This window comes from Molothrus aeneus, chromosome 3, assembly GCF_037042795.1.
Source record: "Molothrus aeneus isolate 106 chromosome 3, BPBGC_Maene_1.0, whole genome shotgun sequence".
NCBI classification, from domain to species: domain Eukaryota; kingdom Metazoa; phylum Chordata; class Aves; order Passeriformes; family Icteridae; genus Molothrus; species Molothrus aeneus.
In genome coordinates, this window is record NC_089648.1 from 88,348,769 (window position 1) to 88,637,126 (window position 288,358).

The 288,358-nt window shown below is 39.2% G+C and overlaps 1 protein-coding gene and 1 long non-coding RNA gene across 2 annotated transcripts; one reads left to right on the forward strand and one right to left on the reverse strand.

Annotated features, from left to right (window-relative positions):
* Nucleotides 1-8,490: 8,490 nt before the first annotated feature.
* On the reverse strand, nucleotides 8,491-13,089 carry LOC136554089 (uncharacterized). Its single transcript, XR_010783277.1, has 3 exons — nucleotides 12,968-13,089; nucleotides 11,391-11,446; nucleotides 8,491-10,183 (listed from the first exon to the last, which is right to left on the reverse strand). It is a non-coding gene; the product is annotated as an uncharacterized lncRNA (long non-coding RNA).
* Nucleotides 13,090-13,269: 180 nt separating this feature from the next.
* On the forward strand, nucleotides 13,270-189,505 carry RNGTT (RNA guanylyltransferase and 5'-phosphatase). Its single transcript, XM_066547332.1, has 16 exons — nucleotides 13,270-13,361; nucleotides 18,946-19,055; nucleotides 24,678-24,781; nucleotides 24,914-25,002; nucleotides 29,742-29,817; nucleotides 32,946-33,195; nucleotides 38,813-38,922; nucleotides 39,683-39,784; nucleotides 55,493-55,628; nucleotides 62,297-62,368; nucleotides 76,800-76,964; nucleotides 93,144-93,212; nucleotides 125,284-125,384; nucleotides 154,792-154,858; nucleotides 183,666-183,789; nucleotides 186,679-189,505. Exons 1-16 carry the CDS (start codon nucleotides 13,298-13,300, stop codon nucleotides 186,840-186,842), a joined length of 1,803 nt encoding a protein of 600 aa, XP_066403429.1. The 5' UTR covers nucleotides 13,270-13,297; the 3' UTR covers nucleotides 186,843-189,505.
* Nucleotides 189,506-288,358: the final 98,853 nt, after the last annotated feature.

A 288,358-nucleotide genomic window follows, 5' to 3' on the forward strand; every position in this document is an offset into this window, starting at 1 on the left:
ATCCTTGTGCCCCTTGTTGCCACAGCAGTAACATTACCCTTATCTTGTAACAGGAAAAACGATCATCAAAATTTGAAACCTTCCTGAAGTTCTGGTTCCCTTCTATTATTTATACACATTAGAAGCTATACAATAAACAAACCAAAAACTCATAACCTCTTTGCCCAAAGACTCTTAATTTATCCTCTTCCCAAGTCTGAGAGAATGTGAAAAGGTTTGCTAGCAGGGTTGGACTGTCATATGCATAGGCCAGGATGCAGCAGCACTCATTAAGTGGGGGAGCAGAAAAGCAAAGGTAAAACTATCCTGATTATTTTCCTCAATTACAGCTACAAAGTGCTGCCACTGTAATTGTTTCCAGAATTTGAGTTAACATTGCTATGATTAATTACTACGAAGTAACTTTGTTGAAAGTAGATTTTTATCGAAGAAGGGTAATAATTTATGTCAGTATTTTTGTTTTTATGAATGCTAGCTAGAGAGGTAAGAATCCTAGAATTTTATCCAACACTATATTTCTTGTCTCATTGTCACTGAGGAAGTTTTCCCCTTGTTTTCTTTATAGACAAGCTAGAAAAATTCTCACCACTGAACTTGCGTGCAAGACAAAGAGCCATGCCCAGGGAGTTGTTCAGAAGGGTTTAGTTAAGGACTTTGTCTAGAAATACATGTAAATTAAGGGGAAAAAAAATCCACAAACTTGTCCAATCCTGGGTATCTGGTTTGTAAGTGGGATCATTTTACTACACTCAGTAGCTGAAAATTCAAGAACTCCCAGGTTGAAATCCTAGATTTTTAATAAGTGAGCTTTCTTTCAATGGCTTAATACCAGCAGTGAAGTTTACCAGCCATTTTCACTCTAATGAGATTTTTCTTGTCTGAACTTGAGCTGATGCCATTCAAGGAAATGCTAACCTGAAAATAAACTCCTTTAAAGCCAAAGTATCTTTTGACTTTGTTCCACTTTCTGTTTTCACTGCCTATGCAATTTGTTTACTCAGTGGATTTTTTTTTTTCTCAGACTGGGACTTTTCCAGTGACGTGTCCTCAGCTGGAAGGGATGGGGATTTTCTCACCGCTGAGCAACATTGTGATTTTCCATTTTCCAAAACTCTTCCTCCATGCCATTTATAGTTGATGATACCGATCTAGTTTGGTTTTGTTTCCCTGTTTAAAGAAAGAGATGTGCAACTAAAAGCCTTTCATCTCTCCTGCTCCGCTGCCGTCAGCTTTCTTTTGTCTGCTGAGAGGAACTGGAAAGTAGAACTGTGTCCCCACCCCCTCCTTCCCCTGCTCCGTTCACCATTTTCGACAGCCACCAGCTGTACCCCATTTTCCCTGGCAAAACTTTGTTCTGGACCTCATCAGTTCTCTGTGCTGTTCTTTGATCCCACTTATCTTCTGTCTGCAATTGCATGACTTACTACATCTGTGTTATTGTACTGGCAAGGCACCAGCCTTATTAGCTCAGTTGTGTCCTTTTCTGGCTGTCCTTGTTGTTTTTCATTCCTGTTTGCCTCAAATTTCAAATGGCTATCTGCATGTCCTGGCCCAATGCTTCTGCTGCCTCCCTGATCTGTTTTCTTTTGAAAATGTCACAGTAAATTACCTTACACTTTCTTCTATAATTCCTTGCTGCTGTCTTCTGCAATTCATCTTGTATCCAGAATAGCCACCACCAATTGTCTTGCTCTAAAATCAAACGCAGGCACTGGCAAGTCAGAAACTACGTATATAGCAGATAATTATACTAAATAGGAGGCACTATGGAAAAACTAAATATCTGTAATTGGAGAGAGCTAGGTCTTATTATTTGGTTCTGATTTATTTTAACAATAGGCCAACAAATGCAACTAAAAATTACATACTACTTGCAAAATAAGACTAGTATAACTGTGAATGCTGTGATGTATCTGGCAGGAGAGTTGCAAATCAATCAGCTGCTGCTTACATAGGCTCCCAGTGCTGGGTTTATAGAACACCAAATAGGACGTGACATGGTGAGGTGATGCAATATGTGCAAGTCCCCAAAGCAAACTTTATTGTTTTTCTTTTTAATCATAGAAAGATTAAGTAAATATTGTAGTAAGGCTACTGCTAAAAGAAATTCTGGTCTCCCTGCCTACATTTTGGCATGCATTCACACAGGGCTTTTGCTGACTTTACAAAGAGCTGGATGTATTTTTGTGGAAGTTATGAAACTCAATGGGATGTGTTATATTTATTGCCTGCAACAGACTTTGGAAAGAAATCATGGTAAAAAAGGATGGGATGGAATGTTTGGAATACAGGGTATGCCAAAGCAGCTCCTTTCTTTGGTTCACCAAGAATCATACATACATACTTTAGTATGCGATATCAATTCCTTTTAACAAGATTATTCATACTGTCTGTGCCACACAGACAATGGAAAAAATACAAATAATGACCAAAACACTAATTCTACAAAATGATAAAACATCTGTTTCAAAGCAAAAATTAATGTTGTACTGTACTGGGTAGAATAGCTGTAAAAAGTCAAGCTTAAAAGTTGTTAAAATTCACTTTTTAATAATGGCCATCTGTGCAGATCTTAATAAGTATGTACAATCTTAGTATGTAAAATACACATCAGCAATCATTGCAAAGACTTCAGCCCAACCTAATGCTAAGGTCTGTTTCTTACACTTTAACTGAACAATGAGGCAACTGACTGGGACAGTCAGCAAAGTAGGAGTCATGGAATGTTTCCCTTATGTGTTAATATAAACCAGAAAGTTCTGTAACTTGTTGATGTCTACTGGAATTTACGTAGCACTGTAGGAATTTTTGGTTGCGGCATTCATTCATCAGCACTTACAGTTGTGAAATCACTTGTGCATGCTCTTTGTCCTTGATTATTTATAAGTTATGCTTCAAGATAAGGGTCAGCTCTTTGTCTCAGAAATAGTTCAACTTGGCTAACAGACAAAACAAGACTGGGACAGAACTATATTTGTTTCTCTACCAATCTGTAATGAGACTTTGAATTAAGTATCCTGCTGATATCCATTTGCACAAAAATACTTGGGAAACAAAAGTTTTCTGGGTTAAACATAACACTGTGTTACACATGCATGACACACATACAGCAGCTTGTATGTGCTTGTCACTGCTGCCTGCTAGATGGATCTTTAAAGTATGTATTACTTATATGAAAAGGCAGCTGGATGATGCAAATCCTGGGGAGTCCTATCAAAAGGTTTGTTACACTGTTTTATGTGTAAGGCTTTTTTTTTTTTTTAATCCCTTTTTAGTTCTTAACAGCTCCCTCAGGGAATGCTACTACTGAGCCCTTTTTTCCATTCCCAGCTTTCATTTCTGGTTAGTGGATTCTTCTTTCTAGGTTACACTGTTGTTCTGAACAACTTCTAAGAAAGTAAATTAACAAATGTATTTTGAGTATACATCGTGTTGGCTCAGCCAGTGTGCTAGTAGGCTGAAATACTTGTATTTTGGCAACCTATTCAATAGCAGGTGTGATTGAAAGTGAGTTCTCATTGCAGAAGAGTTTTTTCCGAGTTGCTGCACAAGTGGCATGCCCTTAAGGCAGAAAGAGATCAGCGATCCCACAGGGAGCTCTACAAGCTTGGCTCCAGGTTTCTTTAGAAGGCAGAATAAAGAATAAATAGGCCAGGTGGTAAATTGCTTGTAGCACCACAGATTGGCTGGGGTGGATCTGTGGGGCTGGCAAGTATTCACTGCAGGCCACCTGATACAGAAATATCTGTACCTCCAAGGTGACTAATGCTGTCAAAACTGGATAGACAGTTACTTATCAGGGTTTTGGATATAATGGGTCATGTAGAAGAAAATAATATTTGACATTAAACAGACGATGAATGTAATTGAACCATCCTTTGCAGCCCTCACCCCGTAAAAAAGGAAAAAGCAATTGCCAATTTTTGTACATGTGGTTTTGCCACCCAAAACCAAAACAAAAAAATTGTTTATGGTGACAGTGGGTGTCAGTAACAGATGGAACAAAACATAGCTAGATCAGGAACAACAAGGGATATAACCCTAGTTTGCTAATTGTGGTTGTGAGAACTGTCCTGGGTTTAACTTTGTCTTTTCTATATTGCAAATCTGAAGAGACACAGGAATAAAATTCCCCCCTCATTTTTCATTTAGTATAACTGATATGTTTGTTTTAAGATCTGGATTAATAATGTCAGTTCTAACTTCAATTAGTTCAGCTTTACACATAAAGCTAACCCAGATTTCCTTGGTAGATCACAAACCTAAGAAAATCTGAGCCTCTGTTTCAATATTTGTCTGCAATGCCAGGCATGTGTTAAAGGAGCCTGAACAGCTCCTCTCCTGCCCAAGCCATGCCCACTTGTTCCTTTTCATCCACTGCATTTCCCTCTGAGTTTATCCAGACTCCTTGTACAGCCACAAAACAAACCAGAGTGAGGAACTCCACCCAGCTGAGCCAAGCAAGGAGGGAGTGGAAAACTTGTTTGTTTTTGGCTGCATTGATTCCCAGCCTTGTCCCACTGCACAGACAGTTGCTCAGCACAAGGGAGGAATCCTTGTGGAGAAGAAAGGGTGTTCCAGCCAGATGCACACAGCTGAGATAAGGGAAATGCTCTGGGAGGATTTGCAGCTGCTATCACTTAAATCATGTTGACCCTCAGCCTACAAAAGTGCATTGCTTGTGCTGGTGGTTGGGTTGGCCCGAGGAAGGAGGCCCATGGTTAGAAGCAGGGTTGAGTTGAAAAGTTATTAATGCCTTAGAATTTAATTTTATTCTGTTAGAAATATAAAAACTCTTTTCAGCTGGCTGAAATTTCAGCTACGAAGTGGATAAAGAAGATCACCTAGCAACAGCTCTACTCATTTCAAAGCTGATACAACTGCAGTACAGAGAAGAATAGAAAATAATGAAGTGGGCTGTTTTTCAGGACAAAATGTCTCGTCTTTTCGTTCTCCCTGTTCAAACTTTGAATCAGAGACAAATAATCAAAACAGGCTTCCTATTTGAAAACAGCATAACCTTGTGTATGATCACCATTGTGTACATGTTGTTTATACTCATATGGCATCTTAATCTCTGTGTCGTTGTTCAATAATTTACATTTAATTAATCATTTTTAGTTCTGTTCATGACTCTTTGGTGTTTGTGTAGCAACACATACTGGCATGTTTTTCTAATTCTCTGTGTTAGAGAGATGCATAGGCCAGGCCTAAATTCACAGAGACTAATAAGTCTTTCACTGAGGTTTGGAAAGCCTAGAATATGTGACATAGTGGATCTCTGACAAAGCATCAAATTATATTAAAAAATACAATATTAAAATCATTTTAGCAGATCTAACTCCCAGAAAGTAGAAGGACGTGTGAAGATTTTTCTTCCAAAGGGGATTTTTGAAAAGCTGTTTCTGCAGGGCTGAGCTAGATACAGGACTTCACAAAGTGACTTCTCTGAAGAAGTGTCAACATTTTCCAGTAACAGCCTGCACTCTTTCAGAGTGTACAGGTTGCAACCCCAAAACTTTAAACTACTCAGAGATCTTGGAAATTCATTTCAGGCCAGTACAGAGTAATTTTCTTACCTCCTTCCCTTTCTGGAGGAACTGAATCTCTCTGAGTAATTCCTTAAAAGTCCATCTGGACAAGGACATTTTCCACACTGAGTGAAGGTTTGAGGATAAGGATGATAAGGGTTTGTTTTTTTCATTAATCTTAACCTAGTTGCAGTAGGTAAAACCAGCAGTGGAAAGATGTGGCATTGACTCCAACTGTAGCTGTATGGAGCACAGGCACTATGTTCTCTGAGGGCAAGTCTATTTCATCATGTCCATCATAAAATATCATTGTTCCATGAAGCCTAAAGTGGTGAGAATGTGAAAGGAGCATAGGAAGTTGCAGACATACTCCAAACAAAAATATTTTTTTCCCCTTTCTCTAAGGAATGCTTGGATGACAAGAATTCACAACCTATTTAACATCATTATTTAAAATGACATTTGCCAGTTTATTCTTAAAGTTCTCTAGATCAGTGGTGCTGCAGATGTAGGATACGCCTCCCTCTCTCTACTTTGGAGTGAAGCTTTTTTGGGAAAGAGTAGCATGTGTTCTTGTACAGCTTGTTCCACAACAGAAAGCGAAAATAACCTCACAAGAACAACGTTTGAGCATCTGATTATATATATAACCATACATATATATTACCATAACTTAATTTGTATTGAATATATATATTCAGATTTGATTTTTAAAAAGCCTGTGGGGCTGTCAGGCTGATCCCTCTGCTTTAGTCTGTATTCCTTTCCTTTGCCTTTGGCCAGTTTCTTGGGGTATTTTCAGGACTTCAAGAACCTCAAAAGAAAGACTGTGGTCTTCATTTACTTTTGTACAGTATGTTACACATATTTTGTATAATAAGGTCTTATAAATAAAATCAGGTCTGTTTTTTTTTTTCCTCAGGTACTTTATTATAGCTCCTACATGTATTATTCTTCACAGGCTATATATTCATATACAAAATCATAGCATATATATCTATAGATACAAAATTATGATGCAGAAAGTCTGAGAGAGTGCCTATGGGTAATAATATTTTCTTTGTGTGACTGATCACGAGAAAGATTTCTGCTAGTATAGTAACCCAGATTTAATCATCACATATGCAGGTTTATAGGCTGAAACAGTGCCGCTCTCTTTGCTATTTCAGGCTGTAGAGAAGTGATAACTCTCTAACAGCTATTTCTGCCCCAGTCGGCCTCCTGCACTAGCCAGGACTGCAGTTACTCCATTAGTTTTAACCACAGCCTCCAGTCAGGGCAAGCTTTTTACAAGGTATCCATAAGGTACCCATATTCAGGCAGTAGAGAAACCAGAAAGTGTAGCATCAGAACAGTGCTCTACTTTGTGGAACCCAGTACCCAGCTCCAAAGACTATGAGTCATACTTTCCACTGAATTAAATTAGATGAGTTTCTCATCTATCATGTCATACTCTGCCCTACTACAAGTCATTTGCCATCGTGACATTTTAATTGTTTGATTACTTCATTGGTACTCAAAGCACCCTACTATCATATGACTCATTTTATGCAGTAGATTCAATGTCACACGTGGGTATTTTTTACAGTATGGATTTCCTTTGAAAATCATCCTTCAGAGCTGATGCAAGTAAGGCATCAGTTGCCTAGGTCAAAGTCTAAGAAAACTAGGGAGACCAGTGTTAGTCTTCCAGGAATGACAGGCATCTTGCTTATGAGCTTGTTGTCCAACTTCTTATCTCTGATACATCAAACACACTATCATTTCAGCTGCAGAGGATCAATAGCAAGGCATCTTGTTTTTCAGGCCTGCAAATCAGTGCATGAAGTCACAGCTGTTGTCCCTCTTCAAGCACATCAACCCTCTGCACAGACACCTTCTTCCTGGATAGATCTGCTGAGTAAATCATCTACCAAGTAAATCATCTGCCACGTCTGCATGTCTTGTCTAATACTGGCCATGGCCCCCTTGCAGTGTGAGATTTGCATGTCATCAGTGCAGCACACGTGTTTGGTGGTGTAGACTGGTGGCTTATGGTGATTACCCCAAGCAAGATACCCAGTCCAGGGACCTGGCTTTAAAGCAGCTCTGTTCCAAGTTCACTCTGTGCTCCCTGCCCATACAGAGATTCACTCCACTGATTGAACCAACACTGTGATACCTTAGAGGCTTTGGCTGAAAGGAAGCTTCAAGATTTAAACAGACTTGAGAGGAGGCTGCATATATAGCATACATTAGTCTGTTAATTTTATTACTCTTAGGAAAAGGAGGGTGTAGTTTATATTCTACTGAATGTCTGGGTTGTTTCTGTTTGAAGTTTTATTAATAACTGTATCATAACCTTGCACTAGGAAATGATTCCAGGAGTTGATTTTGCTATTTTATGCTGTTCCCTGTTTACTTTGGACAGGAAACGTAACTGTACTTTAACTTACATCATTCTCAGTCTGTGAGGTTGTGATGCCCCCTAATGTCACAAAAACTAAAGACTGGTAATTTTGTTGACTTTCTCTCTGTAGGAACAACACTGTAAATCACATTTTCTCAAATATATTGTGGCACTCAAAACTTTGTTTCAACATCCCTTTTTCATATTGTATACACATTAGGAATAAAATAACTTTCTTTTTAAGTCTTACTTTCATTTTCAAACCTGAAAACATAATTTATCTCAGAAGTTAGGTTCTTAAATATTTGTTGAGAGCAAACAAATAGGAATCAATTTTAAATGTTGTATTCCTGGAATTTTCTTTTGATTTTTAAGAGTCAGTGCATACTCATACGTTTTTAAATTTAGAAGCCTATATATGCATTAGAAAATATAACCACAAGCAATCATAATATTAACTTCCACTGAAATCTAAAACTGTGCTTTAATTTTACTATTTTCAGTTAGGTTTGTTTTCTTATGATACCATTAGAATGTAAGTACTATTGGAATAAAATACAACTACAGTAACAAAGTTAAAATATTTATTCACCAGTACTCACCCATCCCCACAAAGATTCATGCATGATGAAATCAGTCATAAAGGAACACTGTACCCCTAAGTCAGTTTGCCATGAACATTAAAACCAATAAGCAAGGAATAAATCAATTGAATCAGTAAATAAAACCCATATTTTTCTATGTCCCATGTACTTATGAGCTTATCACATTGAGTCTCTTTCCAAGTAAACACCTACACCACAAAGTGGAAAAATAATATATGAATCATGTTTGCATACAGTTAGCTTCTTTCACAGTTACTTTCCTTTAATTAAATTCTTTTGCAATCTCAGTTTAGCTATTAATCTGTTTGTTGGGGGGGTTTTGCTTGTTTTTTTTTCAAGAAATGTATTTACCAGATAGAGTCAGAAGTGTTTCATAGAGCACCCCAAGGGATGTTTTTCTTATTGTATTCATTATTAATTATGAGCATATGGAAAATAATGCTACAGTGAAGCAGAGGTGTAATAGGGTCATTGACCTGTATCACTATAGAAGAGGGCAACACCATGTGTTCTTCTGTCAGGAGAAGTACCTAATTTATTCCTTTTCTGTGAACAGGTAACTTACATTAATATTATAAATTGCCACATAATTTATGACATTAAACTGTGAAATTATTCATCAGCAGCAATTTGGGTAAATGTTCAGTATGTAATTAGGAAAAAGAGTTAAAATGTGTCTGTGTGGTTCCTGTGTGGTATTCTTTTAATGGTTTAAAATCAAGGAAGAATAAAAACTCAGCTCCCTACTACCTAAACCAACATGGCTGAGCTGAAACCAAAGCAGTGATACCTATGGCACAGAGGATGAGCTGCATTCTGGGAAAATGACTTCATTATTGTAGTGTCTGCTCTGTCAGGAAAAGGATTAAAACTGGTGAGCAGAAACCAGGTACAAGCATCTAAGTACCTCTAAGATAAAAGAAAATTGACATACAGTAAAGAAGATTGTTATATAATTGACTATTAACACTTGGCAATTGTTTTCTCAAAGCAATCCTTGAAATGACCACTATGGCCACCCTCACAGCTCTTGTTCAGACACAGCCATGTCAGCATTGGAACATCACAGGAAGACATGAGGGACTTGGATTCCTCTGCTGGTACACCAGAAGAATCAGATTAACTATTGGTATAAAGGCAAGCAGGACATGCCTGTTCACAAAGAGTGTTTGATGTCACATGCAAACATCATCAGATGACTGCATAAATAGTTTCAAAGTGTCTAATGTGGCAAAGTCCATACATATGCATATAACTCATAACATCAGCTGTAAACAATTACTTGCCTTGTGCATTGCTAAATGAAATATACCCTCCCATTTCAACTATGTATTATATATCTAAAACATGATATTTCTGATATGCAGCTCTTACACTTGTTCAAAAGCATATCAGCATCATAAATCTAGGTAATGAGATTACTGCTCATTCATGATATCTTTTTGTACTAATCTTCCCCTCTCCAAATGGTTTAGTTCCTAATTTTGCCATACTGCTGTTATTGCTGCAAGTTGCTCTCAATTTACTGAAACAGATACTGAGTATTTTGCTGATGCTCTTTGCTTCTCACTCTTTCTGAGCATGCTTTGCACTTGGTTCACTTTCTTTTCTGGCCAGTCTTCAGCACCACCTAGTGTCTGACTTGTTGCTTGTTTGTTCTGTAAAGGGAATTATTTCAATCAGCATAAAGTAACATTATAATGGAAGTGCATTTAGCAGTTAGGGAAAATAATATGATTAGTCTTTTTCTATAGCAGCACCTTCAATTTTGGCTAGGATGAGAAGATTAGTATCTGATGATGATAAAAGCCTTCGAAGACAAAATTTAGAAACTTCTAACATAGTATAAGAACCTAATGACTCAGTTATGCAAACTACCTAACTGAATACTACCAAACTACTAATGACTCAGTTATGCAAACTACCTCAATTACTCTGAGAGGATATTCTAGGGAAGAAACTATGTCTAATAAAATCCAGTTAAAAGATGCAGGAGGACAATATGTGATGAAATTAGTGATAAATTCTAGATGGATGAAATTATTTTCATTGTTTTAATGTATTCACAGAACCTAAGGGCTTCCTATTATATCTGTACACACAACTCTTTATTTCTGCAAGCTGTGGCACCTACTGACTTGCAAAGGCAGCACACCAAAACAGAAAGTGCAGACAGAACAGTACTGAAATGTAAGTAACTGGAAAATTAGGTACAAAAATAAGCTATTGCTGTTGTTTCCTAATGCTTCACTGAAGCCATCTGTACTGGTTTTGGCTGATGATGTCTATGTAACTTAGATCAGTTACAAGGTGTTTATATAACTTGAGTTATAAGATATCAGTATAAGCTAAATCATGACTTTTTATATATCAATGTAACCTGATATATTGATATAACCTGACACCAGTATAAGCTAAATCATGACTTTTTATATATCTATATAACCTGAAAAATAACTTTTTACACAATGTAATGGCTAGTATATGGTTAGTAAGTTGCTTAATTTTGAATAGACAAAAAGAGAAGAAAAAACTTGCCAGGTGGATAGCTGTAGAGATGGATAAATATAGTATTAATGAAAAATTGGCAAGTGCAAAGCCAATTAGCCACAAGACAAAGAATTTAGGCCGGTTAAGACCAGACAGACCAAGAAACACCATAACTTTGCATTCTCCGAAGACAAAGTTGAAAAGTTCAGATGCAAAGCAGACCTTCATCAAAGACCCCTGACAACCCCCAAGTTGGGGAGATGCAAGCACAGCAGAAAAGAACCATCTAATAACGGTGAGATCATACCATGTAAATTAATTCTGGCACATATGTGATGATGTTGTAGTGACATAGTGATACTAAGCAACACTTACTGTATAAATATACCACAGCACAGACAAGGGTGGGTGAGTTAGGTGGAGATATCCCGCTGCAATAAACAAATACATTCTCTATAAACATCAGTCTATGGGGATTTATTTCCAGCCTATCTTTCAGGCATCTCTGAGATAGTTAATTTTCATAGTAGTAGCTTGTAGGGTGCTGCATTTTGCATTTGTGACCAAAAGAGTATTTGAAACATTGGGATGCTTTAGCTAATGCTGAATAGGTCTTGCACAGCATCAAGACCTTTTCTGCTTCTCATGCTGCCCTGACAGTGAGCAGGCTGGGGGTGCACAGGAATTTGTCAGGGCACAAAGCTGGAACAGCTGGTGCAGCTGACCCCAGCTGACCAAAGGGATATCCCAGACCATATAATGTTCTCAGCAATAAAAAAATGGGAGAAAGAGGGGACATTTGGAGTTATGGTGTTTTTCTTCCCAAGTCACTGTTGCGAATGACGAAGCCCATCTTTCTGGAAATGGCTAAACACATGCCTGCCAATGGGAAATAGTAAACAAATTCTTTATTTTTCATTGTATTTATTTCAACCCCTGATCTTTCTCACTTTCACCCTTCTGATTCTCTCCCCCATCCTGCTAGAGGCAGGAGAAAGTAAGTGGCTGTGTGGGCTTAGTTGCTACAGGAGTTAAACCAGGCCACACCTTAAATATTCCTTTCACATCAACAAACACTTCAGGGCTACAATTCTTCAACTGAGTCCATGTAACAGACCTTTAAAACCTACTGAGAATTTCTACTGGCATTCTGTATGGAAACAAAGTTTTTGTTTTTCTCGTCATGCCGTCTTTCTGGGTGTGTTTATTCACAAAAAACCAGAAGGCCCAGGACAGAGGTATCTCTGCCACACTAGCAAGCCTGTTACATCCTGATTAGAACAAGCTGCACTACTAGAAGGATCCACCTACTTCCACATCCACTTCTGGCTATAAGGGAACATCTGGCAAAAAGTAAAAGCTGAGGAATTATGTCTGTCCAAGCCTCCAGGTGTTTTCAGCTCAGGCCGTTTCCCAAACCTGATGCAGCCTGCCACTTCAGTAGTCATAGATTACATTCTCTTTGAAGCACCTGCTCAGGTCTTCCTGACACTTGTGTAAACTCTGCATTTGCAGCAGCCTTTGCTGACTGCTCCTGTGCCTGGACAAATGATGCCCCCAGCTGAGGTCCTATCACGTTCCTGTAGTGGCTCGAAGATGCTCACTCAGAATCACAGAATCAATTAGGCTGTAAAAGTCCTCTGAGATCGAGTCCAACCTAGGACCAAACACCATGGCACCAAGTCCGGTCTCTCCTTAAACACCACCTCCCTGGGCAGCCCATTCCTATACCTAATCATCCTTGTGAAGAAATTCCTTCTCATGTCCACCCTAAACCTCCCCTGGTGCAGCTTATGACTGTTCTCTTGTTCGACTGCTGGTTGCCTGAGAGAAGAGGCCGAACCCCAGCTGGCTGCAGCCCTTCCTCAGCCAGTTATAGAGAGCGATAAGGTTCCCCCTGCGCCCCATTTTCTCCATGCTAAAAAAACCCAGCTCCGTCAGGCGCTTCTTACAGAACTTGCGCTCCAGTTTTGTGCCCCTCTCTGCTCAAAGAGGAGGAGCCTGCAGCCGTCGGTGACCTCCTCCCCTCCGAGCCGACCCCTTTCCCAGCCTGAGCAGCCCCAGGTTACGCTGCCCTCTTCCCGGCCGGGCACCACCCCCGGTCCCGCAGCCCCGGAAGCGGAAGCGGCTCCCGGCGCTCCGTGTGCGGCGGCGGCCGAGGCGGAGTCGGGTCTGAATGGAGGCGCCGCGGGCGAGGGGCCGCTGAGCGCCCCGGGGCCGCCCGCACCCCGCGCCCCCTCCCCGCCTCCCTCCCTCCCCCCCGGGGCCGCCCGGGCCCCGCCATGTCCTACAACAAGATCCCGCCGCGCTGGCTCCACTGCCCCAGGAGGGGACAGCCCGTGGCAGGTGAGCGCCCGGCCCAGTCCGGCCCTGCCCGGCCGTGGGGCGGCAGCGGGCGCGGCCCCCTCCCCTGCGGCGCTCCGCTGCCCGCCCGTCCCGCTCCTCCTCATCGCCGGGGGCCGCCGCGGCCCCTCGCACTCTGTCCGTCTGTCCTGGCCGGAGCTCTTTGTCCCGGGGCTCCGGCTGTGCAGTGTTCCACCCCGAGCTCCAGGCCGGTGTTTGTCCCGGACTGACTCCCGCTGGGCGGCTGTTCTCCTTAAAGCCCGGCCCGCAGCAGCTCTTTGCTTTCAGCGCTGGGCTGCCCTCCCTTCGGCCTGTGCCCCGTCTGACACGGACTCGCCCCGGGCTCACCCGGAGGTGCGAGCGTGCGGGCCCTCTCCTGCCCCCCGGAACAGCAGTGCTGGGCTCTCGCTTTGTACTGGTTCAGTTTCGGGCTGAAACTTTTCCTGTCTGTCACATCTGATGAGAGATGTGACAGCCAGGCGTGCAGAAGGTGCCGTACTGCAGCTACTAAATCTAAGAGAGGCTTGGAGCATTTTTCTTAGGAGGAAAAGCTAAGAGAACTGAGCTTGTTCAGCCTCGAGAAGAGGTGACTGAGAGGAGATGTCATTAATGTGTATAAATATCTAAAGGGGGGGTGTCAGGAAGATGGAACCAGGCTCTTCTCAGTGGTGCTGAGCAGCAGGACGAGGCAATGGGCAGAAGCTGATTGACAGGAAATTTACCTGTACATTAGGTAGAGCTTCTTTACTGTGCAGGTGACTGAACTGGAACAGATTGCCCTGAGAGATTGTTGAGTCTCCCTTCCTGGAGATACTCAAGAGCCATCTGGATGCAGTCCTGTGCAATGTGCTGTTGGGTGACTCTTCTTGAGCAGGGAGGTTGGACCAGATGACCCTCTGTGATCCCCTCCACCCTGACCAATTTTGTGATACCAGTCCTCTGTGCAGCCTCTTCCATGTTTTATTCTCTTTTTCGTGAATGCTCTGAAGTCTTATCAGTGTCAGTTTGTCATTCTGCCGACTGACAGTGCCCCTCCAGTTACCAATGTGCTCCTGAGTTCTTTACCTGGAAAATGAGTTAAAGTGTAACACTCCAGTGTTACCCTTGTGTTTCACGGTTTGTCAGTAGTTGCTGTCTGCTGGGATATTCTTGCCGATAACGCACTCTCTTGGTTGTTACTCAGTATCTAGTCTACTGGCATATAGTGGCCGTGAATTCAATCTAGACACACAGTTTTGATTGTGTGTTAGCTATCATACTGACTTCAGGTGAATGTTTCCTCTGCTGCCTGGTATGAGACAAAGTAAACAAACATCTGTCTTTTCAGTTTTCTCAAGTTCTTCTTTTCTTTATAATGCAACCAGTTCTAGCCTCCATTTTTTTTCTCTTCAATATTTTCTAGTTTTCACTCCTTTCATATCCCTCTCTGTGATGATGTAAAGGTATGTTTTCAAAACACAACATGTGCTACTCAGTGTGTTATTTAAACTGGCACTGTGCCATGATTTACTTAATAGTTGCAACTCCTGTGTTTTCTGTCCCACATTTCCACATCATCTTACATTTTTGGGTGGCAGCTGGTTGTGGAATGAAAGACACTTGTGACTATATTTAGAACCTGGTGAGACATCTCAGTTGGTTTAATCCTCAGTAATCATCAATATGTGTTATTTGGCATTTGTCAGTATTTAACATTAGTTGTTAATTTTGTGGGTTACTGGTTTCCATCAGTTTCCTTATACTTCTCTGGACTTGGCTCTCTTAATAACAGTATTGTTGGATTGCTCATGTCCATTATCTCTTTCTCCTGATCATGGCCATAAGCATTACTTTGTGTTTAATGAGAGAGATTTGATAGCCTAAGCCCTTGACCATGACAGAAACAGACTAATGATTCTTTATTCTGTGTTTTTCTTCTCAGCAAGTTCTTGATCTCTGTTAGTTGTGGCTTTTGTTTGTCTGTCTTTTGAGCCATAGTTTCTCAGAAATAGCAACCTAGAGTAAGCAGGAATGAGGGTCATCAGTGTGTCATCTGCTGTGCCATCACTGCTTGTGTGTTTGTTTATTCAGGAACTGCAAGGTAATTCTTTTCTGTTCCATACAACCATGCACAGGAAGTTAATGCACAGTAAAAAAACTGCAAGTGCTTGGCTCATTTCTTTGTGTGCTTTATCAGGATGTGTTCTTGTTCACCTGATTTTTAGTTTTTTAGTGTGAACAACTTACCAAAAGTAATGGTATGCCATTGGTCTTCTTCCCTTTTTTTGCTGCTTTACATTCAAAGACATCTAGCAGTTTTATGGGAGATGATTTTTAAGGTTTCATTGATGTTGGTACTTACTCCCAGATATGTTACATTATAGTTTTAGTGTTTAAATCAGATTCCTAAGCACCTGTATGCAACTTTATTTCCATCTGATAGTGTATTAGTAATAGTGTTGCTAAGCAAGTTTTGTATGGCTTCTGTGGACTCATATTCATTGAGTGTTTGATTGAGATGCTCTTGTCTCATGCTTGTGGCATCTAGAATTTCTAGATGTCCTCAAGACAAGTACTAATGAGGCCTGAGACCCTGCTGTTGGTGAGACTGGGTTCATTCAGGTTAACAGGGCTCTTTATCCTGGACAATGTGAATTCATCTATGTCTCCCATAATTTTCCTGTTCACATCTTTAAATATTGGTAGTTTTCTGCCACTTTCTGGTTTTATCCTCAGAATTGCACATTTTCACGTTTGTTGCATTGCAGTAGAACTTCAGTCATTTTGATGAAAAGAGCTTTCTCTGAATGCTTAGATCTGAAGTGATCAGGTTGCTTCAGCCTTACTGCCTTGGCAGCACCATCTCAGCAGGTATCTGCTTTTCATGAGCACTGAAAACCCATTCTCTTGGCAATTTTGCTGTGACAAGTGCTAGCAAGATATGGAAGAAAAGGCATGAGAAGTGTCTCAGCAGTGTTTTCCAGCTTCCTTCAAGTGATGCATATTAGTAAATCCTGTTCTAGACACACACGTAGCATGCAGAACTGTGGGATATTATGGGAAAGCATCCATACTGCATCCATACTGTGGGAAAGCATCCATATTGCAAATGGGAAAGCACCTTAAATAAGAGTAATGCTTCTGGTCAGGAAGTTTCTGAGCTATAGCTTGTTGTAGTTGGGGAGAATAATCTGGATGATGGATTGTCATTGTTTTACTTTCTTTCTTAGTTGTCTGTTATTGCCCTGTGTTGGTGATGACATACTAGGTGAAATGGGTGCTTTGACCCAGCATAGTTCTCTTCAATCAGAACACTGTTACTTTGTAGAGATATTGTTTTTTTTCAAATTGTGGATTTTACCATTTAATTTTATTCCCTTAACCTCAGACTTTACCCAGTCTAGCCTTCCTAATCAATGCTCAATCTAAACATACCATGGTCATACATAATCATGTATGTCATGTTTTGAATTGATAGCTTCATGTCACAGAAAATCATGCTAAATTAAGAGTATTTTTTCACTGGTATCTCTAGAATTTAGATTTGAAGATAAAAAATGTGACAAAGTTAGAGCATGTACATGGAGAAAATATGATGTCTTACATTGTTCACTTTGATTTCCCTGAGATTTATCTGCTTGTTATCTGTGCTCTGATATACTGGGGTCTTATTGTTAGAATTTTTACCTGTTTTTCAGCCTAAAGAAATACCATCTGTTAGACAGGTAACTAATTTGGAAAATGGTTTTTAGTAGCCACTTTGCAGAACTATTTGAAAAATTTGAACATCATTGTGGAAGTAGGTAATAATCTGTTGTCAGGGTTCCAGTAACATTTTGAAGTTAATTTGGAAATTCTATTGAGGAGTTACAATTAGTGTCATAATGTAGTTGAGGTACTTGAATGGCTTGGGATGCTTTCATGTTCATGTTTCAAAGTATCACTTTGTTACTGTTGGATCACCTAATTCAGCAAATGATTTTTTAATCTTTAAAAGCTTATGCGTGGAGGCTTGAGTTGCAATCAGGTGTTACTGCATCACTTCTTTAGCACAAGATGTAAGGCAAAACCGTAGAAAGACAGTAGCTGCTGCCTCCTTTATACTTGTCCATATTACTCAAAAAGTTTAGAAATCTTTTTAGAATTAAAGCTTAGATTTTCAGTAGCTTGATGATGCTTAATGAGAGGCTTGTATACACATGGGGAAGAAGTTTTTTCAAGCATCTGTACAAAAACCAAATTGCAGATTTTCCAGGTAGAAGAGAAGAAACTGGAATTTAAAGAAGCTGAGCACCTAAATACTTCCAAACATCTGTGTTTCAGCTTTGAAAGTCATAGTAAATGGGCTCTATATGAAATATTCATCACTTCCACAGCTGTCTGTAGGTATTCAAATGCTGCAGGGGATGCTGACTAGACTACTTGTCTTTTACCACTCTTTTTTCCCAGCATCTTGTAAAGGATGGTGGTTTTCTTTTGTAGCCATTGACTCTTTTGTCAGTGCAGCTCCTATCTTTGAGTGCATGGGTTAAGAAAGCTTAGTTAGATTCTTTGTGTTCTATAATGAATGAGTAGATACGCCTGTATGGGTGTGACAAGTGGCAAAGGCAAAAAACTGTCAAGCACGATGTTGTTTTGCAAAAATTATGGTGATGATAGATTTTTGTGTTTAGGTCATGTAAATCTAGAATTCTCATGATCAGTCTGTACAGAGGAGTATTGCAAGTTAAAGTGGAAGGGCTAATAGAGGCTGAATGATAGTGTTGAAGGTGACAAGGAATACAAAGAAGCAAGAAAATTAGATAGAAATGAGGAAATGGAGGGGAGGTATCCAACCCAACAGCCTTTACCAGGGTGGATGGAGGGTGTGTAACTTGGGATGAAAAGGCAAAGGGCAATGAAGTGAAATTTTTCTAGCAGTCATGTAAGTTGAAGTGACTACCATTTATTACCGTTTAAGGTGAGTGTTGATTGTATGACAAAATAACTCTCCTTTTAGCTGTAAATTTTGGAACCGTCTCAGGGGAAAAGTGAGGCTGTTTCTTATGTTGCTCACTGACATCTAACCTGAGCTAACCATTGCATAAAGCTTTGTAATTTCCACATCTGTTTGTCTTCTGTGGTTTCTAATGTCTATTTCATGGAAGATAGATGCTTATTTGAGACTATATAGAGTGTTGCTAAATATTTTTGCAGGGATCCTTACTGTATATTTGCAGGTAATCAGAACTGATGTTTACATGATTGGATGACAAACTATTATTTTTAAATGCTGTTTTCATGTTTTCAATTGTACTGAGTTTAAATTTTCTGTATTCTGTTGTGTTGTAGCCCTCCCAACTTAAATCACACAAAAAGTTAGCTAAAAATGTTTAATTACTCTGTTTCAGATGAACTGACCTGTATTTCCTTTAAACATTTAAACTTACTGATGAAATCTGAGAACTCATCACTAAAAAATATTCCAATTTACTGTTGACAGTACTATTTCAGCAATTATTTATTATTGAAGGTCAATGTCTAAAACTGCTCACCATGTTGGTTTGAAATGCTAAGTTTTAACTGTGCATATACATAAAATACTGCAAAATTTTATTATCTTTCATAGGGAAGTTTTTACCTTTGAAGACAATGTTAGGACCAAGATATGATGAACAGGTTGCTGAAGAAAATCGCTTTCACCCGAGTATGTTATCCAACTACCTAAAGAGTCTGAAGGTAAGGTTAAATTTTCTAATAATTGAAACATTGCTCTCATTATTAATATTTACTCAAGTGTTGCTTTTCAGATCTAAGGAAAAAGTTGTTGATGGCTTTGTTTGGAACAGCTGTACAGAAATTTTTTTTATTTGTTTACATTTCCAGGTTTCCTCTGCAATTAATAGATTTCCAAAAGTGTTAGGAAATTCTCGAGACTAAACATTCTCAAGACAGGTTAGGATTCTTGAGACTAAACAAACCCAGGTCCCTCAGCTGTTCCCTTCATGAGCCTTGTTGCTCTTCTCTGTTCACCCTCCAGCACCTCAGTGTCCTTTCTAAAGTGAGGGGCCCAGAACTGAACACAGCACTCGAGGTGTGGCCTCACCAGTGTTGAGTGCAAGGAGATGATCACTGCCCTGGTCCTTCTGGCCACACTATTGCTGATACAGGCCAGGTGCCATTCTTGGCTACTTGGGCAGCAGAGTGTAGGCTGATACTGAGCCTCTCAAGCCACTCCTTCCCCTGCCTGTAGCACTGCCCAGGGCTGCTGTGACAGGGTTCTGCAGTTGCCTTATTAACGTTGTAGCATCCGTCACTACAGGCTTGTGGTTCTGGCTCCCTTCTTCATCCTCTGTTTTGCCCATTTCTATCTGTGTTCTCCAGTTTGCATGTTCTGCACTGTAGCACAGCTGTGACAATAGAGGTGGGAACAGGACCTTTCTAGCCTTTCATGTAGGTCTCTGTAGTGTTGTGGCCAGTCTGGTGCATTTCCCCATATGGGAAATGGGATTTTGAGCCTGCTAGGCAAAGAAAGATCTACCACCTAGTTAATTGAATGGGTTATTAAACTTTCTATTGAAGTTTAGTGCCATTTGTTTTGATTGTGTCTATGAGATGAATCATGCAAGTGGTGTTTTTTCTGTGGGTATTTTCATTATTTTTTGCTGTTGATCGAGGTTAAATTAATTCTAAATTTGTTTAACAGTATCAGATCTGAAACATCAGAAGAATTAGGTGACTGAAGGATGGGAATCCTCATTTTATTAATCTTATTTAGGCATAGGTATGAAGTAGATGGTGAACTACTCAGTGTAGCAGTGGTAGGAGTACCTGTGCAGTAATGTGATAAGAAAGTACGATCAGTGAAGCATATGTGCCTGTTCTCAGTGCTTGAATTGGAAGGATTTTTCTTGTTAGAGTCTGTGCTTTTATGATCCACTCTAATCACAGAGGATCAAAGACAACTCTCTGTGAATAAAATGGTAAGAATCCTGAGGTTCAAAGTATTCCTAAAGGATTAAAACCAAATGAGGTTAAATGTTGATACCAAAAAATGGATATCGTTTATTTAACAGTAAAAGAAACAAAGAGAAAGAAATAGAAAAAAGAGGTGGGTGGGGCACAGAAAGAGTGACAGGGACAGATTAAATAGAAACCACGGGTCCCAATGACATCTTGCTGCTCCCCTCCATGTAGTTGTCTTCGTGGGGAGGGTCCTTCACCTCAAAGTATAGAATCCAGTGGATTAGTAAATGTTTGGGTCAGGTGGGAATGCCTAGGTGCCTCCCCTGAGCAGGGGAAGGTTGTCACTGTCCCTTGCAAGGCTCTGTGCCAGTTGCATCATTTTGCATTACATGGGGGAACCATTCAGGGGGCCTTTGATGGGCCACGACACCCCCTCTGCTGTCCCTCACCTGAAGGTCCTGTAGATGTGGTGTTCCTGGGGTGGGGGTCCCCACAGCTGCTCTGTGTAGGGTGTTCACTGCTTCTGCTAAAGAAGGCTAAACACCCAAAACCTCTCCTCCTCCTGGGTTGGGGGAGAGTCTGTGCAGACCTGGCAGCAGATAAGCCTGGGGCTATGGTTCCAGCCCGAAGCTGCTGGGCTTAATTGTCCTGTGGAAGTATTCTTCTCCCCCAGCCCAGACCTGAGAATAGGGTCACTTTTACCTTATCTCAGATCAGCTTGCAGGCCAGGGCCTCAGTCAGGGGCCCCATTCAGGGTGGGCTTTGGTGATGCAGCTCTTATTGGTGTAGCTTCATGATACAGTTTTAATGGACAAAAATCCTTAATAAAAACGTTTAAACCATAAACTGTAATATTTCAGTCTCTGACATGTGAATCTAAATTCTACTTGAGTTCCTCTTTTATGTATGATGTTATTTTTGAATCTGGATTTGATAGGTATACCTGGAATTTTTCCCAAACCAATCTTATTAATGTTTTAAAGTAATTTAAAATTCTGTGTATATTTTGAAGTTACAGAGAATTTCATAACCTTACTCAGAATTTCTAAATGCTTGTCTCCTTAGTGATTTGCCACCAAAAAAAATAATCATGGTGAGACTCTAGCCTTTCCAGTAGTCACATCTGTAACTTCTGTTGTAACGCTACAAATTCATGTCTTGAGTGACATCAGATTATTAGAATTTGATAGTAAAATTAGTAGCATGAGGATCCCCACTTATATTTTGGTAATTTTGATTAACAAGCTGAACATAGAATTTCTCTCAAACTCTCTGTTCTCATCAAATCTCTTACATTGTATTGGACCCTGGTATTGTTGATGGGTGTTTGCTATTTGAAAATATATATTTCTTTTTTATTTGCCAAGTTATGTAGTGGTTACTTACCATTTGTAGATTACAATTTGCCAACAAGCCAGCAATGAAATAAATGTGAAATTGAGGAGCCCTGTAAGAGTGAGGTTTCCCACCCAAGTGAAAGTAGCTCACTGTGCATGGTTCTTGTAATTTTATTGTAGTGTATTTTTTACTGCTAATATTTTACAGAGTAATTATTTCTGAAAACTGGTTATTACTTAAGTCCATATAATTTAGCTCCCAAATAAAAGACTTGAGCAGAAACTTTTACATCTGGATTTCTGTAATAGGGAGATGTTGATGTTACCCCAGATCTTTGAAGGTACCAGTTTAGCATTTAAGATGTCTGCCTGGGTGGAACTGTCTGTAACAAGCTTCCTGTGGGATTCCTTTTCTCACAGAGCTGGTTGTTGAAAATGTGAATGCTAGAAACTGATTTGATTAGCCATGCCAGCCCCATTTTTCTTGTGATTGCCAACAGTGGCATAGTATCTTAATGTTCTCTTAAACAAATTGCAGGAGCAATTGGTGACTGCGTGAATAAGTTTTTTTTTTTTAATTTCTTGAGTAGGTAGGTTAGTATACAGTTTATGCTTTATATGGGTAGATTTATTTCTGTCACAAAGAGCTAAGACATTAGTTAACTCAAAAGAATATTTGAGTAATTAGTATGCTCAATTACAGAATTACAGAATTCCTATTAGGAAAACTACTTACCAATTTTCAGCCATATTATTGTTTTCGTAGATACATTCAATCACTGATCTAAACAATTTTTCTCAAATAAGAAATTCAAGAAAAAATTCCTGAGACTGAAGTGAATTCAGTGTATTGTAGTATGCTCTCTCCTTAGGGAGGGTGTTTTCAATCTCCAGTGTCTAAGGAGAGGCTGCTAGAGTCATACAGGGGAACCTCACAAAGCCTGTTTTATTGCACAGCAGCAGAAGAGTGCATGCATAAGGCATTAATAGCTGGGGATATCTGGAATGTGAGGAAGTGAGGGGAAGGTTTTTATTTTGTTCCAGTGGTACTGGTGGTTTTTTTGGCATGGATTTTTTGAAAATCATAGTTGTATACTTTGATATATTGTATAACCCCCCTGTTCTTTAAAAATTCTTTATCATTTTCTTGTGCTGTGCACTCTCTAAATTGTAATGTATTATGTGCAGTCAATCCCATGGATTGAAAATGCAAATGATTAGGCTTCCTGTAAAGCAGGAAAACTGCTTTCAGGTCTTATATACTCTATATGCCAGAAATGCTTTTATAGCTTTGGATAAATTACACTCGATGCCTGTTTGCTGTAGTGCTCCATGAAGTGTGTGAGGAACAGTGTCACCTTGCATGGGCTTCACTTGCCTATGATTGAAATTATATGCAATAATGGCAAAAGAATAGCAAGTGAGAAGTCCTACAGGCCTGAATTAAGTAGTCTTGGAGACATTTGCAAAATGCTGTAGGGAATGGAGAGGGAGGAAAGTAATCATTGAATTAATTGCCTTTGTATGATTTCTACAGAGTTTAGATTCAGACAGAGTTAATCACTGTCTAGGATGCTGTCAGTCTCCATGCTTAGCAACTCAATTGACACTTTATATTTGAAGTTTCAGGTGGTGTAACATTGTTTTCAGGACCCCCTTGTGAGGTGGTTTATATTTCTGCAAAACACAGCAATAAGAGTAAATAAAGTATTCTGAATACAATATGCAAAGTTGACAATGAGAAATTCAGAACTGATCTGGATATTACATCAGAAGTTTTAATGCTGTTGACATAAATATCATGATGCTTTTAAATATTTATTAAATAAAAGTAATATGAGAGTATATAAGTATTACAAGCATATATCATCAGAAGTTTGAATATCTTGGAGACCTATCTGTAGATTATTGGAAATTTTCCTTTAGGGATCTACTAAACAACATGTTCATGTGAAATAGCTGTTTCGTGAACTGTGTTCTAGTTATAATTGGATTTTACCTTTTCTGAATTGTGTGGAAATGGTGTTTTAACTTTGTAATTCTTCCAACTGCACTGCCAAGTTATTGCCAGTCTGTTGGTTCTACCTGAAAGCATGACACTGAGATTTTTGTCCAAAAGCAATTGCTTGCACTTACAAGACGGGAAACCAGAAATGCTTCCTTTGCTCAGGTGTGTTAGTGAGCTGTTTTTTGCACATTGGAACAAGGATCAGTAGGATATACTTTGATATGCTGTGTGTTTTGTGCCACCCAGTGGAATTTCTGCTTTCCATCCTTCTTTAAAACATAGTAACTTCCACAAGGCTCCTTAAAAGACCCATTTTCCAGCTGTAAAAAAAAGCACTAAAAAAATAAGTTGATGCACAAGGTAGCACATTAGGGTAGAGTGGGCAAGGCATCCTGGATTCAGGAAGGCCCTAATGTCTGAGTGGTTGACACTGCCACCTTAGCTGCTGACAGCATGTTTAGATACCTGAAGTTGTTATGCACTTTAGCTTTAAATAAAATGTTTTTAAGAATTTAATTAATTTGAATAATTTTTAAACTTGATAATGTATTCATTCTTTTGCATTGTTTTGCACTCTAATAGATAAATTAAAATGAGTTATTTTTTCTGGGACTGTACTTATGTATAAGTCTCAGTAGTTAATGTTTCTTATGGTACTTTCACTGTGCCAGTGTTTATTATTGCTCTGCTTTGCATAAGAGCACTTGATTCCATCATGTTTGTCTTTTTAGCATGTTAAAGTAATTCTTTACCAGATTTTCCTGCTGTTAGCAGAATTTTCTTATTTAGAATCCTTGGTTGGAGCAAACTGAAGTTTTTGAATTGAAGACTAGTGCTAATTTAGACTCCAGCTTTCACAAAGAAATGCAGCTGTCTGTAATGGTGGTAAAATACAGATTTTACAAAAAATGCAATATTTAATGCTTTTTAAACTTACAATTGTAGCCTGTGGTTGCTTTTAATTATTATGGTTTTAGATATTTAATATTTATGCACAGCTATTTGAACCACGTATAAAATTTATTTTTGTTTTTTTATGTTGTTTCTTAGGTTAAAATGGGTTTGCTGGTAGACTTGACCAACACCACTAGATTCTATGACAGAAATGATATAGAGAAAGAGGGAATTAAATATATAAAGCTCCAATGTAAAGGGTAAGTTGTGTGCTCTTTTTAATTATTTCTGTGGCTTTTAATTTGAAAGATCACAGTGAAGAAATTAATTTTTTTTCTCTTTTTGCCTTTCCCCCAGGTGTCTCCTAATCTGTGTGTTCTTGTGTTTTTCAGGCATGGTGAGTGCCCTACACCCGAGAATACAGAAACATTTATCCGTGTATGCGAACACTTCAGTGATAAGAATCCTTCAGAGCTTATAGGTACATCTTATATCCATCTTATGCCCATCAAATTTTTTTATTCTTAGTTTGTATCATATTGGCTTGTAACTGCAATCTCTTATTCTTAGAAGTCTGAGCAAAGGAATTTCCCTAGTGCAGTGTTTAAGCATGTATAAGTTTGATTGCTTTTACTGCAAAACTAATATGCAGAAAGTAGTTTTGCAAAACTCAAAAACTATATGCAAAAACTAATATTACAGAAAGTAGTATGTTTCTGCATCCATCAGTTTGATAACAGCTGTTGGCTTAATGCAGAAAATTACACAGGATCAAGAGCTGTCTAGAAATACATGATACTTGCACTGTGGTTTTGTAACTTCTCCTGATACAAATGTGAGTTATGTATTTGGTGGTCTGGTTTACTTGAAGTCATATTTGGTAATTGGATTATCAGAGGTTCTTTAGCAAGTCTCACAAAACTGGTAGTAGATACTAGGCTAAGTTTTTCTTCTGTGGTATACAGTCTTGCAGTCAATATTTGAATGTTCTGAGCATATTTTTATTCAGAGAGAAATAAGTTCTGAGTTTATTTTGCATCCCTTCTAGTTTTAGTTAAAACTATTTTACTCTGATTTTTGTCAATCATATTAATGTTCATCTCTATCTGCAAACTATCAGAGACAAGAAGTTATTTGCAGATGAGTTTCCAGAGTCAGAATGGGTGTCATCTCCTATCTTCTTGGATGGTAATTTTGCAGCCTTCTTGAATCTGGGTGTCTGTGCAACTTATGAGTACATGGAACAGTTGTTTGTGCAGGTATCATCGCTAAGAGCTTGGTAAACTAAGCTGGTATGTTCATGCAGTTTAGGATTCATCCAGATACATGGTAGGATAGCTGAAGTTATTGGAAAGGACCTGTGGAAATCAGCTACTCAGTTCCCCTTCTTTAGAACAGGGCCAGCTAAAGCAGCTTCCTCAGGACTATGCCCATTTGGCTTTTGACCAGCCTCTAAGCTTGGAAACTACACAACTTTTTCTGGCAGCCTCTTCCAGTGTTTGTTCTTTCAATACGCAGGTGTTTTTTTCTTGTGTCGAAACAGAATTTATTGTATTTAAATTTGTAGCCATTGCTTCTTGTTCTGTTGCAGGATGTGATACCGCTGAGAATTTTCTTTTTTTGAGTGCTTGAGAGATTTAATTTTGTCACACATTTTTACACCTAGTTTTCTTTTAGATGCTTGCTTGCTTCTTTTTTACACACAGAATGCAGTTTAATTCAAGACTCTTGTGGTCTAACTCCAGCCAGCAGCCAAGCCCCACACAGCTGGTCCCTTACTTTTCCACTGGTGGCACTGGGGAGAGAAATGGAAGGGTAAAGGTAGGAAACTCACGAGTTGAGATAAAGACAGTTCCATAGGGAAAGCAAAAGCCATGCACACAAGCAAAGCAAGGAATGAATTCACTGCTTCCCATACTCCGGAGAGCAGGGCCCCATCACACCTAGCAGTGACTTGGGAAGACAAATGGCATCACTTTGAATGTCCCCCCATTCCTGTTTCTTCCTCCCACTCTATGCACTGAATGTTCTGTGTTCTGGAGAATCCCTTCGGCCAGTTTGGGCCAACTGTTCTGGCTGTGTCTCCTCCCAGCTTCCCAGGCACCCCTAAGTTCCTCACCAGCATGGCGGCATGAAAATCAGAAAACGCTTTGCTGCCCAGCAATAACAAAAATATCTCTGTCAACATCAACCCTATGTTCAGCACAAATCCAAGACACAGCCCCACACCAGCCACTGTGAAGAAAATTAAGAATCTGCTTCAGTTGAAAGCAGGACAGAGATCTGTGTGTTCTTCTCTGAACAGTAACACAGCTGCATGGTTTAAAAGATGAGGAGCTGCTAAATGGGAGTGAGTGGAACCAGTTCACCAACAGCATTTTAAAACTTACGCCAGAAGCAAGACATTGTTGGTGACTGATCCCATTCGCTTTTCTTTTAACAATTCCTTATTTTCAGTCTCCCCCTGCAGTTCTTTCACTTGGTCCTCTGATAATATTTTAGAACTTGAAATAGTGGTTATGGTCAGCAATTTATAAAGTGCATGGATAGCATGGTGATATCCTATAAGTAGCAGACCCATTTAGTTGATATTTCAACTTATAAAATGCCATTTTTAGTGTTGAGTTACTAACTTTTTGGCTCTGATGAATTGTGGAATGTTTTTCCATTATTTAGACATTATTTTTTCCATTATTTTTTCCATTATTTAAACTTTTTACCTCTTTAGGGGAAAAAAGTCAATTAGAAAGAGCAAAGGAGAAAGTAATATGCTGACTAAACTTTTGAAGAACATGTTGTTTAGGCTTTTGTAATGAAAGAGAAATGCTGGAATTTTCCATTTCCCTTTTGTGAATTACTGAAATTTGTCCTTTTGGGCACTTGTTTCTTCTGACAGGGCATCAGAGGGACTGGTGTGGAGGATGTTTATCAAAAGTGAAAGAGGTCTACAGAAGTGATAGTACTGTACCCTGTGTGGTCTTTCTCTTCTAAGCCATTTGGTCTCATGCTGAGATGCTTCTTATCTTTGTCATGTGTATAAAATTATTGACTTAACCTTCTTGGCAGCAGTAGCAGCTGCAGGACTAGTGGTAGCAATTGTGTGCAATTTTGTTCTTAGTGTCATGATTAGATAAGAAAAGAGACTGAAATGTGAATGTTAAGTGATCAAAATTTGCAATTCATCTAGAGCAATATAGGAAGGAAACTTTATTTTTGCAGCATGAAGGACAGCATTATGCCTGCCAACCTTAACGAAAAATTTTGCTTCAGCAAAAAACAAAGGAGAAATCATTGTTAGGAATAAATTATATAAGCAAGCTAAAATTCATTTAATTTTATGCAAGTTACACAGTTGTTAGTATTTTTAAATGGTTAGAAATGATGAATCCAAAAAATTCATGATAATTCTTACCTTGCTTTATCAAGAAGGAAACTTTGGTGGGGCAGGCACAAACCCCAATCCTGTTGCAGTTAATACATACTTTTTTTTTACCCACTTAAAGTTGGTTTGGTTTTTTCTCATCAGTCTACTTTTTGTAGGTACTTTGGTTCTCCAGTTGAAAAAGTTCCACTCAGTGTAGAGGAGTGTATAAAAAAGATAGATATTCACATTTGAATATGCATCAGGTGAATTGTTACTAACCTTGTTTTACTAGCTGTGGTAGAGAAATGAGCAAATTATTTAAAGCTTAAGTGGCTTGCTCCATGGTGTTGTGTTCCAGGTCTTGCACTTTGGCTCACAACCACCCTGGCTAATGCTGCAGGCTTGGGGAAGAGCAGCTGGAAAGCTGCCTGGTAGAGAAAGACCTGGGTGTGCTGGTCTACTGACCATGAGCCATCACTGTGCCCAGGTGGCCAAGGAGGCCAATGTCCAGTAGGATTAGGAAGTGATTGTCCCCTGGTCTCAGGCATTGACATTCTGGAGTGTGTCCAGAGAAGCTCAAGAGAGCTGGTGAAGGGTCTGGAGCACAAGTCTTATTAGGAGTGGCTCAGGGATCTGGGATTGTTTAGCTGGTGAAAAGGAGACTCGGGGGTGACCTTATCACTCTCTACAACTGCTTGAAAGGAGGTTGTAGCCAGGTGGGGATCATGTCTTTCCCCAGGCAACCAGTGACAGGACAAGAGGAAATGATCTTAACTTACACAGGGAAGTTTAGGACGTTAGGAAAAATTTCTTCACAAAAAGGTGAAGTTGTCAAGCACAAGAACAAACTGCACAGAGAAGTGGTTGGATCCCCATCCCTGGAGGTATTTAAAGCTGTGTAGATGTGGCACTTGGGGTCATGGCTCAGTGGTGGACTTGACAGTGCTGGGTTAATGGTTGGATTCAATGTACTTAAGAGCCTTTTCCAACTTAAACAATTCTATGATTCTATGGTAACAACTGAAAAATGTTAAGAATAATTGCTCTTGATGTTAGTGGAAACTTTAATGATATTTATAATTTTAAATTAAGTAGGAGGAAGAGGCAACATCTTGCCTGAATCCTTCATGACATTTTTAATAGCACAAGTTTTCAGGCTGGTCTGCTTATCACTAGATGGTGCTGTTGCCTTGAGAGAAAAAAAATGCAATGCATTTGACAGTGTATCCCTCCTTTTACTAAGGGATGAGTTCAGTAAAACAGAGGCTGAAGACTTAATTCTTTTTTTTCACATTGAAAAGATAAGTAATTCAAGATGATTATGCTGTTGTATAGTTTTCTTTTTGTACATTCTTTTTTTTTTCAAAATTAATAAGTCTGGTCTTAGTATGTTTATAGTGAATTTGAGATAGAATTATGGTCTATTGGCACCCCTTTCAATTTTGAGGTAAGGTAATATGAATATGATGTTTTGCCTGATGGTGTGAAATGAATGTCATGCTTGTTGAATCCAGTAAAAGCTCAATTAATAAATTTGATTATATTGCCTTCTGACAAGCATTTGAGCAGATCTGTGAGTCTTATCTGTATTAGCCATATTTCAATCACATTAAGTTAATGCTCTTGATTGTGATGAAGTGTCCTATACCCTTGGTGCTGCTAATTTGCAGAAAGAATGTAATAAATTGCCTTTCAGGCTTATGTGCCTTATGTGGTCTGTACTGCTGTGATGGGAAGGGAGATAAACTTTTAATGTTACAGATGGAGGTGGAAGGATCTAAACCCACAGTTTTGATACTAACTATGTTTGTTAAAACCACTTGTAAGTGATGATGCCCTTTTTTTGTCTTTTCTAGGTGTCCATTGTACACATGGTTTCAATAGAACTGGGTTTTTGATCTGTGCCTTTTTGGTTGAGAAGATGGACTGGAGGTAACTTTGTATGTTAGTTCCTGCGGTTTTGTGGAATGTGGCCAAAAGGTTCTTCAGTATGTTTCACTCATTGTCCTGTCAGCTGTGCTGATGTATTCACTATTTCTTGTTTTATAGCTGCCTAAGAATCTTGAGTAAACAGCCCATATTAACATTTTTTGTATCATCCCTTGGTAGCTTAGCCTGTTGCAGTAAAGAATTCCAGATCTGGTAGGTCAAAAGTCAGCTGTACCTGCTGTGTGTGGGCCTTGAGCAGTGTATGTATCATATTGTGTCTCTTTCCCATAACATGTCCCACGTTTTAAGTAAGAATGTAGAGTTCAGAGATTCCTGAAAGATTATTTCCCGTACATTTTCATCTTTTTCATGTAGGTGTGGGTGTAAGTTTTTGGGCTTTTTTGAGATCTGATGAGATTAACTAGAGCAACAGCAGAGTAGCATACATACTTCTGAAGGATTGGGGGCAAACAAAGTCCTTGTTTCCAGCTTGTTTTTTGACTGAAGTACACAGCATGCTTCTATACAGACATCCATTTTTCCATCTTTTAAAAATGTTGGTTCCTTCATACAGAGTAATTCTCTTTTTTACATAACATTAGTTTTAAAAGAAACCCCAAACCCAAGCAATGTCTGTACCATCCTGTAGGACATAACTTTTGCATAGCTTTTGTTTTGTAGTATTTACAAAACACTATTTTCTTCTTGACAGAGTCCTGTGAAAGTTATATTTCTTGACAAGCCTGTTAAACATTCCGATATTTCTTATGTGTGGTCCTTTAAGTGAAGAAAATTCTGCTCATGTTGCAGGATTTTCTTGTGACTGTACATACAGTTATTATGCTTAGCATTCATGTGCAAGCTGTTTGCAAAGAACTAGGTCATTGCTGTCTGTTAGTAAACCTGGAATAAAGATGTTGGAGTAATGGAGATGGAAAACCTTTAGTAATGGGTGGTTGAATCTTTGCAGGATCCCAGCTGTGTGTAGGAAGTAGGCACAGACACAAATGACTTTATAGTATGATTCTTGTTGTTTCTATGAATTAGAAAAATTGTATGCTTTTAATCAAACAATTTTCAAGTGGCATGCAATAATTAGACTTAGAATTGATCCTTTGTTCTGAAGAGGAAAGGCACTTGAATCTCTTTGGATCTCCTACTTTTATGCTGCCTATCTGTTTTCAAACCATGGTGGGAAAAGCCTTAAAACTCAACAGCCATGTCTTATGTTTTTTGCTTTGGGTAGTTAACTGTGTCAAGTTTGTTAATCTCTGTCAGATTATTTCAGTAGAACATCCAGATGTTCCCTGGTAGGAAAAAATGTCCACAGCGAAGGAAACAATTTTGGCAAGCTGCTGGTTAATGCTGACCATTGTATCGAGATAAATCTAATTTGCTGCATCATTCTTTAAAACAAGGCACTGTTTCTTGCTAATAAGGAAATAAGATCTTCCTCATGGAAAGATCCATCCATATTCATTCCTTAAGTGTATGAAGCAGGAGTTTGTGTACAGTGGGATATATTTTATAGTTAGTTTAGAGAAAGGCCTGAAAGCTCTTCAGCTTTCTGACTGGTAAGGTCAGAAACCTTACTTGATTCTCTTTTCAACAACTCATTTTTCCCAAAGACTACTGTGTTTCTAGAACCTGGAAAATAGGGTTTTTTTCAGCTAGGGTTCTGTATTTGAGGTCTGTGCCACCTCTTTTGGCTTTCACAGCCATCTATTCCAGAAGATTAGAGAGTTCTTCTAATATTATCAGAAAAAAAATTTGAGCATTTTTCAGACTCCATAACTTTTACTTTGTTTTGTGCTTTCAGTGGCATTCATTACAGAAGATGTGAAACAATTTAAGAAAGATAGCAAAGTAAAAAATGTGAGAAAGAAATTAGGAGTCTTAGAAAACAGAATGGGGAAGAAAGGTCCTTCTAAGTAACTCAGACTCTTAAACTGTCATTTTTGAAGTGATACTGTGTGATAGTGTCACTCTGGAGAATGTCATGTTTTCTCCTCTTACAAAGATCAGAGGGGTGAATCAACCTTACTGGTTCTTTGACACTTTCTGTCTATTCTGGAAAATTTACCTCTTAAAGTTGTCAGGCTCCATTCCATACTGTATGCATCAGACAAAAAGAAAAAAGGATTTGGAATTAAACATCTGAAAAAAAAAAAGTAACAGAGTGTAGTATGTGCTTTTGTTCCAGTTTTAAGACATGTGCTTCTCAAGAAGCATAACAGTGACATCTCTCTATTTTTGTGGTTTCTCCTTTCCCCTATATAGTAAGATTTTAAAATGTTGATTCTTGGAGCCTTACTGCTCTTCATAGCCTTGATAAATGGAAGACAGAATTACATCCAATGTTTTTAGTTAAATGTTTTCATAGGATCTATGAAAATGGCAACAATAAAACCCTTGTGTTGTGCTCACTCTTGAATGTTTTGGAGTTTTCTCCTTGGCTGGTAAAGGTGCATGACTGTTAGTTTTGGTTTCTAATTTTTTTGTGGTCCAGCTTCCAATTTATTTGAGCAAGATTAAGTATTAGGTTCATAGTAAAAGGCTACTGAACCACAGTAATTTTATGAGAAACTTCTGGAAAGAGAAGTAATTTAAAAGATTAGAGTGGTTTTTCTCAGTATGATGGCAAAACCTCTAATGAGAGGAAAGACAATTCTTAGTGGAGAAAAATGTAACCATATTTGAATTTAAACATTTGCATTTTTCTCCATTAAGTTTGTTGATATGTTTCTTTGGTCTTCTTTTGTGTTTGTGCAGTCCTCAGGTATTTACCTGCATGTCACCCATTGCTTCTCTGTAGCAATAAAAAAGTTTTATCTGTGATAAAACAGTGATCAGCAGACCACTAGGAGCTGCAATAAGGTCTCAAAGCAGCTGCAGTTACTTGAGAACATTTGCAGTGCCCACAAAGTTGTACAGAATCTTGTGCAAGAGCAACTGCTACCTGGCTGATCTAAGCATGGACTTTTAAATATAAGGAATGTTTTTGCAATTACCACTTCAGAATTTGTATTGATTCTCAGTCCCAATAATCCTTATGTTTGGTAAAGCATGACATGACTAAGACATGTAAATTAAGCATCCAGAGTGATTTTCTTTTTTTTTTTTTCTGACAGTATTGAGGCTGCTGTGGCTACTTTTGCTCAGGCCAGACCTCCAGGTATTTATAAAGGTGACTATTTGAAGGAACTGTTTCGTCGTTATGGGGATGAAGATGATGCACCAGCACCACCAGAGCTTCCAGAGTGGTGCTTTGATGAAGATGAAGAGGAGGATGATGATAATGGTAAAACTGGAGGCCCAGAATCAGAACCTGGATCATCAAGCTCTTCCTTTGGCAAGAGGAGAAAAGAACGCCTAAAACTGGTAATTTTGATTTGGAATTTAATATTTGAATTGCTAAACATAATTTCATAACCTCATACCCATCAGTTACCTCATCATACATGCTATACATGTGTCACTGCTCTTGCAAATGGGGACTGAAAGCATTGTCTGTAACTGGAAGAGTTTGAAAATATATTGTAAACTTTTTGTATTTCCTATGTGAGCTGGCAACTTTAATATTCAACACCTCAAATATTTCAGTTGTAAAAATGACTTAAAATTTTTATAATACAACAAGTTTTTGAAATAGTAAAATGCTTTTTAATTATTCAGTCTGTCTTTGGAGATGAAATGTTATTAGAGTTGAATGGAAACAGCTCTTGTTTTTTGTAGTCATGTGGATGAAATTCAGAATTTTTAAAATTCAGTGCTCATTTTGGTAAATAGTTTTTCTTTGGAAAATTTTGTGGGATTGAAAATTGGATTAGAAAAAAGCAATATGAGGTTAAAAAACCCAAGGCAGCTTTGAGATCATAATGTGTTCAAGGCTGTTTTAGCTTTGTAAGAAATACAGCTGATCACTTACTGTGATTTCTGACATACATCTGCATAATTCTGATGGAATGAGTTACTGTAGTTACCATGATATGGAACTAATACTCAAGTACACAGAATGTATTTGTATCATCTGAAGACTAATGACTCAGTTCTCTTCAAATTCCTGACTCCCTTTTTTATTTGCAGATAAAGTAGGCTAGACTATTGCTGAGTGCAAGAATAGGTTTTTTTTTTCAAAATACTGAATTATTTTACTTGTGTGCTGAGGTGTGTTTGTTTGCGAAGACTTGGAAATCCTCCTATTGAAATAGGCTGCAAAAAAGCATTTTGTTGTTATTGTAGCTGGTCAACAAGGTTTGCAGGTGGAGTATGGAAAATGTTAACCTGGTAAAAATACAAAATCCAGTCTAAAGAAGCAAGATGAACTTTGAGAACTTTCAAATTATCCCTCATTGGGAATAAAAAATTTCTCACACTGTAAAGACATAGTAAAAGTATATTTATGGGATATCACCACTTCTTCCATTAGCCTTGCAGTAAAGCATTGATATCTAAATATTTTGGGGGGGGGCTGGAACCTTAGAGTTTTTTTGATGTGTCCTCTGATGCATTAGGAGCTGAGGTGTTATGATGAATTACAATGACAGCCTCTTTTCATCAAGTATAAAACTCAACTGGTCTACTTAATAGGAATGATATTGGCTTCCCAGACTTTTTCTTGTCTGCCACCGTAGTTTTGTTGAAAGCTGGAAGCTAAATTATACGAATAAGCATATTAATAACTAAAAGTTAATTATGAGTTAGATAATTTGTGAAAGAAAGAGTCATCTAGTTAATATGCATATTCGTATAATTCAGTTTTGCAGCTCTGAAGGAACATTCTTTGACACGAAGAGGAGGAACGGGCAGAATTCTTTACCATGGTTCTTGGCTGGCAGATGGGACTGCTGCTTAACTCAGTAGAGATGGATATTTGTGGTTCCTTGTAAATATGCGGTCTACAGGGGGAGTGAGTATCAGGTAAATACCTCTTGCTCAGATATTCTGATTTTACTGTCTAAAGGGCTACATTTTCAGTATTATGTTGGTTTCCTGCGGCAGATGTTTCCACCTTTATAATTCATCTCTTTCCTAAAAGCCCAGGGGTAGGCAGTGTAAAACTAGAAGCAGCTGTAGTGATAGCAATGGTCTGAATTTTTCTCATTTTGACCCAAATCTTTGTGGAGACAGAGGAAAAGTTTAGTAGCAGAGGAGGAGACAGCTCCCAGGCATCTTGCTAGGGTAATGAATAGTCAGAAACAAGTGCTAGCTAACCTGTGAAATGAAGTTAATATGCTGTCCATTTCAGAAACTCTGATGTGAGAAACTTTACTGCAGCATTTTTCATTAAAACTTCCATATTTTGATGTCAAAAAAATCAAGACAGCCTTTCTTTCCTACACTACTACAGAATCATTAGAACAGAAAGCCATTACAGTTTCCTTTGTCATCACCTGAGGGAAGTTGACAGGTACCAGGAAATGAGCTTGTTGCAGTCTGAGGTGCCACACAGGAAATCCAAACAAGTTTTGACTTTGTCAGTGCATGCAGTATTGATTGTAGCATCAAAACAACATTATTAACTGACACTTAGAATCTCACTTCAGGAAAAAAATATTTCATTTTGCAAATCGGACAAAAAGTTGTAATTCTGAGCCAGAACCTACAAACCTTTCATGGGTTAAATGGAACTTTTACTGTTTATTAAGGAATGTCATCTCTTCTAGTCCCAAGTAAGTTGCATTTTATGGGGTGTGAGATGCAGTGCTTCTGAAATGAGTTGTGACATCTTAAACAATCTGGAAGAGATGGTGGCTGTTAATGATTTAATTCATGATTTTGAGTGCAGGTGTCTTGTGGTCATCTGTGAGACAGAAGGAAGCAATTAAACTGATTTGATGTAATGAGGATAATATTTATTAGTTAACTATCACAGTACAATTATTCTAAATATTAGTGACTTGGGGTTTTTCTGTCTAACCAACTCTCTTTTGCAAAGTTTAACCCTTGCACTTATTCTTCTGCCTGTGGGCATCTTGAAGGATATGGGAAAAATACTATTTTTTGATTTGGCAGCACCATTTTATGTGCTTGAGTATGGGTATCCTTTCCTTCTCCATGTTAAATGCTTATTAGCTCACTTTTTCCTTATAGTATATATTTTTTTGTACTACTGCCCTTTCTTGTTATTCTTTGTGTTCTGTCATGTTGACTCATGTTTTCCTGATGCTGTGGTGCCTGTAATTGAATGCAAGCCTCTAGTTGAGGCCATCCTAGTAAGGCTTAATAGGGAAAAATTAATTTCACATGTCTTAAGGCTAATATTTCTGTTTATATATCTCAACATAATTGCCTTTCACAAGGCAGAACAATACTAATTCAGCTTTTGGTCTCTTGCTGCTTCCAAGTATTTTTCTCTAATTATCTACCAGTGTGTGTTTGTATAATTTCTTATCCATTATTAAGGGTAGAACTTTGTTTATGCTGAATTGCACAGTGTTATTTCCAGCCCATTTTTAAAATGAAGGATAACACTGAATCTTAAACTACCATCCCAGTCTATATCTGTGTTAATAAAGTCAGAGATGTCACAAAAGTAAGAATGCTAATAGGAAGTTTAGTGGAAATAAATTGATGATCTTATGCCTAAACCAGACCCTGCAGATTCTTCCATTTTGTTAGAGGAACACTAACTCCTCTGCACCTGGTTTTGAAACACGTTACACTTCTGGTTTATGGAAGTTACATCTACTCCATGTTTTCTGAGTTCCTCGATGAGGACAAGATAAGCAAACAAAAAACAAACCAAGGCAAATGCATGCAATGCCAATTCTGTGAAGCCTGTTTCATTATGAAAAGAACACCTTTGCTACTGAGTGACAGTCAGTATGATTTTGTTTTCTTTTTTGCTTGTACATGCCAAGAGGCAGTTACTGTGATTTGCTCCTGTGTTTCTAGGTATTAAATCTAAGCTGGTAAGTGTAACTCTCTGTCTCTCACTTCCTTCATTTTAGAGGATATCTCTTCCTGACATGTTTTGGAATGTTTCTTGCCTTCTGGGAGGCAGTCAGTCTCTGGGCATTTTGGCACGCAGTCAAGTCTGAGTAGCTGAAGACAGCTCTCACCGAGGCCTGGTGATAGCCACTAGGGTCAGGAAGGTGTGTGTTTGGGGCTGTTCCCACTCCCCCACTCCTCCAGATGGTGTTTAGGATATGAACCAACACAGGATGATCCACATTGCCACTTCTTCAGCTGAAGTGATGGGTGGAGAAATTCATGGCAAGTGGGGCAAGGTTGATTAGTGCAGGTGGTGTGAAGGTTGTGCACAGTGTAGATACCAGTGCATGTAGTTTCCCTGGATCCTTTAGGGCTTAGTATCAGTGCTGAGGAGTCAATGTGCTCCTGGTGATCTGAGTTCTCTGGGGTCTCTGCACCGTGGTCTCCAGTGTCCTGTTTCCAAAGGCATTGGTAGCTGAACAGTAGGGTAAAAACTGCATGGATCTGGCTCAGTTTTAGCACCTTATCCAAGGAATGTCCTCATGAAACCTGAAGTGCTAAGTTAGCCAAGCACGAATACCCAAGTGACTCACATTGTTTTCATAGTGCTGTGCCTTAGTGATTATACTTGCAGCAGATACTCTGCAAGAAACACTTTCAAGCACAAATTTTTTACTTTTTCTTTTCTGGAAAATCTTTCCCGTTCCCTGCCTGTTAATTCAATCTTAGCAGTAGTACTGGCATTCCACTCTGCCATTATTCACAGAAGCAAGGCAGAACCATCTTCCTTTGTTTCCTGGTGCTCTTCACCACTTACCAAAATGCAGACAATGTGCTGGCCAGGCACGAGTAGCTGTCTGCCTCTCTCGCCCACTCCCCTGCATGCTGGTGCCCATGTAAATCATATGGGCTGAGTGACACACACAAAGTCTGTGGAGCTCAGGGTAGTTAAGGTTTTGAACCAGTATATTTCTTTAGGATGTTCTGTTCTCAGAATGTGATTTGGTGATATGACTGAGCCAATCTTAACTAACTGCAGGCTGTACTGAAAACTGTGGTCCTGCTTTTCCCTGCTTTCCCTTTTGCTTCCGTTGTGCTGTCACTAGTACTGAGTTATCCTATGGTGAGCTAGTTTAGGATACTGTTCTCGCAGAAAATTATTACCAATTTATGATGTTATTTTTGCCAAATTAGTTCCTAGACTTGCTCAAGTGTATAACAGACGAGTGCCGCAGCATGTGGAAATGCAGAGGAGAAAAATACTACTCCTTTCTGGATTTGTTAAAGCTAGTTTCAAGTGTTTTAGAGAACAGATATGAGATACTTGTATCTTCACATGCAGGGTTCAACAGGTGAATAGTCATGGTTTGATCTTCTCTGTGTGCATTGAAAATTTATTTGAGATTCTGTTGAATTAAGTCTGGTTGGTTTGAGATCTCCATAGAAATCGTTAATTTTGTAGTTTTGTAGACCTGGTGGCTTTCATGTGTTCTGTTATGCATGATTTGTTTTTATTCCTCTTGGCATCAAACTTTTTGTAGAATGTACAAGTTATTTTAGAGTTTTATTTCCAGATTGGTTTTTTTGATGTCTACATAGGCTTTTCTGGGGCTTTCAGGATAGCAGCTCCACTCTAATAACCTGGTTTAGATTGAGAAAAAATTATAAAAACATATTTACACAAATATTTTGTTACAAATCTGCTGTTTATATTTTCTCTTTTGTTAAGTTTGTCCTAGATCAACATTCTTGAGAGTATTAGCTAAGTAGTGTAAGCATCTAAATACTAGCTATGCCTTCCTTTTGCCTTATCCTTATTGCCTTTTTTAAGTTAGATTTTTTCCTCATAAATAACTCATTTAGTTCCTGGGTTTATAATATGGCTCACCTGTGAGTTTCCTGGTAAAGTTGAGCTAATGTATCTTGACATTTGGGGGTAAATCCTTAAGGAATGTTTGAGCTAGTATTGCTCTAGAGGGTTGTGAAAACAGTCTTTATCTTGAATTGACATATTCTGTTTTGATTTTAAGAGGGCTTTAATACTAAATTATTTTTTTTTTAGGGTGCAATTTTCTTGGAAGGAATAACAGTTAAATGTGTGACCCAGGTGACAACGCAACCAAAATTAGGAGGAATACAGCAAAAATGTCAGCAGTTCTGCGGATGGGAAGGGTATGAGAATATTTAGAACTTACTTATTTATACTATCTAGAAATAGGTGTTGTATTTTGCAGAATGAAACTGGTCATTGTGAAAATGAGGAAAAAGGTGACCATGGATTGTTTATTAAAAAAAAGCCTCAAACACACTTGGCAGTGAAAGTCTTGCACTGTACTATGAAATGGAATGATCAATTTTTGATGTTAAGAAACAAGATTCTAGAATTACTCTTCCATTGAGATAACAAAATGTTGTTTTTCAAATTCCAGATGTAGCCTACTCCAGCTCTACAAATGCTTAGTTCTTTCTCAAGCAGTAGATTTATTTATACCATTGCTATTACACTTAAATATAGAGGTATAATACTCATTTTTATAGGCAACTTGGATTTGTGACCAATGCTAATGAAAATGTTGGTTTTAGTGTCTATGATTCTGGATTTTTCCATTCCAAAGTTGGTGATCCACACTGCTTCCTAACTTGTTGATGCTTCTCATGCCTGTAATTTTTAATTTAAATATCTCTTTCTGCATAGCTAAAACTTTGAAGTTCCACATAATTTAGTGGTTTGTCATAAGCAAATAACTTTGTTCCTATGAGATAGGCTTTTGACTTCTATTGCAAAATACTTTATTGGAGAAGATGTTCTAACTCAGAGTTAACCTTGCAGCAAGTCTGGTACCAGGTGTGACTTGAGTCTGATGTGAAAAATGTATTTACTTGTGTGACTATTTATTGCAGAACCATTAATAAACATGGTTCTTTTTATTAGGACTGGATTCCCTGGAGCACAGCCTGTTTCCATGGACAAGCAAAATATTAAATTTTTGGAGCAGAAGCCATACAAAGTTAGCTGGAAAGCAGACGGCACCCGGTAAGTTCATTTTAAATGAAAAAGCAAAACACAGTAAATTCGGTAGACAGTTTGTATTTTCTCAGGAAAGTGAATTTGCTTGTACAAAGGACAAACCACAGCAACAAAACTGGCTCCAGAGATTAGTTTTTATTCTGTCTTGGTACCCAACATTTGCTGAAGTTTGTGGCCAAGTTTCTTTCTAGCAGCTGTTTTACACACTGACTATTAAAGGCAGGTACTATTATTCTCCATAACCCTTGCCTGTCTGTCAGCCACAACTTGCCACCAAGGTCTTAGAATAATCTTAAATAGCAGTGAGTGTTTGCTAAGGTGAGGGCTTTATTTATAAGCAAAATTAAAACTTCTAATTGATCCTTCAGAAGCTGGGCAGTATCAGAAAATTTGTAGGGGTATTTTTTAAAATTCATCCTGTGATCAAACATGTTCAAACATGTAGTTCATGTCAGCTAAAGACTCAGTAATTTTATCTTCCCTCACTAGTTCTCTTACATTCATTGCAGGGGTGCCTTTTGTTTAATAACAAACTGCAACCTAATTGGACTTATTGGACATATTCTAAAGTTTTTCCTGAGTTCTTTATTTTGCTAGGTTTGTTATCTTTAATAATAGAACATCCTAGATAATGAAAATCCTGGAGAATATGGGGAATTTCATGTCTTATGAGAATTGCCAAGTGGCTCCACATGGAGTCAGTCAGGATTCATCACAATCACAATTCAGCCAGAACTAAGCTTTGTTGTATGAAAAAGCCCCAGACCCTTCAAGTGTCTCTCCTCTGCGGAGTTCACGCTTCAAGGGTTTATTAGCTTGGGCTGAGCATGGTGTGAAAAGTCAAAGTAAGCTTGCAGTCAGTATGGAGACCTAGCATTAAGAAATGTGTGGGAATAATTGGTTTACTAACACTGGCTGTATGCACAAGCACTTGGATATTGCAGTGCAGGTGTTCTCAGGGTGTGAAGTTACAGCAGTGGAGTATTGGGAGGTCAAGACATATTCTCAGGGCAGTACAGGGCATAGGGCATTCCAAAGCTGCTGACCCTGAACAAATGAAGTCAGCCAGCTCTTAAACTGACCTGAAGAGTCTTTGTCATATCCTATGTTATTAATTTGGAAAACTGATGTCTTAATGTAATATTCTCATTTTCTTACTCAAATGTGTGGATGGGATGCCCACGTTCTGAGTACTAAGGCAATTGTACAGAATACAGTAGTGTATCTGGAAGACTGCATTTTGTGAAAGAAATTGAAGTGTACATGTAATTTCTTGTTGAAATTTTCAGTATTTTGAACATTCTATCCTCTGTTTTTAGTTTTAGAATGGTGAGAAAACAGAATGGAGGAAAAACAAAATTGAAGGAACTAAATAGCTCTTTTAAATTTTTTCAAAACATAATAACTGGTAATAGATTATGAACATAGACTGATAGGTATATTCAGAGAAGAAAATGGATTTACAGAGATCCAGTGTTAATGAAATTCACCTTAAGTAATATGAAAAAGAGATTAAAGATGAAAACCTGAGCTGTTATTTGAACATTAGGCACTTTGCATGATATGTATCCTAACTAACAATGAAAAATTATGATCATTTTTACATTGGACATTCTTCTAATTATTTAGTTGTTCTCCAGTGATGCAGACTCCATACACAATTAAACAGATTTTCATTAGTTATTCTGAATGCTTGTGTTGACAGGCGTGACCTTCTTGAATTTAATATTAAGACATCAGTTAGTGGAGACCCATTTATGGATCTCCTACTTCCATTATCTGGAGATGGAACCCCTGTCATCAAATATCTCTGAAGCTATTCTGTTAAAAGGGGTTTAGATGCAGCAGTCTAGACCTTGCCTATGAGAATATTATTAGGCTTGCATGCTTTTTTTCTTTTGTTGCTTTGTTCTCTCTCTTTGCTTAAAAAGCACTGCTTTTTTGTTGACCTTGTTGGACTTAAAGAAAAGCAGATGCATAACTAATAACTTTCTGTTATACTTTCTCACTGAAATAAAACAGTTTTATTTTAGCTAAAACAACAACATTAGCCAAACTTCTTAAATGTCACTATTTGTTAACTACCTGTATTTGATTTCTTCAGCAGCAGTCTTTCCTAGAGGTTTCATGATTGAAGCATTTTTGGTACATTCTTGTAACTGATATCCAGTGTCAGTAACTTCACTAATTACTTTTACTTTTATTCAAAAACATTTGCTAATTCTAGATTCCAATTGGAGCTGAACCACTCGTCCTCTATTTTAAGAGCTGTTGGTTTTGGTGTTTTGTTGTTGCTGGTTTTTTTTTTGCCCCTTTCCCCATTGTTTGGGGCTTTTTTCCAGTGGTAGAACTGTGCATGCTTTTTTGGTTTCTTAGTATTGTTGTATTTTTCTATCCATAATTTTAGAAAAAGAGAAAGTATTTCCCTAAATAAAAGGGCATTATTTCTCAAATAACGTTGTCTAACAATGTGAAATTGATTAGTTAAATTATTTGATAGTGATTCTATAAAATATCTCGTGGGATTTACTGGAGTAGTATCTTACATATTTTTGTAAGTGTGTGTTTGGTTTGGGTAAAACTCATCCTCCTTCATTTTCTTGGAGTTCTGAGTTCAAAATCTTTTGACTTAGCCTTGCTTAGCCTAGTCTGTTGTGGTTTGAAGAGTTTGAGCCTTCACTGTGGTCTTGCTTTTTCTGTGCCTGGTTTCCAGGGCCCTTGCTGCATAAGTATTAGCAGGGCCCTGGAGTATGTTTGTCCCAAAGGGAAAAACACAGTATGAACAAATACTTCTCCCCTCATGTTTGTAAATGCCAATGTATAAAGATGTGTGTATTTGTATCTTAGGTTTAGAGAAATGAACTTTAAATTAAAAGATCTGTGAAGCTCATTTAGCATTGGCACTCTTTGGTGAAATATTTCCTTTGAACCAGCTACTTGGTTGTATGTAAATGCTGTGTGCAAACTCATGCTGTTTTGAAGAAAACCACCTCTAAAATTATATTGCTTTAAATTATTATTATTTAAATAAAAGTCACTGAGTTCTGCAGCTACTCTGACTGGTTTGGTGTAAATTTGCAATATTTATTGGAACAGTAGTCAAACTATTGGTATCCTATAAATAATTTTAATGCTAGTCTATTCAAAAGCCAAAGGGCAAATTCCCCACTAGTAAAATTGTGCCTTTTGGCTTTATTGAGATGAAATACATGTTGTATGTTAACAGTAGCTACAAAGTAGATACATCTTTACAAATGTATCCAATTTTGCAGCGCCCTGTTCTAAAATAGTAGTTACTGTCTGGATAAGGTAATTGTGACAGGATGTTCAAGGCATTGCTGGATGACTCTGCATTATCAGCTTTGTCCTGTAAAATGATTAGCCAGGTGGGTAATGGCTTGTTGTATCCCTTCATATGGATCTCATTAATACTGTTTGTAGCAGATGCTTGTTCTAATGAGTGGAGCTGACTGTTCAGGCAGGGTAAAGTAATGAGACACCAGTTCTGAAGGAAAGACTGCCACCACTAAGAATAATAAAAAGCTTAAAAATGGCTGTGGAATAATTCAAATCAGTACAATCAAGCAGGACTGGGTTTTACGGTGGCAAAATGTGACCTGCACTAAATGGAACGTATTAGGGGAGTAAGTTATTTTCCTACATTTCTGTGAGTAGCTTTTTTATTTTTCACATCTGTACACATGCAGTTTTAGTGAAAAATAATAAATGTGATCATAATACTATGGCTGTTCAATTATGTTAAGGCAGCTATTTTAAAAAATGCAGAACAGGTAGTTCTTGCCAAAGGCTATTAAATTTGAAAAATCTTCATGCAAATTTGATGGCTTGAAGATATCTAAATATGAATAAGTAGATGCAGAATAAAACAGCTCTTTGAGAATTGCTGCTAGTTGTTTAACGAGTTTGTAACAAAATAGGTACATCTCTGAAGTTGTTTTTTCTTTCATGATTAGCAAATTACATTTACATTAAAAGAAAGGCCTGTTGCCTAAGTAATTAACTTTTTATTGTTATCCTAATACGAAATAAAAATAGTAAATGTACGCTTAATTGTATGATAATACTGATGGGCATTTTTTGATTGTTTATTAATCAGTTTGATTTATCTTAATGTATCAATCAATAAAGCAATATATCTATATATAGAGAACATAATTATTTTGATTTAGTTGCTATATTATCAAACTTGTGATAGCTTCCTTTTTTTTTTTAAATTCAGCTTTTTGTAGAAATTGAAAAAAATTTCTTTTCTTTTTTTGTCAGTTGCAGCCTTTTTAGAAACATATTTGTGACCCTTGAAGGGAATCTACTCAGTATATTTTAAGATGAATTTTCTATAAATGTCATGAAAACAAGGTTGAAGTTTCTCTCTGATTTCCATGGCTCAATAATTTTTCTTTCCCTGCTCTTTGATCCTTTACACGATGAGATGAAGCTTATATACATAACTCTGAAATTACAAATTCCTAATGTGAGAAATTATCCAAAAGTAATTTGGTCCAGAGTAAATTGTGAAAAAATAATCACTGCTAAGGAGCAACTCTTAAAAAAAAAAAAGGAGAAAATTGAGAAAAATGTTTGTTTGTTTTAGAAATTAGCAGGTAAAAGGTACTAGCCAAAATTAAGTGGCAAGGAAGCAAAATGGTTGCCTGTCTGTAAAGGCTTAAAGAAAATATACTTGAATGGGTTCATGGAAAAACTACTATCCCTCAGAGAGAGGGGAGAACAAGTTGAGATAATAATGAGAATGAAGGAGGACAGAGAAGATTGGAGAGTAGTACTAATCCAATTAAATCCCAAATCTATACACTTGAGAACTCATTATTAAGAACAAGAGACCAGATTGTCATGAAAGCAGATGTGGAGTGTCCTGGGTTTGCAGTGGAAAGCTTGGCTCCTGGGAGCAAAGATATTAACATGGAGCTGAACTTGAAGGAGGCTATTGGAAATGAGAAAGAAGCCATAGATGAATTTTCAGATTGTGCAAATTACGTGACCAGATTCTCATGGATGTGAAATTTTCTTCCTAATAGTGGAAAGTTCCTGAAATAGAGGTTTGCAAAATTGACAGTGCATTCTTTCCTAATTTAGAGGAGTGGGGCAAAAATGTAGGGTGTTGAGATTTTCAGCCATCTTCAGAAATGGTGTTAGCAAGGAAGTTAAGGGCTGTTGATCACAACAAAGCATTTATGAGTAAAATAATGTTTCTCAAGGTATGAATACTCTCTCCCTGGGCACCTTGCCTTCTGACCCAGATAGCTACTGAGAAGGTGAACTATTACAAATTGTGTTTTGAGTGTCTTGTCATTGAGTCATGTTTAGAGTTAATATATGTTTGTGGCCTTCGAGTAAGGAAGGAATCTTGGCCTCTTAATCATAGGATAGGGTGAAGAACCCACACAAGAATCATCTGGCTGCTTTTAAACCACACCTTCCTTTTCCTTCTTCCTCTCCCCACTTATCTTAAGAAATAGACTTAAATATTAGTCAGTTTTGCACCATTGTCTGGTGTTCCTTTCTCTGTGGCTGTGACATGTTTCAGTGGTGGGAAATTTTAAAGGATGGAAATATTCCACGGTTGGGCATGTGCTGAATAGACTTTTCAGGACCAAATGGATTTTTTATAGGAGTGACAGGTTTTGTGTACAACTGGGCTTAACCCAAGTTATTTGATTCCAAGTTAAATGAGCTTGATTCAATTGTGCTTATATAACTATCAGCAATGGGCAAAACCTCAACTGGTAATTACACATCACTTGTGTGTATAGGACAGCCATTCTTCAGACATTTGTATTATTTTCATTGAAGGGCTCAAAGAAGTAGTTGTAAGGGTTTTTCTATTATTATTTGTATGAAATTGTCAAAATGGGCTGACACTTAAAGAAGAGATTTGGTACCTTACTTTAAAAAACCTTAATTTAAAGATTGAAGTGACTGTTCTTAGTCCAGTCTTCCAATCTCCACACTGTGTTTTTATAAGTTTTGAAGGTCATGGGGGAAAAAAAATGCAGTTTTTGTTTACTTGCCGTTGTCCTTTGTGGTCCTTCTTCATAATTATTTTAACAATTCTTTAGGGGAAAACAAGCTCACTCATTTTAAACTAGTTCTGTATATCTGCCTCTGTAGATGGAAGAATTTTGGTTGAGAATGAGGCTGCAATCCATGTGGAATTTATTTCACTGACTTTACTTGGAATAATATATCTAAGTGGAGATAGTATGTATTTTGTCTGGAAACTAAAGTTGTGAAAATTATTGAAATGGTTGCAGTAAAGCTTTTACTCCCTTCCAGTCAAGATTAAAAGCTCTAAATAAATAGCTGTTATATACTACAGTACTAGTAGTTAGTAACCTGCAGTTTAACTTTGAAGCGTGTAATGATAACATAATGTAAGAAGCTTCTGCAAAAGTATATAAAGATCACATAAATGGTTCAGGATTAAAATATATAAAATGTATAAAATGCCTTTCTAATGATGGCTGAAAGGAGCAATACATAGATGTTAAGCACTCTACAGCATTCCTATTAATTTTCTAAAAAAGCAAATGCCTAATTCATGGTTTTATTTTCTGCATTTAGGTAGGAGAGGAAGAGAAGATGGGATGGGGAGGCAGGAATGGTGTGTTTTGTCATTACAGAGTTGGAGATTCAGGAGCTGTGAGTTGTTGCTCACTCTGCATCTTAATAATTGTCCTGTACAGTTGGATTGGCCAGTAAATTTAGGATTATAAGACTAATATTTGCCTGTTTTCCACAGCATGAGAACCCATGAATATTGTATGGTTGCTTGAGTTTTCATTTGAGAATGTAAAAATAAATGTAAATTGAATTTGGATTAAAGGCACTTCTGGTTTGTTTAGCATGCCCCCAGTCTCTAGGTAAAGCTATTTAGTTCAGGGCAAGGAAGGTCTAGTACAAGGTGGCCTCATTATCTCCTCCTTTTGCCATGTTGTCCTTTTCCCCTGTTTTCCCTACTGTACAGGCAATGAGGGCATGTTTAGGCTTTGGCTAGCAGACTTTGACAGCAGAAAAGGAGCTGTCAGGATTTCATAGCTGGACTTGTGGCTATTTTCAGATATCTCATTAATTTTATTTAAATATTAATTTTGAACCAGGAGAGGTCTCTTTTGATTGGGAGACTGTAAGTCAAACAAGGCAGCATAGAATGTCATAAACTGTTGGACTAATATGGAACAATTGGATATAAAAAAATGTCTGGTTTTCTGTTTGGTTTTTTTTTTGGGGGGGGGTTTGGGCTGGTGATGGTGTATTTATTACTAAGGCACATCCGTATGACTTTGTTGCTTCTTCATCTCCTGAATATTCCTTTTACAGTCATTGAGTCAATGTAGAAAAATTAATAAATAGGTGTGACAGAACCCATTATCCCTCATGTGGATCTAAATTTACTTGAATGGCCAAAGAAAGCATTCTTACCCTTGGATGTGGTTTCTCATTTATATATGCTCACAACCCTGTCATGACTCTGAAAGAAGGGGTTTGTGTCCCTTCCTTGGGTGTTTAAGGAGCAGTTCTGATGAGATACTATACAGGAAGTCTCTTCTGTGGAGAAGCAGGCCTATACTTCATGGTTCTGAAGCCTCTTGAGACACAAAGTTTTATTGGCACAATTCTGGGCTCTTTGAACAATGCTACCTAACTGATTATTCATATGTAACTAGTTAAGTATTTGGACAGATTGTCTTATAAGCAAGCTCTTTTGTTTATTTATAAATAGTTAATGCATTGAAATGCATTAACTTATTATGTAGCTTGTGCTATGAATGCTAATCTTGGAGTATTCAACTGTAGTCCTGAAATGTTCTCATGAGATCCAGATAAAGGGTGTGCCTGCATGTATATCTGCTTTTCAAGCAACCAGTATCAGTGATTATGGCTTATTTATTTATTTTCCTTTCTCCCAGACCACTTTTAGTGGAACAGTACATTCTGTAGCTGCTGGTTCTCCTAGGGGGGACTACAGACACATCCACGAAGCGTAACGGCTTATGTTCAGTCAGGGAAGAATGCCATTCAGTTTGTGAAGTTGAACTATCCAGATATCTAGGGCATCCCCTTTCTCTTGGAGCTGATCTGTTCTGTGAGCACAAATAGCAGTTGTGTTCCTGCTGTGGCTTGTGCCAGTGATGCAGGTGGAATTGACCCAGAACACGCTCTGACATAAATCAGTTCCAGGTTAAGGGGATCTCCTTGTTCAAAGCTGTGTTACTCATTTTGTGACTGCTCTGTAACTGCCCTCCATGAGAGACATTACGGTTCACTTGCTTGGGAAAGAAGCAATGCAACTACTTGTCATCTAATGCTAAATTCATTTGTTATTCTTTCTTATATATATTTTTTAGCCTGTTGCTTCAGGCATGAATTTTGCCTTAAACCTCCAAGATATTTTCAGACAAAGGTTTGTGGAGAGGTATGGAGCCAAAGAAGATCAAGCAAACTTGCAAATCTATCTGCAATAAATAATGAAGATAATAATAATAATAATAATAACAGCAGCAAAAATGATGAAACAATTCAAGACTTCTGTCAAGCTGTAGATATAGTTTGTTCCATTAATCTTGCAGCTTTAAAAAAAAAGTGATCAGAACATTATATCATGCAGTTGTTTTTCAACAGTGTTCCTGTCAGTATTTGAGAAATGCACTTAGTATCATCAAAATTTGGGTGAAACAAAGATAATCTAATATTTAAAGTTAATCTGTTACTGGGTAATATCTTAAGGTTGTTACTGGGTAATATCTTTTCTAGCTTCTTCACAATTCTTTTGTTTTACATCAGACAAATCACGTCACAATGCACTATAGGAGCTCCTCAATATGTAGTAGTTGTAGTTTAATTTACCTTTTGTTGTAAGTCAAATAATGATTACAAGGCAACTTTAAATTTAACCCATAAAGTTTAATATCCTTCTAAAAATAAAGAAAAAAAAAACCCACTGCACTCTAACTTAATTAAAACCCTGGAAGAGAGACAAGAAAAGCACTGTAACTGGATAGGCTTTTTAAACCTAGCTAAATTCTTTATTTTACCAGCAGTTTCACAGTCTAATAATACTTTAGATAGAAAATGTAGTTTTACACTGGTTTTGAATTTGCCATCTGTTAAATTAATTAAAGTATCTTTATCTTTGATTTATAAAACAAGAAAAGCTAAAGTTTGAGCTCAGTTTCAACTGCAATACTTTATTAGGGGAAATTACAGTACTTTCCACAATTCCTATACATTTTTCCATGGTCCTTAGTATTGCCGTTGTCTCCTTTATTAAAAAATTCCCCAGGTGAGAGGATACCATGAAGTTGTATAATCATGCAGCATTATTTCTATATTTTTCACTACCCTGTTTGTTGTTTGATCTAATTATTTGTTTGCTGTTTTGTTTTGTTTTGTTTGTTTGCATGTTTGGCAGCAGCTGCTGTTCTGTGCTCTCACTGAACCCTAAAAAGTAGCTGCTATATGAGCATTTTCTGCTGATAATTTAGAACCTTGTAAGCTGGGGAAGTGTGGTCACATCTCTCCTCCTGGCTGTGGTACCCTTTGGATATCAAAACTTGTAGTGTTTGTTGCTGTAGTTTTGGGCATATTGAATATTTCTGTAGTAAATATCATCTGCAGATCCACTCACTTTTGATGATGTTCAGGGCTGTAACAGTCACAAAGTAACTGCTCTGGACCTTGAATTGTCAAGGGAAACAAATGAAAAGGGAAACTTACATTCAGAGTTTAAAGGAGAGTGGTGGCAGGCAAGAATAAGGTTTTGATGCTGAGTGTGGTAACTATGGAGGAGACTGATGAATAGTAAAAATTATGGAGACTGAAAGCTGTATAAGCTGTGTGGTATCTCAATTTAGAGTGGTGACTTGACAAGGTTACTTCATTATCTGGAATACCACCTCAGCAAATCCTGTGAAAATGAAATTCTTTGTTCTCAAATAAGCAGGGTGATTGGTGAAGATCAATTAATCAGTGCCTGGAGGTATTTAGAAGACATATAGATGTGACACTTTGGGATGTGGTTTAGTGGTGGACTTGGCAGTGTTAGGCTTACATTTGGACTTAAGTGTCCTAAAAGTCTTTTCCACCTGAAATGATGGTTTGAATATCAAAATCAAGCATAGCCCTTCCATTGTGATATATGAGGTGATCAATAAGACGAGAAAGATTTTTTTTTTCTGTATTAGCATTGAGTCAGGGCAGTGGTGTCTTGAACTAATGATTCAGAACATGAGGCTGGTTGGTGGAAACTTTCTGACTTCTCACAAAATTAGATGTTGGTGTAGCAGATGAACTAGGACAACTTTCTTGATTATAGCATAAATATAGGAAAGCATTCATTTTGTTTAGTAAAGATTCAAGATAAAATATGAGAAATAACATTTTATTTTCCTAATAACTGAAGGATAAAAAAATTGTTACAGGGTTCAGATTTTTTTAAAAAATCCCTACAGGATTGTTAAAGAAAGGTTCAGCAGTGACACAGAAGTTGACCTGCTACACTTGCCTGATCAGAATTGTCATGATGAGCACACTTGAACATCTAATGCAAGCTGAGTGTCTTGACCTCCATAATAAGAGTTTAACCAAGACAGTTTTGAAGCACAGGGAACTGGTCATTTTACCCCATGGAGACACCTTACAATTGTGGAAGTTAACCAGAAGCTGAATTCTACTCTCTTATTAGGGTGGAAAATTGGTGGAGCATTTCAACAGGTGACAAATTCAGGTGCTTCTGAGTGTAGTAAGAGATATCCAAGATACATTTATGTGCTAAACAAGTGCCTAGTAACAGTATTTTAATGCTGAGGCAAAAAAAGGTCTTGATTTTAGAAGCTATGTTTGGATCAATCATGGTAAGACTTCACATTTAAATCATTATTATTGTAATGAGAAGTAAAAATAGATAAAAAAATGCAGGTTTTCTCTTTATTTAATGACAGATTTGATTGCCCTAAGGGCAGTAGTTAATAGAATTACTCAGAATTACTGTGACTGAGGAACACAGTCTGCAGTATAGATGAGGAATGGGATTTCCTCTGAGTTCAACCATTTTGGTAGGAGTTCATATAAGGGAAAAATTGTGGCTTTGACCTAGAAAGACTGGTATATCTCATACTTCTGGACTTTGACAAAATTGCTCTTTATTAGAGAAAATGAGGCTAAGAAGATTGCTAGAATTCTAAGATAGGTAAAGAATAGATTGAAAGAAAATGGCAGTGGATGGTTTTGAAGGAAAATGCATAAAAACCACAAGTAGAGATCCTGAGTATTAATTTTGTTGTATCATTTAGTATTTTGAAACACAATCCAAGTATGTTCTGATAAACAAATGAGGGAGATCAGCCACTGAATTCACTGAGGAGCAGAATAATAAAACTGGAAGGATATTTAGTAGTAGAAAATGCAAGGTCATGAATAAGAAATATTGGAGCTGGAGGCTGTTAATTGGAAATGACTGTCAGTCAATTTAAGGGATTTTTTGGTTTCAAATGCTGTGGAAACTGTTGATGGCATACTTAAATACTAGAAATAAGTGAGAGAAATACAAAGTGTTGGTATACTCAGAGCAGACTGACTTCCAAAGGTCTGTCTGTGTGTTTTTAAAAAAAATATTTGGAATTTGGACTGTCGAATACATAATTCTACATCAGCTTCTGCATGTAGAAAGCAGTGTCCCTTGCTGGCTGGTGTGCTGTGTATTCATGCAAATGACATGTGTGCATGTTTGGAGAAGGTGGTTTGTGATAGAACTGTCAGTGTGCTGATTAGACAGACATTGTTTCCTTTTGTTTACACATTGAAAATAATACTGTAAATCTTCTTGTAAGTTCCTGTGTTAGTGTTCCTGTACCCAGGCTTTGTCATCCTTGAGGAGACATCTTTTAAAGCAGTAACCATTGCTAGCAGCAGTTCATAGAAGAAAGCAAGCTGAGCCTTCCTCATTTATTGGGATTTAGGGTCTTTTGCTCCATGTGCCACAGGCCAGCTTCAAACTCTTCTAATTTAAACTTGCTCTGAATCCAGCACAGTCTGGATTCGGGTCTGGACATGCAACTGCAGCAGCTTAGTGACACAGATAGATGATCTCCTACTGTCAGTGGATAAAGAGCAGTCATTCATTTTCATTCTCTTGGCCTTTTCCTCAGTGTTTGATGCATCTGGCCAGAAGTTGATGCTTTCTTGCCAGGAGGGAGTGGCAGGGTCCAATGTAAAGCACTCGTGTGACTTGGCTTCATCTTAGGTGATCCATCTAGAGTGGTGACATGCTCGTGGTTTTGAAATACTGCCAATCATAAAAGGAAATTAAGGAATTGAAAATCATATCTGTAGCAGGATTTCATTGTTACCTCTGCATCAGTGAGCATATTAGAGATGCTAATTGCTATTCAGATTTGGGTAATGCTTATTTGTGTGGGAGGGCAGCACTTGCACAAGGCTGAATTCCAGGCTGTATAATGAACTCCCTTCGGAATGGAGAGCTGCCGTGCATTTCGTGCTTAGAGTTGATGATGGAATTTCTTCTATTTTGCATTCTTTAATGTGATAATACAGACACAGGCATATTTAAAAAGGAAAATGAAAAAAAAAAACAGCAATGACAGCACTGTGTCAAAATGAATAATCTTCTTTGATACAGCCTGTCTAAAGAAATACTGCAGGGCAAAGAAAGCTCCTAGAGGAGCTGAATTTTTAAGCTTCCTTTGAAACAATATTTCTAATCCATTTGCTACTTGTAGATTTTTTTTTTCAGAAAATTACTTGTGTGTTGAACTCAAGCTCAGAAGATAGGATCTGAATGTTTGAGGAAGCTGTGTTGTATTTTTATATTATTCTTAAGGTTTTAAAACTCCTATAAAGCACAAAATTAACATATGTAAGCTTACTGCTGAGATGGTTGCTGCCATTTTGGCTGAGAGAAAGTTAAACATAAATAAAGCACATCACAAAACTGAAGTCGGAAGCAAAACTTCTGTGAATACACAGGCAATCAATTTTGTGGTAAATATGTTTTGGCAAGCACTACACCATGTGTAGTGAGGTGCTGTGTTGGGGGAGTATTTTCAAATCAAGTTTTGTGAACCATAATAATATGGAAAAGAGGGCAGAGGCCACGTGTTCCAGTGGGTACAGTGTTGGATTTGGAGACTGGGAAATGCAGTTCTGTTCTTGTTCCTTAATCTCAGTGACCATATATTGATGGACACCAAGTAATTTACCTTATTTTATGCATTAAGTAATATCTTCCTGAAATGCACTTTCAAATTTAATGAAATCCACATAAAGGAGAAACCTCTGTTTTTAACTTAGGATTTTCAGTGTAGCTCATGTCAGCTTCAAAATTGTGTAAAAACCAAAAACCTACCGCCACCACAAAACAAACTGAACTGAAAATAGAAGCCTAATAAAATAATTCTTTTAGCTTGTGTTTGGGGCCCAACTGATGTGGACTACAGGATACAGGATATAAGAGGAGGCAAATGAGCCTTTGATACAGTTGCCTTTATTTGGGTATGCTAAAAATAATTGATTTCTGAAGAGAAAACTTTATTTGATGGTTCATGTTTTTAAAGTTTAAAAATTAAAATTATTAATACTCTGGTAGGTGGTTTGGAGATCTGTTTGTTTAATGCCAAGAACTGTCACTCTGCAAATGAAATTTTCATCCTATTTCCTGAATTATTGTGTTAATAATATTGTCCAGTTAGAATTAATAACAAGCCTTGCCTCAGGATCAGAAGTGAATGAAAAGTAACTTCTAATGAAACTTTAGATTTTACCATTTCTATGACTAGATATTTTATCGGCTTGTGAGATAAATCTGCATGGACATCATGACCCTCTATTTGTCAGGATTTCTTGGTTTGTAAAGATTGCACTGACAGTTTTGAGAGATGATGTTTGTAGCTCGAATATGATCCTCTACTTCCATGCATAGTTTTCAGAGGTGAATGAGCAGTTATGTTATTGTTCTTATTGCTGCCCTGCCTTTATTATTTTATTCACTTGTCTGGTTTTACATTTGGATTGAGCCATCTAATGACCGTGTCATCTTGTGTACTTGCCCAGAATCTAAAACAATGGGGCCTGGTTACTAATTGGAGCTTTTGGGTGCTCACACAATAGAGGTAATTAGTAATAAATGTACAGCTGTAATAGCAAGGAGTGTTCACAGTGGGCAGTGCGATGTGTGACAGTTAAGTTCCTGTGTTCTATCTCTAGTGAATGTGTTTGAGAAATCATCGCTCTTTCTTTGCCTTTGTGGTGTTGCCCAGAGGCGTGTTCTCTATTCTGGTGTAAGTGCTTATCTCCTAATACCTTAATTAACTTTGTAAAATATAAATGGCCATGATACATCGAAATAATATTCAGAAATGTGCTGTTCAGAAGTCCACAAGATTTCTCCATGAATGATTGTAGTGTCATCTGGATAAAACTTTAAACCTGACATTAAGCACGTGAACCTAAGCATTTTGTTAACTTAAGCAAACAAAAAACCTCAACCAACCAACCAGCTCAAATCCCTCATTAATTTATAAATTCACTTTCCCCAAAACCTTGCTTATCTCTTGCTTCTTGCACGTTTTCAATTATTAGCTGCTCATAGAACGCTTCTGTTTTTCAGTCCATCCTTGACCAAATTTTTTCCATCTTATGTTGATAGTAATTAGAATTTTGATAAATTCTGCTGTTTGGACCATATTCAAAGTTTTATTGCAATAGTTTATTAAATTGAGAGAGTAGAGGAGTTTTCAGCCATTCAGCTAAAAAAACTCAGAAAAAAATTTCAAAATGAGACATATCTGGATCAGTTTAATGTCTTTCTCAAGCAGAGAACTTGTTCAGATTCTAAGTTAGAGAGGTATATTACCATGAGACTCAGACAGATGGGTTTACATGAAAGTAATTCACTGTCCTGAGATGAGATTTTTTTTCTATCTTCAAAGTCAGCATATGCTGCTTCTCAGCATCTCTCTGAAGTAAGATACAGAATCATAGAAATCATAGGATCATAGAATGATTTGGATTGGAAGGGACCACCCAGATCATCTAGCTATGAAGGAAGATGGCATGCAGAGAGGTATGCTTAACAAAAACTTTGTTTCCATACAGAATGCCCATGGGCTTTAAGAGGTCTGTTACATGGACTCAGCTGAAGAATTGCAGCCCTATTCTGCAGTTTTTGTCCTTGTGAAAGGAAAGTCTAAGGTGTGGCCTGGTTTAAGTCCTGTAGCAACTAAGCTCACACATCCTGTAGCAGGATAGGGGAGAGAATCAGAAGGGTGGAAGAGAGAAGGACCAGGGGTTGAGATAAATATAAGGAAAAATAAGGAATTTTTACTAGTTCCCATTGGCAGGCATGTGTTTAGCCATTTCCAGGAAAGGTGGGCTTCATGATGCACAACAGTGACTTGGGAAGAAAAACACCATAAATCCAAATGTCCCCTCTTTCCTCCCCCTTCTCCCATTTTTTATTGCTGAGAACAGCATCATATGGTCTGCGATATCCCTTTGGTTAGTTTACAGGTTTAAACTTTTAAATGTAAAAAAGTACTTTTAAAATATTTTTTTAAATAATATCTGTCACGGTTACTTGTTTTTAACACTTAATATAAAACAAAATAATAGAGATTTTGAGGATATACCTGTAATTATAATACCTTAACACTGCCTTTGCAGGTATATGATGCTGATTGATGGCAAGAATGAAGTTTATATGATTGATAGAGACAACTCCATTTTTCATGTATCCAACCTGGAGTTTCCGTTTCGTAAAGATCTTCGCTCACATCTAACAAACACTCTTCTAGATGGGGTAAGGAGCATACTGTATAATTATTGTAACTATTTCTGTGCTGTTTGCTTTTGTTCATAAACAGGGCCAAATTTTTAGGCCTGGATCGGTGAATCATAGGATTTCAGGAGGAATATAAGTTCAGTCACTGGCTGAATGTGAGAGTTGCATTTTTTAAGAAATTACTTACCTACAGAATAGGACTGATGACTGCTCTGGGGGGAGCTGTTTGTCTTTGAAATAAATCAAGGTATTGAGATGACATTCTCTGAATATGAAAGAAGCCTTGAAGAAAAATCTAAAAAATTATTGCAGAACTTATCTCTTCCTACAGCTTTATATTTTGAAATAGTAAACATGGTACATTTTATACAGCTTGTGGAAATACTTGTAAAATTTGATAAAATTTTCATGACGTTTTGATGCACTTTTGTGAATTGATGTCTCTGTTTCTGTCACCTTTATTTTCAGCTGATCTGAATTTTTGAATGATTTAGAAATGGCTTAGTTATATTTGTTTAAGGCTAAAACATTTCTAAGTTGCTATGCTAATTTAAATTTTGTAAACTTGCTAATGAACTTTTTGAGCCAGTTGTAAACCAAGCTGTAAAACATATAGATTTGTGTATTTGGAGGCTGGGCTGGTGGCAAACTTTTCACAACTGTAGCCACAAGAAGAAATTATTTCTTTCTTGACGGTCCCATTTCACATGACCAAGAGAATTTCACTAGCTCTTACACTAATAGATCAATGCAGTTTCCTTTTATGCAGTTTCAGTAGTATTGGAGACTCTCCATTGCTGTAACTCCTGCTTGATGAAATATTTTTGTACCTGACATAGCTTCCATATTGATCCTCTGAAGCCCATTGCACTTTTCAGCCATATTGTCTTTATTAACTTTCTTTCCTTTCTCAGGCTCTTGTTGTCAGTATTCTACTTGAAATGTCACTTCTGTGAATGATGTGTCTTACTGAGCACACATTTACATGTGAAGCGTGTGTAAATTGAATCTGTGAGGATAATTACTGCAAGGAACGATGTACTGTCTCAGGGACAGAGAAGCAGATAATGGAATATTTTCCACCACCTCTGCTTCATTGAAAAATTGAAGAGCATAATGCAAGAAATGCCATGCTGTCAGCTCAGAAGTGGTTGCACAAGCTGTCGTGTCTGGTAGGAGCCTCTTCAGCCAGGCAGCTTCTGAATGATATACATACTGTTCTTGATGACATACATTAGGTTCCATGCTTTGAGATAACAAGCCTGGTACTGCTGTTTTTTCCCCCTGCTACTTCTAAAGCTCTTGAGAAAGTAATGACTTGCTAGTGTCCATATGGTACAGTCCTAGGTGTTCTTGAGGGAAATGGCTGCTCTTTCATTTGTTTATTTAATTATTCTCTTTATTTCAAACAGATGTTTTAGTGAAGGTGGCTGCTATGTATATGGTGGAAGACAGGGATATTGAGATAAGTGCATAATGTAGCTGTGGGGCATGGAAGAGGGTCTCTGATCTGGTGTGTTGTGTACCCCAGATTTATAGTTTAAGTCTCTTAAGAATGACTGAAGTTCTCTCAGGCATCCAGGGCATGAACTATAACTTTGCTTAATTTGTGGTTCTGTAAAAGTTTGACTGTTAATAGTGCATTTTGGTGTTTCACTTTATTGGAATAAAATCAGTCTTTAGTGTGTGGTTTTTTTTCCTCCTACATTATTTTTTTAATAAAGTGAAAAGCAAAGTTACATGAAATGAACAAGTACTGATTGAATGAAGTACCCTGAGTTAGAACTAAAGCCTTCCAATGGATAAATACTTTTCATAGTACAGATTTCTCAATTTGTTTCGGTATGGTCAGTTAAATAAAAAGATGCTGCTGGAATATTTTTTTTTTCAACTGAAATTCCTTTAACAGGTTTGAGGATAAGACTTGCCTATTATTTGAAGCATCAGAAGAACTTAGCTTTGTAATTGAATATTTGTCTAATGTTGATGCCAAATGAAAATTTCCATGAATGATCCTTTATTCTAGATATATGCATGATTGATTTTATTTTATTTTTTAAATCCATGGGAAGAAGTTGGCTTTTTCTCTTAACATAATTTGCTAATTAGTGCTTGAAAGGCTGTTGAAATTAATTCTTTAATTACAGGCTGAAGTAGTTCATACTTCCTGTCCTTGAAGTAGCTTTCTCTCTTTCAGGGAATGAAAGTATGGATTGAGGTGGTCCAATTGGTTTTGCTTTAGAATATTCTTAAAAATATGAAAAAAAAAGGAAACAGAAAACAGAAATATCAATGCCATGTAGCAAAATACTACTGGTTTTAAGAATACAAAAGATTAATATCCCCTAACATTATTTAAAATGACAGTATACATGAAACTTTCATAAAGGCAATTTCCATGTATTCAGGGATCTTTTAATTTGCTTTAAGGCCTGTGGTGTAAGCCTTTCATGTGGTTGTCTTTGAGAATTTCAGATGCATTTGTGGTTCATTTTGGGCTGAAATTACTTGCAAACAGTTCTTATGTGATCAGGGACGTCTTGGGTGATGACAGATCTGCACCACTCTGTGCTCATCTCCAGCTTTTCAGTTGCAATTGTTCAGTCATGGAAGAAAGTTTTCTGCAAAGCTCATTTGTGGTTCATTTTGGGCTGAAATTACTTGCAAAGAGTTCTTATGTGATCAGGGACGTCTTGGGTGATGACAGATCTGCACCACTCTGTGCTCATCTCCAGCTTTTCAGCTGCAATTGTTCGGTCATGGAAGAAAATTTTCTGCAAAGCTCATTAAAGCTAATTTAAATTTCACCTACAGGTGACTAGTATGACTTACTCCTTTAGAAACCAAGTGGTTTGCATCCATAGTGCTATCTGAGGGAATGCACAGAGTTTTGTTCAAATGTTTCGGCTGTCATGCAAAAAAGTTAAATAGCTATTTTCAGGAGCTATCTTGGCATTCTGCTTAGCTTTGGAACAGTTGAGTAGAAAATGCAGAGTCATCCTTAGGCTTGGAGTAACTTTTACAGTTTTAATACAATTTTAAAAACTATCTAATTTTTATATAAAATTCTGTTTACACTTGAAGACTGAAGAGGGCCAGGAACTCCATAAATGGAGAGTGAGATAAAGATGCATTTATGTTTTTATGTCAGGAGGCATCTATTTGTAAGCTGTCTCAGAATTTGCAGAACTTAAAACTTTTTGAGTTTGTGAAAGCTGGTGCAAAATAGATTTATGCAAAATAGACTTAAGAAAAAAGGCAAGAAACAAAAACTGTTTTCATTCCTGAAATTCAGCAGTGACTAGAATTGTGTTTAAAGATAAATAGATAAAGGATTAAGAAAAGGCACAGGAGAAAAAGGAAAAACAGATATATTATTAGATCTGATTCCATACTCTGTGTCAACAAAAAAATACATTCTGCAAGTGGCTGGTAAAATTGGATCCTTTGCTTTTTGACTGAATTTTGGATTATTTTAAGTCTAAGTTACACTAGAGATGTGATTCAGGGAAAAAAGCCCCATGAGCTCTCAGTCCAGCATTGTTCTTCTGGTACTTGTCCAGCAAAAAGCTCTCAGCACTGTTTCAGGTCTAATATACTGTACAACTGTGCTTTGCAAGACCACAGGATTGAGGAAAATAACACCAGCACAGTGTTGTCAGATTACATTGCATTGATTGAACACTGGTCCTTGTTCTTCAGGCCCATGGGTTAAGTGGATACCTTAACCAGCAGCTAACAGACAAGAACTAATAGCAGAGGTAGCTTTGAATCATACAATACTGGCTGTAAATCTGCATGCAGTCTGTAGAAGGAGCTGGATGGGTGCAGGTGTGCCTTAGGGATAATGTTATGTTATATTAGCATGTCATGTGAGAGGGTTTGGGTTATAAGTTTTTAGTTATCTAAAAATTGGCTTAAATATAGTCTTATAGTACCAGGTTATTACTCAGGTCAGAATGAGTGAGTTTAATTGTGGTCATTTCACAAATACTACATTTCCCATCTTCTCTGAAGTTGTCTCTGGGCTCCATTCCCTGGTGTATTTTTCAATTCTGATAATTTCAGGGAAGATTCTGAAATCAGACTGTAAAATAATGATGTGTTAGAGCATTTCTAATCTGAACCATTCCCATGCTCACTTTACAGCTTTTGCCTTATGACAGTTGTATTGGTGTAACTAATGGAGCAGGCAATGTTGTTGTCATGATGGAGATGAGCAGTGCAGGAATTTGTCATCTCATCTTCTAAGGCATATTGTGCTATTGTTTTTTGCTCTGGTAGCTGGGATTTCAGTCAGGATGTCAAAGAGAACAGGAGGCAGGGGAAGAATAAAAGAAGGAAGGAGATGTGGAAAAAATCTTGTTTGATCAGTAATAGAATAAAAATGTATACATGTCTGAAGTAGAGAAAAAGTTAAAAATAAACACTTCAAAGGATGTTTAAAAACAGTTCTTGGTCTTCTTTGTTGTATTTTTTAATCCTTCTTAAACTGAATATGCAGAGATTCATATTTTTAAAATTAGGCATAAAATCTTGTAATATCAGGCATTGAAATGTTTTCAGGGTTTTGCATACAAATGTTAACTTTGCATCAAAGCTGAGGTTCTGAATATGCATACTGAGAAAGTGAGGCCTTAAACCCTAAGTATGTGCTCAATTAAATGTGTTCCAAAAAAGTTGTTTCACCTGCCAGTTCAGCTGAGAGTTAATGAAAAACAACGTCATTCTTTTGTTTCACTGTAACTTTGTTATTTGTTTCACCTGATTACTATCAGGAATTTCAGGTGGGGTTTTTTATCCTGGGTTTTTTTTTTCCCTTGCATTATATCTTTACACCTTCTTCCAAGTTTGCATATCATGCCTTCTGTCTCTTGAGTTGTACCCATCTGTTCTTGTAGTTATAACATTTATTGCCAAAGAAGGCATTGCAGCATTGTGTCTGCTGTTCCTTTGAGAGCTCACCAGTGTCCTACCTAAATATTGGACACTAGCAGAATGGCATTTTGTTACATCACTTCTATGCAGACCTTTTTTGCACAAGCTGTTTGACAGTGCCTGTGACTAAATTTTTAGAGGGAAGATATTGTAATATTACAAAGGAATAGTTTCCACTCATTGGATTTATGTTTTTTTAATTTTTAATTTTAAAAAAGTAATTATGTGGAATGATGTGTAAGGTCAACTCAGGCAGTCATTCACAACACCTGTGGATGCTGCACATGGCTTTGAAATCCCAGTCTCCATCTCAGTGTTGTGTTCACAGAGGATGAAATTCTAAAATACTAAGTAGGTAATTTAGATTTCCCAGTGGCTTTTGGGAACAACATGTTCATGTCTTCTAGTTCAGTTTTCAATACTTCAAGCTTTATGTTTGCTTTAAACCAAATCGATGTTTTTACAAATGAACTGCTTGCTTATTTTTCAAAGCAAATTGTGGTTAGATGCTAGGTATAATTCAAGAATCGTATTGTTGTGCAGACTGAAAATTTATCTTACATGAGTCAATCAGACTTTTTTGGGTTTATTTTGTAGCATCCATGGATTCTGAGAGAAGTTAAAAGGTTGTAAGACATAAAAATAGCAAGACATTAACTAAACAAAAATAGAGTTGATGTAATGTTTTTTTTGGGAATAATTCTTGAACTCCTGATTTTGCTTTCATCATGTCATAGTGAACTGTTTTCATGTTTTTCAGTTGTTTTATGTTGTTTGTGTGAATTTGGAATTTTAACTTTTAACTTTAATTTTTTTTTAATTTAAAAAAAATCTGTAGCTGATACAACTTATTTGCCAACAATCAGGTAGGGGAGGGAGGTAGGGAGAAAATGGATTGTATTTAGAGAAGTGGTTATTTCAGAGTTGTCTCTGGAAAACATCTACCAGTGGTTGGTGGTTACTGTTTTCAGTCTTCATTGTTGATTCATCAAACTCTATATACTATGTCTAATTCCTGTCATAGGAAGCCTGAGTTACAGATGTAACACCACCATGTAAGGAGTATGTATTTTTGCCTATACCATTAAGTTCAGGAAACACACTTGTGTTTGGATGTTGATCAATAATGTTCTTTCCCCACCTGGCCTGTTTTCAGTCTGATTTGCTGGTACATATTGAATGTTAACTGGCTTCATGTGGTGCAGAGAGTGGCTGTGATACTTCTGTCCGAAGGAGCCGTCCTGTTTAGTCACAGTGCAACAGCGTTCAAGCAAATTGCAGCTCTCAGTGCTGCCTAGGACACTTTCAAAATTAAAAGATCCAATCTGAGCATAGACAATGAATGTGAATGCCTGTTTTTTACCTCCTCACTGTTGTGCTTCTGACTGTGGACAAGATTTCCAGTAGTGCTTGGTTGGCTTAGGATCACAGTTCTTACTGAGGTTTCTATAACTCATTATTCACTCAAGACTTTCAAAGCTGTGGGGAAACTAATGAATAAATGTTGCAAATCTGAATGGGAAGCCCTAGCACAGCCTCCTGGTGTTCGTTTTGTTGAATGCTTAATGAGAGACTTTTAAGACCACAATATTATTTTTATAATCTTGACCTGTTGTAAAATTTTTTTTGTAATAAAGACGTGGCTGGTGTTTGCATCATGCTTGCCAGGTATATGCATATATAAATGTGTCAACATTCTTCTTCTGTATTTATGAAAAAAATGCCAATGCTTTCTCTTTTCTTTTAAGGAAATGATCATCGACAAGGTTAATGGACAGGTTGTCCCACGGTACTTGATATATGACATTATTAAGTTTAATGTAAGTACTTTCAATTTTATTGCTTATCATAAGTTACTAATTCTTACTTCGATTTTAATGTTTTTTATATAAGTAAGAGCTTCAGAGTAAATATAAACACCAAAATCATTTGAGTATTTTGCATCTTGATAACAAGTGATGTATCAGAATTTAGATTGAAAGCAGCCTTACAACACATGTTGATTTATTTCCACTTGCTCAAGAAAAAATGGCCATTTGAAACAGTCTACTAGACACTGTTGAAAAATTTCTCGTTTCTACAGCATGTTTGAACTATTTAGGCAGTGAAATCAAGAGGGGACAGAGGAGTTAACCTGGTGTATTTGTTAGCAGAGCTTCACAGTACTTGTTGGGCTGCTCTGTCAACTTCTTCTCAAATTTCTGTTTGAAACCAGGCAACTGGTCCTCTGCTAAGTCCTCAACAGCGGGGTCTCCTGGTGGCACAGGCTGTAGGGAAAATGTATAATGAGGAAATATATTGCAGTTGTTGTGGAAAAGGAGAATAGAGAGTAGGAATAAAATCATTGGGCTCACAAGAAAGAGCTCTGTTCACAAGAAACAGTACTGGAAATAGGAAACTTGTTTTCTATAAAACCAGCTTTCATATACAGTAAGGGTTTGAATATCACCAAGGGGCTCCTGCTGGTGTCATTTACAAACTTTTTTTGTTATTGTTTTCTTCATAGTAGCCCATATGGTATTGTGTTTTGGGTTTGCACATCAGCATGGAATAGTGCTGATAACACAGGGACGCTCTCTGTTATTGCTGAGCAGCACTCAAGCCCTTGCATGGCTTCAAGCCCTTTTCTATTTCACTCTAATGCACCAGTGAGTAAGCTTGGGGTGCACAGAGAGTAGGGAAGGGGACACAGCTGGGCCAGCTGACTCCAGCTGACCCAAGGGACATTCCTTGTCATGTGATGTTGTACTGTGCATATAAAGCTGGGGGAAGAAGGATGTTTGTAGTGGTGGCGTTTGTCTTCCCAAGTCACCATTATGTGTGATGGAGCCCTGCTGCCCCTGAGGATGGCTGAACACCTACCTGCTTATGGGAAGTGATGAATGGCTTCCTTGCTTTGCTTTTTTTGCATGTGCAGCTTTTGCTATAGCTTTGAAACTCTCTTTATCTCAAACCCTGAGTTTCCTCACTTATACCCTTTTGATTCTTTCCCCTCATGTTATTCCAGGGGAGTGACTGGCTGTGGAAGGCCTAGCACCTACTGTACTTAAACCACAACAAAGTGTTAAATTTAGTTAAAATAGCCCATGGAGAAAACACTGGTGTTAATGCTTCTGGAAAAACAAAATTATTGTTTCAGTGCACCTAACAAAACAAAAGCAGCATTAGTAAACCAGAGGACATTTCAGCCTTTCTAAACTACAGTTGACTCTGTAGTCTTCCAGTCTTGAGTAAAGTACTACTCAGCTCAGTCACTCAGTGTAAGTGGGAATTGCAAGTGTAGGCATGGTACCAGTCACCAGAAATTACTTAGGTATTCTTGGAAGCATAGTCATACTGTGACTTAGGACAGCTGCTTTTAAAAGGAGTAGTTTGTGGGGAAGATGTGTTAGATTAGGACTAGAAGCTTTTTGTTAACACATTTTAATTCTGTATCTGGATGTCCTTTCTCTAGCCTTTTCTGAAAAGTAGGTGTTAGTTTCCTGGATCCCTCCTACCATGAAGACTTTTCCCTAAGCAAGATTTCCATGTACTCTTCTGAAAAACACAGTCTTTTATAACCACTCATGGGTTCTTATTTTTTCTTTACATCTTCTTACCTGCTGTGGTTCCATGTCTATTAACCTTCATGTGTTGCCCTCTCTCTGCTCTCCTTTTAAGTCTAACTTGCCATTCACTGCTGTTGCACTTCCTTGGAAGTAAACATGTAATGTTAGAAGTGTACAGTCATTCAGTTTGGGATGTGCATATAAAAGCTCACAATAACACTTTTCAAAACTCGTAATTATTTTGGTTAAGCTTTGTTTTGTGGTGGAATGGGAGGAAACCCTCATTTGTAGTGAAGTGTCCGGACTTAACATGATGAATCCCACTTGGCAAACAGGAAAAATCATCAGTAGGTTTCCAGGGGATTGCCAGTGTTTAAGAAAGTCTTCTTTTGAGCAGTGTTTTGTTTTGTTTGGTTTTTAAGAGCTGTGGGAATGAGAGGGGGAGCTGGTTACCATGTAATACTTTTTTAAAGTCAAGGACAAATTAAGATAATGTTATCAGTATGAGTACAAGCAGGGCTTTAGCTGCAAGAAGTAATTAACAGTGGCCCTACTATAAAGATTAAAAAGTACAGCTGTTTTTAGGTTAATTTTAGAAGCTTAATTATAAAAATGGGCACCCAAGGATGTTTGGCTTGGCAAGAAATGATAAACAGAATTTTATCACCAAGAGAGGTAAATGTAATATAACTTGTAAATGGTAAGAAAGGGTCAGTTCCTATTTAAGTTGTGTAAGTTAGGGTTTTGTTCATTTTTTTAGCAGATCTTCAAATAAAATAATTAGACAAGGTACTGGTCCTGTTCAAAAGCAAAACATTCCTCCCCACCATCCAAACAAACAACTCTCAAACTCCAAAAATTCCCCAAAACAGAGATTGCTCTGGAATTTGGCAGTTTGTTTTGATTTGGAAAGCAGTTGAGTCTTGAAGGTGAATGATGGAGTTACTGTATTGCTGTTCACCATGAGTTACAAGATTTGCAGCATGTCCCCTGTCTCACCCTCCACAGGACTCAGCTTTCTCTGCTCTGGGAGATGCAGCTTTGCAGCTGGGGAAATGCACATTCAAACCCCATTGATAAACACCTTTGCTCAGGCAAACCTCATCTTTTAGTCAGGTCTCGTGAACTAAGTTATTTTTAGATGAGCTTATTCTCAAATGCTTGACCTATTTTGCTAGCTAAGCATTGCAGAGTTTTCTGGCTTTGTCAGAATATTCCTTCTGAAGTGTTGCATTCATAATGCAGAGGAAGTGAGTGGATAAGCACCTACCTGTTACAGATTTTAATCCGTGTTGTTATTGGTGAGGCTTATTGTTACTTGCTTTTTGATTTTGCTGTAGTGTGTCAGGAATAAACTCTAGCAGCATTCTAGAAAGAAACAAAGGGAGCTAAGAGAATAGACTGACATACATAGTGTGTATTTGGCAATGGATGTCTATACAGAAAAGTCTTAGAAGGAAGGGAACATAAAAATTTTGTTTCAGTGGTTGGGAGAAACCTATACTTGAGCTCTTGAGCAAAACATGTCAGTTGGTTTTGTTGTCTCTTTCCATGATAAATTTTGTATTGAATTCTGATGCTTATTGTGTATAGCTGCTGCAAAAGTCTGTCTTCAAGGATGCTGATAGAACCCTTTGACTATTTCTTTGAGTTACTGGTTCTGTGACATCTAGTTTCTAAAAGCTTGTAACATTCCATTTTGTTGCAAGAGATGTTTGTGTCAAGAAAAACAAATGATTCTTCAGATTTAAAAAGATTTTTTATTGCAATTTTCTTCATTCTGAAGCATGGCGTTGATTGTTATTAATAGCACCTCAAAATATGACATTGCTGTCTCACTGCTTTCATCTCACCTGCTAAAATCAAATTCATAGAAAGAAAGCTGTCTCCTAGTGAAATAAGCATGCCTTTCGACCTTTGTGAGCTCCCCACACAAGAAATCTGGATTTTTCGTATTCCTCTGAACATAAAAGGCTAATAGACTCCTTATAGTGTTTAGTCTTAATGAGTACAGAGCTAAATCCCTGCAGTGCATGTTGCTTTTCAGCTTCTTGATTTGTGTCTGTGTGTGGTTGAGTCCATCATTATAGTAACTGCAGCTGTATAGCTATAATTTCAAATTTAGTAGATAATTTGGTGGATAATTCTAATAGAACAGAGGAAACTAACAGTAGAATAATTAATAGCCCCAGAAGCAAAGGCAAGCAAATCCAAATCCCTTTTCATCTGAAACAGTCCATGAAAGAATGTGGCTTCATTCTCCTGTTATCTTGGAGACAGCTCTTCCTGAAAAGCCTTGTTTTGAGAAGCCTTTTCTTAGATAATATTCAGTAGTTACTTGTAAATGTATGGACACTAAACTTAAGCAACTATTTTTTTCCTTAGTTCGGTAACAAACAGTAACACTGGCATGATGTAGGATCTAATTAATGCATTCTTAGCAAAGATGCTGAAAATGATTACAACTTTCCTTTTCCTTTCTAACCCTGGCCTTTAAATTTTTAAACTCTAGCCAAGTTTTTGTGAGACCAGATTGCAATGGTAAGAATAGACTGAATGCATGAAAAAGAATAATTATTTGAATGCTTAGAAAGGAGATAGAATTTTGATTAAATTTGCTAATACTTTGTGCATTGAATTAAGTCAAGATCAAGACTTCTTTAGGTGTCATTATGTGTAGCAATGCTACACATTGGCAATAAGGCAAGAAAGACTTTAAAATGACAACTAGCTATGATATGTCAATCTAACATAACATTTGCCATGGTAAACAGATATCCTGGTCGTAAATCCTGCTCACAGCCAATGTGCTCATTGAATTAATGCATGAAAAAATGTTTGTTTTACATCCCTGTAAAACATTACCATGTCTGACTTTTCTGTTACAAACCTCATTTTAAAGCAATGTAAGGCTGACAGTCCATGCTGTCTCTCACTTATTAGCCTATTAACCTTATCTTAAACTTATACTGTGAAAGTTTTGAGGGCACAATTCAGAGATGCAAGTGGTTAATTGCATCTCTTCTGTGACAAGTGCACCTGGCTGCCAATCACCTGCCCTTAATTTTGATTCTGAATTCTTTTCAAATGGTATCACCTGAAAATACTTTAACATTTACATTTTAAAACATTTAAACATTTAAAATGCTTTTGTTTCTAATAGTACTAATAGAACTCTGAACAGTAAGTGCGCTATGGGTATTCTTGCTCTTGAGCCCTTTAGATTATTTCTTGTGAAGACTTATCTAACAAACACCCAAATGCTTGTACTGGTGCTTGTGCTGTGTGTTATGTTCTCAATATGTATCACCTCATTCATTCATGGCTCAAGGCTATCAGGTAAATGGAATACAGACCATCCACTCAGTTCTGTCTTGCTTTGCTTTCTGCTGTTCAGTCTGGGAGAGATGCATTAAGTTTGCTTTTTCTTCCTCCTCCAGTTTTTATGGTGCTGTTTATTGAGAGCAATGATAGCCTGCTCAGATAATGCATTTGAGTATCCTGAAATTACAAAAGGGCAGCATTTTTATAGTATATGAAGAGGAGCAAATGGTGTCTTATAGGGTAGAGAATCAACATAGTAAGGGAGTGATGCTGCAGAAGCTTTGGGTCTGTGAAGTAGATTGACATATCATAGCTAGTTGTCATTTTAAAGTCTTTCTTGCCTTATCCCCTTCCCTGTTGATCACCTTTTATCTATCATTAAAAACCTGACTTGTACATCTGAACACCACAATTTGAAAATCTTCTTATTTCTTTGGTAAACTTTCAGACAGCTACCTTGTGCTTGCTTCACTGTTACTCCTTGTATTTCAGTAAAATGCACAGCAACTGAAAAGTAACATTTCTGTTCATTTTTGCATCCCTTTAAAAAAAATTTCCTTTGCTGTGATGCATGCAAAATTTAGATTGTTCGTGAAGAGTGATAATTAGTACATGGTGACCAGGATGTATTTGCTGTTTTCATGCTCTTCTTTTTTTATCTAACAAGCTACATGTTGTTGGGGAGCATTCTCTAGTGTTGTAATTAGCTTGAAGCTTGACTGTTTTACGTGCTGGTTAGATTGTGTGAAAAAAAACCCCAACAACCATTTATTTCTTTCTTTCCCTTACATCTATTAATTTTATCCTCCTTTTCCCAACCCAGAGGGCACTATGGATCACAGTGAAGGTGGTTTGTTTTCCATATTTTCCAAAATAAGGCTTAATAAAGTATTATATAAAGTGAAAGGGAGTTAATTAAATTCTATCATGCCTGTTTTATTCTCAGAATATAAGTGTTCTTATACCTCAACATGAAGCACATCTCAGCAGAAACTTTTGAAAGGCACATTATCACTAATTGTCAGGGGAAGAGACACAGTGTTGCTCCTGGGAGAGGGATACAGGACAAGTAGTTCTCCAAGAATAGCTTTAGAAGTTACCATGATACTAAATCCTTTATATTTTTCAGGTGTTTGTGTCTTTGTTGTCTGTAATCTTACTTGCTTACCCTCATGTGATACTTTTTCAGCAACTTGCTGAAACTTGCGATAAAAAAATACAAAGTCACACCTGAAAGTTTAAGTTGGGTTGTAAATGAAAATAACTGAGATATTTTAAACCTGAAATACAATTTGAAGAATGAAGTCCAAAACCATTTTTTTTGTTCTTAGGAGGTTTCCTTAAAGAACTTTTCTCAGTATCTTTGTTAAACAATTTTCTGCTTCTCATGATTTGACCCTTTAAAACCCGTCACTTTTTATCTTCTTTTTTTCTTCTTACACTACTGAAACTTATGATTAAATAGAAAAACTGTGTCCTTCTCCAGCTCACAGTTGATGACACCCATTCCCATAGGTACTGCCAAGTGGACTTAAATCCAGCTTCTGTCTCAAGCAAATATTCAGATCTCTCAAAAATATGGCAGTAATCACAGCTGAAGTGGAAGGTGTGAAAAACTTTACAGTGGGGCAAATTTTCCACTTGCATTATCATGTCCAGTTTTCTAAGTACTGGCAATGAAGTCTCAAACAGGGCTTTTATTTTCTGACGTATTTCAAAACAAAAAAATCTGTAGGCAAAATAGGGTATTGGGGAAATGTCACATGGAAGCAGCGAGTGTTCCAATGTTGTAGTGTTTTATTTCCCTAACTTAGTTTTAATTACTCCTTTTTTACAATTAATCTAGCAACAATATTTCATTTTTTTCAGCTTTCTCCCTGTCTCTTCCCATCTTTTTCCTGTTTCTAGGGGAAAAGAACTAAAGAAAAAGAAAGAGTCAAAGTTAATCAGAAGGATGTAGCAAATATAATAACTGTATATTTCAGGATTGTTTTTAGGAGGTTGAAAGCAAGACCTCACTAATATTTTCTTTTTCATGCCTAATTGGGAGAGAATTGGGATTTTTCAGTCTGGAAAAGAGAAGTCTTAGGGAAGACATTATTTCAGCCCTTCAGTACCTGAAGGGAGCCTAGAACAGATCTGGAGAGGGACTTTCCACAGGGGCCTGTAGTGAAAGAACAGTGGGGAATGGATTTAAACTGGAAGTGGGCAGGTTTAGATGAGATAGTAGGAAGAAATTCACTGTGAGCTTCATGAGGCACTGGAGCAGGTTGCCCAGAGAAGTTGTGGTTACCCCCCTAGAAGTGTTCAAGGCCATGCTGGATGAGGCTTTGAGCCATCTGATCTAGTGAAAAATGTCCCAGCCCACGGCAGGGGATTGAACTGGATGATCTCTCTAATGTCCCTACAAACCCACGCCATTCTATGATTCTAACATGTTTGAATAGCCTGACTGCTATGGTCTAGGAGAGAATGTGAATGCTGTAATTTCATCCTTTTAAAAATATTTCTCTTATTTAAAATAAATATGAAGAAGAATATAATTTTCTCTTGGAATGAGTATTACATTTTCAGTGTTTCTTACTCATAAGCTAACTATGTCCACAATGAACTAGATATCTAAAGACAGATTGTGTACTGAAATGATAGATATTTGCAAGTCTTCAGGTGTTACAAGCTTAATTTTTAGTTCTATCATGGTTTAGGCAACGTAGGTGGTTCCTTTTCTAAGATAGTCGTTGTGAATAAGTGCTGATTGTACTACTATTTCCCCCCTCATTTCTAGTTTTTACAAGACTTCATACTAACTGTACTAGACAGTCTTATTTTAAATACCATGAAGTGATTTATATTCTAAAAACACTAGTGCCACAATCTTTTCAAGTATGAAATGGCTTGAATAATGTTTTCAAGATGAAGGAATTTTCCCACAGTTCGTTAATTCACTGCAGTGATAATTCTTTCTCATAAAGACAGCTGTGTGAAAACCCAGCAATAGCTATTCCTATGAAGAGTCATTGTGAATGGCTGATAGAAAGGAAGAAAGTATGAGGAGAGTAGAAGTAGAAAGAGAAAATATTGACTGCAACACATACTAGGTGGTCCAATTAAGGTAAGAATACCTCCATACTACATGCAACACAAGCACTAAGAAAAATAATTAGAAAAAACTGAAGCAGTAAAATCCTGTGTTTGACTTTGAAGATAGCCTAAATTCAGTGTAAAATAAATTATTAAAACTTATATTCCCATATGCAGTGTTTTTGTGTGTAAATATCCCATGGTGATAATGACACATCTATTTTATAATTAGGGTTTTTTAGAGCTATGACTTTTCCTTCTGTAATTGAAGTGGGAAGTTCATCTACTCAAATTACCTGAGGGGAGGCAACCAGTCTAGACAGAACAGGATTCCTTTTCGTTTTAATAATTTACGTCCGAGTAAAATTCCCTTATTGAGTTCTGGTTTTTAGGGCTCAGAAGGATTTCTAAATGAAGTCACTGTGCATGCAATCAATGAATTTGACTGAGTTGTTTGTTCTCTGAAAATAGCAACTACTAAGCTTTCAGTGCCTAACTGGAGCTTTGTTTTCAAAAGGGAGAGCTTAGGTGTTGATCTGTGCTACATGCTTGTTTTCATAATTCTGCCTCTTTATTGCCAGTATTGGTGATGAGAATCATCATTCAGTCACTTCAACAGATTGTAAATATTCTGCTTTGTATACGTTAGCTTTATACTGGTGGTGCAAATTTATCATCCAGTTTCAATTACAGAGTTTTATGGTTTTTATTTTGAATTTGTTTAAAGTTTTGAGCAATCCAAGAAGAGTAAAGGACAGAGCAATGGTTGTAGTACAATCTACTGTTTCTGTTTTGGTCATGTCTGTTTTGTCATAGTTTTGACAGTCCTGCTGTTTTGTTCAAGTTATGTTTACTAATAAAAAAACCCCATGGAGCTATATTTGTATGTTCTGTTAGACCTTGGTGTTGTCCTTTGGCTACTAACTTCTTTCCTTTGTACATTTTAAAATTTATTTTCAGTGATTATTTTTTAAGGAAATACTAGTAATTTAATATATGTCTCAAGCAATATTTTTAATAGGTCTGATTCTTCAAACTATTTTTGTTCTGTGGTAAATCAGAGCAATATTCCATTGTAAAAAACAGCAATATATAAATTGTAATCATGTTCCTGCAGCACAGTGGTCGTATTATTACAATTGAAACAGTATTTTGCATGCTATACTTTATTGATGCTAAGATAAACTTTAGAAATCTTTTGAAACTGCTGAATTCCTTGCCCTTGTCATACATGTTTTGAATATTTGAGTGAAAAAATTTAGAAGACCCCCCAAAATTTTAAAGTTAGATAACTGCCAAAATTTTAAAATGAAGTTTTAGATTTTATTGATTGTCATGCCTTTTGCCTTTTAGAAATAAAGAACTTAAGGGTCATATTTCTATAAAATTTTTCTTTTTTCTGATACTTTACTTTTAATCCTGCTTGAAAAAGAAAACTTCATAGGAAATGAAAAAAGCCTTTTAGGCATTGAATGTAGTAATAATCTTATTTGGAAACTCAAACGGTACCTTTGGATTGTTTGTATATAACTGTGTGTACAGAAAAAGCAGCATCTATAAAACCATGATCAGAAGAAATATGTGCCAGATCATTAATATAAAACTAAAAAGATTAGACTGCATGGTCTTCAGCAGTTGGGAGAAGTAATAATGGGCTTTCATTGGGAATACAGATGTCAGCTGTGGGTGCCTTGAATTGTCAATAATAACGTTAAACACAGGGTAGAATATCAGGCTGAGCTTATTCTTTATTCTTCTCTCAAAATCATTAAAGCTAAGACAGTTGTGACATATGTTGTGCTCTGGCTCAGCAAGTGAAGACGTGCATGGACGTATATCTGTGTGTGTGCGCTGAATTATTCATGTCTCAGGTACTGCTCTGGAGAAGCAAATGGAGCATGCTTTGCTGGTGGGTACACTTCAGCCATATCTCATGCAGGAAAAGAAGAAATATTCTCAGTTTATCCTGGCCCGTGCTGTTTATCAGCTGTGTGCAGAGGCCCAGGCATTATTCTTTTTGCTATAGCTGCATTGTGGAAAAAAACATGTAAATACCAAAATCAAAGATGAAGTACATTTATGGAATTTGGTGCCTGTGTAGCCTGTAGCATGGTGTGTTCACTGCATCCATCTAGCTAAAGGACTTTCCATGTAAGGCTTATGGAATTTGCTGAGCTGTGGCCACAAGGTAACCCTAGAGACACAGGGGAAGGGAAACTCAAATGTGGAGGGTGATGGTGGTAGATCCTCAGGGATACCTTTTTCCTTGTGGAAAAAGGAAAAATCACATTAGCCTCTTATCTCTGTCTCAGCCACTCCTGCCATCTTGCTGATGCAGTGACCTGGGGTTTGAGTTCCTCAACCTGATGTAGCATGAGGTTGTGACTTCAACATGATGTCTCTCTGAACTGGATGGAGGGCAGGAGCACAGCCTACACTTGTCCAAATTCTGTCTTCTGGCACCCATTTGGAGCATTGTTAGAGGGACCGGTCTTGTTGGGTGGTTGGGCTTTTTTGGTGGTAACATTTTTTAATTTTCTTTTTTTTTCCTTTGCTTTTTTCTAATCTCCATTCAGCAAATAAATTGCCTTCCCCCATCTGCTCAAGACAATGGATATTAAATAAGTTGCAGACCCTGTTTTTCAGTGGTTTAAATCCATTTATTTTTGTGATTCTTATGTGACTTGTTATGTATGATTTCTGTTGAGAAGTTAATTTGAAATAACTGGAGTTTAAATTTAGAAATGTTGAGTCCTGGGTGGATTTCAAAGTTCAGTAGAAATTTCATCTTAGGTTTTGAAGTTGTGTGGAGGATGTTTTAGCATCAAAACCGTATTTTGCAAGCCCACTCCATGCTGTGACCTTAGTGCAATGCACAGAGTTTCAACAGGTGAAGAAAGCTCAGCTACTTGAGGAAGAGGTGTTGATTCAACAGATGACTCTTCTGTTAAGGCTTGTCTAAATGATATTTTGCTTTAGGATACATTTTATTTACAGCGAGAGGGAAGTGTAACTTTCTAGCATAGGTAGGAGATACATGCTACTTGTTAATTTTGGTTTACCCTTTGCTAACACACTTTAGGCTAAAAAAGTCTAGAACAGGAATTATCATTTTATGTACTTCAGTAACTAGGCTGTCAAGCAGTAGTGACCCTCATCCTTCTCAGACGAGTAAAAACCTACATATTGGAATAAGATCTTAATTATCTGAATGCTTAAGTTAGTGAAACATCTGTATTGCCTAAAACATGCTATTACTTAATGCCTGGATTTAGATTATATATGCATCAATGTCTTGGTTTTTGACAATTATTAAATGTGTGCTTTATACACTAAATAATCTCTTCCTGGTTTTGTCAAGGTATCTGAATTATTTATTGCAGCCTACGTTGCCCTCCTACTTATTTGCTAAAGCTAAGAATTTTATCACTTCAAGATTTTGGCTATGTCTGGGATAAATGTGTTGTATATTAGCAACACCTTTTTGTAACTATGGGAAATGTCTAATAACAAAGAAAGAGCCACTCTCCTACAATATTGCTTTTATTCGATATGTCCTTGAGTTAAATTCAATTATGTGCTAATTTTCTTATTGCTAATGTCCTGTGCTTTTGTAAGAATGAAATACTCTTTAACTTCTTAGTTTACTAGTCTGATGAAGAAGTAGCTTGGCAGCATTGTCTGTGTTTTCCTTTCTCATATGATCTTATGTCAACCTAGCTTTGACCTTTATTTGATGGAACCTAGTGGTAATATACCCTTCTATTTAACAAGCTTTAAAATAGAAATATATGATTGGCAGAACTGCAGGAAATAATTAGTTCCAAGTAGATGAGAAAAGTGAAAGGAATATTTTAAGGAAAAGAAAGTGATTCAGCTGGTTTATGGTCCATATGAAGTTGCCTCAGCTTTTAATTTAATTGTTTATGGATGGGAATATAAATTACTGTACAAAACCATTTTTTGAAGGAGTCATTGTAAAAAAGCTTTCTAAATAACCTAACTGCTTATTGGAAGCTCAAATGTATGAAATATTAATTAGCTAATTTGCTTTTTCAGACCTACTAATAAAATGTGGCTGAGTGGAAAAGATACCATAGGGAAGAGAGCATGTGCACTAGATCTTGCTGAAATCTACCTAGAGAATTATGGGGGTTCTTTGAAGTGATAAAAAATATATATACACATTTCCCAGGAAAGAATTCTTAAATCAGTTCTTCAGTCAGTCGTTACAGGGGTTGAGATGTGTTTTCTGTGTTTTAATTACATGTACAAACCAGGGCAAGCTCAGTAGCTGTATAGATGAATACTCAAGTATGCTATACATAGGGGGAGAAAAAAAGAAAGGAAGAAAGAAGGAAGGAAAGATTGATTGATTGATTGATTGATTTTCCAACATTTTGTCTGTGGCACTTAAAAATCTGTAGATCATGCATCTGTATTCTGTGAGAAGTGAATAAAGAGTGAACCGCTCTCCTTCCCCTTGAATTTTTCCATACTCTTGATTTTCCATTCATTTGAATGGCTCCTTACTGATAAGACCTTCATGTTTGAAAGGAGGACAGCACGGAGGGCAACATTAACAGCCAGCTAAGCTTTCTTCTTCACAAGCATGGATCAGTGAACAGAGATTAGGAGACATTTTACCCCTGGTGTCTGCCACAGGCTTTGTACAAGATGTGCTTCCCCACAGAGGGATGGTGGCTGGGCTGCCTGCTCTTACGTAGACTGAAGCAGAGTCCTAAATGAAAGTGGTTGTGAGTTACATGTGGTATGGGAGCAATACATAATTCTTAAAGCTGTTGCCATGAACAACTGAGGACTTATGATGGAGGTCTAGTAGGTTCTAATGCTAGCAAAGAAATATAAGACAATATAATGCTGCTTTGGGAACATAAAATGTCAAAGGTTTTGGTAAAAGGCAATACGATTTTGGAAAGAACTGATTAAATTCATGTTATTTAAATAGGCACTTGGTTTTTCTCCTAATTGAGATACCTGTTCAGATACTTCTTGCTCTCTTACCTTTGTGTGCCTCATCAGAATGTCATTTTGCCTTTTTTTTTTGGCTTTCTTTCCAGTTGACCAGTTCAGATCCTCTCTGAAGTGTGTTGGAGCAGTGCTCCTTTGTGTTGCCTTTAGTGCAGGAGGTATCTGGTAGCCAGTTCTGCTCAGCTGTACTCCTGCCACTGATGATTTGAGTCCCATGTCTCTCCAGTTTCCTTTGCTCATTGCTTTCAATTTTTGAAGAATTCTTGTTTGCAAGCCAAGGCTCTTGGGATAAGCTCTGTGAGCTTATCCCTATAGGCCATGAAAGGAATGGGTTTTGAAAATTATTTTCTTGTGTGAATGGGGTGGCAAGATGAGGGATGATCTCATGTAAAAAACTTTCTGTGCTTAATCACACTTGTAACAGTGCAAATCTATGAGTTTTGTGTCTCATTGCTGTGAAAGTGACGCCTCTGATTGAAATGAGCGTTAGAATTTATTAGTTGACAGTTGCTTGTTTTGTTCTAGTGATATCCATAGCGTGTTTTCCTCACCATCTAATGCTCAAAATATAATGAACTCCATTACAAGCCGTTACTAATCTGACAAATGCGCATTTTGAATGCTCATACTGATCTGGTGCAATGCACCAAATGTAGAAAGAGCAATATAAAGCTGCTGGTTTATTTCAGATCTTGAAAGGTCAGGATATGCTGCTGAGGCTTAGTGAAGGATTTTACTGCCTTTTTGTGACTGAGCCCTCGAATATCTTGCAGGTTTTTGTAGCCATTGTTTATTGGCACATTTTCCAACTGCACCTATTGTTCTCTTTTCTATGGCAGAAAAATGAACATTAATTAATGTTTCTTTCAAGGCATAAATATACTGCACTTAGAGCAAGGCATTCACTTAAATGTGTAAATCTCATTGCTTTGTCATTAAAAGTATTGTGAACAAAATTATCTAAATGACTTCAGAGGAAAGCTATGTGGAGAAGTATAGCTGCCATATAAAAGCTATAATTAGGGAGTATTTGAATTATTTTGCTTAACTTTAAAGGTATATGGGTGTTTAGTTCATGTATGCTTGAATGCATATTACAGATTTCTAGCTTTCTTTGAACTTTGATTTGGTTAAACCTCTTATAACCTGGGAAAAAATGTTTGAAAAATCACACATTTGAGAAAAAATTTAGTAACTTGATAATTCTTCTATGTATCTGTAGTTTTCTATATATTTTGTTAGGAAAACTTAAATTGTTCAAATAATTTGGTGTTTGATTTTAATACTGATTTTTGTAATTTGGCAGGGACAGCCTGTTGGAGACTGTGATTTTAATGTTCGGCTTGCATGTATAGAGAAAGAGATTATATTTCCACGACATGAAAAGATGAAAAGTGGTCTCATTGACAAAGCACAGGAACCCTTCAGTGTTCGAAACAAACCATTTTTTGACATCTACACTTCCAGAAAGGTAAGCTTGATTTCAGTTGTTCTATGTTCTGGTACTGGAGGCTGTATAACAGTGGTAGGTATAGGTTTTCCCTCAGCATTTTTGTTGTGTCTTCCAGTGAGTTCCTTTGCTAACCAAATCTTCAGCAATTGTTGTGGGGTGACTGGCAGCTTGGGATAATTCTGAAAAGTGGAGTTTTTTGGTTTTATTACTTATCTCACGCTTTTAGAAAATAGTTTTTGAAGATATCAATAAATCTAAAATACCAGGTAAAAGTTTAGGGACATTGCAATCTGCATTTGAGATGATTGTGTTTCAAATGCAGTTCAGTCAACAATTTTTTACCCTAATGTGTTGCTACCACCTTAAAAGCATCTTTGAGATATGAATATCTATATGCTTTTAATTTATTGGGGTATTTGGGGTTGGTGTATGGCTTCTTTGGTGTTTTTTCCTTGGATATTTTTTTGTTTGTTGGTTTGAGGTAGGTGTTTTAAGTATCAGTCATGACAACCTCTGAAGCCCTCTACATTTTGGAGTTTAGGTTACACATTTTTCTTTTTGTACAATGTATGTTATAGGGTATTTTTGTCCTCATTTAAATCAGTCTTACCTAGTAAAATATGTTCTTTTTACTACTCTTAAAACAGAAAGCTTCTTAGGCTTGAAATCTGAACATTGTTTTCAATAAGCAAGAAGTTTTATGTAAATTTTTGAGAATTGTTTGTATGCCCTATGATAACTGTAAGGAGTTTTAGGTAACAATACCAGTATTGATGTGGAATTTTATCAAAGACAATATTGGTAAACACTTAAGAGAAATAATTATTGGTTCAAAATAGATTTCAAATCTATATCTGCTCAGAAGAATAGTATTCATGAAAATATATTCTCAAAAGATCAATGTATAAACTAAGAATTATTGTTGCTCTTACTTGCCTCAAAATACCTTTTCCATTTCATTACTTCAGTGAACTTGATGAGTATGATTCCTGTAACACTTCCTTAGGGTAATGAAAAAAGCCTTGCATTTTCATATTCATCATAACTTTGTGAATTTTTCATTATGTATGGTCAGAATAGACTATAAACAGTAGTCCAGTCTATTGAAGCATTGCCATTTTCTGAAAAAGGACTATTTTAAAATAGTATTGTTTTACCCAAAGGATCTTTATCCTATTTTTATTTAGTCATCTCTGCAACTATAGCAACAAATGTAGTGATGAATGCCTCATCAGTATAGCTGAAAAAGCGAGCAGACTTCCTCTTGCATCAATGATGAATGTCTTGAGAGGGTTTGCCAACTCTATGTGCAGGACAGCAAGGTCTGCAGAAAGATAGCAGTCCTTGGTCACAGATAAGATGGCTCTCTGATTGCACCAGCACATTCAAGTGTGAAAAAGTGGAAAACCCATACCTTGTCAGAATGGGTTTCATCAAAACTTTTGGAGTATGATTTGGAGTTGCTTGGCGTAATTTTTTTTTTCCAGTGTAGCTGGGGTTTGCTTGGGATCAAGAAAAGAATCAAGTGTACTTCATCACATCTTATTTTTGTTTTGAGAAGCTTTAATTTTTGAAACATGTTCTCAGGATGCAGTTTGAACTTCACAAGAGAATGCTCTAGATCTCTTTTTTACAGCCTCCCTCCATCATTCTTTTCTATGATCTGAGTTAAGACATTCCATTTCATTCTTTTTAATAAAAATAATGTATCAGTAAATGTATGTTAGATTGTGTGGACTGTAGGAAGATTACTCAAAAGGCCAGGAGCCTCGCTGCTATATTTAATAGTAGAAAAAGTGGCAAAACCTTTTAATTATACCAGAAAAAACGAATGTTTTCCATGTAGACCTAGTTATTGCCAGTGAAAAAGTGGGAAGTAATTATTTGAAACAGCAGTAAACTTTGTGCTGTGTTATATAATACATCCACTAATGAAAATGTTCTTCGAGTTATGGATTTGGAACTTAATGCCAGAGTTAGGTACTGACTGATTTTTTTTTTTTTTTTTTAATCTGGAAATCAATTTACTGTGAAATGAAATGCACTCTTAAAGTGCAATTATAAAGTATGACAGTGTTTGTAGTTGTGTCTTGAGATTTAGTTTTGGATTTTGGAAATAAAAGCTGTGTTTTTATAATATTGCCTAGAGGGTTATTTCAAGCTGTTTGGATGGACTGTTATTTTTTGTAAGACTGAGTTTTAGTGGTCAGACCAAAGAAATGGACAATCACTGGAGAGCAGGTTGTATATTCTCAGAGTCTCTAAAAATATTGCCTTGTTGAACACTGATATTGATGAAGAAAGCAGTATCACTAAAGCTTTTTTCCTCTATAATCAATTAAACACAGATTAGTATTTTAGTGTTAGCTGGGAACTTCCTTTTAATGTAACTTCCAGGTTCTTTTAGACATTTTTCAGCAAAGTTGAATTTTTGGCGTTTATCATTACATTTGCATGATTGGTCACTTTTGTTGCATAGCTTGCTTTCTTTGCATTTATTGGTTTGCATCAGAATTCAAGGAGATGATATGGTCAAATTCTCCCACCCGTTGTGTAAGGAATGCAGCAGTCAGTGGAAGAAGCTGAGTTTTAGGTTGGTGCTTTAAATGCTTCATACTCTTAGGCTTTGAACCATGGCCTTGTATTTACAGGAATATTATGCTTTTCAGCAAGACTTTATTTTCATTATATTGAGCAGGAAGTACAGGTGCATAGAAATAATTATATTTTTGAAGTGGTCCATTCTTGGCTTTCCTTGCTTAAACCAATTCACAGTTCTCTTGCAAGGCTTTTTTGTGTGGACAGTTTCAGTCTGGATGTCATCACTAAAGCCCATTGTCTAGTGAAAATTCTGTCTAACAGGAGTAGGAAAAAAGTTCCTTTCTGTACGGTCTGTGGTCCCATGGAGAATTGTGCCCATCACTCTCAATGGAACAAAAGGGCTAAAGGTTAAGCAATGATACAGGTCAAGTGAACAACCTTTTGCAAATGTTAGCACACTGTATGTCAATGACTTGTCAGTTTTAGACTATTATCTGGTTTTAAAATGACAGCTTGTCCTAGAGGGATTAGAGAGAAGGTAATCTCTGCTAGAAGATTAAATGGTTTAAAAGTTTTCAGTCAAATCTGTGAACTGACAGGTGATTTTACTTTGTTCTCCTTGTTTATTTGACATTTGGATTTTTATTTTTACTTTTTAAAACCGCTTTTGTTGTAGTTAGGAGAGGTGGAATGTTTAGAGTTTATATCAATAAAGGTATAGCTCCTGTTGAGATGGTTTGCTTTAAAAAATTAAGTGGCTGTGGACTTCTGATGATGCAGGAGAACATGTAAGTGCACACTTTGTTGCTCTTCATGTGTTTTGCAGGCAGCTGTAAGCTAGTGTTTGCATGCCCTGAAAGAGCGAACCCTGATAAAGGGCAGAATATGCAGACATTGCTCACCCGTGTCTGCCAAGAGAGCTGTTAACCAAAACTGACTGAAAATGACAAGGCCCTGTCTTACATCCCCAAGCTGCCCACAGACAACACGAGGAGAAGCTTTGCAGTCATGGGACAGAAGAATTGCATGGCAGCAATGGTGGTTGCAGAAGTGTCAAATACTCTATTTATTGAAGATCTTGAAATCCCCATCTCTGTGGAGAGAGAATGTTACCATCTGGAGGTTTTTTATTGCCAAGAAGACCTGTTTCCTTTGTTTTTATTTTTGTTTTGATTTTCTATGCCTTCAGGAGTAGTTTAATCAGCTCACCTTTCAATCCTGCATTTCCTGACCTAGATTGGCAGCCATTCTTCATGCCTGGCCTACATCATATTCCTCATTCCATCTGTTCTATTCCAAGGTTTTGGCCTATTTATCATCTAATCGCATTTTAGTTGTCTTCTAACCCATGTCCCCTCTACCATTTTGTTTCTGTTTGTTTTTATTTTTCATGTCTTACATTTCTTCCTCACTCCTGTTCCATCTCCCCAAGAATGGAAAGTTTATTGGTGTAAAAGCAGTATTGCCTTATTTCACCCTTAGATACTTTTGTGCTGGTGTAACCTTCACTTAAATCTTCTTTTTGGCATGCTTTTCTTCTGTAAACACAAACAATCATTGACGTGAGGAACTTAGTAAACAGAGACTAAGAAGCTGCAAAGATATTACCTTATTCTTATACTAGAATTTGAAATCTTGGCAGCTGTCTTATATCCCAGCATGTAGTACTTCGGCTTGATTGTTCAAAGTTATTTTACCAATGAATTGTAGAGGTAAGTACAGCCAATCAGCCCAACTGGTAGCTTTGTAAGTTGTAAGATGAAATAGGTGACTAAACTGCAGATCTTGAGTTGAATGTAGGTTACTGCCACTTGAAATTCAGTGCTTGAACTGCAGCCAGCTGCAGCACTGCAATGATGTGAATACTATTCGGTAAATATAATTTCTGTCAGTGGGAGGTTGGGGGTAGCAGAGGCTTTGCAGGCCAGTAGAGGTGGGGAGCCCAGCTGCTCCTGACTGTTCCTTTACTTTCTGTGAGACAGGGAAGCATCAGCTACTTGCTTAGGTTTGGGTTCCCTCAAGCTGGGGCAAACACTGACTCAGCTGTGGCTAACTTCTCAGCCTCCTTGCTTTGCTGGAGTCACCTAAGGAGACCCATTCATGAAGAAGAATCTGTGTTTGTTTCCTGGAGTAAACAGAATAGGATTAGGCTACTTGCTTTTGGTTATTATTATTTATTATGTTGAAGGTCAAATATAATATTTCAGTACAGTAGTATTTTGGTTAGGAAAGAAGTTTTTTCTTTTTGTTTAAGAAATTATTCACATATTAGTTAAGTTTCACATTTTTCAGAAAGTGGTCTACTGAAGTTAAAACAAACAGTCTTGGATATTTCCATGAAGGATTATTTTCATAACTTGTGGCCCATGTTAGATATTGCTAGTGGTACAAATAAATTAATGTAGAATGATTCAGATGTGGAATATGTAATTAAATTTTGACTTTTCAAACTATCATATGAGAAAGAAAGCATTGAAACTAGTGGAAAAATAAAGCTGTATGGATGAAGTATTCTACTTGGTGCACACTGTAAGTTTAAACATCAGGACAGTACATATTCAGCTTAGCTTTTAACAGTTTAACATTAGATTTGAACATTCTAACATTTTTGTTAATGTTAATAATTTTGTAAATTATTTCTTCTGTATTTTGTACAGTGGAAAACTATATACTTTTCTGAGTAGGAAAAGTGTCTTTAACAATGATTTCTTATTTCAGTTCTATGGAGTATTACCAAACCAGGGAAATGCAAATCTGTTTGGACCTATTTACCAGTTGGTTTGCCAGTATGGACAATTGAATTGTATATTTGATATCTTCTGAATTAGTTAGAAGACTCAGCTGTGGTGACTAAGTGGGTCACTCCACTCATTAATTGAGGGGCAACTGTTTAATATTGTCCATTGTGCCACTTCACAGCCTGTCACTTTCCAAACTGCCTTCTGGCAATGCAGCTCCACAGGGAAGCCATCAGCCTTTTCTCCTATTGGAATGATGTTCAAGAGACATGCACTTAATTTGGATAAAATGAATAAAAGCACAAAGAAAATGGTAAAGATAGGGGTGAAATTTAAAGCAACTTATTATGATGCAAGATTATAGGACATTGCTGCTAGCTGTTTCTTGTAATATGCTCAATTTTGAGAAAAAACCCCCAAACCAGACCTTGAACAAAATTAATCTTTAAAATAAAGACATTTTAAAATCTTAGCATTTTACTATTATGGCTTTGCAGTTTTGATTTCAACTTTGTAGCAAATAAAGCCCTGAAGTGCCATTGCATAGCAGAAGAATCTGATTTTTTAAACATCCAGAATATAAAGTTAAACCTTAATTTTTGTGTTAAAATCTATGCTTCAGGCCCAGTATAAAATATTAGCCCAATTTGAATCAGGAATTGGAGCAGTAGATGTATGAAAACATTATGTTCTTGTATATCAGTTTTGTGTCTGACTGAATTATTTTATAAATTGTATATTCAGTTTTGTCTTTGTTGACAAGTCTTATTAGAAATGCTTAATAAAATAAAATCCTCAATTATCTGACTTAATTAAAACAGACCTATCCATGATTTTGGCAACCAGAGACCAGATTACATTGGAACAGTTTATGCAGGGGCTGGCTAACAGATTTACACAGGGACTGGGTAACAGATAAACCTTATCAAGTATGTAACAGTGGAAGACCGTTCAACCCCATTGTACTCAACCCAGTGCCATTCTTTCCTTTGAAATCAGAAGAACTATTAAATGTAGTATTTGGTCAAACACAGAGAATTAGGGAGCTTGCAAGCATAGGTATCATGAGAGCCTTGCTCAGTTGAAGACATTACAAACTTTACTGAGCATCTTTCGACCATTCAGGAATGTCATAGATTGCAGCTAATGTGTAAATAGATCAAAGCATTTGCTACTGGAGCCTATTGAATCTCCTCTGGCTCCAGCAACACTGTCATCTCAGATGGGTGTGTTCTGCCAGGTAGCAGAGTGTGGGGAGAGTGATGTGGGTGACATCCCCATACCTGAAAGAAAGAAAATGAAGGCACCATGCAGTTTGAAACAGAGAACTGTGAAGAGCACAGTACATGAAATGGCCAAGCCATGAAATATATTGCTGTTTCTTTGTCAGGAAAAATAAATATGAAATATTGCTGTTTGTCAGGGTCATTCCCACAAAGCTTCAAGGAGTTCACATTTCTCTAATATTGAAGCTATCACAAAAGTCAAAGTTTCTTGGAGGAGTTCATTTCTGTTATTTGAAAGAAGCATTTGAAAACATCGTAGTTAATTGATGTCAGTTTCTCAATTGTGTTTTTGAGAAGAGATTGACAGTGAGAAATGCCTCATGCTTATTTTGAATTCAGGAATGCAGATGTGCTGTCAAATTAAGCATTAACACACATAGCACTTATGTTATTCTTGGGTATTGTTTTGAATATATTAGGTGCATAACCTTTGGAGTTGTTCACTCAGAACCAGCACATGGGTGACAGCTCAGTGGGGCTCTTACTGTAGCATGCTCTAGGTTTTTCTAAGATGTCTCCAAATAATAAAGAAACATGGCATACAGCTAGTGTTATTAGCATATTTGAAGAGTGCTGTTAATGAATTAGCTGCAAAGCCAAGAGGATATTAAAAAAAAATAATAAGAACCATCAAACTTGATTTCCTGCCACCCTCACAATGTATTTTACTCTTGTCCACAATAGCATTTTTTTCCTATGTGGCTGGGTAGTGAAATCAAGCTAATGTGGTACTTAGACTTTCACATCCAAGGTTGCATCCCAACATGCTTTTTCCTAAGAGGTGCCTCATGGCACAAAGCAAGCAAGCTACAAGGTTGAATCTCTTTGGCTTTCTTGCTTGGAGGTGTTGCTCATTCCCTATCACATGAGTATAAACTGGAATTTCTATTGCTTTCCTCTCCTGGAAAAATATATGGACTCCAGTGAAGACTTTTCTGCAGAATTGCTGTTCTAAAAGGTAATGAAGAGTGGTGTCATTAGAATGCTAATGACCAGCCACTAGTAGTTTGGGTCCTTGTCAGTCACTGACTATGAAATTATATGGGCAAAGGGTTGAGGAAGACACTCTGCAGTGGTTGTGGTTCTTGAAATTATGTTATTTTTGGTCTGTGGTCTGCTGACTAGCACTAAGTCTTCAGCATATTTGACTTTTACATGTTTGACTTTGACACAAGGGAGTCTGGGAGCCCTTCACATCACACTTTTCAGCAGGAAACAGACTGCTTGGAGCCTAAGTGCAGACTGCAGGTACCAGTGGCAGCCTACATCTGCAGCCTTTCAGCTTCATCCACTTGGAATGCAAGAGGGCCATCAAATGAGAACATGTTTATAATACATCTGAGAGGGCTGTTGTGCCAATGAGATGTGTAAATGTTTCTTTCAATGCTCCTGCTGAGTTTCTAACTCGTTGTAAACAGAAGGGAGTACGTAATTGCCAGAGCAAACCCAGAATTAGGTCACCTTCCTTCCTCTCTGTGCATCCACCTGTCTGTTGCCACTTCATGTTATTTCAACTTTGCTGCTCCCACTGTTACTAGTGCAGAGCTTGTGGAGGTTCACTGGAAGTGCCCAGGTGACTTCCTGTGCTGCTATAATGGGCTGTACATGGGAGAGGTGACCCCTGATAAATCTGACTTCCACAAAGTGTTGGGAAATACTAGAAAGTGACCCTACCACAAAAGGATTTCTTCTTGCCATTACCTGTAATTAAAACAAATGGAAGGCTGTCAGTGAATGGTTTTTTGTGGAATATGAATTTCAGATTGAGCATCCTCTAACAGTGTTTTGCTATATGAGCTGTTAGGACCATATGTATTTGAATACCATGAGCGATGCTCAAAAGGGTAAAGCAGTGTATTCTCTACAGCAGTGCTTGCTAACCATCCATGGAGGAGTGTAGACAGGAAGCTACACATATTCTTCTAGCAAAAAAATGTTTGTTGCTAGAAACTGGTCAGTCTGTGAAGTATTCAGTATTATTAAACACACCTTTGATTGACCTTTCAAAAGAGAGAAACATGCCTTGCACGCTCACTTTTTTTGGGCTGCAAGTTTCCTATCTTTAGCAAGTCTTTAGTGTTGGACTCTGGTCTAGTGTGTTTAAAATTATTAGGGTATTCCTTATGGAATTTTTAAAACATACTTCAGTGACCAGTTGTTGCCAATGTGTTTTTGTTGTGGCTGTTGGCTATTCCTACACCTAACAGATGGCTCTCGTGTACATTGACAAGCTGTGGGATAGCTGAGCATTACTAATAAAACCTATCACATGTTAAACTTGACCTGACATTAATCAAGTTTTGAATGCTACAAATGATTCATGGATAATAATTAGTCTCTTGATCATATTAGTGAACATCAGTCTCACAATACTGCCATTATCTGCTTTCATTCTTATAGGGAACAAATCTATTGCCATAATTAGGTGTTTTTCATATCTTTTGAGCCAAAATGTTCTGTATGATTAACTTGGTAAAGAGGTTATTTTTAGTCTTTCAGTATAATTGATTTCAGAGCTTCTAGTAAATTAACAAATTGAAAGGCTTTCCATAAAATAATATTTTATAAAAAGTATATATTTTAAAATTTTATCAACTGAAAAATTCCCATGTGTCTTTACACAGTCATTTGGTGTATTTTTCATCACCATATGATTCAGCTGTTGCCAGAGATTACACAGTTCAAAATAGTGGTGATTTTGTTAAACAGGTGAACCTTGGGATTTTACTTTTACTCTTTTTGTTTAGTTACTGGGTTACTGGTTGGCATCAAGTGCTTTCAATATGTACGCGTTCATACAGACATAATAATGTTGGCAGCTTTTCTCTGTTTTTGTCTAGAATTAGCATCTTGAGTTGGATGGCTGTGTGAAAGCTAGGATTCGAGCTTTGAGCATGAATTTTTTAAAGGATTTTCATACAGTTTTACAGCCTTGATTTTACAGCCCAAAAGCATGAAATTTCTTTTTAAGTAATGAGCAAGTGAGAAGTTTATACTTTGTGTTCCTTATGCAGTTAGGGCAAAGTAGATAATTTCACTGGTTTTCTAAAAATGTAGTAGTTATCTTCAATATGTGTTGGTTCCTAATTAGCATAGGAAACTTCTTTAAGCAATTGCTTCTTAGAGAGCTCAGTTTTTAATTTATTTTCTACAGTTTTTGATCCTACTTTTCCTTTATGCATATTTTAGATCATTGACATGGCCCAGGAAATATTTTGTTACTTCATAATTTTTTCTTAGCATATTAGCTTTAGAATGTTTAGTATAAGCTGTAATTTTCTGACGGTGCTCTCAGTTATTATGATGCCTTTTCTTTCTTGCCTTTTATTGCTGGTAAGATAAATATAGCTGAATGCAATGACTAATGAAGGAGGATACATTATAGTATTGGACATTACCCTGATGCAGATACACTTCAGCTGATACTGTTCTTACACCATTTATTTGACGTAAGATAGCATATCGTATTTTGATTAGGTAATGAGACTGATGCAGGGGAAACCGGGTCATGTTAAATTATTGAAAATCTGCTTTTCAGCATTTTTTTAGATCATTTGGAGGAAAACTTGAAATCATGTTTATGAGAGATCATTTGTGGTTTTGAGAGGGAACAATGAAGCAGAAATCGTTACTTTATTACCATATGTTAAGTCACACTCCTGAGACCATGGGCTGTGATTTCAAGATCTTCAGAGTTACTTGGAAGGAGCCACTTTGAGGCAAGCAGCCAGTCAAATTGGCTGGTCAAATACTTTGGCAAGTGCTCAAGGATGCAGAGATCTCCTTGAAAGGAGACTCCTGTGAAAGAGAACAGGGAGTGCATTTTTTCCTGCTGCTGTGGCCCTTCTGGAATATTCTTTCTAGTCTAAATGGCATGGTTTCATTTGATAAAAAAATTGTATCTGTGGGATATCTTTTGAGGACACATTGAAATATTTGAAGAGTTACATCTGCTTCCTTGTGAAATGTTTGAAATGTGAACCTTGTTTCTAAAAAAAAAAAACCTCTAAGAGATGTCTTGGTCAGAGTCTAAAAAGAGGAGCAAGGAAGAAAAGTTGAAGGAAGAAAAAAATTGCTGAAAAATAGGAATTAAGTTTTTAATTGCAAAGGCAGTACTTCATTGGACAGCTTAATGAAGATTGTGACTCTCCATCACATCGTGCTGTAATTTGAGATTGCAGAGCTTTCTAAATAAATTACTTGGCACTTGAGCATATCACTTGAAGAAGAACTTAAATATGTGTGAGAGGAGATGGTTTCATCCTCATAGCTGTCTGAAAGTTAGTATGAAATGGTGATCCAGATCATGTCTGGTTTGGAGCAGGGAGGGTGGAAAGCAATAGAATGGCCAGAGATGTGTCTTTGATCCTCTCCCACCCACCCCCAGATTATTAATTTACACTAGGTTTGTTTAGATCAGCTGTTTTACTTGCAGTGCAATGTTAGATGAGTTGTTGGTATCCTGAATATGAAAAAGATAAAAGTCTGCATGGATTGAGTTTCATGTGTTTGTTTTTGGTTTTTTTTTTTCCTTTTTTAAATCTATACTTCAGAAGGTGTGTGCTCCCTTTAATCCCCAAAACCATGAATTCCCTGGAGTCACTAAAGTTTGTTTTGAAAGTTTTACCATGTATTTGTAGTAATTCAGTCAGTGAACCAAAGTCAAAACTTCTCTGAACACTTTGGTTTGGGCTCTATTTCTGTTAAAATGTGAACTAGCAACTTCTATTTGTGGAAAGTTTGAGATTCTGGGTTTAATTTTTAAATAATATATGAAACTTTTCTCCCCTATGACATAGTCACTCACATGGTTTGATGATTTTTTGCTTTGAGACTGAAAGCAGCTGTTTGGTTCTTGATACCTTCTCTGCTTTTAGACACAAAACAAACCAAAGAAGACGTGGTGCTGCAGGACAGGAGAAACTGGAAAGGTTCTGGTGAGGAGGAAGGAGCTACAGCCATAGCTTAGAGGACCACTTCCCTCACTTGATATTAAGCTGCATTTGATAGTATTTTGAAACATTGCACAGCAGCCTGTGTATCATCTGAAAGGAAGCTTATACCCTACCAAAAGCATGCTTACTTCTTTTCCAGGAGGCCTCCTTTTCAAAATATACTGTTTGCAAGCTGGAGTGTAGAATGTTAGTAGCTTGGATGATAGCTCCATCATTGCCTGATACAGACTGATGTATTTTTCGGAAATGTGATTGTTGGGATTAGTCTGAGCCAGACTATTTTTGCATTATTTTAACTGATCTTAGCATAAAAAACACTGTGTGGGATTTCTGATGTCATTCAAAACCAGGATTTATGAAGATTTATGTAGTAGGTTATCTACAGAGATGTATGAGCTCATGTTTATAAACGCGACGGTTGTCAGGATGTGAGAATTTCTTTGAGGCTGATGGAGAGGGCTGTCATCCTTGGAGAAAAGGGATGGTCCTTTAAGTTGGACTGAAACCGAAGATGGTGAACATGCTGGCTCTGTGAAGTTAGGAATGACAGTAGGCCCATGTATGAAGGTGTTTTATGTTCTGGCTGACTGACAATTCAATTAATAGTTTATTTGTAACTAATACTTTAGAGTGAAGTATGTTCCCTGTTACAGCTCTCTGTAGAGTGAACAGGTCCTGATGATCAGTAATTTGAAGATTAGTCTGGAAAACTCCATAGGGACTGCAGGCAGAGTTGTTCTATCTTGACTTGAAGTGAAGCATATAGCAGTTCTGAAATTGAAAATGCAAGGAAAAGGGACATGTATTTTTCTTGTATTATAACATTCAAGGGGATTTTTTTTCTGTATCCCTAAGTATTTCAGGAGACTAGCAAATAGTGTAAATTTTGAATCAGAAATACAGACAAAATGTTTAGCAATATTTGCATATTGTGACACAGGAGATCAATAATTGTGATGTGTGTACAAGGACCTTAGAAAATTATTCTGTAGAAAGTCAGTATGACTTTGCAGAGTCATCATTATATTTTAGAATCCTCATAACTCACATTGTGTTGTGTTTCCATGAAATTTTTTTTTAGTAAGGGGAAGGAAAAGGCACAGTAGTACTTGCTGGACTTACTTATTTTATGAATAATGTAATATCATTGAACTCATAGAATTATGTGTCTTGGCTCGGAAATACCAAAACATTAATGAAAACCTACTAGCATTCTACGGAATCTGTATGCACCTAAATTTTCTCCCCTTCCTGCTGAAGGAGAAAAATGATTTCTTTGTTGGCATAAGTACAGAGAGATCTCCAAAGCGTGAATTTTCAATTATCCACAGAAGAACTGCTGACTGGTTCAGTGTTTTAGCAAAATCAGCTTCAGCAAGTTATTAGTGCTCTTTTGCTGCTCTTCTTCTCAGTGGTTAAGGAGCAAGGAGAAATCCTCTTACTCATCATACAGCTCCACTCAATCCATACAATTATACCATTCTTTTGCTTAGAGAAGTGTTATTAGATGTAGGGATAATTTTAAATTTAGTTGCAAAGTATGAAAGAAAAAGTTTTAAATAATGAACTGTAATAGGAGTATATGGCTTATTGCAATGTTCACAGGGAAGAAGGAAGCTGAAAGGAGTGAATGAAGGGGATCTCAGGTGGAAATAGATGCCATGAGGCAACATGGAATTGGATGCCAGAAGAGCTGGTTCACATGTATCATTTACCCATTTTTTATAAAATGTCATTTAGATGCATTGCACTTTATCTGATCCATGGCAGTCATCCCAGTCAAGCAGGTGTGCTATTTATCATGGCTCTGATTAAAAAAGACCATTCTGTTCAAGTTAATTAGAAATTTGAATGTGTGGAATGTTGAGCAACGTTTTTTAAAAGATTAACCATGATATTTTCATTTGAAGTTCATAAACTGGAAAAATATAACTTTTTTAGAGTAAAAAATACTAGCTTGTATGTCAGACATTCCTTTTCTGCTCATTTCCATTTCATTCCAAATCTTCTGCAATATTCAATGTCTGTGTATTCTGCTGTTCACAGACAACCTTTACATAGTTTCATTCTCAAGAAAATTTTTACGGGAATAATGCCAGGGAAAATGTACATTCCTTCCTCTCTTCCCTGCCCCCAGTTGCTAATCCTTTCTGGTCAAAATTCCTTTCTAGAGAGAGTGTTATCATTCAAATACATGTAATTGATCTAATGAGAATGAAAGCAGAATAACTGGGAGTACAAAGAAGTGTAGTTATCTGTTGAGGCTTGCTCTGGATTTAAAATCCTTTTGTCTTTGCTGTCTAAATGACACTTGGGAGGAGCTGTCTTAGTGAAAACACTGTGGGCCTCCAAACAGAACATGTTTGACTCTGAAACTGTGCGGGAGATTTATTGGACAGATTCCTTTACATTTTGTAATTCTGGCTAAGTAGTGAACGAAAAGTATCTGAATGTATTTCTGAAATGGAAAAATTTTGATTTTATATTTTTATCTCCATTTATCAAGTTGTAATAGTACTTGAATGTAGCTTTCTAAAGCTACATGTTCACCAGAGTGGAGAGAGTTGCAGGCCAACCAGCATGGTAATTATTTTCTGCTTTTGCACATACTCCAACTTTGAAGATTGTTTCTATATTCTTAAGTTTTATTTTGGGATGGAATACGTAATTCAGTTCTGTAAGCTCCAACACTGAAGTTACTGTCTCCTCAAATTGTAATTTCCTTAACAACTTCAAAAACAGAGGCAGAATCAGAGGTGATTGATTCTTCTCTTTGCCACTTTGGTTAATGCCTTTGGATAGGTTTGTCAGAAGTTTATAAAAGGTAGTCTTAACTAATTAGAAGTTTCTGTTTTGTTTTTGTTTGCTTGGTTTTTGTTTGTTTGTTTTTAAATATCATTATTCCTTAATATTAACATTATTCAGTGAGAGGTTTTTGGTACCTGAATTTAATGAAATCAGTCTTGTGCATTTTTGTAAGTTTGAAGCATACTCTTATGACAGATGACTGGCCAGTCAATTTTTGAACTGCTAAGTAACTTGCAAGTGATCCATGGAAGACTTAGCTTGTGTAGAAATTTAAAAACCCCATTATTTTTAAAACTTTTTGACATGCATTTAAATATTTTTCCAGTGCACTCATTGCTCTAATAAAAACAAAGACTAACAGTGGATTTATGAAAGAATTTGGAATTATTTTATTGTTATTTTGTGTAGTCATATGGTAGCAGATGCATTACATTGTGAACTTCAGCTATGAATTTCAAGATAGCAACAAGTCAGCAGCAAGGTGCAGCTTCAAGTTTCAATTATGGGTTTTCTCTTCTGAACAATTGTGTTTTCATCGGAATTAAATATTCTTAAAGTACTTTTCCACTTGAGAGTACTCACATAGTGTGTTTTTTCCAGTTAAATTATATCTAAAAGTTCAATAGTGAAAGCCTTCTTTGTTGTTGGAGATATAGGCACAAATATAGGCTAATGACTGGGTAAAAGAAAAAAAAAATTTTTTTATAGGAAAATGATCAGTCATTCTGTGCAAACAGTTACAGGTTTAAGTGAAATATGTTGAATCATTATTGTTTGAAGTATTTGGCCAACAGGCTTTTGATCCACAAAACAAAATTGTATTGCCTTTATTTGTACAGCCTTAGTAGGATACAAATGTTAGTTCTCAGCTCCTTTCATACTTTATTGACTTCATTTGAATAATTTGGTCAGCAGGTCATTAAGTTGAGCTCTAGAAAGGAAATTGTACAAAATTAATGAACCAGGCCAAAATGATGCTTTTAAAACTGACTGTGATTTACTGGTTCTGTATTTGCTGTGTTTTATCACCATGTGGTTACTTTTACGCCAAAGTTTTTTCAAATGTTACTAAAAGTATCTACAACTTCAGGACAGAGTATTAATCTCAACAGTAAAACAAATTGAAATTAATAAGGAGATATTTTGGTAATTCTCCTAATTTTTGCTATTACTTGTCAGTTGTAATTCTCCTTGGTTATTTGCTTTTCCTTAGGCAAGTTAGAATTTAATATGGAAGTATATAATCAATTCTCATAACTGTTGACTAGCTGGTTTCAGTAGTTTTTTTAATTAGATGGTTTTTCTCTGGTAAATTCATCTTGATGGATATATTTACCTCCATACAGAATTCACAGTTGTTGAAAGCATTAAATAGAATATTCAATATTTGTATTCAAGATACAAATTAATTCAAAGAGTTGGTTTTACAGTCACGTAGCTGTGTTACTGGTTTATGCCCTAGTTAGAAAGTCTGTCAAACATGAATTTCAAATGTTGCCCTGAAGTATTTTTCAGGAAATAAGTTCAATCTAAAGTTCTACTTGTGTGTTAAAATGGCAAATGGATTTTCCAATTTGCCCACAAATGACTGTGGTGTCCTGTATTAGAATTGATATTCCTTAGTTTTCTAGTATATAGAATCGTCTTGGTTTCTAAGTATTTCTTTTTGGACAAATAATTTTCTAGCCTTTAGTATTCTTTGTAGAAACTGCTACTTTGCTGACGTTGACATTTCCCAAGCTCTAATGTTAAACCATAAATAAGCTGTTTATTGGCAAACGATTGCAGTAGTAGCATATAATCCACTACTACTCACTTTGATGTGCATTTCTCTATGGAAAAAGATTTTCTTTCTCTTTTGTTCTACAGCTCCTGGAAGGAAACTTTGCCAGAGAAGTTAGCCATGAAGTGGATGGACTAATATTTCAGCCTACAGGAGTAAGTAGCATAAAGAATGGATTTTTTCTCCCTTTAGTTCCAGATGAAATTCTTGCTCTCTCTCCCCACTCATCCATCTACTAGCTAGCTAATCTTTGTTTTGGTCAGGATTACTTTGCAGTGTTTTTTCTGACTGGTTGCCATCTCATTTGTAGTATGTGTGATTTCTTACTAATTAACAGTGGTACTGTTCAGGAATCATCTCATGTTTTTTTAGAGTATGTACTATGGATGTGTGCTGCTAAATAATGAAGGATTTTCTATGACTGCATGCATTCCTTGAATCTTTCAACCATTGATTTGAGCTCTCACATTATTTTGCTTTTTCAAGGATGTTCACACATTAAAATTTCATTAAAATTTGTGACTCATGTTGCTTTAGTGCAATTGAAACATGATAAATTCTTGAGCCATGTCTGCCAGTGTAAAGGTATATGAGTGGCCTGGGGAGAAGTTACCAGAAGTACTGCAGACAACCAGAAAAAATAATGCAAGTGGTTCTCAAGCTAGCATGGCCTCATCTATTCTATTACTGCTCCTGTTGCATCAGATACAGTGGATACACTGCAGTGTGTGTTGTATATTGGCATAGATCATGGCTGTAGCATCATCCATCTTGACTTTTTTCTTAGCTTGTAAATCATAGGATGGTTTGAGTTGGAAGGGACTGTAGAGATCATCTAATTCCAGTCCCCTGCCAGAGGGGAGTAGGGACACCTTTTACCCCATCAGCCTGGCCTTGAATACTTCCAGGGATGAGCATCCACAGCTTCTCTGGACAACCTGTTTCAGTGCCTGACCACCCTCATAATAAAGAAAATTTTCTTTAAATTTCTTCTGAATATCTAATCTAAACCTATTCTCTTTCAATTTGAAGCCATTCTCTCTTGTTCTGTCAATACATGCCCTTGTCAAAAGTCCCTCTCTATCTGTTTTTGTAGGCCCATCTTAGATATTGGAAGGCTGCTCTAAGGTCTCCCTGGAGCCTTCTCTTCTCCAGGTTAAACATCCCCAACTCCATCAGCCTGTCTTTGTAGGAGAGGTGCTCCAGCCCTGAGATCATCTCAGTGGCACTTCTCTGGGCTTGTTCCAATAGGTCCTTGTCGTTCTTATGCTGGGGGTCCCAGAGCTGGGCACAGCAAACCAGGTGGGGTCTCATGAGAGCACAGGGGCAGAATCACCTCCCTTGCCCTGCTGCCCTTGCTTCCTGTGATGCAGTCCAGGGTGTGATTGGCTTTCTGGGCTGCAGATGCACACTGCCAGCTTCTGTTGAGCTTTTGGTCCACAAACATCCCCAAATCTTTCTCCCCAGGGAGAAAGTCTTGATCCATTCTCCACCCAGTTTGCATTTGTGCTTGGGATTGCCCTGACCCAGGTGCAGGATCTTGCATTTGGCCTTGTTGAACTTGGATGTTTGCACAAGCCCACCTCAAGCCTGTCAGAGTCCTTCTGGATGCCATCCCTTCCCTCCAGTGTGTTGACTGAATCAAGCAAGGAATTGTTTTCAATTATTTCAGATTTGACAGATATTTCTACCCTTCCAGCTACTTGTGGAAAGTACCGTGGAAAGTACATGTGTATTCTTTTCCAGTTGAAACATATTTTTCCTGGTCTACTTCCTATACTGTAGATCTTAGCAAGGGGTGATGACACTCCCATTTGGAAATAAGATACACCTCTCTATTTCAAGTTCTACATAATTAAGCAATTAAGCCACATACTTTTTTTTTTTCATAGCTGTTTCCAATTTAAAGCAGAACTACTAGGGTAAAGAGTGTTCACACTTTCATAAGAAATCCTGATGATATCTTAGAATACAGTTAGAATTTAAAGCAGTTGTAAAAGTTTCTCACAAGCACTTCCCTGAAAATTGGAGGTTAAGCTAAGCAGAGTTACTACAGCTAAATTTGAAATTACCTTTTCTAGTTGAAATGAACTTGGTGAAGAATGTATCTCTTAGTCACTGTTACAGGAAATCAATTTCTGATGTTTTGTTTCTAGAACTTGTGTTTTCTGACTTAGCACACTAAAAAATTTATAACCCAACTAAAACAATTTTCTTTTATAAATGCTTATAAAGGTTATTAATCTTTAATGTATTTGTTTAAATTAATGTTCAAATTTTAATATTTTTTTCTGAGTATATGGAATGTAAGTTTGTTGCTTCTGTTATTAAGCTGATTTTCCTGGATGAAGCAATATGCAGTTTTCTCAGTGTAATGATTTTCTTAGTTGAGTAAATATAAGTAATTGTGCTGGTTTTCCACTACAGTAATATATTTAGAGTGAAAAATATTATTGTAGACCTGTTACTTGGGAAAGAAGCATTAAAGCTGAATAACTGAAAAGGATGAAGCTGATAGAGATGGCTTTTTGTTATGTGATACAGAGGGAATAAATAAATAGGCAACAATACAAGAACAACAGTATAACAGTGCATAAATGACCCCTTGAACATACAAGCTGAAATAATTTTTGTGTTGTAGTTGAATGCATGGTGTAGTAGATCTTTTCAGAGAGAAAACAACAACCTCCTGTTGCTGATTGGGGTGTAAAGCCCTGAACTTTGGTTATTGTGAGGGTTAGAGACCTTTATAAATCCTGTTTGTCTCAAGTGAAGAGACCATGACATATCCAGAAGAAAATTAAGAACCATATTTGTTGACCAAATTGATCTTGCAGAAAAAGAAAGGATAGACAGAAATGAAGCTGAGTGTTAGAAGATCAGGGAAGTTCAAGAACATCTTTTGGGAGCTCCTGAAATCCACTGTGTGTTTTGAGGAGTACACAAATGTAGACCAGAATTGAAGCAAAATCACAAAGAAGAATGAAGTGACAGCAGAGGAGGATAAACAGAATGTCAACATGTACAGGCAGAAAATTCTTTGGGGAAAATTGCCCACATGTACCATATTTTTGCTAGGTGAAGAAGAATGCAGAAGTTAACTATTTAATACAAGGAGAGTTGAGCTTATTAGTTCATACTGTTTGAAAGTCTTTTCTGAGTTTCTCTTCCCCTCTGCCCTGTTTTACTCAGAGGTGTTCCTCTTGTTGTCTGGTCTCAGACAAAGGCATCCAGACCTGAGTATATGGATATTCCCTGCTGTCCTGGTTCAGGGCAAATTTGGGAGAGAACCCCCAGAGGGGTTCCTCTAGAAAAGCAGATTCAATTGGCCCCTCCCCTCAACCGGTCCAGGAGAAAATACCTCCTTGGAGAAAAGTGGAAAAAACTGTTTATTAAACAATAAAACCTAAACGATATCAAACAATAAAACCCCTTGCTGCTCCAAAAGAGATGACAAAGTGAGAAAGTCCCTCCCCGGGTTGTGGCTCAGCTCACTCAGTCTCTGGTCAGTCCCTCCGGTGCTGGAAATGTCGCAGGCCAGGCCCGGCCTGGTGGGCCACAGGTGCAGCTGCCGGTGCTCCCCTGGGTGTTCAGTCCAGAGCAGGTTTAAACAGGTCCAAGGAAAAGGGAAAAAAACACAGTCCAGGGAACTTCTTTGCCTCAGCTGGTTAAAACTAACTAAAACAAAGGAGAGCTCTGTCCTGCTGTCTGTCCACCTGCAGACAGCACAGTCCAGGAGCAGGAATGTGGAGGAGTGAGTGCAGTGTCTGAAAAAAAACTGTGCGCTTCTTCTCTCCCCCCCTTCACTCTCTGGAGCAAGTCCTAAAGGTGCAAAACTTATTATTCAGCATAAACAGAATGAGACAACTGGGGATAAAAGCATCATATCAACCCAGGACACCTGCTAGCTACAGGCAGCACTGTTACTGGGAGTCAATATGGATGGAGAAAGGATATTTTGTTATTTTCAAGTTTGGTTTAATTCTGATTTGCAATAAAACTCAAAATATCCAAAATTATCTGTGAATATGCTTTTAGCCTCTAAGGGCTCTTAGTTTTCTCACTTTTTTCTTTGGTTTGAAGAGATCTGGGATTAAGTGCCTCTGTATTAGTCCAGTTTTGAGAAATTGGTATGCTTTAATGAGAAGGGATTTGTGAAAAGGTTTTACTTATGAATCTAGGGTTTCAGTTAGATTGTAGAAGGTTTGTTTTCTTCTGTTAGTATTCCTATTTAAATTCTTATTATGAATAGCAAGGTTCTTGTACTGAAGGAGAAATTATTTTGCACTGAGATTCATGATGGTAGAAACAACATTAAGGAGTAAGGAGATTTTTTTCTGCCTGTGCAGGTTAGTTTATTTTGCAAGATCAGACTAACTGGGCATTAGTATTCCTAACTCATTGGTTACTTGAATTACTTATATTGGTTATTGCTCAGGGTATACAAAGGCTTTCATTTCACAGTGACAATTGAAAGGCAATGGCTGAGGCATCCCATCTTCTGATTTCCTCCCCTCTCAGTGTGAAAGCTTTGACAGATCATGAGAAGAGTGTGTTTAGTGGATGTGATGGATGTTTTTGCCTCGTCTATGATTTAAGAATGATTTGTAGGTAGCTTGATGTGATGTGTGGTTCTTATGCAATTTCTGCATTAACATATCCTACTCTTAACAGCTCCATTGCAAGAGACAAATGTCTTCTTACTATTGCTTCTCTTCTTCCCTTTGTACTCTTTCCTTTACTCTTTTTCTCTTCATGCATTCTCTTTATCCAGCAGCCCTTTCCTCATTCCTTTTGATTTCCCTTCTCTGTTGCTTCTTCCTGACACTTCTTTTCCTTACATCATTGTCTATCCATTTAAGATCCTATCACTGTAACTCCCATATGCCTAAATCAGCTCTATTCCATCTGATCAACTTTCTGGTTCCTCTACCTGTAACAGTTTGGCAGAGCAGGGCCTGAAGGTAAGTACTGAGCAGGAGTAAAACAGAGCAGCAGGAAACGTCATGGACAGGGATCTCACCCTGGGATCATGCCCCAGACAAAGACTGAGTCAGTTTAAAGGTGAAAGCCACATGCCTTATTTACAGATTCAAAATGATTGTGTAAAGACTAGAAGCTTTCAGTCCTTTTTTTTTTTTGAAATATTGCTTCACAACAGGAAACTTCTTACATTTGTTTTAGAACACTTGCAGTTTAGCAGCCTGTATGTTTTAAATGAAAATCTCAGAAATGGCCTTTTCTGATGGCAGAATTGGCTCTCTGGCCTCTGCCCACTCATCAGTGAAATTACTTTTCATGTCTACCTTGTAAATTGTACTTTTGCTAAACAGCTCAGACTGTCTAATTTTTATGCTAGTAATCTCCTAATAACCAGCTTTCTTGCTGACTAAAATCATTACTGTTCCTTTGCTTCAGGAAAGGATGTAGGAATTATTTTCTTACTTTAGCCAACTAAATGAAGACTCACTGGCCATGAGTTAGGAAGGCCTAAGGACAGCTTTTGAACATCTGTGAAAAGTATATATCAAATTTTAAAATCTTCTGGTTTGTGTTTACCTCCTGAGCTCTGTTACATTTTTGCATTGGATCAGGCTGATTTCTGTTTGATACTCCTCCATACTCTCATTTTGGATGAGGAATAAAGTCCAGTTGTGTGGTGTCCCGGTCTCTCTGCGAGCCTCTCAGGAACCCTGGGCCAGTCTCGAGTCGGCAGACACCGGGGAGGGCAGCCCCGACACGGCCGACAGCGGGGAGACACTGTCTGTGCCCCGAGGGTACTGAGGGCACCTGGGCTGGGCGCCTGTGCAGCACAAGAGACACCAGAGACATCGGTAGAAGATAAAGGGCCGACTCTTAGCAGGGGTTAGTCCATGGTTTTATTCAGATCCCAAAGGAGCTCCTGCGCCTCAGGGGGCCTCCTGCCGAGAGCCCCGGGAGATCTCCGAAGGTCACATTTCAAGGGAGCAGGAAACCAAAAGTAGATAACATTTTACCAACCAATAGGTATCTCTGAGGGATGGGAACTGGGGGATAGACATATAGGGCAGCGTATGGGACTAGGCCTGGGGGGCTGACCCCTGGCCTCTGGCAAATCACTCGACAACTTGGACCGAAACTTCTGGATGGGAGGGATGGGATGCTGAGTGATTGACAGAGAGCCAGGGTGGGGGTTTGGGGATGATCTCATCCTGGGAGAGGGATAACACAGATAAAGGGAGGGGAGTACAGTCTGGGATAAACCATTTGGGAAAAATATTGGAATACAAAACAAAACTACTTCAAAATATTACAAAATATAAAAACGCACTACAACATCTCCCTCTTTTCGTTTAAATAAAAAAGGAGAGGCACCTAGACATTAAATTTCAGCTCGGAGTGATATCAAGCATCAGCAAACCAAGGCTGTTTTGTAAATTCTGCAGAGGTTTCTGTCTCTTCCTCAGAAGAGGTAGGAACAGTCACCTGATTGATCTCTAAAGGGGAAATAGCTTTCGATATCAGTTTGGTCACAATGCTCTTGATGATCCCAAAACTGACCAAAATAACAAGAAGAACAAACAAAACTAAAAATACAGATTTCAATATGGATCTGACCCAGCCCGAGAGTCCCCATTTTTGGGAAAGTCCATCCATCCAGTCTGCTGTTTCTTGCTTGATGTCTTGGACCATCTGTTGCATCTTTCTGATGATTTTGTGGACATGGTCAGCTTTGGATGACAGATTCAGGCAAAGATTCAGGCAACAGAGACCTTCAAACTCTTCCACATCTGACTTGGATGGATGGCTGTCAACATGAGCAGCAGAAGGATGGGGCTCATTCTGATGGTAGAGGGGCTGAGTTCAGATTAAGGGGAAACACTAAAAAGACACGGTTTTTCAGGAAACTGAGTCAGGAAAAGGTTTTTTCAGCAGGGGCTGTTTCTTTGTCTCCTGTGGTAAAGTGGTTGGCTGTGATAGACTCTGCACAAGGCAGTGTAGGTGGTGGTGTGCCTGTTGGAAACTCCAAATAAAAATCATTAGTTTAAGAAAAGGATGGTTACTTTAGGGAAACTTCATGCTCCCTCTGGTATTCTAAAGGAACTCTGGGGATAGGGATTAGTGGAGGGAGACCATGGGAGAGGGGAGAGGGTGGTAGGAATTTGTGGGAACATAAAAAAGGGGTAATAACACAATGGAAGGGAAAAGGGGAAAGTGGGAGAGGGGTAGGAAGGCCACAGGAATTGGGGAAGGGTATTAGAAGTGGGACTTATCGGACTGGAAGGTTCTTTTATTATTGACATGGGCTTTTGAATGCAGGGCAGCTTGCCAGTGTTCTGTGCTCTTCTTGCTTTTAGGCTGTTGCTGGGGCTTGATGGTTGTTGGTTTTGGGTTCTATTTCCTTGGTAGACATGTGGAGGACTTCTATGATGCAGATAATATTTTACAGGTTTGTAGTCTGGAGCGTGTTTACTGCCTTGTACTGGAACTCCACCAGGTCCTGTCACATCGGCTGCTTGGGGGCCTTTTCTTCCTTGTACTATATTAAATTCCACAATTTCTCCATCTCCTAAACTGGGGAGATATTTCCTGGGGTTATTCTTTTTTATAGCAGTCTGATGAACAAACACATCTTCTTTGTTATCATTCCGGGTTATGAAACCATATTTGTTTTTTACATTGAACCATTTTACTGTCCCCAAAATGTTCATGGCAAGGACTTTTTTACCTTTGCCAGTGGGTTTGTGTTGGTGTTGCTGGTGCGCTGCTGTATGAAATGCATTCCGCTCCTGGTGCTGACGTCTGTGCTCAGGCTCGGCCCTGTCCTGTGCTGGAATTGAACACACCCTATTTTTGTCATAGCGCTGGGAAAAAGAGCGCTCTTTATTCAGTTTTTTGAAAGGTTGTCTTTTGGGGAATTCTGATCTTCAAGGTTATTGTATTTAAAATCTAAAAACTGCTTTTTCAGAGGGCAGTCAGGCATCCAATGCCCTAACTTCCCACAAAGATGGCAAGGTCGATTAGAGTTGGAGGTTCTCTCTTGTGGCATTGTGACACGCTGAAGCTGGTTGGTGGATGGTGGATCAGGGGCGTCCACAGCTGCAATCTTTCTCTGTGGTTTTGGTCTCTCGTCCTGGTCAGCAAGGGTGATGGTAACTTTCCTCTCACACACTTCTAGCATTGACTGTAGTGTTGGTGCTGGATCGAGAGGCAGGCTCAGGATGGCAGCTTTACACTTCTCATTGGCATTTTCTTTAGCAATCTCGGTGAGGATTTCCATCCTGGCTCTTTCGTTCTGAACTTGAAATTCGACAGCTTTTCTCAACCTTTCCACAAAACTCAAAAAGGACTCAGATGAAGATTGTGTTATTTTCAAATAATTTTCAAGTGGAACACCAGGACGGAGCCCGAAGAAAGCTTTCTCAGCTGCTCTAGCACATTCTTTGAAAACCTTTCTGGGAATGCCCTCTGCCTGACTTGCTCCATCCTCCCATTCCCCCTGTCCACAGAGATGGTCGAGAGATATCAATTTACCATAAACATCATGGGCAGTAGCTTCATCAGCCCACACAGCTGGTAAAATTTCTCTCAATCCTTTTTTCCATGCTGCATCCCACAAGAGATATTCAGACGAGGATAACAGGCAGGTAAAAAGGTGTTTGATATCAGCGGGTGTTAAGGTATTAGCAGAAAGTGTAGCTTTAAGGAGTCCTCTAAAATATTCACTTGATCTACCAAAATCTTTTTGGGCTTTGGCAAGTTCTTTGACAGAATCAACAGAAAGGGGGGTATAATGTGGCTGAATCCCCCCGTTTAAATCTGAAATATATGACACAGGGGCTGCAGAAAGAACCAGTGATGTTTCCGGCTTCTGGCTGCCGAGCTCAGCATCTCTGGTTACACTGACTTGGGAGCCGGAGGGCGGGCTGTGGGAGGGGCGGAGGGAGGCCGCGGTGGGCGGGCAAAGCCGTGAGGGGGCGGAGGGGGGCGGAGCCGGAGCAGGAGGGGGGGCCGGGGCCGGGGCCGGGGGGAGGGTACGGGGAGGGCGGGTTTCGGGGGCGGGGTGTTCCAAGCAGAATGGGTTGTTGGGAGAGCGAAAAGGATTGTGGGAAGAAGAACCACGCACTGCCATGTGGTATCCACCATCATGGTCTGGGGAAGTTACTTGAAGCGGATCGGGGGTACAAAGGCGGGCACTAAGATTGTGGGACGGGGTTTCACACCCTGGGGAAGCAGGGAAAAGGGTAGGGTCCCGGAGAGTCTGGCCAGAACTGTCCGGGTTGGAGACAGGGAGCTTCTGAGGGAAGCTAGGGAGTGTAACTTTCTTCAGAATGCCCTGTGCCGGGGCTGAGGGTGAGGAAAGAGGGTTAGGAGAGGGACGACATAACTTGGAGGGGGGTAAATTGGGTTTCTGGGAAGCAGAGGTGTTGAAACTGTTCCCGGATGGCTGTTCTTGCATCTTTAAATTAGATTTTACAACATTTCTTATCTGCAGGGCTAAAAAAACAAATTTTGACGGAGATGTGTCACCAGATTTCCCTGCTCTCAATAACTCATTACCAATTTTGTCCCAAAAAGCCAAATCACTAATATTTTCAGTTGATACATCGGGAAAGTGAAGAAACAGCCATCTAACAAATTGTTTAACATCTGATTTTGAAAATCGGATTTTTTCACTCTTAAGAAAATTCAAAAAATGGTAATAGACATCTTTGTGAGATACAGAAAGCTTTGCACCCATTGTAGCTGTGATTTTAAATTTTGTATCTCAAATTTCACCAACCCAGGTGGGGGGGGAGAAGAAAAACCTGAAGCTGGTAGCCTGCCAAAAATAGAGAAAAAAAACTTCGGCTCTCTGCAGCGAGCCTGAAAACAAAGGCAGGGAAACACCCCCCCTCCCGAAGAGGGGAGAAACGGGAAGAAGGTAAACTTACCAATCCAGCTGTGGGAAAGGAAAACAGGAGGTCCTGGGAGGGTGACTTCTACCTGAAACTGACTCTTGAGGGAAGAGTTTCTTGCACAGAGGAGCAATTCATTAAAACGGAGTGTGTTCTTCTAAGGTAGCTTGCCGGCCAAAGGCTTTGCGAACAGTCTGAAATAATGTCCGAGCCCCGTCCGTGAGGTCCGGGGATGGTCTCAGAGCCCCACGTTGGGCGCCAAAATGTCCCGGTCTCTCTGCGAGCCTCTCAGGAACCCTGGGCCAGTCTCGAGTCGGCAGACACCGGGGAGGGCAGCCCCGACACGGCCGACAGCGGGGAGACACTGTCTGTGCCCCGAGGGTACTGAGGGCACCTGGGCTGGGCGCCTGTGCAGCACAAGAGACACCAGAGACATCGGTAGAAGATAAAGGGCCGACTCTTAGCAGGGGTTAGTCCATGGTTTTATTCAGATCCCAAAGGAGCTCCTGCGCCTCAGGGGGCCTCCTGCCGAGAGCCCCGGGAGATCTCCGAAGGTCACATTTCAAGGGAGCAGGAAACCAAAAGTAGATAACATTTTACCAACCAATAGGTATCTCTGAGGGATGGGAACTGGGGGATAGACATATAGGGCAGCGTATGGGACTAGGCCTGGGGGGCTGACCCCTGGCCTCTGGCAAATCACTCGACAACTTGGACCGAAACTTCTGGATGGGAGGGATGGGATGCTGAGTGATTGACAGAGAGCCAGGGTGGGGGTTTGGGGATGATCTCATCCTGGGAGAGGGATAACACAGATAAAGGGAGGGGAGTACAGTCTGGGATAAACCATTTGGGAAAAATATTGGAATACAAAACAAAACTACTTCAAAATATTACAAAATATAAAAACGCACTACAACAGTGTGGAATTGGGATTTTTAGAGGGAAGGACGAAGGGCAGCTGCTGAGCTCTGTTCTTCTAAGATAAATGTTATTTTAAAGAACAGCTGAATTATTTAACACATAACTCCCCATACTGAATACTAATGGAAAGCTTAGCCTTTAAAATGAAAGAATAATGAATAGGTTTTTATAACTGAATAACATTGCATGAGTTATTACTATATCTTCCTTCCCTTCCCTTGGCAGACTTAGTGGTGATCTGAAATGCTTGGTTGCCTGTTAATTATTTGTGCTATTCCCATTGTATAATAGGCTGTGTTATTTTCTGTCATTGTGAAAGTTCTTCCAAAATCACTGAAGTTAAAACTGAATTAAATATCTCCAAAAGATACCACCAAATAAAATATCTCCATGATTTGTTTCATTAAGCAGTGCCAGTTTGTCATAAATAATCCTATATAATTGGAAAGCCTTTTCTTCCACAGTATATATTTTATCAAATGGTGTGGAAATCTTTAATCATAGGCATAGTCACTTGCTGGCTCATTTCTGAAGCTCAGATATCCTGTTTATCAGTGATGGGGTAACAATTATTGTCATGTATTTCTGGTGCAATAGCAAGTAATGGCTTCAGGCAGACTCAGATATACCAAATATACTCTCAATACCAAAGCTGATATATAAAGGCTTAGGAAGAATCATATAATAGCATAGATTTTTTGCTTCTAACAAATATATGTTTCTGGATTTAGTTTTCTATTTTTGTAGTGATTCATGTAAGATTTGGAGGCAATGGAATGGAATAGAATGGAGCAGACTATTTCAGCTGTAAGGGTCCTAAAGTGATCATCTAGTCCAACTGCCTGATCACTTCAGGGCTGACCAAAAATTTAAGCATGTTATTAAGCACATTGACCCTTAAACAGTGACAGCTCTGGGGCATTGACCACCTCTCTAGGAAGCCTGTTCAATGTTTCACCATCCTCTCAAGCACTTAAATACATCCTGATGTCCAATTAAAAGCTCCCTGGCACAACTTTGAACTGTTCCCACACATCCTATCACTGGAGGAAGACATCAGAACTTCAGTTTGTTAACAGAGATGCTAAGATCACCTGATTTTTTTTTTTCCTCTAGAGTTTGCAGCAGAATGAATGAGAATCTGGAGAGAATAGTTTTCATCAGTCTTTTGTGTTGATCCACATTACTAAAACCTTTCATCTTTAGAGTATCTTTTTGGTAAATGTGATTTCTTCTGTAAGAGTTATGTTCCTGACTGAATCTGTTGCCAGTCAGGGGATGCTAGTGTCATATCAGTGTGCACTTTTTGTGCAGTTGTATGTCAGAGAATTTGCTGTCAATCTCCTGAAATGCCACTGAGCTTTCCAACTCTTCTCTGCCTATGAATAGTTGTTATATTCAATTTCTATGGCAATGTTCCTTGCAACTCATCTCTTAAGTGGCTATTCCTATCTCAAATGCACAATTTTTTCATATGCTTTACACACATACCCAAATATATTAGCAATACACAATATTTCTTTGAGGAGTTTTCTGTGACTATGCAAGTAAAACTTTTATACCAATTCAAGTTTGTCTTTGCTCACTTGGGGTGACTTGTTTTTGACTTTTTTCTTTAAATCAGAAAACTAGAAAATTAAGAAATGCTAACCCAACACTAGTAATTAAGATCTTATTAAATTAATTACACCTTATTTAATTAAATTGTTAGACTCCTAGATACAAGTACCATGATGAATGTAGCAGATTTTTATGATTTCCACTTACTTTCCAAGAACCTGTGATAACTCACACCTAAGAAAATATCTGCATTTCCCTCTTTCCCTTTATGAATAATTTTTAGCTCTAAATATAGTAAGATTGGGGTGTAGCAAAAATTTTTCTTGTTTAACTTTCTTCTCTTGGTCCTCTGGTACATTCAGATTGAAATGCAAACCTATTTGTATTTGCCAGAATTGTTTAACCTGACTTCCTTATTCTGTCAGCCTGAATAGATGTCAGTGCCTTGAGTCTGATTACCTAAGGAGAGTGTTGGTCTTAATTGGAATGTTGTCTCATTTGCTTGCTAATAACCTGTACTGCCTGACATTTCTCTGATTTCTCAGGCAGTGAACTGCACTTATGGGTGCTATCTAAATGGGTTCTTGAACTTCTGTTGTGCAGTTTAATCATTCTGCCTGCCAGTGACAGTAGGAAAGATCTTTCCTATATTATGTGTACTAGTCTTCCTTGGGATTGTCAGTTGACATTAGTATGGTGGTGTCTCTGCATGTGTTGTTCAGGAAAAGAAAAAAAGCCACTTTCTCTGACTGCTACTGTTTTAAATGTTGGGAAAATAAAATTGTAGCATCATCAGTAATAGAAGCTTTCAAAAATGGGTTTTCCATAGTTTCTTTGTCTCAAAGCAGGTTCTCAGGGAACTTGGGGAATACACTTCTTGTCATGCTTCTAACTATGGTTGCATGTACTTTCTAACTAAAATAATAGCTAAATATTAGGAATACTGTAAAGGGGATTTCAGGTGAGAATACCAACACAATGGTTCAGCTTTTGCAAAACATACCTGTTTTAAATGAGTAGGTCTGTATTCCAAAAATTACATTGATTTCTATGTGTTGTGGATCAGTTTTGAAAAAAAAAATCTCTTTTATAGCTGCATAGGGAAATCTAGGAGAGTTTTTTATTTGAATCAAAAGAGTGAGAATTCTTTACTGAATCATCTGATTCAGCTCTTGAGTAGATTAATGAAGTGGTCACTTGTCTTCATGGCAGTGTTCCGACTCATCCTGAAATTTATAGCAATCTCTCCAGGACTAAGAAGCTGATGGATCAGGAATGATTTGGAAACTGGACAATATAGTAGAAAGTATTTTGTCAATACTCTCTTTTCTTCAGATCCCAGAATAGATATCTATAAACAGAGCACTTCATTTATGATCCCTTTGTACTCTTTCTATCAAACTGAAAAGATTTAACAAAGTATCTGGAAGAACTAGGCTGTGATTTTTTTCTCCCAGTTCTGTTTCTTGTACACAGCAGAACAAGACAGCCAACAAACCTTTCAAGTTTTCATGAAAATTCTTCATAAAATGTTCATATTCTTTATAAGGCAGGAGCACAGCAGTAAAAAAAAAAAAATATTGGTATCAGGATAAACAGAATATTTAGCTAGATCTCCATCCTGTTGTTTAGCGTAATCAGTAGCCTAGCATTTCAGAAAAATGATGTATATACCTGAGATGTAACGAAACAGGATGACTTTCAGAGGAGTATCAGCACTTGCATTGTGGTATCTGGATGGTCAAAGCATTTAGAGACACTTTCTTTTAAAGCAGAATGATTTATTCTACATTACCCTGTTATTTGTAATTTGGAGTGTTTACTGGGTCACTGTTCTTATAAACAGCAATTTTGAAAATGCATGATAAATATCACCAAAGGGTAACTGAATTTTTTAATTATAAGAATATTTTTCATAGGTGCTAGCATATATTAGTAGATAAATCTTTGAAGGTCACTCTGCATATTGGTGACTGCACATTTAAAATAATCATGTTCATGATACTGTGCAGAACAGTACTCTTCAAGGCTCAGAGGTACCTGTGGAATAGGATTCTCTACTGAAGAAGTACAACAGAACACTCTGTGACAATTCAGTCTCCTTTTGACTGACAGTAACTTTAGTTTCACTTGTAATTATACTTTCTGTTCCTTTCATCAGCTCGCCTAGCCTTTGATATTACAAAAATAGTGAAACAAATCCATTAAGATGATTAAAAATGCAAGTCTTGAGCTTGATATGAAAGTTATAAATTGCTTCTATGAAAATTTCATTGTCTTCCACAATGAGGTGTGTGGTGAATAATTTAGATGTGATTGTATCATGCAGGCCTACTAAGTACAGAGGTAGGAGGCCAGTGCTGGACTTCATGCCTTCATTATAGAAGTCAGAGATCAGAAATCTGATGAAGCTTTCCTATGTAATTAGTGCAGACATTCCTAAAGCAAAAGCTTATTTTATTTTTATGCTGCTAGTTGTGCTTCTGACATGAAATTCAGTTTTTTTCCACATTACTCTAGAAGCTTTCCACTGAAATAGGGGAATGTACAACTATGACATGTCTGCTGGTCTGTTCCAAAAGGGGAAAATGATTGGAAATCTTAGATTAAATTTTCTCAGATTTCCAAAATGCAGGTGTTCTGTATGCTTTGAATTGTTCTTTAAAAACCAGTTAGTACACTTGTTACATCCTGTCTGAAAGTTTTGACAAGTTTGAACTGACAAACAGGAGGTTGCTTGTTTCCAAACAGTGATCACTAGACATCCCAGGGAGATCTCGCATCTGTATATTCATCCAACCACTGAAACAAAACGTGTTTTAAGCAACATGAGATTCTCTAGAGAACTTTTAACTTATGAGAGCAATTGAAATGTGTATCATTGGGACTTGTCAGACAGTGAATTGATCTTGTTATTTTGAAAGGAAAATATGGCTTGTTCTGCTGGTAATGAGGAAAAGGAACCAGAAGAATAAAGAATAATTCTAAATAGTTTTGGAAACAACTGTTTAACAACTGTAAATTGTTTACAGGATCAAGTGCTCATAGTGCTCAGAGCTCAAAACAGATGAAAGAAGAAGTTTGCTATGTGGCTAACAAAATAAGAGTTTCAAGGTTGTTCCTTTTGTCTTCAAGTATAAAATGTAAAATTCCAGTTTCTTACTTAAATCTTTTCTGCAAGTTGTCTGATGCATATGATGGTGAGGAAAAATGTGAGTTCAGTCAAAGAAGAGACTGGCAGAGGTCAGTATTTGCTAGTTCTTAGGCAGCTTATTCCTTTGGAGCAGTCTTACCATCAACTAACATCAACCAATGCAAACTAATATTTGGCTTTTGGGGTTCCTTCCCCCATCTCTTCTAACAGAGCTGGCTCTAAGGCCAGTAGACAAAAACATTTTTGCTTTGTTTGTTATTTACAGAATATTTTTTAAAGGTATCAGTTTTAAGTAATACAGATTTTTCTGTAAGACAGACAAACTTGTATGTAATGAACCATATTGGATATGTTATATTTTGGAAACCTTCAGAGCTTTTTTTTTTTGAAGCACTAGCATGCTTTTGGAAAAATATGTTTGATTTTTGAGTAGAGTCAACTCTAGTCTCTAAAATATATATTGAGCATGGGACTACTTCCATGTACAAAGACTGGTAAAGTTATTTTTTAATTTATTTTCAGACAGCTTATCTATTACAGTAATACAGTCACAATGCTTTTCATTTTTACAGGATTCAGTTTAAACTTTATATTTCATTATGTACTTGAACCAATAAAGAACACATGTAGCTTTTCATAATTTGCATATAAACAACCAGATGAATGATTTTTGTGATTATTTGTGACATTTTAAAACATTTCTGCAGGATGAGCTCTATTTTCTATGCTTGCAAGACCCGGTATTTTACTTGCAAAAATGTCAGAGGTAATGTATTTTTGTACCCATTTGCACTGCTGACCCTCTTCAGTTTCTGGATGGAAGGGACACACAGTACCATGGGCCTTGTATCTAGTAACAGTCAGGGAAGTGAAACTTTGCATTGGTCATCAGATCAAAAAATGGGCCAACAACCATTGCCACAAAATTAATCAGGATTTTTTTTTGTTTTTGCTCAGAGTCATAAACTGCATACGGATAGTTCACAAACAGGACCGAATTTGTCAAATAAATTTTCATTGAAAATCATTCCCATGGCTCTGATTGCTATGCACTAAGCTGGTCCATCTCCATGGAGAGCAGCTACAATGCTAGTTGGAGTCTTTGTTCAGCTGGTTTTGATGGTTTTGGTTGCTGGGTTGGTTGATAAAAAATTTAAATTTTTGCATAACAACAGGTAACAAGGGTTGCTTAGGTGTAATTATATATTTTTATATAATATATAATTAATTTTTTAAAATTACTTTTATGTGTCTTACTCTGTACTCTGTACCGAGTACTTACTCTGTGTTACTCTGTACTCCTTTTATATATTTCATATAAGATGCTATTGCATATCTGACAATTGTTGCACAGAGTCAGAGCCTGTAGTAGAAACCAGCTGTAATGTAATTATTCTTTACAGTGCCATCAGTCTCTTGGCTTTTTTCCCAAAAGACAATGTTACTCAGACTTGCTTTATCACAGTTGATTAGTTTGCCCTTATACTTATGTTTGATGTTGATACTGCATTCTTGTGAACTGTTAAGGTTTTTAATAAATCTTTATAGCTGATAGATATATGGAATGTTAATGGAACAAATGCTAAATGAAAACTGTTTAAGCTAATAAACCTATATCTTGGAGCATCTTAGAGTGGTTAGCTACAGTGCCACAAATGGTGTTACTATGGAGAGAGCTCCTGTTTCCATGACACTTGCTTGCATATTGTCCTAGGCCTTCAAAAGAAGTAGGATTCTGTCCTCTGTCAAATTTAGTGGGTGTTATTCCATTACCTCTGAAACTTTGCACTCAAATCAAATCTCACTGCAGATAGATATGAATTAATTTTTTAGGAATATTAATGGTGACTGGCCAGGGAAAAAAACTGAGGGGGAAAAAGTTGTTAAAATTTTGATCATGCAGAAAGCAAGGGGTTTTTGATAATATTTTTTTACTGGAATAGATATTCCAGCTTGATTTTAACTGGGTATACTGCTCTGCTTGTACACATCTTGGTTGCTTAAAAAAGCCTACAACTATTAAGGAAGTAAATTAGAGTTTTGCTGGTTTTAGGAAAAAAATATGTTTAGCTGTCTAATGGCTTTATACTGTGATAACTGCCTTGTTCTGGAGGGGAATTTTGAATAACAGTAAATTTTTAATTCAAGTCATGATATTGCTCACTATTTAAGATGCAGTTATTGGCTATGGGGTAAATTACAAAACCTCTTTTTTTCTTGAGATGAAAGAAGTGGGTTTGAGATATGAAAATCTTGGCAGCTATTCATAAAGGGGAGTTTCTTCAGTGACTGTTAGGGCAATGTCACCTGCAGGCAGCTTTTGACTGCTCTCTTGCATTTCTGACTGCAGTCACACATGCTCACAGTTCTCTTCTGCAAGATTGCACTTACTTGAATGCACATGGCTGTGATCCCCAGGTGCTGGAATAGAAGGGGTTAGGGAACAATAGTGGTTGTTGAACACCACCGTGTGACCTATTCCCTCCTGTACAAAGGGTGCTGGGCAGCAGGGATGCAGGGAGTTAAACACCATTAAGGATTCTTATGCCACCCCGAAGACAAAATTGCTTTCCTTCTGTTCCTAATGAACAGCTGACTGTTGTTCCCTCTGTACAGCACTCTTCTGCTCTAAGTAGGTTTTAGTGTCCTAGAGTGGTTTTGTGTTTTAATGGTCTTTCTCTTTTACCCCCAGTTGTGAGGGGGAGTTTAAAGCTTTAGATCCTTTATAGTACCTTCTTGGAGCATATTATTCTGTAATATGTCTGTTTGCAACAGTTATAAACAGTTGTCAGGACCTGAGCTGCTGCCCCTTTTGAAACCCATTTTTTTTCTGAGCTTTTCCCAATTTCACACATTTTGAAAGCCCAAATACACATGTGCAACTGAGGAGAAAATGTGCTCAAAGGCCTAAGAACATAAGTGTCGTCTATGTAATGCAGGTAAAACTTTGATCCATCTATTTTACTATTTTGGTAAATGCAACTTTCACTGTAATCATTGTTATAGCTCAATTTACCTAAAATATCTTTGATTTCCACTTGAACTGAATTTCTAGATCTTCCCCCCAAATCTGACACCACTGACTCCCCATCTGCTAAGAATCACATTTTTTGTCCCAGCTTTAGAATTTAATTTCAACAATTAGCTTATTGAATGAATTTGGTTTATAAAAGCCATATTATCCTTCTGTTGAGGATGTACTGTACAAGAGAAAAGGTTTTTACAAGACAGCTCATAAAATGAGCATGGTACTTACTGTTCTTGGTGTCAAGAGAGATGTAGTTCCACATGGCTCTCTGATTCTTTCTGGAGTACCTGCTGGATTGATGATTGGTGAGCTTGTTCACTTTGTTGTCATCTCTGTACCACTCACTCTGCTTTAATAAAGTTTTTGAAGGATTCTGTTGAAGTTGTTTCACAAGTAGAATTGAGCTTCACAGAGATCTAATTTATAAGCTCAGAATTCATACTAGCATGCTCTTATTTTAGTTACATTTTAGTTACACATATATTGAAGTGATAAACTCACTTTATCTTGCAGGTTGAAGAGATTTTTAAACTGTCTTCCAAATATCATCACAGAGTCTTGCTTGAATCAGTGATGGTATTTTTTTCCTATGGCATTCTCAGTTGTGTTTTATGTTCTAGAGGTTAAGGAAAGGACTACTGTCTTTTTATGATATTAGGAAAAAGAATGCATGGGAGAGAAATCAGATTTGAGAGAAGCTTCTCCTGAACTGGCCCAGGTTTGTCTGCTTTCTTCTCCCAGAATTTCCCAGTGACTGCACATCAGACATTTCAATTCACTTGATAGATGCTGGTGATGTGGCGCTATGAGTTGCAGTTCTCTTTCTTTAGAAATAGAATGGTTTTTTAAATACCTTGTACATTTGTTTATGGAAAAGTTGTCCTTAACTACTCCTTCTATTTGCCCTTGTTAAAATGTTAAACTGTTAAATAGCAGCTAAACCTGATGACATTTGCTTTGGCAAATGGTAATTATCACTTACCCCCTCCCCTAATTCTTTGGCCCTTCAGCTGCTTGCCTGCTCGAAGCACAGCTACATTAACATTTAAACGTTTGGTATAATTAAAGAAGAAACATTCAAGAAAAGGGAAAGGAGGAAAAAGTCTGATTCTAACCCTTCTGCCAGTAACAGAATGAAAGCTCCCTGCCAGCAGCAGAGAAGTTGGAACGGGTTCTTCATGGCAATTGCTCAATCCCAGTATTCAAGCCAGAGATTTTGTGTTGCATGTCTGATGGGTGTTTGTGTGGTCATGCTCTGTAGAAGGGGCAAAAAATCTGATGTGGCAGGAACTATTGTTTGGTTACAAGGCAATATTAACAACTTACATTGGAGCCGCTGCTTTTAATGGAAGAATGTCCTTCCCAAGAGGGATAGCAACTAATTTCACAGTAACTATTTTTTTTTAAGTAATATTCTTAAAATGCAACCTATATTTCTTTTCTCTTTGCTTAGAGTGTTCAGCACATAGCTATCCTATTCAATTTAACCTGTTCTTACCCAGAGACACTGACTTATTTGTTCCTAAGTCAGAACTGCAAGGTTTAGTTTCACACAAAGAGTGGGCAGGATCCCTTCATTTTCTCGTTTGGCATGGTATGTTTTTCTTCTTAGATGAGGATTTTTCCCTGCTCATTATCCAAATTAGTCTCCTGAAAATGCAGTTTTAAGTTCTATTAGTCTTGTAGGAGACTTGAAAGAGAAAGTACATACTGAATTTTTTTCAATATACATTTTTTCCCCACTTTGCTTTTCATCTCTGAGCACATCAGCTTGCTACTTGCCAAGTGAAAGCACTGCAGAGCACATGCTGAGTTCTACTGGTGGGACTTAACTCCCATGTTGTATGAATGTTTCCTTTTGAAAATAAGGATGTGAAATATGTGCTTTGCAATTTGCATGTCAGTGGCTAATGATGAATTTAATATAACTGAAACTCACAATTTTATAATTTATATACTAGAATATGGAGTTGAAAAGACTACTTTCTATTGTTTCTTATAAAATACCATAGGATTCAGTATTCCATGCAAGACTCATGAATATTTAATTCAAGGAGATTTGTAGCCCTGTAAGATGTAATAAGCTAGCCCTTAATGACAATTTTGTGTAGCATGCATTTAGCAACATGTAGAAAAAAATCCTGCTGGCAATTCTGTGCATCATATTTCAAGCATATCTGTTCAGCTCGAGGGCCTTTTTATCATTGGAATTATAAAGAGAAATTGGACTATGTCTGAGAACAATATGCTGCAATTTCTTAGTACTTGCACATTTTTCCTTATGTTCAGACTAGCTAAAAGTTCCAGCCTACTGATTGCCTTTTGATGTAAGGCTGCATTCTTTTTTTTTTCAAGATTGCATTCCTCAAGAAGTATTTTGAAATATATTTTTGCATCTTTTTTGTTTAAGTTTCATAGTTTTCATTAATCTTCCTGGTCTCTGAGGGGATTTTCTGAAATGTTATTCCTGGTATACTGATTATCATCATAGCTTACTAAAAATGTCAACAAAAGCGAACTCATAATGAAGCCTTAAATTTACAGGTTGGAGCTTCTGCAAATGTGGCCTCTGATACTGATAAATTACCCAGCTTCCAAATTGGGTTATTGTAGTGAGTCAGCCAAAAGCACTGCTGCTCAGTTCATGGAGATTCTTTTGTTGTACCACGATGCCATCAGACTTGGAGCACTGAATACTTTCCACTGATGCAACCCAATTTTTGTGGGACTTCTAGGAGCTTTTTACTACAAATTAACTAGCCAAAAAGAAAAAAGTCCTCTGAGAGACTGACTTCCTTCTTTCTCTGATGTAAATTTAAGTGATGACTACACTTAAGCTTGAGTTAGGATGGAGGTGGTAAAAATGAAAGGACAGAAGGTGAAAAGAGGTTGGTGCCATAGGGTTTGAGAAATGAGAGAAGGTTTTGGCTGGTATGTACAACACTTTAAACTTGTAAAGAGACATAAACAGTAAGGCTCATAAAACAGGTTATGCAGTGAAGCACCTACACATCACTTTATACGGTGAAAATTGATGTGTTCTCCAATGTTACTGGCTTCATGTGACTAAGGCTTTTTTCACAGTAAAAGTGTGAAAGGAAGATTAAAGGGAAGATGATCTCCCTAAGAGTCTTTCAAAGATTTGTTGTGTTGCTGGGGCAGAGAGAAGAATAATAAGCTTTAAGAGAGAAAAAGAAAAACCAGTAAAGGAGTGAGCCAGGAGTGCTTCTGTTTTGTCTTGTTTCTCCCAACAGTTTATGGACAGCTGTTTTAAGCCATTTGGCTTCTTACCTCTAGGTTTGGTTATGTGTGTTTCTAGACAGGTAGAAATTAACAATGTATGGCTGAGAAAAAGTTATATAGATATGGGCTTTTCCATTGTATTAATTTCTGGTAAAGGCTGTTAATGAGTTGTGAAGCTGAATTTGAAACAAAATTTCATCTGGAGAAGTAAATACAATAGCTCCTGGTGACAGTTTACACTGCTGCTACATGCGGAGGCCATCTCAGTTTAACTTAGTGATGGAAAGTGCAATATTGAGTGAAATACAGAAGTGGAAGACCAATTGAAGTATCTTGGGTGTTGCTATTATTGTGTTAATTTTTCAGAAGACTTACATAGCACATATGCAATGAAGTTATCAATGAGGTTAGTGATGGTGAAAAATAAGAAAATTACAAAATAATCCATAGCAATATAAATCGAATGTCTTAAGTAGCAACCATGGACCATCACCAATTCCTTTGACCACAGTTCTATCGCAGGGCACTATAGTTCTTTTGTTAGGAGATTATTTGTCACAAGGTAGAACCATAAAGCTCTTCAAGAGTTACTTAATTTGCCAAAAGTAGAGTTTATAATCAAAGGCTGACACCTTTGGTCCATTTTGAATCACATATACATTAGCCAATGACTTGAAGCTGTTTACTTTTTCGGTTTTGCTTCAAAGTCATGTATTGGAGTTTCTAGGTGCAGACCATTATATCCAGTGAAAGGACAGAAATGATCAAAAATAGTTTTCTGCTGCTCATAGTAATGTGCTGGGGAGAGGAGGAAAAAAAATTGTAACTGCTATATTTTGATTGCTATAAACATATAGTTTTGGCTGTGATCTGAACTACGTTTATCAAATATTAATATGATGTTAGTTATGAATAAAGTGTCCTCATATTTTTCTCCTTGCTTAATGGAATATTGAGAAAAGCTATTAGTATAGCCGTGAAACAAGATGTTTAATGAAGCTGGAGATATAAAGCTAAATTAAAGTGCAAGAGGAGAAGACGTTTAGCCCACCAATTACCAAAGAAGTCCAATATAAATATTACATTAGCTTGAGGATCAGAGGCACTTTTGGAAAAATTTTTCTATTAACATACTAACAAAATGATTTCTCCATACAGGTTAACCTTCTAAACCTGATTTGCATTCAAATGTTAAAATCCTTAGTATAAAAAACATAATCTAACAGTATTAAATGGATTCATGTTTTCCTTCTTAGTCTGGTATGACAGTTAAGCTGAATATTTCATAGGTAATTTTGATTATAATAGTTTTCATTCTACTTCATATAGCTTCAAGTCACATCTTCATAAAAGACAAATTGTGGTACAATAACATTTTCTCAAACAGATGTTCCAAAACAGTTATTCACAGCTAACCAGTCCTAGTGCATTAAAAAGTATGATTCCTACTTTATTCTTTAACTTTCTAAAGGAAAAATTTCTGGAATACAGATGTGATTGTGTCTTAAAACACATTAATTTTTCCTTATTTTGATTTTTAAAGTGGTGGAATGGAAGAATTAACACAAATTTGTTTGATTACATGGAATTAAAGCAGCATGGAGACTTCACTGTCAAGTAATGATTTATTTAAAACTGTGTTATCTGGAGTTGGCTCTATCATCCTTTTGGCTTAAACATGGACATTATATTATTTGAGTTTTGCCAAGGATCTTGTCTTTTCTCCATCTTTTTGAGTCTCTAAAGTTACTGTTGCAGATTTGCTTTCAATGATGTGACAACATTACTTTGTATAATGTCTGGAATTCATTAACAGTCTATTTTCAAGCTGATCAAATATTTGTTGAACGTCAGTGTGTCTATTCTGATCAAGTCACTGGACCAGGCAAAAAGCTGATATTTAGTGAGAAGTGCAGCTCTTTGATTGTTCAGATGGTTTGAATTAGTAATTTAGACCACTAAGCATCAAAAGCAACATTTATTAATTTCTTTTCATTAAAAGAGTTTTATAAAGGAAAGGAATTAGATTTTTTTTTTTTTGCTCATCTTTCAGTTAGGGCATCTTGATTGTCTCTCCACGGTTAGATATGGGATGTGCTTGGTGGAGGGTTTGGTAGACCATATGAAAACTGTTTGCATGAAATTGGAAAGCATTTTGAATTGTGTTTTGGAGCTGTATGAAGTTTGCAGCCATTTTGTGTTCTTATATATTTTCCATTCTGTGTTTAGGTTCTTGTGTTTTGTCTCAACTATGAAAATGCCTTTTAGAACTGACAGGTGTCTGGAAAGTACCAGTGTTTATCCAGGAGTTTCTCTTAGCCTGATCACTCTTAGGAGAACTTACAAATCACATCTCCCTGTATTTCCTTTACAAATATAGGAACGGTTGACTCACATTTATTAAAAGAAATGCCTTCTTTACTATTTCCAGAGTTTATACAGAAATTGTGTCAAATTTCTACAAAGAAAGAAATTTGGTACAGTATTTGGTACATTTGATTTGATTTGGTTTTTAAAGAACAAAGGAATCCTGATAATCTTTGAGACACTGAGTACCAATGAAAAGGTTTTTCTTAAAGCACCTTTTTTCTTTGGAAGTTATGCATCTTTCCCTTGCTGAAATGCATTTGTCAAAAGTTTCATCTATTGCCTTCATTCATACAAGTTTCTTGGATGCCTCTTCAGTCTTTCTAAGAGTTCTCTTTCCGCCTCTGTGGTATGTGGAATTTATTTGGTGAAGACAGATAGTCAGTTTGGCCAGCTCTGATGTATTTTAAATAAGAAGTAAATATGATGGTTTAGTGCAAGAATGAACAATAATATTTTTCTCTTACTGTCTGATGTTTGGTCTAAGTAGAAAGTGTTGTCTAGGTGTTTATTCCAATGTCCTCTTCAGATCAAAGCATTAATTTTATTTACTTTTTCTGTGTATCAGTCACACACCCTGTTGTTTGAATCTGGAGGCATTTGCTCTTGGACATTGTTCTCCTTTCTCTCCCAGACCACCAATATTCAGAGTAGCTTTCTCTGTGGGTGGGATGAATAATCTCTGGTTTGCTGATGACCAATGACCACCACCAAACACTATAAATGCCATGGTGTGCAATACTGTTTGCCTTCACCTCCGAGGATGTGAGTTAGGGGTGATCCTGCTGCTCCCAAAGCAATTTTTTCAAATAACCACTTTGGCTCTGGCGTCAATAAGAAAAGCTGGACTTTCTGCTCCTCAGCCAGGGAGTGCAGTGGGCCTATGGTCAGACTGGTACATCCCTTTCTTCCAGTTCCCAGAGTCCTGCTCAATATACAGCATGAACAAGCATTAATCCATCAATGGCCAAGAAACTTTTGGTGCCACATTCTCTTTTGCTTAGCTTTTTCCCTGGCAAAGAAAATAGAATACATGAGGAATTACAGTGGTAGTCTGTGGGAACTATGGGGAGATTGTAGGTTGTTTGTATAGGCACTTTGAGGAGCAGAAGGAATTGGAACTGAGAAGGGAAGCTGAAGGGACGGAAGGCAGAATTTTCAGAAGGAGCTAATGGTTGCAGTTTAACTGCTGGTGACATAACTTATTTCCTCAAGTAGATTTTAGTTTGGTTGTGTTTGTTTTTGGTTTTATTTTTGTTTGGGTTTTTGTTTGTTTGCTTCTATTTGGTTTTGGTTTTTTGTGACAGTTAAAGAAGTACATTACCATGAAGACTTAAAGGGTTTTAATGATAATGTTGGGATTTTGCTTATGTTTTTATGGTCATGTTGTTAATACTTTGAACTTTTCAGCAAACTTACTTGTTTTCCTGAAAAATCAATCATGTAGGCTAAGGTGGATCATTTGATCTTGTGATGGTGCTTGAATACAGGCAAATGTGGGCTGTATTTCCAGGAGTAAGTGTGTTAAGTCCCAGCTAAAGCCATGAATCTGAAAAGAATTATTTGAGCTAGTTATCAACACGTCTCAGTGCAATGCAGAAGAACACCAATACACTTTGAGTTTTGTTGTATGTGTAAGTGATGAAAAAGAATATTGGAATAGTAGATTCAGTTCTGTTGCCTACTCTTCTAAAGGCTTTTGTGAAATTACACTATGATGATGTGTATGTTAGCCAATGGGGAAATTATCCATGCAGAGAGACTCAGACTTACTCATTTTATTTTAAAAAGGGAAGTAATTATATGGAGAGCCAGGCTTCAGTCTAAGGCAAGGCATTAACAAGACTCAGTGTAGAAATAAGCATTTTTAAGCACAACTATAATAAATGGCTGTGGTAACTTCCCTAAAATACATGTTGTGATTTCTTCGTTATGTGGTATTTTTCATAAAGGTGTCTTGTATTTTGAATAGGCATTATAAACTTGAGATAAACACTACTGTAGGTTGAATAGGAGTTATAAGCTTGATATAAACATTGTTCCAGGTTCTCTGTCCTTTATGCAACAGAACCAACTCAATGATCCCAGTAATGGTTTCCAGTCTTAAAAATCTATGAATATACAATTGACTCAAGGGTTGCCTTTGATCTTGTGGTTTCTTGATCCATTGTTGTGATTTATTCACATAATCTGTCAACAGTGCTAGCAACTTCTGTGTCTTCAGCTCATTTCTTTATAAAGTCTAGCCTGAAATGATTGATTATAATCAATCCTTTTGGTTCTTTAAAATGATCCAGGGTCTATAGTGCAAGAAAATAAAAACACATTTTGGGTAATGATTCTATCTTTATGTTTACCCAGTTGAATACTAGCTATTAGATTGAGCAGGCCAGCAGCTGCTCTATGGATTAAGAGGCCTCAGAATTAAGCAGTGCTCTTCAGATAAAACATTTAACATTGTTTTGCATTGTAAGAGGAGCAGATTTGTTGTCATTATAGGTTTGTCATAGTTAATGTGGCAAACTACATTTAATGATTTAAAGGAGCTCCAGTAGATTCCCAGTCTTGGTTAACCCCATCCCCTCCCACCTGCTCTGCCATCACTCCTCAAAGGTACCCAACCTTTCATACCTCTTGTGCAAGCATGACAATGCAAACAAACCTTCCCTGAGCTTTCTGTGCCCTTTATTTTAGCTTTCTTTCTAATTTGGTGTGTGCTTGTAGCTGCCAGCTTTGCAGCCTTTGGATACTTTGCAGGGCTAGGTCTGACCAGTCTACTGAGGAGAAATTAGAGCTGATAAGCAGCAGCTCTGTGCCACTTAGGAGAAAAGGAAGAGCTGGGTTATTTGCTGGCTTCATGTCATTTGGAAGGAGCGAGGGAAGATACGGAGGAAGGGAAATGTAAGGTGGCCTGTGTTAGCTGCTGCTTGCACTTCAGGAGGATGGTATTTAAGAAGGGTTATGGGAGGTAGAACTGGCTGGTTAGACTTTGTAGGATAGTGAGACATCCACCCTTGTAAAGGAAACCTTCTTTTCCTCTTCTTGATGAGACACGAACTTCTCTCTTGATCATCCCACCACTTCTTCCTTTTCAGTCACTAGGAGAGACTGTTTGTTTTGTCTAGACTTTAGGCTGAAGTCACTCAGCCTTCCAGGTGGGTGTCTTCATGGTGAGTCAACACCACCCCACACCCCAGACTGCCTGCCCAGAATGCAGTCCCAGAAACTAACCCTGCTCTTCCTCCTACAAAATACTAAGCAGAAACATCTATCGCATGTGAAAGCAGCTATTTGGAGTTAAAGTTTACCCTCCTTATGGGCTTCTGATATCTCCATTGTCCAGGCTTACAGCTTTCTGCTGTGGGATCCATTGAATGCAAATGCTAACACATGGCTTTAGGCAAATCCCAAACCTGTATGTGAGGCTATCTGCAACTGACTAGAAATGTGTCAGCAAAAGTTAAGATAACAGAACCTGAGGCTTTGAGGGCCAGTCTTCTCTTGATCTGATGGGAGATGAGAAAAGAGTGGCCCCTTCTTTGGGCAGCTGTGGAGGAAGGAGGGAACTAGACTTAGTACTCTAGGACAGGACAGGGAATTGAGGTTCAACAAGACCAGCAACCCATAGCTGTACCCTGCAGTGCTAAAATGGTTTCTAACAAGGGTCTAACAAAACCCTCATAGTGGTTTGACTAGACTCACTTGTGCCTATGGAATTGAGTCTGAGGTGAGAAATCAATGGGTTTAGTAGCCTGAGAGCGATGCTAGAGGATGTGCTTTCAGTTGAGCTGTCTTCAGTGATGATTATTCATCCCAGGGCATTGGATGTGCGCCTGAGTTTTAGGGTCATTTTTGTATTCTTGATTGAAGTTCAAGATGCCCATAGTAGGGGCACATTTGCAGTGCTACTTCTGACACATCTGTTGTCCCTGATCTTCATCTTCTTCAGGAAAATAAGAAGGGCCTGATGTTTTGCCAGGAGAGAATGGCCACAGAAGATAGGGCATTTATACTACTACTACTACTACTGAAAAGATAGAAGAAATGTTGGGTAGATGGTGAGTGGATGTAAAAAAGATGTAAAAAAATGTGAAAATTGGAGAGCTTAGGGTTCATAGCCAACTGAAGGCACTGATACCCTTATTTCTTTGAAGCAGCAGTTCAGGATGTTGCAGGGTACCTTTACAGCTCAGGTTTGTTTGTGCTTTGTAGGTGCAAGATAGCAATGCAATGGAATGGCCTTTGCCTTGGCTTCTGGTGTCTGTATTTGGAGTGAAGGGCATTAGCTGTGTCCTGGAGGGAAACTTCAAATTTGGTGTTACATTGATGGAATCCAGTTTGTGTGCACCAGAGCTGCCGAGCTATCACAACTAAAATATAGTAAATAGGAACAACTGGGGCATTTATTGTGAATGTTCGTTGTTTTTGCAAACTAAAAAGCACCCAATATGGCTGCTAAAAGAACAAGCAAGCAAAGAGAGACACAATTTTGCAGAATAATTTAGACTGGAAGGGACTTCAGGAGGCCACCTGGTCCCAATCCTTTAAAGCTATTTCAGATAGTTTCTGATTTGTCAATGTACCTTTTTGGTGTGGAGTTCTAATTTTTGTGCTTAGACTAGGTTGACAGGTTTCAGATTGAAGCAGGAACTTTGTTTTTGAGATGACAGGGGATCTGATATGTTTTAGAAGTAGTCGTGTACATAGATATTTGTTGGGGAGTGGTGATGAGGATATCATTGCTATGAATGCTATATTTAAAATGCTAGGGTGTAGTTCGATCTCAAACAGATTGCTTCACATTTTGGTTTGGAATTAAAATAAAGAGTAACTTCACGCAGAACAGGTCTGCAGTACGCAGTGATTCATCTAAGGTGAAGTTTTCATGTATTTAACAAGCAAAATTCTTGTTTGGCTTCAGCTCATATTTAAAGAATTTGATTTAGCACTTAGCATTCAAACTCAATAACTTACTAGCGCTGTCTTATGTGTTTGGACTCACCTGTTAAAAATTAATCTCTTTCTTAGGGATTATTAATATGGCCTTTGAATGAATTCTCCTTTTGAGCCAGACTTGTGTGAACTTCTGTCTTTCATGGTAACAGAAGAGGTTGGGGGAGGCCAGGGAGGAGCTGCATAAATTGTTCCTTGTACAAGCATTGAATTCTGATGGCTTATTTAAGGCTTTGTAACTTTGAAAGATAGCTGTAATTTACCTGTTACCTTTACCAGGTCTTTGGTATCAACAAATTGCTGTGAAGTGAGAAGTCTGTTGTTTGACAGTGGTCAAAACTAAATGTAATAGTCAAAAGTATATAAAAGGGTATATTTATTGTTAATGCTTTCTAAGTGAGATATCTTTGACTAACTTGAGGTGTGCTAGAGATAATTTTTTTATTAATAGAATAAAATTTTTATTTGAGTCTTGTCTTACGCTATGCTGGTTCTCAAGGTAAAAAAAAATCTCCATCTTAATGAGCAAATCCTCCCCCATTCCCTTCAAGTAAGCCAGCTAGTTAATTTTAAATTTGAGTCAAAACTGTAGTTCACACAGTGTAATTACAGGTATGCAGATATATTCTGTCAAAGCATTGCTTTTCATTACTGATCTTGGAATAGTTGTTCCTGTCTCTTGTGATATTGGTTTCTTACTAACTTTTAGTAGGATGTAACTTGTCAGTCTGTGAAAAAGAGTTTGAAAAAATTGGATAGTAGATGCTATGTGAAAAATCTACGTTAGTACCTAAGCATGTAAGGTAGAAAATACAATACCAGTTTTAAAAAAATGAAGGTGGTGACAGGTATGGTGGAAGATCAGGGAAGAAATAATTCCTGTAAGCTTGGTGTCTGGACTGGACAAAGGAATAGAAACTATAAGGAATATAGCAGTTGGTATCTGGATGAACATGATTTATATAGTTGGTGAAAATTACATACTTTTTGGAAGGAAGGTCATTGCCTCTCCAGCAAAGGGTTCAAAACACATTTAAGTAATTTAAGTAAGGATTATGTGGTTTTTCCTGTTAAGATTTCCAGAAAGCCTATTGTCAAAATTTTCTTGAAAAAACCTAAAGTAATATGAGACTTAAAAAGTTCTTGCAGAGGTATCTAATTGGTTACTTTTATAAAGTAGGAGTGAAGGGATGGGATACTGTTCAGTCCTCACAAGGGAAGGGAGCCACCTGTACTTCGTGTAAGCAAGCAGGAAAATTGGATGAACCATTCAGTGAAATTTTCTTGATAGATCAGCAAGGGCTGGTCCTAAATGTGGAGAATTATAGTAAGCTCTTACAAGACTGGGGGCTGAGTGGTAAAAGAGTGCATAAACTTTTATGTAGGTAAATGTCGAGTAATGTATGTGGAAAAAAAATTTGTAACAGTACATAGAAAATGATGTACTCTGAGCTGAGTGCTTGTCTGTGCATATAGAGGCAAATGAAACTATGATGTGCACGGAAATAATGGGGTTTGATTGTTAAGTATCTTTCTTAGTACGAGCCCTGGGAAGTGCAAGTCTTCAAAAACAACAAAAACTTGTTCAAAAAACCAAAAGATAGTGATTTTATTCCTGCAAGGTAATCAGGCTGTGCATGAAAGGTGGTGCCACGGGGTTTTACAGCTGATTGGGGTTTACATGATCTTACTGGGAGCCTATCTATGTTCCTGCAGAGAAACTGAAAATAACTAAATATCTAGGAATCACATTTGAATCATATCCACATCAGGAAGTCTCTGAGCTTCAAATTGGATAGTTTCTCAAGGAGTAGTAATAGAAAATATCATATATAATAGCCTTGCTTTTCATCTTCCCTGAGCACATGCTGTCAGCTGTTGTCAGAGTCAGGATACAAGAGCTCTAGTGAGGAAGGGTTTTTATTAGATCAGATGTAGCTTTTCCTCAGAATTTCAGTGCTGTGACTTAGAGAAGTTGGTCCATCCTTTTTTGCATAATTAAGAATTAAATAACCACCTTTTCATCAAGAAATGGTAGGTAAGATACTCTGCATTTGTTTTGGAAGGAGTAACTCTTTGGAAGGAGTAACTCTAAAGTAAAATTCATTTGCTTTTCTCATTTTAGATCTAGAACTGTTAGGTTTGTCATCAGTAAAATCTGTATTTTGAATATATTTTGCACAACATGAGTGCAGTGTGATGCTGATGACTGTTCTGTTACCAAAAGACAGTGGGCATTCTTGGTTAGTTTTATTTTTCATATAAAAGTGCTTAAATTTTCTGACTATATAAATAAGGAAGTAAATTTTATCATTCTATGCATTTGCAAATTATTCTTTTGCCCTATTCATGTTAATTCAGATTTTCTCCATTGCTACGAAAGATATTCGGTAAGGAAGGGGTCAACAAGTTAACTCTCACTGATAGCTGAGAATGAACAAAATGGCAGCTTATTAAATGAAAGTAAATTATAGCAGAGACCATGAGAAACTAAAGCTCTAATTTAAAAGAAAATTGTTCCTTTCAACTTGTGGTTCAAATGTGTACCCTCTCTCCTTAGCAAGAGATGCTCTCTTATTTATGTTCTGGTATATCATTATGTTCTTTAATCTTTACATAACTTAAATTCCTTTGCTATGAAAGAACATGTTTCTGATGAGTCTTTTTGAGAGCTGGCAGTATGATTGCTTTTGCCTTTTTTGTGTTTTGTCAGCCAACAGCATGGATAACAAAAATCATTAAATAGTTCCAAAATGTTGAGATTACTTTAAATTTTTCTGTATGTCCTATGAGTGTTTTTTGTTTCTTTCTGTGCTGTATTATTTTCTTTTTTGAAATTTTCCATTAGCCAGAGAGAGATAATGAAGTATGCTAATTTTTATTTCCATTCTCAGCTTTTTATTATATGCAATGGCAGAGCTACAGTGCCAAGCAGTTTTTAAAGGGAGAAGCAAAGTAGTGAAGCACAGCTACCTCCATGGTAATGTTATTCGTTGTTTCAGTCACTAACTATTGTTATTCATTAGAGACAGCTAATAGAGTCTGAAAGGCTGAATTGTTACTTTTAAAACCAGTGAAAACCAATAAGCATAATTAAACTGCATTTTAATTTACTTCAGAAATACAAGCCTGGTCGATGTGATGATATTTTGAAATGGAAGCCACCCAGCCTGAACTCAGTTGATTTTCGTCTAAAGATAACAAGAATTGGTGGAGAGGGGTATGTAATCTCTTCCCTTTTTAAATCTGTAGCACTTGTGTGGATGTTCCTTAGCAGTTAATCTGTCCTCTGATATTTCTTGACACTTCCTGGGGCTAAGCCTTTCTATATTCTCTAGAACTTGTTCATTCAAAATATAAGCAACTGTTGTAATTAGTGTTGTACTGAAAACAATGGCAGATGTTTATATTATGAATTTATTAATTCTTAAATTAAGTTCCTTCAAATTTCTGAAAAAAAGCCCCATTTGGGTTTGGCAGTATGTTTTTGAGAGTAGGCAGGCTGTATTAGCTTAAATTCCTAAAACTGTTTTTTCATTGATTTTAGACAAAATGATAACAACCAAAGCTTTCTTCTACTTTAGAATTGTGCACAATGACAAACAGTATTTGTTTTCTTAGAGAAAAACAAAGCCTGACATTTTTACTTGTTAGTAAACAAGTAAAATTGTTATTGGATTCCTAGGTATTGTCTTTAAAACCATTAAAATCTTAATAAAAACCAGTGAGTTTTAATGGCAGAAGACATGAAGGTCTTTACATTGGTCCTACTATCTGCCTGGTTCAGTCACTGCACATATTAAATAGGGGTTATTTCCATGTTTAGTTGTGCTGGGGAGGGGAAGGGAAAGACTGAATGTCTAGATTAAGCTTGCTTTGGAAAAGTTTTTGGTTAAAATGAAATTAATGATTTTTAGGTTGCTTAGTGTTTTAACATCTGGGACTCATTTCAATTGATGGTGTGAAATACTGACATTTAGCTTTTCTTTTTCTTGGTGCCACAGGCAACTCAATATGATTAAACAATTAATTCAGATATTGCTTGCATATTCCAGGGTGCTAATAATGGCCCATTTAACTTTCAGACATCTGCTTGTCACATTAATAAAAACATTTGGTGAATAGAGATAATCTTAAGGATATGGGGTTTTTATGCAAAATATACTCAGCTGATAAGTTCTCAGTGTTTCATGAGATCAGAATTATCTGTTCAAATTTTTGTGTTCGAAAATGCAAGTCTTCAGTGACAACATAACTATTTCAGAGAATAACAGAAATACTTCATTTTACTTCAGATAATCGGCTCATTGCAACATTTTATGTTTGTTTGCAATTTATTTAAGTTACAGGATAATGTAATATGAAAGATTTATGTAAAAGTTCTTTTAAAAATAGCCCATTGTTTGATAGGAAGGTTATTTTTATAAGAGTATTCTTATGACTTCTGCTGGAGTTTACACATATACAGTATGAGTATATGATTCAGAAACAAAATGCAACACATTTTCCATTTCACATTAATAAAGGAGTATTGGTTGATTAGTTATCTCTGATTTCAGACACCAAACTGTCAGTGCTGTTGTGTTATGTTTAATATATTACATCACAGAATATTTGGTTGGAACATGAAAAGGTTATAAAATATGACCCAGCAAAAACATTATTTCTAAAACGTTAGAAGCAGTTAATAACAAATTATTAAGAATGGCTGATCCATTGTAGAATTGAAATAACTTTCTAACATTTAGAAAAGTTCTATCGTATTTCAGCTATGTGAAAATGGAAACAGTTCTTGTATTATGGAAATAATTACTTTAATTACTCTGTAAATAATGTAATATTTAAATATGTCAGTGTTTATGCTGCTCTTACATGCATACAGAAAATCCTAGAAATCTGATATTTCATAAATAAAGTACAGTTCTTGCAGGTAAGTTTTACTCCATCACACATGACAATTGACTGCTACTAAGTGCTTTCATCCAACAAAAATAAAATTTAATGAAGTATGGGGCAGAAAATAATAACTTAGCACTCATGGGAGAGAGGTATTTATATTAAATAATGTCCTATGAAACAGTAGCTTCTGCTCAATGAAACACAAACTGTGAATGAAATACTCCTGGTTTGTCTGCTTCAGTTGTTACTTTGGGTGAAATCTAAAGTCATTCAAAGAAACTTTGGAATAAAACAGGTTTTATTTACTTTGGAATAAACCAGAGTTTTAAAAGAATCTTCTTTAACTTTAGAGTGCATAAAGACAGTTCCTGAGTTCTGAGCACTAACTAAAATTGTTTGATTTGATGCACTGAGTGTCTTGCTACTGCAGTTCTAATGTGACAATATTGGTCTTCCTGCTTCTTTCCACCACACTGAGATTAAAAACAAGCATTGATATAGGTTTCAACTTTTTAGGTAAAGAAAATTTTCTTCTTCAGTAATCCATAAAGGAATTACAGCACTATAGAATGGTAAGGTTGGGAGGGGATGACAGTGAGTTGGTCATCTGGTCCAACCTCCCTGCTCAAGCAGTTTTCCTAGAGCTCATGGCGCAGGGTTGCATCCAGATGGTTCTTGGGTATGTCCAGTGAAGGAGACTCCACAATCTCTCTGGGCAATCCATTCCAGTGCTTGGTCACTCACATAGCAAAGAAGGTCTTCCTCTTGTTCTGATGGAACATCAGTTCCAGTTCTTTCCTGTGCATCAGTTTCTGCCCATTGTCTATTGTCCTATTGCTTGGCATCACCAAGAAAAGCCTGGCTCCAACCTCTGATATCTCCCTTTAGATACCTACAGACATTGAAGAGGACCCCTCTCAGTCTTCTCTTCTCAAGGCTGAACAGGCCTAGCTCCCTCAGCCTTTCCTTGTAAGAGAGATGCTCCAGTCTCTCAGTCATGCTTGTAGCCCTGCACTGGACCTTCTCCAGAAACTCCAGGTCCCTTTTGTACTGAGGAGCCCAGAACTGGACACAGCACTCCAGATGTGGCCTTACAAGGGCACAGTAGAGGGGCAGATTTACCTCCCCCAACCTTCTGGCAGTGCTGTTCCTAATGCATCCCAGGATACCATTGGCCTTCTTGGCCACAAGGGCACTGCTGCCTCATGGACAGCATGTACTCCAGCAGAAGCTCCAGCTCCTTCTCTGCAGGGCTGGTTTCCAGCAGATCAGCCCTGCAGTGGCACATGGGGTTATTCCTCCCCACATGCAGGACCATGCACATTTCCCTTGACAAATTTTAGGAAGTTCCTCTCTGCCCCTCTCTCCAGCCTGCTGAGGTCCTTCTGAAGGGCTGCAAAACCCTCTGGGGTATCAGCCACTCCTCCAGCTTTGTGTCATCAGTGAACTTGCAGAGGAGGCCTCTGCCCCTCCATCCAAGTCATGGAGGAGTAAACTGAACAATACCAGGCCCACTTCTCAACCTTGGGGGGCACCACTAGTGACAGGGCTCCAACTAGACCCTGTGCCACTGATCACAACCCTCTGGGATCTGCCATTCAGCCAGTGAATCTGTTGGGCATTTGACAGCAAAATACTGCAGATGTGGCTGAAGTGTTGGTACAGAATTTACAGAAGTTGCATGTTGTTTTGACACAGATAGGCAAACAGCATCTACAGAAATAGAAAGTATGCCTTTGTATTGATCTCTTACAGACAAATAAGGAGCCCAAGTTAAAATATTGATCTCAAATACATAACAGCTTGAAACAATGTGAACAGGAATTGTCTGTAATTTCCAAGTCCTCTGTTTTGGTTTACAGATTCATCTTTTAATCTTGAAATGCAGACATAATTAAACCTGTGCTGCAGTTGTGTGTGATCTTATCACAGTTTACAGCCTGGGCAGTAGTGTTAAAAACTGAACCAAATCATAAAGCTATAACCATGCAGCCCTTGCATTTATAGTTCCTACTCACTCAAATAATGAAAAAACCCCATATAGGAGCATTATTTATTCAGTAGCATGAGATTGGAGTTCTGTCAGCTGTTGGACATGTCTTTTAGATCGCATATGTAATTGAGATCCTGAACAATTGTAAACAATCTTGTGCGTTTTTCATCTGAATAAAGGAGTTACCTCTGGGGAGTTTGCCAGATTTTAGTCAGTGTGATTATTTTCCATCTATGTAAATTCCCCTGTGCTTTGAGTTGAGCATTTTCCTCCATAGATCAGTTTGCAATAGAAGTGTTAACTGCAAAATAGCTGCTGTTTCACCCCAGATGTAGTCCCGTTACGGATGAATGACCAATTGCTTTTATCTGGGCTTCGGTTATTTCATTCTTGATATGATATTGGAGGGTGTTTTGCCATTGAATTAAAAAGGATTGGTCTTATGATCTGTGAAGTACTTTTAGAATAAGCCTGATAAAGATGAAGACTGCATAACAAAGAATAAACATAAAGAAAAAAGATACTATTGCATCCCAAAGAAAGGCAGGGTTTCTGTAACCTCAGTGACCTAATTCTGACACTCCTGTTCAGAGCACATATTTGAAAGAAATTGCATTATTGCACCTTAGTGAGTTACATCTTATCAGCTGAGCCTTGGTAATTGTCTCCTGTGTATTATCATTGTCCAGCCTTTCCAAGCATCAGGATGATGGTTAAATTAACTCTTTTTGTGTTGTATTTGCAAGAATTTCAGCTTGTTCTCTCTCTCAGTCTCTTCTCATTACATCAAAATAGTTAGTCTTAGTTAAAAAAACCCACCAAAACCCCCTAACTCAAAACCCCTGCAATAACAACCAACAGCTCATTAAATCATTTAAACAAGATAGTACTTTGTTGTTTGTCTCTTGTGAAACAAGCAGTTGAACTGAAAGGCCCTTACATGTGTTTTAAAAAGGCTGACCTGCTTCCCAGCACTTCTCTTTCATTTCAAGTTTATTAGAACAATGGTCTCAAGTATACCTTGTGTTTTCTTAAATTATGATGATGCTCATGAAAAAATAAGAGGGTCTTAAGCACATTAACTGCTTTTCCTTATGACCTACAAGTTAAATAATCTTAAAAATAGAGAATGTGAAGGATATTTATTTCCTGTGTGCAGATTCTCACTTACATTGCAGGGGAGACTGCTTTTAAATAGCAGAGATGCTTTTTCTCAAAATGTCTGGCTGTATGAATATTTCTTAAAAAGCCAAAAAACCCCAAACTAACTCTGAGCCTTACTTAAATGTCACAAATATCGACTGAAAATGTCACATAGTACCATATTTCTGGTAGGTTCCATAACCAGAATTTCTTAAATGTCCATGCTTCCTTTTACAGATTTTTAATTAGCCTGTGCAAATCCCTTAATTTTATCTGTATCAGACTGCTAAAATCAAATTACAAGCAAATTTTTGGCTTTATTTGCTTTGAATTAGTGTCTTACTGGGTCAATTTGATACCATTTCAAATCACAATATAATACGAATTTTATCTAGTACCTTGAAGTACTAGATAAAAACCATGAAGGGTTTTACTCATCTTTGAAGTTGTACTCCTCTAAAAAAAGTAGTAATTTGAAGTAGACATGAACTATTTATTAGTGTTAAGTTTGTGATTTTTTTATTGTATCCATTATTAACTAGACTGTACAGGGAAAACCCCAAACAGTGTTTAGGCTAAGTTCTGTTTAGCTTGGACATTGTCAAGTAATAAAAAAATGTAAGATAAAATACAATTCATTCAAGGATAGTGAGGATATCCTTGGATCCACTGGAAATTACAAATCAACAACCAGATATAGATACCATGACTACAGGCAAGTGGATGTCTTTTTTTTTTTTTTTTTTTAGAAGTGGTGTTTTCCTTTTTGTTTTATAAATTAAAAAGGACTGGGGGAGAAGAAGAGCTGCAACTGGTTCAAAATGGCTGTGATATTCTTGATTTGCTCTCATATAGTTATGTTTCTGTTCTTTTTATAAGCTAGCTTTTTCACTCTTCTGCTTTAAAAAAAATTAGTAACTGGCTGAAAAATCATATGAGTTAATTGAATCAGCTAAGATAGCAGAACTAATGGGATAGTTTGCATGCCCTGGGTGTTGGTGCTTCTTTCTCTCTTCCCATTCCCACTTTAATGTGATACTAAAGTTGTTAGTTTGGGCTGTGAAATCTTTGCCTTCTCACCTGTTTGCAGAATGTCTATTATCAAAGAGCATAGACTCGTTCTTATATGTGCCATCCATCATGGAAAGGGGCTTTTACAAGTAAATACCCTGGGGATAAAAATAGTAATCCCATGTTCCCCTAGTCTCCCAAGACCACAGTCAGTGTTGGGGCTGCATTGCTGTTTGGTACAGTGGAGTTATGAAGCAGAATGCAGATGAAGCTGTACAACAATAAAGGAATATATAAGGACAAGATGTTGCAAATAGAGGCAGAGATGTGCCATGTGAGGATGGCAGCCAGCTGAGTGCAGGTTTAAATGTGTTAAGTGTGTTTATGGCTGTACTGTTGTTAAAGGAAGCATGCATGCTGTGGAATTGGTTACTTTTTGTGGAAATGTGAGAGTTGCTAGTGGAAGTAAAGGAGTAATTTGATTAGCTATTACCTTCAGGCATTCAGCTGTTACTAGAGTTGACCTTCTGAAGAGGAAATGCAGGGGCATGGTTGTGCCAACAGATTGAAGAGGATGTAATGTGTAGAAAGAGCAATGCAGTGGCACAGGAAGAAGAAACCCAAATGCCACCATGGTAAAAATGTGCATGTGCAGCTGCAACATTGGCATTGCAAAGGAAACTGGTAGACAGACATTTTAGCCAAGTGCTATGCTGTAAATATGTATGCTATATTGCTTATGTGAGGATACTTAAAATCTTTTTGTAAAGCTTCAGGCTTTAAAAACTATTTTCAAAGTAAAGCTTTGAATCTAATCTCTATTTATACTCTGGTACACTGAACAAAATCTTGTACCTTCAACAACTAATACTCAGGATGCTCTCGGAATTTCTAATGTTGTATTTCAAAAATGAAGTCAGTCTCATCTTTTTATATGTTCAAGTGGCAGTCTTGGGCAATCTCCATCTGTCAGATAATTATTCTACTTCAGCTACTCATTTCTCCAGATTTTTAAAAGCTTTGCCTCATATCATCCTAAAATTATCTATATGCCAGCAAATTGGAATGTAAATGTAGTCTCGTATGTTTTATGGACCCTGTTCCCTTTTCTTGAAATAGCTGCTGCCTTAAAGTAGTCTTCCCAGTTGCTTGTGTCAGTTATCATCATGGTTATCCACTCTGTTAAGATCCATTTCTATCTCTTGAGTGAGATGAAGAAAAACATCTTCAAAATTTTCATACCTCCCATGTATTTCTCTCTTCTAATTTACATTTGGATAGATATTTATTCCTATTTGTCCATGTACCTTAGATTCCTTGCTACTTGTGAATGTGGAAATGGAGGGCTGATGCCACCCCCAGCTAAACTACTGTAAGGTGGTATAATCTGCGAAGAGTGAGAGAAGCAGGCAGTGAAGAAATTATATTGGACTTTAGAATGATTTGCTTTGGCTTTTCATGCAATAGAGGTAGAAACCCATGTCAAGTCCTTTTGAACTGCAGAGAGGCTCAGAACAGCTGGTTGATCTTTAAGAACAGCTTCCTCAAATGCACAAGGATGTACTCTTCCCTGTGTAGGAAGACAAGCAGGTATGGCAAACAGGTACAGCTTGCTTGAATGGGGAATTCCTAAGTGAACTCACCCAAACAATGAAATGTATGGAGTCTGTAAATAGTGACAGACTTCCATGAAGAATGTAACAACAGTGTTTGGGTGTAGAGAGAAGGATATAGGAAAGCCAAAACTGCACTGGAATTGAAGCTAAGTCACTGATGTCTGTAGGTACCTTGTTAATGGGAGGAAGACTTAAGGAAATGGTGTGATGCTGATGCAGCACTGAACAGTGGAAAAGATGCAAAAATGCTGAGGGTATACACTGCAGCCTTTGCTTTAGTAAGGTCTATTCTCAGGCTTTTGAGGTCCCTGAATCTCATGGCAGAGTGCAGGGAAGTTGAAGTTTGGGACTACTTAGGCAAACTGGAGCTCAGGGTACTGGAAGACAAAACTTTGAAACTGGAGCAAAAGTTAGCCCTTAGAGCAAAGGCAGCCAATTAATGTGATAGCTGGGCTGCAGTGGAGGAGATGATTCTTCAATTCTCTTTGGCATTTGTGAGTACTGTGTCTTGTTTTGGGCTCCCCAAATGAAGAAAGACATTGATGCACTGGAGCAAGTTCAGTGGAGTGCCTCCAAGTCTGTGAGGGGATTGGGGAACATGGCATACAAAGAAAGGCTGAGAGAACTGGGTTTCCTCTGTCCAAATAAGGGAAGGCTGTGTAATACTTTACTGCTGTTTACTACTCCCTAACAGCAGGTGATAGATAGGGTGAAGCCACATTGCTCTGAGATTGATATTGAAAAAAAGGCAGGCAAAGGACACAAATTGTAGAAGGTCAAGAGGAGAAATGGTGTGATGAAAGTCAAACACTGTAGTAGGCTGGCAAGTTGTGGAGTCTCCATCTTTGGAAGCATTCAGAAGTTAATTAGATGAGCCTGTGAATACCCTGATATAACTTGGAAGCTGACCCAGTCCTGAGCATGAGGCAGATAACATGTAATAGTCCTTGCCAATCAGACTTATTCTAAGATAATTTGCAGATCAGATGTTAAATATTTTGCAAATAACATGGAACTGTTAGACACTTAAACTAATATGTATTTTAAACATTTTTGGTTTTCTTTCTTTATGCTTTCTTTACTGTAAATAGAGATTTTACAGTATAGTACTTAGAGTAAGAATACTTACTGTACATATATTTAATTTGCAAATTGTGTGATTGTCCTTTTTGAGAAGATTAGTGAGTTGCAAAGTAAAATAACATACAGTTTTTATAGACAGGGATTTGATATTATTCTATGTTATACACTGTAAAGGTTTGCCACTGTAAAGGTTTGCATAATTTAAAAGCCATCTAATTTACATTAAAAAATATTCTTCTTCCTGTTGCTGTAGCTTGAAATAGATATGCTGCTCTCAAACTTACTGGAACTCAGTTGTGAGCATGTTTTTTTTCCATCAGTGCATATAAATGTTTTAAATTATAGGACTTATTAGAGAGTATTTGTGAAAATCTTGTTCAAAGTGCTTTACATGGATTTTAGAAATTGGTGTGAGCTTCTTAGAAATGCATTTTTTTGCATTTTTGCATGTAGAGACTATTTGGTCATTTTCAGACAAGGGGTATTTTCTAGATCTTTTTAATATGTCATGAATGGTACTTTAACTCAGAATATTTTTTTCTCCATTAATTGTTTACACTACAAATTAATATTCAGTTGTTTGCTTTGGGGTTTTTTTGTGGTATGTGTTGTGGTTTTAATTTGTTGCTTAATGAGATTTTATTGTCTGTTTTCTTGAGTTTACAGATCTATACATCTGAAACTATATTCACAAAGGAGCATTAATATAGAATTATTACAGCTCTGAAAATAAGTGTTTTCCCTGGTGTTTGAAATTAAAGAATTGTGGGAATGAATCTAGAGGAGGCTCCAAAGATGATCAGAGGGCTGGAGTACCTCTCCTACAAAGACAGGCTGAGATTTTGGCTTGTTCAGCCTGGAGACAGTAAAGCTTCCAGTACCTGGAGAGGGGTTATTTACAAGGGCCTGTAGTGGTAGGACAAAGGGGAGTGGCTTTAAGCTGAAAAAGGGCAGATTTAGGTTAAGTATTGGGAAGAAATGCTTAGCTGTGGGGGTGGTGAGGCACTGGAATTTGTTGCCCAGAGGAGCTGTGGTGGATGCCCCATCCCTGACGGTGTTCAAGACCAGGTTGGATGGGACTTTGAGCCACCTGGTCTAGTGGAAGGTGGTCCCTGGGGCAGGGAATGGAACTTGATGATCTTGAAGTCCCTTCCAACCCAAACCATTCTGTGATTCTATGAAACATGCATTTAAAAGGGAAAAAAACCTCAGCTCAAATGACTCCCTTGCCTTCTGTGGTGTAGCTCAAAGAAGGAAAAAGAAATTATCACCATGGTAGAGTAGAGCAAACAGTCTGGACAGACAACGATATTGTACCTATTTCTACTCTGCATTGGTCTCACTCTGAGCAGTTTATTACTTAATTTTCTGACAACACCAAACTCAGAAATCATAAAAGAACAGATATAAGTACTAAATAATGAATATATTAAAGATAAAAAAAATTCATGACAGTCATAGCTCCAAGACTACCATTCAGTTTGCTCTGATACTATCAGAATGTTTTGAAATTGGTTTATGAATTAGAAGCCCAGCTTTTTGTGTCTTACTGAATTCACAAGTAGTTTGGAATCAGCAAAATGTGTCAACAAAATAAATGACCCTGATGCAGATTGTTTGCATTTCTGCCATAACAGTGTTATCAATATGGTATGCATGCAACTGTGGGCTTCTGAAATACAGGGAGATTATCAGCAGTTTCACCTTCCCTTGTTGATAGCAAAGAGAAACTCTTGGTACATATGCTTATCTTACAACTTCAGAAACATTAGAAAAGAAGCCTACTAAATCCTTTTTCAGGATAATTATCTAGTATCTCTGGTTTTGGGGGGATTCAAGATGTGATGATCGACTTAAACAAACTATGTACATGTAGAATGAGTTTTTAAAAATTAGTATTTTAAGGGACATTTTCATTTTGAGGAAATAAATTGGATTTTTGATATCTATTTAATGACTTGGGATGTGCCATAGGTTTGGTAATTTACATTTGCTGTCTTTTTAACTAACATCCAGCTTGTAGCTTTTTTTTTTCTGGTAAAAGATGCTTGTCCTGCTATAGAAGCACATTAAAATCAGTGAGGCTATGGGTGCATGTATCTGTCAGTGGGAGATCAGTTTGCATAATCAGGGTCTGATGAGGCAGTGGTAGTGGAGAATCCATGTTGTTACCTGAGTGATAGGGAAGAGAACAGTAATGGTGGTGTATGGAGCATGTGCACATATTGCACTTTGAGTGTGGATTTGTAAAAAGCATTTAATAGTTTTCAGTAGAGTTTTGGGTCCATCTGACAACATGTCCTCTTGCTAGAGGATCTTAAAAAGGCCAAAGTTCCTTATTTTCATAGTTTTTATGCTTGTTGTCTTTTTACAAAGCAGTCATGACAGTGAATGTGAAGTACACAAGCATGTTTTTTACTGAATTCTATTCTGAAATCAAGGCTTTTATCTTAAATAAAAGAAAGATACGTACATCACAGAAGCTGCATGATTTTTAGCATCATTGTATAAATGAGAAATAAGCCTTTATTTTAACTTTGAAACCCAGATTTCCAAAATCGTAAGCTGGTTCAGCTTCATATGAAATGAATCAGGATTTTAAATTTAAAAATATACCTATATGCATATGTGTATATGCACACACAGGTTCTAGTTGTTACATTTTACATTACAAAATTAATAACAAGCAAAAATGTAAAGGAATCTCATTGTGTGTTATGAATCAAAGCAACTCTTTTGTTTTCTTCTTCATGTTTACATATGGAAACCCTATCTACCTTTTATCAAACTTCTTAATTTTAAAGATTATTTATTTTATTAAATCAGGTTTTTCTCTTTTTAATTTTTGCCCTCTTCATACAAATAAATTTCTTAACTGGACATTCTCCACTTCTTTTTCATACTTTATTAAGGAGGTTTTCAGTGCCTTGGTTTTGTGCTTTTAAGCTGGGTAACTAAATGGTTCTTTACCTGTACTCCACCAATCAGTGTTCCATGCCTTATAAATCACCTAACAGTGAAGTTTATATAAGTGAAAATACAAAAGTATGTGAAGTATTTGGGGATGTGGGGAGGAATATTAGAGACAGTTCTAATGTTTTTAAAAGATTAATAGCAATATTATTCCTTTGCTAGTCATCCTTTCTGTTGTCAGCCCTCCAGCATCTGAGAAGTATATGGTAAGAAGCTTTTGTTATGGAGTTTTAATCAGGTTGCTATTACATTCCCTCAAAAACAATGCATGTATCTGTATCAGTTTTCAAGATGGGAAAAATGAATTATGAAGTGGAGAGAAAACTCTCTCAGGACAGCATGGTGTCTTGGTAAGAAAAGGACAGTCCTCAGCTGTACCCAGCAGATGGCATTTTTCCCCCTTATAACAACTAAATATTTTCAAAGCTATAATCTTTGGCTATTTTCACGCTTAAAGCTTTTTCTTCACAAAGTATCAAAAGATTGCACTGTGACCAAATATTTATCAGTGGATTATAAATTAAATATAATGTGTATATCTCTAAGTATAGGATAGAGAAGGTTGGGTTGAGAAGAGTGAAACAGGATAGTGAATTTGATTATTTTATTTTTTTGCTTCTCAATGGGAAAATGTCAAAACCATCATTTCACTCAGATGTTTATAAAAACACTTCACTCTTTTGGTGAATGTTAAAGCATCAAATATCAAATTATCAGAATTTTATTTTTTTTCTCAGGAATACAGAATTTCACTTGAAAGTGGATATTCAGTTGCAGGAGATCTCTGGATTTGTGGAATAGATTAAGACAGATAGTTTCAGAAGTGAATTGAATATCTCCTAATGAAGGATCTGATCTGAAAGGGAAGATTTCCTATGGACATGGTTAACTCTCATCAACTAAGTATCATTAACATTCTGACTTCTTAATTTGTAATTAAAATGATCTGAGCACAGTTCTACTCAGGAACTTACTGTTGATCATTCTGGTCTCATTCAAGAAGAGAAGCAGAAATTACTGGAGTCCCACTGAGCAGGATGTTTGCAGTTGGTTTCTGCACAATGGTCACTTTTTAAAAAATCTTCATATATTACTTGTGTGTTAAGAAAATTGCGTTTCAAGAGGTGAATTCTGTATCATGATAAACTGGAATAATTTTCTGGTTTTAGGAGAGGCAATGGTATGGCATGCAAATGCTTTCTTCCAGCTAAAATAGGCTATAAATACAGCTTGCTTTAACAGCAGAAGTATTAAGCTTCAGTTATTTGAATTATGTCACCAAAACGAAATGTTCAAAGCTGGTCATTTTTCTCTATTGCTCAGCCATTTAATAACATATGATTAATGGTTTCTGCATGGTGATAATTACTCTGTTGTTTACTTTAGTTTTGCTCATATTAAAAATAAGAGGAAACTATTACACAACTTAAGTTTTTTTTACATATCATATCCCAGGTTTTTTTTGTGATATTCAGATACATGCAGTATGTAGAAATTTTCCATGTGTTTTCTGAAGATGATATCCTGCCTTTTTCAGAGATTAAGTTAATTTTTTATGTTATTTGGCTGGCAAATTTTGTGTTTTGATAGAGCCTCTATGGGCAAAAGGCATGCCTATGTCCAGACTGTGGCAAGAGGAGGGGCCATTGTTTTAGACTCATAAAACACTTTCACTTGAGTGAAAGTAAATTGGTCCCACATATTTAAAGCATGGTATAACTTGTACCAATTACTTAAAAACTCGACCAGTTTACTAGACAAGCCTGAGGAAGAGCTATGAACCCTATTGACTGCAGAAAGGAACTAATATTGAAATTATACAGTGCTGACTGTTCTGCTGCTCCCCTGTACAGACTGAGCGTTATTCACTTCCCCAAGGATTTTGTACAACATTTGGTCCAAAAGTATTTGTTGCTAAAAGCTGAGTTATGAAGCTGATAACTCCTCTAAAATTAAAATTTAATGCAGAAAGATCTTTAAACAGTCTAGGAATGCATAGCATAAAGATGCTATAGATGTAGACTTTGCACAGTTGCTTCTCTTTTGTGTTTTTTTTTTACCAGGTTATTATTTAAAGTGTGATCTAGTTATATACTATTGTTTAGTGATATGTCTTCTTGTTAAGAAGGCATATCTCTGTTATTGCTCAGCTTGAATTGTTACTTTCATTCACTACATTTGACTTCATATAAATTTCTTGCAAGACAAAATGCATAGATGTTTCTGACAGAAGGGCAAAAATTTGGTAATTATTTAAAGTTAATTCTAATGATGTAATAGCTCCAGAATCACATATTGTTCTTTTATTTAACTTTAAAAAATCAAATGGATTTCTGAACGTCTAAAACAGCAGTTCTGTCAACAGAGAAGCAGGTGGCAGTTTTATTTGGTTTCTTTTGACAAAGCCTTATCCTCAAGTTTAATTAATTAAGGGGACCTGAAAAGTCAGAAATACAGAAGTTATGGAATGATATTAGCAGTGGGAAAGGTGAGTGGCCGGAAGAAGCTGGGTGGAGGAAACCTAATTCTAGTGAGCTTCCTTCTCTACCCTCATTTTTGGTAATCTTGTATTTATTTGTGGGTACCTGTGGTAGCTTTCTACTCAAGTTTGATATCAGTAAACAAAACTAACAGTAAGAACATCCCAATGTCCATAACTCTGAGTTTCTGTAGGTACTAGCCAGTTTTCTATATAAGGCAAGGCCACTGATAAACGTAGACAAAGCTGAGGTTTATTAAAAGGGGAGAAAGTGAAGGTATAATGAGGGGAATAACCATCATTTCAACTGCAGTACAGACAGACTAACTTGGATTTACAGAACTGGCTGGGATATTGGGACAGTTGCAGAAAATCTGTTTGTACTATGTGTGCAGGCTTGAGAAAGTTGAGAGTTGCAAAATTATTTCTTGCCCACAAGCTCTCCAATATAAGACTGAACACTCTTGCCTCCCTCAGACTATTTTAGCCTGGTCATCTTCATAACAACTTAATGAACAAGAATTCTCTAGCTTCTCCAAAAACCCTTCTTGAATTCTGATTCTAAGGAAAACAATTTAATTTTCCTTTCTCTTAGTTTTCAAATGTCAAATACAGTAATTATGTTCTGTCTTAGCTTTGAGTGATTTATATCTGAATGAAATGCCTGTCTGCTCTCTGATAATAAATTTTCTCTGCCATAATAACAAGGTAGTATTGAATGTAACTTCAAAAAAGGAGTGATAAAGATTTCTCTGAAGGAACAATTGAAACTTGATTTTGCAGTATTTGTATTAGTTGTCTGATTGATATTCTTTTACTGCTTCAGGAATGTGTTTGCATATAACATCAACTTAGAGGTAATTATTTTTCTGTGCATTTTAAATCAATCATGGATAAGACTTCTTCCAGTGTAAATACCAGGTATGAAAAATTAAAGCAATATTCCAAATTTGGAATTAAATATTTAGACCAAAAAAAGTAGAATTGCAGGAACTGTCAGTGTAATCCCATTGTCACTAATCTGTGCATGTAAAATGTAGCAGAGGAATGTCCAAAAGAAACAGAATTCTTCCACCAAGAGTTGACCCCTGGAGCTGTACTGGGGCAAAGCACAGAACCAGAGCACAGATCTCTGTAGTAGCTGAGTAAACAGAATAACTTTCATCACTCCTAAATTGCACTTCTTTTAAGAAACAAGGTTGTAAAAGAAGATATGAGACACTCAGCTCTTGGGTTTCCTAGCTGATATAAAACTTGACAGCAGGGGTGTGTTAAAATGCAGGTTTCCCATCATCTATTACAGTAATATGTGCTCTACCAGTCTGCCCTTTTCTCTCTTCTGTGCCTTCTCATTACTGTGTCACTGTTCCCAGATAGATTCAATTTTGTGTTCCTGCTGAAGTTTTATTCATTTGCCTTTACTTCTCTCACCCATATTTGCATGTGAGTCTTCAGGGTTGGTTTCCCAGTAAAGGTGATTATCTTTTTTTTCTGTAACTACTCCAAAGTAATTAAAGTCCTGGTTAAAATGCATAGAATTTCCATGAAATAGCTGAAATTTCATTCCTGTATACCAATTGATAAGTTTTTCTCTTTGATGGTCTGAAGATGTAGCTGGTATATAGGGAAAGCCAATTGCTTATGTTTTGTTATGCTTATCATAGATATATTAAAAAATAGCCAAATTTCTCGACATCAAAGTCTTTCTTCATATTTGAGGTTACTTGCATGCTCCATCCTTGTTTTTTCTGACTGTATTGCTTAGCCTAAGAAAACATACTGCTTTTTCATAGACTGTCCTACCTTAAATCAAACCTGAATTAAGTGCACAATTTTTATAATGAACATTGTGAATTTTTTTTCCTGTAATACCAGTAGATAGTTGCAGTCAGCTATATTACTTTAAAATGCTTATTATCCATGCAGGTACCTTAAAAACCACAATGAGTATTTTCTGCTTGAAAAACCAAAATATACTAACCATGTTGCACTAATTTTTTAAGCAAGCTTTTTTTAGCAAGGGTAAATTATAGTCCAAGAGGACATGCAAAATTGCTTGGAGTAAAAAAATTATGTGTTGGAGGCAGACTGTGAAATTGGAAAAACGCCCCTGCTTTACTGTACATTTGTTAATTAATAACTTAATAATTTACATTACATAAATCTTCTCAGAGAGATGTGAAAGAAGAGACAAAGCAGGTCATCCTGATACCAGTTAAATCAGTGGTTATCAACCAGGGTCTGGAAGTAATCAATTTTTTGTCCTATGCAGTTTGCATTTAATCATAATTTCTCTTTCACTTGTGCCCTACATAATAAAAATTAATCATTCAGTACAGTAAGTGAAAAGATGCTCTCTTTCAGTAATAATAACACAGAAATTTTAATAAAGAATTCATTTTTCCTACAGTTTATAGAAAAGATACATTTCTGCAAGTTGCTTATCACACAGACTTCAGCTTATTTGACTTTTTAGAGAGTGTGTCACAAAATTGAATAATAATTTAAAATGAAGTCTAAAAAGCTGGCATTGGAAAAGAAGAATACTGCTAGCATATGAAGAGTTTGCAAAATGGTTGTATTGGACAAAATATTTTCTAGAAGCAGCTCCTTAAGATGAAGCCTCTTGGTCCTCTTCCTCACACAGGGAGGTGGGTCTGGCTGCATGGGACTTCTCAGGGTGTGAATTCAGGTGTGACCGTGTGCCAAGTGCCTGCCTAGTGCCCTGTGTGGGTTTAGTAGCTGCCTCAGGTTTAAACTGGAGTGGAGATCAAGGCTGCTCAGAGAAATTGGAACAGTAGTTCCAATTTCCAGTGAACCTTGGAGCTGCATCTCAGAAGGGGTTTTTTGTTCCTAATCCTGTCTGCCTTCCACTTCTTAGCAATGTTCAAGCTGCCATCACCCCAGTGCATCCCCACTTCCCTCCTGGTGGCTCTGGTAGAAGTAGGCTTCCTCTCTTAATTTGGGAGTTGGGGTAAAAGGTCAGAGGGGGGGATGGAATGTACTGAGAGGACATAGCCATCTTTAGAAGTCTGGAGAAAACAAAATCAAGGAGCAGCTGCTGAACATTAGAGTGAGAAATACAGGAAAGACAGAGAAATGGATAAAGGGGTTACTGAAGGGGATGTGGCACTTCTGAAGTGAAGCAGAGCACCCTATTACAGAACTGTGATTTCCTTTATAGAGAAAGGAGCTTTGTGGGTCAGGATACAATTTTTTTTTTTTTTAAGCAGAGTAACACACTAGAAACACAGAACAGCTTTCCTGCAAATGCCTGTGGATGCAATAACGAGTATCACAGTGTTGTTAGTTGATATTACACAATAGTCCTTTATTTTGTCACACCCAGGAAGGGTACATTGCTTAATATTTCAGAATATGGAATACTACATTTATGTCTCTTACTACCTGAAGAATTTCTGTAAAAGAAATTTCATTTATAAGTTTGTGTATGACTAAGCTGAGGGATTTAATTTTATAATTGACAGAGGAACTAAATTTGGCACCACCCGTAAAGGTTTCTATAATGAGCTTGAAGCATTCAGTAGTGTTCATGAGGTCTCTGACAGCCTTCCTACCTTATTTTGGGTGGTAGGTTTGTTTGCAGCAGATGGCTGTTCAGGCATTCTGCTGGTGGCACTTGGGTCTGGATAGAGTGGCAGCTGGGTCCATATCCTATATTCCAAACAAACAATTCGTTGTTCATTACAGGCTTCACCTTGAGATTGCAATCTGCATAGTCCCCCATGAACCCATACCTAAAACGTTTTTAGACTGTAATTCAATCATTTTTCTGATTGTGCATGATTAATTAATAAAGCATTTATTTTTAATAAATGATTAAAGTGATATGGAGAAACAGGAAGGAAAAGAAATCAGTTGGAGTGGTCTGGCTGTGTGCATACATATGGCTAAGGGTGCTCTTCCCATGGAGGATCTTTAATAAGAAGAGGGGAATTTTCATACTGATTATATCTCTGATTAGTGTAGACAGGTGAATTTTGTATTCTCTGTTTTATTTTAAGGGGAAAATTTTAGTCTTCTAGATGTTTTTATTATGCACATGCCTGTCATATCTCTGTTTCTCTTGCGCACCAGAGCAGCATCTATGAGCTCCAGTTTAATTATGTGTTTTGTGTTTAAATATTTATCATATTTGAATTGTCACTCAATTGGACTAATTCAATGACTCCTTGTTCTTTTGTTACAAGAATTAAATACAGATCACTCGATCAGTCTTTGGTTTGCCCTGCATTGTTCATGGATACTGCTTTACCTACTGCTTTACCCAGGGTACCAGTGAGGTCTTGCTACCACTGGTGTGGCATGCAGGGCACTGGGAAAACCAGAAAACTGTTGGAGCATCTGTGCTGTCAAATGAAGGGCAGAATGAGGGAAATTATAGCCAGATGAGATCACCCCATCATAACCTCCCTGCCAGTTCTTTGTCATGGTTTTTCAGTTGTAACAACCTGTTACAGTTGCAGAGTATTCAAATTTCCAGCTCTGTTCTTACAATTTAGAATAGTTGTCCAGGACAAAAGTTTTTTTTGTGGGCTGTTTTTTGGATTTTTTTTGGTGTGCATGTTTTTGTTTGTTTGTTTGGTTTTTTTTTCATTAGAAAGACCAAGAACAAAGGAATGACAAAACTTCACATGGAAAGAAAATTCAGTGAGCTTTGAAGGCAACCCTTTAAATGTTAGGAAATAACAGAATTGTAGTTGACAGGCTCGTTCACATTATGATGCATCCCTTAGTTAAATGGTGTAAGTACCTTTCCCTCATTCATACACAAAAGAGCACACATCATTCATTTCAGAGGAAAATAATGCTGAGGTGGTACAAGCGATACTAAATACAACATCAGCTTCCTTTCAAAGTGATGAACTTTGTAATCTGGCTAAAGTTGCCAGCTATTGCTTCATAACTTGCTTAATCAGCAGACTTTCTCTGTTCATATCTTTTTCTGATTACTAATAAATATATTAAACAGTCTGTTATATAAATGGAGTAGTCACTTGGCCTTTGCCAAGATGGAAACTTACCATTTTTTCTGCCTGTCCAATCTCAAGCAGGACATGGACCTTAACAGTAAGAAGTGTCTTCCATATGAAAGTACTTACTGCCTAGTTTTATGGTTTTTAAAAAATAAATTAGTATGGAATAAGAGTGTAACAGATGCCTTTTGGCAGTCTGAATCGATTATGTCAGTGTGCTTGCTGCCTTTCCCGTCCCCCACTACTTTTCAAGCACTCTTTCATTAAAATGATCAAAAGAGAGGCAGATGCAGCCACAGTGTGAGTGCAGGGGATGTGCAACCTCCTAAGTAGCACTGCCATGCATGGCCAAGGTAGGTGTGCTGAACAATGCTGTGCTAGAGGGTAGGGGCTCTGGGAAGTTTGCAGACAATACCCTTTTCTGTGTGTAGGACTGACTTGGATTTTTTTAAAATAGCAATTCAGATCCTCTATGTTAAAAACCGTCAGAATTTGGTGATTTCTTTCACCCTAATTATCAGTATAACTCCAGAGCTTTCCTTTTAGTACCTCCCATTTCTGCAGGGATTTCATTTTGGTGACTAAGAAACCCCATGTTCCTGACTAAATGCCTTTATTTTTTTGATGGGTACAAACAAATCCACTACCTTTTCAACCTCTTCAGTCTCCCCATCTTTCTTGGTTGCTTCCTGTATTTTCACAGAATCCTGTATTTCCGCATGATTTTTTTTACCAGTTTTCTATTTGGCTATGCTTGAGATTTTTTTTTCAATATCTCATTTGTTTCTTCTATATCTTACTTGTTGTTAGAAATCTGGTTTTCTTAAGTACCTCTTGAAACACTGAAAATGACTTTGTTTGGACTTAAAAATTGTAATGAGACTTTGTAATTTATTGAAGTCTTGTGATACAAAGCTTCACATTGTGGTATCAATTCTTCACTTAATTCTGGTGGCTGAATTTGCTATATTGTGGTGTCTGTTATGTTTTAAAAGATGGCCAAGGTGAAAGGACCCTCTGGGGTCGTAAACTAGAATGTGGATTTATGGTGTTCCAGTGAGGCCACTGCAGAGCTGTGTGAGTGCTCTCATTTTGTGATGCATGGATAAATCTGGGCAGAGTTGCATCACAGGCAGTGTCAGGCAGCTCTTTCAGCAAATTGGGAATAGTTCCTAACTCCTGTCCTATATTTCAGTGAGATGAAAGAGACGATATTCAGAAGGAAAAATTGATGTTTATGATCAGAAATAGATTCTAATAGTGAAATCTCTTGAACTACGTAATAACCTCCCAAAGGAAAAGGCAAGCAGCCTCATTTTCCAGATAATTTATGGCCAGCCTGGCCAAATTGCTCATTATACTACAGGGAGTAATATTCTGTTGGTGGAGGAATGGGCATGATTATTTAATAGGTACTTTTTGTTTCTACTCAGTTTTCCTTTCTATTTTTTATGGATAGGTTATATGTAAATGTAGTTGTTAAAATGCTTCTTTTTGTTATTTGCCTGTAAAAAATAGCCAAACATGCTTTGGACAAATATTAAAATATTATCAGCACTAGACATAAATGCAGCAAACAAAAAGAAGTGCTGTTTGGAAACATCTGATATTGTGGTTTTATTTATCAAGTGCACAAATATGCCTTGAAAAAATCTCCCTGTCTCTAGGAAAGTATTTGTGTACAAATACTCCCACCTCCCCCCCAAAAAAAACCCACCACAGCCAAACACTTTTTCAAAATTTGGTGCAAATTAAACCCTACATATTCATCAGTTTATTCTTTGTGATGGTCTAGAATCACCATTACCTCAGATATGAGGTCACTTCAGTTTGCAGTTTCAAGCCCTCTAAATGTAATTTTTATTTTATTTGGTATATAACAGTGGTGGCATTGTTCAGTGGAAGTATGTCTTTCAGGGATCAGTTACTGCCAAGATTCCCATTATCAATAGTCAGTGACAGGTAGTGATTTACTGTAGGTAGTGAGGTAGTGCAGTGAAGCCTTTCAAGTACCACACATAAGAGCTCAGAGGGCAATTAGCACATAACACTGATATTGTTGCCTGAGTTGCATGTGCTTGAAAGCACCATTCTTATTAATATGACAAATGGCACAGGCTATTGTAGTACTGTTGTAGGAGGGCTGAGGGTGTTAAATTCAAGTCTGTAGTTTGTGCTACCCACTGCGTTTTTCCCTGGGAATGTTGTTTGGAATACACTTTTATGTTAATTGCAGTCACCGTTGACTTGGACTATTCTGCAAATTCAGAATTCATGGAATGAAAGAGGCTTACTTACATTTCTGCAGGGTTGTTTCTTGTAGAGATTAATTTAGCATTATAAAACTCTTTATGGTCTCTTCTTCTTTTTTTGCACTTTAATATATTCCTTCCCAACCTTTTCCACCCTCATGTTCTAACCCAGGGATTTTTGCATTTTTACTTTGTAAGTGGCAGTGCATAATATCCCTTTCAGTTCCCTCACAACTTTCTTGAGTTTGTGCTCTTATTTGAAGAATTTCCTAAATCAGATATACAGTCTATTTGCCTATTCTTTACCATGATGATTATACTAGAATAGCTTATATTTGTCCACAAAAAAATGTTTTCTTGTTTGACTGATGAGTAACAATTTCTGTTAGAATATTTTCGTAGCCTGAACAGCTGGTTGGTAAATGCACTGTAGAAAGGAGAGCACCTGTAAAGCCTATGTGCTGCCATTGTCCTTATTCTGCATGCACTGCTTCTGTGGAACTGTCAAGTTCTTGACTCTCTATGCTCCTAGAAAAAGGTGAAATACATCTTGTTTGGAGACCATATATGCATGCCAGTTTACAAGCACTGTTATTGGCCTTTTTCATAACTTGTATTGGATCCTTTTATATATTTTAAAATATTACTGTTTTAAAATATTTCCTTTTTAATATTTAAAAAATATTTATATATTTAAAATACCTAGTGTAGTATTTTCACTATGTTATTCTTACAATAGTCAGTGAACTACATTAATGAAATAATGATCTTAAAAAATTAAATGTAGGAAGTTAATTTTTTTGACCCTAACATAATTTTTCATAATTCTCTGTTTATTCTTTTCTGATTTTATTCTTGTTTTTATATTCCTAGAAAATACATATTAGAGTTTTAAACTAATAGGAAATTATTATCATAAGCAAGAAGCAAAATATAATTGGAATGTCACTGTAATAGAATTTAAGTGATTCTTCAAGAAACTCCTTAGAAAGCAGCTTTTCTTTCTATGGTTATGATATTGCAGCATAGTGCAGTTTCCCCTCCCAGTTTAAGTGAACACAGAATAAAGGCAGAATATTTATCATGCTTGTGAAAGGACATCAGCTTCATCACATGGTTATGGTGTCCTTTCTGTTGTGTCATAGTGCTTTATTTGTCATCATGTGCTTTCGGGTCATCATATGCAATAATGACATAGTGGAATAATTTCTTTGTACAATTGAATACAAAATTTATGAAGTTATGTATGAAAGGTACCTATATCCTCAAAGCTACACATGAAGAACATTCAAGCAGTGTTTGAAAGTACAGTTACTTAACTTACAGTGGTGTTACTTCTGTTGTCAGGGCTGCTGTTCATTTGTGTTCATGACTTCTATCAGTCATGTCTGCCCAAAATGTGCAAATGCATCCAGATTGATTTTCAGAGACAGTTAAAAGCACATACAGAGCATATCAGTATAGTATTTGTATATGCTTATCACACAAATGATGCATAACTAATATTAATCCCCATTATATAGCTATTGTAAATATGGGAATTTAGACTGTGAGTGTGGTGACATAGATGTTCCTAAAATTTTATTCTGACTTTCCAATTTATATTCAAAACAGAGTGTGTTGCATTTTTGGCCCTAATCAACCATGGATGTGTACACTGAGGTGGTCTTAGCAATAAAGATGCAGATGTGCAGAAAGGTCAATAACCCATCTGGGTGTCAGGATATTTTTTCTTTCCATTTTGCTTCACAACTATTCCAGTTTTGGCACACGTCTTCTCAGGATTGAAATCTTTTCACTAGCAACCTCTGTGAAGAGTGAAAATCTGCCTACAGCATAAAAAGGATGAAGTTGTTACATCAGTTCCCAGTGCCAGTGTAGCTGCTTTTTGCTGCTTCAGCCTGTAAAGTGGAAGTAGTCTATGTGTTTTAATCCCTTTATCTCATCATCTCATCAGTGGAATTCCTCTTTAATCATTTCTGATAGAGTGATCTGGTGATCTGCCCTCCAGGCAGACACCAAGGATGTTTCAGGTATCAATCCACTGTTTGTATAAACCAGAAAAAAACCTGTCTGATCTGGAGAGACTTCTTTCAGGTAAGAGGACAGACCACAGCAGAAGCTGCCTCTCATCCTTTGCAGAAAGCAGTCATTTCCATTCATGTTGTCATTACAAGCAGAGACAGACACGCACAGTATCAAGATGAGTTTTGGAAGTTACTGCAGTTTTGCATGCCCTCAAATACCTTTGTGATTATAAAATACAACAAGTGAAGTTTTATTACATCCAACAAAACTTTGATGGCAGGCTATAGCACTTACCTAGCTCCTAAAAACAAACACAAACTTATCTAGAATGAAACTCATCTAGGTCAGGTACTCTGGTGGCTGGTGAAACAGGCAAACCATCAAGCATAAATCAGAAATAAAGTATCAAACTGCTTGACTTATGTGGAGCAATGACCTACTCTTCAAACATAATGTTTGTTAAGTTAAATGTTACGATTGCCTAATAAAATACTGCAAGACATTATTTGATAAATTGTCACCAGTTCTGGGATTTTGTGAGCACTTTTGTTGAAATGTAAAGAAGTTGAATGTTCTCTTTCCCTAGGGGTAGTGAGTAACTGAAGCATTGCTGTGGGCAGCTCTGTGCCCACCACTGCCTGTTGCAGGGCAGCTTTCTTCCTGAGAAACCAGACACCCCAAGCCATATATTTGTTCATTGGTCATCATTTTCCTTCCATGCATTCCACCTTTCCAGTGCCAATTACCTCTTTTCAGCCCTCCTGCTGCACACACTGTGTTTTTCACTCCATGCGCCCCTGCTTTTCAAGCCTCTCTGACCCCTGTGCTCTTGGCAAGAGCTGCAGATCTGTCTGTGTCCCTGCACAATGTGTCACCAGTCTTGCACCCACCAGAGCAAGTGCAGGAGCTGCTGCCTTGCACAGGAGCAAATTACCATGTTCAGCTAATTTGGAGTAACTTGCTCCTGTGAGAGATGGAGGCTCCTGGCTCCTCCCTGCAACTTTATTTCTCTGCTCCTTTATGGAAGCATGTGCTCCTTATGCTCTGCTCCTTTTTGGAAGCCTCCCTCCATAATCTGCAGAGCAGCACTAGGTAGCCTAGAGGGAAACTCACCACTGATTTGTGTATGAACCACTAAGAAGTTAATGTGTTCAGCTCTAGTTTGGGAGGTCCTCTTTGATAACTTGAATGGATTTTCAAGGCAGCTTTTGAGTTGGAAGGGATGGGCATTTGGGGTACAGATCAAGCTGTAGTGGTGTCCTTAAGGTACACCTCCCAAAAAATATGAAGGAACTCTTTGGCACCTGCTTTTTTGCATTCACAAAATACTACTTAATGGCTGGAGCATTGGTGGCTTGGTGAGCAGTTCCCGAATTTTTGTCAGTATTATCTTGAAATCACAGAATGGTTTGGGTTGAAAGGAACCTTCAAGATCATAAAGTTCTAACTGCCTGCCATGGTTAGGGACACCACCCACTAGACTAGGTGGCTCAAAACCTTATCCACCCTAGTCTTGAACACTTCCAGGGATGGATTGCTTCTCTGTTCCAGTGTCTCACTACCTCCACAGGAAAGAATTTCTTCCTAACACCTAATCTAAATCTGCCTTGTTTCAGTTTAAAGCCATTTCCCCATGTCCTATCACGACAGGCCCTTGTAAAAAGTTCCTCTCTGGCTTTGTTTTTGTCCTTCCCCTTTAGATACTGAAAGGGTAATTCACCTTCATCTTAACATGTGTTAGTAAGTTAGCAGGAACAGACTGTGTGTGGAGAAGAGGAAATGATCAGGCTTCTTTGAAACGTGCTGCCTTCATAAAGTCCACAGCCAGGGTCAGTCTGCTTCCCGTGGCCAAAGGCAATAGGAAGGAGGCAATGGTCCTGGCAATGTCCCAGCCCCCAGACAAGGTCAGCTGTGCTCAGGGAGGATGAACTCTCTGGTAAATCAGTTTATGCTGCTCCCTGTCTCTAATCCTTTGGTCTCCAGCCCAGAGCTCTACCCCAGTACTTCCAACCCAGAGGGCTGCTTTTTCACTCCTTTATACCTGTCTCATCCCTTGTGTTCTACATCCCCTGCTGTCCCAACAGTGTCTTACTCTAAGTTTCTTTTTACCCAAGTTCTTAGTCCTGTCCTGTGTTTGCATTAACCACTGTCACTGTTGCCACCACACTTTTTTTGGATCACCTAGCCTGACCATGCCTACCTACTCCTATGTTCAACTTCCTTCACAAACAGCAGTACCTGGCTCCTGCAGCTTGGATTTTGAAAACATTGGGTGCATCTATATCCCAGAAAAGACCAAATCTAGGGAAGGTTAGTGATAACTATCTAACAGCATTTTCTTGGTACTGGAAGGGTCTTTAAGACGTTGATATTATATTGTCAAAACTCTGAAATGGTATGTCCTGACACTTTTGGGGTATTATTTATATAGTTTGCATTGAAATATAACTCTGCAGCCCTAGCAGGCATATTGGGCTAGAGGTCTGCTCACTTGGGTGTATAGGAGAGGAAAGCATGGAGTGCTGTGTAACATGGACAGCACATCTTAAAGAACTACTGTTTCTTGGAGTCATGTTTCTTTCCTTCAATGTACAGAAAAAAATGGGAATTGTATGGATAATGTATTGAATGGAAGAGACCACAAATAAAATATATGACAGTCTGTAAACTAGGCAACTTTGTATTTTGCTACATATTCTTAAATAAAAATTAATATATGTTGAAGTGCCAGTAACCATTCATATTTCTGATAATTGTTTCTCATAATTTTAAGGTAGTTGTTTGAAGTGACATTCAAAGGTAATAATTGTGCTGTGAAACTGTCATCACTGTTTCATCGCCTGGTATCGATTTTAGCCGATTACAAGTGATGTCCAACTTTCGTCAGGGTTTGGTTTTGAGTACTGCTGATGGTGTTTTAAGAGCAGAACTGCAATTGTTAAACTAAGTAAGAAATAGAGTGACATTTAAAAGACAGCTTTGGCATATAAGTGCTTCCATGCCAACCCTGCTTACCATTGGGAAGCCTTTAAAGGCAAAGGGTAATTAGTTGAGAGTATTAGGCAAGAATATCTGTATCGATTTAGACACATTAATGTTTATAATAGAAAGTTAATTTTAGGTACTTAAAAGTACACTCTGGTATTGTGGTAAAGAACTCCAAAACCAGCTATGCATAGTTTGAACTTTCTGACTGGTGGGAGGTACATCTAAGTGTCATTTAGAGGTCAGTTGTGCTGAGTTTCTCTGGGTGAGATGGAGTTTGGCACATACTCCTCTCTGTTGCCCACTTCCTCAATGGCACATGACTTTTTGGTGCTGCCACGGGTGGCTGCTGTGGAGATGGTAACACTCTTGCACTGGCTTGGCTTATTCAGAGCCTCAGTGGTGCCTCCTGTCACAGCCTGCTTGCTTCTCCAGGCTCTTCTGTGTGAGCTCAACCTCTGAAATAGAGAGATTATGCTCATAAGAAACACCCAGAGTAAAAGAGCTTAGACTAGTGATGAGACTTGGTATTTTTTTAATTGCTCAGACCATTTAGGGGCATAAAGCATGGTTATTTCATATTGGAGTGCTCATTTCAACCTTCTTGAGTTCTTAAATGGAAACTGTTTATGTGTTGGTGATATAATTTTGAACTCCAGAACTCAATAGGAATGTGTAAACTAGAGAAATACAGAGTGCAACCTCTTATTTAAGGAAGCTACAAATAACTTCTAAACATTTTCCTAACATTGCATTAACATTGCTTTTTGAAGTGCCATATGAGTACAAATAAAAAGTTGTAAGTAAATTACTTTTTAGCAGAGGCAGTGAAAGATGAATGAATAGTAATCAGCTTGTACTGTGTCAATATCAATCTTATTAAGGAAGCCAAGTCTTGCAGTTCATTTGGAGCATACATCAGTGATAGCATCTTAAAACTGTGTAGACAGCTGGGCAGTCTCCTGGAAAGGCCAGTCTTAAGGTTCTCTGGATGTTTGTTACTTCCAATTAAAGCAATCCTAAAGCCTTCGATTTTTAATAGTCCTGCATTTTTATCTGGTAAAGAAAACGTGAAGAATAACCACATGGGAATTATCACACTGAATGTCCTCACTTTTTTAAGGTCCCTTACTAGAAAAACAGCTAGTGGATTATCTTTTCTGTCTTATGATAATTGTGTGCAGTTGTTGCTTTAAGGTGCCTCTCTCTGAAATATGATGTCCTACCTTGAATTCTTTTTGTAGCCTCTTGGTACCCTTTGCTGATTACTTCCCATATGTTTCTTTCCATTTAGAAAACCATTAAATATTTTCTGATTTTGCTTTATAGCTCTAGGAGAAAGTTAGCTCAATATGCTGGATTTTCCAGTTCCAGACACCTGAGTTCTGAATAAATTTGACTTACTGTGACTGAAAATGACTTCAATATGCTTATCCTGACTTACATATTGTACCATTGCTAAACCATTGCCTAACAATACAAGTCTTCCTGATGGAGACTGGCACACTGATAGGGAAAGGGAGGAATCCCCTTGCCTGTCTATATTGTGACTGATGTGGTCTGATCCTTACTGGTCTCTTCTTTTATGGGGTGTTTCTGTCAGTGCACTGGAAACTTTTATATACCATATCTAATTAGAGAAAGGTATTGAAGAGTGATAGTTCAACACCTCTTCTTACTTAACTGTTTTATGTGCATGAATCTTTTGACTTTGTAATTTTGCTGAGTTCCACCAATTCCCACTGTTGGTGAACCAGTTTAAAGTCATATATATCATATTGTTGTCAGAACTGGGAAGAATCAAGGTCATACTAAGGTATGTACATTCTGTGGGCTCAAAATTATTTATTGCCATCTAAATTGCTGTTCTCTTTTGTTTGTGAAAACAGGCCTGGCAATGGTGAGAAATGAGTTGAAAATGATAGATGCCTTAGTTATTAAAAAAAAAATCTCAGTATTAATTATAAGTGTGTATATATATGTGTGTGTGTATGTATATATATATATATTTATGTATGCTTAAAAATGTAAGAAAGAGACACCTCAGTGTCATTGCTTAAGCTGACTGATGCCTAGATTTATACTTATTTCTCACTATTTAATTTAGTTCCTTCGTGAGGCCTTATTGCTAGAGGGAATGGGATGTAAAATTGAAAGAAAATATAAAATAGCAAGCACTTAATGAAAACTTGGGGCTACTGAGGAGTATGATGGGTTTTCAATGTCCCTTTTAATCAAAACAGAAACTCTTTCCAGGGTTTGTAATCAAAAAAGTTCTTATTATTCTGAAGAACCTGTATTTCAGTGCAATGCTTATGGGGCTTTAAAATGGAGGGAATGATTGCTGGGCCTTTGCTTAGCAAGAGGAACATTGTAATTATGCAGTCAGAACAGAACAGTGCTTTCCTGTCCTTTTTGCTGGCCAGTGATGTTCTTGTCAGCCAGTTTGTAACAGCAGTGCCCTAATGCTCCTCTGGAATTTGGAGTTTATGTACTGATAGCATTGACTTGCACAGTATCTGCAGAAATCAAACACTTTTCCAGAAGTATGAACAGGCATTTGAGACAACTTATCCAGCTGTCCCTCTGGACCTTGGTGGTGTATGCAACAATTTTATTAAGACTTGAAGAGAACAGCAAGCACAAGCTGTATCTGGGGCTCTTTTTATTTGGCAAACCATTAGGCAATGTTACAGAGATTCTCTGATATTTCTCTTCTTGTAGTGACGTCATTTTTGTATTACTGTGCATGCTTTTATGTGCCCTAATCTGTTTTAACTCTTGGGCTTGCTGCTCTGAATGTGTGTTTATAATTCTTTTCTCTTGCTCTCCCTTTGTCTCTAATGGTCTCTAATAAAAAGAAAAAGCACATACCTGCCATTTTCCCACATTACTGAGTGGCATCCATCACAAAGAAGCCTATGAAGTGATTTTGTTGAAGATCTGTTTGCAACATAAACATGAATTACTGGTGTGCACACATCTTTAATGCACATTTTCCTTTTTTATAGTAGCTCACACAGAATTGTGTAACCAGATTTGCAAGGGTAGCTCTTGCTATTGTGATGAAGATTGGTGCCCTGCTAGAGTTTGGTAACAATTACTGCAGATGCAGAAAAAATTTACAGATGTAAAGTGATATCTTAAAAGATTCTTTTCATTTTTTAGGCTACTCACCCAGAATGTTGGTCTTCTTTATGTTGGAAACTTTGACAGACCTTTTGCACAAATTAAGGTATGATTAATAAGCTGGGGGGGGAGGGGGCTATTTCAATTATTTCATTTCTGTATGATTTAGAGAACTTCAGGACTTCAAGTTATCAATATGGCTTCAGGAAAAACAATGGGAAATAGTGCTGCTTTGTTTATGTTTACCATATTCTGGATTTGCTTTTGGTTTAATCTGTGCTCTTAACTTGTCAAAGAAGTTTAGTGTTTCCAATCATCTTCTGATTAATTTTGACTCTGGTTTAATTACCAGAAGGTTTTCTTGTCAGAGACATTTCAAAGCAAAGCTGCTTTTGAAGCCCTGTAGTTCTTTAAGTGATCCTTGACAGGGAAGACACTGCAGTAAAAAGGACAGATTGTTTTCCCAGTATTATTAGATTTATTATGAAAGACTCATACAATTGCTGGAAAATAATTTGCCTTTTATGACTTATTGTTTCTTTTTCTTCAGAGGAACTATAATAGCTTCATGTTTCTAATTGCCAGTTGCTAATTAGTTATTGCCATGTCCTTGCAAACAAAATTGTTCTACAAGTATATATGGACTGATTGTGATGAGTGTCATTGATATTTTCATTAGAACAAAGAGATGAAGGCATTAGGATGTCAGTCATTACACTGCAATGTGAAAATGTGGTATCTGTTTTTGCTGAAGTGTTCCCATGACTTTGATGATACCTGTAATTATTACATATTCTGCACTCTTGGCTGCACTGTTCCCTCCATCATGTGCATATGCTTGTGCTTCAGAATTTTAAAACCCTCGTTTTTATTTTACATCAAAATGAAACTTAATTTTGAAAACTCAGATGTGTTCCCTTGCCATCCCTAATTATGTTACTAAACAGTATTCCCAACCGTATTTAGCAAATACATTTTACAATTTAAACCTTGGTACTGTATTAAAATTATTTTAAAAAAGAAATGCATGCTTTTCATCTTCCTATTTCCCTTTCACTCATCTCCCCAGTTCCTACATGTGTATTATTCAGTTTGGCTAATAACCAAACAATTAAAATGTTACTTGCATGAAACAGCTTGTTAGAAGTTTCTTCAAAAATAACCTTGTATACTTTTGTTGATACCTCTTCAGACCAGTGCTTCTTTAAAAGCTTTATAAGAGTTGACTGTTCTCCTGTTCTAAATGAGGATCAGTTTCTGCCTGCTCCAGCCGCTTATAAGAATATTAAGTAGCAAAATGTTTTTTTTTCCCATGGCTGGGAAGAGTTTAAGTCCCCTGGGTGGAAGTGAGAGAGAAGAGGTGAATAGCCCATTTGTTTTCTGCTGCTTGCAGTCAGCAGTGGTACCCCTCATAATACTTTGGGCCAAGGAGAGACCCTTGTGCTCACAGGAGAGCTGCACAGATGCTGTACAGGATCCAGCTGCAGGACTGGGTGGCAGGCCACTTGCAAATGCTTAGGGAAAGAGGGCACTAACAGGACAAAGACTAAGCATGCTGACAGCTTCTTGCAATTTGCATGCAGCGTCTTCTCTGCTGGAAGTGGTACCTGCATTCTGGTGCCTAATAGACTCACCTGGACTTCCCTCCCTCAGTGTGCTTGAGGGATTTTCCCCTAAATTTTCAACATACAAAGCCATACTATCATTGTGAGTTAAGGTATTAGTTTATATCTTTTAAATCTATTGCCAAATTATTCTTTTTGGTTCAACCTAGTCCTTATGTCAAGAGAAGTGATGAGCAGCCATTCTCTATTCCTGATCTTTGTCTTCCCCTCCATGTTACCCAATCTTGCATCCTCCAGACCACAGGAACTTAATCTGTTGAGTTGCTCCTGAAATCCCATCTGTATCTCTGATCAATTTTATATTTTACATACCCTTCTGTATTTCTATTGTTCTTTTTAGAATAGGGGATGGCATAGTGTTGAAGATACGGGCACAATAGCTCATATTCTTTTGTGTCTGCAGTTCTTTTTACATGGGACCATGCTTGGTAAATACTGATGTACAGGTAATTTGAGTAAGTTAATACTGGACTTTCTGGTAATATATCACTCGTGTAGTCTCATCCTAAGTGTTGCATTTGCCACAGAATAGGTTAAGTGCATAATCAAAATAAATTTCAGTTGCTGCCTTCGAAAAACAAAGCCTATTTTCCACTTAATTACTAGAGATTACAATAAGTTTGAATAAGTGAATTCCACAAGATGCACTCTATAAAATAGAACTTATTTGGAGCTATAGGGATATATATGGGTGTATGTTTGCACACTGTTGCTTTGCTTTGCTTTGCTTTGCTTCTGGTGCTAAAAGCAATGCTGCAGTGGTGAGCTGATTGCTGTGGATTATTATTACCTTCAACTGGGAAATGGCATGTAGTTAACAAAGACAAAAAGCTTTTGAAATTGAAACTCCTCTCTGATTGCTTGGGATTCTTGATTGATTTTTGCTGCATGGCAACAGGAGGAACTGGTATAGAGTGATGGTGTCACACCTTTATAGAGATCTTCAACAGCAAAAAAAGAAAAAGGGAGTAATAACTCACACTGAGAGTTTGTGGTGCAAAAAGAAGTTTATGTACTCTGGGGATGTACAATGGTCTTTCATAACTGTTCACACAGGTTTCTTTCATTCTGCCCCCAGCACTTCTTCAGGTATTTAATATGCTGTTGCTAATGATCCTATCAGTTAAAAGACCAGGGAACTATGTATGGTCCTTGAATATATATAAGGCAGAGTTTCTATAACATTTTAGTTCAAATATGCTTTTACACACTGTGTGATAGATTGGTCCCTCTTGTTATATAAATTACCCACTCATGTTCATTTGCAAACATCCCAAGTATTACGTATTCTATTAAGACACAGCATTTTTTGCCAAATATATGCATTAAAGAATGCCCCAAACCACTACAGTCCTCTGCCAGTGTAGATTTATTACTCAAAGTGGACCGTTATTAGACAGCAGTACTTCCAGTGCATTTTAGTGCACTTTCAGTTGGACAAGTCAGAATGTTACCAGGTCTTTGAAATATTCATAGTAACATATAAACTCATATATACTAGTCATGTATAGTGCTCATATATCCATGTTTCAGTTTATATGCATTTACAAAACTGCAAAAAGAAAAACTCCTTATCAAAATATCCCTTCCCAAAAGCAAAACACGTTTGACTTTCCAAAACTGTGCAGGAGATAATTGCAACAATGTCTTTGATGATGAAGGACTGTAGATGGCGATTCTGGGAAAAGAGTTTGAAATAGTAATGTCTCTTCTAGGATGATTTTTCTATGTCTTTCTTTCTTATATCAATAATTCATTAATATATATTAATATTTATAATGTTTCTGAGACATAGCTGAACTGATAAGATTAACTGAAATTACCTGGTCTTCCTCCTCAACTTGCTTTCAGTGGTATCAGTAGTTGTGCTTGATAGGTGTTGGATATCTGTACTTCATTATGCAAGAGAAATGTGAATCATTCACTCCTGGAGCTTTTGAATCTTGCATCTGGTAGCAGATGGATAGAAGAAATGGGGAAAAAGAGTTTTCCTGGCTAGAGGGATCAGCCTGGAACTTAACTCTTCTAATAATCTGCTAGTTCATTCAATACTGCTAGGTATTGCGAGATTTTTTATGTCACTATTTTGAACAGAGTTTATGATAGAACATTTAAATTTTTGCACAGTGTTTGTGGTTGCTCTTGTTCTGGGTTATATTTAGTGAGTTTCAGTAAGTTCAGTGACTTGTATAAATGATGGCTGTTTCAGTTAGCTTATGAGACAATAATTATTTCAAAATTCTGCTATGGTAATGGCTTCAAATTTTTTTTCCCAGGGGAACGTTCTTTAAGGGTATATTGAAGGAATCAATTTAATAGAGGCTAGTTACTTTTAAAAATTGAATTTTGTTTCTAAATAAAATTATTCTAAATTATTGTTTAATTCTAATGTCCATTCAATAGTATTGTAGAATAGTTTCACCATAGATGTTGGCTTTCAGTATCTTCTCCCATTTAAGCTATGTTAGTAGTAGTAATAGTGGTGGTTACTGTCACTTCTGCTTTCTTTCAAAGATGTCTGGAGCAATGCAATGATTTGCAGCTTTCTTTGGATCTTAAGTGGTTTAGGACGAGTGGTTTTCTTATTTATTAAACACCTCTTGAAAATTTGATGAAATGAAAAAGGTTTCTGTAAGTGATAATCTTGATCAAGAAGGTAAAGTATTGTCATCAGCTGGAATTAACTGGCAAGCTTTCTTTTTATATTTCTTTTATATTTTTTTCCTAAATATTGTTAGTATTTTTTTGCTAACAGGGATGCTATTAAAGCAAAAACTTTATCATAGAAATTTTGTGTTTAATAGAAGTAACTAAATCTATTGTCTCAGTATACATAATAATTGCCCAATGGAACAGGATGTTGCTGGGGTTTTATGACACGTTGTTTTTAAACTTGAGAGTTGATCAATGTAGATTACAATGAAAACTTAGCTACACTATATGCAGTAATTATATCTATAAAGAAAATCATACTGCTTGATCAATGTATTAGGATTGTCAGTTTTTGCGGTTCAGTTCCTAGTAGCTTCTGGGGTTAGTGGAAATGGTTCAGTACACTGTGTTCTCCATTATTAATAAGTCATGAGGCTTCTGGCAGTCTTTACTATGAGCTAATGACTAGTTTCATTTCTTGGCTTTCTTAGCACATTAAATTACCATTTAAATAAAGATTAATTACTACTGCTTTATTTTTAGTATTTTAAAAGTAGTTATTAAAAGTTTCATAGTAACTACTACTTTATTCAAAATAGAATTGTTCGATTTGATAGAATATGAGGACAGTTATATCGAAAAGAATATTTTGAAAATAATAATGTGTTGTTAGTATTTTGTTTTTTATGATAGGATCCCAGTGGAAAGATTCTGAGTTTTAAGTTTGCTTCTGGGGAATTTGCTGCTGTAGTTAGAGCAGTCTTGCTGTCAAGGACTAGCAAGGAATCAAGATCTCTGCTCTGACCTGCACGTCAATAGCCCTAATCTGTGATTTTATTAAACTTGAGAACAGTGTTGCAGATTGCTGAGACAGCTAAGCTGACCACCTACACCACAGAATTGTAGTTTGGTTCTAAGCTATTATTTGTCCAACTGCCTCATTTTTCCTCAGCAAATACACTTTTAACTTAAAACATGATAAAGCATTATAAAGTTCTGCCAGAGAGAGGCCTTGCAGCAGGTAATCACCCCAAAATAATTTCTTTGATTGTGGGAACTCAGCACATCACTCCGGATGTCCAGAGCTACCAAGAGAACCCTTGGGGGTCTCGGAAATCCTGGAATGTTGCCAGGAGTGTTTGGTGGCTTGATTTTGATCCATCTACGGAAGTGACAGCAGTTTGAGGACATGAGAATCACTTGGGAGTGAAGGGTGTAAAAAAGACACATTTACAGGGTGAAATATAGATTTTAGGGTTTTTGGTACAGGGGGGTTATGGAGACAAGATGGAGGGATCAGGGCGTGTCTCGTCCTTCTTCTTTCTTCTTCTTGTCATCCATTTTCTGTGGTGATGTTGGCACTTGGGGATTGGTTCATGGTGAAGCTGCACTTGCTAATATGGGTGAAAGATACTGGGAAATAAAGGTAAATATCATGTACGTAGATTTTAGTATAAAAAGACACGACTGCCCCGTGGGCAGTCAGAGTGCCTATGCTGCCTTGCAGGTCAGACCTCTGTTGGGCAGAAAGAAAATTTTGTAGATAAGAAATAATAAACAATCTGAAGATCGAAAAACTGGAGTCCAGACTCGTCCTTTGAAGCACGGGCCACCGAAGAACCACCCTACGCGTGTCCGGGCAGAGACAGACAGCTGAACCAGACGTTTGATCATATCAAATCAGAACCTGTAGACTCTTCAGATACAAATCCATATACCTTTACTTTAAGATCTGCAGGCAACAGCTCAGCACCTCGGATAATTTACTGTAATGTTCCCATGAGCTGAAACATGAGCTGAAACCTCATGAACATAGCTGCTTTACCTTTGTCCAAACACCCAGGATGAACTGATGTCTGAGAACCAGGTCAGACATAATTCATGACTCCTTCAGCAATGTGAAACCTCTGTAGCTGATTACTGAAATGATTGGCCACAATTTACCAAACAGTCCTTTCCTGAAGAAGAGGGAACAGGAATGAATTTATGGTCTCGTTGCTCTCAAGAGGTTATTTTTTAAGGTAGGATAAGCTGCTGATTTCTCAACCGAAGCTAGCATCTTTTTCTTCCCTGAGTGATAATGGCTTCTACTATCAATGAGTGATCCCAAAGCTTGGGATACCCTTGTTTAGGGTACAGGTCTTCAGACCACTCCAAATGGAGAGAGAGAATTAGTCCAACTTTCACCACGCAATTGGTTGCTGTCCAGACACAGTCCCATAGTAGCAGTGTGGTCTGTAAAGTTTTTTAGCAAAAAATGTTTAAAAGTTTTCCCTTTGAGCCTGTTGACAGCCACTAAGAGTTCGTTGCTGTCTTAATTTTTTGATGCTTTGCTTACTGGACTTTCATACATAATCACAGAGATTTTTGTGTTCACTACCAGAGCAAATAGTAAAGCAAAAGAATTTCTCATTTATCATGGTCAAGTCATACCCTGAATTTTGTTTCTGTAGTCTATCTTCCCTTCTTACTGTTTTGTGCTGTTACTGTGTTTTATGTGATATAAAATGCTATAGAATATGACTTAGGGAAATCATGTCTTCAGTTTGAAGATGGTACAGCCCTAGAATCTCTGAAGTGAGGTGTTCCTGAGAAAACAGAAGTGCTGATTTATCTCTAAGTGTTTGGTTCTGGTTGTTCACATTGAAGACAAGTAATTTCAAACTGAAAGAGACATCACTGGCTTGAACAGGGGCCTGTCAAATTAAAGACAAATAGCTGTAACCTTCGTTAGCTTAGCAAGGTAGTGTCAGAGAAGGATTGTTTCATCTTCTTATTACCAGAGTTAACATGGACAGTGAGGGGAAGAAAAACATGAGAAAATTATTTTTAGCTAGGAAAGTAATGATAGGACAGCAAATGTGTTATCCTGGACAGAAATAATTTTGTTCTGAAAGCTGAAGAATGCTTTCAGAACTACAGATCTGGATCCAACCTCCACTAGGAACAAATACCTTGAAAATACCTTGACAGTTTTGAGAAGGAATGTGATAATTACATGATTTGGTGATTGTGAAAGAAGAAGATAAATCCAGGTAATCTGAGTCCCTACATTTCATTAAACAGTCACTCTAAATTAAAACACACAGGATGAGGATAAAGCTGTATAATCTGCCTCTACTGAAGTTCAAACTGCATCTTTAGGACAAAGTAATCAACATTAATTATATATACTTATTATTGTTAACAGTCTTCCAAGAGAACTGGTGGGTGGCTCTTACATTTTATAGTGTTGTGGGATGCTACAGCAGGATTTTCATGTCCTCTTGCTACTTGCTTCTTCTAGAAGCTGTACTGGGCATCGTTGGAAATGCTAGTATTGGGCTGTTGAGAAACTGTGGAAGGAAATCCTTCTCTTTGTTTTTATTATTCTGTCTTTTGTGGTAACCATCTATACTTGTGTGTCATGCAGAAGTCAACACATGGAAACAGTTTTAGCACCAGAACTTAAAAAAATAGGGCTGATGGAGAGATAATACTTCAAAATAAATTTCTCATTATAGTGGGAATTTAGGATTTTGTCCTAATGTTTATTGGTACAGTGACAATGTACAGTCTTGTGGGAAGTCTGTATGGGTCAGTGCACTTCCAACTCATGGGAAGTGCAATGCTGAGATAATGCCTTCTGCAGTCTGAACCTGTCCTTTTCCACTCCTTCCTTTCTTCTGCATTATTTCCACATCATTCCACAGTACTGGGTCAAATTCAGCATCTATTTTTTTTTCAGGGTTCTCTGAGATACATGAAAAGTTACCTGGCATAGGGTTGTGGACTGTGTTTGCCTTTGGCAGGAATGATGAAAGGTTTTACATTAAAGATAAAGTTAATAATTTTCAGCAGCAAGGTGGTTTTCAGGAGAACACCGTAGGACTTGGAGTAAACTTGGTGGAACCTAGAGTACTTAGAAATCTTGGAATCTTCTGTCCCAAGCTCAAGATGCCTTTCTTTGTGTCCTAAACAATGATCTGAACATATTCAATAACTGAATTCTGAATTAATGAGAGCAGTAACAGAATCCATGGGAGGTTCTACCCTACCCACACAGCTGATATCTTGTAAAGGTGGGGGAGGTGCTAGGGAGAATTTAGTGAACAAACTGCAAGTTATAAAATGTAAGGTGCTAGCAAAAAATCACCAACTGCTCATTCCTAAATTACATGTTTGTTAAAGATAGAGAATTTAGCTCATTTTGAAAAAAAAGGCACTTTTGAACTACTACTTTGAGAATTAATTAGGAAAGAAAAAAGCATATGACTTAATTCTTTATCCCTTGATTTCTTCCTTTCCTTTCTCTACATCTTGACATTGTTAGTTGCAGCTTTTTTCAATCATATTTGCTTCACTTAAGGGCAAGAGGTCCTGACTGCCTGTGTGTTTCTACAGATCTGGAATATTAGAGCTCTCAGTCCTGCCTAAGAGTGTTAGACAGCAATAATAGAAATAAATATTAATATATTATATATTTGCATTTATATTACAGTAAAAGTCAGTGGACATATTTATTCTCTGTAGACATATTAAGGAGCAAAAATAAAATGCTTTTAAAAAAAAATCCAACCTTAGAACTGGTGATGTAAACAGAAACAGAATAACTATAAAATCTGCATTAGCACTGCAAAAACTGAAGCACTGATTCTGTATGCTGTCACAATTGCTGCCCCTAAGAACAAAATGTTAATGAGCTATAATTTATAAATTCACTCTCTTCTGATGGATCAGGCCCCATTTTGCTTTTTTGTCATGATTAAAGCTATGAATTCATTTTAAAAATTTGTTCTCTGTAAAGCGTGCAGTGTTCCATAGAAGTCCACAGAATTAGGAGTATGACCTCTGCAGTTTTCTCTTGTTGCTGCCAGAAACATAGAATAATTGTTTTTTGTTTAGGAATATGATTTTTGTTGAGGGTTTTTGTTGAATTTTTGGGTTTTTGGGGGGTGGGGGCGGGCAGGTTTTGTTATTTCAGCTCCTAGTAGTGTTTTTTGAAAATAAATCCAAGTTTGTTCTTGGCAAGCATGGGGTGAATTACATCTTCTGGAAAGGTTAAAATAATAGTTAATTGATTGTAGATCTTAATTTATTGGGCATTTTTTGTTGTTTTCTATTCACCTCTGTATTAACTCTGTAGAGAAAAAAAAGCCTTCATATGCTTTTCATGAGTATTGTAAAAATGAACAGATTGCAGCTTTTTCAAGCCTTCCATTTCCTGAGCTTACAAATGCATCTTAGCAATACAAAATCAGTATGATCATACCTCATTTCTCAAAAAGCTTAGAAAAACAAGTGCTCACAAAGGAACCTCGACAAGTTCAGTAGCAGCAAATTCCGAGTTGTGCACCAGGGGCAGAGTGAGCTGATGCCTTGGAGTGGCTGCACAGCAGCTCTGCAGAGCAGCACCTGAAGCTCCCAGTGGCCACAAGCTGAGCTGAGCCAGCCACGTGCAGTGGCACTGGGAAAGGCTAAGCACACCTTGGGCTGTCTTAGCCAGGGCATTGCCAGCAGGTCAAGGAAGGTCCCTGTTCTCTGCTCAAGTGTTTCTGAGAGATGCCTGGGGTAACTGCACAGTTCTGGGCTCCCTGGGGCATGAGAAGCCACCCCTCTGGAGTGACCTCTGTGGGGGTCATGGTGAAGGGAAAAGCATATGGCCTGTGTGGAGTGGTTAAAGAAACAGGGTTTGCTTAGGAGAGAGGGGTAAAGGGGGCACTCATTGCAATCCTCCTTCATCTGAAGTGAGATTGCAGAAGTGAGATTGCACCACTTCTCAGAGGTGCCTGGGAAAGGACGAGCAGGAAAATTCCAGTTGGATGTAAGAAAAAATTTGCATTGAAGTTGGTGGGGCACAGCAGCAGGTTTCCTGAAGACACTGTAAAACCTCTGTCTGTGGAGGTTTTCAAAGTTTAACTGGAAGAGACCCTGAGCAATCTGACTCATCTTTGAGGTTACCCAGCCTAGATCAGGAGGCTGGGTTGGGTGTTGGCTGGGTGTCCCTTCTGACCTGAATTTTTCAGGTTCTGTGACACTTTGGAGTGTAAGCAGTCACTGCTGTGAAACTTAACTAGTTTATAAGGATATATTATTGGGAAACTTTAGAGTTGGATGTTTGTGAACCTCTGCTGTTACTGATTGAATAGCATACATTAATTAATTTCAGCATACAGTATTCCTGTCAATTCTTCCTTCTTATCTTTTCTGATGGCTGTGACCACAACTTGCATTATACAAGGCTTTCAGTACTTCCATTCTCAGTATCTTGGGATCTTTCTTGTTATATGTTTACCTTGAAAGTGTCTTTTTTTCTCATAACACAAAAAATACAAAAGGATGCACCCTTTTTCCATTAAGAGGTAGAATTGCATTACATTCCAGAGATCCTATGGTCCTCTTTCAAAGAACATGCTGTGTTTTCTTCACTAAAATGTTTATTTAGAAGAAGAAAAATGGCTGTTTTACTTTGAAGTCATTCTGCAGCTGTTTTCCCATAATGACAGTATGGATTTTTTAATGGAGTATGTGGTATATGTTGAAAATAAAGCATCTCTGTCTTAATCTAAAAATTTGTGAGTTTAACTGGAGCTGAGAGAAGCTGGTGTTCTTAGAAATGTGTCTAAAACTCAAGAGGTTTATAGATTGTTCAGCGCCATATAACTGATTTAAAAAGAAATACAGCAAAGAAGAAAAGAAATTGGAAGTGGCAGCAGTAGCTAGATTAGGAGCAAAGCTCAGGAGTAAGGGGCTGGAAGAAGAGCTGCCTGTGAGTAGCTGCTGGATGTAAATGAGCCAAGAGATTTTGTAAATGTGTCAAATGGCTTGTAAGTGATGCATTAGTAAGGGAAGAGGGTGTGTAACAGCATTACAATACAGGATACCTGAGGAAACAAGACTTGCATATATGCTGGGAGGTCACAGTCAGGCTATCTAACATTCATACCTTCCCTTCCCCTACAGTCTTGTCTGTGGCCCCTGTTCCAGCAGCAACACCCTTGAAAAAGCCTCTTGGGAAAAGCCTCCAGAACTAATCCCTGAGACCATTAGTAATTTCTTCTTCAGTGGTTTTGGTTGGGGTACTTTTGTTACTACCCACAAGATTAAGCCAAAACCAGTTTTTTTTATCACATTAGAGATGTTTGATTTGGAGTTTCCCATTTCCTTTTGTTTGACAAGTAATGAGGTTAGTGGAGGGTTTTTTGTTTGTTTTTTGTTGTTGTTTGTTTGTTTGTGGGTTGGTTTTTTGTTTGTTTGTTTGTTTTTGGTTTTTTGTGGTTTTTTTTTTTTTTTTTGTCTCAGCATTCCTTCTTCTTGAATTCATTTGCTTTCTTACTTTACTGGTAATTTTCCAAGTATTTACCATTGACCCCCTACAGATACCATTCTGAGGCACAGTCAAACAGAAAACTGGATTTTCAAAATGGCAAGCAGATTGCTCTTATGGTAGCTTTCCTGTGGCCAGTGGTATGGAAACATACTGTGATAAATGTGAGCATTAGGACATGCAGATTATGTCTCATTATAATAACACATTAATAGACAGTTTATTTTCCGCTTTGAAAAGATGGCAAAACAAAAGGCTTAAGCTCTCTCTCTGAACCATAAAGTTATTGCTCACTACCAGCTAAAAATTGCTGAGAAAGATCCTGGAAATGAAGGGTTTGTTTTAGCAGTAGATGAGCAGAGATATTGCAGATATTTCTCATCTGCTTTGCGTTGAGCCTTCATACTTGTCACAGTGGAATAACTGATCAGGTCATTGTAAAACTGCCAGATTTCTTGTGCTGTAGTGCAAGTTGTGCTTTGCTATTGTCCTTGTCCTCTTTTTCACATTGTTATTTCACAAGCTTCAGTGTTTGAGAGTGTTCTGGCTCCCATACATGGGTGATTTGGGGTTGGCAGCATCTTTTGTTTTGCTTTCTTATGTTTTACAAAAATCATCTGGCAGAGAGAATGATTTGTCCATGATGATTTTAAGCTCTTGAACATGGTAATTTGTTGCTGCAGCTGTTCTTCTGTTATAACTGCATTGTCAAACCTGGTTTGGGTGTGCCTCTGCACATAGAGAGTGTAATTTGTTCTGAATAATTGAGGATACCTTGATGACAGCAGCTGTTTATGGGGCCAGCTCCTATGCTTGAGTGAGTGGCAGTAGGGACTGTTTTTTCCTTTGATGTAGACATCCCCACGCTTAGTTTCCATAAATGTGATTGCATTTGCATTTTCTTTTGACTAGAATATAATACTCAGATGTTATGGCAGTGTGCTCAAGTTTCTAGGAGTTTTAGGCAATTTAGGAAACTTATTGTAGATAATTGTCTTCTCAGAGAAAGTAGTGTCCTAAATTTGTATGTCATTATTGTTTCCATCAGAAAAAAATCATTTCATACCCTGTTTGTGATCATAACTGTTCTTTATAAATCTGTTCTGATTTTTGAAATAAGTTCTTCATCTTTTATTTTCTATTAGAGGCTTTTGTTGGTAGTGGAGGCAAATGAAATAAAGGCAGTGGGATGGATAACAGTCAAAGAGAAAGGATAAATAAAAAAGTAGATTCTAAGTAAAATTATAAATATCAGACCCTATGAGAAATTAATTCTAATTGAAAGGGGCAACAAAAGATGGTTTAGGCATTTTTTACCATTTCTTAGTTGTTTATTGTTTTGAAGAATGAGAACATCAGCCAAGATCAGGCTTGAGGGGGGAAAAGAAAGCCAATTGTTACTGTACAGTTTATAGACAGAGAGTATCTAAATTTATTAGGCTTTTTAGAGGTGAATTATTTTGAATCTGAACTGAACAAATGAGGTTGAACTTGATAAATGAGCTTGAACTTGTAGTACCTTTGTGAAATGCAGATGATAATGTCTTTAAAATAAATTACTCATGAATAAATCAAGACGTTGAAGTTGCAAAGGGTGAGAGGTGGTATAATAGGGAAATTCTTTGACTAGGAAATTGTTTCTGAGACCTTTCTTTATAGTATATGTAAAATGAATAGTGAATATCATGAATGAGAAATATTTTAAATGTCAGATCCTGATAACATTGGAGAAAAAGCAGTTGATGGCAAAAATTTTGTATTGAGAGGTACTGTGCTGGTTTAGGGCTAGTAAAAGGCAAATGCAGATTAAATTTAGATAAATGAAGAAGAATAGAATTGCAAACAATAACACAGAAGGTAGAAGAAATACCAAATGAGATAATTATGCAGGATATCAGCCTTGAAAGGAAACGGGGTTGTAGATAATATCCTGTCTAATTAGAATACCTATAAAGAAGGTCATGTGATCTAATTTCAGCCACCATAGACCCTGCAGGCTCCTTGTATAGGTGGTGGAAAACAGTGGAATCCAAGGGTGAGCCTGGAATCCTCTAAGAAAAGTGCCTGATGGTTGCCTCACCGAATCTTTCAAATCACTTTCTAGAGGTGCTAGTCTCTCTCTGTGAATTACATATAGAAACTAGCTCCTTAATTTTAAGTAACTAATATAATGGCATAAATACTTGTCTTACCTTTCTCTCTGGACTTTTCTAAGTATGAGATTAAAGGCTGGAGTAAAACCACATTCTTATTGTACAGCTGTTTTAACTGGAAGTTAGCGTTTCCAGTATAATATTCTCCACAGACAAGTCCTGTAGCTCAATTGTCACTTCAGCTACTGGTAATTGATTTTCAGATATCCATTTTTTCACCACTTCTATCCTATAATAGAAGCCTTCAAAACCAGGTAAGTCCTGCAAGTTAAGGGTCTGTTAGAGCTTAAAAAAGTTGGTGGCTCTTAGAGAAGGTTAGCAAATAAGGAAGAAGACGTAACTAAACTAGATTAAACCCATGAAAGATTGGCCTGTAGGGAAAAAGATGGGATTTCATACTAGTAAAAGTAGAAGGATGCTGATCTACTCAGGGAAATAATAAATAGCACCTGTACAATTCAAAAAATGTCCTTGATAGCTACAAAGCAGTAATCCTAGGGGAAAATGAAGCTGTACATAAACAGTAAATCAGGTAAGATTATTTCCTTTTGAATTGTTAATTTGTTTCTCTATTTGTGTCTTTTACACTAAAATACATAAATTATTTCTTCATCAAATTTGGTTTCAGAGTTCTTATTGCAAGGTCACATATACCTTGCCTTGGCACTTTTCCAGAATGATTATAGTATTGCTAAAGTTTCGCATTTGAGAGAGAAATATATATTAAAACTCAATTGACTAATAGTGGTGCAATATCTTGTTATGTAATAGTCAACAAAACCATTATTCATTTACTTTTTATTTGACAGTAGTAAAGCCACTGTGGTTTTATCTTTCTAGAATAAAGTGAGAATAAAAGTGAAGAACAACAGAACTCAGTGGTGCTATTATATTTCAGCAAATTGAAGTTTTCAAAATGCCACTTCTGATTCTCTCCAAACGAAAAAAGGTTGATTGTAGAGACAATAGCATATTATATCTTTGGGGAAAATAGTTCAGAAATATTTGAAAAGATCAGAAATGTGGCAGCATTGTTAGAACCATTGTGCAGAGACTTTATTTGTATTGCTGAGAACTGTAGATGTTTTCATTTACTGGGAAGGGAACTGTAACTACACAATATTGCTTTTTATGTTACTAACTTCAGTGAGTTACTGTTTAATTGGTATACAGAAAATTTCTGCCAGTGAGTTTACAACCAAATGCTGTAATGAAATGTCACTTCTTTTTAAAAAGTGTTACTTTCCCTTGGTTTGCTGAAGTACTAAATCCATTTCAGTAAATGAATCTATTGATTTTAGCTTAATGTGTTGTAATAAAAAATATTTGAGCATGTTCTCAGTGGTAGATTCATGAGATGCCATGCTGGATTCTGTACCGGCAATTATGTGGATTTTTCTCTATTTTTCATGCATGAAGTAGTGGAGTCAGCATTGTTTTGGAACAGAATTAATGACCTGGGGTCTGCTGGAATCCAGTTGTGTCACTCAACTGTGCAGAAGCCATCCATGGACTCTGACTGGATCAGCCAAGACCCTGATGGTGCTTTAAGTGGGAGGCAGTGAGGGTCGAGCCAAACAGCTCTTGAACCTCTTGCCCCTTGCAGAGGTGGTTAGTGCTGACTCTGGTCCTCACTGCCTTGAGGAGCTGCCCATTGCCTGCACACTCCTGCTGCACCACACAAGAGATAAAATGCCCCATTAGTGTTGTACATTAACCTACCCAGGTGTAATTTAACAGTAATACACACAAGTGCAACCCAGCTTCTGCTTCATTTGGTTAGTGGGTCGTGGTTAGCCATGCTTGATTGGTGATCATTGCAGGAGCAGATTAACTACAGGCTGTAGCATTTCTTTTAAACCTTCCTGGCATGTAGGGAAGAGGCTGGTCTGTAGTAGAAGCAATCTAAAGGAATATGCAAAAGCAGAATTTGAGACAATAATGGTTTTGTTCTTTTAGAAAATAATGCATTACATACAATTACATACAATTACTGCATTTTACTACATCATTACCTTCTCTTTCCACCTGTTACACTTTGGATACCATTAATGCATAGAAAGGGGTTCCAGAATAATTTAACTTCAATAGAAGGAAAGCAAAGGACATATCTGATTAATTTAGAAGGATGTTTATAGATCAGTGAGTCAGATTTGGATTTACAATACTAAAGTTAATGCTAATGCAAACACTAAAGCAAACAGACCTTGAATTACTTAATTACTACCTTGTTAATATTTAATTCAGAACTTTAGGAAAAAGTCTGTACTAACTAATTAGTAATTAGTAATTAGTGCTAGTAGTTGTAGCAGGAAACTACAAACCAAGGTTTTTTCATTAATTTCTCCATTGTGTGCACTCTTGCTTGACAAATCAACTCCCTTTTACCTTGGACTTCTGAACTGCAGAATTACGTACATACAACTGTTTTATCTAAAGCGTGCTATTGAAATGAGTTTCACGTTACAAGTTACTTATACACATTACAAGTGTGTAAGAATACACTTTGCGATTATTGGAAAACAGATTTACAGAGTTGCCATTGCTGTCACTTTGTTTTTCTTTCTCTTATTTCTGTTCTTCTAGGGAAGAGCCTTTAAGGGTTGTTTTTTTTCCTGGAAAGTCTTAGCATCACTGGCTGTCTCTAGAAAGTGCTTATGATGTTACTTGAAATACTATTACATGGTGTGGAAAGCAAAACAAATGTTTTTAGCTGTATTTGTTAGGGAGCTAAAGCTGGTTTTGTCCTGGGCCTTAGGTAGGGGAGGACAGCAGCTCAAACAGAAGTGTAGCACTTGAGCAGAGCACTCAAATTAGGCTCAGAATTCTGGGGAATTTAAGAATTGGCCCATGCAGAGATCTTTACAGGAAACAGCTTTATGACAAGGGTTTTTTTGGAGACATCATATGGTTAGAAAACTCAAGAGATTTTCCTTGGCTTTGCTTGCCTTAGCTTTTGCAGAGGGTGGGTGGGTGAAGTCATTTTGTGAAATAAGAATGAAGACTAAATGTTGTTGCTCACTTACTTTGTTATTGGTTCCACATATAATAACAAAATGTATGGACAAAGCCATGAAAATGTGCTCATGTACAGCCGGCTTTCCCAGATTTCCTACCTTTCAGGGCTTTGGCAGGACCAGCTATTAAACCATTAATTATTTCCTGTTATCAGCATTCACCATTCAAAGTTGCAATCCCTTTTAGCTGACAGTAAAACAAAAACTCCAATACAGACTTTATTCGTCTGGAAACACTGCTGCCCAAACAGACCAACAAGTTTATAGGTTTCTTGAACCAGCTCTTGCAAAATCCATTATATCTTCTGTAGCCAGTTGTGACTCTTGAAAGTCCATGAATATTGTCCATTTCTCTGCCTCATGATTACTGCAGTCTGTGTTGCCCCACCCCACATCCATTACTGTGGTGTCCTGGGAAATCTGGCTTCCAAACTCTGCAGACTCATTAATAACGAAGCATGGAAAGGAAAGAGGAGCTTGCAATGAAAGGTAAAGCAGTGACAATCCCTCTATAGCCTCATTTATCGACAAATTTGTGCCATTGATAGATTAGCCCTTGCTTACCTTTCTTTCAGCAGACTGACCTCATCAGCTGGCAGGCACCCTAAAACCATTTGCAGTTACTGAGCCACGATTAACTTCTCTGTTGAGCCCCTTACATTCTGTAGCCCCACACTGATCAAGAAGATCTGTGTGCTTAGATACCAGATTGTAGGTCAGATTATACATCATGTCATTAATTGCTTTTGAAGAAGAAGGAAAAAGCTTTCTGTGTCTTAAGCCTCAAAGCCAGTTAAGCTTTGAAGTTTAAAGGAAACCATTCAAGAAAGGGGAGGGAGTTCATGCCATCTCAATACTATAAAGGCAGATGAGAAGTGGGTTAGGGCAGTTGACTTTCACTACAGCACTTCCTTTGATCAAAGCTAATTTTTAAAAGTCTGCGTTAAGTCAGCAGCTATTAATCTTTTTGTTGTGGTGTATTATCTGTAATGGGAAAAAAAGATTATTTTCCTTCTAATTGAAATCTTAGAAGGATGAAAAACCCCTAACATGACTTTTGCAGCTTTTTTCCCAACACATCTTTGCTTTATTATTTTGATCTCATAGCACTGCTGAGATTGTTTCTGTTGTTTGTGTTATTGTTGTTTGGCTCCTCTTGGCTTTATGTTTTATATTATTGCAGTGTTCCATCAAGGCATTTATCAGCTTCCTCATTCAAGTGGTTCTAACAGCCACCTAAAACTCATCCTATTAAAACTCATTATTTACAAAAGTAAAGGTGGAATCAGCAGAGTTGTGAAGTCCAACCTCAACAATTAGGTGTAAGAATGCCTCCTCAAAATGGCAGGGTTTTAAAAATCATTGTAGTTTGACTTTTCTTGTCATGTATTACAAAATAAAAGTTTGCACTTTATTATTGTCATGGTTTAAGTCCATCCAGCAGCCAAGCCTCACTCACTCACTCACTCACTCACTCACTCACTCACTCACTCACTCACTCACTCACTCACTCCCCCAGCATCAGAACCTGGGAAAGAATAGGAAGGGTAAAGGTAGAAAACTCCTGAGTTGAAATAGAGACAGTTTAATAGGGAAAGCAGAAGCCATGCACACAAGCAAAGCAAGGAATGAATTCCCTGCTTCCTGTGGGCAGGTGGGTGTTCAGCCATCCCCAGGAGAGCAGGGCCCCATCACACCTCGCAGTGTGGGAAGACAAATGTCATCACCCCAAATTTTCCCCCCTTCCTCCTTCTTCCCCTGCCTTATTTACTGAGTATGATGTTCCATGGTCTGGAATGTCCTTGGTCAGTTGGGGTCACCTCTCCCAGCTGTGTCTCCTCCCAACCCCCCAAGCTGCCCCCAATGCCCTTCCTACCAGCCTGGCAGTACAAAAATCAGAAAAGGCCTTGGCTCTGTGTCTCCACATCATCATCACACAAATCCAAACACAGTCCCACATCAGCCAGTGTGAAGAAAGTTAATGCTACTCCAGCCAAAACCAGCACAAGTATATAATACAAATACAAAACCTGAAAATTCCATTAGAAGATGTTATTCTGCTTTAAGAGACTTCTCTGATTTCAAGATCTGACATTGTTCTGAAAAAAACTATTACATGTACTGTGTAAAAGCTACGACGAGCAAGACTGAGCTCTCTTCTCTCACTCAAGACTTTGGTTCTTAGAAGACTTGGCTAATGACAAACCATTCAGTCTAATGGAGTAGATGGGGATCAAAAGAATTTATATTTCCTACAAGTTCTGTAAATCTCTTTATGTTCTAGTGTCAGATTTGTGAGTAACTAGGAATTGCCTCTGAAATTTATGAAGAAAAGAAGTCACTATTTTTTGTAAATATGTTCTAGGCAAAAACCGAAACATATTAAATATGGGAGATTAAAAGCAAGTTTGCTATTTCTGGCCTTAGTTTATCTGCACATTCTCTCTGTACAATCCCAACATTTTCAAGTATTAATAGGGTTTCTAGATGTTGAAAACATTTATAAATTTATAATCTTTCTCCCTACCCCCATTTTTCTGATAATGCTTGCATGGCATGCTTAATAATTTACATACCACTTAGATACCAGTATTTGATAAAGTCAGTATGCCAAATTCAGCCTCCAATGATATATTCCTTTGTTTGCCTACCATAGTGCAAAATACAAAATAAAATTTTGATTATATCTTTCTTAATGTTGTTTTTCAGTAACGTTCTGAGGCAAAAAAATTTGAACCATGGGGGAAGCAGATCTGCTAAAGAAACCAGTTTGGGCTTTGTTAGGCAGTGAAGAAGACATATGAATATATTACATATGATTATCATAAAATTAGGGCCTGGAAATGGAACAGTCATGCTGCTGCATTTTAGACAGTACATTTATAATAAACTGTAATAAGGTAAACACTTTGAATGGATATAAGAAGAGGCATGACTTGTGATCACAAATGTGTGTTTAGTTCATGCTTTTGAAGCTCAATTTAACACAGCAAACAAATTTCCTTATAGTGTTGACACAGTTGTTCTCAGTGGTGAATTTTGATTTATGGGGAAAAAACTTTAGGCAAGTGGTTGTTTAGGATCTAAATGGAAGAAAAGAGTATGATTCTTAAAGGCTGTAATTTGAAAGCTGTGTGTTGTTACGAGTAAAAGTGGGTTTAAAAGACTCACTTGCAATTACTTGATACTTTGGATTTTAGTTTAAATTTCTATTGGTGTATTCTGATATGATTTGGCATCTTTCTGAAAGAATGTAAACCCATGGTTTCTAGAGAACATTTCAGAAGGCAGATAAGAAATTTCAGAAGGCAGATAAGAAATAATGAGAATTAGGTTTAGGGCCCAATCCTGATGACACTAGTGTGGGCTGATTGATCTTATGAAGCTGCTCAAAGGCATATAATTTATAAGGATAAGAGTTTGTAGAGCTGGATCCCACATTAGTAGCCATCAGATAGTGTCTAAACTTGTAAAAGTAGTTTTCCCCTCCATAGAAAGGCTGCTGGGAAGCTCCTGATAGCCCAGCCCTGTGGAGTGTCCCTCTAACCCATCCCTGGTTGTGTGACAGCAAGTGACAGAATCCCTTGTATGGTGTAAGAAGTATAGGTAAAACAAGATTAACTTAGACTCCTACAATAGCAAGAGCTTGGGTACAGATGAACAGATGAAAAATAGTAACATGAGAAAGTACCCTGTAAAATATATGTGTGAGAAGCACAAACATTTGTCTGGAAATCCATCCTGTTGGAGGTGAATTCCAGCATGTGAAAGGCAGCAAATGTCTCAGAAAAACTCCTCATCCTATTCTGACACAATCATTTAAGTTCTCTTTCATTTATTTTGAGGTGTAGAAATAGTGTTGCCAAAGTGATTATAAAATAGTGATAGCATTGCTTTGTCTCTGGAAGACTTGTTTGGGTTTCTACTGATAAATTATTAACAAGATTTCAGCTGCCCTGTGTCACAAGATTTCTTGGTAGCATGAGTGTAAGTACCTGAGGGGTAATTAAGACTGGGTTTAGAGAACCTAATGGGGGGTAAATGCTTTCCCTGTGGTGTGGCCACAAACTATCTCTTTCTTCCCCATTTGCAAACTGAGAATAATAAGCCTTAAGAATTAATAATTTATGAAGGAGCTAAGTGGTGTTTTCAAACTATATTCTTTACTAGTAATGTATAACTCTCGTCTCCTGGATCTTTGTGTCTCATAACGCAGCACCCCCTGTTTGGGGCAGGCTCCATTTTGCAAAAGCAGTCTGAGTGAACAAAGCACAAATGGGGGTTAAGACTTTTAAGACTGGCTTTCACAAGCTAGATCATAGGTACAGTCCTCAAAATGTATCAGGCTGTGAGTGAAATATTTTCTCACAGAATCATTTCTATATTATTATTTCAGCTTTTTTTGCCAGATTATACTGTATATCCTTGTTCTCTTCCCCCTCATACAGTTGCTTAACTTTCTGATGGGGTGGCTTTTTCTTCAGAAACCTCCAGTGAATTCCTTGTCCTTCATTGAAAGGTTTTGATGTTTTGGGGTTTTTCTGCACGGGGGGGGGGGGGGGGGGGGGTTGGGTGTTTGTTTTTTGTGGGGTTTTTTTTGTATTGTTGTTTATTTGTTTTTGCATAACTTGCTGAACAGTTCTGCAGTTTGCTGTGGCGTTTTACTACTACAAAAATATCTGCCTGTTTTTCTTTGGAATTTAAACACTTTCAAGCTTCAGCACTGTCTCCAGGGATTATTATTATTATTAGCACAATTATTTATGATGTGCCAAAACCAAAGTAGGCCTTGCAAAGTTACCCCAGGTGCTTGCAGAGCATTGTTTTTACCTCTTCCTACAAATTCATGAGCTGTAGAGCAGGTGAAGCTCTGTTTGCATCAAATGCACATCCTCTCTGCAATAAGGTCACACTGACAACTTGCTTTGAGAGCTCTGTTGCTGCTCTCTTAATGCCTGGGTGTTTCTCCAGTTCCCCTGAGAGTTTCTTGCTCTTTCATCAGCATACTGAGGGTCAGAATTATATGAGCTGCTTTTTAAATAAGACTTTATTTAAGAACTCATCACAGCAGAGCTATGCCAAGTTCACAAATCCTCAGCACAGAATTCTACAGTTTCTCAATTTTTACAGGAGATTTACAGATTTTTTTTCTTAAATCCAGAGACCTGTGATGATTAGAGTGCAGGGGAAAGGGATATCAATCTAGGAGGACAATAATTTCTTACTTTGTTTCATTTAACTGTTCAAGATGTGTATGGACATGCAAATCTCTGCGTCCCATTCTTGATGATGATTAAAAGAAAATGGGATTTTTTAAAGCTTTAGAGTTCTCTCAGGAATTAGGTGGAGATGGCAATGTCTAGCAGGAAGGACAGCTGCTCTTTGAGTAATGTAGATGCCCGAGCTATAATGCCCAAAAATGTGCAAAGAGTTTATTGGTTTTCTGTGGCAAATGGCTTTACCATTGAGTAAAATGAGACATAAAAAAGTATATTAAAAAAAAAAATTTAGAAGAGTGACCATTGAGGAAAACATTTGTGCAAACATGTGTCTATTTCCACATCTTTGTCTTAGCAGTTACCAGTTACCTGCTTTCTCATAGATGCCAGTGTGTTCCTCTGAGAGTCAAAAGCAAAGCTCAGGAAAACATTGGTTTCTTACAGATAGTTCAAATGGTGTTGCAAGGTCAGGTGTACAGGAGACCTTCCAGGATGCATTAAGAAACCTATTTCCAGCTGGCACTGAAAGTCATTAAATTTGTTATATCACCGATAAGAGGAAAGCTTTTTATTTCTGATGTTTCCATATGTCACTTGCCAGGAAAACCCCAGGACTCCAACCCATAATATGTATCAGAAAATAGTATCCATATTTTTAATTACTACATGTAAGAATGAGAGGTTCTTTGAGAAAATACTATATGTTAAAAAGAAAGACTAAATCATGAACTGAGAGTGCTAGGCACTGGAAATGAAAAACAAACAAAATCCACAATTTTAAAAAGCTTCATTCTTGAAATTTGGAAACATGATTTTTCTTCTTTGCTTCTCACGTGATTCTACAGTGCTTGGTGTTAACATTGTGGTTTAATGAACATGAACAAAAGTGCTAAAATTTTACATTTCTTAATATTCTTTTTCAGGAATGACATCTCAAAATTGGAGCATTTCCTTTTCCTATGTACATAAGAAGCAGCATAGTTGCACTTAGAAGGATTTATTAATGTTAAATAACCATCTCAACTGCATTGTGTTTACCCAAGCTGATAACCATTTGTTAGGTAAACATTCCTTAAAAAGGAAACACAATCAGTATGTTTAGTTTAGCAAGAAATCTGTGGTTTGATAAAATAATCTCTTGAATAGTATAAAGAAATAGATATTAAGCTGCATTACAAAATCTGTTTGGGCTTGAGTAAAAATGCAAAGCAGATTAACTGATTAACTTTTTCCAGCAGACAGTATTCATGTGGTTCAGTGTACGACTTACATGAACGGCGTTTAGTAACCATGCAATTTTTTATTCTTTGTGAAGTTTGACAATGAAAAGCATGAGGTACTTTATGTGAATGGGCAAAAAAGTTCTTCAAAAGCATCTGAACAAACAGTCCAGAGTTAGGAAGAAGCACTGAATGAACAGCTTGGGATTTGTGTTAGGTGCTGGACTGTGCCCTGTAAGTGCTGGGGGCTCTAATAACTTCATGTCTACTGACTGTCTCAGATGTTCTAACTCAAATAATTAAAATTACTTATATTCATGACTTCACCAGCAATCACTTGTAAGAGTGCTTTCAAAGGATCCCTGTTTCTTACACCTAATTTCCTCTCAATTGCCTTGATTTGACATGAATGTCCTTGGAGTTCATCACCTTTAAGTGTTTGGTCTTTAAAAAGATCTTGCTTTGAGTTTGGTTTATCTTTCTATCTTCAGAAGCTGTTTTATTTTATTACTGCTGCTTTATTTTTTCCTGTCTCCATCCTATTCCTTCAGAAGTCTTGACACCCCTTTATTTCCTCAAATTCCCACGTAATTGTTCTTTTTTGTTCTCTGACTGTTGTCATTGCATCTCCCTGATCTTCAGATGTTGCTCTACTGCTGTGGAGTTATAGTGCCATTGGGCAGCTTAATTCTCCCTTTGTCTTGGACATTCCACTGGAGAAGTTTGGAAATAAAGTCTATTGTACTTTGCAGTTGTGGCCTGCCAGAGCATTGGAGACTAATGCAGAAATTGGAATTTGATATGTGGTGTTTTGCTATAGAGGTTTTATTTACTAGACTGTCATTTGTGGCTGAATCAGGACAGGGAGCTCACACATGTCATAGTTTTGGACAGTTCTTAAAAGAATGTGTTTTATTTCTGCTGGGTGACCTCCTAGGGGAGGTGTGGGACTCCAGTTCTGCAGTAAGAGACTGGGAAGCAAACAAAAGTTTTCTCCTTCATGACCACACAGCTGATAATTTATTTTGGGATGTTTCTCTTTCACTTGTTTGTTCACTTTGGCTGCAGGAGTGTATCCTAATGGAGAAAATGTAGTTATGATATCGGTAAGAGAAGGAATGACTTTCTAGGCCTTATGTAGCTGCTCTAAACTTTTCTTGCCTCCAGGCATTGGAACTTATGTTTAAAAAAAGAAAACAAACAGTTTGTGTATTTGAGCATATCAAAAGGAAATGCCTTCATTGCTCATGCTAGCTATAAAAAGGCAGATTCTTCTTAGAAAATAGAAACCCATTGCATTTAGAATTCATCTTGCCGTTATGTTATGGTTCCTTTTACTTTTTAATTCTCTATTTGAAAATAACGATGTTTTAAATTTTGTAAGACTTCAACAGCTGCTTTTGCTCATTTTTATTCTCTCATGGAACTGAAGGTTTTCTGCATCTACTATTATGATGTTTTCTTTTGGGACGTTAAAAATTGGCTGATGACTAGGGGTATGGAGTAAGAATAGAAATGGGTGAATTGAAGAATGTCTTTCTATCTATGTTTGGTAATAGGGGGGAAAGTGCAGCAAAAAGGCATTTAAAGAGAAAAGAATTTGAAATAGAATGTTCTAAGATTTTGCTTACAAACATCACTTTCTTTTAAGGGGATTATTTACTAAACTGAAATAATTTCAATTGCCTTGAAAAAAACATGCATATGGAAACATAAGGCTTCTTTCAGCCAAGTCTCCATTTATTTAAAGGCTTATCTCCTTTTTCTTTCTAAAGAGCTTAAAAATGGGGAAAGTAGATGCATTTGTAAAGTTTAAGCCTGTCCATTGTAGACATGCATTCTGAAATACTAACTTAATTACCTTAAAACCTAAATTTGCATTGTTAGTGCCTCTTATGTAGAGTAGGAGCTTGCTCAGGAATTTCATTCTCCTTTGGGGCTAAGGATGATGAGACTAATGTTTGAGTGGAATGATGTACCAGTCTGAAGGTCAGGTGCCCTGTGGAGAGACACAGAAAAGCATTGGCTGCAGCAGAGATAGTAAAGGCATCTTCATGAGACTGGAGCTAACTACATTCAATTTAAATGGGTTCTTCTCTTTCTCAGCTGGATATATTAGGGGTTTTTTTTGCATTTTTCTCCAATTTAACATAAACTCTGGCTGCATGTTATTTATCTCAAAATGACTCCATTATTCAGCCAGGCAAGGAAATTTGAAATAGGTTAGATATTTTAAATTTTTAAATATATTTTTAATTTCTTTCAGAACATAGGGGATAGAAGGAGCCTGGAAAATGAGAGATTTCCTAAGCTTTAACTGTCTTCATTCTTAGAAAAAGAAATAAGCATATGCCACTGAAGTTCTTCCCAGTGAATGGCCCAGATGATGATGGTGGGGGAAACCTTTCTCAGCAGGGAGGGGAAGATATAATCATGTAATCTGACATTCTTAGGCATTGTTGTTGTTGTTGTTACATTGGTCTGATTTGATACTGAACTATTGCTGAAATGGGGATGCAGCTCAAGCCCATTTTTTTGCAGTCACACCTTGCAGACTACCAGTAATGTAGTGAATCAGCTTCCAAAAGGATGCTCCTCTGTGGTTTTGGAAATTACGTCTGTTGGGCAAATAGGTTGGTTCCTGATGATTAGATCAAGTACAGGCAGGACCACTGAACATTGCTGCTGCTGAACAATTTCCTTCCTCTTGAAAAGAAATGTGTACAAGTTGGTGTTTGTCCTGGCTCAGGACAGAGTTGTTGCCCTGACCAGTGCCGCGGTTCTGATGCACACAGCCCCATGTCCAAGACTTGATCCTTTGGGATTCTAATTTTGACTGGCTGTCCAAAAATAGGCTAAGGAATAAATGTTTAATTAAGGAAGGCTCCATGGAGTCCTTAGTGTGGTGGCAGTTTCCATCTTGAAATTGCTGAATGCTGGTTCAAGGCCTTTTATCAACAGCATGGCAGAAGCACTGGCACTGTGTTAAGAACTGAGAATAAGCATTTTGGCTGAGAACTGCCATCATTCCTAACTGACCTTCTGTGAAGCACTAGAGGCTAGAAGAAGTACCTCTCAGGAAGAGAAGTGATGGTGCGTTATTCAAATACCGCTATGCACTGTAATATTTAAAGGGAAGAAGGAGGGATGAACACACAGCAAAGGGAGAATTGAGAAGACACTGGGCTCAGGAGCTCAAAATTAATTCCCAAAGGGAAGGAATTTCTAGACAGTTAAATTTGATGTTTTCCCTGTCCCGCTTTGAATCTGAAATACCAGAAAGTAGCATGTGCATGGAAGGTAGATGAAAGGTGTGAATTACGGATACAAGAATCACTGTGGCCTTGTTCAGTCCTTTGTATAAACAATACCCATTTAGAAGTCTACTAAGATGCAATAGTGGAAGAGTGTTTTTAATGCTGAAAGTGTGTTTGCTCAGAATATGTGTAGTTTTAATCAAATGCCCAGCAGTTGCTAAATGGTTCTTTTATATTAGAATAAGTACCTATGTAAGATTAAGGTCACTTAACAAGTACAGGGAATAGTAGGTGTTGTATTTCTTCCTTTGTAAAGTAATTACTACAACTTGCAACTGTTAAAGGCTCTGATCATCAGTTATCTAATGGGAAAATTCATTTAAGTCAATGCTTTGGCAGGTGTTCATATTTTGTGGAAAGATCCATCTTTCAGATTGCTAATGAATGGCCAAGCAAGTCTCTCGATAGTTAATAATATTGCTTAATTGCCACAGTCAGATAAAGCTGCCATCTAATTTATTGCTATTCTCAGCATCTGAACACTAGAAGAATGATAAGCCATGAGAAAACCTTATGAGGTGGGTGGTTAGTTGAAGTCATTACCTGCAGTTTTATACATTTCCTTCTCTATCAGGTGATCTTTCTAATATTTCCCTTCTTTGTCAGAAAATCAGAACATGTGGCCATACCCCCTGCTGCCTCCACTTCCACTAAGCAGCTGTTTTCAAAATAATATACCTTCCCAAGGCAGTGCACAGCCAGGAGTTTCTTCCTGGGTTTATGTATCCATAGTATGCTGGAAAAGGATGTTGTGTTTTCCTACATACACCTAATGAAACATAATGCATCCATAAACACGTGTCAGTCAAACCTCTGGACTGCATGTAGCTTTTCAGTGCAGATGAAAGAAGTGCAGTGCTGTGTAGAGCATTCTGCAAAGGAAAAAGATTGCTAATCTGAGCAATCTAATGGTCAACAGAACACGCAAACTTCACTTAAGTAGTAAATGATTTGAGGGAAAGAACTCTTTGCGGGTGCTGGAATGGATAAAGAATAGTGTGTGACATGAAAACCTGACTCAAACTCTGTCAGTCCTGCAGCAGGACAGGACTCTATTGTAAGCAAGTTTTACAACATTTTCTTAAAGTTCCATGTTCACTTGACAAGTAGAATCCTAGGGCTCCTTATCCAGGAGTGAACACAACTATTCAGATTAAATACCAACAGTGTTGGGATTCTGCTTACCAAATCTTGTACTGTGCAGTATAGGATGACTTGATCCATGCTCAGAACCATTTCCTTAATTAATTGTCTTTATTTGGGAGTTAATGGAAAATAGGTTCATGGGTTTTTCCACTGTATGTGCTATTAAGCTGTCTGGAGACAGCTATGGCCTTTTTCAAATCTGCATCTCTCTGACAGTAGTAAATTCCCATGTCACTGCTCAGGAGCAAGTAGACAACAGAGGTGAAAAATTATGCTAATGAATTGCAATAACCACCTCCTTTTTATGAGAGTGCTTATGCATAAGATCCCGAATCCAAAGTGTTACATTACCTTGTACAGCTTTTTATTGGTAAGCTATAGCAACTAAATGCAGCTAGCAGTTAAATACAGCTTCATACTGCTGAAGAGGCTCTTTGGAACAAAGTGAAGTACATGGGTAAAATTGTTAAAGTGTTAGATAAGGTTCTCAAGTTACCATGGTTACATGAAAATTTTTGCATTGTATCATAGATTAGGATGCATAGGATGAAGTAGCCAAAACAACTACAAAGTCCAATGCATATAAACTACATTTCCAAACCACATGGTGTTGCCAAATAGAAAGACAAATAGCTCAGGATATTGGCTGCTGACAAATCTATGAATCAATAAAGAGGGGCCTGAAGGAGATGTAGAATATATGCCATTTGAAAGTCTGCTTTATTTTGAAGTTGCAGTCTTAATTTTTAAAGGCAAATGAAAAAAGAGAAAAGAAGAGAAGAAAAAACCTCAGTCATGTAAAGACTGAAATTATTTTTGTAAGCCTTTTCCAGTATTGAAATCTGACATTTTGCTGAGACCTTCAACAAAGAAGGTTGATGAAACCTGGATAATACATTTCGTGCACTTAAGCTGGCAGTAGCACTTAAACTGGAAGCAGTTTATTCCCATGGAAACCTATTTGCATTTGGGCCAGAAGTGACTTTTTCCCCCCCTCTGTTAGCACTGCTGATGTTTTAGCATAATATAATTGCTGAATATTGACAGCAAATTTGAAAAGTATTTTTTAAATGTTAAGTAGCTGAGCATATGTAAAATGGAGATGTATTCTGTGCAATTTTTTTTTGTGTAGGATGAAGGCATGTTGCTGAAAAATGCAGGGCAGCTTTTGATCTTCTATCTTCTATTATTTATGCCTAAAAGAAAGAAAAAATTGTGAATTAAAATCTGTTTATCCTAAACAATTTTTTTTATACAGGTGACAAAAGAACTCAAACAGTACGACAACAAAATTATAGAGTGCAAGTTTGAGAACAACAGCTGGGTCTTCATGAGACAGAGGATAGACAAAAGCTTTCCAAATGCCTACAGCACTGCCATGGGTGAGTAGAACAATTTGCTTTAGAAGTTTCTCATGCTAAAATTTTAATGTTTTATCTCTGTCCTGTTTTAAGTAGGAAAGGCTCTGTGTTCTCATTTCAGGTCTGAGTCCTGACTCCCCTAACTTATTAAAGTAATGCCTCATCTTGCAAATGCTTATGTCATCACTAGTTTTTAGATAGCATGAATCCTCTGGCTGCAGGGTTATTTGATAAAGTCAGTCAAACCAATATTCTGATACAGAATTTAACAGGTAACACAGAATCAAGAATCAAGTGCCTAAATCTTTGCAGAACTGCAAACACTTGTGCAAAGATGACTTTAAATGGCAGGGCATGCTTTTCAAGTCAGAGCCAAGAAAGTTTTTATTTACAATAGCATTGCTTCAGCTGACATCAGTGCCTAGCATTGTGTTGGCTTGCTGGGATGTAATGCAAACTGGCACATTGAGTGGACTTAGTTAAACAAAAAATCCATTAGAATGCCAAAAAACCATTATTTGGCAGATGGGCTAGAAAATTAATAGGAGAAAAATGTCAGCTTGAGTTTCAACAATAGTTACACAAACAATGAAGCAGGGAAACTAATGAAAGGTGGGGGTATATTTATGCAGAGTTGAGAAACTTTTATGTTCCTCTACCAAAAAATACTTGGCCAAATATTGTAGATTAAAGAATGATATTTACTTTGAGGTAAAGTGTAAGAGTTTGAGTAGAAGTGTGTGCAAGGATGAGTAGCAATAAACATATTGATACTGACTTTTGTTAAATGCCAAAATGAAATTTAATTATATTTAAGACCATGCTAATTACTAGGGCTGATGTAGGATTTTCTCTAGACCCTTCTACTTGTATTTCTGCCTGAGCAGTGAGTAGATTTTCTTGGATAAACACAATGTGGTCATTTTGCTAGGAGATAATAAATCTGTTGGCACCTTAGGGAGCCAGCACAAAATGTAGCTGAAATACTTACTGAGCAGTCCTGTCAGGAAAGAGGAATGGACCACAAAAGTCATACAAGTATGACATCTCTTTGTGACCATGACCTAAATTTTTCTTCTCTGGTTCACATTAGTGTTTCAGTAGTTAGTTTTCCCTGGAGCTTTCTCTTTTCTTTTTTTTTTCTTTTTTTTTCTTTTTTTTTAATGGATAGCATATTCTTCTTTCCTTCATTCTTAAGAGCATACGTATTTGTCCTTTTTCTCCTCTCATTTTCTCCATTTGTAGAGCAGCTTTGTTATTCCTGACCTTTTTTCTCTCAAAACAATATGGACTTCCTAAAAATTAAAAGAAAATTAAATGCTACAGGAAGATTTTTTAAGATATATTTCAAATTTTCTAAAGGAATTTTCTGAACAGAAAGTTTTCTTTTGGCTTTGCGTTTTCACTTTTGATCATTTTTCAAAATCTCCAAAAGTTATACTTTTATCATTTGAGACTTCTTTCTCTCGATCCTCTCTCCTCTATTAGCTTCCTCTTGATGAAAAATGCTGTTTATTTTTCCCCATGGTTGAAATAGCAACAAAATAAGCATCTGTCTGACTCTTGCTTTTGGACTTTGTTACCTTTCAAATTGAAAACTGGAGGTCTTTTTGCGTGATTAAGCTAAGGCAGTGCTCAAAAGTTGATATACCAGTTACATGAGTTACTGTTACACCAGTTACATGAGTTACACCAGCTGCCATGAGACTGGAATTCTGTTCCTAAATTACTGGTAATCATAATGCTTCCCAACTGCTAAACTCAAATACTGTGCAATTCTTAAAGCACCTTTTCACCAAAAATGTGAGATAATTAAAAATAATTCTAGAAAGGTGCTTTATTAATTGTAAAGTAATCCTTTGGTTCTGGTGTTCTGCAGGAAAGAAAGGAATGTTTTTGAAAATCATTGTTATTCATAACAATGTTACATTGCAAGTACATTTTAAGGATTCGTAATGCTTAGTACTCTAGGGGGTCAGTAGATTGTTTTGCATGGAAATTGCATCCTTACTGTGGCCAGCCCTTACATGCTATCAATTACCTTCTAATCATTTTGTGCTTTCTTCCAAGATAGTTGTAGGATTCCCACTTAATTTCATGCTCCTTTTTTCCTTTTTTTTTCTCCTCTAAGTCTCTCAGGAGGATTAATTAGGGGAATACAAAGTTACATAGGAAGGCATTAAAAAACATTTCATTTGTTTAAAGTGAAGTAAGCCTATTTATTTGTTCCATAAAATCCCATGGACCATGACTTACAAACTGTGGTCTGGGGGGTTGTGTTAAGTACCCCAAGAGTGCCTCTACATGTGTGCCTTGGCCACCACACAGCACCATGGCTGCTCCTCCATCATACGGTCTGGTGGTCTAAACATGCCATTTGCTTGGTGTCAAGTCTTTCTGCCCCATGAAGGTATATGGGTTAAAAAAACCCCAAAGGACTGCACATTGCAGGTTTAGGGTATTTATAGTACTTACTGGTGAAAAAAATAACTTACCATAATTCAGACATTTTCAATATTAGGAGCCAGTCTTGTTTCCATCTGCTTGGATTTGATGTGTGTTTCAAAGCCGTGTCTCACGAGGCCCTCGTTGCTGTTCCTTGCCTCAATAGGATGTCAGTTCTTGGTGCTTCTATAGTTGCTTCAGGAAGCCTTACACACACATATGCCTTTAGTTTGTTTTAGAAAGAGAGACTCCCATGAGAGTAGAGGCCCAAGGCATTGCTTTGCTCTCTGGGGAGCAGAGCAGAGATTCGTGACTCCAGACACAACCACCTTGTCAAAGCGTGCGTTTAAGGCTTAGTACTTGAGCCAGAGTATGTTGTTATTTTGCCAAGAGGGGGTAAAGTTATTGAAGTGTCGAGTAGAACAAATCAGTTTAGTTACATGAGAATGTGTTCTTTGTTCCCAGCTGTCTGCAACAGCATCCAGAATCCAGTGACGAAGGAGATGCTGTTTGAGTTCATTGACAGATGTGCAGCAGCTTCCCAAGGACAGACACGGAAGCACCACCTTGACCCTGACACTGAACTCATGCCACCCCCACCGCCCAAAAGGCCTCGTACCATAACATAGGGCCTTGGTCTCTATGGAGGAGAGGAGCGTGTGTGTACAGTTCTCCAGAAGGTGACACGCAAGTGTGGAGGCTGGGAAAACAGAGATCTGGATTGCTCTAAATACTTCTGTGTGTTTTTTGAGTTTGGTTTTCATTTTGTTTTGTTTTTTCTGAATTCCACATACAAATGGACGTTGTTTTGTAACTGATAAATTCAACCTTACCTTATGGTATTTGAAAATTAAATTTCCAAAGGTTTAGACAAGAACCAAGTACAATGAAGTCAGTGGAAAGCTGCCTTGTTTATATATGGATCTCTTTTCACCTTTAATTTATAATGTCAACAGTCTGGAACTGAGGAAATACTGGGATGCCGTACTTTTTAGGAGCTGTGTTTAAAAAAAGCAGAAGTGGTTTTTTTACTGTTGTTATTAAACTGGCTGCGATTTGTCACCCATAGTGTAACAGATCATAGTTTCTCTGCATTTGTGTTTAACAACAAACAGCAATGTTGTTTGTGTTCTCTGTTGATTAAAAACTAAGCCGCCTTAGGTTACTCTAAATTTCAAAATTAGCTGGGTTTTTGTTGTTGAAATATTAAAAAAGTGAATTTTTCTTGTAAATAGCATCCCTTTGAAACAAGGGAATGTGCTGGATGTTTGCTTTTTCCCCATGTTTGAACGTAATGCCAAATGTATAGTGGGCTGATTTTAGCTTTGCCTTGTTATCTGTAGATCAGAAATGTACCAAATCCTTAGTATTAAGGTCTCTGTTAAAGAGACTGTTTTTAGTGCAGGGCTTAGTTCTCTACAGTGATACCATTGTAAATACTTCTAAAAACTACACATCACTGTGATACACGAGAGTAATAAGCAGCGCTGATAATGAAGTCTTGCATCCAGGCACAAAATGGCAAAATAAATGCCAGGCAGCTCCTGTGTAAAGGAGAAGGTAGTTTCAGTGGAAGAGAGCCACATCAGACAGGAAGTCTCTTGATTTACATAATTGCAGGGCAAAAGTAAGTCATTTTGGGGCGGTGGATGAGTGTCCCAGGGAACAGGACATTCATTTTCAAAGATGGGGTTGGCTGTCCTGTGGCACTGTGCTCATCCTCTGGCTGACTTTCTTTCTTACCAAATGAAGAAGCACATGAATGCCCTAATGGCTTTTGTTGCAGCAGACTGGCAGATGTTCATAATATTAGTTTTGAGACACTGCCGTCTGGCTGTCTAAGGGAGGAGTTGTTCTGAGCTGGGATTAATTGGAAACCAAATGCAGATTTTAAAGTTTACTGTCCATTTATCAAGCAGGGATTGAATTGGCTCTTTCTATCATTTACTTAGTGTGTGAGTCATCCATGCATTCAGTAGTCTGATTAGTGAAGGTCATTAATTTGTTATAACTAAAATGCATTTCTGTTTAAATGAATTTTCATGTTTGTAAACAAAATTTACTCCTGGTTTGATTTTTTTTTTTCCTATATGAAAACTTTATGACTTTGCTTGTGATTGCTTCTCTGGTTGTTTCAACCTGTTGTATAAATGCACACGGCATCATTTAGATGGTGTTCCTGGTTTCTCTTTCTGGGATATTCCATATGTGTTTTAGAGAACTGAAGGAGTTATATAAGTTACTTTTTATACTATGGTAAAACTTGAGGGGAAAAAATGCTTTCATCAAAGTTCTTTGTTTCAACTGTACATAGTTTCTGCACATTATCTATTGAAAAGATATAGTATCACCTATGCAAGGTTGCAAAGTGATCTCTTAAAAAGAGCCTTATAAATTTGATGTGAAAACCTATGCATCCTCTGTGCATCTTGCATTGAAACACACAGTTAATTATTTCTTTGCTCAGTATGAATAATTTCCCCCAGATTAGACTTGTCAGTGAGATTGTCATAACATACACTTTGTCACTGATCTCCATGGTTCATGGCAATTGCAGTGTGTATGATAATTACAGCCTTCTCTGTGAGGTTAGGACATTTCGTTTTTTTTAAGAATGTATCCAGGTTATTTCTTTCTTTCTGCTTCCCAGCTCTTGCATCTTGTATTTCAACAAGCCCTGGCTTCTGATTTACCTTTTACTCCAGAGCTGCAGCACTGCAAGCTGTCTTCCATGTGCATTCCACTAAGTCCATGTATGTGTTTTGGCCCTTGTATTTTGACAGTGTCTTTTTTCCCACTCTCGGTTTGAAACGGATATTTTGAAGGAGTAATGATTCTGAGAAGGTACAGAGCTCCACGTTCACATTTGACTGTCAAACTTGTCTTGCACTGTGACCTGTAGCTTTTCAGAGAGGTCAATCACCTTTGCTTTTCTGGAAGGGGAGGCTCCTGGGGAAGGTTTAAATGAAGGTGGTGAAAACAAGTGGACTTTCACTTGGACCAGATGGGTTTAATGCCGTGAGAAAAGTAACCTCCTTTCTCTGCTACTAGACATTCAAGAGATTGAAGCTAAAAAGCAAAGAAGAGTCTGTGCCGGGAAAATAATGATGATGATGAAAAACAAAACCCTAACTTGTCTACTCTTTGGTGTACAGCATGATTTCATCCACTGTTTTGTCATTTGTTAAATATATAATTAAAATTTGGGTTCAGTGGAGTTTCCAGAAAATGTAAGTACATTCCTCTAAAAACCGTGTATTATGTATTTTAATAAAGTCAATGGTTTAAAGTACTTTCCCTAAAGATGTATTTGCTTTTGATGCCTTTCCAGTGGTACTGTGGTACCAGTGCAAAGTACAAGGATAATTCAGTGTTACTGTTGTTTAGTCTCCAAGAAAATGATCCACATTTTTCAGTGGAGCTCCTACCTTTTCTCTGAGGTAGGAGCTCTCCAGCCCAGTGGTGGCCGTAATCCATTGGGCCCTTTTTAAGTGCAATTTGATTTTGCTGCAAATAGAGCCAGAAGGAAACCAGTTGGTGCCTGAAGTACATATTCTATGACAGGCTAATGTTGTGTAGCTTATCTATTCAGTGTTAAGTGCAGCTGCATGAAAAGTTGTGCAAAAGGTCTGTAGGAGTCTTCCCTGACAATTTATCATTCCAGCATGACCCTACAGCTGGTAGCCCACCTACTTGGATCAGCCCCTGGACTTGTATTGTAATAAGACAGTTTCCTTTTTCAAGCTGCAGCTGTCTAGGTGGCACTTTTCAGGAGCTAAAAAGCCTATCTTGATTTTTTATCATTTCTCTCTAACTAAGATCCTGCCTCCACTGCTGTTATGTTCTTGTTATGTGTACAATTCTTGTGGTGCTTCTCTCAACCATTTCTGACTTTGCAGTGCTTCAGTGCAAATGCCTAAGCAGGTCTGACATTTGAGCACACCAGGAGAGGTATGGTAACTTCTCTGTCCCCTGCTCAGTCCTCTGCTCTGTGGGCATTAAGGAAGGGGATTGATGTGCCTGGGCCAGCACACCACATTGTATAGTTTTTGTTGGCTTGGTTTTTTGTTGGAGCAGTCCTTCAGGATCCCTGCTCCTGTGCATGGCAGCTCTTCACTTCTGTGCCTAAGAGGTGTGACTTTATATTTGCATAATGTGTAAAGCATAATTGTCTCTTACAACCTCAGAGTATTCTCAAAGGTGATGACACAGCCAGGTAATTTCTTGGGATTCATCTATACTCAGCAGAGAGAGAAAGGGAGCTGAAATCAGATTTGTTCCTCTTGCATCTCTCATGCAGATTTTTGTCTCTTCAATGCTTCCTCTCACTTCTTTCTCAATCAGTATGATGTGTTACATTATATGCTACTCCCCTGTGTTATTTGGATTTTGTGAGCAAAGTGTTAAATATTTTTATTTCATAGCATTGAAACTCTTGCAATGTCAGTTAAATTTATAAGGTCATTAAAAATATCCAATTAGTTGGTCAAGAGCTATTTATTTTCAATAGATGATATTGCTTTCTGTTAGTCCTCTGTCATGGTTTAACCCCAGCCAGCAGCCCAGCCCCACACAGCTGCTGCTAAATCCAAGCAGTCCTGCTAACTTGAATGGGAGAAACATGAGGCTGAAATGCCTTAAATAGCCAGGCCACTTCTGTCCTATGCTACAGCACGAGGTTTGCTCTCACTTTGCCTGGGGGCTGCTGCAGCTTCCAAGGCTCACAAACCCTGCAGGGGCTACATTTCACCTGTACCCCTTTGTTTTCAGTGTCAAGTTTCTACACTCTGTGCTTCTGGCATAGTTCTCCCTGCTAGCGTTCCTCCTTACACCTACCTACCTGTTTCTCCAGCTGTCCTATGATGAGGTGTGAGGCTGAGAGAAGCCTGTGCCCTGTGCCTGACCCTCCAGTCATGTTCTTTGAGGGCAGTGCTCCACTCAGAGCCTGTATGCTCATCCCTGTATGAGCCAGCCTTGAGGATCCATGGTAGGACAGTGCTGTCCCTGTCAGTCAGGCTTGCACAGAGAAAGCAAAGCAGCATCTACAGTATTCATTGTATGAGCAAGGAGCCCCTTTTCCCCTTCACTCCCTCATGACCCCATCTCCCTATTTCATGTACAAATAAAGGTAACACATACTCTCTACACTGACATCTGGATAAATTAGTTAATGTTTGCAGTGGGAGTATAGGTTAGCGCTCTCTCTGCTTCCCTGGTGAGAGTCTGCTGAGCTTCTGCAGAGATCTGTAGGGCTGAGGCTGGAGGTTGATTGAGACATTTACAAAACAGTTTTCCCTCAGTTGGGGCTCATTTTAATCTGGTTTATTTCAATCTAGAGTCAGCAATGAGGGGAGCACCTGAGTATGAACCTTTTCAAAAGTGTGAAAATACAGAAGACTGAACTTGATGAGGGAACAGCAATAATACTTTTTTCAGTGTTGCAAAGAAACCTAAAGTAAAATTTAAGTGCAAACCATTTCCACTTCTCTTAGCACTGGATGTAAAAACAATAGACATTTTTCAATCAAATGATAGTCAAGTCAACTCCCATTATAGGAATTTATTTCATCAGAAATACTGTTCATCTCTCCTTTCTCCTTCCTCCACCCTCAGTATCTTTGTGTCTGTTTGAGAAAGCATACTAATTGGGTTCAGGAGCATTCATCTATGATACTTTGAGAAAATTAAGTTTTGATTAACTCTTCTACTCAGAACTTTCTCTAATGTGGGGAGACGATAGCATTATCATATGAAATAGGTCTGTATAAATGCCAAGTATGTAACACTGGAGGAACAGTATTTTGTTATTAAAACGTACTTCAAAAGTTTCTGAACTAATTTAATCATCAATGCATGGGAAACTTCAAATAGTAGAAAAATCCATTTAAAAAGGTAAGATGATTCAACAGAAAAACCTTGGAAGAAGAGTACAAATTCCACAGACTGCTGTGGGTGCAGAAGGGGATGCTGAGTGTTTCTGTGGCCAGATAATCAGTGCATTGCAGTAGGAGCAACTGGAGACCAGACAACAATACAGAAGACACCATACAGATGCTACAAGTTTGGTCGTGTGGAGGAAGGGGCATAAAAGGCAGCCAAGACTGATTGTATCTCGTGTATGGAAGAGGAAGGGAAGAGGTAGAATAATAGTGAGATGGCACTAGGAGTAGGGAACTTCAGTGGAAAGATGAGAGCAGAGCAGACATCAGTGCCACTGAGAAAAGAGGCATTTACACAGGGAGAGAAGTTGGTGAGCGGGGGAAGCTGAACAAGAGAAGGAGCAAGGGCTGGTGTGAGGGGTGAGGAGCTACCTGGAGCCATGAGACTGCTGAGAGAGAGCTGGCAGCAGTGAGGGAGGACCAAGAGCCAGCATGTTCATCATGAGGTCCTAAAAGAGCAGAGTTACAGGTAAGACATTTTTCTTCTCACAGCTAAGCTGTTCCTGAGCTCCAAAAGCTTGGGGTTACAATTACATCCCTGGGCACGAGCACGCTCCCAGATCACCGGGAGTAGCACAGTGAATGTGAGACACATCTCTGCATCAGAGCACAGGAGCATGCAGACACTTCTGAGCCCTTTTTAGGTAAATCTGTGTTATATAAACCCATGTGCAGAGCTGGTGGAGCTCTGTGATAGATTTTACTGTTGCAGCAGCTGGGTATGGCCTTGGCCTTCCTGCTGCCTACCCTGGCTGCATGGCAAGGGCAAATTGGACTCTCAAATTGGGGCATGCTCCTCTTTCCTTACCTCATATCCTGCCAATGGGATTACACCTTTTACCTCTGTATGTATTAATTTCAGATGAAGAACTGAGCAGACTCCAGGACTAGAGAGGTAAAAGAATAAATACCAGACAGCTGTCTTTGCCAAATACTGTTCTGGTGAGCTCCAGATTAAGAAGCTTCATAAATGGGCCACAAACATGGCTATGTAGTATTTCTGATGAAGTGGACCAAGAGAAAAGCAAGTCTGCTGAGAGACTTGGCTTTGCAGGAACAAGGGGACACATTCAGGCTGGCACAGAAGGAGTGCAAACCCAGAAACATGTCTCTTTCCAGGGTAAACAAAAGCTCTGATTTATGAGGTAAGATAAGAATAGAAAAGCAATCTTAGTTTGATTTCCCCCTGTCAGTTTGCTTGGCAGTCAGTCCTGTTTCATTGTATATTTTAGTACTTATAATCTCCTTTGGTTCAGTTGATAGACTATTGAATGCAGGATCTTTTTAATGAAGAATTCTGGTTTGACAACATGGAGGTTTGAGACTCATAAAATAACTGCTTGGCAAACACTAAGGAGCAAAACAAGTCTCTTTCCTCCATCAGGCAGTGAAAAACGTCTATGAAAGGTTTTCTGGTCTTTAAGCTGTGGTCTTCCAGAATAATTTACTTTCTCCTGCCATGGCAGCTTGTTCTTTTAACAGAAAAGATTTAGTATGTTACTCTTTGGCTGAGAAATCAATTGTATGAAATCGATGATAATTCTGCTGCCAGGTAATACTTATCCGTGTGAGTCAGTGACCTGCTGCTATTCTGCAAAAATAATCTGCAGCAGGTAAATGCTGTAGTTTGAAGCAGCCGTGGTTGGCTTTGTGCATTTCACCATTTGCTGCTTTCATCAAATCTGTGTGTTTTATCACCGAAACTAAGAGGAGCCTGTGCCAGCCGGTGTAACCAGCAGCTGGCCTTTCGCTTCCTCTTGCAAACGTCAAGCAGAAAAACACAACCTCCTTTGGTTCTGGTGTCACAGCCAAGTCATTTTTCAAAAGTGCATGTCGCTAAATGAGGATGGTGACTCCTGATGCTGAGCCTGCTGCACCCATTAGAAGTGGTGCTGGACTCTCCCTCCATGTGGGATGAGCTGCGCAGCGGGAGCAGTGTCACTGCATTAGGGAAAAGGCTGCTGTTGCACCCTCCTTTCCAGCCCAAACTCCTCCAGCATTTGTAGCTGTAAAAGTACAAATTGGCTTTTTCCATCATGGTCTTACAAGTGCGTTGCCCCATGGAGGTGAGCTGAGACATCTGGATACTGACAGGCTTGTGTGTGTTTCCCCACTGCACAGCTTTGGATCACATGGCTTGGCAGTGCTCCTCAGTCCCCTGGGCTGGGGCTGGAGGCTTTGGAGGAGAAAGGCACAGGTGTCGGAAAGAAGTGCAAAATACCCCTCTTCCTTTCCCTCAAGAGCACCATTTTATCAGCAGGGAAGGCAAGTTGATCCCAGGGGAACAGGGGAAGCTGTTTAGCTCCAGTGAGAGGTGAAGTACATGGCTGGGTCATCCTGACTGGTGGAAATGGGCTGACAGTCCATCAGTAGCAGGTATGCAGGCACACAAGTCTGAAGCAAAAGGAGGTCACTTTCAGCTACAGCTTTGTAGTTACCAACTCCTGTAACCTCTCTGTCTTCAATTTACAGAAGCCACAAAGCCCTTGACACAGAGTGGCTACGCAAGCACTAAGGCCTCGTGGACTTGTGTATAATAACTGTTGTCCTTCTGAAATCTGTTTGTGCCACTGAGGCTTCTTGATGCTTCACAGAAAATTAGAGACATGCTCGTTAAGATTTGGTCATGCTGGCCCAGAGCTGTGAAGGAGCAGGGAGTGATCATGAGGCTTGGAGAAGTGGAATGAGAACAGCAGCCTGTGACACTGGGGCTCCTCACCCTACTGATGGAGAAAAGAGTTGAGCCTATGTACCTGTGTCTCTGTGGAGCACTGTGCAGCAGATACCAAATGTCTGCAACATCTGCTAATGATAGCTTCAAGGAGGAAAAAGATCAGCTTTCACTGATTATGAAAGTCAAAATTTACTGCATTATGTAGCAGCTCCTGTTCAATCCATAGGCAAAATATTTTCTGAGTTTGTGGAGATTTGACAAAAATACCTATTCCACAAAGCCAGTTGTGAGCACTGGCACAGAATGTTTCTGCTTTCACATACAGCTTCAGGAGGGAAAACAGAACAATTCCTGTACAGGCAGCTGGGTTATAAAAACTGAGAGAGCATTGCCTGTGTGAAGAGAGTTTAAATGACGCACAAGGGACTGGTTAGTGTGTAATATGCAAATGCAAATCTATCCGTGAGGCATTACAACTACAAAATGTCTCACAATTATGCTCTTTTCCCGAGAAGTAATTTCTTACCATGGGTTCCTCCCCCCTCACAGCAGCAGGGTTTCATTTCCCAAGTGAACTGGTTCTAGTCCTTTATCCTCTCTCCACTGTGCTAAACCAAATGGACTGACAGCTGAAGGGGTTGTCACCTCTTGTGGTGTACCTTAGAATCATAAAACTATTAAAGTGGTCTTTTTAGGACCTCTCAGGTTCTCTCTTGGTCCTCACCAAGTCCAGTTTTTTGTGCTACAAAAAGCATGCAAGGATTCTTTGCTTGCTAGATGCTGGCCAGCTAGTCTGTGGGGTAAATGGTGATCAGCAATGGCAATGCAATGGCCAGATTATCCACACACACCATGTGCTGTTCAGTACAACAGTCAGCAGGCAGAATTCAGGAAATCTTTACTGCACTTTCCATAAACTTAATTTTTTCATCTTTGTTAGATGAGTCTTGAAAATAGCTTGCAATACTCGGTGCAAATTGCTTCAGCCCAGAGACTGGAAGTGCTAAGACTCTTGTTTTCAAGTTCCTGGATAGATTCTAAGTGGCAATGGAACTCAATTCACATTCAAAGGGTGCCTTATGTTCATTGAAATAAATGGTACCAGAGGGTCACATCACCTCCCTTGTGCCCAGCTGCAGGTGCTTTAGTGACAGAATTCATTTTGACATTCAGGTGGGCAATCAGTGCCACAATCCTGGCTAAAGGTGACCTACAACACAAACTTGTACATATTGTTCTAGGCCATAGGATGCCAGCTAAGCCATTTTTTATCACAAACCAGAAATTCTGTTTAGCAGATATAATGGAAGGTTTTGTTCAGATTTAACTCCATGAAACATGGGTGATAATGTTGACAGAAAGTGACAGCACAGCAAAAATCTGGGTAAGCAACAACCAAGGTAACTTTCAGGTAGATGTGGTCCTCATGAAATCACAGAGGAGAGTGGAGTATTGCTTTTTCAGGATGTCAGGATGTCAGCATCAACCATACCAAATGGAACACCAAGCCTAAACTTACAGGTTCAGACCCCAGTTTGTGCCACCACAATTGTGGTGACAAATCACAGTAGTCCAAGGACTCACAAGGTCAGGCAGCAATGTGTGTGTAACCTTCCCCAGGGATACACATGCCCAAGGCCCAGCCTTTTGCTCTTTTTGATGGCAATGTGGAATTTTCTTTTAGTCCTTTACAGAGAGACACATTCATTGTGCTGGTGTTGGGTAAGGTGCAGAAAGATGGGACTAGCTGAAATGTAGCCAGATAATGGCTTTTGATACCTGCCTTTCAGGAGAAATATTAACAAATTACACGGGACAAGCACCTATCTGAAATGGCACTCAGTGAGCTCTGACATTCACATTTTGTAATGAAGGCATTTCTGCTGCAGTGTGAGATAAAAGCAACTCACTTCATTTTCGTTTGTGCTACCAGCCATGTTGGTGTCTCAAGTATCTGTTCACACACAGGTGATGATATTCCCCCTGATGCTGTTTAAAGACTCCAAGATATTTTCCCAAAGTCACGGAATAGCTGAGATTGGAAGACACCTCCAGAGACTGTCTAGTCCAACCTCTTCTGAGGGTTGCATTTGTAATTTTTTAATTGCATGTTAAAAATGAAAAAATGTCAGAAGAGGAACATTAAAGAGTTCTGTTTCTCATTAAAACAGGACAGCAAATGTACATACAGTATGTTCAGTGGCAGCATGGCAGCAATTAACTAGTCAACAAATCATCATCCAGAATACCACAATTACTTTCTAACATGTGAACAGCTGTTGTGCAGTGTCTCGTGTGCACATACAGCACATATAGATTAAATCTGAAGGATAGCATCTATAGAAGCCTATTGTCAATGCCCATAGCCTCAAAGTTCTACAAGCAGGTGGTCTTTTTGAGGTTTTTAATTGGTGTCACAAATACATTCATTGGCAATAATGCTTAAACTAACATTCTGTGTTTCTGGAGTACCCTCCTTTCTGAGGTCACAAAGGTATTCACTGACAATGGATTATGCTCCTGCAAGATTATTCTTGTCCTGTTTTGCAAATGGGGATAAAAAGTCAGAGGAGTTGCTATTTGGAATGCCATATCCATGGCAAAGCCTACAGCTTCTCTCTGCTGAGCCATGGTCCTATGACAGAGTACAAAATTACCCTCCACGACCTCCCAAAATATTTTCCTGCATTTTCCCAAGGATGCAAGGTCTGAAGTACCCACAAGCGCATAAAGCCTGGAGTAATTAGAAGACGATTTTGCAAAAAATATCTCCAGTCTCAGCCTTATATTTAAAACAGTGTAATTTCCCAAATAGGAACCCAGTCTCATTCCTTCATGTCTGTGATGCCTAAATCATTGCCACATCTGACGTTCCCTAAATGGGAACTCAAAATTTCTGGTGGCAAAGTCTGCTTGTTTCTGTTTTGCTCAGTATTGAGGAAAAATCAGTTGCTCCAGGTGTAGCAAACCATCTAAAATTAAAATACAGTGATGAGAAGGCAAGACCTTCTGTAGCCATGTTTTGGACTAGGGCTTCAACATCCTGAAGGAGGGAAGACTGTCACAACCAAGGTGGCCGTGATGGCTCCTGTTGAAGGGAAGCTCAATCAACTAAGTTCAGGATGTGGTATCCAGGCAGGATCAGAGGCAGCTCACAGACATTCAGTTGAGCTGGTCTAGCTTTTCTTGATTCCTCCTCTATTCCTCTGGATAAAAAAGAATTCAGCTTCATGACATCCGTGTGATTGGATATGGGGGTAGCATTTTCTATTGCTGTAACTTCCTCAACACACAGGGCTCTGTTCCAAAATGCGGGTGGGTAGAGAGAATGATGTGTACGCTGAGATCCAGGGAATAAGCATACTTGTTATAGCTAGAAGGACTGCATACTAACTTGTCAGAATAAATGTTTGCCAAGACCATTGTTAATTCCCTAAACTTTCTGAAAATGAAAGAGAATATCAGCCCCAGCAAAATGTGATTGAAGTTAACTGCTTTGATGTTTCTTAGAGAAATATCTGGGTAATTTCTCAGCCATGTCTGTGCATACTGCAGAATTAAATATTTGTTTCAGCTTCACTGAGTTGCAAATTTCTCTGATACCTCGGTTATAGATTTCATGGCACAGTTTTGTCACTCATCAAAAAGAGGGCATAATTAAGCTCCCTTTTGACATATTCCATGGGTCTGGCTCTGCCTCCATTTTGCAAGTGAATCCTATTTATATGCTGTTCTCTGATTTACTTGGGCAGCTAATAATTCAAATAGCATTTCTATATCTTTCCAAGAAATAAATATTAGAAAAAAAGGAGTCCTGCTGTCACGAGATTTTGTTTGAGGTGGTAACTTTCATTATTGCAGAAGGTTTTTTGCTTGGCACTCTGTGCTGTAAACAGAACTGGTAATAAGTCATGCCTGTGAAGTGGATTAAGTTTTGTTATAATAGAAAACGATGTCAGAAAGTTACAGGAGTAAGTCCTAAACTGACTGGAGAGATGAACACACTGTTTCCTCCCCCTGTTCTCCCATGCAAGTGTTGCATGTGAGAAGAGGCTGTTTTGAAGTCCCTGAACCCTCTTGTGAAGCCTTTGATTTGCTGAATTCCTCACTGTTCTTTCTTTTGATTTGATAACCACGTAAGAGGTTAAATGAGGACATTTGTTGCCTCTGTGTAGCAGCCTGCATTTCAAAGGTAGATGGAAATAGACATTAGAAGGTTTTACTGTACCTGAGCTGTATCTTAGTCAGCTTCATAGGTGATTTTTCTCTCAAAGTCGTCACTGAGGAAAGGAGATTTTATTGTTCTAGACATGAATATTCATTAGGGTTGAGAGGGAAATGGTAAGACCCACAGTTCCCTTTGTAAGTTGCTCTGCCAACCTCTAGTAAGATATCTAACACCTCCTCTGCTGTGATAGAGCTGTCACTGGACAGAGAGGATTTGAATAGTGACTCGCTGATAGGCCAGACATTGTGCCTCAGAGACTGAGCTGGATGGATTTTTCACAAATGAGCAACTTCATAACGAGTTAGATATAAATTTTTCCCCTAGTCTGTGTAATATCCTGCTTTGTAGCTTCCTGTGATTAAGAGAAAGTTAGAATGGAATCAAAACCCTTTTCTGAATCCACGTGGTCTCTAATGAAATGATTCAGTTAGTCTCTTCAGTCTCAACTGACTTGACTTTTCCAGAAAGTACAAGTCATGTCCCTTCAGCTCCCCTCTGTAGGACTTCAGCCATCCAGAACCTGCAGAAAAACTCATCTGGATCACTGTTTGTGTGTCCAAACAGTCTTTACAACTTTTTCACATTGGCAGAAGATGGTGTTGTGTTGTTAAAATAATCTTTCCTTGCTGTCTTGCCACAGGATTCACTTTCTGGAAATGACATTGTTGGCAATGGGATGGTAGAACTTTGGAAAAGTCATTAACACAGTTTGCTCTTCCTGAAAAAGTATCCCTTAGCAAGCCATCTGCTCAGCCTGGAAAAGCTTTGTTCTTCTCATAGGTCATCTGAGGATTTGAAAGGAAAGAACACGATCAAAATCATGCAGGCACGGCACTTCATGCCAGGCTAACAACCAGCCTAGACCTGCCATCAGAGAGGCAGGAGCAGAGTCAAACTCAAAGTTCATGTGGGGTGGCAATTAAGTCTGCTGCACCAGCAAACTTTGTCAGGAGGACCAATTGTCTGGTCAGTTCACAGGGAAGCACCAGTTGCTCAGAGAAGAAGAGCCAGCCCCTGTAACAGACAGGTACAATAGACATAAGAAGCAGAGAAAAATGGTTTTGGTATTATAAGATATGAAAGTTGGATTTGATACTGGGATTAAAAACAATTGTTGCAGTTGTGCCTTCACCAAAAAAGGATCATTTCTCTACAGATCTTCAGTGAAGCAGCTCAGGAAGGTGATGTTGAGTGTGCAGGAAGCTGGGAGCACAGGCACTGGTGCTCTTCAGGAATACTGAGGGCTCAGCCCTCAATGGGGCTCATTAGTCCTCTGGCACAGAAAGGTGGGACTCCTCATTAGCTGGGTCATTGCTGCTTGACCTTGTCCTGTTCTGAGAGTAGTGCAAAGTATTCCAACACTTTTATTGTCTGCTTTTTGATCAGTGAAGAACTTTTTCCCACCTTGACTGATATTTGAACTTAGCTTGTGCTGCTGGTTAGTAATTCCAGACATTTCAGAAAGAAATACTTAGCCGTAGACATATGTCACAGTCTGAAATTAAAGCTCAATTTAGTTTAATTGTCCTTGATTTTATCAAGCATTCAAAATGACTGACTGATTTCTCATGCAGAAAATAAATAGGGAGAGCAGCACAGAGACATCTTTCTCTTTATGGTAGTGATTTTATAGAGTTTTCTGTATAAAATCCAAAAGATCTTTTGAATTTTCTCATCTTCTAAAAGATCTTTTGTTTGTTCTGAACCTGATTAAATTTCTTAAATAAAGGCTACTTTGGTAGTGTAAGAGGCCAACATAATTTGTGCAAAGGCATGGAATAGTTTCTTAGCACAATATGAACACGTCTTGGGGTGATGATAGTTTTGTATTAGTTTGCTAATATTTCAATGTTCCCTGAAGAGGCAGGCGATTCAGAGACCTGTGCAGCTCAGACAGGATTAATGGATCCAGCTCAGCAATTAATCTTGGCCTCTGAGTGAAAGTGACATCCTCCCACCTTCTCTAAAACCATGTGGCCACTTCAGGCTGTTTTGGGAAGATTTTCCAGAGATAACCTGAATTCTGCAGTACTATTCTGTTCACAGAAATTCTGCTGCTGCTGTTATTGCTGCAGAACCCAAGAGTGAGGGGGATGGGAAAGCAAGAAGCTGAAGGAGGAAGTTGCAAGAACTGTTACTGGATTTTTATTCTTTTATTAGTTTCTGATCTTGTGTCCAGGAGCCCCCATGGTGGCCTGGGACCCAATGACAGAAGCCATGCTGTGAAGATCTCTTAGTCTGCTCTGAGAAGGGAAGGAGGTGAAAACCAGTGGTGGATTGAAATGACATCACCTTCCACCACACTGTGTCACGAAAAATGAACACAAACACCCGGACTTGTATCAATGGAGGGAGAGATGGCAGGTCCTGCCTCATGTACCAAGCAAGTACTGAGCAGGCAGCAGGGAGTCTTATATTGTTTGGATGGATGTGGCTCCCCACTGAAGTCTTCAGCCTCTTGGGTGCTCTGAAGCTGTCTGTAATATCAGTGGGAGGTCTATGTCCTACAGGAACCCAATTTACATACTCCAAATACTCTCTGGGCCAGACATCATCCTTTTGTTGCATCAGTGCCTAAGGTTTTTTAGCTGAATATGGCTCCAAGGCTAATAGAGCCTTTTCAGCTTGCCCGGGGATCTTTAGATCTTTTATCCTCCTTGTGTCCCAGCCCAGTCTCAGGCCCATTTGTGGGGTGTCTGGCTGTCCCAGCTGGACGTGTTGAGCCCTGCAGACAGGATGGGCATGCAGAGTGTGTTGTGCTTTCCAGAACTACCTGCCTCTCTGTAATTTTTCAGAGCTGAGTCTGTTGCACAGCCCTTGCTGCAGCAGGATCTGAGGGTTCTGTGAACAAGCAGAGGGGAGAAGCAGGCTCCTGGTACCAAGCACTCCATGCACCCTGTTCTGGATGAAGCAGGCTCCTGGTACCAAGCACTCCATGCACCCTGTTCTGGATGAAGCAGGCTCCTGGTACCAAGCACTCCATGCACTCAGTTCTGGATGAAGCAGGCTCCTGGTACCAAGCACTCCATGCACCCTGTTCTGGATGAAGCAGGCTCCTGGTACCAAGCACTCCATGCACCCTGTTCTGGATGAAGCAGGCTCCTGGTACCAAGCACTCCATGCACCCAGTTCTGGATGCTGTCCCTGCCCCGGCTCCCGGACCTGAGGAGGGAGCAGTGCCCTGGGTATCCTCGGCAGCAGCAGATGCCATCTGGGAGCCCTCCTTCTGCAGGGCCTCCTGCTCAGCTGGCCGAGTCTGGGCCGTGACATCATGGCAGCCGTGTCCAAGGGGACAGATGGCAGCTCTGCCCCCGGCAGCTCCTCTGACCCGCACACTGCCGGGGAGCAGGGCCAGGGGACGCAGCGCTTCCCCCAGCAGGAGTCAGTGGCAGAGGCTTTTACTCGGGATCCACTGAGCTCCTTTACAGAGCACTGAAAGTATTTTATTAGCTAGTTCTGGATAAGCTTCCTCTCCCAAATAGTTCCAGACAGGATGCTTTTTCACTTACTAAAGATCTGAGGATCATGTCCTCCATTGTTGGAAACTGTCCTACTTCCTTTCATTCCTGAGGAGCTGTAACAGACTATACCAGAAGAGGATGTGTTTCCTTAGTTCTTTCTTAATGATAGGAAGGAGGTGAAATTTTCTTGTTAGGAATTGATACCTTTTTTAAAAATTCTTTTGTGTAAAGATAAGGAAACAATGTAACACAAAATTTTTTAAAAGTTTGTAGTGCATGAATTACCTCTTTTACCTTTCTTGTTTTTTATAGCTTTGACATAAGACATATGATTCAATTTGGATTAAAACAGAAATGAGCTCGTTTTGCTCCTACACATTTCTTTAAAAGCCGGCACATTCTGCATTTGATATTTTCCTACCAGATCATTTCTGAAGGGAATACGGCTGCCTCTGGCTTTTAAAAAGTTTAGCTGCTGTTTTTGAAAGCTTCAGAACTAATCTAATCCATTTTATGTGCACATATGTGTGTGTGCATGCATGGAAGTTTGTGTATGAAAAGCTATCATATACCAGTTTGGAGGGGTTTTTTTTGTTTGGTTTTTTTGGTGTTGGTTTGGTTTTTTGTTTTTTTGGTTTTGTTTTTTTTTTTTTGGTGTGTGTTTTTGTGATTTTTTTGGTGGTTTTTTTTTTTTTGTTTTGGTTTTGGGTTTTGGTTTTTTGTTGTTTTTTTTTTTCTGCCCTATTTTCAGTCTCTTTTGTTTGAAACTTCTGGAAAACATTACAAAAAAGAAGTTAGTTGAAGTTTCCTGCAGTCAGATCATCGATGAGTATAAGAGGCAGTGATCACAGTTCTTTCCATACAGATGCATTTATTTAGATTTGTTCATAGACCAGAAATACCCCCTGGTACCCTTTGTTGTATGTCATGCTTTGGATATCTCTAATTTCATTTGGGGGAAAAACAAAAAAAGCAGCCAAACTGGATCCCCAACTACAGCAAAGAGTAGCCATGCCGAATTCAGTGACAGGCCAGCCCAGAGAAATTCACCTTGCAGTTCATCCTTCAACCATTCCCATCTTCTCTCTCTCCTTTGTCTCTCCAGTGATGCCCCATCCCAGATGAAGGGACAGCCAGCCCTGTATCTTGGATCATGAGGATCATGAGCTGTGAGCAAACAACCCAGCAGCCCTGTGAGATCCAAATCAAGCCACCTTGGGAAGCACAAATGATGTTTTGAGGCACAGCATGCTGTCATGTACCTCTGCAGTGCTTTCCAGCCATGGGCAGAGGCCTGGGAGGGTAGGGAGAGGCCCCTGGAGGTGCTCCAGGACCCAGCATCATGGAGACACACAGGCAGCCACCTCAGCACCTGGCTGTGCTCTCACTTCTGTGAGGCAGCACCATCCCACTTGCTATTCTTGTTCATGTGGTTTTGACTGGCTGCTTGCATTACCCCAACAGCCTGAAAAGGGATTATTTCCACTGATGGCACCACAGGACCTCCTGGCAAAGTGAATGCTGCTTCAGCAGCAGATTCAGTTTTCCCCAGGGCACAGAAACCTGTGTGACATGGGGCAGCACAGCTGGAAATCAGATGCCAGCTTCCATCAGACAAACCAGCAGGCATGGGTGCCAAACGGGCTCGGCTATGGCACAAAGTCTGCAGTGGAGTTGCCACTGTTGTGAGTGCTCAAGTTGCCCATGAGCAGCCATGAAGGTTTTCTCCAAAGTCACAGTAGGTGTGATTGAGAATTTCCCTGAAAATAAGTCAGCTTTGCTCGTGCTAGAGCTCATGGCAGAGTGCAGGAACAATCAGCAAACACCCATGTTTCCCTTGGCATGATTCTCCTGATCCCCCAGGGGAACAAAGGCACCCAGTCTGCCTGTCAGTGTCTCAAGCTGAAATCCAGCCCTGCTGCCAGACTGAAAACTGCTCAGGGAAGCAGGAGGGATTCATGAACCCCCTGTGCCTGTGATGGCCTTGGTCACTGTGAGGTGACCTTCTAGAGGCTTCCACCCACACCCACCATATTCTGCAGATTCAGGGAAAGCTGGCCTTTCACTGAGGGCTCTGAGGGCTTCTTCAGGCAAGGAAACAGAAATTTAGTTGACTTCCCTCCCCTTGCTATCCCCAGCTACCATTTGGGGGATCGTTATTCCTATGGCCACAGCCTTTTCTGATATGGCAGCTTGCTCTGATAGGAAGCAGTGGAATCAAGCTGGTGGCAGCAATGGGCACAGCAGAACCCAAAACATTTGTGGCCAAGGTGGCTTTCATGGTGTTCAAATAGCTTGGAAATTGTACCATTACATTGTAGCCTGTTGCCTCTCCCCACAGCCCCCTGGGTGCAATGCACCCTTTCTCACCATGGCCACACACCTAACCCAAGACCCCAGGCTGCCACCCAGAAACACCTTCCCTGAGCTGCTGCTGATGCTGTGGCACAGACCTGTGTGTGCTAATGCAATGCAGAAGAGCCATGAAGCTCTCATCTGTCAGCCCTAGGTACAAATTTAAATTAAAACTCATTTAGCTCGGTGCTCCCTTTTGATTTATTGGCAAGCATTTCTCACTGTTTGAGCCTTGTTAAATTTCTAGCAAACACTTCACTGACCAGCTGTTCCTATTAAGTCAAAAGAGTGCTGCAGAGTGGGGTCATTGCTGCCTCACTTTTGGTGGCTCTCCTACACAGTCCCCACAGAGCTCTCTCAGGGAGGGAATTATACCCATTGCTCCATGAGACACCTTGCTAATGCCAGTGAAACATTCTAGGTTTTGAGCCTCTGTCTCCCCCAGTTCTCACATATTTTTGTGCTATGAATCAACAAAACACCTCATAAGCTCCCTGCCAACTGATGGGGCAGGGTAGTTTTCCACTTCAGACCTTTCTTCTTGCCACTCCATCCTGCTTGCCATGAACCAGTCAGTCATTTTCAGGTGGCTGCAGAGGCAACGTCTCAGGTCTGCAGTGCAGTGGCAAACATTAGTCATTTAGAAGTCAGACTTTGTTTCTGTACTTACAGATCTCAGTGAAGAAACTACAAAGTATTAGTGTTTTACATGCAAAAGAGGATAGCTTTAGCATCCAGGCACATCTCATACATGCAGTAAAGATGACAGAGCTTTGAATTCTTCTTATTTATCACAGTAATGCTATTTTACATTTAGATTGTGTCTCCCTGCTGAAGGATATCAGGGTAGCTCATAAACAACATACACACTTTAATAATACATCATGGAAACACAGCATCCTCTGGGGTGGACAGAAAAACCCAAGGAGAACTCAGTGCATAGCACGGAAAGAAACTTGTCTCAAAGCAGAGAGAGAAGTCACGATGCTTATGCAACACTCTTAGAACTATACTGCTGTGGAGAGGAAAAAAACCAAACAGAACTGTTTTTTAAAGTTTTCATCAAAAACCACTACATGGTGAGCTCTGTGGAATTCAATTTATCGAGCTCTCAGGATCACAAGTTAGGTCAGCCTTGCCAGGAATTGATGCAGTTTGTAAGTAATCCAAACTCGAGGTGTCAGAGCACTGTTATATTTCCCTGATCTCTTGCCTTGCTCTATTGTTTATTCATGTGGCACTGCATAGCTGTGCTTGGGGCAGGAAAGACATTACTTCCACCCCAGAAACAGCAATTTGATCTAAAACTGGGAAAGCTTAGGAACTGAGGACCCTCCTTCCCACTCCAGGTGTGGAGCTAGTAACACATGTTTGTTTCAAATTGTGTGTGTGTTATTGGTGTTAGGAAGGATCTTTGCTCTTCCCTTCCAGCTGAATTGAGTGTATCATGCAGGTAACAGTCCAGTGTTGAATCTGGGCCAGGACTTTTGGGAAGCCAAGTGCATGACTGCCATTCAGTGCTGAGAACAATAGAAAAGTTGGTCCTTACACCAAAATAGGTGAGACTGTTCTAATCTTCATTCAGCAAAATCCTCTTACCAATTTGTTTTGAGTGAGATATTGGAAAACGTTATTGAGCCCACACCAAGGCCAGGGCTTTTTCTAGAATGTACTTTCTGATATTAGAAATGCTAGATACATTGGAAGAATAGCTGGGAGTACTTTGTCTTTCTTTTAATCTGTTGATTGAAAAATGATCAAAAATGGATTTTTGCAACTCTCTTACAGGAACCTGTACGCAAATATCAAAATGGTAGAGAATAATAGAGTATTTAAAATTTAGATTCAAAAGATTTAAGACCACAAAATAAAATCCTATCTGCAGTAGGGAAGACATCATGCATCTCTGCCCTGTCAGCCATAGTTAGACTTTGTTAGCTCCCATTAAACTCTTTGCAGATCTGAACTTGTCATCCTCTTTATAATTCTAGGCAAGTAGCAAATTGGCTTAAAAATGTAGAAGCTGTCCTTATGTGTGTGCACGCTTGCTTCTGCCTTCAGCTTTCAAGCATCTGAAGGCATCCATTAGATTAGTTATCATGTTAATAAGTAGATTTTAGAAATGCAGCATATTCACAGCTCTCACTTGGACAAATCTCAAGTGATTGGAGGCTTTGGTCTAGATATATCAGGGAACTGACCTCCATCCCTGAAAGTGTAACTTTGAGCTCATTTTATCTGCCACACAGAGAGAGGGGAATCTGAGTGCCCTGGTAGCAAGTAAAATTGAAAGCTACGTGGGAGATTAGAGATTGCTCTGCCTGATACTGAATTGCCATGCCTGGTGAGGAAAGGAGAGGGTGGTTATTGAAGGAGATGCATTTTTCTGGGGAGGAAAAAAGCAAAAAGGAAGCAGCCCTTCTGGATCTTTCTCAAGGTAGCAGAGGATTCTTGTCCCTGTTATTACACATCCCCCAGCCCAGGTTATGGGCCAGGTTGTCCATGCACAATGTGGAAACAGAGAGGACTATCTGTCAGTCATGTATGAGGAGCTGGGGGCTTTTTGTGGTGGTAAGGGAAGCTCTAGTTAAAAAAAAATAACCATCAAACTGAAGGAATGGTGGTTTCCCTGCTCCGGTGTGGAATCAGCCCTTCTTTGCATCCTGTTAAATCTCCTCTGCCAGAGATGACTCATCCCTGAGGTTCATAAAAATACTTCTGAAGAGCTGAGAGGTTTTTTTTCTCTTTTCCTTTCTTTCTTTTTTTTTTTTTTTTTTTACTGCTGAAGTGGACTCATAGCACTGAATATATATTTACAAAATTATTCCCTAAGGATATTTCAGAATTGTGCTCTTTAATTCCATCATACTTTTAGCATAAATATAAGAATGTTTGTGACACAAGGGATATAGTGCCAGCTATGTGGGTAAGAAACACACTTGCAAAACCTGAACTTATGTTCAATATTTTTGGAGAAAGGACAGGAATCTCATTTTCTGTTGTAGTAACTTGGTAGACATAGGCTTATCTAGGATTCCCTGCTTATTGTCAAAGAGAGAGCTGAGCAGTTAACCACTGCCTCGTGTACACAAGACAGCTGGGTGGGGAGCATCTTCCTTTTTAGTATTGGGTCCTATCAATACTACCAAAATCCTACAGTGAAAATAATGCCTTTTTCTCTTATGTGGAAAGAGATGCTGCAAGCCAGCATCATGAGCACTCCCCATGGTCCCTGGGGTAGTCTACCTGTTCTGCAAGGTGTTGTTATGCCAGGGGTGCACCAGGGAGTGGAGAAATTTGCTCCCCGAGCATTTTCTGTATTGCATTATCCATCAGGGCTGTGGTAAGGGAGCTGACCATGAGTTTTGTGTGCAGGATGAGTCACAGCAGACTCAACCTGCTGCAGATGGGGATGCTCAAAAAGCCCTGGCCCCCAAGAGGCTCCAAGTGACAGCACAGGTGACAACCTAAGCAGTTTTCTTCCCTGTGGAAGTGAGCAGCAACCAGTCAAGTGGCATCTTGGAATGAGTCATCGCTGCACTGAGCAGCATCATTATTTTGGGAATTAACTGACAGAAGCATTTGCCCGTGTTTTTTAAGGGCCTAACAATAAAATCTAAACCATTATAACCAAACTTCTCAGAGTTTGGCAGAGATCAGGCAAACTGTAAAGTTTCTATTTGCAAATGCCTTATTGATGTTATTCCAGTGCTTCCACCATTATCTCCTGCACATTCTCTATCCTTTCCTGCCACACATTTAGAAAGTAAATAAGCTCATCAGACACATGTTCCATTTTATGAGAGCAGAGATGCACACAAGAGCACGAATGAATATGAATAGCCCATTTTTGGCACTACCCAAGCTTTGGAGCTGATTTGTATGACTCAGAAATAAATACTGTGCTAAAAGGGCTCCTCCGTAAAAATACGGATGGTGAAAGTAATGGAGAAAGGAGGAAACATTTTTCTCAGAAAATGGCTCTCCCTGAGACAGCTTCATGAGACATGTGGCAAGTTTTGAGTTGGGCCTGGTTTGCATGGCAGCACTTTGGGCTTGCTGACAGCTCTCTGCCCAGGGAGCCATGCCACTGCTTCACACTGAACGAATGCCTTCAGAATGGAGAAAAAATAGACTTGTCTTTGAAGGGAACAAAGATGAAAGGGAGTCTATAAAATTCTCAGCAACTGAAAATAAATAATAATAAAGAAAGCCATACAGAGCTTTAATTTCCTTTCTGTTTTTGTTTTGTTTTGTTTTGTTTTGTTTTGTTTTGTTTTTCTTAACACTTTCTCCATTTCACACTCTCAGTCTTAAATAAGGAGGTGGCCTTTAATACTGCATTTTCACACATGACAATAAAAATTATTAGACTAGTTAGCATTATACATGAACTGGGAATAACTGTAAGCCTAATAAGGTAGGAGCACTCCTAATATTTAGGTTTTTACCTGTGGCTTTTTAGGAATGATTTTAAAAGGAATTACTTCTCCTACCACGTAGGCCATAAGCTTTTCACATTGCTACCAAAATATGGAAAATAATCCATGCACCAGGGCTGGTGTAAAATGGGCACCCAGAAGGCTGTCAGTTGTGCTGGATTGTCATTCCAAATACATAAGAAAAATGGCTTTTTTTTCACTGCAGAATTTTGGTGGCCCATGCTTTTTGGTAAAAGGGCTGTTAACACTGTGCAGAAGCCCATAGGCATATCTGTAGAACTGTGGATGCCAGATCCTCACCATCTCCCCCAAAATACAGACAGCTGTGGAGATCAGCTGGTTTTTGTTAATTCTTGGAGCTCATCAAAGGGTGAATAGAAATTGAATCCATTTGTGAGGGATGGGAGATGCTTCTCTGCTGGACTGTGACTGCTATTTAGATAGCAGCCCTGGGTTTGCAAGGCTGCCTCTGTCTAGGTGCTAAGCCAGTCTACATGGTATCAGTTTGTTCTATCCATTGTACACTAAAAATGATGTGTGGGATGCCCAAAGAGATCTCAAAGGGATTGTACCTTCACAGGCCATGCCTTCAAATCTTCACTAGTGGCTATTTTGACCTTGTAGCAGAGTAGATCCAAGTGTGCCAAGCTGAGAGAGCCTTAAGATCCATACTTTTAAAGACAGATACAAAATAAGATGTAGAAAAAGTTTCCTTTAAAACTGTCTTTATTAAATCACAGCCAAGCATTTCTGAAGAGCCTTGGAAAGGAGAGAAGGCTTGAGTACTGCCTGGACTGACTCTGTCCTAGCAAGGAGAGGAGGAAGGTTTTGAGTCAGCTCTTTCCACAGCACTGGTTGATAATGCTTTCTACTATTGGAGATTATTCAGACAGGGTTAAGAGTTTTATTTAGTAAGTCTTTACCCCTTACTTTATTTTGGCGTGTTTTGTCCTGGAAGATTAAACCAGAAAGCAGTGATCCTACAGTGAATAAATGCATCATAGGAACCAGAAACTAGAAAGGCTTCATACCTGGTCAGCCTTTGAAGTCCTGCTGCACAAATGAAACAAATCTTTGAGAGGAGTAGTGTGGATTTTGTGTCCAGCTGCCACACAGAAGGGAGCTGAAGTGGGCCTGGGTCTGACCGTGATCCTGCTGTGCCAAAACCCTGGGTGGGGAGGAAGGGACGCACTGATTTTCTCAGGGCAGGTGGGCAGGGGATGCCAGGTCTCAGGGGAATGCTGGCCCTCAAAAAGCACCAACAGGAAGGAAAGGAAGGATTTATCCTCAGGTCCTGGGCTGTCAAAAATGGATTTTCAGGACCTGACTTCTAAGCTATTACTTGGTCTTAAGTGGATTCAACCAGAGGCTCACTACAATTACTCATTGGTACATTATGGCCAGAGAGTGAGTAAAAGGCACAGTGTGATTTTCCTGTAGCAGGCAGCAGTTTTTGATGTACTTGTTATAAGCCTCTGGTCCCCCTATTGAACCCAGGGTTAATTTAGGGAGGAATTAATCTTTTGCACATGGGTGTCCATAGTGGCTTTGGGGAGGGCTTTATAGATCTGCAGATATCTGTGTGCATGTGGTAAAACACCAAAACATCCCCTTCCTCCTGAAGGGAAAAGAGCCCATGTTTGAGAGGAGATCCACTCCAGACTGCCCCAGACAACGTCACAGCCCTGCCATGGCACATCCTGGCGCCGCCAGCCCTGCCTGTCCCTGCCCACGCCGTGGGGCTCCCCCACCTCTCCAGGTCCTGGACCCCGTGTCACCCCTTGGCCACCAGCCCCTGCCCCATCAGCACTGCAGAGGGGCCAGTCCCAGCTCCCCTCTGCCCTGCCCTGCTTGCCATGGGCCCCCTGAGCCAAGCCCACCCACAGGGGCACATCCCAGCCTGAGAACAGGCTCCTGGTAACACACTGCAGGTGACATCCCAGGTACAGGCTCCCCTGGCTACTTTCTGTCATCACAGTTCTCCTGCTGTGCTGAAATCTCCCAAGGCAGGGAAGAAATACCTGGCTATGTTGGGAATGCCCTCATCCATTACAATTCAAGCAGAAGACTTTTCTCTGAGAGCTGGTTGCTAATTTGAGACAAGTTGTTAATGAGGTGCAGGATATACCCTCAGCCAGCTATCTTGTACCATTTTGTTCCCTGGAATTAGGTGTGGCTTTCACTTCCAGCACCCCTGAAGGCAATGTGCTGGGGTTTCAGGCTTCAGCATGCTGGGCTTGAACTAACAAGGCAGCAGCACTGCTACATCTGTTCCATCTGGAGCTGTATGATACTGATTCACTTTTATTTTCCCCCTACAGCTTCAGCCACTGGAAATAAAGGGGTGCAAAGAACGTCATCCCTTGTCATTGTGGTTACAGAAAATCCTGGAAAAGCAACTGAGAGTAAATGTAGCTTTGAAAATCAGGAACCGAAAAAAAAGAAACCGTGCAACATTTATTAATAAATTTCAGTTAAGTCTCCCTGGTTTCAAGCCCAGTTACACAATTTCTCTAGGGGGAAGCAGGAGGAAAGTGAATTTATGACTGTTGAATGTTCGAGCCTGTCAGAATTGTATTGAGTACTACAAAAAATGGATGGCTAGAAATAAATTTGGGTGTGAATAAGCTGTTTCCTCCACAGGTCTGGTTTACACTGGCAGGGTGTGCTTAACGGTTGACTGGAGAAAAAAAAATGTGACAGACAGGATGGTTTCTTACAAGATCCTCAGGGAATTTAAACACCAGCTCTGTTCTTTTTCCCTTTAATTCACCCTCTGGTCACCAGCAAAATAATTTAGATTCAAGCTTTGGGTTTAGGAGAATTACTGGTAGAAAGGGAAGGGTTAATTTGTTTACTTGGGGTGATTTTCTGTTTATTTTGTTTTACTTTTTTAAGCCCTGATGTGAATTATCCGTTTTGGCAAGTGAATGGGAACAGTTGCATGTACTTGGTATTTTCTGTCACACACACTATTATTAGTAAGAAACACATTTCCTTTTGGGGCGCTAAGGACAAAAATAAGGCTGTTCACATCACCACCCCCCCTTATTAACTCTGTTAAAGCAATTGTGTTGGCATTTAAGGGAACTGGCAAACGCATTTGTTCAGTAGCAAATGTGATGCATTCAACATTCTTTTCACATGAAGAAGAAAACAGGGGCTTTCAGCACAGGGAATATAATAGCCAAGCTTTGGTAATGATTTCTAATATTTTAAAGAGAGAAGAGGGGAAAGAGATCTCATTTACTTGTTTCGGTGTGAAGGAAAGGGAACAGCTCTATTATCCAAAATCTCCTCTGGAGCTTTCAGTGCTATTTGGTGCACATTTTCTCTCCATGTGTAGACAGACCTGCCCTCAGTGACAGCTCACTGGGCTGTGGCTTGGACTTTGTGTGCAATATGGACAGTATTGCTTTATCATCTAAGCACAAGGACAGGACATGTCTCCGTAGCACAAAGTTTATCCACTTGTAGGGCAGGATTCCTTTTCTAAGAATGAGCCCTATCACGATGCCCAGATGCTGTTGAGCTCTTTTCTTTTGTCAACAGTGCTATCATCAGTCATAACAACATGGTGGGTCATCTTGCTGAGTACTCAAGCAACTCAGATCATGGGGTGCTGAAATTTGCCTCTTTTCAAGGTGCTCTGCTCACTGGTATTGGCTTAAAATTTGGCCCAAATTAGGTTGGTTTGAAACTGTTGTGGTATTTTCCAACTCTATTGTGCTTCCTTTTCTGCTGGTACTGATTAAAAAGAATTCTTTAACTCTCTGTTCTCGGGTCGGCTGTCTGTTCTCTGCCCCGAGATGAGTGGGATGGTTCTGCGGCAGCCCGCGCTCTGAAGAATGAGTCTGGACTCTTTGCTTTTCGGTCTGCAGGTTGTTTATTAATTCTTATCTACAAAATTTTCTTTCTGCCCAGCTGAGATCTGCTCAGCAAGGCAGCCACAAGCACTCTCCACCGCCCCCGAGGCGGTGTCATCTTTTTATACTACAAACTACGTATGTCATATAAAGAGATAATTTTACTTTACACTTAGCAATGAGGTATTTTTCCCGTCTGTTTCAAGGACTTTGGTCTTAATCCACCAGCCTTTAAATATACATTAAATAGCATTTAACAAGTGGCTTTTAAAATAGGGTGAACTTTTGCAAGGGGAATATTTATAGAAGTAGCTATTTAGTTTGCTAGTAATTTTCGGTATTCATTTTGCTATTGCTGAATATATAGAACAGGATTATTCACCCACATTACCCAGCTGCTTCTGTTTGATAACACAATAAATATTGTGAGGTAAGTGTCTTTCCATGGTAATGACTGTGATGTCATGATTCATGTGATGTCACAGGTATGAAGAAGTGGGATCTGTGAGAAAGAGCTGTTTTTGAGGCAGAAAATCCTGAAATATAACTGTCTTGCATTATTGGTCAAACGATAGATTAAAATGCAATTCAATTAAGGAATATTGCAAGAAATTAATTTTCTGTGATGCACTTGAAAAATGCTTCCTGATATTGGAATTCATTAAAAACACAATAGTGTCTTATTAAAAGAAGCTGTGGTACTTTTCCAACTATTCTTTTCCTATGAATGAGACTTGGAGATGCCAGAAGCTTATAGAAGAAAGGAATATATTACAGTGTATTACAGGGTCGAGCAAAGAATATGTTTGGGGGGTGGGATTTGGGATTTTTCATTTAGCTTGCTGGCAGTTGCCAGCTGAACTGGACGTCCACTTGCTTTTGGAAGTTCTCTGACCCTTTCAACAGCTGGGACTTACAGAATTGTAAACTTGACACACATTTGGATAAGATTTTTCTGGTGCTGCAGCTCCGTGGAACTACCATGAAGCCATGCAAAGGAATATTCAGAAATGTAGGTTTTAAGTCAGGTATACAAACCATCATCACTAGATGCTTCAGTGAGTGTTTTGTGTAAAAGTCCTGTGACATGGTTTGAGTTGATCTAACCCGAAATGCTATTGGCTCTTCTCTTCAGAAGTCTGCTGAGATAATGTACCCTCTCTCTAGCTCAGTAATGGGAAAAATCTCTTGAGCTGGACATGTGCATGTGTATGATCAGCTGGTAATGAGCTAAATGGTCTCCACTGACAGCAACATCTACTTTTGTCTTTCTCCATTTGGTGGAGCTGCACATGAGCTGCTATATAAGAGAACATCACTTCATACTAAGGGAAATATGCTGGGAAAAATCCATTTTGGATTTATGTTTAGAATATCCACAGATGTCTGCTCAGGTTTTCCATTTCGTAAACTCTTGTAGTCAGGCTGAAAATGTAACTGGAGCTGGGATCAATGGGCAAACTTACAGATATTTTATCTCTTGGATCAAAAGAGTATGGACAGGGCAAAAAAATACCAGGAAAATTTGAACAGCTAAACCAAATGCAGGAAGAGAACTGTTAAAGATTTCCTGGTATTTTTTAACTGAGGATCTTCTCCAGCAAGTCTCCATTAATACAATGTCCTCCAGTGCTATGGATCAACCAACTTGCTCCACCAGCGAGAGCGAGTTGACTTCCCTTACATTGGCATAACTGTGAATGTTATGAGAGGAGGTTGATACCTGAAAAATATGTCTGGAGGTGGCAGCACTCATTCAATCTGACCAAGAAATGATCACTAAAAGCAAGAAGAAATTATGGGCTTGGAGAGTCTGCCAAGAACTAGCTGGGACAAGATGTGACGTGCTTCAAACTGTCAGGCTAACCCCACACTGACCAGCTGGAGCTTGCGATGGCAGAGGCAGCCGGTCTCTGGGATACTCTGTGGCTCTGAGTGCTGGACAGGCAGCACACAACACCACGGGTAAGCTGCACGAGGCCAGCACTTCTGGAATTACAAGGCCGAGAGAAGCACTGCCAGTGTTGAGTTTTCCAGGAAAATGGAAACAGGTAAGTGAGGAAAGTACAAAGTCAGCTTTAGGTCAGCTCTGCAGAGGAAAAAGAACACAATAGGCAGCTTTATTTTTCACAATAGCTGATCCTGAAGGTGTTTTTAATCATTTTCTATCCACTCAGACAGAGAAAGTTATCTGTGAAACTGCTACAAATATTTGAAAAGTGTTGCACTGCCCTTGAAATGAGCAGAATGTTTTTAAACTGATACTGTACAGAGAAGGTGAAGGCCTAACATAGTCTGTGATTGATCTGAGGTTTCTCAGTCAATCTTGTAATTTCTGGGATGGTAAAACAGCAGCTTGTTATCTGTAAAAAAAAAAACTTGCCCCAAACCCTTAAATTCCAAGACAGTAAGAGGGGGAAACAAAGAAGTACTACTGTGAAGATAATTAACCCTTGACAACAAAACAAAAATTTCTTGCACAAAGGACAGCTACCTAGCTCACATTGAAGCTTAGGGCAAATGTTAATACTCCCATAGCTGACTTATAGATTATCTGAAATATCTTCCCAGAAAAGAAAAAAGCAAGTCCCTAAACCAAAGGCCACAAAAACCATGGAGCCATGGAGCTTCCTGAAGTATGGGAAAAGCACAAGGCATGACTAAGAGCAAGTGACTGAAAAGAAACATCCAGGAGCTGCAATGACTTTCTTGTCTTGCTGGAACATGCAGGTATTAGAAGTCATGAAAACAGAAAGAGCATTTGGATGCCTTCTGTGGGATTCCTTTTTTCTCTACCCTTTATTTTCTCCTTCACACACATGAAGGAGGAGAAGAAGTTTCTGGTGAACCTGTTTGCTTACCTGGTTGCACACCTGTTAAGTCCCAATGCCACAGGAGTTGCCTGGGTTGATGCTGCCCTTTAGTGGTGCCAGACATTTTTCTGGATGTGACTGTGATTTCTGAACACTGTCACTGCCCAAGTATGAGTGTAAATGATGTCAACAGAGAATGGTGTCAGGTCCTGTTTGCTCAGAGGTGTTCTTCCTAATAGTGTTGGAGGAGATGTTAAATGGGTTGACCTGAAACCAAGTGCTGTACCAAGAATGTCCTAGACAGCCTGCTGGGAACAAGGGCACAAGCATTACACACAGTGTTACTGGCACAAAGAGGAATTTTCAGATGTACTGTCAGAAAAAGGATAAATTTTATTCCCACTGAGGGTTTATTAGAGATGGGTGTAAGAGTAAGTTATAAAATGTGAGAAATGTATTGATGTTAATAGTCAGAGGTAATACATGTCAAGTGTTGAGTCCCTTTCAAGGGACACCATTACTAGAGTGGCTGGGGATCAAAACTAGTGAGAAATGTTTGAGGACATCTTCCAAGAGCTTGAGTGACATTTATCCTACTGCTCACTACTAGATAAAATGTTGAGAATCCCCTGGATCGTCAGTCCAGCAAAAGTTACCTTCAACTTCAGGTAAAAAAAGGAATGGAAGGAAGGTGCATTGATCTGGTACTCACTGCTGGGGTAAGAACAGGAGAAATAAGCCTTTGAGAAGAAAAACAAACAAAAAACCCCAACCCCCCAAGAAACCCAAGGAAAATTGTATAGCAATATCAAGAGCTGCTGAGATATAGCAGTGTTACCAAACCCTGGAAACAAAGAGGGGTGATCAGGTTCTGTCACAGACATCTTTTCATGAAAAATCTTTTCCTTAGGATTTTTTCCTCCTGAGAGGCCTCAGGAACAAAATGTAAACAATGATTATTTGCTGCTGTGGAATGCAACAGGTGCATCTGTGATTGGTCTCATGTGCTTGTTTTTAATTAATGGCCAATCACAGCCCAGCTGGCTCGGACAGAGAGCCGAGACACAAACCTTTGTTATTATTCTTTCTTTTCTATTCTTAGCTAGCCTTCTGATGAGAACCTTTTCTTCTATTCTTTTAGTATAGTTTTAATGTAATATATATCATAAAATAATAAATCAAGCCTTCTGAAACATGGAGTCAGATCCTCGTCTCTTCCCTCATCTGAAAACCCCTGTGAACACCGTCACAAGGTTCAGAGGAGCTCCTGACTGAATAGGGAGATTTACCTCAAATACTCTGCCTACAACTCTCTAAACCAAGAATGCTTCAAGTCCCTGGTTTTTTCCAGTCCAAAAATTTAGGGGAGAAGAAGTAGTTTGATGACAGAAAATTTCTGGAGAACAGGACTGTTAAAATTGGAGTTTATAATCTCTGACTGTATGATTAGCCTGCAAAACCAAACATATGCCACAATTTATAGCTCCCTTCTTATCCAAGACTGTCTTGAGCAGATGACACCTACACTGAGGACCAGAACTAAAGTGCTGATTCTGTGTTCCTGTGTACATGTTGGATTATTGTCAGAAAGAATTTAAACAGAAACAATCCAGGGGTTCTATATCTCTCCCCTCCCATGCTGTAACTCAGTAACTAGGCTGACCAAAGGATTTTCTGCCTGCCCTTCTGTCTCACTGGGTTGTGGCTGTGCCCCTGGCTGTGCAATGCTCAGTGCCAGGAGAAGATGTGCAGAGCTCTCCTGCCCGGGGTGTGCAATGGCTTGGTGGTGGGATTCCTGTCCATGGATGCTGCAGAAGGTAGGTTCATAGTCCTCAAGTCCTAGAGCATCTCTCCAGCCCAACAACTGATATCTGTCCTCAAGGGAAGGCTAGGGCCAGAGGAACCTGCTAGTTCTAGGGGGGCAATGAGACAACTGGGGATTATTAGCAGTCTGAACACAGATTCTCTGAAAGAAGACTTGAACCCTATCATATGTGCAGCATGACTGGTGGCCAAAGGAAGAGTGAGGAAAGTGAAGTGTGAACATTTTCATATGTAGTGGGGTGCAAGAGTTAGCTACTTCTGAGATTTACTGGATTGTCTGGAAGTGAAACAATATCTGGTACAAGGCAGAAATAGAGCTGAAACTGTTTAGAAAAATAACAAAATCCTGTTTGTTGCTTTTCTTTCTAAGAAAAGTCTGTTGTTTAGGGACAGTGATTCTAAACATATGACAGAGAAAATAGCATTCGGAAAGCAGTTGTATGCTCAAAATATCCATGCTCAAAAATGTAGTAATTTCATATACTGCTTTGGTTTGGGTTGTTTGACAGAGGCATAAAGTTAGATTTGCTGGGTCCTTAGGTTACATGTATGAACATTTCATTTGCATGTACAGTTAAGCCCCAAGTACATTTTAAGAATACATTCTTATGAATTTGGGCCAAGTTCTTAAAGGCAAGACAGATTTGGAATAGCATGCATGACTGCCTAGGATCCCTATACACTGGATTAGTCATGACGTGAGATGTGCCCGTACTGAGGGACTCTGAGCTTTATAATCTTGTCCATGTTCATTGTAACATTTTGACTTGCATGAATCCAAGAATGCAAAAGGAAAGTAGGACATGAAATGAACCTCTTCCAGCATCTTTATCAATGCAGTACATTTCTCCCAGCAGGCCAGAGTGTGCCTAATCAGACAATGAAAGGCCAAGAGACTCACCAAGAGACTAGAAATCCATTAATTTGGTATTGCTTGTGGGAAAAAGCTGGAAGCAATTGCAGGATTTGTTAAGCAAAAGTCTTGGCAAAGTCAATTGATTAGGGAGGTTTCAGAGAAAGCTGTTCTTGCTGAGCTGCCAAGGTAAAAGGTCCAGGAAATTTTAAAGTGTCTTGTTGGCACCATGTGAAACAGAATGGGTGCTGCCATGTAAAAAAGAGCTGAAAAGCTATGTGAAGTTGTTGCTTTGTTTTCTTTAAGAGAGGACAAGTATCTGATATTTCACCAAAAATCTGGTCCATCCTCTCATTTAGCTACATTAAATCTTCACAGAGCCCAGTGCATACAAGGGACTGACAAATGCAACTGTTGTAATAAATACTCATTACAAGTGTTAGAGTAAAGAATCTCTGTCAAGAGAAAACCTTTCCTAAGATGAAACTGTTTTTAAATAGGGGAGAGTCTCACTCAGCAAGCACATAATTCAGTGTTTGTCCATTTTTTTTTGTTCCTGGTCCCCTGCACCAGCTGAAAACTCAAAACCAGGAGAGAGCCAATGCTTTCTACAGCACCCCAAATTAAAAGCTATCCTCAAACACTCCAGGATTTCAGAAGGAATGATAATACATCTCTGAATAAAGTGGAATTGTGTCCAAATCTGCTAAAAATTGAGTGGGGAGAAGGTATTACAGCAAGAATTTTTACACAGTCAGCAATCAGATGTAAGGAAAAAATCTGTTATAGATGGCCTGTATTTCACAGATAATGAGGTAAAGAGACCCAGGTTAGGTGTCTGGAGAGAAAGAGCTGCTCCCCAGCATCTTTCCAGGGACAGTGTGGAGACATGGGGACTAGCTAAAGCCTGACTGCTGTGCTCTGTGAGGCAGCCAGGGGAAGAGAGAGGGTCTGTGTGACCAGAATGAGACACACAGTGAGGTGCTTTGGAGCCTTTGGAGCGCTTCTGAGCAGTGCAAGCTCCAGCTGTGCTGGAGCTCCCACGGAGCTGTGCCTCAGTGATCTTTTCCCCATGTGAAGGGAGCAGGCTGCAGTCAGGTGAAGGCTGGCACCTGCACAATGCTGCCCAGGGAGAGATGGCCAGGCTGAGCTCGCGGTCAGTGACAGCCCCTGCACAGCCCTGAGGGTGACACTGCTGGCCAGGGGAGCGCCTGGCTGGGCTCAGAGGTGAAAGGACGCTGTGCAGGGCCCCAGACCTGAGCACAGAGCCCCTGCCCTGTCAGCCTGCCTGCCGGGGAGGCCAGCCTGCGGTGCTGGGGCTCTCCTGCACACGGGAGGGCAGAGCGCGGCGCGGAGCTCCCGCAGGACGGCAGGGGCCCTGCCAGGCAGGGCAGGCAGCAGAGCAGCAGCTCTTGGGACATCAGGGCTCTCCACTGAAGCGTGGGGCAGCGGCCAAGAGCAGCAGGAGCAGCCACTCAGAAAAGCTGTTGCAAGGAATCCAGACACGTTGGGCTCTTTTTCTCCACAGTGACCTGGCCAAGACCCTAAGACCTGAAGGGATGGTGTCAGGTCTAACCAACATCCTGTTGGTTGTTAGGAAAAACACTTAGGAAAATGAACTGTCCTTTTCTGTTGTGTAATCCTCCACCCATTCCAAATGGAAAGGGAAATGAAGTAAGGACTTATTTTTCATGTTTTGAGAAGTGCCTACATAAAAAGACAAGTTCCAAGGGAAAAAAAACCAAAAGATTTCTGACATACTTGTTCTTTGTAATAAGAATACAAAAATTGGTTGCTTCTTTGGGATTCTTTGCATTTTGCTTTATACAAACAGAACAAAGGGGCAATGACTGGGCTACTGAAAAAAAAAGTTTTGTTTCTCCCCATGGAGGACAAGAAAGAAACTGAGAAAAGTTTGTCTCCCCTTGATGGAAAAAGGGAACGTAACTCATATTCTGATCTGTGGGACTTGTAGTTCTGACAACAGAGAGGTCAGTTATAAAAACTCCTAAAACAAGCAAAATGATTAGCATCCTTCCTCAGGGACACCTATAAAACCCTCACATATTTATCAGTGGGAACAAAAATTGGACATTTCTGTTCAGGCTAAGGTGGCACAATTACAGCTGCCAGTGGTGGACTTCTGGCAAGATCCACGGACTGGTGATGCTGCATGTGGGAGGTGGAAGTGAGGAGAGAGGTGCCTTCATGCTGAATGTGGTGTGTGCACTGTGTGAGGGGCACGTGAAGCTCCCTGGGGGCTCTTGGTTGCCAGCCTGGATGCAGGGAGGGGGACAGGGCAGGTAATCTCAGGGAAGGTAGCCTGTGCAAGAATTGTGATTGCTTGCCCTCCTTGGCCTATCTGAAAGGGAGGATTGGTCAAGATTAGCCACTCACAGCCTGGAGAAATGTCTCTGGGGCCACCTGTCCCTGAGGAGTGTGTCCTGCCCCTTTTCCCTCATGGGCATGGTTAATGAGCTGAATCAGTTCACCTAGGGCAGACTGAGAGCAAGAGATGATTTGAGAGAAGCAGCCAGACACACATCCAAATGCATGCAGGGGAGACAGGAGGAGAGGAGTAGGGAGAGGGCCTGTCCTTTAGCCATGCCAGTGAGCAGCTAGAATCTGTTTATCCCACCTTGGTAAACCTCACCCAAAGCAGTGGGTAGCCAGTGCTTCTGGCTGCTGGGGCTGCCCTGGACTGGGCTGGGGAACTCCCACCTTCTCACATGTCTCTTGTTGAAAATAGCTGCCTTCCCTGGAGCACATTCTGCTGCCTGTGTGCCAGGTCAGGTTGTCAGAGAGACAAACCCTGAAATCCCATGTCCCAGGAAACTAGACCAGTTTATCCCATGTATCTACAGGCATGGGCTGGCCTGTGACCAAAACCACCTGAAATGTTTTCTGTGAGTTGGCATCTGCCCTTGGGTGCTGCTTACTTCTGACATTTCCTCAAGAAACAGAAGCATCACAATGGCATTCTAATTTCTGGTAACAGAAGTTTTGCATGTACTAAAAAAAGGCATAACCATCATGGCTTACTTACAGGCTTGGGAGGAGGGTTTGGCAGGGATAAAATCTCTGCAAAAAGTCTTTTGGAAGCGACCCCTCCTCTCTGTGCTGCTGACAGTCTTGGCACTGTCCAGATCACGACTCTTGGCTGTAATCCAAGTTTCTCCTGGATGCACTTATTGAATCTCCTCCCCTTCTTTTCCCCAGTGTGGTTGGAAAACAAAGCCACACAATGGGGTTTAGTGAAAGAGTTTCTTATTTTACCCCAAGAGCTACTTCCCAGGGGACGAAAAAGACATCCACACCCTTTAATTATGATTAGTTGCTGCCTTTCAGTTTTGAAAACCTAGCCTTGATGCCACACTTTCTGGAGCTCAGTGGTGGGCTGTAATCAGTTCTGGTCAGGCCTTTTGGCAAATGCACCAGTGCAGTATCGCCTTGGAAGAGTTTTTCCCCTTTGCAATTTGTCAGGAGTTGTGGACATAGTTCCAAGCCTTCTGTTGGCAGAGTGGTGCATATGTTTAGTATGAAGTATGTTTGTGTGATTATACTAAGTTAATATATACCTAAAAACCAAAGATGTAATAAGATTAATAAATTCTATGGTGAAGTATCCAGTCTGAGTTTTGAGGGGAACATATTCCCTGGGAGAATGTAAGGACCTGACAGGCTCAATAAAGTGCCTTCAAAGTAAGTGAATGAAATGGTATCTGTATCTTGGACAAGAGAATCTATTTTTAGACATGATGTTTTGACATTATCTCTGCACATCGATGCTTCGTGGTTCATGAAGAGAAACTTATCAATCTGGTGTGACAATTATATGGAAAACCTCACAGGAAGCAGATTTTAAGAAAAGGGTATATGGATTAGTGATTTGAGATGCAGCAAAGTATAGGGGAAGCAGCGAAGCTGGATCCTTGAAGAGTGTGAATTATTTCACTATCAGCAGGATCACAGAGGACAGATCCAGGATGATATTGCTCTTAACAAAAGTTGCCTGAATATATCCAATCAGCATGTTTGACAGTGGCCCGGGGAAAGCTGTGAATGGAAAACTTGCTGTGCAGCTGGTTCAGTGCAGATCCTTTGTGGAGAAGACAACGGCTCCTCAGCTGGATGGATGGGTGGGTGGAGGGAGGGATTCAATCAGTTCCCATAGCTCCAGGTGTGCCTGCTGAAACTCTCTCCAGAGGGAGAATATCTCTGTGTTGAGGCAATGTTAAAAATGGTTTTGGAATCCCACATCCATATATAGCGAAACAATACTGCTGGATAAATGCGACTTGTCAAAGCACATTGCGTTTTTACCTTCATAAGACCATTATTTCCAGCTGATCCTGTCTAAAATAAGAAATAAAAATCAATAAATCGCAGATCCATGTAATCTATTCTTAAAATGTAATGGAACCTCATCAGTAATGTCTGGTAATTTGCTATCAGCATGGTCAAGGACAGACAAATTACTTAATTACATGTAACAGTTATTCCGTAAAGACTTAGGAAAACACAGATAAACGTAACTAATCCCTCTTTATTTATTCCCTGCAAACAAAAGCCTAAGGGTTTCTGGAGAGGAAAAAAAAAAAAAAAAAGGAGCTGTGCAATTAACATAATTAGGGACGGCTGTCGCTCAAACCCGCGCCGCAGCCCCGGGGCGGGTTCCGCGCGCTGCCCGTGCAATGCGGCGCTGCGGCCACCGGGCGGCGCCGTGCGCAGGCGGCCGCGCCGGGCGGGGCCGCTCCCGGGGCCGCTCCCGGGGCCGCTCCCGCTCCGGGCCGCCTGTGCCTGGGGGCTGCAGCGCAGGAAGGGTCGTGGCTGTTTAGGGGCGAAGGGTCAAAGGAGAACTCTGCCAACCTCGTGGTCTGACTCGTAGAAGACTCAGGGAAAGTTGCCCCGCAGTTCGCATTGCTCATGGCCCCTTCAGCTGGCTGGCTGGATAGATGGAGGGAGAGCCAGCCAGTTCTCATAGCTCCATCCAGCTTTAGGATGGATGCCTGCTGAAACTATTTCCACTGGGAGCACAACTGTGTGTTGGGATGACCTTGAAAATCGTCCTGGAGTCCTATATCCACAGTAGCCGCAGGTTGAACATCCACTGCTTCGCAGCTTCATGCCAAAACTATTTCTCTTTACTTGAGAATAAAATATGATTGCAATCAGGAGAGACAAAGCTTCAGATGACTTGGCATTTTTCTTCCTTGAGTGACTGCATTTCTCCAGGTGATGTCTTTCCTTGCAAAGAAAATCATCACAACAGCAATTTGTGGGATATAGGGTCTGTGCTCTTCACATCAAAACAAGAGGAGTTTTCACTCAGCTGCTACCTGATCAGGATTAAAAGATCATGCCACTGAAGCTACCTACACTTCATTCTGCAGCCATCTCCGGTTTGCATCTTGGCAACCTCACCTTTGCCCTGGGGCAGGATCTGTGATTCCTGAAGGTATAATAGATATCCCATGCTTCACATCATATTCTCTTCATGAAAAAAAATGTCTTGTGAGCAGTGGGTGGATGCTAGTTACTATCCAAATTCTGAAATTATCTTCCGGTTGAAGGGAAGCTTGTGCAAAGCCTTATCTCTGCACTGAATGAGGGAAGCCTCTCAGCTCTCAGTCCTCTTCTTGGTTATGAAGACAGGTAACTCCTCCTTGATGGACACACTCCTAAGTTCCCTTTACAGACTACAGGAACCAAAAAAGACACAGAACAGTGAGTGTTCTGAGTGCTAAGTGTTAGAACATAACCACAGGGAAAAAAAAAATGTCAAAGCAAAGCAGACCCTCTGAGAAAAAAAAAAGAACCAAACAAGAGACTATAATAAATTCTGACCAAAAGACAAAAAAGAATTCCCTTCCTAAAAGACATGCAACACAAGAGATGAAGAAAAAGGCAGCCTGATTCTATTAACCAAGTATTAACACCCCTGGCTAAAGAAGCCCTGCAAAAAGGAAGGATTAACATTTTCAATAAAGGGGACCAGATATTGCAGTGCTAATCATCAGCACACTCCACTGACAGAAGAATAGAAAATAATGTTCTTAATAGTGTCAAAGAGAACAGGAGGTACACAGGCAAAGAATCAGAGGGTGCTGCTGGTAAATGGCAAATAACTTGGTTAGAAAAAGGCATCACAAATAGGGGACAAAAGAAATCTGCAAGAAATAGTAACTTTGCAAATTATCCCAGCACCTCTGTGTCTGGCTGAGCTGCAGTTCTGCTGGTGGGTGTCCTGGAAAGCACTTTAGCACTAAGCATAGAGGCCATGGTTTGCATCGTGAATTTCTAGTCACCATTTTTTGAAAAAATAGACCCCAAATGTCCTAAACATTGCACAATCTTGCAAAAAACCATACCAATTTACTGAGTAGCTCTGAAGTGTAATGCCTTGTGTTCTGTGCTGCCTGTCATTGCAGCAGCAGCCTGCCTGTTACATTAAGGTGCATGTGGAAAGATGAGGAATTGTGTTCTGTGATTTAGTGTGAACAGCCACAGTCTCTTTACAACTGAGTCATCTTGAAGCAGCTATTTAGCATTGGCCTCTAGAAGCTGAGCAGGACTGAGCCATTCCCATCCCTACAGAGCAGCTTGCCAGGTATTACAGGTAAGGAAATTCTGGGCAGAAATCTCAACTCAGAAGGTTGAGGGTGCTGAGGGGGGTGGCTGAAGGCTTTAGGCTTCTTTCTGCTGCCACCCTTGTTAGCACTGCATTTCTCTGTGATAGTCAGTGGGATCCAGACACTTTGGATGTCTGGAGCTATGTGCATTTTGTGCTGCTTGGGTGCTATAGAGCTGATGCGGCTCTATGTGTGCATCAAGTTCAGTATCATACAGCATGTGATCAAACCTGTTTCTCCTTCCAAAAGGAGCCTCCTCAGAGAAATGTAGTTCTTATACATTCTGTGAAGAGAAAACTTGGGTTCAGATAAAACACATAATTTCTGGCTGCCACAGAACTGGACCTATAGGATATTTTTAACCTCTTTCATGAGATGATAAAATACTGAGGATGGGGTTTTGCTCTTTCCTGTTTTCATGCAACACTCTAGCACATCTGGGCCCTGCGAGTGCTACCATTATATGACATGATTGAATATAGCCAAGAATTCTCTTGCTCCCTACCCTAAAATGCCTGCAGAGCCAATTAACATTCACATTGTACACAGGTAGCATTTTGTCCATTTTTGAGTGACAGTTCTTTGGAGAACAATGCAGATACGCACAATATTAGATTCCCCCACATTTACAGACTCAAGGAGAAAAACTGCCCTCTCTTGAGACTTCCAGGGCATTTAAGCAGGCAGAATTTAATTACTGACGGCATATAAGGATGTTCTCTGAGCTTCTTGGAACAAGAATGAAGAAGCAGGAGCAGGACCAGGAGCGCAGACAACCCACATGATTACTCAGAGGGCTCCTTCCCAAGTTTGCTGAATCATGAACATCTCTGACGCAGGGAATTCTCTCCCTGCTGCTTGTTTCAATCTGTGCTGTGTTAGGGTACAGAGCTCTGGTTTACAATGTGTTTTGATTTGGCTGGGGGTGAAAGGTTCTTGGTTTTAAGTATCTTTTGTTTCCCCCATTAACCCCTACAGTGTCACAGAGTCCACTCTATCCTCAAAATTTCATTCCTGGATCCAGTGTCTGAGGTTTCTCTGAAGTTTCCTCAGGGGCCCGTCAGTTCACAAGAACACTGTTACCAAGAGATTAAATGAATTAAAAATTGATGACTGTTCTGTACTGAATGTCTTGCAGTCAAGGATATTTAAACAGATAGCAGGGAGGATGAGGGGAAGATTGTTTGCCAGAGTATTTTTTCCTGTTTTTAAATAATAGTTTTATGGGGACAGGGAGGAAGATAAGGAAATGTGGAGCAGGGGGAGTGTCTGCTGGTTCTGGGTAAGGAAATTCTTCTTATAAATGCAATATTGAGAAAAAATAGACTGCTCTAGGAAAAGCACTTTGCCTAAATAACACAGAAGACACTCAGAGAGGAATCAGAGAATTTTGCAAATTAATAGAATTTGAACCCAAAGCCTGTCTTGGCACTTTGATAAAGCTTACAGCTTCTGGGGATGGAGTGGAACACAGCCAAGTGCCATGATGGTGGCCCACTGTGGCTGCTTCATAGAAGGGCAGAGTGCAAGGCAGAGTGAACAGAAGAGCCATTTTGCCCAATCTACCCAGCTTTAGAGTTGGTCAGGATTCAGTGCTGCTATAGTCCCTGTTGTCCATGGGCTCTTGCCTGTGCTATCGATGGTTTTTGTACCATCTGGTGTGATGGCTCCTGGGATGGGAGTGGCAGATGTTTGTGCCTCTGTTTTCCCCAGTGCTGCTGCTGGAGGTGGGTGGAGAAGTGACTGGCCCTGTGTCCTGGCCGTTCTAAGAGAGTTGCAGGTCCAGATCTGCTTTAAGTTAATGAGGCTGTTACGGTTCACATTATACCATGTTCACAGTTCAGCTCTTTAAACCAAAGTTTTAAAAAATGCTGGTGACTATGCTTCATTTGTCTTCTGATTTCCAGCTGGAGACAATTTGAAAAGAGGTATTCTTTACAGCATCTGCTCTGAACCTGTTGGGCACCTTTAAAGGTATCATGATCTGAGTACGCCAAAGCATCTCTCTTTTCTAAGAATGATGCTTGAACTCCATCTGCACCCCTAACTTCACCTCAGAGCCTCAGAAGATGATGTACTGCTCAGAAGGAAAAATGTTCATAGATGAGAACAATCTAATCCTGATGGATCAGATCTGCTAGCAGACAGGGGTGTAAACTGGTTTATGTGCACTGCCTTTCTGCCTTTATTCCACATGAAACACCAGTAATTTTTGGCATTGTTCCAGTCTGGATTGGTGACTGTGTGGCCTTCTTCCCTGTCCTTACCTGCATAAAAATAATGGCCCTGGTCAGTGTCAGTAGTAACAGAGAATCAATTGAGCAGAAGAGGATATTTTGTATGCTGTGAATTTCCAAGTTTTGAGATACATCAGTTATGAATATGAGATTGGAGTTCAAATTCAGAAATACAGATAGGTGGAACAAACTCCATAGTTCACTGGGTAAAATCCACAAATCCACTGAGCAAACTGCTACAGGCTCTCCATGTGTGTCTGGAGAGGGAGGGACAGGACAGGAAATAGTGAAGGAGAGTACCGAAGAGCACCTTGTTTACCATGTTTGGAATATAAGTTCAAACAAATGACAAAACTTGTGACATCCAGTCTTGATTGAGAGATGAATGAATGCCTCAATAGGTACTCAGAATAAAGCAGCATTAGATCCTTCCTTGTATGATTCAGTCTATTGGCAAACTCTTAAAATGAATGGTCTCAGTGACCACCCAAGTTGTATTTTTCTTCTTTCCTTAGAAACTATTAATTTCCTCAGAATTTAAAAACTATTTCGTTCTGAAAAGCAGCTATTACACATCCATGTGAGCTAATATTTTTATGGACTTAGTTGTATTAAAACCACAGTCATTCAGATTTCAAAATGTAATTGACCCAGTTAAAGTACAACACTTGCAAATTTATTTTTCATTCTAGTTTTGCCCCGTGAAATGAGCCTGTTTTCTTTGGAGAAGAATGAAGAAGGAAAGCCTCAAATACGTGGCTATAATTGTCTTCATTAAAAGCTGGCTGAAAAGACTTTATCCTGTGGGGTCTACTCTCTGTCTCTTTGAGGTAAGTTCCCATGTATTTTTAATGGAAAACTTATTGCAAATCAAACCTGTATTCTTGCAGCGGTACATGAAAGTGGATGTTCTGTCCTGTTTCATCGTGCTGGGTCTCCTGGGAAGAGCAGCTCATTACGGCGTCAACTGTCCCTGCCCTTTGCAAAAAGCCCCACCAAGGTCATATCAAGAGGTGATGGATAAAGGCAAGCTTTAACCCCTGACCTTGACTTTCCTGGTGCTGAGTGTTAATAAATCTACATTTAGGGGTAGATGTTTTCTCCCAGCTGCTTTCTGTTTGGCAAAGGGGGTGACATGCTGTTGCACAACAGGTTGCATTTCCTGGGGCAATGCAGTGTGTCCCCAGCACAGAGCCCTGCTCCCACCACGGAAGGATGGCTGTGAACAGGGCTTGAGTGTGGGGTGGGGCTCAAGCCACATGATGGTCTGAGATGTCTGGATAGATGGGCTCTCTCCTTTTCACAAGGGAGCACTTAGGTACCATGAAAACAGCGAGGTTTTCATTCTTTCTGCTGGAGCATAGGTGAGGCTGAAATGTTTACCCATATCATTGTCTTCAGAGTGGTGTTTGAGGTGACCTTCAAGCAGCTAACACCTTTTAAAAAGAGGTCCCCTCCCTCTCACACCCATGGGAATACCAGGAGGAAACAATTCCTTTGAAAGGTTTCAAAACTACAGGGATATCAAGAGCACTCTTCAGCTCTCTTTTTCAGCAGCCTCTTGCCAGGTGACCAGAAAGCTTTTCCCAAAGTTTTTCAGTGCCATAGCTTTACATGTCCAGGAAGGAGCAACTCAGCTGAAGGAGAGGCCTCTGTCCTCTTGTCTGCCTTTCTTTGTTCCTCTGCTTCATTTTCTCCAAATGCTCAGTCTTTCCTTTTTTTTTTTTAATTCCCAATTTCATCCCATTTTCCTCAGCTCTGTTCAGTGAACAGCAGCAGGCTCACTCCATCCTCTGCATCATTTTTTGTAGGACCTGTAATGCTGCTGGCTCTTATGTTTCCCAGTAGGGAAAAGGGCCGTTTGGGGCACACCTCAACACAGATTAGAGAATGAGAAAATTAATGTCCTGGGCTGATGTAGTGATGTAGTTCTGAACACTTGGTTTCTTTTCTGATGAGAAGTATTGCCCTAAAACTTCCAGTGCATGAAAGCTGCCTGTGATAACTGAGGTGGAAAAATTAGCTCCTGCATACAGCTACTCTCAATGGCTCTGAGCATTTAAGTGCTGTCATCTTCCAGGGAAGTTAAATTGTTCTGTTGCCTGTGTCCAATTAGCCCTATAATCAACTTAGCAGAATGTGGAGCAGGAGTGTGCTGAGATGGGGTGTAGTCATTTTGTCAGAGGATATATTCAGATTGATCCCGAATCGGGGCAAGGACCCACAGGGGGATCTTGGAAAAAAGGGCAGAGATTATACTGAGCTACTTGGAGCCTTTACAACACTGGAGGAGAGGGAGGGGGGGAGTGCTTTCTGCACACTAGAGAAGAAATACCAGAAATGTCAGAATTACCAAGCCCAGAAGTTAATGACACAAATGTTTGGGGTTTATTAATTCAATGTAAACATTCAAGATTGCTGTAAAAAATTATCAGCCAGCAATAGCAATGAGAGTCAGCTTTAGAAGTACCAGAGTTAGCAGGTAATTGCAATTTGCTCTAGTATTGTCCCCTCTTGGCTTTCTAGGCAGCAAGGCTTTGTCCCGTGACTCTGCAATTTGTTTAAACTCCTCTATTGCCAGAAATTCATTTGGCTGTATCTTTTTGGGTTTCTGATTCTACACAGGATAAATAGCTGGAATGGAACCTTTATCCCTTCTAAGCCTCATGGTTTGTGCAAACATGTTAGAGGGAGAATTCACAGCCCTGCACCTTGGAATAGTGAGATCTTTCTGCACAGCTTCTTTGAAGTGGGTGCCAGACCAACATTTGCTTACATGATTGGCCAAGGTGACAACTGATGTCAGAACAGTTTGATGTGGCACAACCCTTTTGCATCCAGGGCAGGCTCTCTCAGACATCAGTGCTCTGTCTTTGCATAAATATTTCTGACAAATGCCCATTTGCTCCTTGGATGAGTTCTCTCAAGCCCTGGCATATAATGCAGAGGTCAAAACAAAGGCCACATGAGTATGTCAGCAATCCATAAACCAGAGAACAAGAAAGGCCAAGAAGGAAATATAAAGGCCTTCCTCCAAGGAGGCAACTGAAATTGCAGTATGTTTTTCTTTGCAGTATGTTTTTCTTAGCTTTCAGAGTAATCTGTAGAGCAAGGAGGCAGAAAACAAGATGGAGTGGGAATAAATAGAACAAAAATTGCCTTCTGGTTACAGAAGATATAAAATTGTACCATTAGGCATACACCCAAAGTGTGTGTTGCCATTCAGTGGCACCTTCATAAGCTGGAGACCTGAGTGGAGAGAAACCTAATGAGGTTCAACAAGGGCAAGTGTAGGGTCCTGCATGTGGGGAGGAATAACCCCAAGTACCAGTACAGACTGAGGGCTGACCTGCTGGAGAGCAGCTCTGCTGAGAAGGACCTGGGAGTCTTGGTGGATGGCAAGTTAACCATGAGCTGGCAGTGTGTCCTTGTAGCCAGGAGGGCCAGTGGGTGCCCAGGAAGAGTGTGGCCAGCAGGTCAAGAGAGGTGATCCTCCCCCTCTACTCAGCCCTGGTGAGCCCCCATCTGGAGTGCTGTGTCCAGTTCTGGATCCTCTGTACAAGAAAGACAAGGAGCTACTGGAAAGGGCCCAGCAGGAGCTACAGAGATGATTTAGGGTCTGAAGCATCTTTCTCATGAGGAGAGCTTGTGGGAGCTAGGCCTGTTTAGTCTGGAGAAGACTGACAGGGGCCCTCAATTCATACAAACATCTCAAAGGTGAGTGCCAGGAGGAGGGTGCCAGACTCTTTTCAGTGGTGCCCAGTGACAGGATGAGGAGCAATGGCCATGAATTAAAACACACAAAGTTCCACCTCAACATGAGGAAGAAGAACTATTTTACATTGAGGGTGGCACAGCCCTGGAACAGGCTGCCCAGGGAGGTTGTGGATCTCCCTCTCTGGAGATATTCCAAATCTACTTGGATGTGTTCCAGTGTAGCCTGCTTTAGGTGACCCTACCTTGGCATGGATGTTGAATTGGATGATCTCCAGAGGTTCCTTCCAACCCTAATGATTTTGAGATTCTGTGGTCAGGTCTTGAGGCATGCCTGACCCAGTCGGGTTCTGTGATGGTTGTGTAGTGTTGTCCGTAAAGGCTCATCCAACTCAAGTATGAAGTCTTATGCTTTTGACCAGGCAGTAATCTCTCATCTTGTATTCTGCTTCTTTGTGATCTCTTCCCTCCAGCTCTGGTTGATTTTCAAGGAAGAGGTGTTTTCTTCATACCCTTCCACATTTGTCTCATGTTTCCCCTTCTCCTCATTTATGCCTCTGTTGTGGGTGCTCAGATTTTGCTGCAATTGGTCCTATGGCTGTGCTGGCCTGCTACTGTGTAGTGCATCAAGCTTTGGGGTCAGGCATCATCCCCAGTCTCTCTTCTGCTGTCATGGATAATGAAAAACTTGTGCCCCTACAACTGCATATTAAAGTGATATCATTTTAGGAGCAGGTAGTACTTCAGAGTTTCATTTCCAAAGCATGGACTTGATGGATTTGTCTACATTCAGGAACTTCCTGTCATCCCCAGTTTCATCCTATTTGATACAGATCTCCTGCTGAGTGACAAGTGGTGTGAGCTTACTGCAGCAACAGAAGGTGAGGGGAGTAGTTATTTTTAATGCCCTAGGGGCACCCTTTGTCCAGATTACTCCTTTGTCCTCACTCCATATTGCTGTCCTTTAAGGTTCAAAAGTTGCCATGTGTCCTCAGCATGGCTACAGAAGAGGAGAGATAAACAAATTTGTTTCTCTCCCCTAGCTGTACTGAAGCCAAACAAACTTGGTATTTTTTTTTGCAGACAGCATTTAGTGTTTTCCTCCTGGTAGTCTGCCAAGCAAAATCTTTACAGAAAAAAGCATGGTGATAGAAAAAGGCCAGAGCAGGAGCTGTCTCTGTCTCCCAGGTCAGGAAAAGGTCAATGCACATTAAATGAATATTGCTGGTGCTTCTGTTGCAACAAGGCCTAAGCAGTTCAAAGCCAGGCTGCATCATCTGTGGCTGAAAATAATTTGCAGTGCTGCTTCCTGAGCAGCAGATTGGCTTCCCATTACACAGGCTAATGAGAAAGTGTCACAAGTGGTCTCAGTAATAATCTGCAGCAGACACCCTCCCACCCCTCTCAGCACACTTGCAGAGATTTTGATAAGAGAAAGAGAGAGAGAGAGAAAGAAAGAAAGAAAGAAAGAAAGAAAGAAAGAAAGAAAGAAAGAAAGAAAGAAAGAAAGAAAGAAAGAAAGAAAGAAAGAAAGAAAGAAAGAAAGAAAGAAAGAAAGAAAGAAAGAAAGAAAGAAAGAAAGAAAGAGAAAGAAAGAAAAAGAAAGAAAGAAAAAGAAAGAAAGAGAAAAAGAAAGAAAGAGAAAGAAAGAAAAAGAAAGAAAGAAAAAGAAAGAAAGAGAAAAAGAAAGAAAGAGAAAAAGAAAAATAATTTCTCATTGTGTGTTCTTTTGTATGGTCAGCCTGAATCTGCAATTCAAAGCAATGGGATCAAGAGAGCTGGAAGTGGGAGGTCTCTCTGTTTACATCACCACCCGACTGCAATTCCACTAAAGCCCTCAGCAAAGCAGAGCTGTTGGCTCCTAAGGGCAAATATGGCATATCCCTGGTATCACCGGATTGCACAGTGGCATTTTAGGATTTCCCCAGTAAAAATGTCTATTTTTGAAACTTATCTTTTTCCAACACTTCCACTCCACCTCTCCCTGGACAGTCTTGTACCTAGCTGCCAACAATAGAGCAAATGGCCTCTGATCCCTGCAGTGTCATGCCAGTTTGGAGCAAAAGCTCAGAATCTGGGTCAGGGCAGAAATGAAAAGGTGCTGACCATGAATCAGTGCTCACCACTCAGCTTCCCAGTTAAGATACAGTGAGGGGAGGCACCTGACCTTCGGAATGCAACAGCATGGGGATTCTTACTGGGCTGGTGTGTTAACAACAGCACTAAGCTGTTACATTACAAACTCTTCTTGGCCATGCAATATATCTCTTTTTGCATTTGGATAGCTGAGGAGGCAGTGCAGTGCCCTCTGCCCCTTAATCCACTTTTGTTTCCAGTGCTGCTCCAGGGAGGAGCAGCAACAGCCTTTGTAATATACTGCCATGATGCTGACAGGTCAAAAAGCACCATGATCATAAACCACCTCTTTGCAGGCTAAGGCCAAGGTTTGCAAAGATCGATTCTCCTGCCTTGCATGCTTCCAGGAGCCTGCACTAATTGCACTCTGTTACTCATAGACCATTGCATTAACTCTGGCTTTCTAAAGGGCCCCACCAGGAACACTGCAGACATAAAAGCAGCGGAGTGTACCACAACCTTGGAACATAAGTATTCCTTCTCTAATTTGTTTCTGGCCCACTATTGTGTATTGTACATCATGTTGCAGAGGTTATGAGAGTAAGAAGGTCTTCACTGCTGCCTTCTGGGTCAAGCCAAAACCTTTGGGGAGGAGGTGAAAGGAGGATGATTTCTTTTTCCCTAAAAAAATGTGGGCATGGTACAGCTTTGCCAAATAAGGATGGGATGGGCAGTGGAGAAAAGGGGCAACATGCAAGGAACAGACTGAGAAGCATGTGAGAGATGAAGGAGGCCTGACAGGGAAGCAGGCTTACTGCTGAACCTTAGTGGGGTACTTTTGGCTCATGAAGGCACTGAAAGTTGAACAAGGACTGGAGGAATGTGCCTACCTATCCAGGACTTGGTGGATAGAAGAAAAGTTGTTTACCAGCCTTTCTAGTTCATATTTTTCAGTCACTTTACCTAAATTTTCCTCACTGAAATAATTTACTTATCTTTAAGTTATTACTTATATATTTTATTAAGACCTGATTCTACGAGAGCCCGGGATACTCTTTTGTCTTCTGTGTGATGGATCCAGCTGGAAGAGAGAGGCAATCAGAAGGTCTGCCTCAAGTCTCTGGTCTGTTTTGGACACAGACAACCTGGAAAGTGTGGTGTGCTCAGTAGGGGAGGTGTTTGCTATTATCAGCATCACTTGAATAAAGAGAATACCCACAGGCAAGATGCCCTACATATGCTCACGGGGCTTGGGGCTGCTTGTAAACTTAGGTCCCCAGTCCCTTCAATATCTTTCTTGATCACCACTGCAGTGCCATCTAAATGTCTCCCCTGGGGACCTTTTCTCTGGTGTCACAGATCAGTAACTCACTGGTTCTTGGGCAGATCTCACTCTAGTGAGGAGCCAGAAGCTTCCAGCTGAGACTGGAAGAGAAGGGAGCTCTGGGCCTGCATACCAATTTTTCCTCAACCATAAAACAAGTCACAGATTCTGAGCCCAGAAAGCTAAAGTAGAGCATTCTTTATGTTTAATCCTCACCAGAAGTCACAGAATATCCAATGGAATCTATGATAAATTACAAACTTTAGGTGAAAGACCAAAAAGGTGCATTCTTATCACTGTGCTCTTGCCTTTTTCAGTGTATGTCTGATTTGGACTCACAACTCACTATTTCTTCCAAAAAGTAGCTTCTAACCTAAGATGTGGTATGGGTCAGGATCTGTTCTCCATAGCAAATGATTAATATTATAAAGTTGAAGGGTTTCTAAAAAAGTAAGCATGAAGAATTTCTGTAAAGATTTTCTTGGCCATTGGTAAAAAGTTTGCTTTAATTGACTGTGAGTACTGTTTCAGAAAAAGGCCAGTCTAACAACATAAGGCTAGATACCATCACCTCTCCTTTCTGCAACAGATACTTGTACTGCAGCATTGTGAGAATTTAAAAGAGGGAAAAAGGGGCAGAGAGGAAACAAGACAGATATTCAAAGAGGGAACAGAATGAAGTGAGCCACATTAGCAACCCATCTGGTCACCTGAGTTCAGAGTTATCTTCTTCCCTGTCCCCATAAAAGTATTATTTAAAAACAGGAAAAAATACTCTGGCAACAATCTTCCCCCCATCCTCCCTTCAAATATCAGGTTTGATATTTTGAAGATATTATACATAGGAATTCTATACATTAATACATATTTACATTTAATTCTAATTAGACATGGGTGTTTCCCCCATTAGATTAGATTGTAAGAAGACATAACAAGATTGTGAGTGCTGTGCCTGACTTTTCATGGGGTTTTGTAAGGCTGGGTTAACCAGGGAGACCCAAGAAATTTTGACCTAGCATTTGGGAAGCAGCCACTCAACTAATCTGTGCTACTATGCTGCTTAACCTCGAGTCTAAAGGAGACATTGAAACCCATAATAAAGCCCTGGGACTGACAGTCAGGACGTGTTACAGACAGGAACATCCCTGTGGTCTAAGCTGTCAAAATACTAACCATAAATAATAAGAAGGGAAGGTTGAAGGGAGGACAGGTAGTAACTCTCAGGGAATAACAACACTTACAGGTTAATCCATCTCTGCAGGTTAATCCATCTCTGTGGTCTCCTTGTCATTTGAAGTTCTCTTGCCACATCATGAGAATGGGGAGCCATAACTGCTAAGAAACAGAAAACATTTCAGCCTCTGGGGTTCTGCCTGATCTGTGTCACTGTCATTAAATGTAAACTGTCCTTAAACAGGCATCTTCAAGAGAAAACTACTGAGTGGGAGAGAGGGAGCTGAGGCCTCCGTGGCTTGCCTTCTGCTGCTTTCTCTCTTTCAACAGTGCAGATGTTACTTTCCAGTCGGGTTTAAGAGAGAATCCCTACTGTTGAGAAGATTAAGGGATTAAACAGAAAGGGCTCCATTGCAAGAATTTCACTTCCAGCTGGTGCTCAGTTGGGGTAGAAAGTTTTCTGAGATAGGGAGATACAGATATATTCTGCATACAGATATATTTGGCTCCTCTGATTAATTCAATGTTAATACAGTGTCACATTTTCCCTTTAGAGAAAATTAGAGTAAGACAGTGCCACATGCTGTCAGTCTTTAGAGGAAATCTGTAGGGACAATTGAAGTCCTGAAATTATTTTTTTCAGGATTTTAGTTTGGACTTATGACCTCCCTCCCTTCCCCATGTAATTTTAACATTTTTTTCTTTTAGTTTTATCACAAGTGTCAAAATTACAAATCTGTGACTGGATAGAGTAGGTGAACTGTGAATTTTTCTCTCTTTTGCTGGGTTAAGCCCTACCTTTCAAGTTATTTTATACATAAAGACATTCAGCTGCCTCTGATCTTCACGAGCTTTCTCTTGGTTTCTTTAGAATACAAAAGTGGAGGGCTCAAGCAATCCAAAGCCAATTGAAGTGAATCTCTGTAAAGATTAGAATGCCTCTTTCTTACCATGCCTTTTTTGGGGGCAGAGAGTGTGGCACAGAAGACTGGGTGTATTGGGGAGGAAGAACTGTACGCAGCCTTTCCTCTTTGTCAGGTGTTATAGGATTGCTAACGCACTTTAAAGGTGGTTTGAACTCAAAAAACTCAGCTAAAATACAGAAACACATCTCATTTTGTATTACACTGAACAGGCACCCTGTGCAGTTAAGAAGGGTGTAAGAACAAACCACGAGCTGGATTGTCTGATCCCTGATACATGGGGACACGTGCAGCCCATTGCTGGCTTTTTGGTGCAGCATTTTCTTCCCATATTCCTTGCTCTACATTATTTCTACCCTGTTCCTTCTTTGGATTTACCTTTTTCCCTTCTTTCCCCTTTCTTTCTGGAGGGTCTGATCAAGGAGGCCTGTTAAGGACATTGCCATGTTCCAGTTCCAGTGTAAACAATGTTATTACTGTGGGCACACCAATAACCTAATCAGCCTTCTTGCTCCATCAGACTCACATTCCCCCTATGGTTGTTTTACCTCATAAATGTGATTTTCTGGGATAGGAAATTTCAGAATTGCAAAGTTTGGCTGCAAATGGAACAGAATGGATTCCCATCCTTTCTAAGTGCCTTGAAGGGGAATTATAAAGGCTGGTGCAGTCTGTTCTCAATTACTTACATGATTACAGGGGCAGTAGTCAGAACAAGGAGAAAAGATATCACATATTCTCTGTAGAAGTCACTCATATTTTATAGTCATTAACCCTTTATTTCATACTTGAAAAAGAAATCACTGGGACAGTAATTTCTTCCTATTTTTCTGGTAACCACAACAAAGCCCTTACAGAGTCAAGGTACATGAGTTCATATAATTTGAACTGGGCATGATTTAAACCAAGAAAAGGAGAGAAATTCTCAATTCTCCACTGACCTTTTACAGCTAAGGTTTTACCTTTGGTTTTGTTTGTTTGATTGATAGTTTTTGGGGTTTTAAATGAAAATTAGCAGAATTGCAGTGCCATTAATACTCATATGTTTGTTGATACAATCCATGTGGACAGCAACGGGCAAGTTCTTCAGGGACCTGTAGATTCATTCTTCCCCAACCTCACCCATTACAGCTGTCAAGCAGTAAATGAACTGGTTCCTCATGTTAGTTTACCATTGGCTTGTGACCTGTATTTTCCAGGGTGCTTTATCTGCCTCCTTACCAGCACTGTGAGTTGCCCAGCCCTGCTCCTGGGGCTCCCTCTGTGCAGCCCTGGGGCCACCACAGGGCAGCCCCCGGCCAGCTGGAGGGTCCCAGCTGGTGTGCTGCCACCCAGCCCTGCTGGGCTCCACCTGCCCCAGAGCACAGGGCTTGTCACTCAGGGGGCACTGACACCAGCTATAAGTCGTGATGGACGCACACTTGACTCGTTCTGATAGTGGTATTTTCTTTCTGGCTGTGACATTATTTGAACAGATCACCTTTGTTTAGCACTCACCATGCTCTCATTTGTCAAACAGCTGTCTTGAAACAATGTGACTGTACAAAGTTCCCAAATATATCTATGTTTGAAACAAGTTCTCTGTTTTTCAGTTCTTCAGGTGCCACTATCAGGAGTCTAAACACCTTTGTGAAAATACAGCTTGGAAATAATTAATTCCCTGCTTGAGCACTCAAGAGGGTTTTCTTTATTGCTCCTAACTGCTGGGAGCATGTTCAGCTGCAGCTCAGTCAGCGCTCTGACTGTTCCCTACCTTCTATGACCACCTACTTTGGTTAAATGAAGTTTCTGGAAGGGACATAGCAATGTGGGTAAGAGAGGATAAACTGGGCAGACCCCTGTGTAGGGTATCTTCTTGGTCTCTGGAAAATTGTCCACATTTTCTTCATTCTGAAACCCTAATGGGCAAGCAAGCAAGCAAGCTTCAGAGCCATGTTGCAGCAATTGCCAGGGCAGGCAAGTTGGGACCATGGAGAAGTGCAGCCTTGCCTGCATAGAATCACAGAATCATTGAGGCTGGAAGAGACCTTTAGGCTCCTCTGGTCCAACCATCCACCCAGCACTGCCCCTGTAACCCTGAACCCCTAAACCACATCACCCAGAGCCAAATCCAGATGCCTCTTGAACAGCTCCACCACCATCCTGGGCAACCTATTCCAACACCTGACCAGCCTAACAGTGAAAAATATTTTCCTAATGTCTAATCTGAACATCTCCTGTCTTAAGGCGATTCCCTTTAGTCTAGTCACTGCAGTCATGGTAAAAGAGACCAACCCCAAAAACCTTCTTTCAGGTAGTGGCAGAGAGCAATGAGGTCCTCCTGAGCCTCTTCTACTTGGAACTTGTGGAGGTTTCAGTTCAAAACCAGGCAGAAACACCAACTTTGTGTAGTGGTTTTAGTTTGCATATTTGAGATTTCACTAATTTTGAGATTTCTTGACCAATGCACCAAGGAGTGTGGTGGGTTCAGTGCTGGCTAATCACCAGTGCACTCACCTCTTACTGTGAGGTGTCACAGACATCTTTTCATTAAAAATCCTTTCTTTAGGATTTTTCCTTCTGAGAAGCTGAGAGGCCTGGGAGACAGAATGTAAACAATGGTTATCTGCTGCTGTGGAATGCAACAGGTCCACCTGTGATTGGCCCATCTGGGATGTTTATAATTAATGGCCAATCAAGGACCAAGCTGTCTCGGACAGAGTCCGAGAGAGCTGCCTTTGTTATCATTCTTTTCTTTTCTATTCTTAGCTTAGCTAGCTTCAGAGAAAACCAGTCCTTTTTTTTCTTTTTAGTATAGTTATAATGTAATATATATATATCATAAAATAATAAATCAAGCCTTCTGATCATGGAGTCAACATTCTTGTCTCTTCCCTCATCCAAGAACCCCTGTGAACACGCTCACAGTGAGGTAGGACTGAGAAAGGCAAAGCAGACTCAAAACTTTAAAAGGGTATATTAAAAAAAATTATTAACAGTAACCATAAGAAAGAGTAATAAAAATCAGAACAAAACCTTCAGAACACTTCTCCTCCCCCCACAACCTTTTCTTTCTTACTGACAATGTAAAGAAACAAAACTTAAAAACCATGACAGAACTAAACAACCCCAGCTCCCTCAGCTGTTCCTCAAAAGACATATTTTCCAGACCTCTCACGAGCCTTGCTGCCCTTTGCTGGACAGGTCCAGATGTCGAGCTCAGCGCGCGTCAGTGCACGTCTGCAGAGTGCTGAAATACAGCTCTGCCAGTAGTAAGGTGGAAGATGGAAGCAGTCAGAGAATTGCCTGCCAGTGAGTACAATATGTATATTGTGGTGCTACAGTTCAGGAAAGAAACAGCTAACAACCCTTTCAGTAGCATAAAAACAAGATAACATTTTGTTACAGTACATCGTGTATATCAGCAATCACAAACTCAAAGGAGTATTGTGGATCTGCAGAATGGAAACCAGCTAAAGGTATCACACATTTTCATTCTCAGACAGGCAATTATCTTCGCACTTTTTAGAGAAATAATGCTTTTGAATGCATCAGCAAACTGAAAATGAAACATTTTCAATATTAGAGGGGACAAATTCCTGGTCAAATTGGAAATGTTTGTATAATTTTTAAAATCTTAAGCTACTCCCACCCCTCTCCCCAAACACCCTCCATTCCTTTCAAGTCCAGTAGGAATTTTTTTTCCCTGTTAACTGCTAGAGGGCTGCTAGGGGCTACCTGCAGCAAGTCAAAGCAGGACTGCCACCAGCAATAAATTAGATCATCTCTGGCTTTGTTTAGGTGAATTTAGAGATGATTTGTGGCTTTACTATTAACTACCAGATGTCTCTGTACTGTGCTGGGAATGGATTCCCACAGAGGTGGGCTCACTTCTTACAAATACAGAAAATAGCATATTCTGGTGGGTTTTACTATGCCTGCTCAGTATGGCTCAGTATAATGTTAACAGTACATGTGCACACATCAGCAGAGATGAATAACTGTCCATTAAAATATCTCACCAGATTTTAAAACTACTGGACATCAAGAATATCTATATTTGTGGTTCCACACCACACCTGAGAGCAGTGCTCTACAGAATTATCAAAGAATCTGATTAGTGTAATGAATTTTGATTCTGTCCAGAAGTTGTAACATATCAGTTTGCTGAGCCAGTATTTCCTGAGGAGTATGCAGGTCCATAGTAATTCCTGGTGAAATTAGAGGAGGATGAAAACTGTCATTGCAGAAAAATAAACTTGCATGCTGAAATGTACACTGCATGGAGAAACTGAGCTTTGTTATTTTACTCAGCAGGACCACGTGGTGATAAAGTGGAATTGCTCTGGCATTTCAGAATTGCTGTTCTGTGTCGTAACACGGTCCTCAAAATGTCAGAGCCTTGAGGAAGTGATGGACTGGTTTCTTAGCAGGAGCAAATCCCCAGAGCTACCCTGGGTGTGCTGATTTGCACCATGCAGAGATTCTGTCACAATTTTAGACCACAAAGGAAATAATTAGGGCAACTAAGTTTATTAAATTTTAACAAAACCTTTGCTTTTGTAAAGCTTACATATTTCCTTATCTTTACTTATAAAAGGGTGCATTTGTTTAGAGAATGGTTGGACTTTGCTAACCCCCTTTGCACAAAACAGCACAAGCCCCTACATGGCTGTGTGTGATTATTACATTAACACATCTCTATGGTTACACCACAGAAACCTTTAAGTGTGAATGCATTTTTTCTTTTAAGTACCAAGATGTTCCTGATGGAAAAAAAAATGACCTCTTCTTGGCTCCTGAGATAGAGTCAGGGATGTGATTAATGCTGACTGTATTCCACTGTTTTTCCCTGAAGACTAGCTATTAATATTTTCCAGTGATGTATGTCCTTTCACTTAACCACAAATGGGTGGTCAGCAAGGTATCTAAGCCCATATTTTGTCTTAAAAAATCACTTTCACTGTACCTTCACACATATGGCCATTGACTTAATATCCATAAACTGATCCCTTCCAAAAATGCATGAATGAACATCTCATCCCATCTTACTTTTTTCCCTAGTTATCTGCTGTTTACAGCAGATCCAACAGCCTGTGAAATGGCAGGCATCTCTAGATTTGGTATGTTACTGAGTTAACTCATAGTGGCAAGCTGCTGAAAAGCTTTCCTCATCTGTTACTACGTGCTCTTTGATGTACAGCCTGGTGAAATCGGTTTGATTTGGCTTTATTTTGGGTTCTATCAGTTGTATCATTGGATTGCCTAACAAGATAGCTGAAACTTTCAGAAGGATGCACCTCTCATTTTCTTTTAAACAAGCATATTAATAGAGAAGAAAGGTATCTGAGATCCAAAGCCGTGCTTTCTTAGACAGATGTGCACAAATAAACAGAACAACCCCTGAAACAAATTGAACCACAACAAGAACAGAGCAGCAGGACAAGCCAAGCTACTGATGTGTGAGACAAATTAAATAAAAGGCTTGAAAGCAAAATGGATTATTGGAAGTTTCCTCACTCTTCACTCTGTCCAGCAACTTTCAGGTTTTTCTCCAGATCCATGAATTTCTTATGGTCCTCTCTATATTCTTAGGAAAGTTTCCTTTCTTCTACAAGCACAAACCTTTGCTTCCTGCTCCAGGCAGTTCTTGTTGTCCACGCAGATATTCTTCATCTGTCCACTCTGTGCTCATGGTCTCTGCCATGCTGCACTGCTGCCAAGAAAGAGCACTTTCCTTCCTGTTGCTTCTCCAGCCTCTCCTTGCTGCTGCCCACTCTCACAACCTCCTTAGCTGAATATCCTGTCCTCATCCCAGGCACTCTCCTGCTCAATGCTGTAGGAACATGCTATGGAAAGAAACTTCTGGCATTGGGCATGCTAAAAGCATGGGTTTGTAGCAATTTACCTTTGCTGTCTCCCCAGTGTCGTTCATTATAAGAACCTTGACTTCTCTTTAAATTTGATTGCAAGATTCACAGCAGGGGGGAAACCAGCAGCTGACTAACACCCTGCACAGACAAGATCTGCTCTTTGTCAGATGTCCTGGGGAAGTTTTCAGAAGAGATAAGGGAAGTAAGGGGACAATGGAGGCTGCTGTGGGGTAGGTTTTGTGTGCAAAGGGTTCTACAGGAGTGGGACCTGGAGTGTTGGCACAAGTAGTCTTGTGGCTTCAGAAGTTAATGTCTGCCAGGGCATTTTCTGTCTCAACTTTCTCACTTTATATTTAAGCTTTTATATGAACTCCAAATTTGGATTACAAGTTCTTCAGATGCAGTGTCAAATCATTTTGTCTTATTACTGACCTTCTGTCTCCTTTCTGCTCATCAATTCCTCATTCTGTCTCCTGGTGCACAGAAATTGAAGTGTCCTTTTAGAGTCAATTTTACAATGTATATTCTCTTAAAAATTATGTTTTATAATTTACAGTCATTAACATGCATTTTTTGAGCCCTGCGATGATTGGACCTCTTGGCACTAACAGATTTGCATCAAGAGCACACTTGCCTATGAATTACTGTCTAGTTCTCTAATAATATCCCAAACACCTCAGTTCAGTTCTTTAGAATATTTGGTAAGACTAAGTTTGCTGTTTTTCTTCATGCAAACAAGTGCTAGAATGTAGAAACCAGTGAGCATGCCCCTGGGACCTGGGAGTCTGAGCTTCATCAGGGCTTCAAGCAAATCTCACAGCCAAAGCCACAAACTATCAGAGGCACAGAGCCATGTATATATGCTTCTCCCCTTCAAGAGGCTCTTTTTGTTCTGAAAAGCTGGAGCACAACTGTTGTACATGTCATTTCTAAAACTGCCTCTCCACCTCTTGGTAAGTGACCATTTTGATAGAAATGTCAGTATTTGTGCCTTTGAATAATTTTGATGAAAGAAAGGGTAAAAAAGCGTCCTCCTTTCTAAAGAGCTAACAGCATGTGGTGTCCCTCACTCAGAAAATTTTCTTGAAAGTGCCTGTCCCCCAAAGACAAATAATGAATGCTCCTGTTGCCAGGAGGCAATTGATATCTTCATGTGGAGGGCTTAATAAATTAAAGCACAGTGGACAGCTTCCCAGAAAAATGTCACAGAAGGGCAGGTATCAGGGAGAAACTATAGTAACATGGGAGGCAGGTACAGAGAATTAGCAAATTCCAGACAAATAAATTCCTGCTGCAGTTTACCATCCTAAAATTGCATGAAAATGAAGGTGAGCTGAAAACCTAAAATGCTTTTGCAACAAATAAATAAGTAAGATTTTAGAAGACCTATATTGTTTAATCAACATGGTCTGAGTATATGAAGCCCAAAATTTCATTTAATTGTGGGTTATTTCTTTGTGTTGCAAGACTTGGGACTTATGGAAACTATCTTATTAATTTATTGGGGTATTTTTTGCCTATGATTATTTTCTTGAAGTGTCTGCATCCTTCCAGAGTCTGCACAGAAGTGCACATGAGCCAGGAAAATTAATGTAGTTGTAAGCAAGTTTTCATCTCTGATGATACCAATGGTCATATAAATCAGCAAGCTCACTCATTGATGTGAAATGGTAAAAAAAAAATAAGGCTTATTTTTAACTTAGTTCACTTCAGATGGTCATATTGAATGAGTGTAAATATTAGAGATGAGGATGTTTTTCCTAAATATTGCCCAGACCATCATATTGATTTCAAAGGATGGCTCCTTACTAAAATCAGTAATTATGCCAAACAAAATCAGAGACAGCCTCAAGGAGCAACAATGATATTTGGATTTATATGTTCAAAGAACCCTAGATTTAGGGTTTCTACCCATCTTAGTATATTTTAGAGGTATTTAAAAACTGTTTACATCTAAAATTGAGGTGGTTGGATTTAGGTCCTTTAAGATCACTGCTGAATTTTGAACTGGTTTCTTTAGAGTTTTTTGAGTTTTTTTTATCTGCAAAGACCCAGCAGAGCTGATGTAATCTCTAATGGCAAAAGCAAGGCAGAGCAGTACATTCCTTCTGTTGCTTTCGGATTCGTAATGTCATCTGCTGCATCAGAAGAAACGTAAATCCTTAAATTTAGATGTCTGGAGCACAGTTTAGCTGTTCCTGTCTTACTCTGGTATTTGAAATAGTTTGCAGTGTGAGCACCCAGGACCGATGCCTGCTTCCTAATGTACTCAATGCTAGAGACCTTGTGCTCTCTCTGTTAACAATCCTTTAGTAGGTTTTTTAGTGCTTGGTGAGCGGGAAAGACTGTGTGTAAGACCACAGAAAGTAGATTTGGCCAAGGTTTTTATAGAAAATGCAAATATTTTAGGGTTGTTGAGTAACATTTTATGTCACAATGAAAAAGACAAGCTATGTTTACCCTTTAGAAATAACAGATGGTTATTGTAGGGTGTGGGGAGAAGAAACACAGAGGAACGGGTTGTTTCCAATGGGGATTTTAGCAGACGTGGAAATTAAAAATATGGGAAAAATATGGGGGGATGAAGGTAAAAAAATAAGTTCTAAGGAGGCAACACAGTCATACATGGCATATTATTCTGCAGATGAATTCTCAGTTTGGTGTCATGTTCGCTCATGTTTCCTTTTGAACACCCAACCTGGACTTCCAAACAGAGGCATGAACATATGCCAGTCTTGTGTCTTCAGTGTCTTTAGATGCTAAATTGCATTCCAAAAAATTTAAACTACCTGAAGTCCCGTCTTGAGAATAAACTTTCCTGGGAAAGGGGTTGTAGTGATAGCTACAGGGCCATTCTGTGGTGATAGTGGGGAGCAACTGACTTGTTGGCAAAGAGGAAGAGTTGAGACACAAGGGAGTGTCTTAAGGTACCATTCATTAGAGGAAACATGGGAAATTTTGAAATTCCTGTTCAGATGCTTAGACCTACCATGTAAACATTAGGAAAATTCCATTAATACACTCAAGTTCTCTATGAATAGCTTGATTCCTACCTCATGAAGTTGTCAAGGTTTCCAGATCCCAAGCCACTTATCTCCACTAGAAACAGGGCTTCCTTGTTCTGCTTTCTCATAACAGAGCAGATGCCAGTCTGGGTTGCTGCTGGGGCAAGAAAGCTCTCAGAGAGTCCAAACCTGGTGCAGGCACAGCCCTAATGGCTACAAAGTGTGCTACAGGATACACGAAACAGGGCCCATTTCTTCTGCTCACTCAAGCATTAATTCTCTTCAATGAGAAATTAAAAGAATAAGACCTGTGTGAACAGGGGAATGCAAGTTGAAATGGGGTTGACCCACTTTCTTTCTTTTCTTATGCAGCACCTCCTAAATCATGCCAGGGAAGATGGATTATACTTTCAGTCATGAGATAAACCTGTAAACTAGTTCTTGTCTGCAGCACTTGTGTATTATAGATCTTGTGTCTCCTGAAAGATGAATAATTACAGTCCCTGGGGAGACCCTGTTTCAAAAATGCAGTCATCATGGATTCTGCAGTATGGGATAGCTGTATGGACAGTGATGATAAAACAAACAACCTTCTTGTCCCCAACAGGCATGAAAGTGAAATGGGAAGAGAAGACAGCTCTCATTAGATTAATGAGCAAGGCTTCCAATTTCTGGATGCGTTTCTGTTTCCTTTGCTTTGATGAAATAAATACTAGTTGATAAGGACAACCAAGTACCATCAAATCAAACTGTTTCATTAACCAATTGCATACATCCTGATTTAAAGCAGATTTCTCCCAAAACAATGTCCTGTGGATAGAATGGGTCCTTTAGAATAAATTGACTGGATTTTCTTCACCTCTTTTCCTGTTTGGCAATCTGTCTTCATTGAAAACTTGGTGAATCAGATAAAAAAACCTAATGAGTTGTGCATCATAAATCTGTAATGTATATCATGGATGAATTCTTCCATGTGCATGTGACATTTACACTATATTTAGAATGTTGGGCCTACTCATTATCCAAGTGCTATACAAAGAAGTGTTTGTAAGAATTCTCTTTGAGCATGTGCTCTGAATATAACATACAGAGGTGCTACATAGGGTCTCTTTTCAGGAACCTTTTTGAAGTGTATATTGTAAAGAACATAGTGCAGAAGACACAGCCATTGTTATGAAGCAAATGAGCTCTCCAAGTTAAGGCATCTTCTGGGGTAGAAGGAGAGTTCATTGTTACCATGCATGCAAAAATCACTAAGTGATCCTTCTCTGTCTGCCTCTGTTTGGTGCCACTGAACCAGGTAGTTATCATAGCTGGTAAAGCTGTACTCTTGCTTTGCTATCCTTCATGGTACTAAAAGACATAATGGTCACAGAGACCCAGCTACCCTGCCACCAAGAGATGCAGAATACAGTCAAGCTTAAATTGCCTTGGCCTATCAACAATATTTGCCATCATGCTCCATTTTACAAAGAATCAGACATTGCTTCATCAATGCGTTGGCCTAGGATTGATCTGGGTAGAACAAAAGAGACAGGATTGAATAACTATGCAAGTCAAAATGACCTTTCCAGGAAGGTGACAACAGCTGCAAGTGCATAGAGACACAGAGCTTGAAATCTTTGCACACATGCAAGGAAAGCTCACCATTTTGCCTCTGGCATTTGGGCTCAAAGTAGGAAAAGGACCAGAGATGTCTTCAGCTACCTCATTAAGTAAAAGCACAGCTACTCTCTCAGGAGCAGGGTAGGGTGTTTGTCACTCCCCAGCTTAAATTACATATTTCAAAGCCACCGTTGTTAGCTTCCAACAATGCCTCAACCTTGAAAAGAGTTTCTGTACAGAAAAACTTGAAACAGTAAAGCATCTTATAGTCTAGGAAGACAAATGATTATCAGCACTTACAAAGATTTGTGCTCCTACACAATAGGGTGCAATTTAGGACATACATGTATATTTTTATTACTGCTTGTATTATTGCTACCACCAGTACTTTTGTTGTTATCATGATGAAAGCCAACACAAAAGGCCTGTGAATATGCTCCTTGATATACAATACCTTGTCTCTCCAGAATGACAATTATTATACAGAAATGGAAGGGAAAACAGCACAATGAAGTAAAGTCCCAGCATTTAAGTTCCATCAGTCCTTAAGCAGTGACTCTGGGGCCCATCCAAAAAAACAGGATGTATTGATTAGACATGGTACACATACCTGCTAAAGCTTCAAACACAGAAGCCAAATAAGGTCTTGTCCAATTTTTATCATGTTACACAATACAAAATTGCCTGAACAAGCACTAATAGACTATATTTGAACTGTTCATTGCACCCTCTTTAAGATTTGTATCAATATCACCCGCATTTAAAATTCATATCAATATCACTTTAGGTCAGAATCAATAGCAAAACTCCAAGTTCTTTCAGCTTGTCCTAGTATGGAGACTAGCTGTAAAAAAATCTAAACCTTTTCATTATTTCTCTTGGGTCACAAAATCCTGGTTTAAGACAATTAGAACCCTAATGTTATCTCAAGTGCCAGCATTGGCTTAAGGTGGTGATGGTTTTTCTCCCAGTGTCTCTGGCCATAGTACATTTCCTGGTGGTAAGCTGTCCCATATTGTTTTAGAAAATAGCATTTAACCATTCAATATTTTGCTTGTTAACATTGTGTCATGAAGCAGTGTTCTGTCAAGCAGTTTGAAAAGGGCAATAGCTTGCAGAGTGCAGACAAAAAAAAAACCACCAACAAATAAAAGAAAAAGATTAATTTGAAGGAAAAAAAAAAAGATGTGCAAAATCCCCAAAATTCTGGAGATTTTGGCTTGTTTCTCACAGTGAGTCATAAAAGAAGTCCAAGAATGGACAAGTTCACAACCTGAGAGGATGCTGCATAGTTGCTCTGGAAAAAGACTTGCCTAAATATGTGCAGCCTTCTGTAGTCCAAGTCAAGAGTGAAGACACCTCCATTCCACTCTGCTTGCCGTAGCCCCTCCATGTTCCCAGGGTGGGGATCCCACAGGACAAGTGACCTTCAGCTGGCATCAGATGGAGAGAAGGGAGAAAAAGTGTCAAGAAATAGTGGGCTAGCACTAAAATGCAGCCAGCTTTTTACATGTTTGAGGGGCATTTCTGCTACAATAGGAGTGATGACATTAAGTAAAGAAAGGAAAAAGGATTGTGTAAGATTTCCCTGTGGTGTGTGTGAGACAGGAGAAATGGCTTCAAAAAATCCTGTGAGCTGAGAAACCATGTCCAGTTCTCATTATTATGGTGACTCTTCCAAGAGCTGAAATACAAAAGCTGCTGGCAGAGCTGTGGGAGTGAGCCAGAGTGGCCATCAGAGAAGAGAACAGCAGGAGGAGAGAGGGAGCAGGTAATAGAAATAGGTCACTCCGTCAGATCAGATAAGTCTAAATCAGGCCTCACACCTTGTCAGAAGTTAATAGTCTCAGACTGAGAGGGAAGGTTACAGCAATGATGGGAAAAGCAACCCACCAGCCTCCTTCAGAAGACTGCAATTTGTTTGAGCTGTAGATATATTTTACCAATTATTTATTGCAACTCTACCCTGTCAGAGTGTTGGTGTTTTTTCTCCCTTAAGTGAGAATATTGCTTATCAGCAATTTGATCCCTGTTTGCAATGGATTAAGTTCTTCAAGCATGACAAAGTGCACTATGGCTTTTCTAGATTTTCTGGGGTGCACTTTCCTAAAATTTGCACTTTGTATCTGTAGCTGCTAACTGAGTCTTGGCAGGGGGGATACACACCCCTAGTTTTAGAGGCTACCAGCTTTGCATGCACTCATCTGTTATTAGTGGGAAATTTTGCCCTAAGGTTCATCAAACTTGAGAAGAATTGTAACCATTCACATGCCAAGAATTTTAACCATTCCCAAGCCAGGAACTACTATTGCCTTTCTCTACATATCCTGGGTTGACAAGGTCACGATGGAATTGGCCAGTGAAGGTAGCCTCACCGGGGCCATTCCTCCACTGACCATGTCCAAAAAAAGAGGCTCAATCTTTTTCTTTCAGCAAACTCATAGTCCAGCGTCCCTAGCAAAAATGATGTTCTGTCCTAAGTATTTAGTTCCTAGATTTCTCTTACGGCTGACTGCCTTCCTTCCTTAGTAGGATGCTTAGTAGGGGAGGGTGGTAACTGGGCCTTGCAAGGGAGACTCTGACTTCAGTCAGTCACAGCACTTCTATGTCAGCCATGGTGGTCTTACAGTCCCAGCCCACCCCTTTAATTTTCAATATTTTTTGAGAGCTCATATTTAAGGAAACAGGAAGGGGTGGAATATCTATGTGGTTATACCTGCTTTATCAATATATAAAATATCATCACGTCAGATGTAACATGCCCTGCAATATAGGTAATTAATTGTTATATAAAATGATGGAGAGAGAGGAAAAGAGGGGGAGAAAGGCTGCTAGTACTAAGCTAGCTTGTGGATTAAGGAATTTTCAGGATGAGGACAAGAGGGGAAGGGAAGGGAAGGGAAGGGAAGGGAAGGGAAGGGAAGGGAAGGGAAGGGAAGGGAAGGGAAGGGAAGGGAAGGGAAGGGAAGGGAAGGGAAGGGAAGGGAAGGGAAGGGAAGGGAAGGGAAGGGAAGGGAAGGGAAGGGAAGGGAAGGGAAGGGAAGGGAAGGGAAGGGAAGGGAAGGGAAGGGAAGGGAAGGGAAGGGAAGGGAAGGGAAGGGAAAGGAAGGGATGTTCTTACATTTCTGTGTTCTGCTGTTCAGGGAAGGATCTTTTGTTTGGCTTTATTCTGTTTTCAACCAGATACTGGTTTCTGTTCTTGATGTAGCTGCTGTTGAATTCCATCCTACCCCTCATCTCTGAAGCAGGCATGCCTGACCCCATCTGAGTGTGGAAGGGCACTAGCCTCCTAACATATTTTACCAAAATCAGGTGCTGACCTGTAAAAATAAAACAGAATCCCAGATACTACATTTTCATGCATGACCTTTGCCTTATAGTGCTGCTCCTCCTTGCCCCTCCTATTCTGGTATGCAAGGTAGGGAGGTGCTTGTATAGTCTCTAATATTTTAAAATACATCAGAAATACTGTATAGCAATAGAAGAAGGTACATATGGATTTGTGTGTGTGTGTGCACCCATCACCCTTGCCTACCAGATTAAATATACATGAGGGTCGCTCAAGTGTTTATCTGTTCTTTCCACTGGCTGAGCCTGCAAAAATGCCCTTATTGGGTAGAGTTGTGTGCTTTGGAGGTAGAGGACATAAATGTCTTGACTGCATCCTGCATGCATATATTCATCCTGAGTATAGTTACACCAATTATTTTACCATCAGAACTCACTCAGCTGAAGAGTTCTCTTTTTTGTATTAGCATCTAGTATGGGGAATGAATTTTTTTAACTCTATTTTGATACAGTCCACTAAAGGAAGAGGTTAGGGTGGTAAACATGGCACAAACTATACGTGTACTCAGGTCTGCAGAAAGATGTGCAGGGAAATGAGTGAATAACACCACCCCAGGGAGCTGCAGGGAGCATTAATTCATGTGCTCTTCTGCTGCCTGCTGCTGATCGTATCCCCAGTGGAAATACTCCAGGTCACTGAAGAGGTGAGCCCTTATCGCTTCCCCAGAGCACGGCAGTCGCTTTGCATCCTCCTGCTCCAGATGGGGCAAGTCAGAAAAGTCTTGGAAAGGATGTAACTGTCAGGAGCACCAACCTGGTGGCAGTTGAGTTATTACAGGAAAATGGAGTACCAGCCTTGCAATGAGCCCAGTAAAAGCCAAAGGGGAGCATCATTAAAAGGTGCATTGTTACAGACACTTTACAGAGTGGTGCTCCCTGGAGGGGAGAAGAGCCCTGACTAAAGCTCTCTCTTTCTTGCCCAAGATGGATTGGTAAGGAGATGAAGTCTAGAAAAAGTTGGAGCCAAGATTAATAGCAAAAGTACAGTTAGTAACTTCACAGAGCATATCCACAAGATAATTTATGACAGCAAAGGAAGGAAGGGTATGTACCGTGGTGTTTGTGTAAAAGAAGGGCAGTTCTGCAAAACAGGCTTATAAATACAAAAAATGAAAAATGAGGATATTTTTACATTTCCATAGTTGAGGAGATTTGAAGGCACAACTAATTCTTTTTTTTTTACAGAAACAGCTCTCTTCATTAACTCTTCACAGGGGTTGGTTGCCCCTACAAGGAGATTTTTTGGATTTTTTTTCTTAGTTGCTTTCCTAGGAATAGAGTCATTCACATCTCAGTGGCATCAGCTTGTTGTTTGATATGTGTAAGCAACTGGGAACCAAAAGTGGACCTATGTCACTTTGATTGTTCTCTTGGGCAGTTGAGAGACCAACTGACACCAAGCCAGGGTGCAAAATCATTCACAGACCAGGGCATTTAGACCTAGAAGGTTTATATATTGGCAAAATTGCTGATCACTTCTTCACTCTTCAATGCCTGCTTTACCTTTGATGGCAGTGGGCAAACCTGAAACATCCTTGGAAATAAGAGGCTCTAGGTGGGTTGATTGAGCCCTCTAGGTTTGCTTGAAACTAGCCTAGTGGCTTTCTCTCAGTGTCCCAGGAGTATTTAAGTCCACCTTCCCTGGGGACCAGAACAGCCTCAGGTGAGCTTCTCCTCATCATGCTCATTCAGCCATGCAGCTTTGAGTGGGGAAGAGCAGAGGAATTTCCCTTGTTAATACCTGTCATTTCCCTGGACTTCCAGAGAACAGACTTTGGCCCCTTCAGGGATCTGCTTGATATAGCACTGTGGGATAAAGCCTTGGAGGGAAGAAGGGCCCAAGAGAGTTGGTTGATATTCAAGAATCACTTCCTCCTCCAAGCTCAGGAGAGATGCATCCCAACAAAGAGAAAGTCAGACAAAAATGCCAGGAAATCAGCATGGATTAAATATTTTCTCCCGAACAAACTCAAACACAAAACAGGAAGCAAGGACAGGTAGCCTGAGAGGAAAAGAAGAAATTGTCCAAACAGCCAAGTATCAGGTTATGAAAGCTAAAACCCTGATAGAATTGAATCTGGCAAGGGACATCAAGGGCAACAAGAAAAGCTTCTATCAGTACATCAGGGATAAGAGAAAGTAAGGAATATCTTTACTCAGAGAGTGTAGCACTGGAACAGGTTGCTCAGGGAAGTTGTGGATGCTCCATCCTTGGAAGGAATGGCCAGGCTAGATGGGGCCTTCAGCAACTCAATCTAATGAATGGCATTCCTGCCCATGGCAGGAGAGTTTGAAACTAGGTGATCTTTGAGGTGCCTTCAAAAACTACCCATTCTATGATTTCATGGTTCAGTCCACGACCTGATCAGATGCATCCATGAGCCATAAATGAACTGGTGGAGGAAGTTGCTAAGTCACAGTCCGTCATATTTGAGAAGTCATGGGAGTCTGATGAAGTTCCCTCTGACTGGAAAAGAAGAAACATAACCCCCATTTTTAAAAAAGGAAGAAAGCTTCAAGTATTTGTCACCATCACTGAACCAGAGTGTGGAGGATTCAAGGCTGCTTTTAAGTCATTAAGAACAAGGTACGTGATGGAGTGGCAGTGAACACTATTCCATGTAAACATTGGCTCAGTTTAATAGCAGGGAACTAACTAGCTGGAAGGCTGCACAGTGCCTCCAGATTAGCAATCAGCATGGTAGGGGTCATGACAAAACAGCCAGAGTTGGAAGGACGCTATTTTCGCAGTCCAGCTATATATTTCTTTTGCCAAGGCCAGGAGTAAAAAGATCCCAAGCATGCTGGACATTAAAAAGCAAGTTCCTTGAAAGACATGTTCACTAAGCTGTCAGGGAGCTGTTAGCAGGGAAAGAACAGGCAGATAGACAGACTCCCACAGGGGCCTGAAGAAGCAGAGCATGCCTCTATACTAGAAAGAGGTCAGAGGAGCAGCTAACCCTGGAACTGTGACAAATCCTACGTCTCAATCTCTTCTACACACTGGCTTTTCCATCCCTCTAATCCTCTTTGTCACCTGTCCCCAGGCCTCTATTATTCTTACCATATCTTTTTTTCAATCTGAAATAACCAGAATGGAGCAAAGGTCTTCAATTTATATAATGGAACAGAAATAATACTACAAATTCTCCCCCACAGAGTCTGAGATAACGACCAGCATAAAATAGCAAAGTTTTCAGTAATCTGCCTCGTCCTTTGTTTTTTCTAAATGGTTACAGTTAATTCAGAACCCAACAATGCATATGGGTAGTTCAAATGGTATCTTTCAGTGTGCATTACCTTGCAGTTGTTCTCTGCCATCTCAATGCCAATTCTCCTCACTGATTATCAGAGGAGGTACCGGTGCAGCAGCTGATGTTTTTCAACAGGGTATAAAGAGATGGCTGTTCTGGGAGTAACAAGGCAGGGGTCTAGGGAAACAGGAGTATTGGACTCTTAGGAAAGCACTAGGTGCAGCTTATGTAGGAAAATTTAAACATGTTTAAATTTCGCACTATTGTTATTTTTGCTGTGTTCACCACCCTCTCCTATTCCCACTCCGGGCAGGCACACTGTGACTGAAACACAACAGCATTCATAAACAAGGAGTGACAGTGCCACTGCCAAGGCTTCTGGCTTAATCTAATTTGGAGTAGTGGCATCTTCTGCTATTCCTTGGTTCCCAGTCCTGAAAGTGTTGGGAGTGGCACCTGTCAGCTGCAAAAGAGAGCCTTCATCCTGAGCCAGAGATAGCTGTGGGAAAGCTGGGGCAATATAAATGTGATAGGTCACATGCTGCTCTTGGACCAAGCAGGGTGATGGGACAGATCTCCTCCCCACAGTCACCTTATGGAAGTGGCTGCTGGTTTTCCTTCCTCACAGGCTTGATCCTGTCTCCACTGGGAACAGGAAGACTCTAATTTTCCCTTTTCTGTGTCCTCTCACCTTCTTTCTTCCACTGATGTTGCTAAGATGTTGGCTTCTGGCACTGATGCCTGCTGTTGGAGGCTGGTGTGCCTGATACTGGGTAACAGTGGTAACAAGGGACCTTTTCTTCTCCCCTGTTCCTCTCCCATGCTCCACCTTCAGACTCCTTCTCCACTTCTACATCCATTTTCAAGCCCATGCTTCTTCCTATGCTCTTCCTCCCAGCTATGTCAGAAAAAGGAAAAATATGTAATATGCAGAAAAATCCAAACTATTGACATTGCTGCTAATTTCAGCAGTGACTCTTTCAGGTTTACGCTGTGAGAGCCAACTTTTTTTGCCCATTATAAAACAATATGTCCTAATAGTGGGGGTGCAGTGCTCTGTGCTGCCAATAAGAGGGCATTTAGCCTGGAAATCTGTGACTGTAATTTATTGTCAAGCATGCCCCATGCACACACACACAGGTAATGATGGTGTTAGCCGTCTGACAAATTACAGGGCCTTGCACATTTGACCTCCTCCCCTGCCCTGTGTGCGGTATCGCATCTCCCAGGGGGTTCATCCTGACATCCCACCTCTGAGCAGCTTCCAGCTGCTGCCATTTTGGATATCCTGCCTATTTATTTCTTTCCAAAGATCCTCCCTGCTCTCACTCCTGGGGTTATTCTGTTTTCACTGCTGCTGTATGCAGGGATCAGTTTTGTGCCAAGCTTTGCTTGAGGATCAAATACCTTATAATTTTACTGATTAGAACTGTGAACTTTATAACAGTGGTGGAAGGGAGAACATCAAAGACTTCTGCCAAGATCTTTAGCTTTTGTCTTTAGCCCTGAGTATTCTCCAAATAGCAGACTTCAAAGCTGAGACCTTTTCCTAGGTACGGGGAAGTTATTCCAGACATTTTATGAATCACTTTGGATTAATTAAGTTTAATATTTTTTTCCTTCTGGTCTGCGTACAGTTCACCTTACAGTAACCAGAGCTTGAGAAGTACAGAGATCTCAAAATGGTCCCAATAAAGTTTTAAAAGTGTTTCCAAGCATTGCCAGAATAGTTTTGCTTTAAAATATTCAGTTTATAGTGTCTGATTCAGTGTATCTTTTCTCCTGGATTTTAGTAAAAGTTAAGTACTTAACTGTTGAATAGTAATAGATTAAAGCACACATTTAAACACTTTGCTGAATACAGTCCATACAAAATACATGATGTTGTATTGCAAGGTTTTTTCTTCACCCATTCAGGAATGAAAGGACACATTCACTAGTGTCCTTGGCACTTGTGACTAAAGAAGGCATTTCACATTCAGATGGGTAAACAATTTATGTCACACTATCCAATGTCCTCATGCTATCCTTCTAGTCTGTTTATTTATTTGAACATCTTTATCATAGCTCTCAGCAAAATGCTTAATTAGACATGTTTGTATAGTAACATGATAGTAAATAATCTCAGATTACAGGGCTATATTTTCAAAATTTCTTATATAAAAGATGCTTGCATTACTAGAGCATGTTAGTAGGAGTCAATCCTTGACATATATTCTAATTGGCATTTTGTGATTTTAATGACTAAATTTTGATAAACATCAGTGATAGTCCTGCTTCTCTGCCTCAGATTGTTTGGTTTTTTTTCTGACCATTTGTAGGCTTTTTTCACTTGCTCCAGCTTCCTTCATTTCTGTTTGGTTCAAGAAGAATCACATCCCATTCTCCCTTGCCTGCAAAGCAAAGGCTTCCCTTTTCTCTTCTGAACCTGCACATGGCAATTATAATCAGTAATGAAAAGTCAGAAAATAACAATTTAAATGGTTGCTTTTCAGTAGAATGCATGCTGGATCCTCTGGAGCAAGCAGGGCTGGTGATGAGCCTGTCAGTCAGGAACTCTCATGCTTGGCAGGCCGATTTACCTGTCTGATGTTCCTGCTCGTTCTCCATCATAAAATAAAAACACTTCACTTGTCAAACATCTTCCTTTTCTGGGATGCGTCTTGCACGCACACTGCTCATCCATTTGAAACTCAGCTGTGCCTCTAGCAGTCAATTTGACAGCCAGACTCTGTCCTAAAGAGAGTTCCCAGTAGCCCACTGAAGCATCTCAAAAACCTGCACAACGAAAATATTTTTTTATGCATTTATTTTTCTTAACAGAGAATTAACTCTTTGCAAAACAGAACAGGACTTTTGAGCTCTTTAAGACAGGGAAAAAACAAGTCTTCTAGACACTGAAATATCCAGACAAATCTTTAATGTCTCAGTCCTGTAACAGTTTGTCTTCAGTAAGCATATCTAGAGATGTGCTAATGGTGGATCTGGCCACACAGGCTCTGTGGATGAGGTTGCTCCTTGATGACCCTAACTTTGGGATAACTCTTCATACTGCCTCACTGTTTCCTGACTGCAGGCATCAGCATTTCTCCTTGGCTCAGCTCTAAAGTTGATAGCCAAGCCTTGCTGTATGGCCAGGAGGGTCAGCCCTGGCTCCTGCCCCAAAGACAGTAGTTCTTCTCTCATCCATCCTTTAGGCAGCAAGAAGGGAAGTGAATACAAAGAGGCTCAGCTTATACCTGTTCCTTCTAATTCAGAGGTGGAGGACTTTGCACAAAATCACAAAATATGCTGAATTGGCAAGGACCCACAAAGATCATCAAGTCCCAGTCCCAGTCCTGTACAGCATCATGCCCAAGAATGATACCATGTGCACAAAGCTATTATCCAAGCACATCTTGAGCTTGGTTAGAGTTGCTGCTGTGATCACTTCCCTGAGGACCATGTTCCATGTGTAGAAACAACATCTGGGTAAAGAAAAAACATCTGGCTAAATATCTGATATTAAAGCTAAATGTCCCTGGACACAACGTCAGGCCATTACCTTAACTCCATGAACCGTTTACTCCCTCACATAGGGTTAAGGTTGTGCCTAGGGTTAGGGTTGTGAAAACCACAAAGCCCAGAGCTCCAGGCACACTGCAGCTGCAAAAGGCATGCCAAGGGGAACACAAAACTGCCAAAACATGGTTCCCTCCTCAGCTTTCTCCTTTGAATCAGCCTTTGCTATTTATTTCACCACAAATATGGGATTTTTGTCTTTGCCTCTTGTTCCCCTCATTGGGAAGTTTTAGACTGCTCTGTGCCCTGCCCTTAGTCTCCTTTTGTCCAGCATGAACAGACCAATTGTACTGAGCTGCTCTTCGTACAGCTTCAGCTGTTGACCCTTCATCATCTGTGTAGTTCTACTTTGGATGCTCTGTAACAACATCTTTCTTACATTGTGGCAGCCAGAACTGCCCCCAGTACTTGAGGTGAGGCTGCCCCAGTGCAGAGCAGATTGGACAATCCCCTCCCTTGCCCAGCTGGCCATGCTGTGCCTGATGTCCCCCAGGACAGGGCTGGCCGTCCTGGCTGCCAGGGCACTGCTGGCTCATGTTCAACTTTCCATTGTCCAACAATGCTAAGTCCCTTTCTGTGGCTCTTCTTTCCAGCATTTCATTTCCTGCTCTGTCTGTACATCCAGGGTTGCCCCATCCCACATACCAAGTTTGAACTTCATGTGGTTTGTGATTGCCCAGTCCTCTAATTTGTCTCTCTGCAGGGTCTCACGGCCTTTGAGTGAGTCAACAGCTCCATCCAGTTTTGTATCATCCATGAATTTACTTAGAATTCCTTCCAATATTGCATCCAAGACATTCATGAAGGTGTTGAAGAGCGCATGAACAGAGAACAATCATTTACCCCAATCACTTATCTTGGTAAGACAGTACCTAATGTTTTTTAATGTTTTTTAAGGAGAACTCCCAGTTCTGGGGACAAACTGTTTATTGAGAAAGCTTCTTTCCAGCCCTGAGTTGCCAATGATTGACTTCTGCTCTGAAGCCTCAGAGTTTTTACCAGCACCATTAGGATTTTGGGGAAACGTGGGCCATAGGACCAGATCTGTGAGACTAGAGTTTTCCTAGTGTGGTATATCTGAAGCTGCAAAAACCGCACCACATCCAAGAAGCTTGGGGAATGTTAATTATTAATCCAATTGCTAACTTTTACATCTTGTCCCTCCTGGAAGGATAAAGAGTGACCAAACTGCAGAATGGTCAGAGTTTCTAGTGTACACTGTCCTTTCCCCTAGCAGGTCGGGCTTCTGTTGTTCCTTAAGCTCTGCAGCTCTTCCAACTGGTCCCTCCCTGCAGCTGCCCCAGCTGCAGCTCTCAGTGAGAAGCTGGTTTTGCTCAGAAATCTGGAAAATACTTTAAGGCCTGAGGTTCCTGCCATGCAAATGAAGGTGTGTTACACATCTTGTTCTGAAAAATCACTGCTGTTCAATTAATCAGACAGTTATTCATCTCACACTGTAACTGTAGCCTGTAAGCCACTCATCATCTCCAGGTGTGTTGAATGAAACAATCTCATATTTAAGAATTTGTCAACAGTATAGCTGGATGCAATGATTTTAACATAGATTTTCTAGCATGGGATTTTACAATGTATATTTCTTCCTATGACCTGCAGTGAGTAAACAACCTTAATAACTTAAACATCCATGGTTTTCATCCTGTAGTTTACACCTGTGAAGGAGAAACAGGGTAAATTAAGTGATTTTTCCGTGTTTATCTGGGAGGACTGTTGGAAAACTGAATTGAAATCCAGTGTTCACTTCATCAGCTCATACTCTGTGCAATATTGCCCACAATGGAGACTCCCAATGTACATAAACTGTGGTGCAAAAGGGAGTACAAGACTGATTTCAGGAGATCATGCAATGCTTCTCAAGCTCAAGGCTGATAGAGTAACAGGAAAAGTTAACTGTAGAGCAAAGTTAGCTTATCCTGTTATCTCTGAGGAGACTGAAAACAACCATTGACAATATGAAGCCACCTCTTTCCGTGGCCAAATGATGCTCCAATTAGCAGTTGCTTAATATTTAATATAACATATGTTTTAGCATTACAGTAATGTACCAGGACAAAAGGCATCACTATTTTGATAAGTGATTGAACTTTCAGCAGCAGAGAGGGAAGGCAGAGGGAGATTTTTAGGACTGGCACACACTGTGGCCCAAAATTTTAATTTCCTTTTTTTTTTCTGCAATTATATTAAAGACAAACCAGATGACTCTTATGTTGGCTGAAGACCTTAGCTTATGATTACTCATTTGAAAGCTTTTGCAGCTTAACAAATTACCACCCATCTGGTAAGCCATCCTATCTAGCCCCATGTGTGCTCTTAGCAATCCTGATATTGTGAATTAAAGCACATCAGCATCAGTGGGTTGGCCTGTCTCTCAGAGGTGCTAATGCCATGTGTTTGGAAGGGTGACAGCACCCTTTGGCCAGGTGGTAGGAGTACACAGCCATCTGCTGAACTTCTGAAACATGTGGCAGAAAGGACTGGGAGTTATTGTCAAATCTCTACCTTCTGCAAGACAGATCCTGTGGGGTAAGGAAATGACAGGAGCTGCAGTCACAAAGCTTTCTGGGATCTGACCCAGCAATACCTCTGGCACACACCTACAGTCTGTCCCACATGTCCAAGCCTGATAAATCACACCAAAGGCAAATAATAATGGCCAGCTGTTTGGTTCATAGGACAACAAATGCTTTTCTTGTCCACTTCAATTATTTACTGTTTTGAGAAAGCCTCTGATTTGCAGATTGTACCTTGAGTCAGCCTGTATAGATGGTGCTTGATGTGGGGAATTGATTGCCCACATTCATAAGAAGGGGCAGTGCCGTGGTGCTCTTGTGGCCTGCACTTTCAGACTAACTAGGAAACATCAGAGAATGGCAGGACAGGGTGACAGTGGCGTTGAAGACATTGATCTGAGCTACATGTCTCTCAGAGAATTGTGCCGTTCTCTGCTGTAGACACAATCAAATATGCCAAATGGCTGCTAAAATGTAAATGTTAGCAGTCAAGGTCACCTTCCAAGGGACACCAAACAGTGTGCCCCAGGCAGGCCCCATTTAGTGGCAGCACTGACAGCATTCCTATTGCCATCTCCTCCCCCAGTTCTTTGCTCCGTGCTGAGAAATATTCCAGAGGCAAAAGTCTTTTCCATCTGATGCTAAAAAGCTGCTCCCTTTTCCCACCCAGCCGAGGCTCAAGTTTAATAAAAATCCTCATTAGTTGTCATCTAAATATGCAGGAGGTCCATGCCAAGTATGGCAGCTGAGTTAGGGAAGCCAAAGTAGGCTCTAATTAAAGATGGGGCCAGAAGAAAACCTTGGGTCACAAGCTTGTACTTATGAAAACTGGGATCCAGGCTCTGAATGCCATTGATCAGAATGATCTCTTCACTCAAAGCCCTGGGTACTACCTGGCAGCATAATTGTAAACCCCTAAGAGCAACCCTGCATAACATGGTGGAGTTTCTCTGGCTGCTTCATTTTAATTATGGGATGGGAACCTTTAATTAATACAGCTTGACAGTGAAAATATAATCAGTTGTGTAGCCCCTGTTATTTGTTCACATGTTAATTTTGCATTTTTGTTTTTTTTTTTTTTAACACGCTTGTTTTTTAATTTTGTGCAGTTATGCGTGACAGGCACTAGCAGCAGCATCCAAGTGTTCCACAAGGAGCCCGGGGGAACAGGGTGTTAATAAGTGCTGGGTTTGGCTCCTGAGGAGGCACAGAGGTGCTTGGAGATTGTATAAAACAAATAAGGTAGCTGAGTTTTTCTGCTAACATGATCATTAGGGAAGGACTGAAAATCAATGATATCTTTTATTTCTGCCTTTATGTTTCAGGGTCAACAATGTATTGAGATATGTGGGATCAACAAGACACAGGTTTGCCATATAATTTTCCCGTGGTTAGCTCTAGTGAAAGTGATTAATTTTTTTAAAGAAAATCTCCATTCTGCAGCAAAGATAAACTGTTAAATGGCTGTGAGGCCTGGAGTATGAAAGAGAAATCCTGAATCTGAAACTGCATGGCCAAGGATGCTCACCTTCCCTGAAACTTAAAATGCAGAGTTGCTCCCTGTTTAAAATTCATTTCTTACTGTGCTTTTGTAATGAGGTGTTCCACCTGCATCACAGCTTCCTTTCTGTCCAAGAGAGTTTCTTGGGTGGCAAAATCCTGTGACTTTGAGCAGTGGAGATGCTGATAACAAAAACTGAAGCTGGAGCTTGAACACATGATCACATTCCCACAAAGTCCTCAAGACACAGGTTCATGATAGCGCCTTGCTATTGACAAAATACCATCTTGCCCAAACATATTTTTCTATTCAGCCTATGAGTTTTGGACATGCTGAAAGTAATTTCATTGAAATTCATGAAAATTTCAGCAGAAATAATACTTCTCAGCTGATTTTGCTTGCCAGTAGCACATAAAAACCTCCAAGGAATCCATGCAAGACTTAAAAGTTGCTTTTCAGAATGGCATCTGTGTTACACAGTGGAAAAGTAATAAAAAAAAATTTAATGTTCCAATGGTCTTAAAAATTCATTGTTTTATTTTTCACTAAACAATTTCTTTTCCTCGAACCACCTGGCAACTCTTGGTCATGGAATTAGGAGCAGGTTACAGTGGATATGACCACAGACAGAGCTGCAGCTCCTGACCTCCCATTTCCATAGGTTCAGACAGTGTTTGTGTGAATCTCTGTGACAAGCTCTAGTCAACCACATGCATACAGAGGTATTAACTACATGCAGCACAAAGCACTGGGGCTACTGCTAATGGTAATTGTGTGATGTTGATAGCAGACTAGAACTCCAACAACCTTTAGAAAGCAGCTGAGAGCTAAAAATCAGAGCTGATGAACAAACATTAATATTTCCTTCAGTTGTGTGAGACTCCTGTGAAGATTTACATAATTAATCTTCAGCAACAAAACAATCATAATGCAGTTTAATAATCGGGGAGATAGGTCATATTAATTACTATCTTGCTTCCTGGTTTTAAAAGCCATTGTTTCCAAGCTCTTAGTTTAGAAGTGAATAGCTTGTATCAGCTTGAAGACAGCAAGTGTGCAGATGATTAATGCCTGAGTGCTTGGCTCTAACTGGGGATCTGTGAGAGGGTTCCAGGCCCTTGCACTGCCACAAGCTCTGCACATGACTGGGGGGAGAAAGTGGCTTTGGACAGTTCTGCATTACTGCTATCCCAGCAACTAATTAATCTCTGTTATCCCAGTTTCAGGTTCCATCACATCCTTCCTACAAGTATAAACTAATTCTGGGGCTCTGTTCTAAAAAACATGTGCAAAACTGTGTGTGGTTTGCAGTTTTTCATAGAGCTTTTTTGTTTGTTTGTTTGATTGTTGGTTTGGTTTCTTCTAAAGAAACTTACTTGAATTTTTTTTTTTTGTTGTTAAATCCTATTGTGTCACAATCTGCTGAAAAGACAGTGACTCCTCTTGGAAGGAAGAAAGGAAGCTGGAGAGGGATTCTGGGTCATCGTGAAGAACTTGTTGCCAGCCTAACTATATGAAGGCTTTTGTAACTCTCCCATGCAAGGCAAGTGTAGAGGAAGGATTTCAAGGACAAAAATAAGGCATTTTCTACACCTGTTTGGGGACACGCTGTTTGAAACTCCAGGTGTTATCATGGAGGAGAATATGGTATGAAAGAAAATGGGCTTGTCTGAGATTCAAAGGGGGCAGCAGAGATGAGAGCCATGGGCAAATGGGAGACAGAAATCATCTTCTAAGTGTTAAAAAGAAAATGACAGCACAGGGACAAGCAATATCTTTACACAACAGAGAAAAGGCGGCCAGTGGAGGGATTCACAATGAGAGCTGACATGAGCAAACAGACAGGCTACAAAAATGATTTTTGCAGTGGTGCTCAGAGGAATACTGGCAAGGCAAGATTGTGTTAGTGCTCAAGTAAAGGATGCAGTAAGAACTGAGACCCCAGTTAATGAGCTCCTGGTTGAGGCTTTTATTGTGTAACTGGATAAGGAAGTTAGATTTTATTTTTACTTTTAAAAAGGTGAAATTTAAGATAGGGGATGGCTGTGAGAGGCTCACACACAGACTGTGAGTTTGATGCAAGGTAACAGTGTTATCCAATTGCTTAAGAAAGAGCCAGCAGGAAAGACTGGGCTTTGACAGGAAGAGCTCTGCTGCAGCCTGGCATAACTTGCTGACATCCCCTCATGAATTGCTAACCAAGTAGATATTTTAGTTTGGACAAGAAGAGACCTTTTTGGCGCAGAGAGCAGATTTCCTGATTGAGGAAAGTCAGTCAGGGAGTGGTGTTTGCAAAACAGACAAAATTAGAGGATTGCAGGAAAGACAATGGCAGGTCCATAGAAATAAAAAGAAGGAGAAGATTTGGTCATGATGCAGGTGGCTGCAGAGAAAGTTGGGATGGCTGGGGCTGCCCTGGGGCAGGAATATGCCAGAGATGCTTGATTCCAGCTGGGCTGGGAGTCAAGTCAGAGACAGAGTGGAGCTACTGCTTTTGAGGAAGGGCCCCAAAACATCAAGGTGAAATGGGATGTATAGCAGGACAGAAGGTATGGGTCATGCCAGTGAAATACCACTTTAAATTACTATATCTTATGAGCTAAGAGAAAGAAGAGCATACTTGCTCTCTAGCTCTCACAACCTGGCATTGTTCACTTCCTAGTTGTGTGTAAGCCAAGCTTCTCATAATGGTGACTCAAACTTGAAACAACCACTATCTTTAAGAAGACTAGGAGATAAAACCTATTTATAGCAGTGGACTCTCCCACCAGGCTGTACAACTAGGGCTTCCAAGGGAAATAAAAGGTGGTTGGCTTCTGTGAGTCAGTCTGTTTGATCTTCTTACCTGAGTAACTCTGCAGAGTGCGTGCTGTAGGAATGATTGTGTGTCTTTGTATCCTGTGCTACCTTGGAATCTCTGCATCAGCACAAAGAAGAGCAGATTTTCACCCTATGAGAACTGGTATCCTGGCATCAGGCTGAATTAAAATGCTCTTGGGAATAGGTTTTGCTGCAGTCATTTGAGACTAGTGACTGAAAAGGAGGGGGAAAAAAATCAAATAGGGATTTCGATAAATAGAATTTCAGATCTTGCATAATACCATTCAATGGCAACAGCAGGTGTTTGACAGTACTGTGAACTTCCTCAGAATGGGATCCTGCCAACATGGCTGTGATTCAGTGCAATGATTCAATGACTGCAGGACGGTATCCTGCCAACCAGCCTTCCAGCAGAAAACTGTTCACCCCACTGCAAACACTGCCAGTCCATTAGCATTTTAGATTTAGTCTCTCTGCATGTCAGTAGAAAAAAATGCATCCCCTCCAGGTAATGGAAGGAGGAAGGGGGGGACAAAAATTCCCTTTTCTCCCAGGGAATAAAAGGCAAAATTATTAGCTACAATGTTATCTCTGAGGAAGAACATGGAATATGGGTTTTTTTTAAGCTCAGAGTTTGAAAAAAAAAGGTCTTCCTTTATTCTTCAGCCCTGCTTTTCCTTCCACCTCCAACCAGGAACCTTGTCAAGAGAGTCTCATCAGCTTCCACTTCTGCCTTCTAAACTGTGCAGAAATGCTACCAACATCCTGAGATAAGCAAAAAACCTCAAGGACCTGTCATTAGCATTTCCTGTTATGGATATTTTATCACCTGCTACCCCACAGCACCAAGGTCCTCCCAGTACTCACACACTGAGCCTCCCATGCTCCTGCAGCCCTGGGGCCCCTGTCATGCCCCTGTCAGGAACATTCCCAAGTGCATGGCTCCTGGTGACACTTGACGTGGGTACAGAGGGGAACAAGGCTCACTCAGCTGTCTCCCTCCAGCCGTGCACCAGCCTGTGGCCAAGACACATGACATGAAACCTCTTTCAAGTAAACCTATGGTTAGGGGTGCAGCATGGAGGGAGCACACACAGTTTGTCTCAGCTCTCCTCTCACTCTATTTTTCTATTGTGCAGCAGAAAGAAAAGTGAGAGTGGAGCTGAGAAGCAATTCGTGATGCTGCCACTGTGATCTTTGTTGCAGCACAATGTTCTCATCCTTGCCCAGCTCTTTTAAACCTGCTGTAATATGAATAATGATATACTCAGCTTAAAGAGACTTTGTTAAATACTTTGCCTTTATCACAGGTGCTGTGTAAACTTCGGGGATCAAAACGGACTCTTTGAGAAGTGATTAGAGCAGGAGGGAAGGGTTTAGTGGTTTAAACGCCACATTTGCAATAATTAGGCTCCCTGGAGTGATAGGTTCAAATCCTAGCAGGGTTGACTCAGCCCTTCATCCCTCTAAGGTAGATTAAATGACTTTTCTGTGGTAGGGTCTTTTGGACAAGACCTTAAAATGCACAGGCACATTAGTTTTCTCCTTTTACTGCAAGGATGAATTTTACAGATTTATAAATCAGAGATTCAGGTTATTTTGCATAAACCTAGCTGTCTGCCCAAGCACTATTTGCCAAAACTTGTCCTCACCATTGTAATGGACAAATTGGTCTGCTCACCGGCCTCCCTCACAAAGGGGCTCTTTTTTGTGGAAACATGTAATATAGTAAGGGACACAGTTTGTGACTAAGCAATGCAGTTTGGATGTATCCTATAACTAAGAAAAACCACCAGCCTCTAGTTTTTAGTTAACTCTTTAAAAATTAGTATTTTTTACTACATAGTGCTCTTCTCTTACTTGAAGGTGACTAACCCAGTCATGAGTCAAAGCAGAGCATGGGCTATTGAAGTACCATAGGCTGAGGGAGAGTTAATTATCTCTTCTTTTCTAAAAAAATGGAAAAAAATTTTTCTTCTGATTTCTTTGGTCTGCTTAGGAAGCCAAGCTCATTGTCTCTGGGGAGCAGTTCAAGACAAATGCTCAGTTCAAGACAAATGCTCAGAGCAAGTCTTTGGGAGTCCCTTTCAGTGAAGGGAAAAGATGATAAATCATGGAATCATTTAGGTTGGAAAAGACCTTTAAGATCACTGAACCCAACCATTAATCCAGCACCCTCAAGTCTTCCAGTAAACCATAGCCCTAAATTATAATTGGGTTTTGGCCCCCTTTTTTTTTGTCCCTGCACAACCTCATGTTACATCCTTGTAGTCCTCCTAAGTTGTTGCCCCTTCTTCCAAAGGTAATTTTCTTCTTTAATTTCAGCCAAAGCTCTCTGTTCAGACAGGCTGGTCTTCCCCACCAGCTTGTCTTTTGGCCCATGGGAGTGGTCTGCTGCTGCACCTTTAAGTTTTCCTTCTTGAAGAATGTCCTGCTCTCCTAGACTCCTTTGTCCCTTAGTATTGCCTCTCAAGGGACTCTCTCAGCCAGGCTCCTGAACAGGCCAATGTCTGTCTCCTGGAAGTCCAAGCTAGCAGTTCTGCTGGTCCTCCTTATTTCTCCAACAATCTCTGTCATTTCATGATTGCCTTCCCTAGTTGCCTCACTCACCACTTGTGCCAGGACCCTTCTAGACTGCTTCCTTTGTGCTGTTTCATATTTGCAGCACGCATCTGAAAAGTTGAAGTCCCCTGTAAGATCAAGGGGCAGTGATTGTGAGACTTTTCCTAGCTTCTTACAGAATATTTCACCTAATTTGCCAGGATCATGCCAGCACTGGAGCTTACCCTGTGACTGAAAAAAAGGCCATTTCAATCTTACATCTGAGGGCTTCCCTTGGTGCAGACAGAATCACATAGCCAAAGAATATGACTGAGCAGAGAGAGATTGTGAAAGAAACACAAAAGAGGGTTTCTTGTAGCAAGGGGCGTGGGTAGGGGAGAAAGGTGCAAAAAAGGAAGGGAAAGAGGTTTACAGGGCTGCTCATTGAGCTGTAGATATCTTAGGCAAGAACTGGCTGAGGAAAGAAAACTGTATGAGACAACACAGAAAGCAACCATGCAAAGATGGAAAAAAGCTGAGGGAGAGGAACTGACAGGTGCCAAGGACACAGAAATTACTGGAAGAAAAAGCATTGCGGTTTTCCCTCTTTGATTTTTCTTTCCTGGTGGGGAAGGAGTGCAGTAGAAATGCAGGCTGTGCTTGTTGATGAGCTCTCCCTGAGCTCCTCTTCTTGAATTTCTCCATGGCCTGGAGATGCAGAGACCTTAGACCAGGCTGGCGCTTTATTTGCCCATCCCAGGTGTTCTATACATAACTCTTTTCCAACAAAGATAACTGACTCTCATGCAGTCAATACAGGGGAAAATGAGGAGAGGGCTGCAAGTATGGCTGAATAGCAGTCGAGTACAGCTAGCTAATTGCAGCTTCATGTCATCGCTTTCACAGCCGCTATCATAACTGTATATATTTCCAGCTCAATTCGTCTATCTTTTCCGGCCTCCTGTCTTTGCAGCTGCCTCCTCTTCTCTCCTTCCTGATGGCTGCAAATCTCTGCTTATCACCCACTTTCATGCTGTGTTTTGTCTGTCTCTTTGTGTTCATCCCTGTACTGGTTTCTTGTCTGCATGTGGCAGTTTCTTATTTCTTGGATGTTGTGAGAGACTTTAGTATGAACTACTTGCTTCAGTTAACATGTATGACCCTTTGCCTTATTTTGTTTTTCTAGATGATTTAATTTTACACACGTTTACACTAAGGACTAGTTTTGCAACTGAAGTGGTCAATATGGATGAGCAACTGTTATGTGACTCAGTATTAAAACAATTATTTATTTATCAAATTTCTTCTTGTATGAATGTATCCATCCACTGCATGAATTTTTCATGCAAGCTCATCTTGAAAAAAACATTCCCTCCTCTCAGAAAGGATTTGAACTCTTTAGGGAATTCCCCCAAATTCTAGTGTTTTTTTCTTTAATTGAACCCCACCGTGTAAGAAGAGCTCTGTCTACAATATTGATTGCAGAAAAACATGCAGACCTGTCAATCTCTCTTTTCCCAAGGCAAAACTCTCCTATTGTCTTTTTCTGCCAGGGTATAATCTTCACAAAGACAGACTTCAAACAGTTAAGCTTCTTCCCATTGTATTGGGACTATATGTAGTGCTCCATTTTACATTAACATTTAACAGGTTTCAAGCTTCAGTGATAAACTAGAAATGTTTTTCCTTCATGACAACAGTTTGACAGTTTTTAAAAATGAATATAAAATGGAAAATTACCCTACAGAGGAAATATCCCTTTCTCTTCATAACTCAGGCTGAGACATGGCATGAATGGAATAACACACTTATTACATTCTGAACACTGAACATAAAATGCATTGCCTCCCTCTATTCCACTTGATTTGATAATCTAGCACAATTTAGGTCCCTAATAAATTAAATTGTTCGGAAACTTGGTTCACTGCCTAAACTCTGTGCAAGGCTGTGCTGTTTAATGATGCCTTACTTTCTTTCAGTGTTTTATCTTCGGGATAAATAATTCAGCCTAATAAACCCTGTGATCTGCAAGGTTAATTGACACCCACAGTAATTCCCAGCTTGTGCACAGCACCCATATTTGTCTATCTTTTCCAGAGTCCTGTCACATCACCTAATCTGTGCAGCTCACCAGCCAGGTTCCCTGCATTGCCATGAGGCCTAATCATTGCAAACATCACTTCTCTGCTCCTGAACAGCCAAGTGCCTGAGGTCCACACGCTTATTCCCTTTCCCCTAAGTGGTTATCTTGGTATTTGATTTCCAGGAAAATCCTAGGACAAGTGGGACTAGACTAAAAAAAAGGTGAAAAAAGCAGAATGAAAAAATATAAAGATCCACAAATATATTGTCTGGGGGATTTATTCACAGGTGATGTATCCAGCTGTACAGCAGGATGAATGTATTCTTATTAATTATTAAATTGCTCAGATGGTCCTCCTCCCCAAACCTGACATTTATTGAAAAAAAGTAATTGAAAAGGATTTGTCCAGTTCCACTCCCTGTATTTGAGTGGTATATAACAGACTACTCCAGCCCTCTGCTCCTTCTCTCTCTCTCTCTCTCTCTCTGTGCTTTCAGGCTAACACACAGTTTATTGGGTATCAATAAAACATAAGAATTACTCCTGGTATAACAATAGCACCTCTTTGCAACCTTCAGCCTGCTTAGCTCCCAGGAATAGCGTGCTAATGAGGGTGTGCAGTGTTTTGGACAGATGCTAGAGTGTTATGCTGGGCTGATAACTGCATCTCTTGGATCCACCCTGTGCTGGGATGACTCATGCCTTTTACTAATTTATAGGAGCAGTCTTCCTTGAAATCCCAATGTAAATATTATCAGCCCGTTCTCTGTGAGTGACTACGGCCTTGAAGTCAACAAAAGTAATGGGCACTTGGTGTGGCATAACGAGCCACCAACATATTCCTTTTAAGCCTTGGATGAATTTTGGGCTGTTTTGCTTTGATTTAATTTTTTTTTCCCCAGGGGTTGTATGAACACAAGGACCACATAGCCTGAAGAGGAGCAAAGGGCAGTCCTCAAAGCGACACAAAAAGGCTGAACCTTAGTTTTGTAAAGAGGGAGGCTGAAGCTGGATCACAAGCCAGATGGTTTGGACTCATGTCATTCTCTAACTTTAAATCAAGGTTCATTTACTGCGTGTGTTTCCTTTAGAAAACAGTCCCCAAACAGGATGGTGTCCTGTTCACACCTGTCAGGAGTGAGGAAATGAGGGTTTTAAAAGTCAGGCAGAGCTCAGTACGCTGACTTTTCTATTTTGTCTGAAGAGATGTTTGCAAGTGTTTCTGTCTTGCTAGCTTGTATTGTTTTTTATGTCCCCGTGATTACCCTGTGTAAGCAAGGGTGTTCATGTACTGACATGCCAAACAAAAATATCAGAGAGCCGATCGTAATTTCTAAAGGCATTGGGCCTGAGTGTGAAGACACGGTTCATATCTTCTCTCACTGACATAGAGTGCTTTAGCTGAGCACAAAACCAGATTTCCTAATTGTGTAAGCAAAGCCATTTTCTCGGTCTGTTTCAACCACCTTTTCTTGTAGATCAGTGAGCGCTGCTGTCCCCAGTTTGACATCCCCACTCAAGCTCACAGTCCTGCAGGACAGGATGGGACAACTCACCTAGTCATGGCCCTCTCCACTGATTCTAAAAGGAAGGCAAATGACAAGCTCACACCATATGCCAGATCTTTAGGTAATTAAAAATAGATGAGAAGATCCCCCAAACTGCAACTGATGAGCAGTGAGCTGTCAGCAATATGAAGCTGAGATATAAAATCTGAAAGTCCCACATCCCATCGCTATCATTAATATCACAAACTGTGACAAATCTGTATGTGCTGTCAGTAGTTTTATAAGGTAAACAGGAATCTCTTTTCCCCCATGTCTTGTAAGACAGCCATTTCAGCCAGATCCCCTTCCTCAGATACTCCAGGCAAGTATACTCTGACCACAAGCTTGCCTTTAGAAAGGCTCTACTCTTCCACAACCTGTGTTAAGGCTACTTCAGACTTTTGATTGATTTTAATTCTATTTTTTTTCCCAGCATGTTCTGAGCTGCAGTGGGGCTGGCACCAGCTCCAGAAGTCAAAATGTTAAAGGACTGAAATAGGTTGGGAAGGACTGACTCATGGCAAAGGGAAGAAGAATGAAACTGGGATGCAAAGCACCTTCAGACCACTTGCTACTCAACAGCATCTCTGCTGGGTTTGCTTCTCTTCTGAAAACTAGCCATGTGCTGGAGGACATTCCCCTAGGAACTGCCTGGTCCTGACAGGCTAACTATCCCAGCATGTGCATAGCAATTTAAGGCAGAAGCTCTAAGATCCTGGATTCAGTCTGATTCAGGCTGAATAGCTCTCTTCTCATGGTGCAAGTGCAGCCTTGGTCTGTGGTAACTCACAGCTACTCACCTGAATCTGGCTGCAGTTTGTTGATAAAGTACTTGTAGTCTATATACAGAATGTGTGATTTGCACAAGAAATAGAAAGAGTTTTTCCCTGTATAAAAACCCCACCCAATTTAAAGGTTTTGTCATGACCAAAATCACAGTTAGATTATTACTGCCATCTGAAAGTAGGTTTTGAGGAAGAAATACTATGCATCTGTCTTTAGGAAGTGTTGCTGAAGCTCCTGCTTTGGGAAACTTTCTGACGCACACGATTACGGTCCTCTTATATTTACCATGCTCCTTCTCTACAAAAACTCCCAACAAACAAACCTCAGCAAAGAAACCCCTGCTCAAACAGCATTTTGAAACAATGCCTCAAGGTTTCAGTAACCCTGTTAATCTCATGTGGATTGTACGCTGGTGTTTGAGGGGGACCACGTGCTGTGAAGGTGCCCCAGGGCAGACAGAGGTAACAGCCGAGGTGCATAGTCTTGTGTTACATATCTATCTAGCTGACATGTTTGTATGTCAAAGCTGCCATGACTTCTGAAAATCAGTTTATTATTCCCTTTGAAAGTGCATTTGCCTGTCATCAGGACCTGCGTGCTGATCAAAATTTCAAAGTCACCAGATGTCTCACAATCCCCACTAATGATGAATGGGACAAATGAATACACATTGAAAAACCTGAACTACTGTCCCTGGTTTTTTTTGGATGTGCTGTTCACACATAATTCTCCCTAAAGGTAGTATGGACTTGTGAAAGCTCAGATTCCACAAAAGCAATGGGTGAAGAAGGTGGTAAGATGAGAGTCTGTACTGGAAGGGGGGAGGCAGGAAATGCAGAAGATGAGAAGGACTGCCATGCTGGGGAATATACCATGATGCATGTAATTGATTGGGCCTTGATTTAAAAATAAATCTGTTTTCAAAGAAAACAATGAGATTTTTATGTTTTGACTGACCAAAGCCTTGATGCTTTTCCACAGCATGAGAGCAGCATCCTTCCTTAGAAAGACATCAGCAGTCCCAAGTGGCTATTTCTGCTTTTGTAGTGAGAGAGAAAATGGTAAGAGACGAAAGAAAATGAAGTGCCTCTGACAAGGAAACAATGTGCCAGAAGCAAACTCCTTTAAATACAGAAAGGCAAAAGGACAGAACTTGATTCATTCTCCATCTGTTTTGTGTTTGTTTGTTGGGGCTTTTTACCATCCAATATTTTACCTGGTATTTATTTCTTTTTCCTTTTGAAATATTGTGCTTTACAGTAAGAAATCATAAAACTGTAGAGGTTAGAGATGCAAGAAGCCTATTAGATCATCTGCTCCACTGCTCTTGGCCAGCAGAGAATTGCTCCCTATGGTACATTTTCTAATGTTTTGTCCAGCCTTGTAAAAATCCTGAGTGACCAGGCTTCCACCAGGTCCCCCAGCAGCTTTTCTACAGCTGAGTACATCTTGAAAGATTTTCCTGCTACTCAGCCTATGGTTTCATGTTGCTAGTTTCACCCCATTTGGCACTTCTGATTTTATGTAGTAGTCCAAAGTATTACCTCGCCTTTGGCACTCCTGTCTTCTGAATCTATACCTGTTTAGCATGGAGTCACAGAAAAACAGGGCTGAAAGGACCTTTATTGTTCATACACACAGAGCTTTTAAATCTTCTTTGTAAGGCTATCTGTCTCGATTCCTGGTATTTTTTATTGTTTTCTCTCCTTTTACCAATTTGTCCATGCACAGCAACTCCCGCAACTGGGTGTATTATTCCAGATGCATTTGCATTAAAATGATGTAGAAAATAGATCTCTATTGCCTTTGATTCAAATATCAAGGGAACTTCACCCTTAAATTGCATCAGCATTTTTGCAGCCAAACTGTAATATGCACTTATGATCAATTGGCCACTCACTCTCATTGCAAAGTGTTTCAGTATTCCTGCAAGCAGTTTGCCATTGACTACAAGTGTTTTGGAGGATTTTGCCTCAGGTATATTTTCATGCTTACAAGTGGAATCTCATCTTGTTATTTTCTCATGTGATGTCCCCAGACTCAGTAGGTCACTCTGTGTTATTTCCATATTCTGATTCACCTTTCAAGTCCTCCCAGGCCAGGGTCGTCTGTGAGAGCCCTTTGTGTACAGCTCATATTTCCTATATTATTTATAAGGACACTAAATCACAATGTTTCTGACACAAACAATGTCATTGTGTTTTTGATTTTTTTTACTAGATGACTTTAATGTGTTGCCTAGTGCTTTCTCCCTTCCCTATGTGTCTTTTGCTTTCCAGTTCAGATTCTTCTTTCTCCTGGAGCTGTGACGCTGCCCTTTGTACCTATTTTCTCTTTTGCCTATTATGCTTTTTTTCAGAGAATTTGTTGTTGTTGTTGTTGTTGCTGCCTTTCATGTTTTCTGGGCATATTATTTACAGCTGTATTTCAGTAAAATAGAATTAGAAGCAATGTTCTGGATCACTTAATCCAGATCTCAATTATTTCAGAGAGCAATGACATGAAATCCCTTTAAAATATTAATTGAGTTTCAGTTTGATGAAACTGTAAAACCAATTAAGTTTTCTGAGCCTTCTTTTTCTACTGCACAGCCATTCTCCAGCTATGCTACTTGGGGAGTTAAAATCCTTCTTCAGAATTCCAGGCTGAATTTGTTTATGACCAGATTTTATCTCTTGTCCAGGTGACAATGTAGGCGTGGAGCTTCATTAGCTCTTGTTCCTCTCTATTCCTTTCCCTTTCCCACCTTCAGTACATTTATGGGTGGAAATCAGATTCTGTCTCAGCATTTGCTCTCTGAGTTTATACATGCCAAATTCTGCCATAAGTGGACTGATAAAAGGCGGTGTAAAAACAGCTGGATTAAAGATACCAAACTTGTAGGAAGTGGTATAAATCTTTTTGGGAAAACATCATGTTGTTGTAACTTTAAGCACTGAATTTATGGTTTATTACCATATTATATATATATATATATATATAAATGTAACTTCTTTTAGACTTCACTTTTGTAGCTGTTTCCATTCTCTGGATGTTCCTAGCAGTTCTTCATTTGCCTGGTGTAGTTTTAAGCTACCTCCTGAAACATGAATAATTACAGTTGGTGCAAAAGTCCAGATTAAGTCTTCAAAACATTTGTGTTCAGGTATCAAGTGGAAATAGCTCCACTGGCCTATTTACCTATGGAAATGTCATAGCTATGGTCAACTGACAGTAGCAAACTTCAACTCACAGCTGGGTTATTTTTAAGTGGATAAACTCGTATGTTGTGGTATTGCACGTCTTTCTGTTTCTATTCATCTAGCCCATGAGTTAACACAGCCCCTCCACTCCTTTGGAAGTCTGACCCAGTCCTCATTCCTAGGGTAATGCCTCCCAACTTCTAATATTCCCTCCTGCTGCTCCTGATTTACTGAATTTCCTGTTTTCCCCGGTGCTTGTATTATTATGAAGTTCAGTGCCTTTGTACAGCACCAGTTCATGACCATATCAAATTCAGAAAGCTTCTTTCACAAGGGGTCCCAGACTTCCTTTGTGTCTGTAAGTCCATTGGTCATAAGCAACAGTGTCTTGGGTCTACCTGGTAAAGGGCAACTTTTAGGGTTTCTGCATGCATTTTTTTGGACTCTAAAATGATCTTTTTCTTCCTAAAGCTTCTATTCACCCTGTCTACACAGTTATCATGTCCAAGGCTGGTCGTGCAACGTGACAGTGTCACTTCCCAATTGTACCATAGGACCAATTGTGTTATGACCCTATTACAAAATAGTAGTCAATCTCCTATTATACATCTGTGATGTTTAAAAATGTCATTTGATTATTTAATACAACCAGATATTTTTGTGTCCTCTCCCAATAATTCGTTGCTTTTAGCGCAATTTTACAAGGTGGGTTTGTAAAATAAAAATTCGTTGGTAAGCAGTATAAAATTCCATATAAAACAAAGTGCTGTTTTCCCTTTAAAGTATGTCATAGAACCAGCTACATTACTTGTTTGATAAACTGTTGTACAGCAAGGAAAAATGTTAATATTGATAAACAGTTAATAATTTGTACCCATTTTAGCAGATGTCCATGAGGACTGGACAGAAAAAAACCTAGCAGTACCATTTTCTATGACAATTTCAACAAATTCCAGTCTGAACACCAAAAGTAGCTCTGGTATCAGACTATCCTCTTTTGAGCTATCCTGTTTTTTGGAATTAAACATCAATGTTTCTAGTTTTAAAGGCATTGCATTCCTTTGAATTGTTTATTTGTGTATTCTATTTTATATTGTAACAACATTTATGAGAAATAAAATAAAAATTAAGTATCATTGCTGAAATGTATTTTGAGCAGCTTAAATCTTCAAAAAGTTTTTGTGAAGAATTCTGAAGCATAAGGGTTTCATGGTGAAAACTTACAGGAAGACCTTGAAAATTTACATTAATCAGAATTTCTTTTCTCTGCACAGCTTCAATCTCAACATAAAAATGCTCAAAAATTCAGAACAACCTACTGTTGCTGGTAAACCTGGGTTGGTTTCGTACTGAGGACTTGAAGATCTAGAAAATAATATTGAAGATTTTTCCGCCTGTCTGTCTAGACAGATGCAGTTTTTCTGCCCAAGGATTTCTATAGATTATGCAGACACACACCCCATCCTGCAGGTGGTTCTCTACAGAGATGAGATGTTTCTTTTCCTAAGATGAGCTGTCAACATGTTTATCTGTAATAGCATCAGTAACAAGCTCAGAAAGAAGAATGAGTAAAACTTGTCTGGTGTCAGGAATAGGCATTGTACAGCCTAATTCCCGGCTGCGATTCCAACTGCCTCTTTTGCAAGAAAGTTGCCTTTGTCTTCATTTTCACCTATACCTCATCAATTCATGCATCAGGTTCTAGAAATTATTACAGTTTTTAATATCTAGCCCCCAAGTGTTTCTGTGGAGAAAACTATTTGTTGAAAGCCTTAATGATGGAAAGAAATCTACACAACTGATGTAAGATGCTTTTGAGCCACCTAACAAAACCAGTGAGGTTAAAAAACAGAAAGAAACTACAATTGGACTTAAGAAGCAATTCCTTTGAGTTCTCACCTTTTCTTTGCCTGAAAAACAAGTAAGAAATATTAAGTACATATAAGTACCTAGCTCTCCTTTAAACAAAAGCTGTGAGAAAAGCTTTTCAAATGTCTTTATTCCCTGTTTTCTTCTCTTTTACTTTTTTTGCCTCTCTTCTAATGTGCTCTCTGGTGTCACAAAAAAAAAAAAACCCAAAAACCAAACAAGCTTCTGGTCCTTTTATCTTTTGTTCTATTTCACCATGACATCAAGTTACAGTGAACTAATTTGATCATTCTCATTTAACAGTGACATCTGTAAACATCAAAACCCTAGTGTTATTGTTACTAGGTGTTTTTGTTTTTTTACATCAGAACAGAATCTTGCCTCTGTACATTGGGGGTCCACCCTGATCAACCAGAGGATACCCACCAGGACAGCCATTAGCTGGGGGCATCATTTTGTGTCACTCACCTCTTCCTAGGATGTCAGTGCCCACCGCTGTGGTCAAGAGCAAACCAAGGCAAATCCCATCATCTTTCTCTGCATCTGTTTCCCCTTCCAGCCTTTCCCTTCTTTATCCTGCATCCCCATTCCAGCAGGGGGCATCTTATATGGTTTGTTTGTGTTTTGGCTGTGCTGGTGGGCTCTGAGCTCAGTTGGGCTCATGGACCTCTAATGACCTGACTAGATGTTCCCAGCTCCTCAGATGCTTTTTTCCCCTCTTGAAAACTGAAGGGAAAAAAAAATCAGTGAAAGGAATTGGCTGGAATCTGTGCTTTGACTTTCCTCTCCTCCTCCCTGCTGGATAGATATCTCTCTTGGACAGAAGCAGGCTCTGAGTAATGGGGACCATAGTTCAGATGATTTGTAAATGTCTTGAAGTGACAAGTTTGACTTATATCTCAAGTTCTTCTTGTTCTTTCCCTCACACAGCTGCTCTGTGCCTGCAGACTAGCAAGGCCTCCTAAGCTCATCTTGCAGCACCAAAACCAGCCCACACAGATAAGGTCTTCAACACTTGCCTGATCCAGGTCACTGCACAAATACATGCCAGCCTGCCAGGCTCATTTGTTATTTTGGAAATGACCCGCCATGGTTTCTGCACCACTAATTGGCCATGATCCATTTCCTGTTTTATGCATTCATCTTTTTCTTCTGCTGCCTGGTCAAAGTGATGCCAAGTGCATCATTTACTGCACAGTACATTGAACTGGGACTAATGTGAAGAGTATTAGACAGAGATTTGGATTAGGTTTGAGATCAGGATCTCTTTGTGATAATCTCTGCAATTGTTCTTACCAAATCATCTTATTGCCTACAGTGATGACACTTCTGGAATGAAATGCAGGAAGAAAATATATACAACTCCAGGCAACAGAGTTCCATCAGAGATGGCTTTGGCCCAAGGACTTATGCAAAACACATTTGTAATGTTGCAAATTTGTATTTTTCCTTTCTGCTTCAAGGAGGAAAAAAGCAACAGTTGATACTGCCATGAAGCTGCAAGCCTGAAAGATGGAGTAGTGGAAATTTCAATGTTTTTAACAATGCTAATCCAAGCCTATGGACCTGTGAACCATATTTGCAATCAAATGCTAGTGAAATACATTACAGTAGGCTGAATATTGTAAATCCAACACAGAAAAATTCCTGCTAAAATCAATGGGAATTTTTTCTGAATCAGGTTTATGGGATTGGTTACTGCTTGAAAAACTACTGTTCTTCATCTCAAAAGACCCTCCCTGATGGGCTCCTCTTCTTTACCTGCTGCACTTCTTTACATCCATGAGATCACTGTGCTACCTGGATGGTGACATGCTGTGTGTATGACTGAGAGAGACTGGGACTCAACAGTGGAGCTGTAAAGCCTGGTTGGGCTCCTGTGACTGCACAAGTAAGAGGCTGTGCATGTGCCTGAGCTTGGCCTGCACAGCACATGGCCTGCACATCACCCCCATTTCCAGACCTGCAACTCCATTGTCAGCCTCTGATGATAATACAGGCATCTCAGATAGAAACTGCTGCCTCTAATTTTAAAAGTAATTCTGTGTCTGACTTCAGGTTTATTCTGAGATAAAAGTAGAAATGCTCAAACATTTTGTCCTGTACTTACTTTGCCTGTCCAATCAAACAGAAATTATTACTGTATATTTGTATGGCTGCCTCAGAAGCCAAAATCCTTATTAACTCACTTTGTTGCTAAATTAAGGAAGCAAATCTATCAAACAGCCTTTTATACTCTCCAGGTCCAGCATGTCTCTAGTTTAACAAGAAAAAAAAGGAACAAGAGGGTAGATAATATTCTAATGGTTAAAGCAACTATGCTTTGCTCAAGTGGCTTTTAGGCCTGAGCATATGCATTTGACATACTCATTTTCTTAAACTGTTTATGTTCATGGATCTCTCCTCTGTGGCTGACATGTGTGTATTGGAATCAGTTCTGTCTTATCATCATTGCCATGGTTACCTTATCATCATTATTGTATGTATGTGTTGCTATATTACTATTGCAGATGTCTTACCAAAATTCCCTAAAGCAAAATGATCCCAGAACTTACACTGTACACATCCCTAACTACTAAGCATTGATATCTTTTATAATCTGTTTCCCAGCTAAAACAAAGATGGCCTAAACTTCTCTGCTGAAATAAAGCCGTTTGCCCTTTTTGGGTGGAAAACAAATTACTCCATGCGTCATCTTCAGCATATGCCAATTCCTTACATCAAATGCAAAAAAAATCCAAAAAACAAACAAACCCTTCTACTTAAGTGAGCTTCTCAGCAGCCTGATTTGCCTTTATTTCCCCTTCTACATTGCTAAAAATCACAGGATTATTGATATCTGCAGCAGGAAAGGCATGTCAGCAGCTGAAATGAGGTTATCATGAGATAGCAAACACAGAGATCATTTTAGCAGGGTAGGACACATCTCAAAGCCCAAGACAGAGAAAAGTTTGAGTTTGGGATGAAAAAAATCTTTGCTGGGGGCACCATGCTACAGCGCCACAAAAATTATCCTATGAAGACAGGCTGAGAGAGTTGGAATTGTTCAGCCTGGAAAAGAGAAGCCTCCAGGGAGATCTTACTGTGGCCTTTCAGTACTTAAAAGGAGCTTATAAGAAAGATAGGGAAAGACTTTACAGTAGGGCCTGCAGCAATAGGACAAGGAGTAATGTTTTTAAACAAAAAGAGGGCAGATTCAGACTAGGAATCTGCAGGAAGAAATTTTTTATGATGAAGACAGTGAAACACTGGGACAGGTTGACCAGAGAGGCTGTAGATGCCTCATCCCTGGAAACACTTAGGTACAGGCAGGATGGAGCTCTGAGCAACCTGATGTAGTTGAAGACATTCCCTCCTTATTGCATGGGGGGTTGGACTAGATGACCTTTAAAGGTGCCTTCTGACCCAAACCCTTCTATGAATCAATGATTCTATGCAGTCCTTCAGAACAGAATAGGGAAAGCCCAGAAGGTAATACCCGGTTTTAATCCAAATTATGTATTAACTTCTAATGGACAAATGAATGTAGAACTCTTATTCTAAAGTGTGACTGTAACTTAGCTTAGCATTAACTACTAGATTTACCATCCCATTTATCTTTATTATAAGAACAAATCGTTACTACATGCACAGGCAGAGGCTTTGAATATGTTATGATAATGAATGCCATTATGAAGTTAGAGTACAGTGGTGTGAAGAAAGTGATTCACCACTGGCAAAATACAAACAAATAAATTTATTGGATGATACATTGCCTAGATGCATGACTCTAGGTTTATAAACAAGGGGTTATATATTTTTCCACAACTATAATCTAATATTACCAAACTGGGGAATACCAAATACAGGTAAGATATCTATAATAATTCCAACAATAAGAGAAATGAAATCTTAAAGAAATACAAGTAAATAGCAGAACCTCTAATAAGAGAGGACATGATAGTACTAATTTAGCAGTGAATTTTTTCTTCTGAAGCTAAGGATGACTGGCAATTTGTAAGTGCAGCTAACTGACCATCTTCTAAAGTGGAAGTGGAAACTGGGAAAAAGGTCATCGTGATACACCAAATATAGAGATCATCATAATTTTTAACCAAAGGCAAATAAGACAACATTTGTCTTGTCATGTGTTCAGATTGCATGTCACTACCCAGGCCTTACAGTGATCCCATCATCCCTATAACTGCAGTTATGGGGCATGGAAAGAACTACTATTATGTGGTAAAATTGTCATAGCACTGCAGGTATATTGCTCTATCCTCTGCTGACATCCAGGAAGTTTTCTCTGAATGTTTATTACAGCCATTGCAGCTTTGCGATACCTCAGAGGTTCTGATCTGCTAGGAAGGCCCAGCTGAATGACTGCTAACTTGGGAATATCTTGGCATTGGAAGAAGGTTATCATTTCAGGATTGCAGAGGCAGCAGGGCTCTTGCTGCCAGCCAGTCTCTCCTGGAGCATCACTGAGGGGCTGAGGGTGGAGGAGTAGAATTCTCCCTGATATAGAGACAGCCCTTTAGCTCTAAAAAATTAAATTCCTTAGGCAGCAGTCATTTTCTGTCTTTACCATCCGTCTGGGAAATGGGGATTGTGTTCATTATACCAAACAACTTTCCAGGGTCCATGCTCTCTAGAAAACTGGCATTGACGTTCAGGCTGGGTTGCCCCTTCCCTGTAGCAGAAGCTGGAACGAGATGCTTTTGTTTCTCCAGGATTCATTGGAGTGAGTCCAGAAGAGGGACACGAAGATGCTTCTCAGATGCACTTCAGTATGTCAAAGTCTCTTGTGTAGTGGAGAGCCCAGACCTGAACCTAGCACTGCAGACATCTCACCAGGGCTACACGGAGAGATGAAGGATTGCCTTCCTCATCATGCTGGCAGTGTTCTTTGCAATGGGACTACTGTGCACATCCCCCTCCTTTTCCAGCCAAGCTGAAGCATCCACAAGACAAACTGGTGACTAACACGCAGCCTATCCTGGTTGTTTAGCAAAACATAGTTTGTCACCTGAATTGAAGAGCTCTGGTGAATCCCACAACAAAATAATTGAGTTAAACGCAAATTACTTCATCATTTATGACGTTTCAACAATGCCTGTGCTCTTATAAACTAATTGAAATTTAAAAAAACCTGGCTTTCCTTGGGTGCTATGGGGCTTTTCTGCTTTGCACCGTCTGCATGCAGGGTCTTGTGTGATTACTCAGCCCCTGCACATGTGGGGAAGCTTTATGAGCTTTGAGATCAGCTCCAGATGGCAGCTCGGTGCTCTCTTCTTCCCAACACCCATGGGATGCCTGGCTAGCAGGATGTGGATGCAGCCCAAGGCAGCACAGGGCAGAAGAGGAGAAGCAGGTTTCTCAGCAGGACTGTGGGCAGAGCTGGCTGTGACAGACCCTCAGGGATGGGCTAGCAGAGAGGCATGAAGTTCTTACAAAAGGTCAACTGCCCCATGCCTGAAAATTACTCAAGAGGTCTTGCTTATTCTGCAAGCCTCAAGAGGGCTTGTTAATTACTGTGTTTATTATGGTAAGATGCTCTAGGATAGCTTGGTGTGAAATGAGCTCATTTGTTAAAAGTGACCTTAAAATATGAAATACAGAGCCTGGTTCTCATCTTGGCACCTTCTCCAATCAATAACATCAGGCAGACATGAGAGGCCATCTCAGAATTGCAATGTGCTGCATCAGCATCAATGAGGGGGAAATTAGTCTGAGGTTCACAAACATTTGGGACTTGTTTTTTAATCACCTTTGTCTTCATAAAATAATTCATTATACTTTTATTTGGCTTATCTCCACTTGGTCCTTCCAGGAGTATGTATTCCATGAAAAGGAAGGAATGGAAATTTACCTAAAGTGCTGCAGGGAATCTAGAATTATGGCTGTTCATTTGCGTAGGAAAAAAAAAATGTTGCTCATCTCTATTAAAAGATATGAAGAGAAAAATAATTTTGCAGACTTGGGTTTCACTTTAAAGAACAACTTTTTTGGCTGAAAACAGCTGATTTTTCACATGAATCATCAGCCAAGGCTGATGTTTCATGGTTCTGCTGTGCCTGTACCACCGAGCCCTGAAGGCTCACAGAGGTTTAACCCATGGCTGCAGCTCCTCAAGATGGCCAGCCTTGGCAGCAGCTTAGCATGGCATGTTGGAGCTGTGTTCCCTTCAGGTCTTACTTTCTCATTAAAAATTTAGCTAGCTCTATTTTGCTCCATCTTAAACAAGGCAGTGACCCTGAGTTTTCTGGCAAATCTCCAGATGTGGTCTTCTGTAGGAAAAATTTTGGGTCATTCTTGTATTCATTAAAAATAAAGGAGAAAACCCTTTATCACCAAGGATAGTGGCATTTATCAGCTCCATTTTGCTTAGCTCAGCTGAATTACTGTCGGCCAAATAGGCAAACTTGAAAGATACATTTTTCCCATCTCCTTTGAAAGTCCTGTGTCATTAGAAATGCCTAAAAATTGCAGGTAGAAATTGGCTCTCCACTTTGACCCCTTAGCTTCACAGAAGTTCTTATTATATTGTTTTGACTGTTGCCTTTTCTAACATGGCCATATATATCCAGAGCTTTGTGTTCAGACAAATGGTCTTTCTACACTATTGCCTATTTATCCTTATTAACTTATTATTGAATTTAAGTTTCCGGTTTTTGCTTTCACTTTTCTAACTTCCAGCAAAAGGTGTTCCTAAAACTATGGATGACATACAGGAACTGCTGGCAAAGAGACAAAATAGCCAGAGGGAGGAGGGAATGCTTAGGGCAACTTCTACCCTGGTTGGTTAAGCAGAACTTCCATTGACATCCTGAAACAGATGAGGTCCTGATAAAAACAGTCATGATTGACTGTTGTGCTATCTGGCTGCATTCTAGACTTTTAAATGAATTTGAAAGCAGCCAGGCATCTAATCTTTTTCAAAGGAACAGCCAAGAGATAAAAGAATTTTGCTATGCAGTTTTGGGGCTAACAGTGTGCAGTGAACAAAATCCTGATCAAGCATGGTGTAATACCCATACTTGACATTTCTGTAGAAGGTATGGAAGATGTGTGGGATGGACTGGCCTATGGAAGTATCCATTTCTGCCTGGTAGCAAAGTATCCTATGGAAGTATCCATTTCTGCCAGGAAAACTAGGATAGAACTGGCACTTGTCTTTTCATGGGCAAATCTGGGAGCACTGGATCCCAGCACAAGTTTAATTTTTGGTAAGAGAAAGAAGCACAGTTCAAAGTTGTTTGCTTTTGATAGAAACATCCAGGTAAGGTGCTCCTAAATCAGTGCTTGAGATCAGTAGTATTTTGTGGCAATCACGGCCAGGAGTTGAACATGCAGGTGAGGAATAGGAGAATTCTGTACCAGTTTGATCACTTGGTGTCATTGAGCTGGGAGTGAGACTGAATTTTGTGAACTCCACAGTGCTTCAGCTGCTCTACACCTGTCTTACTCACCTCACAGCTTGTGTCACTCCCTCTGCACAAGGTACTGAGTTTCTGCTACCATGTGCCAAGTCTCCTTTTCTTCACACTGAGTCAATGAGGGGCTAAGGATGCAAATAAAGAGAATAAGATACTTTTTCCTTTGTCCTCTGAATGCCTAATCCAGAGGTGATTGATAGCAGTGGAGGAAGTAGCTGCATCAGACCTTGATTTGAGAGTGACTCTGCTGAAGAGCAGGGGAGCTGTACATCTGTGTGGGATACACATCTATGGCACCAAAAGAATAAGTCCCATCATCTGTCACCTTGGACTCCATGGATATGGTTTTTCTTCCAGTAAAATGTTAAATTCTCCAGGTAAGAAAAATCCTTTCACCATATCTTTGCATCTAAAACCATTTGTTAAAGGATTCATTTTAAAGCCTGAGAGAACTATTATTCTCTGACCTCTTATTTTGAAGAGAATACACAAGGTAGATTAAAGTGTTATTATTGCTTGATCAAACAATGTACTTGAATGTTTGTTGGGAAAAAGGTATTCCAAAATACAGAAAAGTGTCTTTTCATAACAGTGTCAGACCTCTTGATGAATTACAGAATGTAACTCAACTGTGATTCCTCTTGCTCAAACCATGAATTGTGTTTGCATACATTGTGTAGGCTTAATATTTCCCCGTCATATAGGCATGTGGAAAAAAAAATGAGCCAAAATGAAATAAAACAAGCAAAGAAGACACATTTGTACTGCCTATGAGAGCAATCAGGACCACAATTATCTAATGCAATTCTCTTTGGATACCTAAACCTAAAAGATAAATTTGTTTTTTGAATAAAAGTGGTTTGTGCTTATGAAAACAAAACATGCCCTTGTGTGTGTCAGAAGACTAAATAGAGAAAGAGCAGAAAATGTACAGAATGGAGTGAAAGAGGGCACCCCTGTGCATGACATTCTCTTCAGCAGATTCACTAAGGTTTCCTGGCCACCGCCAGCCAAGCTCCAATGGGATTTGCCTTATTTGACTGACAGGTCTGCAAATTAGCAAAGGTTAATTGTACACTGGAGCTGAGCACCCATGGGTCACAGTATGAAGAGAAGAAAAGCCCCTCCAGAGGCTGGTTCATGCATTCCAAGGTAGGAGTGTAAAAGAACTGAAAGGATCAGAGTCAATGTTACCCCACCGATCACTACAAAAAGTCTGCAATATGGACAGGAGATGTTTCCCCACTTTAAAGCCAGTTGTTTGAGGCATCCCAACCCCTTTAAGCCATATCCTTAGCATGGAAAGCCAAAGAGCTCAAGTCAGATTTCAAAGGACTTGGTATACGAATAATAGGGAATTTGGAGCTAAAGCATGATTAAGAGCCCTAGGTGGGGCTGCAATGTGGGGGTAACTTCAGACAGATTTTATTACCTTGCTAGCTGGACATATCCTTGGTTAATTCCTGCAGCTTGTATTTGTGCTTTACTGTGCCTTTTATCAGTATGCAAGTGGATATTTCTTTGAAGCAACTTTTTTATTTAGGCACCAAGAACACAGGAAGCATTTTCCTCTAGCAAAATTTGAAACCTCTTTTTGTCAGCCAGAATACTGCCCAAAGAGGTTGCCTGAATTGTAGCCTTGGCCCCAGGCCATGCAGCAGTTTGCTCCACCCGCTATTTCTAGACTATAACTTCTTAAAGGATTTCTTGTCATCTTTTTACCTCTGACTCACAGCTCCAAAGTAGGCTCTCAAATATTTGCATTAAAACCCCCACGCTATGTGTCCTGATCTTCACATGAGCCCATAACTACTGCTGAGTAAAGGAACACTCACTCAACACCTCCTCATGGAAAACTGCTGCTTTTTCCAGTGGTTTCAGTAAGGTTTTGGAGTTAGGTATGCTCCCTAGAAACCACTCAAACTTACTCATGACAGTAAAATACCAAATTCTTTTCTGAACCTTACAGACTTCTTGGTGTCAGCAAAGTTTCAGCATGTGTAAGAGTTTTGTGTAACGAACCATGCTAGCATGTAATATTAATTTTGTGGCCCTTCAACCTCTTTCATCCAACCCTTCCTTTGTTTGCCATACTTACCTGTCCTGTGATGCTTAAACATAGAAAGAAATCTCCTTAGGTCAGGGACCTGTCAATCAGTTAAAGTCTCTAAAGTGCAACACACTTTAACAGGTCTGTATTAATAATGAATCACATTTGCTTTCTAGATGTGCAAACACTTACTGGGGCTTTCTCTCCTGTGTGTCAGAGGGGGTAGGGACTCACTGTATCCAATGAGCAAAAAGCCACTACTAAGATGGCAATGTCAGCTGCTGTAGCCCAGCTGGGACAGGAAGGACAAGACCAACCTCCTGTCAACTAGCAGCAAACTTTTGATCATAAAGGTCCCTCCACAGCTTCAGGCAAACCAAGGCAATAAAATGAGCATAGAGCCCAGCATGTCCAGTTTTACTGTGGTGGTACTTAGAGACTCAAGTTTCACTACATCAAAGGGAAGTCAGACAGTTATCAGCATGGATGTTTTTCTTGAGGTAAGACAACCCCTATTCCTTCTCCTTTCCTTGTAGAATTTAAAGAACTCAGGCAAGAGCTCACTTCAAAGACAGGTAGGTGAGGAAACAGAGGGAATATTGACTTTTAAAGTAACTTCTTACCTCTATAGGATTAAGGAAGTTGGGTAGGTAGTCACCTTGTTTTTCTCATAATTTTCCTCTTCTCCTGAGCACTGAATGTTTTTCTCCTTGTTTCATCTCCTATCCCAACATACAATCCATCAGTCTCCTCAGAGGATAGTCCCCTGACATGGCAAACACAGGGGGAAGGAAGAGACCAAGTCAAATCTGCCCCATGGGCCTCCCTGCAAGATGATTTGAGGTAGCCTTGCCCTTCCTCTTTATCACCGTGCCCCAGTGCCCTCCCAGCTCCAGTGCAAGCGATGGACAGGTGGTCAAGACACAGTCAGACCAGGGTAGGGTCCCCAGCAAACAGGGCTGAGAGGATTCATGTTTCCACCATGAAGGAAAAGCATAAGGGATACATGGCTCAGCGTGGTTACATCTGGGAAATGTACTCTGATGGCAGCAATAGTTTTCCATTGGTTCCATCATTAAGAACCACAGCAGACTCCTGCTCTGCTCATTGTGTTTGTTGGCATTTCCATTTCTGTTGCATTCTGAGACTACCTTGTCTATTCATGTTTAAGACACAGCCAGTGCCTGTCTTGCCAGTTACCCATTCTCTATAACACATTCTGCTTTTAGTTTAGCTCAAGTGATTTGTATTTTATGATAACCCCATAATTTTTTGAATATAGCAGCTATCTTCTCTTTAAGTCACATTTTTCTGCCTGCTATGAGTCAGTCTCCCACCATCCCAGAGTGCTGACTTGGGTAGCCCAGGTGGGTAGCCCAGGCGGGTAGCTGTTCCTGTGGGTGGACAAAATTTCCAAAAGGAATGAGGCAGGCAGGCACTTGCAATGAGTCCACTATGACCTTTGGACATCCCAACTTGGAGCATTGTAATTCCTCCAGCCATCAGCTATCTTCAGAGGCCTGACATCCTGCCTACTGCCACTGTCCTCCTGTCTCTCCTCATGCTGCTGGCCATACAGCATGGGGGCTGCTGGAAGCAGCAATTTCAGGAAAATTGAAGAAGTCACCATGTGATTTTAGTCAGACATTAGATGCTGCCTGGTTGCAGCTCAGCACATTCTCACCTGCATTTCAGCAATGTCACATCTCCTTTTGCATTGGCCACCATTGTGTATAATTTCTACAGTGTGTACAAGAACATGGTGTGAGCAGGAGATAAACTCTTTGTCCACACATGTGTTTGCTATAGCTTTAGGAATCACCCCACTGTGTACTAACAAGAGATTTAAAAAATGAACATCAAATATAAAGATGTGAAAACTGCCATCTGATCCAGAAAGGATCCCTGCTCTTTCAGCCCCTGAAACAGCCTGAAAATTGTCTGACCTTGCACTGGTGGATGTTTGTTTTGGATGTTTGTTAACAAACAGAGGCTTTGCTGGCCCAGGGAGGGAAGGGAGCTCCTGAGTATTGTTTCTCAGCCTGAAGATCAATGTCTGTCTTCACATTCCAGGGGTACAAACCCAGTACTGTTAGTAGCTGCACCTCAGCTGATGGTAGCTCTCTCACAAAACGCTCTTGGTAATATTTTTCATACTATTTTCCTTCTCATACATCCCAAGAGCATATTTGCCTTGTCTTAATTATGGCTTTTCATTAACTACTCATCTTTATTTCTTCATGACTGATTGCCCCAGGTTCTTTCCCTGTACTACTCTTGTCCATGCATGGATTACCTGTTTTGTATTTGCATCTGTAATTCTCTTAACTGTGCTGAGCCTATACTTGTCATATTTCATTCTTTCCTGACAGCCCCTCTAATTCATCCAGGTCATTGCACTAGATCCTAGATTATTAATTACTGTCCCAGAGTGTTGGGTCATCCCTGTACTTATATTTCTTCCACTGCTTTCTGTATGTTTCTCTTAAAAATCTTAAGAAACACCAGGACTCTGTGAAGCCCAGCCCTTGGGCAGGAATGGGGATGGGGAAGGCAGAGGCAGTAAGTGATTTTAAGAGACAAGAGATTCAATCAGACATTAAGGTTAGTGAAATCACTTTCACAGAGGTAGGATAGAGGCATTTCACAAGAGATACAGCA

Bases quoted from the DNA above. Each gene is read 5' to 3' on its own strand.
- RNGTT (XM_066547332.1), top strand. From the start codon at position 13,298: ATGTCCTACAACAAGATCCCGCCGCGCTGGCTCCACTGCCCCAGGAGG. The intron at 25,003-29,741 runs GTACATCTTATA...TGTCTTTTCTAG, and splicing joins GAATCCTTCAGAGCTTATAG to GTGTCCATTGTACACATGGT. The intron at 62,369-76,799 runs GTAAGTACTTTC...GTAATTTGGCAG, and splicing joins ATGACATTATTAAGTTTAAT to GGACAGCCTGTTGGAGACTG.